General features: G+C 34.0%; 26 protein-coding genes and 2 long non-coding RNA genes across 43 annotated transcripts; 15 read left to right on the forward strand and 13 right to left on the reverse strand.

Annotated features, from left to right (window-relative positions):
* Window positions 1–2,903: 2,903 nt before the first annotated feature.
* Window positions 2,904–11,578, forward strand: LOC133694175 (uncharacterized). Its single transcript, XM_062115640.1, has one exon. The coding sequence runs from the start codon at window positions 3,841–3,843 to the stop codon at window positions 9,313–9,315; it is 5,475 nt and encodes a 1,824-aa protein (XP_061971624.1). The 5' UTR covers window positions 2,904–3,840; the 3' UTR covers window positions 9,316–11,578.
* A 7,456-nt stretch (window positions 11,579–19,034) lies between these two features.
* Window positions 19,035–21,615, forward strand: LOC133686195 (cinnamoyl-CoA reductase 1-like). The gene is made up of 5 exons (XM_062106958.1): window positions 19,035–19,268; window positions 19,370–19,524; window positions 19,786–19,971; window positions 20,179–20,531; window positions 21,282–21,615. Exons 1-5 carry the CDS (start codon window positions 19,130–19,132, stop codon window positions 21,469–21,471), a joined length of 1,023 nt encoding a protein of 340 aa, XP_061962942.1. The 5' UTR covers window positions 19,035–19,129; the 3' UTR covers window positions 21,472–21,615.
* A 1,932-nt stretch (window positions 21,616–23,547) lies between these two features.
* On the reverse strand, window positions 23,548–30,952 carry LOC133695010 (metal transporter Nramp1). Its single transcript, XM_062116742.1, has 14 exons — window positions 30,760–30,952; window positions 30,418–30,550; window positions 28,427–28,505; window positions 28,299–28,339; window positions 27,794–27,872; window positions 27,590–27,694; window positions 27,245–27,354; window positions 26,920–27,101; window positions 26,762–26,831; window positions 25,966–26,139; window positions 25,702–25,806; window positions 25,349–25,480; window positions 24,343–24,438; window positions 23,548–24,069 (listed from the first exon to the last, which is right to left on the reverse strand). Exons 2-14 carry the CDS (start codon window positions 30,529–30,531, stop codon window positions 23,731–23,733), a joined length of 1,626 nt encoding a protein of 541 aa, XP_061972726.1. The 5' UTR covers window positions 30,532–30,550; window positions 30,760–30,952; the 3' UTR covers window positions 23,548–23,730.
* A 20,970-nt stretch (window positions 30,953–51,922) lies between these two features.
* LOC133696537 (uncharacterized) lies at window positions 51,923–56,053 on the forward strand. 2 transcript variants are annotated; one of them, XM_062118763.1, is made up of 8 exons: window positions 51,923–52,112; window positions 52,439–52,506; window positions 53,498–53,565; window positions 53,660–53,775; window positions 55,008–55,114; window positions 55,378–55,427; window positions 55,510–55,592; window positions 55,674–56,053. In XM_062118763.1, exons 2-8 carry the CDS (start codon window positions 52,449–52,451, stop codon window positions 55,786–55,788), a joined length of 597 nt encoding a protein of 198 aa, XP_061974747.1. In that variant the 5' UTR covers window positions 51,923–52,112; window positions 52,439–52,448; the 3' UTR covers window positions 55,789–56,053. The 2 variants fall into 2 exon arrangements, with proteins under 2 accessions (XP_061974747.1, XP_061974739.1); XM_062118755.1 differs by having other exon boundaries at window positions 51,925–52,112; window positions 52,434–52,506.
* Window positions 56,054–69,305: 13,252 nt separating this feature from the next.
* LOC133695554 (probable WRKY transcription factor 40) lies at window positions 69,306–71,709 on the forward strand. The gene is made up of 4 exons (XM_062117514.1): window positions 69,306–69,799; window positions 70,255–70,581; window positions 70,712–70,828; window positions 71,112–71,709. The coding sequence occupies exons 1-4, from the start codon at window positions 69,641–69,643 to the stop codon at window positions 71,466–71,468; spliced, it is 960 nt and encodes a 319-aa protein (XP_061973498.1). The 5' UTR covers window positions 69,306–69,640; the 3' UTR covers window positions 71,469–71,709.
* A 2,114-nt stretch (window positions 71,710–73,823) lies between these two features.
* On the reverse strand, window positions 73,824–77,587 carry LOC133703522 (uncharacterized). 2 transcript variants are annotated; one of them, XR_009843901.1, is made up of 3 exons: window positions 77,232–77,587; window positions 74,997–75,122; window positions 73,824–74,885 (listed from the first exon to the last, which is right to left on the reverse strand). It is a non-coding gene; the product is annotated as an uncharacterized LOC133703522 (long non-coding RNA). The 2 variants fall into 2 exon arrangements; XR_009843900.1 differs by having other exon boundaries at window positions 73,824–75,122.
* A 4,077-nt stretch (window positions 77,588–81,664) lies between these two features.
* Window positions 81,665–84,349, forward strand: LOC133694860 (photosynthetic NDH subunit of subcomplex B 1, chloroplastic). Its single transcript, XM_062116558.1, has 7 exons — window positions 81,665–82,165; window positions 82,286–82,433; window positions 82,725–82,915; window positions 83,164–83,421; window positions 83,558–83,666; window positions 83,905–83,990; window positions 84,062–84,349. The coding sequence occupies exons 1-7, from the start codon at window positions 81,723–81,725 to the stop codon at window positions 84,225–84,227; spliced, it is 1,401 nt and encodes a 466-aa protein (XP_061972542.1). The 5' UTR covers window positions 81,665–81,722; the 3' UTR covers window positions 84,228–84,349.
* Window positions 84,350–84,822: 473 nt separating this feature from the next.
* Window positions 84,823–87,959, reverse strand: LOC133694707 (phosphatidyl-N-methylethanolamine N-methyltransferase-like). The gene is made up of 2 exons (XM_062116375.1): window positions 87,565–87,959; window positions 84,823–85,381 (listed from the first exon to the last, which is right to left on the reverse strand). The coding sequence occupies exons 1-2, from the start codon at window positions 87,807–87,809 to the stop codon at window positions 85,132–85,134; spliced, it is 495 nt and encodes a 164-aa protein (XP_061972359.1). The 5' UTR covers window positions 87,810–87,959; the 3' UTR covers window positions 84,823–85,131.
* Window positions 87,960–94,169: 6,210 nt separating this feature from the next.
* Window positions 94,170–96,700, forward strand: LOC133680884 (probable N-acetyltransferase HLS1). The gene is made up of 3 exons (XM_062103909.1): window positions 94,170–94,506; window positions 94,796–94,920; window positions 95,779–96,700. The coding sequence occupies exons 1-3, from the start codon at window positions 94,285–94,287 to the stop codon at window positions 96,644–96,646; spliced, it is 1,215 nt and encodes a 404-aa protein (XP_061959893.1). The 5' UTR covers window positions 94,170–94,284; the 3' UTR covers window positions 96,647–96,700.
* Window positions 96,701–102,542: 5,842 nt separating this feature from the next.
* LOC133680941 (protein LPA3) lies at window positions 102,543–108,883 on the forward strand. Of its 2 annotated transcripts, XM_062103991.1 has the most exons (12): window positions 102,544–102,950; window positions 103,645–103,675; window positions 104,048–104,140; window positions 104,221–104,283; window positions 104,772–104,883; window positions 105,397–105,482; window positions 106,474–106,532; window positions 106,622–106,724; window positions 106,813–106,873; window positions 107,671–107,753; window positions 107,878–107,958; window positions 108,496–108,883. In XM_062103991.1, exons 1-12 carry the CDS (start codon window positions 102,637–102,639, stop codon window positions 108,553–108,555), a joined length of 1,146 nt encoding a protein of 381 aa, XP_061959975.1. In that variant the 5' UTR covers window positions 102,544–102,636; the 3' UTR covers window positions 108,556–108,883. The 2 variants fall into 2 exon arrangements, with proteins under 2 accessions (XP_061959976.1, XP_061959975.1); XM_062103992.1 differs by lacking the exons at window positions 107,878–107,958; window positions 108,496–108,883 and having other exon boundaries at window positions 102,543–102,950; window positions 107,660–107,753.
* Window positions 108,884–109,335: 452 nt separating this feature from the next.
* On the reverse strand, window positions 109,336–113,260 carry LOC133698332 (putative cyclic nucleotide-gated ion channel 7). Its single transcript, XM_062121256.1, has 7 exons — window positions 113,148–113,260; window positions 112,471–113,056; window positions 112,113–112,328; window positions 111,419–111,726; window positions 110,839–110,950; window positions 110,358–110,594; window positions 109,336–110,254 (listed from the first exon to the last, which is right to left on the reverse strand). Exons 1-7 carry the CDS (start codon window positions 113,204–113,206, stop codon window positions 109,523–109,525), a joined length of 2,250 nt encoding a protein of 749 aa, XP_061977240.1. The 5' UTR covers window positions 113,207–113,260; the 3' UTR covers window positions 109,336–109,522.
* Window positions 113,261–116,110: 2,850 nt separating this feature from the next.
* Window positions 116,111–118,883, forward strand: LOC133682424 (receptor-like protein EIX1). The gene is made up of 2 exons (XM_062105777.1): window positions 116,111–117,041; window positions 117,964–118,883. The coding sequence occupies exons 1-2, from the start codon at window positions 116,111–116,113 to the stop codon at window positions 118,881–118,883; spliced, it is 1,851 nt and encodes a 616-aa protein (XP_061961761.1).
* A 371-nt stretch (window positions 118,884–119,254) lies between these two features.
* On the forward strand, window positions 119,255–121,693 carry LOC133691443 (uncharacterized). The gene is made up of 3 exons (XR_009841688.1): window positions 119,255–119,471; window positions 120,400–120,480; window positions 121,353–121,693. It is a non-coding gene; the product is annotated as an uncharacterized LOC133691443 (long non-coding RNA).
* A 4,542-nt stretch (window positions 121,694–126,235) lies between these two features.
* Window positions 126,236–129,049, forward strand: LOC133701392 (putative receptor-like protein kinase At1g80870). The gene has a single exon (XM_062125300.1). It carries the CDS (start codon window positions 126,417–126,419, stop codon window positions 128,589–128,591), a length of 2,175 nt encoding a protein of 724 aa, XP_061981284.1. The 5' UTR covers window positions 126,236–126,416; the 3' UTR covers window positions 128,592–129,049.
* A 5,034-nt stretch (window positions 129,050–134,083) lies between these two features.
* LOC133680944 (early nodulin-like protein 19) lies at window positions 134,084–135,013 on the reverse strand. The gene is made up of 2 exons (XM_062103995.1): window positions 134,740–135,013; window positions 134,084–134,601 (listed from the first exon to the last, which is right to left on the reverse strand). The coding sequence occupies exons 1-2, from the start codon at window positions 134,906–134,908 to the stop codon at window positions 134,249–134,251; spliced, it is 522 nt and encodes a 173-aa protein (XP_061959979.1). The 5' UTR covers window positions 134,909–135,013; the 3' UTR covers window positions 134,084–134,248.
* Window positions 135,014–135,812: 799 nt separating this feature from the next.
* LOC133680943 (pentatricopeptide repeat-containing protein At1g80880, mitochondrial) lies at window positions 135,813–139,560 on the reverse strand. Of its 2 annotated transcripts, XR_009836407.1 has the most exons (3): window positions 138,854–139,560; window positions 137,297–138,558; window positions 135,813–136,254 (listed from the first exon to the last, which is right to left on the reverse strand). XR_009836407.1 is itself a non-coding variant. In XM_062103994.1 (2 exons), the coding sequence occupies exons 1-2, from the start codon at window positions 139,441–139,443 to the stop codon at window positions 137,520–137,522; spliced, it is 1,629 nt and encodes a 542-aa protein (XP_061959978.1). In that variant the 5' UTR covers window positions 139,444–139,560; the 3' UTR covers window positions 137,033–137,519. The 2 variants fall into 2 exon arrangements, 1 of the variants encoding a protein (XP_061959978.1); XM_062103994.1 differs by lacking the exon at window positions 135,813–136,254 and having other exon boundaries at window positions 137,033–138,558.
* Window positions 139,561–140,285: 725 nt separating this feature from the next.
* LOC133680945 (uncharacterized) lies at window positions 140,286–144,419 on the reverse strand. Of its 4 annotated transcripts, none has more exons than XM_062103999.1 (6): window positions 144,267–144,419; window positions 143,908–144,000; window positions 142,552–142,637; window positions 142,371–142,435; window positions 142,162–142,244; window positions 140,286–140,543 (listed from the first exon to the last, which is right to left on the reverse strand). In XM_062103999.1, exons 2-6 carry the CDS (start codon window positions 143,986–143,988, stop codon window positions 140,529–140,531), a joined length of 330 nt encoding a protein of 109 aa, XP_061959983.1. In that variant the 5' UTR covers window positions 143,989–144,000; window positions 144,267–144,419; the 3' UTR covers window positions 140,286–140,528. The 4 variants fall into 4 exon arrangements, with proteins under 4 accessions (XP_061959983.1, XP_061959980.1, XP_061959982.1 ...); XM_062103996.1 differs by lacking the exon at window positions 140,286–140,543 and adding an exon at window positions 140,556–140,981 and having other exon boundaries at window positions 144,267–144,415; XM_062103998.1 differs by lacking the exon at window positions 140,286–140,543 and adding an exon at window positions 140,556–140,981 and having other exon boundaries at window positions 144,277–144,411.
* A 96-nt stretch (window positions 144,420–144,515) lies between these two features.
* LOC133680947 (uncharacterized) lies at window positions 144,516–148,380 on the forward strand. Of its 2 annotated transcripts, XM_062104001.1 has the most exons (3): window positions 144,516–144,672; window positions 146,816–146,927; window positions 148,138–148,380. In XM_062104001.1, exons 1-2 carry the CDS (start codon window positions 144,516–144,518, stop codon window positions 146,902–146,904), a joined length of 246 nt encoding a protein of 81 aa, XP_061959985.1. In that variant the 3' UTR covers window positions 146,905–146,927; window positions 148,138–148,380. The 2 variants fall into 2 exon arrangements, with proteins under 2 accessions (XP_061959985.1, XP_061959984.1); XM_062104000.1 differs by lacking the exon at window positions 148,138–148,380 and having other exon boundaries at window positions 146,816–147,142.
* A 258-nt stretch (window positions 148,381–148,638) lies between these two features.
* LOC133687270 (magnesium transporter MRS2-1) lies at window positions 148,639–153,247 on the reverse strand. 5 transcript variants are annotated; one of them, XM_062107030.1, is made up of 8 exons: window positions 152,982–153,247; window positions 152,767–152,836; window positions 152,532–152,698; window positions 151,693–152,299; window positions 149,929–150,057; window positions 149,495–149,830; window positions 149,359–149,406; window positions 148,639–148,929 (listed from the first exon to the last, which is right to left on the reverse strand). In XM_062107030.1, the coding sequence occupies exons 4-8, from the start codon at window positions 152,278–152,280 to the stop codon at window positions 148,699–148,701; spliced, it is 1,332 nt and encodes a 443-aa protein (XP_061963014.1). In that variant the 5' UTR covers window positions 152,281–152,299; window positions 152,532–152,698; window positions 152,767–152,836; window positions 152,982–153,247; the 3' UTR covers window positions 148,639–148,698. The 5 variants fall into 5 exon arrangements, with proteins under 5 accessions (XP_061963014.1, XP_061963015.1, XP_061963013.1 ...); XM_062107031.1 differs by lacking the exon at window positions 152,767–152,836; XM_062107029.1 differs by lacking the exon at window positions 152,532–152,698.
* A 2,139-nt stretch (window positions 153,248–155,386) lies between these two features.
* Window positions 155,387–157,151, reverse strand: LOC133697375 (chaperone protein dnaJ 8, chloroplastic-like). Its single transcript, XM_062120273.1, has 3 exons — window positions 156,730–157,151; window positions 156,520–156,588; window positions 155,387–155,809 (listed from the first exon to the last, which is right to left on the reverse strand). The coding sequence occupies exons 1-3, from the start codon at window positions 156,976–156,978 to the stop codon at window positions 155,615–155,617; spliced, it is 513 nt and encodes a 170-aa protein (XP_061976257.1). The 5' UTR covers window positions 156,979–157,151; the 3' UTR covers window positions 155,387–155,614.
* Window positions 157,152–159,389: 2,238 nt separating this feature from the next.
* Window positions 159,390–166,266, reverse strand: LOC133680948 (probable protein phosphatase 2C 60). Of its 3 annotated transcripts, none has more exons than XM_062104004.1 (11): window positions 166,127–166,266; window positions 165,565–165,687; window positions 164,759–164,822; window positions 163,953–164,061; window positions 163,262–163,415; window positions 162,208–162,333; window positions 161,275–161,398; window positions 161,067–161,143; window positions 160,653–160,705; window positions 159,818–159,872; window positions 159,390–159,730 (listed from the first exon to the last, which is right to left on the reverse strand). In XM_062104004.1, exons 2-11 carry the CDS (start codon window positions 165,679–165,681, stop codon window positions 159,530–159,532), a joined length of 1,080 nt encoding a protein of 359 aa, XP_061959988.1. In that variant the 5' UTR covers window positions 165,682–165,687; window positions 166,127–166,266; the 3' UTR covers window positions 159,390–159,529. The 3 variants fall into 3 exon arrangements, with proteins under 3 accessions (XP_061959988.1, XP_061959987.1, XP_061959989.1); XM_062104003.1 differs by having other exon boundaries at window positions 166,029–166,226; XM_062104005.1 differs by lacking the exon at window positions 162,208–162,333 and having other exon boundaries at window positions 166,029–166,230.
* An 11,337-nt stretch (window positions 166,267–177,603) lies between these two features.
* On the forward strand, window positions 177,604–181,714 carry LOC133680952 (shikimate O-hydroxycinnamoyltransferase-like). 2 transcript variants are annotated; one of them, XM_062104013.1, is made up of 3 exons: window positions 177,604–177,769; window positions 178,265–178,852; window positions 180,493–181,714. In XM_062104013.1, exons 2-3 carry the CDS (start codon window positions 178,445–178,447, stop codon window positions 181,378–181,380), a joined length of 1,296 nt encoding a protein of 431 aa, XP_061959997.1. In that variant the 5' UTR covers window positions 177,604–177,769; window positions 178,265–178,444; the 3' UTR covers window positions 181,381–181,714. The 2 variants fall into 2 exon arrangements, with proteins under 2 accessions (XP_061959997.1, XP_061959998.1); XM_062104014.1 differs by having other exon boundaries at window positions 178,397–178,852.
* A 166-nt stretch (window positions 181,715–181,880) lies between these two features.
* LOC133680953 (uncharacterized) lies at window positions 181,881–183,000 on the reverse strand. The gene is made up of 2 exons (XM_062104015.1): window positions 182,707–183,000; window positions 181,881–182,613 (listed from the first exon to the last, which is right to left on the reverse strand). The coding sequence occupies exons 1-2, from the start codon at window positions 182,834–182,836 to the stop codon at window positions 182,363–182,365; spliced, it is 381 nt and encodes a 126-aa protein (XP_061959999.1). The 5' UTR covers window positions 182,837–183,000; the 3' UTR covers window positions 181,881–182,362.
* Window positions 183,001–185,203: 2,203 nt separating this feature from the next.
* LOC133702107 (heat shock 70 kDa protein-like) lies at window positions 185,204–187,636 on the reverse strand. Its single transcript, XM_062126323.1, has one exon. The coding sequence runs from the start codon at window positions 187,354–187,356 to the stop codon at window positions 185,389–185,391; it is 1,968 nt and encodes a 655-aa protein (XP_061982307.1). The 5' UTR covers window positions 187,357–187,636; the 3' UTR covers window positions 185,204–185,388.
* Window positions 187,637–189,071: 1,435 nt separating this feature from the next.
* LOC133700633 (heat shock 70 kDa protein) lies at window positions 189,072–191,399 on the forward strand. The gene has a single exon (XM_062124218.1). It carries the CDS (start codon window positions 189,258–189,260, stop codon window positions 191,223–191,225), a length of 1,968 nt encoding a protein of 655 aa, XP_061980202.1. The 5' UTR covers window positions 189,072–189,257; the 3' UTR covers window positions 191,226–191,399.
* A 1,792-nt stretch (window positions 191,400–193,191) lies between these two features.
* LOC133690011 (putative leucine-rich repeat receptor-like serine/threonine-protein kinase At2g24130) lies at window positions 193,192–196,433 on the reverse strand. Its single transcript, XM_062110153.1, has 2 exons — window positions 193,818–196,433; window positions 193,192–193,584 (listed from the first exon to the last, which is right to left on the reverse strand). Exons 1-2 carry the CDS (start codon window positions 196,393–196,395, stop codon window positions 193,265–193,267), a joined length of 2,898 nt encoding a protein of 965 aa, XP_061966137.1. The 5' UTR covers window positions 196,396–196,433; the 3' UTR covers window positions 193,192–193,264.
* A 3,898-nt stretch (window positions 196,434–200,331) lies between these two features.
* LOC133701553 (mitogen-activated protein kinase kinase kinase 20-like) lies at window positions 200,332–201,834 on the forward strand. The gene has a single exon (XM_062125506.1). The coding sequence runs from the start codon at window positions 200,473–200,475 to the stop codon at window positions 201,658–201,660; it is 1,188 nt and encodes a 395-aa protein (XP_061981490.1). The 5' UTR covers window positions 200,332–200,472; the 3' UTR covers window positions 201,661–201,834.
* Window positions 201,835–216,338: 14,504 nt separating this feature from the next.
* Window positions 216,339–217,434, forward strand: LOC133685957 (formin-like protein 14). The gene is made up of 2 exons (XM_062106940.1): window positions 216,339–216,451; window positions 216,598–217,434. The coding sequence occupies exons 1-2, from the start codon at window positions 216,367–216,369 to the stop codon at window positions 217,032–217,034; spliced, it is 522 nt and encodes a 173-aa protein (XP_061962924.1). The 5' UTR covers window positions 216,339–216,366; the 3' UTR covers window positions 217,035–217,434.
* Window positions 217,435–227,701: the final 10,267 nt, after the last annotated feature.

Genomic DNA, 227,701 nt, shown 5'->3' on the forward strand with positions numbered 1-227,701 from the left:
ATAGAAAACAACTAGGCATTCACGCTAGCAAACGGAGGTAAAGCTTCTTTTTTTGACCGTCACCGTCGCTTTTTGCCACTAATCACAAGTACAGAAAAAACAGAAAAGATTTCTTTATTGGTAGAGTTGAAAAAGATGTTGCATCCCCGTATCTTTCTGGTGAAGAATTGCATGATATTGTATCAGAGTACGGTGACATTGTGTTTGGCTTTCAATCAGGTAAGCAAAAGTTTTCTGGTTTTGGTTTGACCTATAATTGGGTAAAGCGAAGTATCTTTTGGAAGCTTCCTTATTAGAAGACTAATATGCTCTACCATAACCTTGACGTCATGCACATCAAAAAGAACATGTTTAAGATCATTTTCAATATCGTCATGGATGTGAAGGGGAAGACAAAGGACAACATCAAGGCTAGATTGGATATAGCTTTATACTGTAACCGTAAAAATATAGTGTTGGTTTATGGTGAGTCACGGATCGCAAAACCAAGAGCAAGCTTCATGTTAGAGAAAAACGCACAACTACTAGTTTAGAAATGGCTTAAGAGTCTGCGTTTTCCAGATGGACATGCATCGAACATATCAAGACTGGTTAATATAGAGGACTATAGATTATATGGAATGAAGAGTCATGACTGCCACGTGTTTATGCAAACACTCATCCCATTGGCTTTTCGTGATTTGTTGCCAAAGGTAATATGGGATGCACTCACGGAGATCAGTCATTTCTTCAGAGATATATGCTCCAGCAAGTTAAATGTTGAGCACATTGAGAGGCTTCAAACGAATATCGTCGAGACACTATGCAAACTTGAAATGATATTCCCTCCATCATTTTTTGACTCAATGGAGCATCTCCCTATACATTTACCGTTCGAGACAAAAGCTGGAGGACCGGTCCAATATAGATGGATGTACCCATTCGAACGGTTAGATATTACAGTTGCAATGTAATTCATATATAAAAGAATTTTCTATGTTTTTCTTAATTGAAAATACTTGATTAATTCAATGCAGGTAGTTGTTTAATCTCAAGAAAAAGGTTAAGAACAAGGCGCATGTTGAGGCTTCGATATGTGAGGCCTATATTGTTGAGGAGATCTTAACATTTATCTCATACTATTTCGAACCTCATCTGAGAACGAGAATCAATCGCGTTCCATGGCACGATGATGGCGGTGAAGTGCCTTCCAGTGGGAACTTGTCAATATTCTCCAATACTGGACGACCCACGCCTAAAATTGTCGTAAGAGGAAGATATTTGTCAGAAATAGAGTTCAAACAAGCACACAACTATGTTCTATTTAACTGTGATGAGCTGAGATATTTTATTCAGTAAGTTTATATATGTGTAATACTAATTAAATTAACTTTGTTAGTAATATACTGTTAATTATATATTGTAATATCATACATTCGTTATCACTTGCAGGCAACATCGATAATATTTGCTCTCCAATAACTCATAGGTGATCAAATCTCAGATCTTTCAATTACAAGATGAACAATTTGCCACGTGGTTCAGAACACATGTAAGCACTATCACAAACTCATTCTAACTTGCAAAATTACTATACGTATGCATGTCATTACAAGATTCTCGTTCATTTACTGTTTATAGATGTACATTACATACAAGGTTTATCAAATGGGAAGGAGTGCGCTGATTGTGCATCAAAAGTATCATTAAGTCTCTTATTTTACATATGTATTTATTATTTTTATTTGGGTTTTTTATAATAATTGATGTGCTTTTTAGTAATGAAGTTTCTTTTAATGTCTCGATAGGTTTTTGGAGCTTAAATGAATTATTTCAGAAAATTCAACATCGGAATTCGGAACAAAGAATTGAAGAGAAATTTAGTTGAAGATTGAAGCAAATCTTGGTTCAAATAAGTGCTCCAAATTTGCCCCAAAAATCAATTCAAGTCCAATTCTAGAAAAGAATATCATATGATTTATTTCAAGCCCAAACATGCCTTATGTTGTGTGCAAACTTCAACCATCAAACACTCAAGGTTTCAAAGTCAATCTTAGCCCAAATAATAGGTACATTTGTATCCTTATTTGATGCTTAAATTCAGCCCCAAATCAGCCCCAAATCAGCCCCAAATCACCTTCCAAATCAGCCCAAACACAATCCATGATCCTACATGTCCACACAATAAATAACATTTGATTTATTTGGGTAATTCATTGATCCAAGAGGGCAAGCACATGGATGGAAAGCTGGAGGGGACATTGTGACATTATTTTGGGTCAAAAGAAGAAAGAGACAACTCATAAAGGAGGAAGAAAAACGTGCACCAAAGTGTTCTCCAAGCTGGCCTGGTTTGATTTTCCAGAACACCTTTCAGTGTTTTGTCCATAACTTTTGACTCGGATGTCCAAATGAGCTGTTCTTTAATGATCTGGAAAACTAACAGAATGGCCTATAAATATGTCTCTAATAGCCATCTCCAGAGGAGGCTTCTAAAAGGGTCGAATTGCTGTCCAAAGTTAGAGTCAGATTTGTGTCCGAATTTTTACTGAAATTGTGTTGTGTTCTTCTTTATAGATTTCGGTTCTTTAGCTTGTAAAACTCATTATTTCAGTTTGATTCAAGTCATTTTATGTTTATTAAAGTGTTATTATATCTAATCATGGTTGGCTAATCTTCTTCTTGGATCCAAATCAAGGATGATGGTGGTTGAGGTGAGTTCTTTAAGATATGAATGAATCTTAATGTCTATCTTTTCATTTTCTTCATGAATGTTTATTATTGCAAAGAAATTTTAGAAATCATTTAGGTAATGTTATAATCTTGAATTTTTATGCACAAACCTTAGTTTTGGTATAGAGATTGCTTGATTCAATGTCTTACTTAATATGAAAATACTTGTACATTCTTAAGCAATAATCGATCTTCATCCTTTTAAACTTCATTGTAATATCTTCCGATCTAATATCACCATCGTTGATATTAGGTTGAGTTATCTTATATATGTTAAAGGAATCACCAATACATCACCATTAAAATTGATTTGGACCAAGACTTACTTTTTCTTGTCATTTAAAATCTATTTACACTTTTTCATCTTTGAAAACAAATCCATCAATCATTTTCAACCAAGTTATTGTTAATTTAATTTCTCTTGAGTTTTGTTTTGTTACCTAGCTTAATTTCCAGATCTAGCTCTCTGTGGATATGACCTCGATCTTACCGAGTTAATTGCTACATCGCACACTCGTGCACTTGCGAGTTAAAACAAGCCGAACATAAAAAGCGGTCAAGCAATTTTGGCGTCGTTGCCGGGGAGCTAGCAAGCAAAGGTAACACATTTAGTTTTGATTATTGGAAAACAAAAAAAATACATATAAATAAAAAATCAAATGGCTGGTTTTACCGCCTAAAAAAAATTTGACCTCAACTTTTTGGATATTGGACTGTGGACTAGACTATTAATTGTTGGATTTTGGTTGGTTCAACCATTTTTCTTTTATTGTCTATTCTAATTAGTTTCTAATATTTATTGTTATATTATAAGGCTGGTTTTACCGCCTCTTGTTTATTTTATTTTGTTATTTTGCTGTTATTATTTTTCTTATATTTATTGTCTGAAGTGCTTGGCCGGTATTACCGCCTTTTTATTCATGCTTGTTATAATTATCTTTTAATGTTTATTGTTGTTAATATTGCTTATTAGTTGGAGAATTTCTTAATTTGTTGTATTTTTATTTTTGAGCTATTAATTTATCTTTTACGTTTCATTTACTTTTATTTGCAATCTTCTTTTTCTTTTTCTTTGTTTTTCCTTTCCTTTCGTATTCATATAATTGTTATATTATTGTTTTTTTTATCATGGCTAATGTTGAAGATGTAGAGGGTGAAGGGAGTGTTCAAGGTAATGGACCTCCACAATTCAATGATCAACCTAATTTTCGAACTCTTAGAGAGTATCTTCACCCGGCTAGACAAAGTACACCTTCGTGTATTATCTTACCTCTTAACCAACAAGCTTTCAATTTGAAACCGGGCATGATTCAACTTCTTCCCACATTTCACGGTATGGATTCTGAAAATCCATACATACACATTAAGGACTTTGAAGAGGTATGTAATACTTTTATTGATAGAACATGCACCGAGGAAACTATTCGTCTTAAATTGTTCCCATTCTCTCTAAAGGATAAAGCCAAGCTTTGGCTAAACTCCTTGCGTCCTAGGTCTATAGGTACATGGAGAGAAATGCAAGCTGAATTTTTGAAAAAATACTTCCCCACTCATAGGACGGCAGCCTTACAACGTCAAATGATGAATTTTTCTTGTAGTCCAAATGAGTCATTTCACCAAGCTTGGGAAAGGTTCAAAGACTTGTTAAATGCATGCCCCCACCATGGTTTTGAGATGTGGAGGTTAGTGAGTTTCTTCTACGACTCTCTTACCGCAGATTTTAAAAAGCTAGTGTCAACCATGTGTAATGGTGAGTTTTATGACAAAGAACCAAGTGAAGCCTTTGATTTCTTTGATCAATTGGCTGAAAACACAAAGCAATGGGAGACTTCTCTCCCACTTCATGTTGAGTCTAGAAACACCATTTCTCATTCAAGTGGGAAGTTCCAATTGAAAGAGACTGATGACCTCAATGCTAGATTAGCCTCATTGGCTAGGAAAGTAGAGTCTTTTGAGATTAAAAAAGTGCATGTCATAAGTGAACAACAAGAGGAAAGTTGTGTTGTTTGTGAGAGCAAAGGGCATAGGACAACTGAGTGTCCTACCATTCCAGCCTTCAAGGAAGTGTTATATGGTCAAACTTCTGATTCAAGTAATGTTAGAAAGCCATTTTCAAACCAAGTAGGCAATCCTTACTCTGAGACCTACAATCCTGGATGGAGGAACCACCCAAATTTTGGATGGAGAAATGAGGGCCCTTCAGTACCTCAAACATTTCAACCTCCACCCCAACCATTTCATGCTCCCACACATAATACATACCAACCACCTCATAAGAGATCCCTAGAGGATACTCTTCAACAATTCATGCAAACACAAGGAGGAATCAACAACCAAGCTTACAAATTTCAAGACCAGACCAATAGGACCTTAGATGACATTCGAAGTCAACTAACCAAGTTGACTCAATCACTAAGCATTCAAGAGAAGGGAAAGATTCCAGCTCAACCAATGCCAAATCCTAGAGGTCAGGTACACATGAGTGAATCCTCATCTAGTGAACCTTCAAACCATGAACAAGTCCAAGCCATCACTACCCTTAGGAGTGGAAAGATTGTTGACAAAGCTATAGGTTTTGGGATTCCTAGAGGTATTGTGGAGGAGGAATCTAGGGAAAGTGACGAGGAAATCAAAACACAAGTGACAAATGAGAGCTTGAGTGACAAAGAAGGTGAGATAAATGAGAAAGAGATGAGTGAGAAAGGAGATGATTCAAGCAAAATTGGAATCAAAGTGAGTGATTTAGAATTTGTTCCTAAAGCACCATTTCCACAAAGGTTAGGGAAACCTAAACATGATTTTATGAACTCAGAAATCTATGAATTGTTCAAACAAGTGAAAGTCAACATTCCACTCCTTGATGCAATTAAACAAGTCCCATCTTATGCAAAGTTCCTCAAGGACTTATGCACAGTCAAAAGGAGATTGAATGTGAAAGAAAAAGCCTTTCTAACTGAACATGCTAGTGCTATCATCCAGTTTAAGACCCCTCCCAAATACAAAGATCCTGGTTGCCCTACCGTTTCATGCATTATTGGAAGTCATAAGATAGACCAAGCTTTGTTGGATTTAGGAGCAAGTGTGAATTTGATACCCTACACTGTTTATGAACAGTTAGGTTTAGGAGAAATCAAGCCTACTCGAATCACCCTTCAATTAGCTGATAGGTCAATCAAGATTCCCAGGGGTATTGTTGAGGATGTGTTGGTCCAAGTAGATAAATTCTACTTTCCTGTTGATTTTGTAGTGTTGGACACCGCACCTATTCAAGGTTCTAATGCTCCCATCCCAGTCATCTTAGGTAGACCTTTCCTAGCTACATCCAATGCTTTAATCAACTGTAGGAATGGGGTGATGAAATTGTCTTTTGGGAACATGACTGTGGAGATGAACATATTCAATGTCTCCAAACAAATTGGTGAACATGAGGACATTAGAGAGGTGGATTTGATCCAAACAGTTTGTCAAGAACACTTTGAGAGAGAATGGATAAAGGATCCACTAGAGAGAACTTTAATTCATGATGAAAGATTTTATTCTTTGGAATGTGTTGATGAGGAAGTAAGAGAACTCGAGACTTATCTAGATCCAATGCCTCTTATGTCAATAGGTCAATGGACCCCATCGTTTGAGCCTTTGATTTCACCCCAAGTGAAAGCTGAGGCATCTCTTGTCCAACCTTATAAACCAGAAAGGAAGCCTTTACCGAGTGATCTTAAGTATGCATTTCTAGGGGAAGATGAATCATATCCTATTGTGATTTCATCAAAACTTAGCATAGAGCAGGAACAAGAACTTTTGAGAGTGGTGAGAAAACACAAGAAAGCAATTGGGTGGACTATTACTGACTTGAAAGGAATTAGCCCTCTTTTATGCACACATAGAATCTATCTTGAAGAAGAGGCTAAAACTGTGAGGCAAATGCAAAGACGATTGAACCCAAACATGAAGGAAGTAGTACGATGTGAAGTGCTTAAGCTACTTGATGCGGGTATCATTTACCCCATTGCAAACTCAAAATGGGTTAGTCCAACCCAAGTTGTCCCTAAAAAATCTGGAGTCACGGTAGTGAAGAATGAAAATAATGAGCTAGTACCAACTAGAATCCAAGCTGGATGGCGTATGTGCATTGATTATCGTAAGTTGAACATGGTGACTAGGAAGGACCATTTTCCACTTCCATTTTTAGACCAAGTGCTTGAAAGAGTAGCCGGAAGAGCTTTCTATTGTTTTCTTGATGGATACTCAGGTTACAACCAAATTGAGATTTCTTTAGAAGACCAAGAAAAAACCACTTTCACTTGTCCTTTTGGTACCTATGCTTATAGAAGAATGCCTTTTGGCTTGTGTAATGCACCAGCCACTTTTCAAAGGTGTATGATGAGTATCTTTAGTGACATGGTGGAAAATTTTTTGGAAGTTTTCATGGATGATTTTTCAGTTTATGGGGATTCTTATGAGTTGTGTCTAATGCATTTAGAAAAAGTTCTTGAAAGGTGTGAAGAGAGGAATCTTGTACTTAATTGGGAGAAATGTCATTTTATGGTGACACATGGCATTGTCTTAGGTCACATTATCTCTTCAAAAGGGATAGAGGTAGATAAGTCAAAGGTTGAAGTCATTCAAAAATTACCTACCCCTCGGACTGTGAAAGATGTGAGATCCTTTTTAGGACACGCTGGTTTTTACCGAAGATTCATTCATTCTTTTAGTACCATTGCCAAACCATTGTGTAACTTGTTGTCACAAGATGTTCAATTTGATTGGACATCAAAATGTCAAGAAGCTTTTGAAAAGCTTAAAGGGTTGTTGACCACTGCACCAATCATGCAAGCTCCTGATTGGTCTTTACCATTTGAACTGATGTGTGATGCTAGTGATTTTGCGGTAGGGGCTGTTTTAGGACAAAGAAAAGATAAGAAACCTCATGTCATTTATTATGCTAGCAAGACTTTGAATGATGCTCAATTGAATTACACTACAACTGAAAAAGAACTTTTAGCTGTAGTATTTGCATTGGACAAGTTTAGGTCTTATTTGGTTGGATCTCTTGTTATTGTTTTTACTGATCATGCAGCATTGAAATACTTGCTCACAAAACAAGATGCCAAGCCACGTTTGATTCGATGGATCCTCCTACTCCAAGAGTTTAACCTTGAAATTCGAGATAAAAAGGGAGTAGAGAATGTAGTGGCTGATCATTTGTCCCGTCTTTCAAGCTATAAGACCATAATTGATGAATCTCCAATAAATGAATTCTTTGCTGATGAAAATTTATTTTGTGCAGGTACTGTTTCCTACATTGGCTCTCCATGGTATGCTGACATAGCAAATTACCTAGCCACAAGTCAGATTCCTTCTCATTGGTCTAAACTTGACAAACAAAAATTCTTGCGCAACGTGCGTACCTTTTTTTGGGATGACCCCTACCTATTTAAATACTGCCCTGACCAAATTGTTAGGCGGTGCATCCCTGATCATGAAATTCCAAGTGTAATTAATTTTTGTCATGCATTAGCCTGTGGTGGGCATTTCTCTTCCAAGAAAACCACTGCCAAGATCTTGCAGTGTGGTTTTTATTGGCCCACCATGTTCAAAGATGTCCATGCCTTCTGTGTTGCATGTGACCGATGCCAACGACTAGGTAACCTTACTAGGCGTAACATGATGCCCCTAAACCCCATTCTTGTTCTGGAAATATTTGATTGTTGGGGGATTGATTTCATGGGACCTTTTCCAAGTTCATTTGGTTACCAATTCATCCTTGTAGCTGTTGATTATGTGTCTAAATGGGTGGAGGCCATTGCATCTCGAACTAATGACCATCGAGTTGTGGTCAAATTCTTGAAAGAAAATATTTTCTCTCGTTTTGGCATGCCCCGGGCTATGATTAATGATGGGGGTAAGCATTTTTGTAACAAGCCCGTTGGGATTTTGATGAGAAAATATGGGGTAATTCACAAGGTCAGTACCCCCTATCATCCACAAACTAGTGGCCAAGCTGAGTTGGCAAATAGGGAGATCAAGAACATTCTAGAGAAAACAGTCAATCCAAACCGTAAAGATTGGTCCCTACGACTAGTTGATGCTTTGTGGGCATATCGCACTGCTTACAAGACCTCTTTAGGAATGTCTCCTTATAGGCTAGTTTATGGAAAGCCTTGTCATCTCCCTGTTGAGATTGAGCACCGTGCATATTGGGCCATCCGGCAATTCAATGATGATGAAAACGAGGTTGGCAAAAATAAAAAGCTTCAATTGGATGAATTAGATGAACTGAGAAATGATGCATTTGAAAATGCAAAAATTTCAAAACATAAGATGAAAACCTTGCATGATAAACATATTCTTAGAAAATCCTTTCATGTTGGTCAAAAGGTTCTCTTGTATAATTCACGATTACATCTTTTTCCTGGGAAGTTGAGGACAAAATGGATTGGTCCATTTGTGATTAAATCCATATCTGAGCATGGTGCATTTGAGGTAGAAAATCCTAAGAATGGAAATGTTTTCAAAGTAAATGGTCATCGATTGAAACCTTATCTTGAAAACTTTGTGGCTGAAGTTGAGACATTGGATCTTGAAGATCCAATACCATTGTAGTGTCAGAAGTAATGAGTTTTTATTTTTATTTTTTTCATTTTTATTTATTTATTTTCTTTTCTCTTTCGTCCATCTCTTATATTTTCTTGTTCATGCATTAGGGACAATGCATTATTTTAAGTTGGGGGGTGTGAGGTTCTTTATTTTCAAAAAAAAAATCATCAATGTTTTCTTTTAGTTGTGATATGCAGGTAAAAAAAAAATCAAGCAAGAAGTCAGCTCATGTCCAATTCAATCAGACATTCATCCTTGAGAACAAAAGGGGAGTAACAGTTTTCTAATCTTTATACTTTTCTTCTCTTTCTTTTTTACATTGAGGATAATGAAAAACTTAATTTTAGATATTTGATTATGTTGAATGCTTGAGATAACCATGCTTGTTAAAAAAAAAAAAAACTTGCATTTGTATGTGAATGAGACTTGTTTAGGATCAACATTACATTTTTGGATTCATTATTGTGTTGAACATTGCATGCTTTAATTTGGGATAGATAATATCTTATAAAGCAAGATATAGCATACTTTTTTCTTAAGATTATTGAAGTACATCTTTCCTTGTAAAAGTTGTGTGAGTTGTGTGATTATGCATGAAAGATGAGTGTGATGCTTTACTTGTGATCATCCCTTTTGATCTAGTCCTAAACAAGGTTTAAGTAAATAGAGTAATCATTATTACACAAATGTGTACAAAATTCTATCTACTCCAATGTTTTGAGTTGCTCAGTAACTAGGGGTATTCATCACAAATGTTTATCTTTACGTCAAACGGCAGCTTGAAATATGAGTATGCAAAGCACTTTAAGTTTGTGACTTTGTGAGTAACCGGGTGCATTCATCACAAATGTTTGTATTCGCGTCAAAAGGGAAGTGACCACTTAAAGAAAAAGAATAAATAATATCTTCAAAAAAAAAAGAGAAAAAAAAAAGAAAAAAGAAAAAAATATATATAGATATTTCTCTAGTTTGCTACCTTGTTTGTAGTAGTAAGAAGGGAAGATTACAAGTTGAGTTTTTGCGTGAATCAATTATGTTGGTTGCATGATAAATACGATTGAATTTGGAATTTTGTATGGATGTTTGATTTAGAGAATGTGAGTATGCTTATTTTTCTTTATTTGTTATTGTGTACACTAAGTTAAAGATACCAATGTTTGCATGATATGTCCTTTAAGTGTGATGAGTCGAGCCTAATTATGTTATTATTATTCTTTTTATTTCAAAGGTTTTATGTTTTGTTTTGCTTGAGGACTAGCAAAATCTAAGTTGGGGGGTGTGATTGTGCATCAAAAGTATCATTAAGTCTCTTATTTTACATATGTATTTATTATTTTTATTTGGGTTTTTTATAATAATTGATGTGCTTTTTAGTAATGAAGTTTCTTTTAATGTCTCGATAGGTTTTTGGAGCTTAAATGAATTATTTCAGAAAATTCAACATCGGAATTCGGAACAAAGAATTGAAGAGAAATTTAGTTGAAGATTGAAGCAAATCTTGGTTCAAATAAGTGCTCCAAATTTGCCCCAAAAATCAATTCAAGTCCAATTCTAGAAAAGAATATCATATGATTTATTTCAAGCCCAAACATGCCTTATGTTGTGTGCAAACTTCAACCATCAAACACTCAAGGTTTCAAAGTCAATCTTAGCCCAAATAATAGGTACATTTGTATCCTTATTTGATGCTTAAATTCAGCCCCAAATCAGCCCCAAATCAGCCCCAAATCACCTTCCAAATCAGCCCAAACACAATCCATGATCCTACATGTCCACACAATAAATAACATTTGATTTATTTGGGTAATTCATTGATCCAAGAGGGCAAGCACATGGATGGAAAGCTGGAGGGGACATTGTGACATTATTTTGGGTCAAAAGAAGAAAGAGACAACTCATAAAGGAGGAAGAAAAACGTGCACCAAAGTGTTCTCCAAGCTGGCCTGGTTTGATTTTCCAGAACACCTTTCAGTGTTTTGTCCATAACTTTTGACTCGGATGTCTAAATGAGCTGTTCTTTAATGATCTGGAAAACTAACAGAATGGCCTATAAATATGTCTCTAATAGCCATCTCCAGAGGAGGCTTCTAAAAGGGTCGAATTTCTGTCCAAAGTTAGAGTCAGATTTGTGTCCGAATTTTTACTGAAATTGTGTTGTGTTCTTCTTTATAGATTTCGGTTCTTTAGCTTGTAAAACTCATTATTTCAGTTTGATTCAAGTCATTTTATGTTTATTAAAGTGTTATTATATCTAATCATGGTTGGCTAATCTTCTTCTTGGATCCAAATCAAGGATGATGGTGGTTGAGGTGAGTTCTTTAAGATATGAATGAATCTTAATGTCTATCTTTTCATTTTCTTCATGAATGTTTATTATTGCAAAGAAATTTTAGAAATCATTTAGGTAATGTTATAATCTTGAATTTTTATGCACAAACCTTAGTTTTGGTATAGAGATTGCTTGATTCAATGTCTTACTTAATATGAAAATACTTGTACATTCTTAAGCAATAATCAATCTTCATCCTTTTAAACTTCATTGTAATATCTTCCGATCTAATATCACCATCGTTGATATTAGGTTGAGTTATCTTATATATGTTAAAGGAATCACCAATACATCACCATTAAAATTGATTTGGACCAAGACTTACTTTTTCTTGTCATTTAAAATCTATTTACACTTTTTCATCTTTGAAAACAAATCCATCAATCATTTTCAACCAAGTTATTGTTAATTTAATTTCTCTTGAGTTTTGTTTTGTTACCTAGCTTAATTTCCAGATCTAGCTCTCTGTGGATATGACCTCGATCTTACCGAGTTAATTGCTACATCGCACACTCGTGCACTTGCGAGTTAAAACAAGCCGAACATAAAAAGCGGTCAAGCATGCGCCTAAGTCATTGTCTTCACTAAACCTGTAGCCTGAAAGAAAATGTAAGTGCTACAATGAGTATTTTATCAATGGATATGTTTTCCATACTAAAGAATATGGCCAAGGAAGAAAGACATACAACAGCGGTGTTTGTGTTAAGGGAACCACTAGTAGTGAGTTAAAGTTGACTATTATGGTAGATTAGAAGAGGTCATCGAACTACAATATCATAACGAGCAGAATATAATGTTTTTATTCAAATGCTATTGGTATGACATGACCGACAGAGGAATCAGAGTTGATCTGCACTATGATCTGGTCAAAATCAACTCAAAAGCTAGACTTCGTAACATAAACGATGTCTTTGTTTTCGCAAAGCAATGTCAACAAGTTTATTACACATACACCCTTTCATTTAAAAAGAATCAATCAAGAGTGGATTGGTTATCCATTTAAAAAAACAAAACCTTAGGGTCGTGTCAAGGTTGTTCAGGATGAGAACGAAGACACAAGTGTGCAAGATGAAGTCTTTCAAGTTAGTGAGTTGGTTGAACTATATCGAGTTGCTCCTTCGATTGAATTGGAAGAAAATTCAAATTTTCATGTTTCCGATGATAGTGTTGTTGATGTTGACATAAAGGAGTTGAATTTTGTCTTGAGCTCTAGCGGACAAGCAAATGTCGATGAAGAAGATGATATCCATATTGAAGATTGCAATGAAGGTGATGACAATTCAATTGATTATGAAGAAGAGAAAATTCTGACTAACTACCAAAATGAAACCATGTGTAAAACCCTTTTTTTCATGTAATTTAGATTATGGATGATATATTTTGTAACACGAAATATTTATTACTTGAAATGCCACAATCATGAAATAATTACTTGAAATAATTATAGATCATAGATGATATATTTTGTAACACGAAATAATTACTTGAAATGCCACAATCACTGACGTCCATACCAACTGATACATATCCGTCGGCATTCATAGAGAATTCAGAAAATAATTACTTGAAATGCCACAATCATCGACATCCATACCGATGGATTAAGTCTGTCGGCATTTCACAGAGAGTTCGAAAATAATTGCTTGAAATGCCACAATCACCGATGCCTATACCGACGGATTAAGTCCGTCAGCATTTCACAGAGAATTTGAAAATAATTACTTGTAATGCCACAATCATCGACGTCCATACCGACAGCTACATATCCATTGGTAAGTTGTTGGATTAAAAATTTTGATGCGAAATTCAAAAAATACCGACGGATTTTTGACACTTTACCGACGGAATAAATTAAAATAATAATTAATTTTATATCTGTCGATGAATCCGTTGGTAAAACTGCCATATAAAACCGCCCTTTCAATTCATTTTTTCTTCTCCTCAGTTTTTCACTTTAAATTTCGATTCTTTTCCTCTCTGTTCTTCAAAGTTTTCACCTGCAATCTCTAGCAAGTTTTCATGTGAATCTTCATCAGTTTAAAAGGTATGTGTTTCTTCTATTTCATTTCATTTTAAGGGTTTTTTTTTGCTATTTTTTTTTGTTATGTTTTTTGTTTTGGTGTATTTATTGTAATGTAGATAAAGTATTGAATTCGACACATTATTAAAGTAAGCAAATTTCATTCCTAAAGTCTATAGTTGTTTTTTTGAATTTATTGAATATTGTTTATTGTTGTATTGGCATAATTATTATTAGTTAATTTGTTGAATATTTATTGTTAATGTTGAATTTATCTTAGAATTAGTAATTGAATATGTTGGAATAATTATTAATTTTACTCTATTATTGCATGATTTGTGTTAAATGTTTTCCATTTATTTTGATTGTTATTCTAGAGTTTTTTTTTAATTTATTGTTTTGTTGTATTGGCATAATTTTTGAATAATTTTTTGAATTGTAATTCTTAATGTTGAATTTACCTTAGTATTAGTAATTGAATATTTTAGAATAATTGTTAATTTTACTATATTATTGCATGATTTATGTTTAATTTTTTCCATTAATTTTAATTGTTAGTCTACAATTTTTTTTTGAATATATTTTATTGTTGTATTGGCATAATTATTGAATAATTTGTTGAATTGTAATTCTTAATGTTAAATTTACCTTAGGATTAGTAATTGAATATGTTGGAATAATTAGTATAGATTGAGTCAATTGGTTGTGGCTTTTGTTAATATGTGCAGGTTTGTGGATTTGGGTAGTATCCAGTATAGGGGAGGTGCTGTCGATTTTTTAAAAAAAAATTGAATTTAATTATATAATTATTTGTATAAAATTATGGAGATGCGTAGAATGAAAACCAGAGTTGGTCGCTCATGTACGGTCACAACTAGTTCGTCTAGCAGCGATGATGATATTTCCTTAGGTGCCTCTCAAAAAGAGGCACTTACACCACATGTGCCGTCAACCGATGTTGCCTCTTCCAGTGCTACTTCACAGCGCAGAGGCGGGGTGCCTTCGCAGCGGAATCAATTTACTCGCAAGTACGAGGCACAGTGGAAGGACGATCTTTCAATGTAAGTTTGTTAAGGTTTTATTTTAAAAAAAAATTACAACGTAATTTATGAAGTAATCACTATTTAATTTATTTCATTTATTTCCAGGTTCACAAACATTGAGGCCGCCCGAGTAATATCATCGGCGTTTAAATCGTCGATGAAGATTCCATTATTTCAATGGAGTCAGGTATCCAATCATCCTGAATGGATGCCTCAAATCAATGCATGGTTTAACAGATTTCAGGTTAGTGTTAATTTATAATTTTCAGCTTATTTCTAATAAATTATTAATATAATTGTAAATAAATTATTATTTTTATTTAAACTCATTTATTTCTGCACAGCACAAATTCTGTTGGGACAGTGAGCATAACACTATTGTGAGTAGGGTGTGGGAAAATCACGTGGCAACTAGGTAAGATCAAAAACAATACAAGATTTTTTTTAGACAAAAATTTATATTTTGAAATGTAATTTTTGGTTGCGTGAAGTAGGTTGCGTGATTTTTTATATGAAGCACAAAAAAGGGCAAAAAAAACCGTGAGGGATAGGGGTTTCCAAGGCTGGAACGATGTTGCGGTTTGGAGGGATTTCAAACCGATATACATCCCGGAAGATATATGGCCGCACTATCTTGAGCACATGATGTCTGAGCAGTTCATACGACACTCACAGTCCGGTGCTGGCAACCAGAATCGGCCAATTCATGGCTCGGTGACAACGCACACTGGCGGCTCCGTTCTGTTTGTTGCACATGCGAAACTGATGGTAAGGTTAATGTAAATGAAATGTATTATCAAATTAAGTTGTTGTTAATATATATTTTTTCATTATAGGCTGCATCTCTTGGACGTGAGCCGAGCCCGATGGAGCTATTTATGGAAACGCATGTGCGAAGTCAAAACTGTCAAAAGGGCGCGCAACAGTTCGTTGACAATCGTGCTCAACATTTCGTGGTATGTTTGTTCAACCATTTTATTTTGTAAGTTATTATATTTATTGAATTGAATATGATGATTTTTTTTTCAGAAGACCTATAATAATTGGTTGAGGGAGAGATACGAGGATGATATTTTGACCCATCCGGAATTCGATTCGGATTTATGGATGGAGGTTGGATCGTTAGGTGGACCTGATAAAAATTGGGTTTACGGGTTCTCCAACACTACGGCCGACAACTTGCGGTCGGCCCGTAGTGTTTCAACCATTGGGAGCTCCCAATCAATATCAAGCTCCCAATCTAAGGAGTTCGTGGTCTTGCAGCAACACACGGCTCAGCTCACCGAAAAATACGACCACCTATCAGCGAAGTACGTGCAACTCAAAGTGTCTCATGCAGAACAAAGAGCGGAGTTTGCACAACAAAAGGCAACTTATGAACAACTTCGTGAAATGGTCATGAACATGGCAACACATAGTGGAACATGTGCGCCTAATCCTTTTTTACCGTATAACCACCAGCCTCCTCCTCCAGGATCTCCTCCTCCTCCTCCAGCTCCACCTTTATATTAATTTGTAATAAACATTATTTACCTTTAAAATTTCATTTAATATTTTTTTTGAAACACATTAAGTTTGTAATGAATATTATTTAACTTTGATTTTTTGTTTTTGATGTTTAATATAAATTTTATTTGCATAATTGGTTTTTATTACCATTAATTTAAATAATTTTATATTATATATTCTAAATAATTTTTTAAAAACAAATTTAGAAAAAATTATTACAAAGGGTTTTACCGACGGAATGAATTTGTCGGTATTTGACAGTAGCATTCACCGATGCCTTTATAGACGGATATATTCAGTCGGTATTTCACACTCACCGATAACTTTACCGACAGACTTAATCCGTCGGCATTTGACAGTAGCTGCCACACTTACCGATGAATTTACAGACGGATATATTCGGTCAGTATCTCAAACACTCATCGATAAATGTACCGACGGTACCTATCCATCGGTATATTTCAAGCGGGAAACTTTTTTTTGGCGCGCAAATTCCATCTGTAAAACCATTGGCAACTAGTTTTTTTATTTTTCCGACCGATATAACGACGGAATGGGGAATCACCGACGAAAGGAAAGCCGACGAACTTTATCGTCGGTGAAGACGTCGGTAAATAAATCATCGACGAACTTCTAATCACACACCAACAGAATATTTTCGTCGGTAAAACTGTGAAATCTTGTAGTGGAATGATTTGCTATTATTCACTATTAATATTTGGATAAAGAAACCTCAAAAGGTTAATATTCAACACATTATTAGAAATGATTTGCTATTATTCACTATTAATATTTGGATAAAGAAACCCCAAGTGGTTAATATCTAAGATATTTTTCTCGAAATAATAGGTCATTATTCGTTAATAATATAAGGGCAAATTAAGAAACTTATGAAAGGTAAATGTCCAAAATATTATTAAGAGTAATACAACATGTTCACTTTAACATAAGAGTAGATTTATGTCCAAAATATTATTTAGAACAATTTAATTACACTTCCTTAAAGGAAGCCTTAATTATAATTGGGGACATTTTAATTTTTGTTTCATGATTTACGAGTCGTGAGAGTATAAAATACTAAAACAAAAATGAATTTTTAAAGCATTTTGAATTTCCTTAGATTTCTAACTTAGTTTTTTTTTTCTTTGTGATTTACAAGTTGCGAACTCTTAAAATACTAGGGAAAAGTGAGTTTTTAAACACACTGAATCTTCTTGGATTTCTATAACAGTCCGGCTCAACCTGTCATATATTGTTTATTTTAGACTTTACTGTCCTCACGGTTTTGTTCCTGGTGATGCGAGTCAATTTTTGAGCCTGACGCTCCAATACAATTTATCTTTTTGAGATCGAACTTTATTGTCGGATTAATTTTATGAGTAAAGGCGTTGGTAAAAGATCATGCAATTCTTTGGATGATACCATCTTCTTAAATAGTTAGTATCATGTAAAAGCCAAAGAAAAACAAGAGGACAGGAGAGTGGTAAAAAACAGCATGCACTTTTGGTCCCAAAAATACATACATAAAACAATAAGGTTTCCATGTAAGATTTATTAGTTGCTTTATTTCAATTTTTTTCCCACCAGATTCTTTGCTGGTTTTACTTCTATTAATTAATCAGTGGACATTCATTCATTCGTCAATTTTTCTAGATTAATTCCAATTCACACTGGGTTGGAGAAAAGTAGGCTTACATAAATATATTAATTAGTGGTTGAATTTTAAAGTGTGTTTTGTTTTAAAATATATTAAAATAATATTTTTTAATTTAAAAATTTATTTTTAATATCAATACATCAAAATAAAAAAAAAACACACAAAAAATTATAATTTAAAATAAAAAAAAAATAATTTTTTTCAAAAATACAGTACCACCACAAAAATAAACACCATCTATATATATATATATATATATATATATATATATATATATATATATATATATATATATATATATAAATCCATTCAATTTTTTATATTTGTATAGTTATCAAACACAATTTTATTTCCTTCTCTGATTCGATTGTCCCATCTTCTTTATTTAAATTAATAAATAATATCTAGATTTTCAACATACACTTGCCACGCATCCTAGCATTAATGCCCTTATCTTTCTACTTCCAAAAGAAAGTACTGCTCTCTGCCCTTATCTAGATTTATGGTCTGCGTATTTTTTTCCACCAAATTCTTTGCTGGTTTAGGGGTAGGATTAATCAATGGACATCAATTTATTCTTCAATTTCTTCAATTAGGACACACTATGTCTTGAATACAAAAATTCAGTCTATCTTATATATAATTATCATACACGTTCCTATTTTACAGGATAATAACGAAATATTCTTTAGCATGAACACTTGTCATCCATGAGATGCTTTCCCTCTCTCCTTCCAAAACAAAAGTGCTGCTCTCTACTTGTGAACGACAACCAATGGGTATTTGTGTATAATATATTTTAATTTCTTAATTTATCAGTAGCTTATGATTACATTTTGGTCAAAAACAAGAGTCAAAAACAAGAGTACGAAACAATCAGGATTCCATACAAGGTTTATTAGTAGCTTATAATTGCACTTTTCCACCGAACTCGTTGCTGGTTTAGGAATTTTAATTAATCAATGGACATTAATTTATTCATAAATTCTTTTAAAAGAGTGGATTAAATCCAATTCGCACACAAGATTATGCGGTGGAAGATGAAGAAGAAGAGTAGGCTTACGTAAACAACATGATTAACCAGCACACAAAACCTTAAAAGAATAACAAGTATAAATTCAGGACATGGTGTTGACGATTCATATTACAAAAACTCAGTCACGTACCTAAATCAAGAGAAAAGGAAAACACCTCCCTCTCTCTGTCTCTCTTCCTTCGTTCTACCACCAAACACGCACACATAATACACATATCAAAACAACATGCCTGTCGATACTTCATCACTTCCATGCCAAGGCCAAACTGTCTGTGTCACCGGGGCTGGTGGCTTCATTGCTTCATGGATTGTTAAGCTTCTTCTAGAGAAAGGTTACTCTGTTAAAGGAACTGTGAGGAACCCAGGTTAGTTTATAATAATCAAGCACTTGGTTTCTTTCCCTTTCCCTTTTCTGTTATTAAGATTGAGTTAATTTAATGCTTTGTCTTTGTGTTGTTATACACAGCTGATCCCAAGAATTCCCATTTGAGGGAGCTTGAAGGAGCTCAAGAAAGATTAACTTTATGCAAGGCTGATATTCTTGATTATGAGTCTCTTAAAGAGGCTATTCAAGGGTGTGATGGAGTTTTCCATACTGCTTGTCCTGTCACGGACGATCCAGTATGTTTCCTTTTTTTTCTTTTCTTTTCGGTACATTGGTAGTAAAAAATTTGTTTGGATGCTGAGAATTTTAAGAAAAGAATATAAAAACAACACTTGGACTTCCAAGGACAAATATTAGGTTGCCGGTAAATTTAAGTACGGATGTCACCGACAAATGTTAGTAAAAGATTTTATACTCTTTTTTTTCCCGTAATTCATGATGCAAAGTATGTTTTCTTCAAATTTGGTTTTGATGATTTTGTGTTACAATACTTGAAGGACAAGGTGATGGAGCCAGCAGTGAATGGAACCAAGAATGTGATCATGGCAGCAGCTGAGGCCAAAGTCCGACGAGTGGTTTTCACGTCCTCAATTGGTACTGTGTACATGGACCCCAATAGGAGCCCTGATGTTGTCGTTGATGAATCTTGCTGGAGTGATCTTGAGTATTGCAAGAACACCAAGGTATTTAATTAATAACATGTGATGATTAACATAATTAAATAGCTCCTAATTAGAGCACTCAAAGCATACAGAGTAGGTGTAAATAAGAATATCTCTAAGATATCGTGATGTAAGTTCATTATTCCTTGCGTCATAGGGCTTACTGCATCTTGAAATCCTAATTGCCTATCCTTCAAATCTTGATGTAAGTTCATCTTGGAATTGCAGAATTGGTATTGCTATGGAAAGACTGTGGCAGAGCAGGATGCATGGGATGTGGCTAGGAAGAAAGGAGTTGACCTAGTGGTGGTGAACCCAGTGGTGGTGCTTGGACCATTGTTGCAACCCACTGTCAATGCTAGCATCCTTCACATCCTCAAGTACCTAACCGGCTCAGCCAAGACATTTGCTAACGCTGTTCAAGCTTATGTGCATGTTAGGGATGTGGCCGTAGCCCACATTTTAGTCTTCGAGACACCTTCTGCCTCCGGCCGTTACATTTGCTTTGAGAAAATGCTTCACCGTGGAGAGGTGGTGGAAATCCTTGCAAAGTTCTTCCCGGAGTATCCCATCCCCACCAAGTAAGTTCTTATGATTTTGAACAACTTTATAATAATCACGAGCTTAACACCTCTGAAAAACTACTTCAATGGAAAAGTTAGAATAAATTGACTTTTTCTAACGTAATGAAACCTGTATTATTTTTCTAACCTGTTTTTCTTTCATGGTCCTTCAAATCTTCATTGGCAAAATTATATTATGATTTTAAGAAACAAAATATTTGCATAAGAAAGTCATTTTTTTTTTGTTTCTTCCTCTGTCTTGATGTTCACTCTTTTTTATATATATATAATGGAGACAAGGAAAATTAAATAGGCATAAAAAGAAAATAGTGAGGGTTGAATGGGTTAGCAATACTAAATTGTCCTTGTCATAATGATTTGACAATACTGGTGCAGCAAAAGGGTCCTCACCAACCCCATCGTCTGTCATATTTTCCACGATTGGTACTGCACAAAGTTATTGGATCACAAGTTAAATATTTCTTCGTTATATATATTTCAAATTTTGTCATGGAGAGTTAGGAAGAGGATTGGGTCCTATATCCTAATCTCATGCAATTATATGCTGCAGTACTTGTTTGCCTAATTGCAGTGCTTAAGATCAGACAAGTTGATTGAATGTTCCTAGTTGGGTTGCTAAGGTTATAGGAATCAGTAATTTTTTCTGCTGCCTTCAAATAAACCTACCAAGTTTGTAGAAAGAATTAATAATGTTGTGTTTTTTATTCATATGGAATATTAATATTTTGTATTGCAATGCATTTGCAGGTGTTCAGATGAGAAGAACCCAAGAAAACAAAACTACAAGCTCACAAATCAGAAGATCAAGGACCTGGGCATCGAATTCGTCCCAGTGAAACAGTGCCTGTATGAAACTGTTAAGAGCTTACAGGAAAAGGGTATCCTCCCAATCCCAAAACATGTTGAGGACTCTGAAAATTCAATAAGGGCTCATTGATTAGCAGGGTACAGGTCCACACATCAAGTACTGTTGCAGTTGTTTGCAAAATACATACTAAAGAAAAGAAAATACTAAAGAAGAATGTCAATGTCAGAGTGCAAGTGTTACTGTCTTCTATTTGTAAAGACCTCTAATTGTCTTCGTGCTTAGACTAATCCTTTTATAATGAATGTTTTAATCCCTAAATTAATCAATTATTGGATGTGACTTTTAAGTGTTTCATTTTTTGTTGTTGTTTAAGTTTAATTCAATTTCAATATGGAATCCATACCATCTCTGTGGCTTCCCTTGGATCGAGAATTGATTATCTATCTTTCAAAATAAGGTCTAAAAATCGAATAAAGCTTATATATGTATATATAGTTGCATGTACAGGTGATCAGAAGATAATTATCCTAATATAATTAATTAAGGATGTTAATTTCTCTTACTTTTATTCCCTTCCAAAATCTCTAGGATGCTTTCTTGTGGAAGATGAATCTAAAGTCTAAATCAAGGCTGAGCAAAAACTGATTGACTGTCTCGTATCATGAGCCTCATCCAAAGCTCAGACAAAGGTGGTGATTTTCTAGTTTGCGAATTATATTAGTTTCTTACAACTTCAACTGACATGCTCTTTGGTCAAAGGTATCATATTACGCATACATACAGATTAGAATTAAAAAAAAACACACTAGCTCAAAAATAAATGAAATTAAATACAATCATAACTTGTCAGTTGGGAATTGGGATAGCAATAACAATTTAAAGTATTTTTTATTTTGAAATACATCAAAATAAAAAAAATTATTTTTTATATCAACATATCAAAATAATCTATAAATAAAAAATATATTTTTTTTAAATAAAAAAATTAAAATTTTTAGAAATATGATTTGTATTTCCAAATAAACCATTAGAAAACCATCACAAAAGCACAAACAATACAAAAAAAACGAATATAATCAATAAGTGTATTTAAGTGAAATTTTTCTTCTGAAAATCCTGGACATTTATCCATCAATATTCGTTTATAATAAATCATAAAATAAAATATAAAGAACATATTTACTTATGACTAAAAGCAATACATTTCGCTTAATGTTTATTTTTTACCGACACTGAAATCAAATAGAATTGCGTGATATAAATGATTTTTTTTCTATTGAACCTTTTTAATACTAAGATGTTTTGCTTATCTATTCCATGCATTTATTATCTTTTAGAAGTTATTTGGTCATTTTATAATATTTTGATAAAAAAAAAATCAACTTGTTTTTTAACAGTTAATGCACCAAAATTTTAATTGTGAGGATAATTAACAATCTTTTACATTTTAAGTTCATTTATTTTTATTTCAATTTTCTATTTTTATTATTTTATTCATCTATTTATTTTTTTCATATAATTTGTTTTCACATTTGAAATTTTAAAAATATATTTGATTTGAAAAATTATTAAATTAATGTTTTTTCTCAATATTTATTTATAATTTTGATATGCTAATGTAAAAAAAAATATAAAAATAAATATTTTTAAAGCCATTTAATATTTAATATTATGATAAAAATTGTTTTTTATTTTAAAATATATCAAAATAATATTTTATTTATTTTTTACAATTTATTTTTTACATTAAAATAATCTAAAAATACTAAAAAAAACTCTAAAACAAAGGAAAAACTAAAATTTTTTTAAAAAAAATTTAAAATACAAAAATAAAAACTCAAACTCGTAAAAAAACATACATGACGCTGTGTTGTTTTGGTGACATCAATAAATCTACCTTGTTGATTTGCCGATTTACCAAACATGTTGCCAGTCATCAACAGGTCAATTTCGTGATAAAGTAAAGTCGGTAGAAACTTAACCCATGCATGAAAATGATTGAGCCCTACAAGATAATGGATGTTAAATCATGAATGCATCCAAAAATATGTCATGTATTTATTAGCCCAGTCTATAAATAAGTTAATCTACAAAACAAATTATCCATAGCCACACTGAATTTTTTTTGCATTTCGCATAGTTCTACGAAAGAAGTTCTGCAAGAGTGGATGCGGGAAGGAAATGCGTGGTGACATGCTCTCTGAATATCTCAAGCTCATGGTTTATTCAGCATAGCTGTTTGGTCCGCAAAGATGTTCGGTCATCACATAACAGTGGTAAGACAGAAGCAAATTGTGGATTAGAAAAGGAAATAGATTATAACCTCGTCTCTAGTGTTATTTCAGTTACTAGAAGTTAGTGACCTTGAGATATCACTTGCCCTATGATTTACAAATCATTTGCATTACTCCTCCTCTGAGGCAACTGCATGCATGCTATGTCTTCTCTAGGGAGACTGCACAGTCCTGCATTACCAGACTCGTTGGCGATTTGCGGATTTTCAGATGTTAGTGCTACAAGATGTGTAGCCTCCTTGTTTCTACGTAACACCAAGTATGCAACCCCAGCCAAATACACTGCCATGCCCAAAAATCCAAATATTCCAAGAAAGATGGCAGCTACAAGCTTTAGATGGCCATGAAGAAGAATCTTGATGAAGCTAGATGCAAGGTAGTATATATTTATTGCCATGATAAGAAAACCAATGACCCAAGTAATACTTGAAATCTGCAGAGGAGGATTATATTAATTGATGATTAAAAATAAAATAAAATGGTATATATGCAGAATAAACGCAACATATTTCAAGCATGGCATGCGAAGACAACTGTTTTAATGGATATTATAAATATTTCTTTGATGATCTTATTGAGATATTTTCAAGAGTAAACCGTGCTGAAGATAGTCATGGCATTCTGAACCTAAATTGAAATCTTCAAATTTAATGCTGAACAAAACTTAAAACAAACAATGTAAGCACTGATCAAGTAAAGGTAATACCGTAGTTGAGTTGGCATGTATCCCCATCTTGGTTTTGCTACTTGTGAACTTGAGAAGTGGAACGAGAGCAAAAGGGAGCTCAAAAGATAGAATCATCTGCAATACAACATGAAAAGTGAGCTAGAAATGCAAAGAGATAACAGGAGTTTTTACCCTGATTCTATTGGACTGTAAAACAACAGAACGAGATTGCAAAAAGATTGCTTTTTTTTTTTTTAACTAAAAGCTGGACTTAATGTTCACACAAGAAAGCATGATTTCCAGAGAATTGCCTCTGGTGGAAACAATGGGAAGTGATGTAATACAGTTTGTTAACAGCAAAGTCATTGCTTCATGTTTCTACTGAGCATCCCAGAAACCATATAGCTTTAATGACGTTAAGTTTCTTGTTATCACAGCTAAAAGTCTAGCTTCGGATGACAGGAAATACTTATCAGAAAAAAAAACAAGAATAAAGGAAAAAGAAAAAAGAAAAAAGAATCCATTTCTACTATATAAAAAATGGTATGGAACAAGGTGCATTATAACTAATGGCTCTCTCACACAAGATCGCATTAGATGGTAGAAGTGAATCACAAAAAGGGAGCCATTAAAATAAAAGACATCCTAAATGTCAACCATGTTAAGATTTTATTTCTAGATAAGAAAATAATTCACTGACATGATTATGCATGAAATTATTAACTGGGACTTGCAAAGCAGCACCTTCTCCCATTTGGGACAATGAGCAGGGAAATATATTTAAACCACAACAAAAGCAGTATTTTTTATTGCACATCATCATCATAGAATATCATTACTTCCCAAAGAAAAAGGCAACATTCCAAAACATCACTGACTCGACAAGAGAAATTAAACATTGAAACTGCCACAAGTTTAAATTTAATGTTACTTTCTGCAATCGCTCTGGCGGTGTTTATATTCTGTCCACTGCACAGATATAGATCTGAGAAATAAATGAATGTCTTGTTCTGAAAGCATAGTATTTGTGTCAAACAGATCATACCGATGCAATAATAATCAGCTTTCCAGCTCCGGAAGAGCCCCCAATGATTGCAACAATTAAACTAGGGACTATGGCTAAGCTTCGAGTTAAGAAGTTCCTTAACCATGGTGTCAATCGTAAATCAAGAAATCCCTGCAGTAAGAAATGAAAGGAATAATGAGTGACAAAACAGCCCCAGGAAGCAAAAGAAACAACAATGACAATTTGAATTGCAGAACATCTAAAACTCTGCAACAAAATTTAAGAATGCTACCACAAAGTCTATTTCTTAAGTTCAAAGCGACTGCTTTCTAGTCAGAAACTCATGTGCTGACATTGAGAAATAAGAATTTCTTAGAGTGACTCTCAAATACCTGCATGACATACTGCCCTGCATAAGTTCCTGTTATTGTAGAGCTCTGACCTGATGCCAGCAATGCAATTGCAAAAAGTTTCGAACTCCAACTACCTAATACATTCTGCAAGCAAGAAACCACAATGGCACTATCATGAAAAAAAATATCTGGATCAATAGAGCACTGAGGAAATTGAAAAATCACAATATGTTATAATAGTAGAAAACCATCTCAGAATTGACAGGACAATCAGATTATTGAAAATGTTGCTGAGTTGCATACTTCAAGAAGAAAGGAAGCTTTGTTCAAGTCCAAGTCCTTGCATTTTTCTTGATCTTGAGCATTTATATTTTGTGAGTTGCAAACTGCACCACTCACGGAAATGATAGATACATTGATGAGAAAGGCCAAAACGAGAGCAAAGCCACTTTCTATCATGTAAAATCTGCAAGCATCCTGTGAACAAGAATGGCATTCATTGCTGCCTGTTAATAAATTGACAGTGTAGATCCATATTTCAAGAAGTTCATTCTGGATGTCAAAATTTTTAACATTTTACCAGTGATTTTAAAATTTATCATTCTGAAAAGTGCACCCAAAATTTTAAGCTTAAAAGAAACTGGCCAGAACAGAAATTAAATCAGGTCTATACAATTAACTAATTAGTTTGCTTGAAGATTCTTCCCAAAGAGGCTATTTTCTACATATGCCAGAGAGCATGCATGAGAAAACAGGTAGGAAGGTAACAAATAACACTAAAATGGCTAAAAGCTCACTGACCAGAAGGCTAAACAATGAATTTATTTTGTGATTATGTTAGTTAATCCTGCAGTTTACAAAGACCAAAAAAACAGTAGGGAAATCCACTAGTAGACAAGAGCACGAATGTAGCACATGCATATAATCTTTCTAAAGAGGCTTCAGAACTGCCAACTCCCAATGACTCAACCCTTTTAATATCAAAGCACTTTTGAACACTTGAACTACACATTAACATGCACATACATGAAAACAAACTTAAGGTTTTTCTCAAGTACATGCACAAGCAAGCTCAAAGTAGTCTACTCATCATATTTACCTTGATGCCATGCATAGATCGTGGGATTTTCCTTGAAAGCACCAATGCTGAATGGAGAAAGAGATTGTGCCTGCAAGGATGTCATAAAAGCCTGGCAAATTTAAGAGGGGTTTTACAAATGCAAGAAAACATGAATAGATTGAACATAAAACACATACGGCATAACCATAGCACCGAGAAGTGAAATTGCCAGACCAGCAGCACCATTTCCCTTTAATTGGGGAACAAAGAGCCCTTTCAGAACTTCCTTCGCATCAGGCTTTGCGTAGCCAAGCTCTGCAAAAAAGCATCCAGCTATGGTACACACGAGAAAAGCAATAAAGAGTTCAAGCTTCCGAACCTGTACAAGGAAAACAAGATGGACTAACATGGTTTAATTCAACATAATAGAAATGTAGTAGCAAGAGCAAATTCTTCTTCTGGATAAGTGAAACGTCAAGACAGTGTTGAAAACATATAGCAATTGGGAAGAAATCAAAGTACCCCATATTGCTGTAGTGCTAAAAGGACAAGAGTGCTGAGGCCAGTCAGAAGAACACCAATCCATACCGGAATTTTGAAGAGCATGTTCAACGCAAAGGCTGTCCCAATCACTGGAAGGAGATGGAAGCATTTTTTGGTACCAAACATTGATTATTAACATGAAAGAAACAGGCTGCTCTCTTTTAATACACCAGCATTTTGGCCATAATTTTCCTCTAAGAAATAAAATCAGTTGAAAACAAGAGTGGGGTGCTAAGTACATGCATGTGCACCATGTGTTTGATGCTTGGAGCAATGACTTCATTATACCATGTAATGCTCAAAGCAAACCAGAGATACCCTCACCTTCAGGAATGTCACATGCAACTATGGCAATTTCAGCAAGGACCCACAAGATGAAGTTTGGTATTCTAGGATATTCATTCCTACAGTGTTCTGCTAAATGTTTTCCTGCAACGAGAAAGATAATTTTGGGAAAAAAATATCTGTATTAATACTTAAACAGTGGAGAAGATGTAGAACAAATTAGCAAGTTTAGATTTCACATACCAGTGACAACACCCAAATTTGCTGCAAGAGATTGGATAATAAGAGCAGCACATGAAGCTACTAATATGATCCAAAGTAACTGCAAGTTTTTTAAAAGGAAGTCCCTCAGGAAAAGCAACAGTACACAAAACAAATTTAAAAAAAAAAAAAAAACCTAACAAATCCACATGCTAGAAACTTTCTGCAGGCTCTAGATTTTCACTTTCAAAAAGGTGTCCATCAAAAGACCTGAGACCCTTGACGCACTATGCCACATGATATAGCCATCATTCTGGATCCTTTTTTTCAGGGGAGGAATCCAGAGGAAAATGTGTCATAAATATTAGCTACTGTGTTCCGTAAAATTCATTGAAGTGCAAAATTCCAATTTATCCTCTAACACGACTTTCTATGGTATTCCACCACATGATGCTCCAGATCTCTTCTTTGATAACATTACATTTTGACAAATTTCAAAGGCTGAAATCAAGAGGGAAAACAAACTGAATTAAGATAAAAGGCAGACCTCATACTTGTATTGCGCTCCTGACTGCAGGTCAGTTTCAACTGCAAGTTAAAACAAAATATTCAGCACTTGTCATTATTTCTAACCATGTTACAAGCAGCATCACAAAGAAATGCTTTTGATCTTACAATTTCCAGGGTCAATGTATGCAATTGAAACAAGGAACCCTGGACCCATGTATGCAAATAGGTTTTTCCAGCTTTTCCTCTGCATAAACAAAGTACACATGGACCTTCAATCAAGCATTTCACATTTAAAGCAATTTGATAAAGACAAGCAATGAAGCACATAGGCATATTATCAATCACAAGTTTCATGCTAGAAACATCCAGAATGCCTGATAGGAACATGTTAAGGCTGAGAACCACTGGCACCCAAGATTCTGATGAATAATAAAATTATACATGAAACATTTATGCCTCGATAGATGAGTATATTCAATTTATTTCATATCATATACAGAGACATAGTATTGATCTCTTTGTTAAGAAAAGAGCTTATGTTGAAGTCAATTTTGGTAACATTATCATAGTTTGCAAGCTGCAATATGCTTTGCATTCCTCGTTGCACTAAATCATGCTACTTTTCCACAACATGAAAGCATATCAAACAAACTATCTGCTGGCACAACCTATCTATGTGACTGTTAGAAGAAGAGTTTCCCATGCTTTAACCTAAAATTATTCGCCTTTCTAGCCATCACGTGCATGCTCATACAAAATTCTCCAATTCATCAGCCCATAGAGTTCTCAAAAGTTTGTCATGTCATTTGAATATCGTCCACTACTAATCAAACATTCAAACATTTATTTGCCAGACAGATGCCAACACTAATCGCTAAGAATTTCCATAACTACAAGTCATGACTTTGTTTGAGGACGTGAGCTATATAAAGGAGAACAAGACAAAAAAGACCTTCCCAATACACGCTGCTGGAGTCACTGCCTTTCTCAGGATAATCTAAAGGTGAGAAACACATAAAAGTTCCAGTTTTGTTCATACCCACAAGCCTTTTGGAAGACATGGGAAGCTCAAAGTCCTTGTCAAATGTCAAGTACATAGTTTGAATGCTTATGTCACCCTAACTGTCATTAGGATATCGAAGAAACAACAGAAATGCATGACTGAATAAAAATGAAAAAAAAAATCTCTTGCACTTTCAGATACAAAATAAACCTCATCATATTCTTACAGGTAAGTTCAAAATAATAATACAGCCTTGGAATTTATAACTAGACTAACATCATCAATGATATAATTGAGTGTAACAGAACTATTAAACTTTTTATCTTATCCGTCTCATTTCTATAAAGTCAAAGATGGAAATAGAAAAGTAATTGAAAGTCTGCCAATCAAATTGAAAGAGACAGAAAAAAAATAAAACAACTACAATGATGATATCAGGTCAGTTGAATACTATGATATTTAGATACCATGTTTCAGCTGTGCAAGTTGTTCCCTACCTTAATAGAGAAACAAAAGAAGAGAAAACAAATTTGAATTGAATTAAGTAATTACACCATGACACTAAGCAGTAATTATCACTTAAATTTGCTTCCTAAAACACCATTTGACTCTTTGTTTCTATAAAACAAGCTTACATCATCTTTACTAACCTCAAAAGTCATTCAATTATCTCAATTCCTTACCACAAACACCATCTTTTCACGCACTCATGATGAGAGCTTAATTCAAACAAATGGAAGACACCAAATGCAACACACAAGCAAATATTATACATAAATTCAAACGCAAAATTTTTCAACATATGCAAGTTCATATATTGGTGGCTCCCCGAGATGGGTCCCACAGGAATGCCAGACATGAAAGACATGAACCTCGTACTAGTCTGAAACACATAGAAACACACAAACCCACATGCATACATACAAATTTTTTTTTTTTTGTTTCTGAGTCGGGATATTTTCGGGCCAGATTCCTTTGGCACACGTATATACATGTACACACGTGTGTATTCATATTTTCTTTGGCATCACTTTCTGTCTATAAAAATCTCTCATTAAATTATAATAGAGATAGAATAAAAATGGAGTAAGTGCAAACATGGCAACTCTAATGAGAATCAATAGTAGTATTGATAGTTTAAAAGAAAACTTACATCAGGCACGATAATTTGTTCAGGATCTGAATTCTCAATCAATGGTGCATTAGAGAAACTCCTATTTCCAGTGCTGGAAATGAACTGTGGCTGCACAGAAGACGAACCCGCCATGGCTAACTCCCACTGTAAACTGTGTTTTCATTGAAACAGGCAAAATTTGGAAGAAAGAAGGAAACTTTGAGAGAAGCAAGTAGATATTACAGCAATTCAATCACAACAACGCAATCTGGATTCAGATTTAATGATTAGGAAACCAAGATTAACGTAGATCAAACAAACCCATCAGAGGAAAACAGAAAAAGAGAGGATCTTTTGGTGATAAAAAGAACAGAAACTAACCTCAGTAGCACAAGATGCAAATGAAGAGACAGAGTTCACCGGTTTCAGCCTGTGCTTTATAAACTGCTTCGGCACAATTTGTAGGATTTGTAAGACTCTCGGTCGCAGATACACACTCAATATAAGCTCACTCCTGTCTTTATAGTGACATTTCCCTGGCTCTCAGTCTTCTGTTTGGAGCTTGAGAAATGAACAGACGCCCCCTTGTATTTTTTTTTTTTTTGGCATGTGTGTTCCACCTAAGGATTTGCGAGTAGGGAAAGGTTTTTTTTATTATTTTATTATACAACAAAATTTTCGTGCTTGATTTCTTCCAGCTCCATGGATGGTCATGAGCTTGCTCACCACGTGCTGGATTGGATGGACAATTTCTACGGTTAATTTCATAATTATAGTGTATTTAAGTTATAAATTATTATATATTTTTATATATTATCTTATAATATTTTTTTTTTATATTCAGTAAATTAATTAATTATATCATAATTATGCTAGTTATTAATGTTATTGTAGAATTACAACTTGAATATACGTTGTCACTTTCAAAATAAGTTAGGAATAATTAGGATTAATTTTATTAAAAAATATATATTTTTAGCTTTGAGAAGAAAAGGAATATTATTTAAGTTATAAATATTTGTTTAAGGAATTACTAACTATTAAGTATTTATATTTATTGTATTATAAATATTATTTTTATAAATTTGAAGGCATTGTAATCATAACATTGATGAAGTCATAAAAAAACTTTACATAAAAATTGAACTTTCCATTGTCTACTGTGAAACTGGGCCAAGACATGTAAATTAATCCGAGTTTGTGCCTAAGAGTTTTTGAAAAAATAAGTTCATCATGAAATAAAAACTCTTCAATATTTAAGTTAGTACTTGTATGTGGATAGAAGACAATGTATAGGGAAAAAAAAGGTTTTGGTGTACATATCTAGGTGTAGCTGGCTTTATATGACTATGAGAAAGCTTGTATGTGTTGAGAGTTTATGTGAATGGAGAGTTTGTGACCTTTATTGTGGAGAGTCTGTTTTTCATTAGTGTTGATGTGGGTGGTAGCGCGTGGTAGAAATGTAGCTATTGGTGATAGAAACGGTGCTTGTTTATAAAAGTTTTATGCTTTGCGAGAAAAAAATATATGTATGCTGCACATTAAAATTGTCAGTACTTAAAAAAATAAATGTATAAATATGAGAGAGAAAGATAAGCGGGTAAGAAAAATCATAAAAAGAAATAAATTTGGACTACTTGTTAGGCCAAGCCTGATCTGGTCACCTTAGAAGGCAACCACATTTAGTTTTTGGTAAATTCTACCCCATCAATTTTCCCTCAAGTGTTGTAAACATGTATGTATAAAAGACTTTAACAAGCTAAAAGAAAGAAAAACTTGTAACGTAAAAGTTTATGTTTGTGGCCATGCTTTCATAAAAATGTTACTATTATGGCTATGCTTTTGAATGTTTGTCATTTTCTTGTGAACTCATAAGATATTTTTGTTAATATTTTCTAGATAATAATATATAATTCTTTCGAAGACAGGTGGTCGCAGATACCTAGAGACAAATGGTTATGGGGACCTAAAGATATATTTAGAGACATTGAGACTTTTCATGGAGATTAACATAATGGAGATATAAAGAAAAACTATTATTTTTTATTCAAAAAATTTTAAAGATAAAGATACAATACATGGGATAATTAGGATATTATTTGATCTCAGGCAACACGTCAAATACATAAACTTTTTTTCTTAGCTCTAGTTGCTTTTCTTTTCTCATAAACTAGTGAAAGTAACCTTTTGCAATTAATCTTTCTTTTTTTTTCAAGGTGTGACATTCTCTGGTGTCATAATTATGATCATGGTAAAAAAAAAACTTGTTAGGGTTCCTCGTGTTTGCACCACTTTTAATGGAAGAAGCATATTGCACAAACTCTTTCCCTTAGATAACAGCTAGTAACTAAGTTTGTATGGTGGTTAGAAGCGTAGTCATGAGTTCTAGAAATGTCAGGCAATCACGAATATGCCCCTTGCATCTTTTTAGATGCTCTGGTTGAAGATTAATGGCATTAAAAAGACTTCTCTTATATGAGTGGAAATATAGATGTCTTGTCTAATTATATAAGCTTCTTTCACCCTGATATAATTTTTCATCACTTGTTTGACACTATAAAGATTCATGTTGGGGATAGTGTATAACATTTTCCACATTGAATAGTTGTATATTCCACTAATCAAAGCTTTTGTGTTGATGAGTTCAAGAAGTTTTTCCACTTTAAGGATACATTTGTTGAAATGTTAAAGATAGACTTTGATACTTTCATCTTCTTGTTGTGTGATAATAAAGAGCTTTGTGGTGATCTTTTTGGCATGAATGATTTTACTAAAGGGAGAGATTAGTTTGGAGTTAAGATAAAAAACGTGAAGAATAAAGCTAGACTTTAGGTTGTGATACAATGCTCGTGCAGATCCGTGAGGCATTATTGGAATAGCTTTGCACACGGCATTAGTGTCTTATGTAACAAGCTCTAGAAATTTTCTCATATTTTGTATATGCTTTCAAGGATCTATGAGTACTTTATAGTTGTCTATGTTAGCTTTTATAAAAACATAATCTTTAGAGAGTTGAATAGTATTCTATGATAAAATAGAGATTATTCCACTAGATTATGTTCAACTACATGTAAAATCATAGATCTCGTCTCAACATAGCTCCTTTTCTAGTGTGTAAGTGAGACTTAAATAAAGATCGATGGTGACTGGATCGTTTGGAGTGGCTCGTGTGAGGACAACGTGTATAACTCCTTTTGAGTGTAGAAGTGCGAGCATTACTCGCTTACATTTTATTATGTCATGTCTCTTTAGAAAACTGGATTCATCGTAATGTATTTATGTGAGCTTATCATTTTGAAGGAGGAGAAATGCGCAAATATAATTGTATTTTTGTGATAATATTGTTGATCATCGGCATTTGGTTAAAAGGTTGTTAGAGTTCCGGAGGAACTGGAGTTCCTATGATAGAGAGAGAAGGGTTACCCTTCTTTGTACTTAAGTATTGTCAACCATAAAAAATATTTTTGTTAAAAGGTGTAAAACGAGAATGAAATGGATTTTTTATTCAGTTTTCACATATGACACCACTAATGAAGTTGTAAAAAAACTTCACATAAAAATTTAGTTTTTCATCGTGTGCTGCGAAACTGAGTTAAGACATATGAAATGGGCTAAGCTTGTGTCTAAAAGTTCCTAAAAAAAAGTAAGTCCCTTATAGGATGAGGGACACTTAAATAGTTTAATTAGTACTTATAAGTGGGGGGAGATAATATATAAAAAAAGAAAAAGAAAAATGAGAGTATATAACTTGCATATCTAAGAGTAAGTGGCTCTAGAAAACTCTGTATAGGTTGAGAATTTCTGTAGGTAGAGGGTTTGCGGCCTTTTATTATGGAGAGTCCATCTCCAAAGATAGTAGTTGCTTGCTTGTGAGATTAGGTGTATTCATACACCTAACTTTGGCTTTTCTTCATAAATGAGAAATTGTGTTGTTGGCCAACCAAGATGGCTCGTCGCTAGTGTGATATTGTGTCATATGTTTTGTGTCTAACACGTGATTAGATAAGAAGTTGGTGAATCATGTTTTTGTGATGAAGTGTATTTATTTTTATTAGTGTTGATACGGGCTAGTAGGCGTAGCACAAATGTAACTATTAGTGATTAAAAAAACGATGTTTGTCTATAAAGTTTTTATGCATGTGAAATGGAAAAAACTATGTAGGCTACATATTAAAATTTGTTAGTCCCCGAGAAAATAAATGTATAACTAAGAGGGGAAAAAAGGCATAGATATAAAAAAAATCATAAAAAGAGAAAGAAAATTAGACTAGTTTAGAGTGAATGCTCTTGGGTGACCATAATTTTTTTCACCCCATCAAACACCTTTAAATGACTATATATATCAAACCTTGTGTTGGAAAACATTTATAATTTGGTGAATATTTTATTTTTTCAATGAGATTAAATCTAAACTTATGCTTAAAAAATAGTTGTCCATATACATTAATAAGAAATATATGGATTGTTGTCATGGTGGTCCTTGTAGACCGCCCGAACCCTATAGGTGAATAAAAAGTTAGATTTACATTAGATCCCATTTTAATCGTCCCATTTATCCTTGTAAAAAAAAGTATAAACATGAAAAGGACACCATGCTTTATATATATATAAAACTCATTCCAATCTTATAACTTTATTACACTAACTTTATTAGGCATGCGAGCAACAATGCTTTACGTGGACTTAGTGAAATTTATTAGGCATGCGAGCAACAATGCTTTACGTGGACTTAGTGAAAATTTGTTGGTTCAACTTTTTATATATATATATATATATATATATATATATATATATATATATATATATAAAGCTATAAAGATTTAAGCTAGATATAGGTTATTTGACATCGTTTCTATATATTTCTACTTTTATATATGTTTAGCTTGAAAAAATATTAGATTAATATTTTTTTAATGATTTTAATATATTAATATTAAAAATAAAAAAAATATTTTAATATGAAAAACTATTTTAAAAAATAAACGGTTCAATAGATAGAATTAGCATGGCAACACAGGCGTGCCAAGCCATGGCGGGCTAGGATTTCATAAGTATCTTCTTTGAAAAACTGCTGGACAACAATTCATAGAATATTATATAAAAAGATAATTTGAAATTACATTAGCACATGAGCCAAATGTCAGGGGATTATTAAACACGGGGCAGGTATGATTTAAGAAAATAATATTGTGATAAATACGGACCCTGTCAATATAACATGGAAGGGGCGTTTTATATGTCCCTGTCAATATAACAAGGTCTTTGTATTTTGGTGGTTCTTACAATTTTTATCTTTTAAAATAATTTTTTGAGAATTAAATAAAATTATGAATTCTCAAAATTATAATAATCAAGTGAAATTTGAAGATATGCGACAGATTTGGCTATTCGACGGAGAAAGACAAGATGGGGACGCACTTGAGGTTTTTGGTCAGAGATTTTATCATGCAACACAGTGCACGGTACAACCTTTGACTATTGGGTCCCACATCTTTCTAAACCAATGGTTGTGATTTGTAGGGCCCAGTGATTGTACTTCAACATCAAGAAGCAGAGTACATTCTCCCTCTTTTTGTACCGGTAGGGTCCTCTCAAATGGATGGCTGCTAAGCCTGCTGTGCATATTCTAGCACTAAATTCTATCCCTTGACTTTTCTTTTATTTCTTGGATTTTAGCAGTCAGGATATTCGTGAGTGGTAGGGTTCTAATCAAGGTTGTTTATGTAAAATCGTAAATTTTTTTTTTCAAGTACCTGAAAATATATGGTTCAACTAAAAATTTATATATAATTCAAGTATCTTTAAATACATGGTTCAAATAAAAATTCATGTGTAATTTAAATAATTTTTCATTAATTAACAATTAATAAATTTAAAACAAATAATATGGTGTATCATGTAAACTAAAACTTATATTAAATATAAATACAATATATTTATTTTATATTATTTTTTAATTTGCTATTTTGATTGTCTTTCTAACAATACAAATGGTCCTTTTCCATTACCTTAGTTTTAGAATTTTTTTTATTTGAAATCATTGATGTTACGTATTATTTTTTTTTGTAATTGAAAAGCTTTTGATTTTTTTAATAATTTTTTAAAATAATTTTGAATTCTTAAAAAAGAAAGAAAAAAAATCACAATCTCTCTCACTCTCTTTCTCAAATAATCATCATCATCATCATCAGTCTTCTTTTTACTTCTCCTCTCTCACTTTCAAGCTCATCTCTTTATCAGGACAAACAACTCAATGTCATTTCCATGGCTTTTACTCATTACTTGGTTGTCATTCTCACTGAACCCTCAGATCTCACAAAAGCTGCACTCTTTAACACCTCCTTCTCCTCCACTCCTCCTCTCCTCCACCTCCTTCCACCCCGCTTTTTTTTAATAAAAATCATTTTGATTTAACTTTCTCTTCTACCTCACTGAAAACTAAAGCACGCGATTTGTTAATACTAGTTGTTTTCAAGAAAGGCGAAGGCGAAGGCAAAAGAATGGTGTTAGTAGTTTTTGTTAATTTTGTTAAACTCGGTCCGAGTTTACCGAGTTAACCGAGTTTGACCGAGTTTGACTGAGTTTAACCGAGTTTGCTAATTTTTGAGTTTTCTACCCGATTTAACACTAAATATCTGTGTTGACTCGTAAAATCGTACGATTTTACGAGTCAACTCGCGAGTTTAACAACCATGGTTCTAATAGAGCAATCTAGATTATGAAGAAGCTGGATTTCAGCAGTCAGGATATAAATGCAAGTTAACTATGAAATACCAATAAGATAAAGTATTAAATCAGGCTAATTTAATTACAGCATTGATATAAAGGTTAATTATTAGAAAAATCTCTGTTAGTTTATATTTATCTGATTTTATTTTGTTTGCCAAAAGTTTGATAAAAATAAATAAATAAATAAAACTTAAATTTTGTTTTGGAGCTCACTGTAATACGCAAACTTTGTTTAAATTTGATTTATGATACTCAGCTCGTTTATAGCTTGTTAAATAAGTTCTAGTTTTTTTTTTTTTGTAAAGAAACAAGTATTTTTATATTAAAATCTTGGATAAACCACTCATGATAAATTCTTACTAATGATTCTTTCTATGATTTTTTTTCAAGAACAAGAATATCGCCTCTTCAAGGCTGTCTGAGGTTTTATTTGGGACTATAGTTGAATTGGTTTTTCATTAAAAAATAAATAAATAATATTATTTTAATACATTTCAAAATTAAAAACACTTTAAAAATCAACTTTTACTACCATATCAAAAAAAAAAAAAAAAAAAACCCTAATTCTAACCATTTAAGCGGGCACAACCTGCAAGTATCATTTCTTTATACATGTAATGATGACATGTAGGAATAAATTCAAACTCAACACCATCCACTCGTAGACAACTATTAAAAACAGAACTTAAAGATGAAGCTATGTTATGCAAGAGTATAATTCCACTTTCTTTCTCACTGTCTTACAAGTTAATAAGTTATAGCAGAGTATCATGGAAGTCCACCATTCACATAAACTACGTACAGCAGTTCGAGCATATAGCAGAGCATCGTCCACCATTCACATAAACTACAATAGTTCAAGCATATAGCAGAGTATCATGGAAGTCCACCATTCACATAAACTACGTACAGCAGTTCGAGCATATAGCAGAGCATCGTCCACCATTCACATAAACTACAATAGTTCGAGCATATAGCAGAGTATCATGGAAGTCCACCATTCACATAAACTACGTACAGAAGTTCGAGCATATAGCAGAGCATCGTCCACCATTCACATACTACAGTAGTGGAAGTCCACCATTCACATAAACTACAGTAGTTCAAGCATATATATATATATATATATATATATATATATATATATATATATATATATATATATATATATATAGCTATAGAATAGTGTTAGGACGAACTCTTTTATGAATTCTGGAACACTTCCACTTTCTTCAGATTTGGAATAAGAAACCTACTGCATGTCTCGCATTATCTCTATGGAGTGGCATAGCAGGGAACATTCAATATTGGATGGTGCAAATTTCTTTACCATCAGAAAGAAAGACCTATACCCAGGGGCCTACGTTCCCAGAACGTCTATAATAGACAGGCAACTTGTCGAGGGAGAAATTAGAAACCAACCCATTTGAGAATTTTTCACATGCCTTAGCCACTACTAATACTACTGTTATTGAAACCGAATATGAACCAATTTGGTTTTTGAATTTGATTAGTTAAGAGACAGAATTGGTGAGAGTCTAGCTGAATTAAGTAGCGCTTGTTTTCGTGTTTTCGTGGTTGAAATTGTTTTTCAAGTACACTCTTGTTGGGAAAACTCTGGACAACTAACCGGATCAATTAAGCGGAATACATTCACAATTCACAAGTCCCAATCCTTTTTCCCTCTTTGTGCAGTAAAAAACAGATTCAAACAATGATCAAATATAATGCAAATAATCACACAAATTAACACCAAGATTTTTACGTGGAAAACCCGATGCGGGAAAAACCACGGGACCGGAGTCCACCTAAAAACTTCCACTATCACAAATAATGGGTTCACAACTGTTCTTCCTCAGATTCAACTAAGGGATACAACATATATATCATCAAGAACTACTTATTCTCGGATTACAACAAGATTAAAGGAGAGTTATTTGAGAAAAACTCACAAAACTGACAGCCCCGTTTTCTGTCAAAACGGCCAGCTTCCACACCACCAATCTTCGATCCAACCGTCCAGAATGAAGAGGAATGTGTCTAGAAGCTGCTGTCAAAATCTCAGCCCGATCCAACGGTGAACGAGCTGGAAATCGAAGAAAGAACACAGGCTGCTCTGCTGCCTCTTCTTCTCTTTTCTCTTGTTTTTCTCCCGTTTTTGCTACTGCCTCTACAGTGGCAGCTCCTCTATTAATTCAAAGAGACAGCCTTGCCTTGCTGTCTCTTACTAATTAATGTGGTGGTCCCACCATCACATGGTGCGGGACCACACACAACAAATCTCCCCCTCACGCACCATGTGAGGAATTCGCCATACTGGCGATCAACATGTAAGCTTCAATTTAGGAGGCTCTGATAAGCCTGCTTCCCTTCTACAAAACTCAAACTTCTCTCTCGGTAGAGGTTTGGTCATCATATCTGACACGTTGTCATCAGTATGGATCTTCTCAACAACAAATGAGTTCATCTCCATAGCATCTCGAATCCATTGATATCTAACTTCAATGTGCTTTGACCGAGAGTGAAAAGTAGGATGCTTACTGAGATGGATTGCACTTTGACTATCACAATGCAACACAAAGTTCTCTTGAACTAGGCCAAGTTCATGTAAGAACTTCTTCATCCATAACAACTCTTTGCCCCCTTCAGTAAGAGCAATATATTCAGCCTCTGTAGTGGATAATGCAACACATTTTTGCAGCCTTGATTGCCATGAGACTGCTCCCCCTGCAAACTTCATCAAGTATCCTGATGTGGACTTTCTAGAATCAACATCACCAGCCATATCTGCATCTGTGTATCCATCCAACACAGGTTTATCATTACCAAAACATAAGCTGAAACTAGAAGTACCTTTGAGATACCTGAGTATCCATTTCACTGCTGACCAGTGTTCTTTACCAGGATTGGAGAGGAACCGACTAACCACACCAACTGCATGAGCTATATCCGGCCTTGTGCAAACCATGGCATACATCAAGCTACCAACTGCGGATGCATAAGGAACCTTTTCCATCTCATCTCTTTCTTCATCACTTGAAGGACACTGCTTAGAACTTAGTTTAAAGTGGCTTGCAAGTGGAGAACAAACTGGTTTGGAGTTGCTCATGTTGAATCTCTCAAGTACCTTTTGGACATATCTCTCCTGAGATAGCCAAAGTTTCTCCTTCTTCCTGTCACGTGTGATCTTCATGCCAAGAATCTGTTTTGCCGGTCCTAAGTCTTTCATTGCAAAAGACTTGTTTAACTCTTCCTTCAACATCTGAATCTTCTTAGCATCATGGCCAACAATCAACATATCATCCACATACAACAGGAGAATAATAAAGTTTCCATCTGGAAACCTTTTCATAAATACACAATGATCAGAAGTGGTCCTGTCATAACCATGATCCACCATGAAAGAATCAAACTTCTTGTACCATTGTCTTGGAGCTTGCTTTAACCCATATAAGCTCTTTTTCAACTTGCAAACTAGCTGCTCTTTACCTTTTGCTTCAAACCCTTCAGGCTGTTCCATGTAGATCTCCTCATCTAAATCACCATGGAGAAAGGCAGTTTTCACATCAAGTTGCTCAACTTCAAGATTCAAACTAGCAGCTAAGCCAAGCACAACTCGGATTGAAGACATCTTGACCACTGGTGAAAAGATTTCTTCAAAATCAATACCCTTCTTCTGACCGAAACCTTTCACAACCAATCTTGCCTTGTACCTTGGTTGTGAGCAATGTTCATCAATTTTCAACCTGAACACCCATTTGTTCTTGAGCGCTCTCTTACCTTTAGGAAGCTTCACTAACTCAAAGGTATGATTTTCATGCAAGGATTTCATCTCTTCTTGCATTGCTTTCAACCACTCACTTTTCTTCTCATGTGACATAGCTTCATCAAAGCATTCTGGCTCTCCCCCGTCAGTAACCAGCACATACTCATGAGGAGAGTATTTGGTGGAAGGTTGGCGAGGTCTAGTTGACCTCCTCAATTGTGGCTCATCTGGAGCTTCCTGCATAACCTGTTCAGGAATAACATCAATATCATCATTAGCTGATTCAGGATCACCAACTAATGGCTCATTAAGAAAACCATCATTTTCATCATTTTGCAAGTCTCCCCCATGATTAGCAGGCATCAAAGATAACTGTGGAGTAGGTGCTGGATTTGAATTAGATGGAATAAAAGTAGTAGACTCTGTTTTCTCCTTCAGTTCAAAGTCTTCAATGGTTTGATCTTCAAAGAAGATAACATCTCTGCTTCTCACAATTTTCTTCTCCTTTGGATCCCATAACCTATAACCAAACTCATCATCTTCAGAGCCCAAGAAAATACACTGCTTTGTCTTGCTATCAAGCTTAGACCTTTCATCCCTTGGAACATGTACAAATGCTCTGCATCCAAACACTCTCAAGTGTGCATAGGAAACATCCTTTCCTTTCCAAACTCTATCTGGAACATCAAACTCAAGAGGAACTGATGGAGAAAGGTTGATCATGGCAACTGCAGTCTTCATTGCCTCACCCCAAAAGGATAGGCAGCTTTGCATGAGAGAGCATACATCTAATTCTTTCAACAATTGTTCTGTTCATTCTCTCAGCCACTCCATTCTGTTGTGGAGTCTTAGGAACTGTCTTCTCTAACTTGATGCCATGTTCCCTGCAGTACTTCTCAAAAGGACCCCTGTATTCACCACCATTATCTGCTCGAACACATTTCAGCTTTCTACCAGTTTCTCTTTCAACTCTGGCATGGAAATCCTTAAAGACATCAAGCACCTGATCTTTGGATTTCAAACAAATGGCCCAAATCTTCCTAGAGTGATCATCAATAAAACTAACAAAGTACAATGCACCTCCAAGAGACTTATCAATCATTGAGCAAACATCAGTATGAACTAAATCAAGAACATGTGACCTTCTATGTGAAGGTGATCTTTGAAATGCAACTCTATGTTGTTTACCAACTAAACAATGAGTACATGTGTTCAAGTTCATACCTTTTAAAGGAAGGTAATTCTTCTTGGCAAGGATTCCAAGGCCTTTCTCACTCAAATGTCCAAGCCGCTTATGCCATAAATCAGTAGAGCAATCTTCAATTGCATTTACCTCCCCTTTGATCACCTTGGCTTGTGACATGTAGAGACCCATCTTTTTCCCTTTAGCAACAATTAGGGAATTTTTGGAGAGCTTCCATTTACCATCTCCAAAGTAACTGTGATAGCCTTCTTCATCAAGAGTACCAGTAGAGATCAAATGTAGGCGCATATCAGGCACATGCCTAACATCTTTGAGTAGCAACTTGCACCCAGTATTGGTTTCCAACCAAATATCTCCAATGCCCACAACACTAGCCATCCCTTGATTTCCCATCCTAACTTGACCAAAGTCACCAGCAGTGTAGGATGTGTAAAAATCACGTCGGGGTGTAACATGGTAAGAAGCTGCTGAATCTGCAACCCAGGTGGTATCTTGACATGCAAGATTAACACAACCATCATCACACACAATGGCAACATCACCATCAGATACAACTGCAGCTGTACCATTCTCTTCATTCTTGTCTTCATCTCTACCCTTTTTATCTCTTTTATACTTTCTGCAATCTTTTTGCATATGCCCAGGCTTGTCACAATAATAACACTTAAAACCCTTCCTTGACTGAGATCTTCCTCTTGGCTTCCATTTGCCTTTTCTATTGCTGGATTCTCCATCTTGCTTGCTGTGAGAGAACCTGCTTTGACTTCTCCCTCGACTTTCTGTAACAAGTGCATGAGACTCGGAAGTGCTTGTCCCTTTCCTCCTCTTCTCTTCATTGAGGATACAATCCTTCACTGTTTTCAAAGTGAGCTTTCCATTCGGAGTAGAATTGCTAAGTGACACTACCAAAGTCTCCCAACTATCCGGCAATGAACTCAATAGGATTAATGCTTGCATTTCATCGGCTAACTCAAGGTTCATCAATGACAGTTGATTCAAGAACCCTTGGAATACATTTATATGCACTGAAGCATCTTCACCATCTCTATACTTCAAATTCACAAGGTCTCTAATTACAAAAACCTTGTTTTGTGCACTCTCCTTGGCAAATGTTTCTTCCAACATCTTCCACACTGTATAACAGTCATGTTCTTGAGAAATATGATTAATGGACTTAGAAGATACCCATTTTCTAATATTAGCGGTAGCCTTTCTATTTAGTCCATTCCATTTTGCATCATCCATGTCATCAGGCTTTATTCCTTTACATTCAATCGGCAAAGCCAAATCATTGCAATATAAGTGATCCTCCATCATTGTTTTCCACAGAAAATAATTTGAGGAAGTGAGCTTTATCATGCCCGAATCTTCCTTTTCCATTTTAACTGCACAAGAACTCAATCTACACAACCAAATGCTCTGATACCACTTTGTTGGGAAAACTCGGGACAACTAACCGGATCAATTAAGCGGAATACATTCACAATTCACAAGTCCCAATCCTTTTTCCCTCTTTGTGCAGTAAAAAACAGATTCAAACAATGATCAAATATAATGCAAATAATCACACAAATTAACACCAAGATTTTTACGTGGAAAACCCGATGCGGGAAAAACCACGGGACCGGAGTCCACCTAAAAACTTCCACTATCACAAATAATGGGTTCACAACTGTTCTTCCTCAGATTCAACTAAGGGATACAACATATATATCATCAAGAACTACTTATTCTCGGATTACAACAAGATTAAAGGAGAGTTATTTGAGAAAAACTCACAAAACTGACAGCCCCGTTTTCTGTCAAAACGGCCAGCTTCCACACCACCAATCTTCGATCCAACCGTCCAGAATGAAGAGGAATGTGTCTAGAAGCTGCTGTCAAAATCTCAGCCCGATCCAACGGTGAACGAGCTGGAAATCGAAGAAAGAACACAGGCTGCTCTGCTGCCTCTTCTTCTCTTTTCTCTTGTTTTTCTCCCGTTTTTGCTACTGCCTCTACAGTGGCAGCTCCTCTATTAATTCAAAGAGACAGCCTTGCCTTGCTGTCTCTTACTAATTAATGTGGTGGTCCCACCATCACATGGTGCGGGACCACACACAACAACTCTGACTGTTTTTTATATAAAAAGTAATTAAATTAATTCTTTTTAAATGTTTTTTTAATGTTTTTTACTTGTTTATGTCAAAAATAAATAAAAATTAAAAAATATTTAATTTGGTTGTGTAAGATTATCGTATGAATGTTCAATGGTAGAGTGAATGACATGTAGAGGAAGGATGAGGAGAATTACAACTCAATCTCTTTGTTTGTTTACGCAGCTTTTGCTTTTAAAATTAACCAAGTAAACATCATGTTTTGTAACATAAAAACTCAACTGTTTTTCTTGTGAGATCCAGGTATATTTTTGATGGAACACCACGTTGGCAACAATGAACAGTACCCAGGTGAATAACTACTTATATTAAAAAAAATTATTTTTTTGAATTATATTTTACTCGAAAAACTATTGTTTAATTTTTTTTATTAACACTACATAAATTAAAAGGAGATCGATTGATGACGCAGCATTTACAAAATTTGATCGCAAGCCCAATTAAGTTATATATATATATATATATATAACTTTAATTTGAAAAGTATTCTTTTAAATATATATATATATATATATATATATATATATATATATATATATATATAACTTTAATTTGAAAAGTATTCTTTTAACCAAACACATTAAACTACTTTTTGTTCAACCTCAATTTCAATTATGATTTTAATCAAACATATATTTTTTCAAACTAATTTCAACTAAAAATATTTTTTATAAAAATAATTTTTTTCAAATCACAACCACAACAACTACCACCACGATACCAACTACATTCTAATCTCCAAGTCCTAGCAGCCGCTTGACAATTCAAGGCGATAGTAACATGGCAAATCATATGTTAGCGACAGAACGGTACACGTGAAAACGTAAATAAGTTGTAAACAAAATTTCCACATAAAAGTTCAATCTTTGACGTTGATATGCTATTCTTTTTTAACCCTTTTTTTATCTTTTCTTTTCCAAGTGGAATCAAAGTCTTAAAAGCGAGCTATCTAGTCTATTCTTTCATGGAGTGAGCTATCGATGGTGGGGAAATATGTTTTGTAGTGATGCTTACCAAACTCTTTTATTTCACATCACATGCTTCAATCTCCTGAAAGCTCGCTTGGTTGTCTGCTCTAACAAGGTAAGAAGGTTATGATCATGGACAAAGAACCAGAGCATTCCATATATGTGAAGACTCACTGAATCTGCGTTCCATGTAAACTTAAATTGAAGTTTACATGACTAATGTTCAAAATTAGTAGACAGCATGAAGGGAATTTAAGGACTCGAAGATTGATCTAAAAGAGAAAGGGCCTTGCTAGATATCAAATATTGATGAAGTGGATTCAATTGATGGGCAAGAACAGTCAAATAATTAATTGGATATTATTCAAAGAGCTTGTTCAAGATGGATTTTTAGATGAAATAGCGTTGCTCGAATTCTTGAGAGAATATACGTACTCATAGCATAGAGAGAGTGAATCTTGAGTTTATATTCTACATGACAATAACAAAAAACCATTCCTAAAATAAATGGAGGATAATAGAGTTTTGCCCATGTAGGGCCGTCGGAAAATTGAACCGCAGAGTATAAAATAATTGAGACCAAAATGTGTTTCATGCAACAAAACCTTGACAGGCACTGTATTTATATCCTATCATTGCCACAAACAAAACATGATCAAAATTCGAATTCACACGGTATACCACTGAAACCAAAATTTGTGAAGAAGTGGGCAAAAACAAAACAAAAATGAAGCGTGGTAGCACTTGCAGTTGTTCCCTATTTCCATGCAAACACGATCTTCCAAGCATTTTATGTATATGGAATCTTCCAAGTAAGTTTATGTATACAAGGGGAACACTAGGGGCACATTATCAGCATGTTTTATGCATATACAAGGGGGTTGAATTTAAACAAAAAAAAAACTATAAGGAAAGGAGTATGAGATACATTTTAGTTATACTATTAGTTTTGTGCCCCGCGGTATGCCGTAAACCTAAAAACAAATCTCAGCATTAAAAAAAAATATCAAAAAACTACAAGTGTATTTTAAAAAAGTAAAAAAAAAATCATGATTTAAATTATAGAATTGGCTAGGTTTAGTAAGCTTGTCTTACCCAACGATATTAGATGCATTGAATTAAGAAAGAAAGAAAAGTGATCATGAATTTGGTTAAATATGTTTTACTAATTGAATTTTTTATTTAATTTCATCCCTAACATTTGATTTTATTTTATTTTTATATTGAATTTAATCCTTATTTTTTTATTTATGTTTATTTTATTTAGGGTCCTTTTTTATTGCATTATTTTCCAAAATCATCTCTCAACATTTTTTTATAGAGGATTTTTCTTCTCTTTTTTTCCCCCTTTTATAAGGTTAATCCCAACATCATGACCAAGATTAGAGATTTCAAATGTTGATATGGGTTTTAAGTCTTTTTTTAGGTCATTCTATAAAATTTATTTATTTTTAATTTTATCTTTTAACATTTAATATTTTAGGGATTGATCTTTATGCTATTTTTTCATTTTTCTTTCACATTTAATTTTTTATGAGATTAAATATCTTAATATTAGTTATCTTTTAATCAAATATCGATTTATTTAATTAAATATATGTACAAGCATTTTGATTTGTGATTAGAAATTTTTTTATATTCAAAACACAATGGAAAAGCCTCTATATTAATTTTTTTTTATTGAAAAACATATTTGACCCGGGTCACGCAGCTAGTATATATACATTATAAATACAATTAAAACGCTTGGGGTAGAAACACTATTCATATGAACAATGAACCACCTCAAGTGTTTTTTTTTGTCATTTGACTTTTGTTTTTTCAATTTGACCCTTTTTTATATATTAGGTTATTTTAGAGTTGGGCTTGGTGATTTTTTTTATTGGCTAAGTTGTCAAAAAACAAATTTGATGATCTATTAATGCTTGATTTGGCAAAATCCAAGTTAGTTTTGTTGATTTATTCTCAATCGAATCCTTTCATGTTGATTTCTTGTTATTTTTTTTGTCAATTAATTTTTTTTTCAATTTAATCCTTTTAAATTATGTTGATTTATGAATGAATTTGATGATTTATTTTGATACGGTCCTTCCAAAATTAATATGTAAGATTTGTTATGTTGTCTAATCGGAAGCTTAATTTTTTTTCAAGTGAGATAAATCTCTAATAATTTGGCCATCATAAATTTCTTTTATTTTCCTCTCACTTAACAAAAAAAAAAAAAAAGTTTGTGTACATGCATAGTGTTATTCCCACTAACTTATAAAATACTGATTGGCTGTGATGACAACCTTAAATAGGAGCCAAATCAGGCTGCCGGTTTTTTTTTTTTTTTTTTTGTGTGCCTGCACCTGTTAATTAATTTCAATGCTTAAAATTAAAACTGCTTTAGCAGAATTGTACATTGCATTTGCTTATTAAAAAAAAGTTTAGTATAATAGTGGTTGCTTTTAAAATATTTTTTACTTGAAAATTTATTAAAATAATATTTTTTATTTTTAAAAAATTATTTTTAATATTAATATATCTAAATAATTGAAAAAAATATGTGAGTTATATTTTTTAAGAGAAAAAAAAAACAAGAAAGCATTCGTAAAAAATATGAGTCCAATATATTGATCTGGGGATGTAACTCAAGCCGGGCTCAATAAACGACCCATTTAAGAATAGCCTATCAACCAACAAAAGACTGAGGAATGAGAAATCATTTGAAATCATTTTCATTTTATTTCGTTTTTTATTTCATAGTAGACATCTTGTTTGTTTTTTTTTTAAAAAAAAAATACCCAACAATTACCATCCCTTTATGCATGGACATATAGCTTATTACATTATATGCATAGTGATTTCATAAATCAATGCACAATTACTATGTGGTAATATCTCCCATAAATCAATCCACTTGATTAATAAGTTGTGATAATTCTTAAAGAAATTGATTTTCCGATCCGAGATGAGTGAAGGAGCTATAGAAACCCCCTCTTTTGGATAACAAGCTGCTATAACTATTGAAAAGGTTAATAGAGTTTGGAAAAAGAATTGAAATAGCCTTAGCTTATGATTTGGGTTCGGCAGCAGAGAAAATTCTTATACAAGTTCTTGTTACAGAACAATCAACAACTTACAATAAGGATATTAAAATAATTAGCAGTAATCAAATTATCTAACTTTGCATGTATTTATTGTTCCTCCTCTCCATTCGGGCATATGATCGTTGCTGCAATCCATGCAGTTGCCTTTCCCATACACTTCCCTTGGAAACCTGTTCTTCCTATCCTCCAACGGCAGCCCTTGAAACGCAAATCCTCCAGAATTAACCAAGCCCAACTCATAATCATGCATATATTCTACGAGAAACCGGGTCAGATAATGTCTCATAAGCCTTTTGAAGCTCAACAAACCTCTTTGTGGACTCTTCTCTTGCTGATGGAGTACATACATCTGGGTGGTATTGTAGAGCCATGCCTCTATAAGCTTTCTTGATCTCATCAAACCCTGCATTATGTGATCCAAGAGAAAGAACTTCATAAAAGTTTATCTTTTTCCGAAATGCTACTTCATTCTTGCATAAGTTTGTCTTGTGCTTATAGGATTTTTGCCTTGACCTTGTTTTCTGAACCATATTAATAGGAAACTTACTTGCTGTATTGAGATTTACTTGCAAGAACATCTCCGTATATGTATATTGGAGGCTGAGAGAGAAAGAATTAAAGATCGGGGAAAGAGTGTAAACTATGAGTGGAAGAAATAAAGTCATTATGTATATGCTAGTTTGCATCTATGCATACTAATCAAATATATTTATATCTGTTCGAAACTAGGTAATTTTTCCACGTTTTGAAATATAGTAGAAAGCCGTTGAATAAAAAAAGTTTGGCATGGAGTCATTGTTCTTATTATTGGACCTGCCTACCTTCTCTCTCTCTCTCTCTCTCTCTCTCTCTATATATATATATATATATATATATATATATATATATATATATATATATTTGTCTTTACTTTTCTGAAGAAGAAAACTTGAATGGTCTTAATTAACTATGTACGTGCGTTTATTTGTCCTGTAAAGCTAGCAGATTCCTTGGACGAATAGTTCAACACGACCATTAACAACAATAAATAACAAGAACGACACTATTTTGCATGAATATTATAAATGTTAATGACAGTGAAGATCCCAAGTTATACGTGGGTCCATTAATCTTTTAAAAACGAAAAAACATAGACGCAAAGCAAGAGGCAAAGGTAATTTCTATGCTTTTCGGCAAGTGGTCAAAGTAACAACTGGGTTCTTCCAGTCTCCAGTAATCACGAACCATATATAAGAAAAATATATGTGAAGCCAAAAATACTGAAACCTGTGGCTGTGTATGTATCAGTATATGTAATTACTTGTTCAGAATCAGAAACCCGTACAATACGTTGTATTATCAAACACATATCTAGTCGATAACAATATTTTTAACCGGTTCAACCAACGATCAAGACACCAATTGAACCAGTAAACAAAAAACCTGATGCCCTGTCCAATTTGGTTCTGATAACTATGATTAATATAGTGCTGATGGTCACAGCACAGCAGAAGCACCTTGGGTGAAACAGTGTTAAGGAGGTTTTAGGTTCCGGATGGTGCTGAGTCATTATAAACTGGGCTCTGGGTTGTCCTTTCTAGGCAAATCATTCAGCCCATATCTTGGAACGAGGCAGGCCCATTGGGCTGTACTGAGAGGATTTTTTAGGCTCAATTATAAGTTCTACCTTTAGACTTGTTGCGATAGGAGACGCCAGTTAGTTTCAAGCAATTCTCTTTTGGATGGATCATTAGAACTGTGCGTCTTAACATAATGACGTGTCATAAAAGTGTTAAAATCTGGCCCAGCCCGGGGATCAAGGTCAAAGACCCAGGTCGTGTATTGATTAGGTTAACTTATATATGAGCATATCATTATAATGTGATTTAAAAAAAAAACAATTATTGAAATATTGTTATTTTAGTTTTTATTTTTTAAAATAAATAAAAATTAATAATGTTATTTTTTTTATATAAAAAATTAAAATCATATATGATAAAAAAATCAATTCAAGATAAAATTTAATTCAAGTTAAGTTTTGAATTGACAGGTTTAATTTGTTACGTTAGAGCAGATTTTAATAATATTTAATGATGTTGTGTTTCAAATCCTTGCATTTGATAATGCCAAATGGACATTCATGTACAATAATATCATTATCAGCTCCTTATTTTTTCCAATTTATGCGCACCAGTTAAATTCAAATTAGTGGATTCCAAATCCCAACCAAGTATTGATATATATTATTCAGAAGGAAAAATGAAACTTGATTTTCGATATCAACTTGGTTAAGACATTACCTGATACTGGTATTAATGCTCATAAATGCATTTGGCATGCAGTCACTCAAAACATTTGACCCAGGAAATCAGTGAGTTGGCAATCGTCAGCATATTAATGGCGAGGGGCTATAAATTTTGAGCTATTTGCAGAATATACAGGTGCTCGACACAGAACTCGTAGTGATTGTCTCTGCTGTTCTTACTTAACAGAGTGCGTTAGGGAGTGATTGTCACTGCAGTGTCTTCTTAGAAATGGCTAGGCTTTCTGGCAACTATCTCTTCATCGTTCTTCTTGTCTTCCCTGCAGGTACTTTCAACATGTTAATGGCGAGGGGTTATATGAGCTCCCCCGGCCACTCGTGTGTGTGTGTGTGTTCAACGTAAAATGTCTAGAAATTTACACAGACCATTTTCATTTGATGATCTTGTTTCTTTTACCACGCTTTTTCTGCAATAACTAATGAATTATATGCATACTGGTTGTGTTTGGCAGTTGCATGGACAGTGCCTCGAGCAGAAGCAAAAATATGCTATAACATAATTCCTAACATTGTTCCATGCAACCCTGGCGGCTGTGAGAGGCTGTGCAAGTTTTTACACTACGAGAAGGGAGAGTGCTCTCCTATGCTGCCAAGCGGAGAGATCCGTTGCAAGTGCAGCTGGACATGTAAATTAACGAACAATCTGCCTCATCAGTTTTACAAGCATTAATATTGACATTGATGTATAATGTTTGCAAGACAAACACATAAATAATTCATGCTTCTGTTGGATTCAATTTCTTTTTTTGTTTTACGATCTTATAATATCTCTCTTTTTTATATATATAATGATGAAGAGTATGCATCGAATCTTGAAATTTTAATTTTTTTATTAAAAATTATATTTTTATATTTTCAGATTGTTTTGATGTATTATATCAAAAATAATTTTTAAAAAATATAAAATATATTATTTTAATATATTTTTAAATAAAAAATATTTTAAACGATAATGATTATCATAATCCATCCAAAATAATTGAGAGGTGCATTACACAAATTAATTCAAATTGACCACCCCTTTTTTATCTCCAAATAGTCTGTCAATAAGTCATACGCATTTTCCCGTAAAATACAAGTACTAAATTAATTAAATTCATAAATTTGCTTTCATAAATTAAAATAAAATATAAGTCATACGCATTTTCCCGTAAAATACAAGTACTAAATTAATTAAATTCATAAATTTGCTTTCATAAATTAAAATAAAATATAAGTCATACGCATTTTCCCGTAAAATACAAGCACTAGCTTTGACCCCACATTTGTCATTTATCTCTATAATGGCTTATACTAGTGGAAGGGTGGCGAACGCGTGACAAGTAAACGACCTGTCGGTTTCCTTAAGGGTGTGTTTGCTTCTGTATTTTTTTTAAGCTTTCGAAGCTTAATAGACAGAAACCCTCCAGAGAATTCGCGGCTCAAAACTAGGAGAACCAGAAATTGAACAGTGAACACAAAAAGACATAAACTTTGTTGTATCGTCGACTCTGCTCGTTTTCAGTTTCACCGAACTGGTAATAAAGCTTCTTCCTTTGTCATTCTTTTCTTCCCCTTATTCCAACCCTCAGTTCTCCTTTGCCCTTACTTTCATAGGTTTGCATCAAGAATTTATCAGTTTGAACCGGCTTTTGGGTTTCATTCAATTTCTTGGATCGTTTGTCATTCTGTTCATTAGTCTTGGGTTTTTGAAGTTGCATCTTTGAATGGCATTATATTTTTGTTGTTGTTTGTGTTTTTCCATTGCAAAAAATTTGAAATATCTATGATTGGGATACTTTATCGTGTGCTTTGTTACAGTTAGTTAATTCTTTCTTCGTTTTTTTTTTTGAAAATAGTTTAGGAGAAAGATTATGTTAAGGTCTAGACTTTCAAGAATTGGAGCTGGGATAGTCAAAGAACTCTCAAGAGGTATGTAATGTGCTCACATTTATTTCCTTTGGGTTTTCTTTAAAGCGATATATAGTGTTATTTGGAATCTGCGATAAGCTCCAGCTACTTTGAAGGACATATGCATGTATGATACAAATTCGAAGTTTAATTGAGAGAGTAACATACTGAAAAATGCTTAACTTGCGCTTATTTTTTTTGGATAAATGAAGATGTTTCATTGATAAAAAGGAACAAGTAGGAACTTATCCTACTGCAAAAGAAAGAATCAGCAGTTGATGACAAGAACGATAAAACTAGGAAAAACTCCCCTGATTACATATAGAAGACAAGCTTGAATTTACTACAGCTTCTTCTAACAATTTAGTCGTATGCAGTCTTTAAGAAACAACTGGGAAAATCCACTTAGTCAGCACAAGCACAAAGCACACAGCATATATTTCTTCCCAACCTGGTCGGCCTTACCTCGATAGGTAGCCTATTAAACACAGTGGGGCAGACAATAAAACTATGTCTGGGAATATGGAAGGGTCCCAATACAAGTTTATACCTTGTTAACTTTTATTTCTCTGTATTGGATAAGTTCCCAAGCTTGAAAACTCCCTTAGGCATATCCTTACAAATAACATTATCATCACTCAAGGGATCAGGATGAATCACAATTGTACCCATAGCATCGGATCTGGCATGAGGCCTGAACCATTCCCAATCTTTAACAATTATAGCAAGCTTAGCATCCAAATTGATTCCATGCTCATAAACAACCCTGAAGCCATTTTCGTTGATTAGCACACCTGTGGGGGTGCCAATAATCTCAGCAGATTTACCATTACCAGTGGTATGCTGGATTTGGTCCTAAGCAAAACCTCTGAGGTGAAGAATTTTGTTCAATACAATCACCAGTGCTTTTCAAGCTCCAGAAACTTCTCCCTTTCATTTTGCACAAGTTTAATAATGGTTTTATTTAGTATTCCCTTTTTTCAAATGAATGAATGCTTCCTTTTTTGTGCAGGACAATGTACAGCCATTTGTAGATCATCATTTATACCAAGGCTGTATAGTGCATGTTGGCGACCTCAGGTTAGTCTGAGGCCTATAGTTTTATTGGAGCGATCTTCTGGTTGCCATATTATTCTTATTTCTAGATGCCCACTGGTTCTTAATCTTGGAACAGGTTGAATTACACCCAGAAACTAAGGGTTTCCAAGGTACTATATTTCGAAAGCATTACCAGTTCTCTAGCACAGCTACCAGTAGTGATTCTGCAAATGGGAGTGACCCAGAGGAGATGTAAGCTCTTTTGCATTGAATTGCTTATTACTGTTACAAGAATGTGGCATTTTATAAATCCTGAAAAGTTTATCTTTACTCATAGGAAGCAAAGTTAACAATGACACCACCTGAAACCAACACAACCTGTAATATCATCTAGAAACTCTTCAGTAGAGCCTGAGGGAAACTGGAAACCATGAAATTTACTCCTAGAAGATTGTTTGATTGATCTGTTAGATGCATACAGTGTTGTACGTATCAGAAATAAGAAAAAACGAGCTATATTTCTCTCATGTTCTATATGCTAACTCTCAGTTTGCTTAGCAATAGCTTGCCCCTAGCCTTCTCTTAAAGCATTTATTTTTTCATTACGACTCTCTCGTATAATTGTAATCCTAGGAAACTCTTCTATTGGAAATTAAGCGCGCAACATTTCGAGGATACATGGTTTTATGGTTGTTTATGATTCATGGTTAGACCATGTAACCATAACTTAATATCAGAAATTGACCATAAAAAACATTTATGATCTTGTCTCTGTATTAGAAATGCCCGGGTTTTGACATGCCATGCCTATCTCAAAGCATGGCACTCACCTTTGTATTTATAGTTGATAGCTGTAGTCTAATGAAAGGAATCAATTAAGTTCATATTTCGTTTGATTGATAATATAGTTGCAGCAGACCTGGAAGAAATAATTAAATAGATGATGGGGATTCCATACTCAATTAGATAGCGTCAAACTTCCAAAGGAAAAACCATTTGTAGAAGCTAAGTAGTCATCTTTTCTGGAGGGCTATGATATACATTATACTGTAAGTGCAACTTGGAATATCATCACATCAAGTTGCAAGGCAATCTGCAGAAATGTTGTTTCCTTGTGATCTTCGCACATTAAGCAGTTACAGTACCTTCCCAATGCCTTGCTATTGCAATGGTGCATGGAGATCTCAGCTTCTGAGCTACCACCCTAGGATCTAATTAAGAAAAAAAATTTAAATGCTTAGTCTTCTAGCAAGATGACCCGCCCTGGAAGGAGATATGAGTTCCTGCGTGCTTTGGAAGTTGTTGAACATTCCTTAAATGTGTTCAAAGCTAACCATAGGCTCAAGTCCAACTGAGCTGGCCAGTTTATTGTTGATAAGGAAAGAATAAAGAGCTGATCATTCTGACAATAGCAATGGGTGATTGTAAGTAATTGCAAAAGTTATCTGCTGCTCTTTCTTCTTAATCTTGTGATGTATGTGCAGGATATCCATAACATTTGTAGGTAAGGACGGGGAGGAAAAGGATATCAAGGTCCCTGTTGGAATGTCCATGTTAGAAGCTGCTCATGAAAATGATATAGAACTTGAAGGCAAGGTTTATAATTCAATTTTTTAGTTTAGTGTTTTCCATTTATGTTGGATGATAATTGGTTTTTCTGTTTCTATAATGGTTGCATTGTAGGTGTGGAAAATTCCACCTGTCCCATCTTTCTGTAATGAGATGTTTTATTTATTCATTTTTTTTGTTGCTGTCTGTATTATCCTTTAATTTATGCACTAGGAAACTATGAGTAGATCATTCTGATGATTTTTCTTTGTAGTTCTTTAATTCTGTGCTTTTATGTCATGCCAGGAGCATGTGAAGGCTCACTTGCTTGTTCGACGTGTCATGTGATTGTGATGGTATGATATTGGGCATAGTTTATGTGGTGTTACCATGATTATTTCAAATTTATGAGGGGCTAAATGTTGAATCTGGTGGTAGGACATGGAATACTACAACAAATTAGAAGACCCAGCTGATGAGGAGAATGACATGTTGGATTTGGCATTTGGGCTTACAGAAACGTGAGTTCTTTCAGCATCAAAACACTAAAAGGATTTGTGGGCGTCAAATCAATATTGATTTCTATGTTTTGGATTTTGCAGTTCTCGTCTGGGTTGTCAAGTGATTGCAAAGCCTGAGCTCAATGGAATGCGCCTAGCTATTCCTGCTGCCACTCGTAATTTTGCCGTTGATGGGTATGTTCCAAAACCACACTAGACAACATGTTTCGGCACCAGAAGATGTTTATCGAGTGTAAAAATGTGATTGTCCCAGTTTTGTATCTCCTTTGCTGTAGTGGATCAATGAGCATATACAACAGTCAAGCCATCCCTTTCCATTGAATATTGCTTATCTATCTCAATAATCACTTTCTCACTAATTCTAAGAGATACACTAACAATGTTACCATTTTAGTGGTCAGCAAAGTTGTAGCTAGACCACCTAATTTTTATTATTTGATTTATCCCCATATTTTACACAATATGTACATCCAGTACATAAAGTCATTCATAATATAGAACATTCTTTCTCAGGAACCTAGTTAAGTTCAGACATAAGAGATGTTGACTTGTTAGCGATTGTTACATTGGATAATGTTCTGTTCTGGTTTTAGTCTAAATGAAATACAATTTGGATTCTTAGCTTCTATGATACAAAATGAAGAATTGGCCAGTGGTCACCAGTCCCAGCTATATTCCGGCCTGGATTAAATGTCTTTTGATTTGGAACAACATCTCCATTCCTTTGAAATTAGGCCTGCTCGTCGGTGGGAGACATGAATAACATCTATGCTACCAGATTCATTGAAAACTGGCTGCTAATAACCTAGTGAGCCTTGGCCCTAGCACCTACATTATTAATATAAAGATTTAGTTTTGCTGAGTGGTACGGAACGGAAGTTTAGCTGAGTAGTACTTATGTGGAGTCAGAGAACTGCCCTCTAGATTAGCGCTGCAGCTTTAAGCATACCAGTGATGAAGTCCTCTGCATGAAATGGCTTTGTGGTGTCGATGTTGAGCTTTGGGACGTTTCCAACATCATAGTAATCAAGATCCTGATCGTTTCGATTGCTGCATTCAACGAAAACAATACGAGCACCTGTGAAACTTGCAAGCTCAACCAACCTGTCAAAGTGGGCGCGGTGAGAGAGCTGAGCGTTGATGATAACGCTGAGCTTCAAACAGAGCTGGGTTGAAGGGATTTGCGAGAGAATTTCCAAAAGACGAAGTCATCACAATGTTCAGTTTCAAGTGAATCATGTAGGGCTGGTATGATATCTTCTTCATCGATGAGAGGGAAATTGAGGAACTGGGCCAGTTCGTGGGCTATTTTGCTCTTGTTACTGCTAGAATGGCCTTTCATTGCTATGAGCAACGGGGACTCCGGCTGTTCTTCAATATCAATCCCTGGTTCCATTTCCTCTCTTCCCTCCATTTCTTGAATAATTGTTAACTGGCATTATTATGTCCCAGTCCCTGCATCTGTTGCTTATACACTGAAGTGATAGCTAGGGAAGAACAAGACAAGGGTCAAGGAGAAAAGAAAAGGATGGCATCTCTTCAACAAAAGGATTTAGTTACGTTATTAAAGAAATATCCTTTGTTTTTTTAATTAAACATGTTTATGAATTTTCTGTATGGATCTTCTATGTCTTGAAACACGAACAAAACACAATAATACAGACATCAAACTTCGATTTCTTGCAAATGTTTTCTCCTATAAACTATATAGTATAACGTATAATAACATGTATAATGTATAGTTGTCTAGAAGAAAAGTGTGAAAGCAAAAGATGGATATGGTCATATCCAACTATATATCCAGATTAAATTGAAAACGTGTGCCGTGTCTCCCACGATATCAAAATTGCTTTTGAACTTATCAATCTAGCTGAGCTCGTCAACTCCCTCCCTACTAGTAGACTCTTCAAAATTGTCAAACCACAAAATCAATCATCTTTCTCCTTCCAACCCTGTTCCAATTCCGGCTCCATTTTAATTATACAAAAATAATTTATTAAATTAAAGTGGAGTTCTTAACCCAAATAAAAAAAAAAAAAACTATCCTCGTGGAGGCGACAAATTAAATAGTTTGTGCAGGAGTTGAAATACATGCATGCACCGCCTAGTTATTGTAGCTAGGTCTTCTCTCCTTTATTAGAGGCAGAAAAGAATACATGAGGACCTTACTGATCATGTTATAATCAACTAGAATGGAGGATATTAAAAGTGAAGTTGACGAGCGAGGTGGAAGAGACCCAGAAGACGGCAATGAGAGAATTAATGAGTCGCCGTTCTTCCATGCGGTGCTGATCTCATTCGTGGCATCATAAGGGTAGCCATGGTCCCCATGGTCGTAGATGGGATCAACCATGAAGTTACGTAATTAAACAAGTCATCAATTTGATCATAGAAGACTTCTAGGTTGGTTAACTTGGATGGGCAGGTTCTTCAAGTTTAAATTTTTAGTATAGTAGATGTTTTATAAAAGTATTTTCAATAAAAAAATATATTAAAATGCTATTTTTTTAATATTTAATATTAACATATTAAAATTATCTAAACACACTTCAATTCAATATCTTTTGAGCCAAATGTAATTTGATAAGCATGTTATAACAAAAAAAAAAAACACTATAAAACTTGACAAATATTTTGGAGTTTTGTTTTCTTTTTTTCTTAACCATTTATAGCAAATAGAGAGGATGTTTGACATTAATCTGAATAGTACTATCATTGGTTAATTTGATTTTTTTTTCAAATTTTCCTTTTAATTCAAAACTTTAGATTATCATCTTATTTTTTTTTTTTCTGAATGAGATCCTTTCATTATTTGATATTTGATTTTTTGAACTTTGGTCTACTTGATTTTCTTATTGTTTTTAAGCCATACCTAGAAGTCAATTCGAGACAAGTACCGGATCAGAAGTCGAGTGACTTGACCCAAGTTAATCGAAGTCAACCAAATTTTTTTTACTTATACAAAAAAAGTAAAAATGACACCATTTTAAAGAGGAAAAAAAAAAGCAAAATAATAAACGGGTTTTGATCCCAATTTGATTGGATTTGCCCTGGGTTAATCAAGACATTAGTTGACTGTTTTACATTGGATCAATTCTCTCCCAATTTCTTTTGAAATCCAGTCTTGTCTAAGCCATAGGTCACTTGGATCACGAGTCAATATGTCAGGTCGAGCCAGGTTTTAAAATAGAGGCTTTCCAGATGTGGTTCTTCTAGTTTAGTTACCAGCTAAGGTCATAAGTTTGAAAAGTTAACACGAGTTAACATCGTTTTTTTTCCTGATTACATCCTTTAAAGTTGTTTATTTTGAACAATAAACTTCGTTATTTTCTTTGGTTTTCTTTTCAATCAAGTTATCCTTATTTCATGATCTAATTAAGAGGTTTGTCTAGGTGGTCCTAGTTTTTTTTAGGTTTTTTTTTATCCTTTTCAATTTTGTCTTTCAAAATTCTATTCTTTGAAGAATTAAACTTCATCTTTTTTCTTGTTTTGTTTTCTATTGGATTATCTCGTTCGCATGATTCTATTCGCTAGTTTTGGCAACCTTACCTGATTTTGTTGTTACTTTGTTTTGTAAGATTATTATTTTTTTTTTCAATTTCATTCTTTTACATTTTAATTCTTGGAGAATGACAATTGTTAATTTTTTCAATTCTTCTTCTATAATTAATGTCAAGTCATGGATTTTTTTCCCGTTCTTTAAAATACACTTACAACACATACATGAATATTGTTTTTTTATACTGCAAAAAATCAGTTCAGCCGACGGTAAATCACAGGTCAACTATCTAATATATACATATATTGAATTGGTAGACGATGCTTGAATCCTATCCTCTTGTTCAACAATAAAGTATCCTGGTTTCACTAATTTTCATTCAAGAAGTTTTGGTAGCGGATGCATGGGTGTCCATGGATACATTTCATGTGGATGAATTAAATTCTAATTGGACAAGCAAACCATAATGCACGGTTTAGCTGCTAATCACATTAATTACCATAATCATAAGTGTTAAATTAATTAAGATCAAATAGAGAAAGGAGGCTAGAATTCTGAATAATCGGTATATTATGAATGCTTAGTCTTAACCTAAATACAAATAAAGTATATATAGGTCAAACTGAAAGTACTATTCTACTCTTAATAAATAAGATTACATGAATATTATTTAACAATAAGCAGTCAATCATACTTGATAGTGTTCACAATCGCACACGCGCATGCATCGAGCATGTTTGGAATAGTGTTGTTAAGCCTGGGATGAACTTGTTGTTCTATCTGATACTTCGATCTTGATTCAAGTTAGATTTTAAAAAGTAAATAAAAAAATAGATAGAAATTGATACAATTAAAATCATCAAGGTGGACTTTTTTAAATGTTTTATCAAAACAAAGATATTTTAACTTTAAAAAAAATTAAGATAATTTTTGAATTGATTTAAGTTGACTCCTTAAATTTATAACTTGAATTTTAGATCGAGCCTGATTTAATTTGGTATTATGGTTTTAGCTAACTAATCTTAATAAAAAAAATTATCAAATTTTTAGTTAAAATTAATTAAAATATTAATTTGACAATTTTTTAGTCTTCCAGAAATATCCATCTTTTATGAAGCCATAAAAAAGCTAGAAGTAGCATTTCGCAGCCACAAGGTTATAACAAGTATGCTCCTAATATCATGAGCAATCGAGGATTCAACACAACATTTTAGATGACTCTTCTAGGGTTTAAATTTGAAGACTTCTACATGCATGAGAGCGAAATATTGTTGTGACATAAGTTGGAAGTCTTCACGGATTATACTATAATAATATTATTCCTCTAAATTAATCTAGATTAACTGAATACAATCGTTACAGTGTTTTTTTTACAAAATTTGGAGATTATCTTATAATTAAAACAGGTTGCTGTTAATTACAGATTAATTAATTTTCACATGGAAATGGTTTTATTTGTGCTATGCATGTTTTTTATACTATAACTTTCAATACATGAACCTCTAAATAGCATTTCATTGCTGTATTGAGACTAAAAACAAACATGTATTCCGTATATTTTTTATTTTAAAAATATATAAATTAATCATTTTAAAACTGTTTTAGATATAGATTTATTTTATATCTCTGTCTTCTCAACTAAGCATATTTTTATTTTTATTGTCACCGTCTTTTTTATCCCAATAAAATAATCAAAAGTTGTAACTAAGTTAGTAAATAAGCAATATTGTTTTCATGGAAATATTATTACAAAGTAACTATTTAGCACCCATTGAATTATGAAGTGGATATTAGGTACTAACTGTCCACTAATTAAGTAGCAACCTCAATAAAATCACGATCAATGTCCCTATATATCCCATGGAATTCATACTTGTAATCAAATGCATGGCCACACAAGAAAATTCACAAATTGAATTGTATATCAATTCCTTTCTAGAAGTTCATGTAGGACAAATGGACCACAACCAGCCACTTTACCCCCACAAAAAAAGACATGGAGGATGTTTCCCTTCAGTTTCCTAGGTTTATCTTCTACCCAGTTGTTGTTTTAATCGACAACACTGGAATTCCTTAATCATTCAGACATCAAGAATTAAATTCTAAGATATTTATTTGGTGCAGTCAGTTAATTTAAACAACGCTTAATCGTTAATAATTTTTAATTTTGTTATGAAATAAAATTTAAATCATGTAATTTTTTAATTATTTATGCAATCAAGAAAGCAATTCTATGCTCGTTGTACCGTCATTTAATTTTATTGCTATTATAAAACTGAAGATTGATAATGTGCAGGCAATGTACTCCGATCGAGTTCTATAATTGAGGACATGACAATTAAAAATAATTGAGTCTCAAACTGCTTGCTTAATATATATATAATTTTTAAACAGATTATTTATTCTCAACCCATTATAGCTTATGAAAAAAGATTCACGATTCTTGAATTTGAACTCTCAAGATGAATTTTTAGTCAATAGATCAAGGGATAAATTAATTTATCCGATGAGATAATATTATAATTATTGTAATTAATTTTTTTAAAAATATTTTAAACCAAAACCGATAATACAATATTAATCTTTTTTAACGAACATTCATGCACTGGACCTTGGTGAGCTGCTTGAAGAAGAATTTTATGAACAAGTGGGATGATTGATTTATAGAAGGAACGTGTCAAACTTTGTGTTCAACTGGCAGTGTACATATTCTCCTACTTTTCAAGTTATCTAGACCATGGCCTGTCGTCTCTTGACTAGGTGACTGGGACCAATATTGACACAAATTAATTATTAATACACAGTATCAAAACTCAATTTTAATCAACCTTCTAATCTCGTTTCATCCCCCCCTAACATGTTTATCCGTAGAATCTTAGAAGAAAAGGTCAATTTTTTAGTCTATTGAAAATTCTCTTTTCTCTAAAAGAAGAAGAAGAAGAAGAAACAATGTTGTTCTACATGAAAAAAAATACGACTACAATTTCCTAGATTTGAATATAGTGAATAGTGATGGCGGTTTTGGCCCAATGAACTCTAAGAAGTGATTAAGGTACCAATCAATTTGTTAATTTGGTAATTAGTGATGGAGTTTTCTTCGTTAAAGAAAAGTGAGAGAGAATAAGGCAAAATTAACAAAGTGATTGGTACCTTAATCACTTGTTAAAGCTCATTGGGCCCATTTCTTTCTTTGTTTTCTTTTTTTTTTTTCTCCGCATTATTCTTCCATTTATTATTTTTTTTATTAACAAAGGTATTTTGATTAGTTTACGTGCACCTCGACTAATGCAATGAATCTTGAAATTAATGATCATATAAATTTATAGTAACCATGTTATTTATAAGACTCGAATTTATAACCTCTAAAAAATAAATTTAAAATCTAACCAGTTGAGTTAGATATCTTGAGTACCCAACAAAGGATTTTTTATACTATATAAGGAGTAGCCGGGACACAAGGGACCCTCTAATGTCAGCCATAATTGAAGTCATGTAAGGCATTTGAGCAAGTGGCAGTAGCAGGAGGAAGTAGTCTAAAACATGTGGTTTGGAAATACGACCGTGGATTACAAAAATTGAATTTGGGCACCATTTTTTTTCCAATACTATAATAATAAAAACATTGGATTGATACGTTTTTTTGTGCTTTTCAATGTTGTAATTAAGTGGACATGGACATGCTGGAAGAAATGGCAAAACCGAAACGCATGCATGAATGAGAACATGGTGGAAAATTTCATTACAAGTTCGATGGACTGACCCACCAAACCAATTCGTGTGTTGTGGTCGCGGTCTCATTCCATGGTTGAGTCTTTTGGAGGGAGGAAGGATTAGGTGACTGCTGACTTTCGTGAAAAGCTTTTGGCTTTTTGATGGATTGGGGGACGTGAATTTTGTACTGTGACGTGTCCCACTCACACCGTCCTGTCCAAATTCAAGCATGTTCTTCCTCTTCTTCTTCTTTTTTTTAACAAGAATTCTTCCATGTTTATGTTGTTTCTTCTCCTTTAGATCTGGCTTTATTTGTATAATAATTGCACTGTTACTATATAACTATCTGCTTTTTATCGATCGGGTATATGAATCTCTTTTTCTTTCTTTTTTTAATCTTGTGGGGGCATTTGAGAATATAATAGTATAATATTGAACCCAATAAGACGAATTTAAAGTTTATAATTAATACTTATAATTTTATGGTATATTTATTAGGAAATTCAAACCACGCCTAATTTATTAAATTTTCATATATAAGTACTCATTTGTTTTTAATAAATTGGGTTAGGTTTGAATTTATCGATCAGAAATATATATTTTTGTTAATTTATATGAGAATATACGAGTATATATTTAGGGATAAATTAGAAGTAATTATTAGACTTATAAAAACAAATTAGAGGCTAAAACATAAAAAATAAATATCTTTATAGTGTATAGTGTATAGTTTAGTTGATAATATTCCTCGTAAAAACAAGGACTAATCCACGAGATTTGACAAGAGTCAATATATAATGCCAACCCTTAATTTAAGGCAAGATTGATTTAAGGGATACGGTGATATGATTATCATGTTGGAATACTTTACTACTAGCAAAATGTTAATCATATTGCTTTATTTATTAGGACCATATATAGTCTCAGTGCTTTTACAGGGTAAGTGGGCATAAAATAAACTATATTATATATCTTTAACTTAGGAACCATGTGATAGCCGTGCAAGCTCTGGGATATAAACCATGTATTTCCTCCTTTGAGATATATTTAATGGAATTAATTTACAGTGTGCTCTTGGAATCTTGATCACTCCCTGTATTAATAACACAAAATTTCCTAAGAAAATCTAATTTAATATATAATTTGATGAACTTTGATGTATTTTTGTTACTTTTTATATTTTAATATTATTGATTTTTTTTGTGTGTGTTTTTGGAGTTTTTAATTATAGGCAAGTTAAAGTGCTGACAGTATACTATATATGTTAAGAGTAATTTAATAATTCAGGATTGATGTGGTTAATAAATAGAAAAAAAAAAGGGATTAACCTATTTTTAAGATTCAATTACAAAAATTTTAAGAACATGTTGGTTTTATTTCCTTAAGCAGGGGTGAGATGGAGTTTACATATTATTAAAAAAAATAAAAAATTTATAGTATCTGTCTATATATATTATATATTGGGTTGTCTTTTACTTTTTTATTATATATATTATAATAAAAACTAAAATATTTTTTATTTTTAAAATTTATTTTCGAAAATATAAACAAATTCATATTAAAAAAAATAATTTTCAAACCCTTCAATTTCTACGGCACTCCTAAACGAGTGGCAGCCAACCATCTTTGACATTTTATTTTTTAACTTGCTGGCAAAGGCTTAATCATGACTAAAATCAGATGTGGGACAGCAGCTTTTAGCCGAAGAACATTATACAAATGGTGTTGAAAAAAAGAATTAAAATTGTCTTAGTTTCATTTATTTATGTACGGAAAGTCAAGTTAACACCTTAGACTAAGCGCATGACTGTTGACTATGAATATTGATTAGATATGGTGTGTATCACGCCCTATATAAATCATTCCAAAAACTTAAGAAAATTACATTTTAGTCTTCTAACTTCTTGAAAACTTTAATTATACCCTTTAATTTACAGTTTATTTATAGGAAATACATGTATTGAATCCTAAAAAATCATGTCTCATCAAGAGCAACTCCCAATCTTATTTTGATTTTGTAAAGTGCCCATTCTTTGTAAGTTATAATCTGATAAGAGAACAACTATTTTTCCTAAAAAATGACAAAATAAATGAAATATAAAAGGGTAGTTAGACCATGAGCTAATCTATAATAAAAGGTTAGAGTTGTCTTTTACTTTTTATAAGTAGGATCAATTCAATTATTATCACGATGATACGACTTTTCTATTTCACGAAATATTAGGCTCATTTGGAAGTGTGATGAGACGAAGTTAAAATTACATTTTGACTCAATCCTAATTTCAAAATTTTTATTTAATCAATAAGCATTATGTTTTGTATGGATTCCAATGAAAATCCTCTTTTAAAATATTGGTTACTAGAAAATTACAATTTATAGAATTTTTAAACCTATCTTTTAAAAATACAACCACAAAAACTATCACATTATCAAATATACACTTATTATTAATAGTAACTCTACTAGCTATTTAACTTGCCCTTCACTGTAGGTCAAATAGTTTTTTTCCTACATAAATTGTATACGCAAATTCTTACGACATGTTTTTGTACACAAAAAAACCCCAAGCAGAATTCAAAGATTTTATACATGCATCGAATTAAATAACTCGATAACTATTTATGCAACCAAAAAAAAAATTGAAGCTCGGTCCCTACCTAGTCGAAATAACTAGTCAAACTTGTGACTCTAGTCATGTACTCAATTGGGGTTCAACAATTATTTTTCATAATTTTTTAAAATCTAAAATAAACATCTATAAAATTAATAACCAGCCAAATACTAAGGTGATTGCAAAAAAAAATCAAACTAAAACAAATTACATTAACTAATTAATAATTAACCAAATAACAAGTGATGAAATTCGAAAAAAAACACAATTAAATAGGAAAAATTAAAAAAAAATCAAATTGTAATGAATAAAAAAAATAAAAGAAAAAAAGAAAAAAGGCTTGTATCTCGAGCTTAGGTGGCAAAGCTCCAGGGCCTCTAGAAAAAAGCCCAAGTGTACAGGCCTGGAGCAACCCACGCTTTTAAGCCTTATTGTTTTATTTTTTTAAGGGGTGGACGACAGGTCATCCGTCATTTAATTCTTTGAAAAAAAATAGCACGCGATGCGTCATCTATCTTGCCCAGATTCCAGCGACCTCTGGTTGCTAGAAAATCAGGCAGATCTGATTCGAACTAAGAAAAGTCTATTTTTTTGGACAAAAAAACTAGCCTAAAGACCTTGTAAAATATGTTCAGAGCCTCTAACAACCTAAAAATTGGCTTCAAACCCCACAATCAACCTTAAAAACAAGATTTTTTTCCGGGTTTAAATCTACTATTTCAAGCAAGTTTAGGGGGGACACCTTAGAAAAATTCTCTCCATCAACATCAAAATCATCTATTTTCATGACCGAAATCAATTTTAATCGAGATTTTTTTTTCTTTATCACTGGAATCCAGCCATGTTTTCTCTCATCTCTTAAATCAGGAACTAAAAAATAAACAAAATAAAGTTTATGATCAGAATTAAATTTTATGAATTGTTAGGGACTGAAAGTTTATAATTTGTTAAGTTGAAGGACCAAAATATATGTTTAAGCCTAAGTTTAGAAAAACCATATCTTTTTTTTATTTTTTATTTTAGTCCTTTATCTATAAATCTTATTATTTTTTAATAGATATCCTTTAATTGACCATCAATTTCAATCTATAAAGGTGTAATTTGAAAAAAAAAAAAGATGACGAATTAAAAAACAAATTACTATAACAATTCATAATGATTTTTCACTTGTTGAATAGTGGTGCAGAGAGCAATATATTTTTTTGCATGTCTTTTAAAAGTATTACTTAATTACCGTAATTGTGAGTTACAAATTCTTACATATAATTATATTTTTAAATAGTTATTTTGAATTAATAGCTTCCAGTTCTCCTAAGTGGGATTTAACAGTGAAGACCAGCATGCCATCTAAAACACTGTAAAATCATTGAAGTGAGAAATAATGCGACTAGATAGGATCAAATCCCCGAATAAAATTCATAAACTATTTGTTTTCTATATTACTATTTTATTATGTTTATCGCTTATTCTTATATATATATATATATATATATATATATATATATATATCAAGCAAATATTTAAAAATCAAACAAAATTATCCGAACAATCAACAATGGATATATAAGTCTTCCAACTGTAACCCTAAAACAAGTCCTCAATTAAGTCTCCAAAATATCCAATATCTAGAACATATAATATATATAAATATTCTTAGTCATGGTGGCTAGATCCCACTTCACTTGGCAAGTTGATTCAAAAATTTCAAGGATCCAAAACTTAATTCAAAATGGGTTTTAAATTAAATTAAATAAATATTAATATGATCGATATAACTTAATTGACGTGTCTATAATATGATTAATCAAATAAATCAAATAGAATTAATTTTAAGAATTATTTTTAAATAAAACAATATTATTTTAATAAAAACAATTAAACTAATAACCCAATTAACCTTTTTTTTTCCAGTTAAATCCTCGTACCAAAGATCAACTATACGCTCCTGCTAGCTACCAATGAAAACATCAAAATTCTTTTTTTAAAAAAAGCATCAAGTCCTCGAAGTCGCGAGTTTCACGCTTCACCACCGACTTAACGGTGACTCGGGAAAAAAATGGTAAGGAGACATCCACTCGTGGTATTTTAGGGTGGCCATAGCGAAACGTAGTCGTCGCGTGATAGGACTTGTGGTCTTCAACTTTCTTGGACCATAAGTTCGGTGATCCATATGAATTTTGAATTAAATACATGTGGTTTTGATTATTATTTTTTGGGTACGGTTTGTCATATTAACCGGCTTTTATATATGGAATGATAGGGAATTTTTTTCCATTTTTTCATTTTTTTAAAATATAAATTTAATACTTTCACTCTTTTTTTTTTTCATGGATTGAGTTTAATTTTTTTTAAAATTAAATACTAAAATATAGTAATAAATATATATATCTTTTCGTATAATTTTCTTTTGGTTTTATATTGTCAAGACATGTGCCATTTGAATTAAGGGATAGATAACAGTGTTATCAACGAAGTTGAAGGAGGTCTGCATTTTTTTTTTCTATTTGTTTGTTATAGTGGTATAAACTGTTTTTTAAAAATATTTTTTAATTAAAAATATATTAAAATAATATTTGTTATTCTTGACATCAGCACATCGAAATCATCTAAAAATATTTAAAAAATATTAATTTGATGTCTTTTCATACAAAAATAATTTTAAAAAGCATGTTTTATTGTAAAAACAAACACCTAAACACAAAGATGAATCTAATAAAAAAAAATCAAGGGAGATTACCCTAAGAAAAAGTAAAAAAAATTTACATGAAAAAAAAAATACACAACATATTTGAAATCATTTGAATTGAATTTAATTTAGAGGTTTTAATAAAATATAATGTTGGTAACATTTTAAATGTTGAGAATTAAATTCTAAATAAAATTCAATCTCTAAAAATACTATAAAAATAAATAAATCAACCACTCTAATTTACAATTCTAAAAGAACAAATTTAATATCAAAATTAACTTTTCTAAAATATTAATCTCCCCATCGTTTTATCGAGACACTTGAAGAAAAAGGATGAAGATAATAAAGATAATATAGAAAATAAAATAAATTTTATTTTTTTAAAATATAAAAACTCAATTTATTTATTGATTAAATTAAATTCAAATCATATAATTAAATTCAACGGCATTCTAGAATTGATTCCGGACAATTTATTAATCAACAACTCAAATTATTGAAGGACACATGAGCCATAAATTCCAACCAAACCCCCTCCCTCCCTCCGTTGGAGCTTACAACGTGCTCCCAATACTTCAAAAATAAAACACCTCACATTGTTTTGTCGGTAGGTGTGGCAAAGCACATTTTAATGAACATGAACCAGAAAAAATTTCCCTGCGTTTATGCATTGGATGCAACCCTCTTTCCAAAAACCTTAAGAAATTGTGAATGATTTGGAAAATAATTCAATTACTTACACGTAATTGCAAAGGAAAACCCATAATTCAATTACTTTGAGTGTGTTTTATTATATACTGCCGGTTGTTTTTTAAATTGTTTTTTATTTAAAAATATATTAAAATAATATATTTTTATTTTTTAAAAATTATTTTTAGTATTAGTATATCAAAACTATTTAAAACCATCATAAAAAATTTAATTTAAAGTAAAAGAACTAAAATAATTTTGAAATAGTTTATTTTATTTATAATCAAAGCAATACCAGCATTTGGTGAGCATTAAACTTCTAAAAACATAACCTGTTTCACGCGTGCAACACTCAACACCCATTGTTTAATACTCTACTGTAGTATACAACTTCCTAGTTCCTACCTTTTTTTGGTGGGCGCTTGACTTTGACAAAAGCTTTGTCCCATTGTCAATCCCCAACCGACAGTGTCTCTCACACATCAGTCTAATCTGCATTCAGCATTTGTATCTATGAAAAAGAAAACAAAAAAGGAAGAAGCGCATGCCAGCTTCTCATGTGACCAGAACATATGTATCTGCTGCTGCTGCTGCTACTGTTATGTCTTTATCTTTCTTTCTCTTTCCACCAAGTTTCCACAACCGAGTTGGGCCCTTTTGAGTTCTATATATTCACAAGTTTTTTGCCTTCCATTTCGTTCCAACTGAGTCTGAATTTAGCAACTCCCTGTGTTTTCACAAGTTTAGCTAGCTGCAGCCACAAAGATTGTCAATCTCCCTAGCTAATTCACTTGCTCCATTGATTTGAAGAAGATTGTCAAGAGGGACTAGTTCGATTAAGGCGGCTATGGATAACTCATCCTGGGTTGATACTTCTTTGGATCTTAATATTAATCCGCTAAGAGTGAAAAGTGATGCTCCAGTTGATGCAGAAAGTACTTTTCGGGTACCAAGAAAAATGAAACCCACTTTCATGTTCCAGACCAAGCCTTCAGCGAAAGAAGAGGTTAGCTTTATATATATATATATGCAGATACTCGCTTTGCAGTAATTTGATTATGTCTGTAGGTTTTAGTTTCATACCCCTCTTCCTTTCTTTATGGTTTAAGGCCATCAATTGAAGGCTAAACACATAGCTTCTTATAATTGATTTGGTTTTGTTTTTCAAACAAATTTCAATAAAGTATGCAACTTTCAGCAAGAACAAGATATTATGAATTCTTGTCACTGGGTATCATGAACAAATATATAGAAATGTTTTTGCTGTCATGTATCATCAAAATATTGATTCATAGAAAAAGAAAAAGTAACTATTACAAAAGGGACTAGCAGCCTTCTTAAGTTTTAGCTAGGAACTGGCTGGGCTTGATTAGAATAGGAACTTATCCGAGGTGCTTCTAAAACTTGCTGTCTTCTTGGAGTTTTGAAGTTGAATTTGTTTTGTATAATTACTAATTTCAGACTGGAGCCATAGAAGAGGAATTGAACCGAGTGAACGAAGAAAACAGGAAGCTCACTGAAATGCTAACTGTGATGTGTGATAACTACAATGCTTTAAGAAACCAGTTGATGGATTGCATGTGCAAGAATGGAGAAAAGGAGCTTCATGGCCCATCAAAGAAAAGAAAGTCTGCAAGCAGCAACAACAACGATAATAACATTGCAATGAATGGGAACTCTGAGAGTAGCTCAACCGATGAAGAACTGTCCAAGAAACCAAGGGAAGAAGTCATCAAAGCTAAGACTTCCAGGGCTTATGTCAAGACTGAAGCGGGTGATAAAAGCCTTGTAAGTGCATATAATACACCCCTCTGGTGCAAAAATCACGGGTGTTTCTAGCTAAAGTTTATAGGTTATTTCGATATGCTATGCAAATGTCTTCGTGGGTTACTAAGCGATTGCATATAATTTATTGCAGATCGTGAAAGATGGATATCAATGGAGGAAATATGGCCAAAAGGTCACAAGAGATAACCCTTCTCCAAGAGCTTACTTCAAATGCTCTTTTGCTCCAAGCTGCCCTGTCAAGAAGAAGGTGAGACTGAAACCATAAACACAGTTAGTTCTGTGCTGCATATGTAAAGAGCATTGGGTCGATTTCGTCCATGTTCTGATTTGTTCAATTTAGCTGTGATGAGGCAAATAAATAGCATATAATTAAGTAGGCATTTAAACTCACATGGACTGTGAATTTTGTCCAAGTTTTCTTTATATTCTGTGCATGAAATAAAGGTTTTGGTTCCAACTTTCTTCCGTGTGAAGTGAAAAGGATGAGTAGAATGCTAAGATTCTTCTGTTCTCACTTGTGGCTCATTCAGGTTCAAAGGAGCATTGACGACCAATCTGTTCTGGTGGCAACTTATGAAGGAGAGCACAACCATCCACACCCCTCAATGGAGGCAACATCAGGTTCAAGCCATGGTCTAACACTCGGTTCAGTACCCTGCTCCGCTTCTCTAGCCTCATCTGGGAAAACCAATATTACTCTCGATCTCACAAATTCTAAGTCCAGCAATGATGCCAAAAGTTCAAAACCAAAAACTGATGCACCTGAAGTCCGGCAATTCTTGGTGGAACAGATGGCCTCTTCGTTGACGAAAGATCCCAATTTCACAGCAGCACTGGCCGCAGCAATCTCAGGAAGAATGTTGCAGCAAAATCACACTAAGTGGTGAAATTTCTACTTAGATAGGAGAAGAAGAAGCTCATACAACTTGGAGTTCTATAAATTATGTAGGTTCTATTAGATTATGTAGGTTCTGTTAGACCATTTTGAATTTTACAATGTATTTGTAAATACATCATCTGAGACACGGAGAAAAAATCCCAAGAAAGATAGCACCTTTGAGGGATCCAAACTCAATTTGAAAAGCAAGGGTTATTGCCATTTTAATGGATAATTATCAGTTTTTGATATATTTTTATTTGTTAGAATGCATGGTCTTTCAGAGTCAAGTGTAGCCTTATGATAGTGGGTGAGTTTTAGATATATTATAATGGATAATTAACATCTTAACGTATCTAGGGCAGCAATTGCACATCATTCAGATGTCTTCAATTGACCGCAAGTGCGCAAGGTTCTGGTTTTGGCCAAATGAATGTTTTGTTAGAACAGCTGGAGTCCAGGACCACTATATCTATGTCATATTATGTCGTCGAACTTTCATTTAGCAGAAAGTCTTTGGCATCTAACCATCCAGAATTATTGGGATGGTGTCTTTCTCAAGTTAAGTTCTTGAATGATACAAAGCAGATGTTCGTGTGCTACAGCTAGTGTGAAATTAAGCCGAGGTAGTTGGGATCTGACAAGATTTTTGGATTTGGAATACTCTCTCCGGTCAAATATAACCGGCTATTTTGACTACTTATCAAGATTCTATGCGGGTTATTTTGACTTATAAGCATTCCGTGGGTTCTTTAGGTTATAACCTTGATGGCAACACTTCTGGATTTTACCGATGTCCTGTTAGATCACTCTTTCCAGGAAGGATCGTTGCTAAATTGAGATGGGTCCTTGTGATGCTTATCTTACAGCTCCGATGGCTGCTTGCCTTGATGTTTGGACAGCAAACAACACCCCGTGTGTTACGTGAACAATCTACTGCTGGTGACGAGAGTGTTTTCCATATTCAACTGTGGGGGTCAACAACGAGTCTTAATCCACGCAAGAATGCTTGCTAGTAATTGGCAGATATTCGCAAAAATTGAAGGATACAACTCGACCAAGAGAGAGCGTTACCGCTGTGTAACTTCACCATTAGTCAAGAAGGATCTTGCAATGATTATGAACCGAAGGAGTATATTGCTGTAAGGATCTTGATTTTGCTTTTGTATGTCGAAAATGTTTTCAAACTAGGCTGTGGTATCTTTAGATGCCTTGTTAAAAGTACAAGAACATGTATTTCCTGTAACGAGCCAAGAGATCAAAACCAACAGTTTATTCACCAAAAAAGGATGGACAAGATTGTACAATTCTATTCATAACCTGATTAGTCTAAATAAAAGTAAAAATAATTATATATTATCATAATTTTAAAATCTGACTCGAAAATTTATCTGGGATCAGGTCGGGGTCACAGGTCAAGTTGACCATTAACCTGAATCAATATAAAAATAAAAATTATTATTATTATAGTTTTAAAACTCGACTTGAGAGTCGAACGAGGACAGAACTTGAGTTGATCATTGACTCGAATTAATATAAGGATAAAAATAACTCTCTCTCTCGTCATGGATCAGGTTAACTATTGACTCGGTTCAACATAAAAATAAAAATATTTATGATCATAGTTTTAAAACCCTACTAGGAGGTCGATCCGGGATCAGGATTGGGTCACAAGTTAGTTTGACCATTAACATGGGTTAACGTAAGGATTCAAATAGTTATTATCATAAGTTTTAAATTCTGACTAAGGGTTCAACACAATGCAAGACCATGGCCACAGGTTGGGATAGTCGACCCGGGTTGACTCGAGGCAACATAAAAATGAAAATAGTTACTATTATAGTTTTAAAACTCGATTCAAAAATCGACCCAGGATAAGGCTCAAGTCACGGGATTTGAGGATTAACTTGGGTTGATTTAAATCAATATAAAGATAAACATGATTATTATAATAGTTTTAAAACCCAACTTGAAAGTTAACTTAGGACAAGATCGAGGTCACAAGTCGGGAGGGTCAACCTGGGTTGATCCAAGTCAACATATAAATAAAAATGTTTATTATCATAGTTTTAAAACTTGACTCGAGAGTTGATATAAAGCGAGGCTTGAATCACGGGTCAAGAGAGTTAACCTAAGTTTACCTAATTATTTTAAAAAAATCTACGTAAGTTTATTTTGACCAAAATATTTTTATAAAATCAATGTATTTTTTACCATTAATATATTTTTTACCTATATTTTATCACATGATAGATAATTTAAATTTTTAAACGGTCAAATCGAATCAATTACTTCTTTATATTTTTTAAAACCAGATTGGTCTATATCTCAGGTGAACAGAATTCCTTCTAATATCTACTAAACATGAAATAAAAACAAATTATTCATTCCAACCTCAGCACACCAATCACAATACAAAACAATTATTTAAGTTCAGTACAATCTAATCAATATTTTCTAGCATACCATTACTTTAGCATTCCAAGAATTTGAGGTGTGACTGATGACTATTCCAAGCTAGACATCCGAATTTTTCAGCCACGCAGGCAGCAGCCAAGTCTAGAAGAATACTTTTGCCGTAATCCAAAAGGAAAAGTGCTAATTAAATGTATGTCGGAAAGCTTATTTGACTACAATAATTCAAGAATCAATACTCAACCTTGAAAAGGAAAGGAACAGAGAACTTGAAATACCGACATGAAATGTTCATGTAACCGTGAGTGAATTTTTTGTCGCAATACCTGCATTCACTGAATCATTTTACGTGAGCAGAACTTGATTACGACTTCAAAAATCTAAAGGAGCACAGCAGTCTCTTTCAATCACAGAAAATTAGTTGGGCCATGATGGACATTCCAAGAATAAAATTGAATCCTACCATTTGAGACGTGTGGGAGCGAAAACATTATCGCAGAGATTATTCTAACATCTCATCCATTCAGTTTCCCATTCCACCAGGAAAAGTCACTAAATCCAGGTCGATTCAACATGTAAATTTACTTGCACCACCAGATAATTCAGCATCCATTGAATCCTACAATTTCTTTCACTTTGGTCTTCGCCTCAAGATAGCCATCCTTTACCCTCGCTTCTCCCTTGGTGGTCCGCTTGGAATCTGAAGCAACTTATGAGATGGTCATTTGTTAGTCCAGCCGCTTGCATGAATGAGTATATAGCTGTTGGACCAACACTTCAAAACCCTCTTCTTGCCGTGTCCTTGCTTATGAGCTCTGCTTTTGGACTCTTGACTGGAACTTGGTGGGAATATCGGAATTGGCTTATGGTTGACAAAGTTCGAGGTGTGTTTAATAAAAGAGCCAAACTCATCTATGAACTGCAGCATCAACAACAAGCTGCGAGTTTACAGCAGTTTGGAGGTCATGGGTTGGGACAATCTTCGACAATATTATACCGAGCCCAGAGCTTTCTTTACCATGAGTTATTAACAAAAGTCGCAAAAAAAAGGGAGTCGAATATTAGGCTTACAACATGAATTAATCAACACGCAAGAAATGAATAGAAAAGTTCATGTCTCCACCTTGCACATTTGATGAGCATTTTCAACGATTGATCGGAACTTTCTGACAGTAGGAAGAAAGTTTGAGCATTTGGAAGTGCTATCTTTCTCTCATTAGCAATTGGATCAAAATCCAAAATGACTTCCCTGCATGCAGATAACTCCGTGTCAACAAAGTGAAACCCATTAAAAGTTCGAGCATCGACAATTCACATTGCCTTTTGGTTATTGAATGCCAGTACACCAAGCAAGTGAAGTGCATCTATCATAACAAACACATTTAATTGAAATAACCAATGCCTAAATATATGCCTTTTGTTAGGGATGACAGGCCATGTAAGTTCAGCCAAAGCTCCTGATAGGCTTAGCTGTTCAAACAGCTTCCTGCACATCAAAAGAAATGATCACAGACTGAGGAAGCTACCAGATCCCCTTTGCTTTGGAAGAAGATTATCCAAAGGGTTTTGTGCATGACATACTTGTCATCATGGACTGGGACTCCCCAATCTTCATCATGAAAAGTGGCATAGCATGGATCTTTTAGAAAGCGGGGAAAAATTAATTAGCGACGGCAACTTTGTGAAAAAGCTCAAAACTTAATTATATTACAGGCAAAATATCTGGCAATTTGCAGCCTGCCACGGAATGCAGAACGTTTACAAGTTAACAAACTGAATATAAACCATCATGTTTCTGGTCATGATTTGCTTTAAATCTAACTCAGGTATAGCAAAGATAAAGACTATGTTCTAAAGCTCCAAGGTTAAGTGGAGAGAAATCTCTCTAGTATTTTATTATATCTAAATAATAATTTGAATAATAAAAAAAAACACCCCAACAACTGATATGACTCTTAAAACACTGATCTAAATAAAAAATATAAACTAAGTAGAAAATAAATAATTAAAATTAAAAAATATATAAGAAAATAACTAAAATAGCCAAAACAATAACTTCCAGGTCTAATTTTGAGATATACAACTATTCAATAAGTGATAAGTGACGTATCACAAGAAAATAGCCTTGAAATCACCTGAAAAATTTCAAGCCTAATTTAACATCGGATTTGTTAGTTTAATATGCCTTGTAGTCAATCAGTTGGTTACACGTGATATTATTATATTCATACAAATACATATTTATTATTAATAAAAGCTTAATTTATCTTTAATATCTATATAATATTAGATTAATGAATCTAATATTTAATTTATGAATTTAAAATAAAAATATAACCCATATATTTATTATTAATAAAAGCATTAATTCAGAGTTAATGGGACACCAGTCTCTATTGGTTTGGAAAGGAAAATATTTTCCTATCGATGAGTTTTGGTGAGGTCTAGCCCCGCAGGACTGTGAATAGCGGGATCTTGCTTCCGGAGCATGACCACAGATGAGACGGGGATGAATCCTCAGAATGCACAGGACACACATCTCTGGCATTAATTAACGCGGGAATAAACTTTGTCAATTAACCCCCTCAAGATACGAGCATCTTGCCACATCAGTGAAAATAATAGTAATATAAATCACTTCTTTAAGGTTTTATGCCAAAATAATTCAAGATTTAGTGACAGACTCTCTCTCTCTCTCTTTCATGATCATAAATATTTTGCACTACATAGATTGATTATAAACCAACCATGGCTAAATTTCACATAAATATGATAAGAGCAAAGATTTCATCAATCATTCAGCTAAATCAACAGGATGATGCATCAAATAACGCACTGAGGTTCTCTTGTATGAAACATCACTTTTACAGCAGATGCTCACTACTAATGGAAGCAGATTATTAGCCTCGCAAGGGCCTCTTACCAGAAAGCGCACTCCTTGGTTCATTGCTAATGAGTCTTTCATCTGTCAATGCAAGTGCCTTCTTTGACATGAGAAAATAACAAGAGTGCAACAATTTGCAATTTAATATGAACCCCACTTACTTGTACCATGTTCTAAACCCAATTTCAACATAAATTCTTATTCCTTTTTTTGTCATCAATGACTAGTTTCCTACTTGTTTTTCAATCTCTATTTCTTATAAACAAGCAGGAGCATTAAACCACTCAACATCAAATACCAAATGCAAAAATCTTGCCTTTTTAAAACTTTTACCATCAATACCTCTCAATTCTTGAAGTTCCACAAATTACTAAACATCAATATCCAAATAAAAACACACCCAATTCAAACACGCTTACAAAAAATACACAAAAAGAACAAAACAGAGAGGGAGAGGGAGGTTCAAAAACTTACCAGTAGTAGGTGTAACCCAGCACACCTATTTTTTACTTTGAAGTTGAAAGTTATCAGTACTATCACCCCCCACTAGTAAGTACTTCACTCTCACCACCACCACCACATTGCTTCTTCCTTCACCACCGCAATCCTTCTTGCCGCCATTCCCCACTGGACCACGACAAGGACGATGACGGCTCCCGGCCGAGCGGCGACGAGTGTTCCGACGAGGCGTCAGAGGAGCAGGAAGCATTCATGGACTTTTGTCTCTCAACTACGAATTTTTCACTGCCGCATTCTTCTTGTTCTTGTTGTTGGACTCCGTTTCTTGCGGCTGTTGTTTCTCGTTGGTAGGAACATTGCCTTTTTTTCGGTGGCTATTGTTTGCGCTGTAGTTATTAAAATGATTTAAAATTTTTTTAGAAAAAGTTTAATTTTTGTAAAAAATATTTTTAAAATATAAAAACAAAAGACTCTAAAAATGTGTGTAATATTGCAGCCAAATTCTTTAAAAAATAAATAAATATTATTTAAATATATTTTTAAATAAAAATACTTTAAAAATTATCACTATTGAAATATTAAACATGCTTTTAATTATCATTAATGTTTTTGGAAGGAGAGTAAGAGGCCGTTTGTTTGCGTAGTTGTTTCTGCGTTTGAAGTAATCACAGCAAATATGATATTTGGTTACGCTAAAAACACAATTTAATTTTGGTGGGTCCCATACAATTTCACGTTTTGCATGCAAATTTTACAAAGCAGCTCATAGCTGCTTTTTGAAATTTTGTGTTTACGTGCACAGTGCAATTCACTTGCACTGTTTGTGCGAACAGTGCAAGTGAATTGCACTGTTCACGTATTTGAGTGAACTTTTTTTTTTATTAGTTTCTGTATTTTTTTTTAAAAAAACTAGTTTAAAGTTAATTCACTCGCATTGTCATGTAAACAATATTTTTTTCCCGAAAAACTAGTGTAGAGTGAATTAAATTCACTCGCACTGTAATATCAAATCAATTTTATTCCTAATAATATTTTATCTAATTTTATTACATGCTCGAAAAATAATAGAAACTGTAATTTTTGTCGAATGAATTTTGTACGTAATGGAATTGTAGATAGTTTAATGGTATAATAAAAAATATTTTATATAAAGTATTATTTATTTGATGAAGTAATAACAATAGTTAAATCTACAACATTTAAATTAAAAACCATCAATTTTAATATATATATATATATATATATATATATATATATATATATATTTTAAAATTATTTTATAACTTTAATTTCAAAAGCATTCTTAACTAAACACATTAAACTACTTTTTATTCAATTTTAATTTCAACTACAGTTTTAATCAAATATCTATTTTTTCAAACCAACCTCAATTAAAAATATTTTTCATAAAACAACTTTTTCAAACTACAACTACAACAGCTACCGCAATACCAAATATACTCTAACTGAAGTTATGTTTGGGTACTGAGAAAGCGGAGAGGAAATTTGTCGATGGTGTTGAAAGTCAGATAGGGAAAATTTTGCGGGCTTTTAGTTTTCCTTTTGGAGATAGGAAGGGAACTTACCAGTTAAAGTGTGCCACGTAACAGGATGTCTGTCTTTAGACTCTTTACTAAAAAGTTGATGTTTTGTCCGACATTTTTTTTTTCCGAGATCGCAAACTGATTGCCTTCTTTTTTGGATTTGTTTGTTTTATTATCACCGTTATTAAATGGCAAGAATGGTTAATATGGGACATGTCTAGGCTGAATTTTAAATTAATTTAGGTAAAATTGATTGTTTAAACTTTAAACTTAAATCTGATAAGAACTTAATTATTTTTTTTCTAACAAAATAATGTGGTTTTAAGATTTAAAAAAAATAATTAAAATGATATAGTTTTGGATTTACTTAGTTTAACTAATTCAATTCATATTTTGAATCTTAGACCGACTGATGTCGAGTCCAAGTTTAATATTAACAAATCTAATTAGATATAAAAAATCATTGTTAACACAAATTTATTTGCACTGTATATTAAAACAATATAATAATATCTTTTCCCTTCATATCCAAAAATATTACACCGATTATCGAAGGCATTAAAGTTTTTTCATAAGATGCATTAGTTATTGCTAAATTGATTATGGAAAAATAAGTTTTTTTATATTTTAAAAACATGGTAAAATGACCAAATGCCCTTGAAAGCAAAAAAAAAAACATAAATCTAACATCCAATGACTTTTTTGTATTTTTACTATGTTTTTTTTTATTATTATTAAGTTGGTTGAAAGACAATTTAATATTTGACTAAATTTAAAAAAAACCAAAAAATAAATAGCAAGTGCATGCCTCAGCGTGTGGGAGGTGCCCACACCTTTCAAGCGGCATCTCCTGATGATCAAAATCTCCCTTTTAATGCATCGTTGAAAGTACCCTAGCATCCTCTTCCTGTTATGGCAATACGTGTAGTTGGTGGCGGCATATTTTATCACCAATAACACTTTTTTTCCTGTCTTTTCTCTTCTCCCCTTAAATTTTGCTAGTCATGCAAAATTTAAAAGTTGTCCTTTGATTTATGGAGATTTTCACTTTGGTCCTTCTTCTTTTAATTTTTAATTTTTATTCTTAGTCCTTTTGTAAAATTTTATTTTGTTTTCAATTTTATCCTTCAATCCTAATTTGTAATATGTTGAAAATTGATTTTATGGCAATACGTGTAGGTTATCAAACTTGATTTTTTGAGGGTTTTTTTTTTACTTTATTTTATCTTTTTGTGTTTAATAAGTTGAAAATTGAGCTACATCATATGTTTTTTTTTTAATTATTTTTTTAGATTATCATGATTATTTTTTAAAAAAACTTATGTATCCTCAACAACATATATTATTTTTTCTTTTTTAAAATACATTTGCAGCAATTGAAGTGCGGTACCAAACCTAGTCTTTGCTAATTATAAAAGGATACGGATGGATGGCCATGGCTATAATATAGTGTATTTTATGGTTAATATCTAGAGGAAATGATTCTTTATTATTTATTCTGATAGTAAGTGATATTCTTTTATCAGGTCAGGTATTAATTAAAATTAAGTCAATTTTTTTTTTGACGAGTTTAACAACATGCCCTTCCTTTTATGATTAAGTTTATTTAAAAAAAATTAATAAATTTCATTAGATGTTAACTTCTAGGGGTAAGTAAAAAACCGAAAAACCGAGAAAATAACAAAAAAAACCAAACCATGAAAAAAACCCTATTAAACCGATTAGAATTTTTAAAAAACCGACTGGTTTGGTTTCGGTTTTATAAGTCTGAAACAGAAAAAACCAAACCGAACCAAACCCAAACCGAAAAAACCGAGCCAAATCGGAACCTGTCAGTTTGAACCGGTTGTTGTTCTAAAATAACCAAATCAAACCAAAACTGGTTAGTTTGAACCAGCTTTAATTTGGTTCCAATTCCTTTTTAAAAAATTTAATTTAATTATTTTTTTTATAAAAACCAAATCAAACAAAAAATAATCACTACTGTTAACTTCATAAGTCAAGAAAAGACGGAGAGGAGAGGTATTTATTCCTTTAAATGCATCGAATGATTTAGGAAATGATCGCTTAAAATTATTCAAAGAGTTTGTTTAAATATGATAATGATACTATTTATTGTCTAATATAAAAAATAACATAAATCACAGAGGAAAAATAATCTTGCTAGAAGTGATCTAAGAATTGGTGATTATTACGATCCGTTTAGAAATACGATAAAAATCATATTTTAAATATTTTTTATTTAAAAATATATTAAAATAATATATTTAATTTTTTAAAATTTATTTTAATATCTACACATTAAAATAATAATAAATACTAAAAATAATTAATTTTAACATTCAGTTGCCACACATAGTTAATTGGCCCACAAGTCCTTATCATCTCAATCTCATTATCCACTAGCACATAATTTTTTTCTTATTTAATGTGTTTTATTATGATAGTTTTTGTAATTATAATTTTTAAAAAATTAGTTATGATTTTAAAAAAGAATTGTTAGGTTAAAACAAGCAGAAGTCACTTACGTCATCCTAGTTAAAAATTGAGTGAGATATAGTTTTATTTTTATTTTTAAAAAATAATATCATTTAAAAAAAAATTAAAATAATATTATTTTAAATTAATTTAAATCAATCCAAATTAACCTATCTAATCTCCTATCAAAGCTTTAAACCAATTTATAAGCCAAAAACAGATTTAATAACTTTGATTTAAATTGCCCTCTCATATCTTTCATCCTGCTCCTTATCCCCTTCAAGCAATCCTTAATCTCATGAATATTTTTTATTTATTTTTTATTTAAAAAAATGAAAAACACAAAAAAGAGCAAGCAAGGACCCACCAAGGCACTTATCCAACTAGCTTCCACACATTGAAATCCCAACTTCTACAACTCACATAGCGAAGAAGTTTGCATAACAAAACTAACTCCAACTGATAAAAAAAAACTATCCACCTCATGGCTTCAACATCTTTGCTGCCCAAAACCATCTCTCCTTTCCTCACTAACCCACCCTCACTTCCCTCGACTCATTTCACCGGCAAGCAGTCGGTTTTTAGCGCATCAGCAGACCATCATCTTCCATGTACTAGAAAACCAAGCATTCTGACCCCCTATGCAAAGAAAAAGAACCCATGGATTGATATTTTTGATGATGGAGAGGACCCTGATATGGAATATGGCTCATTGTTTGTAGATGGAAAGCAAGATGAAGATACTAGGCCAGTTGATAACCCCAACAACCCATATGGATTCCTTAAGTTCCCGAAAGGTTATAATGTAGAGGTTGCTCAGTTGGGATTGAAAATTAGAGGTGATGTAAGGAGGTGCTGTTGTATGATTTCTGGTGGTGTTTATGAGAACTTGCTCTTCTTTCCTGTCATTCAAATGCTGAAAGACAGGTATGCTGAAAGACAGGAATGATGCTATGATCTAGTATATTTTATACGAATGAAAATAGTCAATTCTTGTTTTATCTATTAATGATGCTTAATTACTAATTTACTATGGTCTTGTTTAAGGTACCCTGGTATTCTAGTGGATGTGTTGGCATCAGATAGAGGGAAACAGTGTTATGAGTTGAATAAGAATGTGAGATGGGCAAATGTTTATGATCCTGATGGTGATCCTGAGCCAGCAATTTATACCGACATGATTGGAGTTCTTAAGGTTGGTGGCTTGCATACTTGCCTTTGCTCTTTTGATGATTATATCTCATTTGGTCACCTGAGCAGGCTGGAATTTCTGTTTCAGTTTCAAGTTGAGTATAGATTGCAATATTTATTATTTAGGATGCCAAGAAGCTCCAGCTGTTGCATTTTAGATATAATCAAACCATCTTCGTTTATTTAAGTCTCAAAACCCTGACTAGAATATGTGTTTCCCACATCAACTTGCCATTTCCAGGGGTTATTGGCTTAGGTTGATTAGATTTGAAGGATGGTTGCCTTGTGCTTGCAGAATAGGTACTATGACTTGATCTTATCAACGAAATTGGCAGGGCTTGGCCATGCATCATTCATGTTCATGTCGTCGGCTCGGGATAAAGTTAGCTACATATACCCCAATGTGAATGCAGCAGGAGCAGGGCTCCTTCTGACAGAAACATTCACACCAGATAGCGCGAATCTTTCAGAAGGGGGTTACCACATGTGAGTTTATTACACAGCATAATCATTTCCAACACTTGTTCCATGGAAATTTAGACAGCATCTTGATTGTTAATGGTTTATCAATCTAAGTTGTTTATTGCAAAAGAGAGACGCACCTTGTTGATGAGGTGGAGGTGATTTTAAACACTATACAACAACGTGGACCTGGCACGAAATTGCCGAGGAAAACCTGAACACGGAATTGAAAGAACCTGCCTAATCCAAAAATTGCACTGTGTTTTATTTAGGTACCATCAGATGCTTGATTGGCTAGGAAGACCAATTTACAATGTGCCCCGGCAACCAGTGCCTCCACTAAGAGTTTCACTTTCAAGGAAGCTGAAAGAGTACGTAGAGGCAAAATATAGGGCTGCTGGTGCAGAGAAAGGGAAATATATTGTGATTCACGGGATAGAATCGGATTCAAAGGCTTCAATGCAGTCTAGAGGTGATACTGATAGCTTGTTACCGCTTGAAGTATGGGATCAAATAGCTGATGCTATAAGGTATGGATGGACTTTAACAATATGCCCTATCATTAAAGAACTATCTAAAGCTTAGTTTCAGTTTTGCCCATAATATGCATGGATAGCTTGATTTCCACTTGCTCTCTATTTTAATTTACTCTCCTCTTTCAAACAGTGGATTTAAGCCAGTTTTTGTCATTCCACATGAGAAAGAAAGGGAAAATGTGGAGGAAATAATTTATAATGAAGATATCGGTATTGTCTTCATCACTACTCCAGGACAGGTAAGTGTCATCTTCCAGTCATTTTCTTATAAATCATAATGTTGTCCACAAAATTCTCAAAAAAAAAAAGCATCATGCATGGCTTCTGTTGAAGGTTCTGTCATCAAATCATGTTTTTTCCGACGAAAACATTTTCAGAAAGCTAATAATAATCAACAGTAAGAGAATGCTTTTGAGTTTTCCAAGCTTTAATGTTGGTTGTTTCGTTTTGCCAAGTATAATTCTGTTTACTTCTCAGCTGGCAGCCCTCATCAATGATTCAGCTGGGGTGATCACAACAAACACAGCGGCAATCCAACTTGCAAATGCACGAGAGAAACCTAGGTAATTTCTTTGCTCAAAGAAATTGTTTTTATCAACTATTTTGATTTGTGTTTATGCTCAATCTTTTGCAGCATTGCACTGTTCGGTTCTGAAGAGAAGGGTAAAGTATTTGTTCCCAATGCAGAGGAGAAGAAATGCATTATTGTCTCATCTAAAACTGGGAAACTAAAAGACATAGATGTAGGAGCTGTGAAACAGGCAATGCAAATTTTTGATATGTCCCTAGCTCTGGTCTAGAAGGAAAAGAAGGGCTTTATTTTTGGAGTTATGATTCTGTGCTTCTTCTCTCCTTTTCCTTCTCTCAACTTTCATTTGTATTATGAATGTCCAGCCAATGGGAAATCAAAATTGATGTTAAATGCCAATTTGTAAAATAGAGTTTGAAGCAGTATACAGAAACAGGGTCAACCTGGTGATCCACCAACCCGGGTCTAGCCTTGGCAGGTGAAAAACCCAGATTTTTGGACCAAAACTCCATGGTTTTGGGCTTTTATTCTCCAAAAAGTCAAAGGCTGGGTTAACCTGGATCCATTCTCAATCCATGAGCTTTTAACCTCTGAGTCTGGTTTGAAAAATGGCTTAAAGAATGAATAGTCTTCAGGATTTACCCAGTGAGAAATTTAATTTTCTACGAGCATTGTCAAGACAGTGACAGTCTGAAGCTCATGGAGTTGGAATATATAGCCAACTAAGAACAGGGTTTGAATCTTCTAATCATACATACATTCAAACGCTATCTACCCAAAAACACTTTTCTGTCATCTATAGATTACAGCTTGATGACACGATTAATCTTAATATAACTCGTAATACCATGGCTTGAGTTGTAAAATTCAGTAAAATGCAGCTTCAAAATTAATGCCTTGACTAGTTAACTGTAAAAATATTCAGCCAAAATGTAATGTAAATCTACTAGGTGAAAATTACACTACAAGGAAACTTTGTAAAACAAGAAGCACCTTCTAAAGTAATTAGAATGAGAAAAATAATTAATCATCAAAATTTGAAAGAAATACAGGGCTAAGATGTTCAAAATGAAGATGTTATTCAACCGGACCTAAAGAGCTGAGAAAGAGAGCATCTTCCAACCATCCACTCTCTTCTTGGAGATCATTAGACGGTAAAATTGCAACATTTGTAATCAAGATATTGGCTTTGCTCGAGTAGCTGGATCCTCTTTTGATTCCACATAGATCATGAATACATAGCCCAGAGTCCACAAGAGAATGTATTGGAAAGGGGTCCAAGATAGGCATGCAAAAAGACTCAAAATGCTTCCAACATATTGTGGATCTTGTATAACCCCGAATGGGAACTGTGTCACCCAAGGGATGTTCTTCCCAAAGCGTACACCATAGTAAGTACCGGATTCACCAAGCAATTGGTATACCCTATAATGTGAAGGTTTTATTATAACCACAAAATGAAGTGGATAGAGGCAGCATAATTCCACACAATTTTACACTTATTTAGACAGCAGCGGCTAAAATACTCAAGTAAAGCCTCAGAATCATAATATAAGAGAACAGTTTCTGGTTTATTTTCCACTACCAGTACCCCACCGCCAAAGAATAACTCCCCAAAACAGATACAGTGATTTGCCAAAATTGTAAAACAAAACTTTTTTTCAGTTCAAGGAAGTCATCCAATTACAAAAACAAAACATGTGAAATATCAGCCACAAAATAAGGACTTGGGAATCTGAACTGTACACTTCTCCTGGGAAGGTCCAAGCAAAGAAACAACCATTCATATATCATGATGCACGTTCACAAAAAGGGACCAGGGAATCAGGACTAGATATCCACAGATAAGCATCTAATCATGGAAGATAAAGTATGCAAAGGGTGTCCATTCTGAGGTTATAGACAATATCTTAACAGGAAAGTTAAAATTGCATTTCTTATTTTATACTGCTTTTAAATGGGGTATGCCAATCAAAGGCCAAAATTTAAGCAGAATGAAATAAGCTAGCGAAAAGCTGTTCTGTATCAGAACTAGGTATATTTGATAACCCCACCTACTGCAGGATCTTTTAGTTTTCCACCAAATCTGATATTTTAGACGATTATTATTCGGTCCGAAAACATAGACCAGATTCTCATTAATTTCAGAATTTTATGACGAGAGCTGAAACTGTAGGTTAAAACTGTGGTTAGAGGAAAAAGGGCAAAGAAAAAAGAGAGAACAAAAAATATCAAAAGAGATAAACACACAAAAAGCAAATTCGCAGACAGTATGGTCAAGAATGAGGCATTGAAGAAATTATGCTTCTCAGGCAAGCATCATGCAACGACAGCCATTGATTTCAAAGACTGCTTGATTGGTTGCTCTTATACTCGAAACAGACCATTTATATACTAATATCAAAACTACACAAACTTACTGACATGCTGAAACTGCAAGAGTAAGCAGGTCTAGACTGGAATATGAAACCAACAATTACACACAGACTATATGAGTAATCCACAGAGCAATAACCTAGACTAAACTTGAGTGACCAGAATAGAACAATGACATGCACATCTTAACATCAATGTGTGACCAGCCTGCTTGAGAGTATTTTCTATAAAGGTGTCATAGATACGAGGATCAATTCTGCCTTTAGTTAGGCTAGAGGTCTTATGGGTAGGAATAGGGCTAATCACCATCAAATATCCAAGTAATTGAACAGATAAGAAAGAAACATGAAAAAGGGTGAAGATCAGCTCTTTTAGACCGGATTCAGATTTTGATTAATTATAAGAACCAAACTCCAGCAATAACCTACAAAATACTCTTTTCTTTGGCTGAACTATAAGCTTATTATATAAATGGAAGCCATTACGGCATCAAGTTTAACATGAAAAAGATCAAAGGGAAGGCTAGTAGATTGCCTATGTGGAAGTAAACCCAAAATATAGTATAAAAGTGAGAGAAATAAGGAAGGAAAGAAACCATTCTTTTTTTGCTTTATCAATGGTGTGTATTGTATGACAGTTCTTATGTTCCAATTCAACCACACTCATCTATTGAGCAACAGGGGTTACCTAATTCTAAATGATAGGAGCTAACAGCAAAGCAAATCAATGACAGCTACCAGCACTTGGTTATAGAATGATAAAGTATGCCATAAAGCATTAAATAAGCAAAAAAATAGATTAAAGCCTTAAAAGTTGCTTCAAGGTAAATCCACCAGTCCACCTCACAACAAAGCACCATAATTACCATTACTCAACTACACCAAGTATTTTTCATTTCTATTACCTAAAAAGAGAAGCAAAACTTGAATTCTGAATTGGGTCCATAACCAACAATTCATCCCCATCAAAAAGTTACCAACATGGGAACATTTAAGCTACCAAAAACCGATCTTTGTAGGCATATATTGATATGCTAGTATCCATAACCAAGCATTTGCAATCTCTTTTGCCAAAAAATGAAGTAAGGTTTACATGAATTCCTAGCTTGGTCTTTCACCAACAATCCATCACAATCAGAAAGTCATCAAACTGTACATTATTCAATTAAAAAAACCAATCTTTACAGACATACATAAATAAGTCAGATATAGATAGTACAGTGATTGACTGACCTGAAGTTGAGGAACTGACCAAAGCCAAAGAGGGGCCAGAAGTAGAGAGGAGGAGGCCAAGAGAGAGTGGAAACTGAAAAAAGAGAAATGAACTGCAACAACTTGAGGAAATGTGAAACATAAGACATAACCTTTGATGGGTTCTTGTCTTTCCCACATAGGTTCACCCATGCTTGTGGGTTTGTCCATAGCCAGTAGTAATACGGGAAGGGAAGCAACACCCCTACTGCTGCAAAGACACCCATTTTCTCTCCTGCTTGTTTTCCTATTGATTTTCTAGGGAAATTTTGTAACAAAGTCACAATTAGTACTAGGATTTTTGTGTGGTTTGGTGTGTTACTGTTTTGGAGTGGAGACCGGAGAGGTTTGATTTTGATGGTGATTGTGACACATGGTCTTCCCAGGCAAAATAAAATGGGACTGGGCCTTATGAGTTGATAGAACTGTTTCTATGAGCCCAATTTATGGATTTTTTTAACAAAATACATTTCTTCTTCTGTTTGGGCCCAATGTCATTTGACATTTGATAGCGAGGAAGAGACTAGAGAGTGGTTTTTCATTAAAAAAATATATTAAAATATACTTTTTTAGTTTTTTTATTCATAGTAGAACATGAAAATATCAAATATTGAAAATCATTTTAAAAAATAGATTTAAATTGTTAAATTCATGCCCGGAAGATAATTTCAAGTAAATTTACTTAATGAGATATATACGAATATGTATTCTAATTAACTTGTAATGATAATATGCATTTACAAATCGGATTTTTATTTTATTTATTATCCATGATATAAAATAAATAAATATTCATATCATATTTATTAAATCTTGGATTTTCATTATCCAATATAAATAAAATCATAGTAACCTCTAAGAAATAGTTTAAAGGAACTTATAGTTGTATTATTGTATATTATATTCATTTGAACTTGAACTTGAACTTGAACTGCTTTTTTCCTGTTAATATAATAATCATCATACACCTCTCTGTTTTTTTGTTTTTTCCCTTGTAATTAAGAACTAAGAGCATGAACCATATATTTTTATAATGAAAAGTAGGTCCAAGGGAGAATTTGCATCAAATCATAGCTATTAATTTATTCCCTTATATCACTCCCGTCAGAATGCATATCAATCTTCATTCTCGAGGATAAACAAAGCGAAAGATATTTCTTAATTTCTCGTGGTTTCTTTCACTTTTTCCCTTTGAAAGGAATTTAGTTTCAAGTGGGTGTCTTCTCCTTTTGCTATCTCTGTTGTAAGTTTCCATGCTAACTCTTACTTAAGCAACGATTACTAGCTCACCTAGCTAGGGCTCACTTGCAAATTAACTAACTGTGTAAGAGATTAAAATTGGAGGTGATTGATTTGATTTCTGGTTTCAGATCCCATCAAGAAGATTTCAAAAGGGTCAACATCCATCCATCTTAGTCTTGGCCTCAGATCGAATGTTCAATGAATTTCATAACCATTTACGTGAGCTGAGCTCGGGGGGGGACACAACTAAACATCATTAGAACTAGCTGTACGAATTGAGAAAAAAGGCTGTCTCCTTCGTCTTGCAAGAGCAGATTGATTAGATATATTTTAGTGGACAGCAGGGATGAGCATGATTTTACCTAGGAGATACATAACAATGGGATTCTTGCATGGTCTTTGAAAATAGAAAAGACGATTGCAGGAAATCTCAAAAGTGAGATGCAAAGAAGAGTATAAGGGAATAGTATATATATATATCTTCAATATCTAGGTGAATTTCTTACTACAACAGTTGTTAGTTATGTTGAACAAGAATATGCTCAGACTTCTTATCATTATCTCTTTCAAACAGTACTGATCATTCTATTCTAATCAACTGGAGTTCGTCATTGAATATTTCCCATGGATTGATTGGTGATATATTAAAAGTACTGGTATAATAAATTAACGAAAAGCATAATAATTTTTTAAGACTCCGAGCTAAAAGTCGAAGTGACACTATCTGCATAATAAATCTCATGATTTCCAAATCAACACAAGAATTTTGAAGGGGTTGACGGAATCGGGTATTTTTTTCAATTTCTTATTGATCTTTTAAATTTTATTATTAAGGTAATATCTAAAACAATTTATTTATTAATTTTTTTAAAATACACCGTACTTATATAATTAAATTTAATCTTGATTATCATAAAAATAAAATAAAATAAAATCAACATTAGAATTATTAATTAAACTTTTCATTAATTAATTAGAATTATAAGTTTAACTTGGTCTCCATATTTTAAAAATCCATTAAGTTAGTCCCTCCTGTTAAAAATAAACCTTCATAATTAATCCTTTTATTTTCATCTCGTTTATAACTTAGTTTCTCCTTTGGTTAATTCTTGCCACTTTAGTTACGGATTGAATTGAATGAGTGGATGCTACACGATAAATTTTTAAAAATATATTTCATTTGAAAATATATTTAAATAATTTTTTTAATTTTTTAATATATGTATATTAAAATCATCAAAAAAACATTAAAAATATCAGTTTTCGCTAAACATACTTTTAAAACACAATTCTAAATAAAATAAATAAATTATGCCGATGTATGCACAGTAAATAATATTCCAACGTGCTCCAAACATATGCAAAGGAATAATTAGGTAGTTTTATGATTGAAAATTACTAGGGAGTGGGGGTGTGTGTATATATATATACACTCCCAATTCTACCCCCCTTCCAAAGTGTCTCCCTCCCAAACCAATCCAGAAAAGAAAAAGAAAAAAAGAGAGAAGGGAATTCCAATATATCTACCATCATTTTAAATGTGCCAGTCGATGGATTTCAAATCCATTGCAGTATGGTTGTCCTTTTAACTTTCAGATTCATGATAGTTACCAGCATTGCTTTTCTTGTTTGACCTTTTAATTTGTCTGTGACAACATTAGTAAGTTCACTCTCCACACAGGACAAACCAATCGGAATGTTTTAGATAAAGCTTCCTAGAATGGATTGGTTCAATTACCACCCACTCTTCTTGCATCATCATGTTTCTAACGTTTAGGGAAAAAACCAGCCTTCAACGAAGGATAAAGACAAGTCTCTTAGATTTATTTCTTCTTCTTCTTCTTCTTTTTAGTGAAAGGAACCTTCCGGGTTCTTAAGCACTCAACACACGTCTCGATGCTTCACAATCGCCATTAAGATAACTGAATTTAATTAAGAATGGATAATTTTCTTGCATTAAGGTGATGGTTATCATTCCTAGCACATGACCATCCCACATGTTCACCAAAAACGTGGTGACGGGCATGATTCTCACCACCTTCACCAATAATTGGTGGAACACGAAGGAATATAATGTTTATTATTTGGAACGGCTACTCTAGGGACAAAGATTTTGCTTCACCATTTAACTATAAAGAAGAGATATTGTAGCCATCATCTTCTCAACCCCGAAAATCGGCTAATACGCATAAGTAATTATGCCTATATATGATAACTGTCGCGGGTGCGCGGCGACTATTCCACTTTAAAATCTAGGAAGTGTGTATGGTATCTATCTGGCACATGTGGGGAGACAAGAAAATATTGTCTTTTGTTGGTAGAAAATGGAATGGGAGTCGCCACCTAGTATTTTGGTCACTAGGAACCCTAACTGGTCTCAGAGATTGGGTACGGGGACTGGTTGCGTAAAGGGAAGGTATTAGCACTCCAAATACGTCCTACCTAAGGTAAGCTGCATTGTTTATTTGTCTGATAAAATTCAAGGTCTCGTTGTGTTTCCTAGTTGTTGGTCCGTCTATAGTTCAAGAAAAGTCCTCCTCAATAAGGTGGTCCTTATCTTATCAGGTAAAACCTAACCATTCTAACGTCTATGTAAAAAAACTGTATTTTTAATATCAGGAATACGTTTTACGTATAAATTCGTAATCCCATATACTAAAAGAAGACAAAAAGATTTTTTTAGAATTTTTGAAATATTGGCCTAGTTCTCATGGCTTGAATAAACTTGTTATTAAAGCCAAAATGCATGCTAATACATATATTGTTTTTGAAACTTCCTTTGTTGTATGAAAATATGATGTTATAATATTTATATATATATATTGGAGAGACTAGGCCGTATGCATGAAAACAAAACATTTTTTTTATGTCTTGATGAAAACCGGGTATTTTAATACCGGATTTGTATCTTTACAGTATAAAAATACAAACCGATATTGATCAAAATACAATAATAAACTTACAGAAAATCACATATTTTTTAAAATAATTTTCGAAGAAATTAATTAATTTTTCTATATATATATATATATATATATATATATAAATAATACAAAACACAATATAATATACATAGTATATAATATATAATTGGGCTGGGCTGGGCCGGCCCAACGAACTGGGCCGGACTCAGCCTCAAAATGTGTTGGGCAGGTCTCGGCCCAAAATGGATTGGGCCGATTTTGGCCCAAAAAAACTAATATTCCCTTTTGGGCCAGGCCCGACCCAGAAGGCAGGGCTGGGCCAGGATCCGCCTGGCCAAGCAACCAAAACGGGCGGGGGGAATTATTTCCCCCCATCCCTGCATGCAGAACGCTATTCGTTCTGCATGCAGAGAAGAAAAAAATAAACACCAGAATAAAGGGGAAGAAGAGTTACCTGGCGCGGAGGAGGCTGTGGCGCTGGTGGTGCTGTTGCTGCTGGAGGCGGTGCTAGCTCACGGACGGCGGCTCCAAGCAGTGGCGCTGCGGTCTCAACCGAACGGCGGTGTTACTGTTCTTTTTTTTTTTTTAAGTTTTTCTCTCCGTTTCTAGCTTTCCCTTCTTATATTTCGGTTCCTCTCCTTTTTGGATTTATTCTCCTTTCTCTTTAGCTTTTCCTTTCTCTCTTAGGTTCTTTTTTTTTTCTCTTCCCTTTCTCTCTCTTCTCTCCATTCTCTCTCTTTCGGGTCCTCTCCCTCCTTCTGTTTTCAGTGTTCTTAGGTTTATTTATAGAGCCAAGGGGCGGGGCTTTTTATGGTTGCACATGGGGAGCAAAGGCTGCGGCGGTTGGTCGGCCATTTGGGTGCAGCTGTCGAGGTACGGCTTCCCTGTTTTTCTGGTAGGCACGCAGTGGGTGGTCGGCCAGTGGGTGTGGCTGGCGAGGTGCGGCTCTCTCGGTCTTAGCAAGGCATGCGGCAGGAGAGAGGGACGCAGCAAAATCAAAGAAAAGCAAACCTTTTCTTTCTTCCCCTGCTGCAATGTCTGGGGGAAGAAGAAAGAGGAATAGTGTCGTTCAAAACGACACCATTCCCTCTTTTTTTTTTTTTAAATTATGAAACGGCGTCGTTTTGGAGAAAACGCGTTGTTTCATTTAAAAGTGGCGCCAGAACGCGCCAAATTTCAAATTAACCCTTAATCATCTTTTTTCCTTCAATTGCCTCCCTGCCAATTTCGGTCTCCGCCCCTCTTGTTGGCCGTGTTTTTCACTTTAGTCCTTGGCCTCTATTTTATGCAATTGAGCCCTTAATTGATCAATAAACTTTCAATTTCTTCAAATTGGCCCCCGGATTTTGTTAATTGCAGCCCCTATACCTACGCGCCTCTTCCAATTTGGTCCCTGGTTTCGGATTTTCTCAATTAAGTCCCCAATTTGCCCTTAAACTTCAATATTTATGCAATTAAGCCCCTGTTTTGACCTAATAAATTCCTAAAATATATATTTTGGCCCCAGAACTTAAATTTCTTCCAATTAAAGCCTAAATTGACTTAAAACTCAATTTTCCTTGCAATTAAAACCTCTATAAATTCATTTCAAAATCCAATTAAGTCCATAAACATCCAAATTTAGGTTTTTCTCCTCAAATTTCAAATTTTCCTTCTCAACAGGGCTCTCCTCCTTCAAGAATATACTGTCAAAAAACCAATCTTTGTATTTTTAACCTCATTGATCAATTTTCCGATCATTTTCTGAGCGCTTCTGCCTCCTGTTATTTTCCTAATTTTCTTTGGCTATATATATATATATATATATATATTATGGGACCCAAAAATGAATTACAATAATAACCACTTGTCCAAATTCTTGATTGACAAGTTGTAATTAGCGCCGGATTATGGTATAAATGATTAATCGTAGAAGTCTTTCATGTGATTGGTTTATGAAATTCTTGGGAAAATGCACGCCAGACTTCTTATCGTAGAAGTCTTTCATGTGATTGGTGCATATAGAACTTGTATATATCGATTCCCACTTTGGTTTTTATAAAAAAGTTTATCTTCCATTAATTTCATCATCATATAATCATCAGCATGATCTGATTGTAATATATTGCACATGATAAAAGACAAAGTCATCTGATGTATCAATAATTGCGACCATAAATATATATGGATCATTATATGTATGCATGTATGGATATAGATAGATCGTCAAGAAAAAAAGCACATAGTACATCTGTACATGCATCTTGCTGCTATTCATGGAGCGAATGTGAGTGAATATATATATATATATATATATATATATATATATATATATATATATATATATATATATTTGCTAGAAAAAGAATTCCCCGCTGAAACTGATCAAGAGGGCCACGTCAGAACCCGCCTCCACTACTATAAATATACGGGGGGAGCTAGAGATTACATAGGCCTAAGTGACATAGTCGAGAAAACACATAGTGTGAGAACTTTTGAGCTCCATAGCTCAGTAGTCTCTATACATTGCTAGCTAGCACAAATTTGTTTTCCCACCATGTCACTAAGAATAGCTGCGGACAATTTCCCAACGTTGCCGGTCGGCGAGATGGAGAATTTTGTGGTGGTGAGAGAGTATGATGAAGGGAGAGACAAGGTGGCTGTGGAGGAAATGGAAAGAAGTTGTGAGGTTGGCCAAAGGGGAAAGCATTCACTGGTTACTGACCTTATGGGTGATCCAATTTGCCGAGTTCGCCGTTTTCCATCTCATGTCATGCTAGTAAGTAGTGATTCATCAATTCTCATTAGTCCCACTTGTTTTTTTCCTTTTTACATGACACTCAAGTTTGTGAAAAGAGAAACGTACACAAATTATTCCCTGTTGCATGATCACATAATCTGTAGGTCAAGGTTTAAGCAACAAAAATCAAGTTTGAGTGTATGTGTGACTTAATGGTGTATTTCTGAAGAGGAAGGAAGAGGCTTGCTTTGTGGTTATATAGGCATTTGCCTTTTTTCTTTTTTCCATTCTGTAGAGACAAAAAGTCATGTTTATATCATTAAAACAGGTTGCTGAATGTGGTGAGATAGTAGGGGTGATAAGAGCCTGTGTAAATACTGTGAGGACAAGAGAAAGTTCAGGCTATGTAAAGCTGGCTTATATTCTGGGATTGAGGGTTTCTCCTTCTCACAGGTCACTCTCTTGCTCTCTCAAGAAATTGTTTTATACCTCTTTGTTTTTCGCAATCATTTGCATTTAATTGGCCCTCTTCCGTTACTTGATTAGAGCAGCATAAGAAGTGCAATCAAACAAACGTTACTTTCACAAGATTTAAGTGTCCTTTTGGTGGTTATGGTGAGCACAAAGTGCTCCATGGAAAGGGCAAAACTATCACCAGAAAACCTTTTTTTTTTTGGTGTGTGGGTTCTCCTTAGCCACTGCACCTGACTAATTCGCAGCCCTACTTTGTGAAATTTAACAGTTTCTTTCTCGAATTACTTTTGTGGGTTTCTCGAACCATTCCCACCCCACAAAACACGATTAGATTCGACTATAAAGAGAGAACACTTGTTCCTCGTATCATGGAATGAGGCAAATGCAAGCTAGCCTGGCATTGACACATGTATCCAATGCAAAGACTTCCTTTATCTTAGAAAAAAAGCTTCAAGACAATTAGATTTCTTGTTTGTTTCCACTTTGTGACCAATTAAAATTACTTTACTCGACATAATGTACATATGGTCCACCACTAATGTCGATATATCCACTTCCTTCATACAATATAATAATAGTTTTGATTTACAAGCATATGCCATTATGCCTAATATATTACTTGGGCAAAAGCTTAGATATATAACCATGATCACAAATTCTCTCTTTTTTTTTAAATCTATAATGGTCCTTGTCATCTTCAAAAATGTTCCCTACTTTTTCTTAAACGAACCCACCTTAAGTACCTTTTGTGCTCACATTGGACAAAAACCAACAAACAATTATACCACGCTTTTATATATTTTCTTAATTAATTCTTAGTATTTGGCAATGTTGCAGGAGGCTTGGCATTGGCACAAAATTGGTTCAAGAAATCGAAGAATGGTGCAAGCAAAAAGGTGCAGAGTATTCATACATGGCCACAGATTGCTCCAATGAACCTTCTATCAATTTGTTTACCAGGAAATGCTTTTACACGAAATTTAGAACTCTTACCATGCTAGTGCAACCGGTTCATGCCCATTACAAGCCATTAGGCTCCGGCATTGCCATAATTCAACTCCCTCCGAAACTTGCCGAAGCAATTTATTGTCGAGTGTTTGCCGATGCAGAATTTTTCCCGAAAGATATTGGCACGATTTTGTCTAGTAAGCTAAATTTGGGCACATTCATGGCCGTGCCCAAAAAGGCTCTCCCTAAGTGGGATCCAAAAACAGGAATTCTGCCCTCAAGTTTTGCCTTGCTGAGTGTGTGGAACACCAAGGAAGTGTTCAAATTACAAGTGAAGGGAGTGTCCAAATTAACGTATGCATGTTGCACAGGTACTAGGTTGTTAGATGCCTGGATGCCATGGCTAAGGTTGCCTTCATTTCCTGATGTATTTAGACAATTTGGTGTTTATTTCTTGTATGGACTACACATGGAAGGTAAAAATGCATCGAGGCTCATGAAGGCTCTATGTGCATTTGCACATAATATGGCTAGAGATGAAGATGGTTGTGGGGCCGTGGTGGCTGAGGTGGCCCAGAGGGACCCAGTTAGGGAGGTGATCCCACATTGGAGGAGATTTTCATGGGCTGAAGATTTGTGGTGCATCAAGAAGCTTGCTGATGAAAAACTAGACATTGATCGAAGATGTGGACAGTCTGATTGGATGAAACATGGATCTTCTTCACCGGTCATTTTTGTTGACCCCCGTGATATTTGACCATGCTATTTGTAACAATCTTATACATCAAAATATGAAAAATGTTTATAGCCACTTTGGACCTTTTTCTTTCTAATCGTAAGAAAAAACATCACAGCCATTAACCAAATCCTATTCATTTCAATTTTAATTCTACGTACATTTTTTAAGAGAGAGAGAGAGAGAGAGAGAGAGAGAGAGAGAGAGAGGAGGAGGAGGAGAAGAAGAAGAAGAAGGACTATTTTTGTTGAGCTTCAATTTTCTTTTGTGATGGGTATAGTTGAATCTTATAAAGTCTGAGCTTCAATAGCATGAACTAGATTCATGGTCGAGCTATTCTCGAACCTAAGCTATTTTTTTTTTAATATAAAAAATAGATACTCAAGCTACCATAATAATGTTTAGAAGCAAGAAAAATATGATATTCTAGTTATTAATTTAACCGAATTTAATAAGATTGATTAATTTATTAATATTAGTAAAAAAAAATAATGATGGTAAATAAACCAAACCAAACAAAAAAAATTTAACAATGATTAACTACATAAAATAAATGTTTTCCAATATAAACTCCATGATCTTATTTGATAACAAAAAAAAATTAAATGAGAACGCGATAACCCCATAAAAAATTAAAATTTAATTTTCAACAAATCAAATCTTGAATTATTTTTTTAAAAAAAATAATTTAAAAAAAAAGGACAAGAAAAACCCGCCTAAGTTTGCCCAAGTTAATTTGCCATATGCGCGTCTTAGTCGTGAAATCGAAATAATCTCGTAGAAAGTAAAATAAATAAAATTATGAATCCAAAAATGATCCAAAAAAATAATAACAATGAAAGGAATGAAAACCAAATTTGACATGAAAATAAAATAAAATATTGAGAGATAAAATAAAAAAAATTTAAGAAAAAGATCCAAACAAAACAAATAAGAAAAAAAATAAGGACCAAATTTTATATAAAAACTAAATAAAACAAAAAATGTGAGGGATAAATTTAAAAACAAATTAATTAAAATAAAATAAATACCAATCAAATAAATAAAAATTAAATTTAATACAAAAACAAAATGATAATACCTTATAATTTTAGGAGGCCTCCACATATTCAGAAAAGAGAAGTAAAAAAAAAAAACGGTAAAAGCAGTTGGAGGCTCATTGCCGCTCCTTCATTGATGTGCACCGGACCAGTAAAGAGAAGTTGACATGTAACTTCCAGCACCACCGCAGAATATGGTATTTGGCCACTAAGTGTGTTTGGTATTGCGGTAGCTGTTGTGGTTGTGGTTTGAAAAAAGTTGTTTTATAAAAAGTACTTTTAGTTGAGGTTGGTTTAAAAAAATAGGTGTTTGGTTAAAACTGTGGTTGAAATTGAGGTTGAACAAAAAGTAGTTTAATATGTTTGGTTAAAAAATTGCTTTTCAAATTTTAGGTTATAAAATATTAATATATATATATATATATTAATGGTTTTTAATTTAAATATTGTAAATTTAACTATTGCTATTACATCATGAAATAAATAATACTTTATATAAAATATTTTTTATTGTTCAATTAAACTATCTACAATTTCATCACGTATGAAATACATCCAACAATGCTATAGTTTTCTTGGTTTTTTAAGCGCGCAACAACATCAGATAAATTATAATCAGGAACAAAATTGGAATTGCGATCAAATTTTACAAATGTTACGTCATCAATAAAACACAATTAAAAATAAAATTTAATTTTCTTTACTGGGTCGGACCCGGTACAATATATTTAGCTTTGAATTGGACCCGGTCCGACCGAAATCATGCACCACTGTTCATGTGAACAGTTGTGCATATCTAGTGGCGGAGCCAGAATTTTTTAAATAAGAGGGCAAATTATTAACAAATACTATATTATATAGCTTTGATTGACTCTTCATCCTTAAAAGATTTACGCTTGAAATACTTGTCTAGTGACATGTTAATTTAACATGAACCTGCTGGATTTTTTTTTATCATCATTAGTGTCTATATAATAATTAACATAACTACACAATAATTCACTGTTAAACAAAAATTAGTTGAGTTACATAATAATTCTAAATTTTTCATATGAAATTAATAGCAAAATACACGTTAATTCATCAAAATCAAAACCTATTTCAATTCATATCTATATGCATATAATAAGTATGTTGGTTAAATTATACTTAATCATTTCTAGACATTTAATTAAGGAACAATGTCTAGTGTATGTGTAAGAGGAACAATACTTGAAATTAAAATATGCTTTCTACTTGATATTTTACTTACAAACAAATCATGTGAAAATATTAAATTTCAATAAACTACTCTGTCAATGCAAGAGATGTCAAGAATAGTGGTTTTGCATGAATATTAATTTATTTTTTTATAATAAGAAAAGAAACACTTAATTGGTTAAATTAGCAGATTTAAACATTTATTTTGAAAATATTCATATCAAAACCTCTAAATTATCATAAATCTTAATATTTTTAATAACTAATTATAAAAAAATAAAACTAAAATTAGATAATGAAATAAATAGAAAAGATGAAGAAAATTTATTTAAAGTATAAAGAAAAACACAAAAAAGATTAATTGATAAGAAATTTGCACAATGAAAGATAAAGATAAAAAAAGGGGGAAAAGGGGAAAAATTGGGGCAGCTGTAATTATATATATATATATTAACATATATCAAGTCAGTTAACAATAAAAACCTTCCTTCGTGTAGCAATAACTCATTAAGCTAATATATTAATATTTTAATATATAAAAAAATAATTAAGGGGGCAATTGCCCCCTTTTAATCTACTGTGGCCTCCGCCACTGTGCATATCTCCACTATGCACTTAAAAGTGCACAGTGGAGCTCTCCGCTCCACACTAAAAGCAGCATAGAGCTGCTTTCAGTAACCTGCGTTTTTAACGCAGGAATTGCTGGGACCCACAAAGCTGAATTAAGTTTTCAGCCGTTACCAAACATGATGTTTACGCGGTTAGCTTTAAAAGCAGAAGCTACCGCGTAAACAAACACCATCTAAAAAAAGTTGCAGCTGTCTTTAGAATGCGGTAGGCTTCTGCTTCTCCCTTATTTTTTGAACTGTGGCTCTCCTTAAGTACAGTCTACAATAAATGACTGAACACTCTTAATTTTGTAGGATAGGTAGATTGCTATCTTGTAAAGTTAAAAATTGAGTTGTGAATTTTATTTAAATTTTTTTTCTGAAAAAGTATTAATTTTATATTTTTTTGAATGATTTTTATGTACCGGTATTAAAAATAAAATAAAAAAATAAAAAACATGTCTTTTTAATATATTTTTAATTAAAAAACTGCCTCATGTAATACAAATGTCAATTTGGCAAGTACAATTTTCTCGAAGACATCTTTGTTCTGTTTCTAAGAATCTTATAAAGTTCAAGTAACATTGTGGGCTGTCCTCTTTCTTTCTAGAAAAAGATTCATCATATCTATCCTCTTGATTTGTAATATAGGATTTAGACTCAGAACTTTCGATTTGGAATCCCAATGGATATATATATATATATAAGAAAAATATGAAGCTATAGAGCTAGGCATGGTAATTACTTCTATGAACAGAATCTAAACCTGAAGTAGCCAATCGGAAATCAAGAATATGATGAAATCTTTTAAATTAACAAATCTGTCGAACTATGAGTGTGTCATCATGTAATTTTCCCATCTCTGGTCCCCTCCCACCATGAGTACAAATCCCGAAGAAAAGCCTGCAATCCTTTCGGCTAAAAACACCATTTGCACTATCCATGGATCATCCTCGACAATATATTTTACACAACCATGCAAAAATCTAAAGAATCCATTAGCCATGTGTCGACTGCCAACTTAAACTCCACTAGCATCTCCTCCCCTAAGCACTCGACTTTTTTGGGGCCCAAGGCTATCATTATTGCCTAATAAAGAACAAAACACGAAGAGTTTTGACCCTTTTTTTGTGGTTTCCTGCGTCGAAGTTTCTTGCCAGTGATCCCACGAGAGTTTCTGAAAAACATGGCTCATTTCGACACACCCAGTGGGAAGTTTCTCGCCAGTGATCCCACAAGAGTTTCTGACAAACATGGCGCATTTCGACACACCCAGCAGTGGATAATATTTAAGACTCATTATCATAATACTTGAATTTGTTTATGCACTAATGCTGTTTCTATGTGATAATTAATTTCTTCTTTTTTAAAATATAAATATAAATTTTATCATCTTAAATGTGCTGTCGTTCTTGCTGTTGGTGGAGAATTACCTCGCCCGTGTCAAACCATCGGATTCATTAGACGCCAATATTTAAGCAAGTTGCCCGAGGAAGAAAACTCCATGCTCATCTGATCTCTAATTAGAGCCAATGATTGAGCAGATAGATGGTTAAGTGGCTGGTACTGTCTTATGATCAGTCCCAGATTTTATTATTCATGATCGGCACTGCCAGACAGCACGCCTGGGTAATTAATGCGGCTAGCTAGTTTAGTGGATTGCATTAAAAAAATAAAAATAAATTAGAAAACCATAAAATATTAAAAGCTTAAACCAAGAACTTCTGACGCCTCAGAATAAACACAACTTGTAAGCTTTTATATTTGATAAAATCCATTAACATCACTGACGTGCTTAGACATGATGTAATGCTTGACACGTCGAGGAAATTAAAAACATAGAATATTTATGTATTTGTTTTTAATTAATGAGCCTCATAATTTATTTTTTGGGCGAAGGAAAGTGGTCACTTCGCAACCAAGCTGATGGAACCCGGAGGCCGAGTAAAAACAAGAGCTTGCAGTCCTCTTAGCATCGAGAGCCCAATCTGTATAGAAATAGTCCCGATTCTAACTGGGCTAGCCCACTCCGGAGAAGCCCAGGCTTGTTTCATCCGATGGGATCATCAAAGGTCCACGTCAAGATAGCCTTCCAGTGTGGTGTTGGACTGGTGGTCGTCCGATTGCGCTATTGCAATAACGTTTTGTGAAATGGCTTTGGCTGGTCCCTCAACTATTTTGATTTTACCGATCCAGCCCCTCGTCCTTTTAATTTGTTAATGTGACCCTTATACTTTTATCCATTTCCATCCAGATCAAACCATTAACTTTCACGGAAACTGGCGCGATTCATCAACAATAGGGTGAGAAACGCACATCAAAGTAACAAAACATTCTTGGAGGGAGAAGCATGTTAGATTTGGTCGGGATTGATCTAGAAAAAAGTTTAGGGTGCTTAATCGTAACTACTAAAAAATTAGTTAGGTCAACTAATTTCTTGATGAGCTAATATTTCGTCTGATTCAACTAAAAACCTATTCGATACAAGGTTTAAGCTTTTTAAACCAAATTGGATTTAACAACTATGAATATTTATTCTATATAGTTTTGCCTTGAATGGTTGATTTGAACTTTATAAATTTTATAAATTTAGATTGTTTTTTTGTCTTTTCAACCCACTCCTGGCTTTTTTGATATCATAAATGAATTTATTTAGATTTTTAATTATTTTTAGATAAAAAATTAGTTGAAAAATGAATTTTTATTAAAAATTAATCTCTCGTAAACTAGGTTATTTTTATTTAAAAAATAAGAATAAGAATTATAATTTATATTGATCATCGGCTTTGCAAATATATTTTTTTAATTAAATAAAAAATAAATCAAAAAGATACATGCTAAACTTCTTAAGTTTAATAATAATATTAAAAAATTTACTATAATCCGAACAATTTTTTTTTTTAATTCGACCGACATCACAGCATGAAGTGACCTAGTTTTACCACTATTTATGCTTAATCAGTTTCTTATTTAAAAACCGGTATATGATTATATGAAAAACAAAATGTTTTTCATAGAAGATTTAATCTATGAAAAATAGCGTATAAAATAACTCAATATTAATATTTGTGTGGGTAAGGTCCGTCAACATATCTAGTCCATCTAGCAAGGAGCCGAACGTCTCTCACTAGTCACGACATCTCTTTACCAACTGAAACCGGCCATGGCCATGGCCATGCCACTAATGACCTTCTCACTCTCTTCCCTCTCTTCTCTCCCTCGTTCCTCTATCTCAGTCGTCTCCTCCACTCCACTCCGCTCTCCCTCTCCAACTCTCTCTAAACTCTCTTACACCACGAAAATCCAATGCGCCAACACCAACAAACAACAAAAGTCACAAACAACTCAAAGTCATGACCCCAAGAGTGGAGTTGCAGTTTACAAGCCTAAGTCTTATGAAGTTCTTGTCACTGATGCTGCCAATTCTCTTGCCTTTTCTCTTCAAGATGGAAAAATCCGCCTTGAAATCGATTTCCCGTAAGCCCATTTCCTCTCGTATCTTGATTTTTCTGTTTTTAGCTTCTATGAATTTTTTGTTTCACGGTTTTTTAGGGGCCCATTTGCTTATTTGGCTAGGAATTTTTGTTTTAGCGATACCCATCTCGTAACTTGCACTCCACATCATGAAAGTAGGTTCCTTTCAATGCAGAAGGAAAAAGTTCACTTTTTTCAGAGATATCATGTGTTCATTTCTAGTCTTACGTCTTGTTTTTGTTTTTTAATTATAAAAGAAACATGTTCTATGTGAAATTTAGTTTAGTTGAGAAAGGAAGTGCTTAAAGTTTCAAATTTATATTCAATGAAGTGCTTTCCTAGTGTGAACAAGTAAAAAAGATTTAGGATCAACAAAGTTAACAATAGAATTGACCCAAGGATGATAATTTGCCTGAAAAGGATATTTGAACTAGTTCGATGCTAAGGATTAGGGATTAGTTGACTTAAGTTGAGTTTAGGAGTTTGAGATTATGGTCTTGATGTTACAAAATCAATCATGAATTGTCTTACCCCTTGCTTATTGTTTTTAATGTAAATGGGTCCTGAAGCAATGTTGTACCATCGTTGCCGGATACTTTCTGCCGTTTGTTTCTCTTTATTGTTTCATTTCTGTGGATTTCCATAGACTCCATGTACTTATTTTCTATGTGCTTTTCACCCTTGGTTTGCATCTCAGGCCCTTGCCTAGCAACATCTCTTCTTACAAGGTATGAACTTTGGCTCTTGAGTTCCTTCGTTGTGTCAATGAATGATTCTGGTGATTTCTAATGCTTGTGTTAATTTTTTTTTTCCAGTTGTTCGTGTATCATTTCACATAGTTGTTTATTTTTCATGCCATATTTATTCATTGATACGTATTTGGCTTTTCAAATCTTTGTATAGTCTTGGAATTCTTGTGGGCATTTGTAGTCCTGATATATATTGTTTCCTCATCAAATATTGGTGTTATCATTTATAAGGTGTACAATTCCAGAATATTTGTTATTTGTCTTTGAGGATGGTTCGATTTGCCTCCTAGGGAAGACAAGAAAATAGTAAGCATGGAAATTTTATAATTTCAAATTTCTGACTATGTGAAGGGATCTTCAGATGAGTTCATTGATGCCAACATTCAACTTGCCTTGGCTGTTATAAGGAAGCTGCAAGAGAAAAGAGAAACCAGAGCTTGCGTTGTAAGATGTGATTGTCATCTATTAAATTATCCACTTCCACATAAATAAAGAAGAGCTGAACATGGTGTTTTCACTTCCAGGTGTTTCCTGATAAGCCAGAAATGCTAAGGGCTTGTCGGATTTTCAAGACAGCTCTTGACTCGGTAACATTCTAATTTGAGGTTAACTTCTTATTCTGAGCAATCATATATGGTTGGCTTGAGGCCTGTTCTTAGCAAGGGCCTTTGGCTTTTACCTTCTAATTAGAAACTCCTTCAGCCTTTTGGTTCAAAAATGAATTTGGTTGTGGGATGTGGTTCAGGAGTTAAGCTAACATACAAAGCAGTAAAATAAATAAATAAAATACAATCAATTTATAACTTACAATACTTAGTTGACATTCATAAAAAAGTATATAATGAATTATGAGTTCAATACACCTCGATTAGCAGAAAGATTGATCTTCCTTGCACTTAAAAGATGATATAGAACACAAATTGAGTTCTGAGTTCTTTCTCTAGTCAAACATAGTTTATTTTCTTAGTTCAATCTGTAACCTGATTCAAGGAAACACTTCTGAAACTAAAGAAGCTTGACTTTCGACATTCATCAATTCTTATATGGACTTTACCTCTTTGTTTATTTCTTTCAGATTGATGGTATAACCATAGGTTCCCTTGATGATATTCCGAGTGGTCCTGTCACCACATTTTTCAAGTCTGTGAGGAACACCTTGGATTTTGATTTTGAAGATGACAGTGAAGGTTAGTTCTAGAAATTTTAAACCAATGTAGAAGTCTGTATTTGAACAACATCGTAACTCAATCTGCATGCAGCATATGCATGAAAAGAGGTCGAGGTGTTTTCTTTAAAATGCTACTGAACATACCTTTTACCATAATAAAGAGAGTATTTATGCTTCTACAACATTAGAGGTGAATATAATTAGTGTGATCATATAACAGTTGTACTGGTTTGTTGTTTTTTTGGAACAACTTGTGTGCTATTGCAATTTTTCCTTTAAATAATGACCTCCATCTCTCTCATTTATTTGCTTATCATATGATGTGGTTTGTTTTTTAAGTTTACTTATGACTGCATATTATGGTCAAGAATAGAGGAACATTGGTTGCCCCTGTAGAGCAATTGCATGCATTTATATTACTATAATTTATTGTGCTATTCTCTTTTCATTTCTCTTCTCTAATATCTTAGAAAAAATGAATAAAAAGTGGAAAATCTGAACTTAACATTCTTCTCGGTCCTTTTGTTTGTAGGTCGTTGGCAGTCCAATGAGCCACCATCACTCTATGTATTTATTAACTGCAGTACACGTGAACTTTCTGTTATAGAGAAGTATGTGGTAAGGTTTATCTTGAAAAACCTTGACCAATCATGGATCCTAGCTTTTATTTCAATTTTAGTCTCACTGTTGCCATCTGAGCTGGCATGCCTGCATACTTTTTACTACTTCTTCCCTTTCCTGTAGCTTCATAAGCATACAGCTGTGATCTCGCAAATTTGAATCCTCTTTATTGATTTGTTCTGTATTTGCAAACATTAGATAGCTGCTCATCCAACCTTTAATTTACTTGAGGTTACACAAGCTTGAGAAAAGTTTTAGATATTGATATGGTGACATGATGTGCATGATACGTTGGAATTTGAAAATCAATTTAGTAATCTAATGAACTCAGAAGATAAGTGTTAAAATATATATGAAACTTGCAAGTGATCATGCACTTTTTCCCCCTCCTTTATCCTTAGCAAGGAAATACTGGTTGCAATTTTTTTATTTTTTAAATGTTGATCGTTTCACTCTTTCTCTTTTTCACAGGGTCTGGCACATCTTTTTATTGGTTTTCTGATTAAATAATCTGTATAAATTCATTGGTTTTAATATAATGTTGATCAATCCATGCAGAAAATAATGACAGCACAGATGCGGACATGTTTGTTTATTCTAGTAATACCATTCATGTTTATCTGGGTACTTCCATTCCATTCCAACATAAGCACTCTAAAATTGTAGGATGTAATTCATCAAAAAAAAAAAAAAAAATTGAATCATGTCAATGCATTTGCATCTCTGGATATCAAGTATGTAGTGAACTATTGGATGTCTTTAACCACTTGTTGCAATGTTACTCTCATAGAGTCACTAATTTTAGTTATAGTTCACATGAAAGTTCTTTGGTTGTATAAAATCCTGAAGTTGTGAGCACCTCAATTGGACACTAACTCTGGCTAGTGTCATACTTGCATATCTCTTTCATCATACCTGCACTTCTCTTTGCATGCATCTGCAAATTGCAGAAGTTATGTCACCTGCTGTGATTGATGGGAATATGCAGGAAAAATTTGCAACGTCAACCCCAACACTTCTATTCAATCTTGAACTTGACACATTGCGGTATAGTTTTTTGTGGATATACTTTGTATAACTATTATCTTATCACTGAAATTACTCTTGGTTGAATAAAAGCTTCCTCCTCTTTTCAGTGCTGACTTGGGTCTTCTGGGATTTCCAACCAAAGACTTGCACTATCGATTTCTTTCTCAATTCATTCCAGTGTTTTATATTCGAATCAGAGAGTACTCAAAGGTTCTTTTCATTCATTGACGTCAACCTGTTTCCTGCCATCTGTTTATGAAATGTGGTTTTTGATACATTTTGTTCTTAATGATGTAAGACAATAGGAGTGGCACCTTATATCGTAAATTACAGTGGAGCATTATTTCGCCAATACCCTGGTATGGAATTAAATTTCTCTAAGTCATGGCAGAAATCTTGGTCCAATTTCATTTTTCTTTTGAGATTGGAATTTTCTTTTAGGTTTTAACCCATAACCTGCAGTTACCTGTTTGGATGGTTTCATAGAGCCTATATTTTTGAGAGGATTAACAGAATGATGAAATTGCAAAATCAAGACTCTTAGAACCAACCTCTGACTTTGGTTAGGTATTTTATTGTAAAATCTTATGGCTAAAACTTGGTATAATTAATTTGGAAAAGACTGTTGTCCTGCCATCTTGGCCTAACATCTCTGCTTTGGTGCTTCTTTTCAGGCTATTTTTTAGATTCTACTGGCACAATAAGTTGACAATACTAATCTTGAACAGATGGTTCACGGATGATTGCTTTTAGGGGCATGCTATGTTCCACATATATATTTGAACATAGTTTACCTCACCCTAATCCCTAAACAGAATAATCCCTAAACAGAATCATATGCTTAGTTTTAAGTTGTTGTACTTAAGTTGATTATAAAATGAACGACATAACTAGAAATGCTATGTATCTAAGCCATGATTTAATGTGATCATTTTTCATGTAACAAATGGTCTAGTCTTCAATTGCTTCCTCCAAACTAACCTGAATTCTCTTATTGTCAAGACACCTTCTACCTTTATGTTTTCTAGGTAGTAACTGATGATGGTTCTTTTCTACAATTAATTTTTTGATTTCCATCAATATCAATACTGTTTCTACCTGATCCTGGGTTGAATAGTTTGTTCCGTGTCTCTTATCCTACTCAGAATATGTACAGGGCCTTGGCAGGTGATGCTTAAACAAGCAGATGGTTCTTATGCTTGTGTAGCAGAGAGTGCAACGCGCTTCACACTTGGTGAGGTATGTATTTGTTTCACCTTACAAGCTGGACTTGCTTCCCTTAGCCAACAATAGCTTGGTATATTATTTTGTTTTAGTTACAAATAATTCTATTCACTTTGGATGGCTATTTTATATGCTTCAGACAAAAGAAGAATTGTTGAGGGTCCTTGGACTGCAGGAAGAACAAGGAACCTCACTAGAATTTCTTCGCAGAGGCTACAAGGTAATTATCCATCCAAGTAGTTCCTCTCTGTTCTGCATTGCTATTCTAATAAGCCTGTAAATGCTTTTGAATTGATCCCTGGGACTGCTATCAACACGATCACAAGAAATGGAATTCCATTAGATGCATGACAAAAAACTTGAGATTGTGTTGATAATAGAAAAACATAAAGATGGAAATGAACTTTTGAAGTTAAATTGCCTATTTTCTCTGACTACTCATTTTATTTGTGTAGTTGAGTAGTTTTTATTCACAATTCCCCTATTCAACTTTTATACTTGGCAAAAACAAACATGCATAAATATATGCGGACATACATACACATACACTGGCAGCACTTTGTACGTGTCCATGCTGAATATTTTTTTCCTTCACATTTAAGGTAATTTCCAAAATTTATTACAGTACTATATCCCTCATTCCATCTGTACCCTAAAATCTGTTTCTGTAGTTGAATTTTCAGCCCCTCCCCCAAAAAAATTATATAAAAAAGGAACATGAAATTTCATGATGTCAATTGCGTGATTGGTATTGCAGTCTGCCACTTGGTGGGAAGAAGATGTTGAACTTGAAACATCTTCTGATTGGCGTAGTTGAGTTAGCAGCAGCAAGAAAAGCACCGCCAGAAACTTCTTGAAAGTCGAGCTGATAAGTTTTACCTGAAATAGTCAAGTTTCAGGAGTTGGGAGATTTATTTGTTCCTTCTTGCTTCCTTTCCTATCCTATAAATTGCATTCCTGCTTTTAATCTTTGTTTTCTTTTTTACTAAATTTTATTCATGTATCCTCTGATAAAGTGAATAGGCCACAAACGCACGGCTATTGTAAAGAATGTACAGGAACCTCGGTTATTTTCCATGCTCTGCTTGGTTGCAGAAAGCATGGAAAGAAAAGAAATTGAATTTTGAGAGTACTGTTTTTGGCGACTTGATTGTAACTTGCAATTCTCAACCGAGCCCATTACTGGTTAACGCTCTGGCTTGAACTGAAGTATTCGTAATTTGATATAGGCACATAAAATATTGCAAGAATCATGAGATTCATCTTGCTTTGGTCCAGAGTTTTACATAACTCCTGATTTCTGAATCATTGCCCCTGTAAGGAAAGCAGTAGAAATCAACTAAGGGACTCGCAACTAAAAAATTATTACTGGATCTGGGCAAGGATATGAGCTGTTGAATTTGTTCACGGATTTTCGTTTTCCTATTTTTCTCATGGTTGAAACTTGGATCCAATTCTTGTAGAGATTTCACAGTCATTGCATCACATGGTGTTCAATCTCATCCTTCATCAAGCTCAAATGATATTGTTTTCTTCTGTATGTGAAGTTATCCTGTAATCCTAAACCAGCCTTCGATAAATTTTGGATGGACAAATTTAATTTACAAAGGAATCCTCATGTTAATAAACCTAACCTTATTTAAGGTCCACCACAACTAGTTTGTAGGACACAGCTAAACAATATAAAACAAAACACAGTTTGGTTGAAATGATGCTCTCTACTTTCCAATTAACCAATATATATAAGAATATTCAGACAGATAGAACCATCCCTACTTCACTAATCACTCTTCATTGAAGTCCGGTTCTGGGGGCTTCTGCAGCTTCTTCAGGCCTCTGGAATTCGAGCCGCGAAGCTTGTGTCCACGAAGAGCATTGGCAGCAAAGCGAGAAGCGAAGATTGTTGCACGTAGTCTGGCAGAGCCAAGTTCTCCAACCAATGCCCTTTCATCATCATCATCATCATCATCGCCATCATCTTCATCTTCTTCATCATAGTCTACATCCTCCTCCTCCTCTTCTTCTAGGCGGCGAAGTTCTGCTGCTTTCCTCCTGGAATACCGTCGCCAAGCAGTTTGGATAAAGCAGGCAGCCCAAGTCCTCCATTGCTGAGAGTAGAAGCGGAAGGTGTGTTGCACCTGCCTACTATGAAGACGCCTAAATTGAGATGCAACAAACTTCAGCTCTTCAGCTTCCAAGGCAAAAGCCTCCACCTCAGTCAATGCCCCCACTGTTCTAGTTGATAATGGCAAATTGCCAAGAGATTTAGGGTCTAGTGCCCAAGTCAGAAGCTCCTCACCACAAAAGTCCCCTTCTTTCAATACACCTCGGTTGAAAAACCCACTCCTTCCGCCATCTGTAGTTACACTCTCTAAGCGTCCGCGAATGATGAAAAGCATCTTGTCAACTGGATCCCCTTCACGGACTATGTAAGTCTCCTCTGTATACAAACTTGGCTTCAGTCTCTCGCAAATGGCATCCAACAATCTTTCATCCATATTGGCAAATAGAGGGACCTGCATAACCACCATGTCCAAAGACATATTTCCACAAAAATATTGGAAAAAAGCAAACCAAAGGAGCATCAATGATAACACTAAAGAATAAAACTATACTTACTCTTCTGACCAAATTCAGACAGAGATGCCTCTTGATATCCCTTCTTAGATCTTTCGGTAGATTCTGGACCAAATTCTCTTCATCCACTCCACGAGTTTCGAACCATTTGTACTGATCATATTTCCTAACTCGCTCTCTAAGATCATGTGGAAGCAAGCGATGATGCATCCACTGCTCAGAATCACGCCTTTTGATCCTCATCTCCTCTAAACGAACACTAAGAGACTGAAGGTAGGTCTGTTGCAACCACAAGACAGCTCGAATATCAGTATAATAATGCAATGCTTCTTCTTCTGATCGATGAGTAAATTGGATCAATATCAATTATACTAGTTAGATCATCAAAAACCACGGTCCACAATAAGGTCGTAACACAAATAATTCGACGACATGAGTAGCCTCGGCATTCATCAAATTAATTAAATAAGCATCTGTAACCAATCATTTATGAACATTCATGGTAGTGAAAATCTTAACATACCTGCATATTTCCAATCAGAAGTGCAAAGAGGATAAGCCCAGAAATAGCTAACAGTATGGAAAAGATAACTTCCAAAGGATAGGTGCTTGTTTGGAGACCCTGGCCAAGAGTACTGTGGAAGGTCAAACAGCAAATGCCTTGAGTAAATAAAACTCCAAGAACAGAAATAATTTCTGGATTCTCTTTTTAACACCAAAGAATCCAAACGTGAATGCGCAGATAACAGTTAGAAGTAAATGATTGTTCAAACTCTGAACATGTGTGACTGATTTATGTGCTCAGAAAAGTTTAGTCTTCATAGCATACTTGATCATAGCCCAGAAGGGTGAGTAGTTGATAAATAAAAAATAAAAATGCTCTCCAACAGTGACTGCCACTATTGGATTGAAAAGTTTCCACAGACCTTGGGTATTGATACTTTGTGCATATAGCTCAGAGGACTAAACTTGATTTTGATAAAGTGAACAGGAAAGCTTTTTGCAGAATCATGATACCTTCAAATTTTGTGGAAAATGCAACAAAGAGATGTGTTGATATCTCCTCTTGTATTATGAAGATAAAGATCAATTACACAAGTTACCTCAAATTTTGCAGGCCCCACCATAAACAGTAAAAGAATTTGGAGACAAACTTCCTGGATGACACAATGTCTGAGGACATGGCCTGGAAATAGATTCCATAATTAAATCGTGAATTATCATCTTTGTCGACATCACATTTGTTTCCAAGAACTTTATCACTTATCCTTCGCCAATCATGGTAACCTCGCAGTAATTTATTGCCACAGTACAAGAAGTCTACGTTACATTTCCCACTTAGCCTGCAAGCTTCTCTCCAGCAAGTGCCTTTACGTTCAATGGCTAGCAAATACCAGAAAGCCCCTGCTATCTGTGAGGTTGGGCCCGAGTCTTGTCAGATAACTTTGATAAATTTCTCCACAGGCATCTTTAATGTATCTTAGTAATATTTGGTTTAAGAGAAAACTAAGAAATGTAGATTCTAAGATCAGTAGATAGTCTGTTAATGTTGAAAGTTCATCAATCCATCGTGCAACATTTAGGATTTGGAGTCATTTTCCTTGCGTTACATTTATATATTCAAGTTAAGAACATCACAGAAACAAACCAAAACTTTGTTGGGGTGATTATCTTGATTTCTCCAGGGATAAGAACTTTGACCAACGTTGGTGTAAAACACAAAGCAGCCACTCCTATCCAAATATACCAGGATCAAACATACTAGTAAGACCTAGCTGCATAAAATTAATTACTTACATGACTTGCAAGCAAGTACCAAAGTAGATAGTACGCAGCACCGGCTAAAGCACTCTCAGCAAAGGAACCAGCACTCTTTTTCAGGTCTGAAGTCAAAGGAAAAAAGCGACCAAACCTTGGGATGTATTGAGAAAAAACAATAATTAGCAACGCCTGCTTCGTAGCTAACACCTCCGAGCCCTTCTTTTTATTAGTAAGATATTTCCATACCACTATCTGCAGAAGAAGATAAATATAGTATGTATACAACTACCATATAGAATAAAAAAGACTTGTTCATAACAAAAAATAAAAAAACAATGCAGGGCTAAAATTTAAGAATGCAATAAGCCAGAAAGAAGAGAAGTATTTCTCAAACCTGTGGCAGAGGTAGCACAGAGAGAAGATCAACAATAAAATAGCGGCTTAAATACCGGGAGGCTATCTGTGCCGGATCAATCACAAGTTCACCTCGTCCGAAAACCCGTGATGATGGTGCAACATAGGCTGTTCGAAACTGAAGAGCAATGCGAATCAGATAGAAAACATCAAGTGTCGTCCTCATAGTTGTAATTGCTGCTGCTAACTTTGTATCCATACCCAGACAAGTCATTTGATAGTTGAAGACAGGAAGGTAAAAAAACAAAGGATCAATGGATACTGATAAAATGCATGACATGACCAAAAGCCTATTCCATAACAGAAGAGATTTGTGTTGAGGGTCAAAAATCATCTTCTCAGACACCTTAAGGTCCTCTAGAAATACTGCACGAGCGACTCCAGTTTTAAGTGATCGTCCAATTGTCACCAATCCTTTTGATCCTTTTTTCATCCCATGTCTAAAAGATTTTGATGCATTTTTCTTCTCATGTCCAGTACTTATGTTGAAACCGTCTACATTAAATCTCAGTTTCTTCATTCCTTTATTGCTAGAAGTCACTGATAACGAATCAAAATCATCCAACCTACAGGTTCCAAAATATGCCAACATGGGGTTAGATAATTCATGTTAAAGCACACATCATTAAGATGAACATAAGAGGATCTGATGTGTACCTCACAAATTTTTCCTTCTGGCCACCAATGTATTGTGACTTGTAACCACAATCAAACATTTTGCAGAATGGGGAACATAGATACCTTTCAAGGCAAGTTACTGGCTACCATGATCTAACAGCAATCGATAGAAACTCCTGCACAGACAAAACATAAATGTTTAAGATACTCTACCATGGAAATCTTTATGAAATTGAAATACTCAAAACATTTAATGAAAAAAAAATGCAACCTCTCTTTGAATAGGAAAATTTTGAAGAAATAAATGTGGCAAAATACCCAAAATGTATATGCACGTACCATCATGGAGAAAGTATCAATTTTCTATGGTGCTGGGAAGGTAACACAAATTGATGAAAGTTACTAACAACATTGTTATTATCTTAGGTCTTCCATCTTCCCCTCTTCACGAGCCATTCCTCTCTAATGGATCTCCTTTTCTTTTCTTGCAAAGAATATGATTTTGTTTAGGTTTAAAGAAGGACTTACAGCCCATTGGTGAGGACTTTAACCCTAAGATATCATCCCTTCCATGATGGCAATATCGAGATGGAAAAACCTAGATATATTCCAAATCTTATAGAACCCTTTTCTTTTCTCTCTCAGACATTAATGGTTCTATTAGCAAAAGAAAAGGAATTCCTGACAGAAACATGTATATCAGATCTAAAGATGCATACATAATGTTTAGAAAAGATAGAGGAGATATTGAAACACAGCTACATTTTCATATAAACGAAAAATTTGGAAAGATCAATGAGCTTACGTGGGCAACCGATCCTTGTAGCTTCAATTACACAAATTAATGAGCCAAGAAGAAACTTTGAAAAAGAAAATCTTCAGAAGAGAGAGAGGTAGAGAGAAATTTAGAGCACAAAGAAAGGTGGTTATAGAAGATTTTTGGCAATGTTCGAGCTAGGCAGGTACGTATAACGGTTGCACAAAAAGATTCTGAATATATTAAGGTGATGATCAAGCTCCATGCCACTCAATTGAACTACATCACATGTGTCGAGATTTGGACAAAAATCTTATTCCTCTGACGTTATACACTAAAACAATGTTATAATTAAGCTTTAGAAACAAATTAATCAAATCTCAATACTAGTGATATCTTTCAGGGAAAAAAAAAACTATAACCAATCTCATCAGTATACTATATATAATATAATACAAAAAGTTCTTCATGATCTATCATAACAAGCTTTAGCGGGAGTTTTTCTTCGACTTTTACTATATGGCATCTAATTAATAATTGTCTATGATACGGTGTAGTATTAATTATGGTAGTGATTGTTTTTTAATATATTTTTTATTTAAAAATATATTAAAATATTATTTTTTTATTTTTTAAAATTTATTTTTAACATTAATATATCAAAACGATATGAAAATACTTAAAAAAATTAATTTAAAACAAATAAAAAAATAAAAAAATTTTAATTTTTTTCAAAAACACTTTTGAAGCATAAAAACAACAAACTCTTAATTGTGTGAAATAAAAATATTAAATACCTATTTAAATAAAATTAAAAATAAAATATTCAATTATAAAAATCAAACAAATTCAATTACTACTATCAAAATTGCTTTCTCTTCTTTAAATCATATAACTTCACATATTTTCGAATTTATGTACCCTCAAAAAGGCTAAACATCATATAAAAAATTATACGGCATTCTCATCTTCATTAATTAGGAAGGAAGTGCAAGGGAAAATCATTCAGGTTGGTCAATCTATCTGTAAATTTCCTTTAATAATATTTGAGTCAAGCTAGCTTAAATATTACAGACTCTCACAGACCATATATGAATATATAGATGATCTGTACAGAGACCAGGTCAAAATGTGCTAGAACCCAAATCTGAATTAGCACCGAATTCGTTGAATTTGTTTTTTTAAGATTTATTTTTCATTAATTTTAATTTAGGTTTAAAATATTTTAGTTTTTTCCTTTTTTCAATATTATTTACTCTTAAAAATTAATTTCAAGAGTTTATATCTTTTTTTTTAAAAAAAAAAACTCTGCTTAACAATATTTATTATTTTAAGTTTTCTTTACTCTTTTATTTTGCTCCATATATGTAGTATTTATTTAGGCTCTTATTCGTTGGTTCTAACATGAATTTGTATTTTAGATCTTTTTCTGAGTCGCTTTTAAGATATTTTTCATTTGATAGTGTGTTTTTTTCATGAAAATGATGAAGAAAATTGTTGGAAAATATGTTGGGAAATCAAGTGGTTTTAGAAACCGCATGGAGAAATTAATCCTTCATTATAGGACAAATTGATTAAGTAATCTTAACGTGAAAGCACATATCCATGCTTGATCAGTATATATTAACAAGAAACTAAGAACGCGCAATATCCAAAAAGTAGCACCATGATCTTGACGAGGAAGTGCACGACTTCGACAAGCAATACCGATATGAAAAAAAAAAACCTCAGTCCATGTTTTTATGATAGCATTATTTTGCTTTTCATGGAAAGAACACAAGTGGCTTTGCCTTCGGCCAAAACAAGATTAATATAAAAACATTTTTAAGTCAATTGTTGGCTTATGGTGGGATTTATGAAGCTTCCTATGTAGAGAATTAAATGGGCAGTCCTTTTTGTTTTTTTTTAAGGTGGTGTTTGGACTAACTTGTGTGTATCTCGACTAATTCTACATGTTCTAAAGTTAACGACCATGTAAACTTCTAATAGTCATTATATTAGCAACCACATGAGTAGAACCTAAAATTATAAAAAAAATAAATTTTTTAATTCCAAACTCATACAAGCTTTTAAATGGTTAGTTTGAGCGGAAGCTAAAGCATTATGATCACCTTGGTTGTTGACTAGTGACCACTATTGACTAGTAACAGTTTTCCACAAGCTAAAGCATTTACTACTTAATTAACACCAATGATGTAGTTTGATCTTTCATCTTGATTCAGAACACTCACTGATCAATCAAACTATGGCTGGGACACACCTTACATTTCTTGTCTTTCTTTCTTGGCTTACTGTGTGCATCATTACGACAAATGCGTACCAAACCAATTCCAGTGTGGTAGACGTTAAAGTCATGTGCATGGAAAGGGAGAAACAAGCACTTCTTAAGTTGAAAGATGACCTCGTGGATGAGAACGATCAGCTTTCTTCATGGGGGACTGGTGATGATTGCTGCAATTGGACAGGAGTTCGGTGCAACAACAGAACCGGTCATGTTTATGCACTTCAGCTTAATCATCAGGAAATATTCCAGTTTTATGATTCTGTCGGGGAAATAAACTATTCCATGCAATTCAAAGGCGATATAAGCTCTCCCTTGCTTGAGCTGAAACACTTGGCATACTTGGATATGAGTGAGGTTAGAGCAACCTCCATCCCCCAATTCATTGGTTCTTTAAAACACTTGATGCATCTCAATATGTCCTTTTGTGATCTTAGCGGAACTATACCTCATCAGCTAGGGAATCTTACCAGGTTGGTTTTTCTAGATCTCAGCTACAATAATTTTCACAAAGTTGAAAGTCTTAGCTGGCTTTCTCGTCTTCCTGCTTTGAAACATCTTGATTTGAGCTCCACAAACCTGAGTGGAACTACAGATTTGTTTCAAGCAATCAATAGCCTCCCTTCTTTGCACAACTTGTATTTGAGTGGTTGTGGGCTCTCTTCGGTGATTTCTCCACCATTATTTCATTCCAATTATTCCCCTGCATCACTTTCAGACATTGATCTTTCTTCCAACAGCCTTACATCTTCAATCTTCCCCTGGTTGCTTAACTTCAACAATAGCCTTGTTCATCTCAAACTTCGTTATAATGAATTTCTAGGAAAAATCCCAAAAGCTTTGGGGGCCATGATTAATCTTGAAAGTCTTGATCTTTCTTTGAATCAATTTGAAGGTGAAATACCATGAGCCTTGGCGAATCTTGGTAGGTTGGAATCATTGGATTTTTCTTGGAACAATTTGGTAGGAGAGGTGCCTGATATGAAGAATCTTTCTTTCATAACTAGATTAGTTCTTTCTGGTAATAAATTACATGGGAGTTGGATCGAAAATATCCAGCTACTTTCTGATCTTGCTTACTTGGACATCTCCTCAAATTTCATGAATGGAACAATCTCAGAGATTAACTTTTTGAACCTGACCAAATTAACTTACTTGGATATTTCTTCAAATGCATTTGTTTTTAACTTGAGCTTAAACTGGACTCCTCCTTTCCAACTTGATACTTTAATTATGAGCTCTTTCAAGCTGGGGCCTAGTTTTCCTCAATGGCTACGAACGCAGAGAAGAATTTCCCACCTGGACATCTCCAATGCTGGAATTGCAGATGATATTAGTAGTTGGTTTTGGAAACTTGCTTTGAAAATGAATTATTTGAACATCTCTTGCAATCGAATCACTGGTGAAGCGCATAAATTATCATCGGTCGTAGGAGATTATGCTACGGTCGATATGAGTTCCAACTGCTTGCACGGTTCCTTACCATTTCCACTTAATGCAACAATATTGAACCTTTCCAAAAACTTGTTTTCAGGAACTATATCCAACCTTTGTTCAATTGCTTGTGAGAGATTAGTTTATCTTGACCTTTCTGACAATTGTCTCTCATGAGAAATACCTGACTGTTGGATGATGTGTAAAGAACTGGACATCCTTAATTTGGCTAGCAATAATTTTTCAGGGAGGATACCTGCCTCACTTGGCTCTCTAGTTTCTATCCAGACATTAAAGTTGAGAAAAAACAGTTTGTCTGGAGAATTGCCTCCGTCACTAGCCAATTGTACGCAATTGGAAATTCTTGACCTCGGGGAGAACAGATTATCTGGCAAAATTCCATCTTGGATTGGAGAAAATCTTTCGAGTTTGCCTTGATGGAACCATACCACAGGTCCTTTGCCATCTAGCTCATGTTCAAATATTGGATCTCTCCCACGATAATATATCTGATGATATACCGCATTGCTTCAGCAATTTCTCTGCCATGTCAAAGAATGAGAGCACTCACGAATCCATTTTTCATTTCAACAACAAGCGTACTCCAGCTTATGTTTTTTCCGAATATGTTGATAGTGTTAGAGTTGTATTGAAAGGAATGGAGCTCGAATATGGAAAAACTCTCGAACAATTGAAGAGCATGGATCTTTCAAGCAATAACTTAAGTGGAGAAATTCCTGATGGGATAGCGAAACTTGAGGGCTTGCTTTCGCTAAATTTATCAAATAATCGATTGACCGGGATCATTCCTCCCAGGATAGGCCTCATGAGATCATTAGAATCTCTTGATTTGTCTACAAATCAACTTTCTGGTGGACTTCCTGACGGCCTTCGCGATATGAATTTTCTCAGTCGCCTGAATGTCTCGTATAACAACTTGTCAGGAAAAATTCCATTAAGCACTCAACTCCAGAGCTTTGACAATACTTCATTCTTGGAAAATCCAGAACTTTGTGGGAAACCTCTTTCAAACGAGTGTGCAGCAGAACAAGCTCATGATCCATCAATCAGTCAAGGCAGCAAAGATGTTGACATCCAAGATGAGGATGGATTTATAAGCAGAGGATTCTATCTGAGCATGGGGATTGGATTTGCCACTGGATTTTGGGCCGTTTGCGGCACTTTATTGCTCTACAGGCCATGGAGGCATGCCTTCTTCCGTCTCATGAACCACATTGAAGATTGGCTTAACGTGACGAAAGTGCTAATCATAGCTAGATTGCAAAGGAGGCTTCGTAACTAGCAAGGTAACAATTTCTGTGTGCCTGTTAGGGCATTTGCAATACTACTAAAACATAGTAAAACATGAATATTTTTGTTTTCACGACAATAGTGGGAAACAAACTATCTATTGTTTCCTTGAAACATCCTTTTGTTTTAGCATTTCCTTTTCAATTCATTTTTGACATTATATTCACCAAACTTTGACATTACACAGAAGCCTTCTTTCAATGTTGATTGGTCAATTTGGAAACTTAATTTGAATAATAAATTCGCCTAATAAACCTTGTTGATGTTATAGTAATGAATAATGTCTTATCTTGATTGAAGATTAATAATCCTAATGGGGGCTCTCTCTGTAATGTTTTGTTTAAAAGATAGGAAATGGCAACAAAGCTCTTGGTGGCTTAAAGAGTGGGTATAAATAAATGAGGAGTAGTGTGGTAATTAGATAAACATAATAAATATAAATAGAAGAAAAAAAAAACAAAAGAGGGATCTGAAAATTTGAGAGAGAATCGGCAGGAGAGAGAAGGGAGAAAGAAGAAGAAGAGAAAAGAAGAAAATTAGAAGGGAAATAGAAAGAAGTTGAAGGAAATAAATAAAAAGGGTAAGATTATACTTAAATGTGTATAATATGTTTTCTTTAGCTTTAATTTCAGTTTTGATGAATGTTAAGGTTTTGAAAATTTATGTTTTGGGTTTAATTGATGAATTAAATTGAATGTTATAAGGTTGATTATTGTGGGTAATGGATTGTTAAGTTGAATTTCAGAGATTGTAGATAAAAATGATGATTTTGAGTTATGATTTTATTTGAATGGTGAATTTGTGTTAGAAATAAGGAAAGAACAATGGGTTTTCTTTTGAAATTCTAGGTTGGAGGTTGAAGATGATGAAAATTCAATTTGGTCCCTCAATTTATGGAAATTACAGTTTAGTCCCCAAACTTTAGAAAATTTACAGATTGGTCCCTGGAGCATATTCCGAGATTCTGAACAGAATAAAATATGAATTATGGGCAGAATTGCTGTATAGTTATGAAATTTTAACACTTTCAATTTGGTCCTCCAATTTGACAAAAATTAAAATATGACCCTAAAAATTTTGGTAAAATTCCAGAATGGTCCCTGGAGCATAATGAGATATTCTGGACAGAAATGAGGATGACTTATGGACATAATTTCAGTATAGTCATGGATTTATGGTATTTTTAGTTTGGTCCTTCAATTTGATAAAAGTTACAATTTGACCCTTAAAAATATGATAAAAATTCAGATTGGTCCCTAGCTGTAATATTAGCTTTTGCATATTGGTTTGATGAATAATTGAGGGTTATTTAGTGAATTATTACCAATTTTATTATTTGTTTTATTATAGATTAGATTTCGGGAAACCCGTTAAATTTTGGATTTTTGAGAAAATTAACTAGTTAGTTCAAAAACATATAGAGTTATGTAATACACCATTAGATAAGTGTATTAAATAGGTTATATATTCTTTTGAGTCATTCTTGAATATGTCTTTTTTATATTCAGATAATCCTGATATTCTATTGGCGGGACGCCATTAGGATTTCCTTCGGTATCTTCTTTTGACTTCTATTTGCTTTGAGTCAGGTGAGTGGATAATTTTCCATATGCATGAGAAATATTATAAATATTTGATTTGTTAATATGATTTGGATCATGCTTCTTAATAATAGATATGTTGATTATTATCCTTATTATGATAAAGTATGATCAATTGTTGAATCTGAATTTTTGATATGAACCAGTATATATTTTGAATTGACTTCTGAATTGATAGCTCCTCATTTGATTGATGTCATGAGTTGAGCCTTGAGATATGATTATGTCTGTTTGATTATGATTATGAATTTATGGTATGTCAGTTAGAATACCCATGCTAATATGGTAGTGTTAGTCTTTGTGCACATCATATCTGAATCCTAGTTGGTCGAGAGAGTCACCAACCTGTGTGAACTGATCATCCCACAGTACGGAGCCTCATGCTTATTGCATTTTGATTTTCTGACGAGTTTTACCATATGATATTCTTGTTATGACCTATTTGAGAAACCTTCCTATAAGAACCTAGAGCCATAATTGTATATATACTCTCATTGTTGTATTACCTCGTGTTTGTGTATTGAACGTTATCTACTCACTGAGTTGTTGAACTCACCATCTTATTATTTATCTTTTCATGCTTATAATTTGATAGCTGGTCATTTTTGTTGGACCTTCAGAACCTGCTCTTTTGGTTGTAAATTTGTACATTTTCCTTTATATCTAGTTAGTGCTCCATAATTATAAAATTTTATTAACTCTTGTATTAAGTCAATCGAATTATATTATAAAGTTAAATTTTGTTATTAATGCTGCGTTGAACTCTGATTGAGTTAGGAGAAGTTTGTATGTAAGTTTGGGTTCACATAGATATAGAACTTTGAAGGGAAACCTTACCTATGTGCCGGTCATGGATCCAGGTTTCGGGTCGTGACACTCTCATATCTCTGTTTCTAGTGTGTGCCGCTGCACCTCACATGACGTGTTGTTCTTCAAGGGATCCATCTGGTGAATTATATATGCATGGCACGTTGTGAAGAAGATATGAACTGAGCTTGATGTCTTATACTAGCTACCAGGCGGGGTCGATTATCTCCATTGGTCTGTGTTCTACATCCTTAATTATGAACCATAATTCCTGTGTCTTTCAGTTAAAAGCAATGATTTTGGTCCTAAAGCATGTATAAAGGCGCTGATACCATTGTAACAAAAATTATCCCAAGATCCATATATGATATTTAGAGCACACATAATTAAATAATTGGCTAGTTTGTTAGTTTAACATTCAATAATTTCTATTTTTGTTATTGAAAATGCATTTCATTAAAAAGTTACGCTTTATTTATGATGTTTAACAAAAAATCAATAACATTTATTAAGAACAGTAATCTTATATGGTAATATCTTTAAGTATTTACAACAAATTTTAAATAAAATATTATTATGATTGATTAAAAACATTAAATAATCCAACAAGTAATGTTTGTGGCCTTTTCTTTTGAGATTGAAATGATGTGTACTATGGAGATATATTAGATTTACGCAAATGCAAAGCAGGACATGTATGAAGCCATCAGAACTAAGAACAGAGAGAAATACAGAGACAGCAATGGATTTAAGGAAAGGAAAGAGGATCCAATGTCTTCAATCAGAAATCCCAACTTCCTGTTGGTGGACAGACCCCACCTTCCACCACCATCGATGTTCCTTTGCTCAGTATCGGCTACAGCACACTACAGCAAACTCTGTGTGTGCGTTAGACACCATTATCACAATAGCAACATTCCTCCCATAACCTCAACTAGCCTCCTCTGTTTTTCTTTTAATGTATTTAACTCAGCTCACCCCGTAAAATTTATGACTATGAACATGGAATTAGGATAATTTAATAGAAAAGAAATGAAAAAAAAGATAAGGAGATAAATTTTTAATAAATTAAATATTGAAAGATGAAATTAAAATAACTCAAGAACAAAAAAATAAAAGTCAACCCACTTTAACTTTTAAAAATAGTAACTCTGGTCATGAACTCAAGGCTAATCTTATAAAAGATCAATTATAAAAAATAATAAAGCAAAACTCTAAAAAAGGTAAAAAAAAATATTGCTTTAAAAAGAAAAAAAAACAAGCAAACCTCCTAAACTCGGGCAAATCTCTAAAACTCGCAACCCGTGAAATCTTAAACCCGAGTTCAATAAAAAATCTTAATTCCCAACCAATTTAATTTTGAATGATGAAGTCTTGAGAAAAAATCAATTTAAAAAACTTGTCAAAGTAAAAGAAATAGCAATAAAAAAATGAGGATCAAATCTGATAGGAAAAAAAACTATAAAGGATGAAATTGTAAAAAAAACAATCTAAAAAATGATTCTGAATAAAATAAATAGCAATAAAAAAATGAGGATCAAATTTTAAAAATTAAAAAAATTAAAAGGAATGAAACTAGAAAATATTTATAATTTTATAGATTATTAAAAAAAATAATCAAAAGGACAAGGAACAAATGTGAAATAAAAAGAAATTGAAGGGGCTAGTTTGAAATCTTGAAGAGGCTAGCGTTGAATTCAAGGAGAAGAGAGAGAAAAAAAAAATCATCGAAGCCAAACAAAAAATACATCTAGTCCACGCACTGCCCAAACAACATAGAGGTCATCCACGTACTGGCACGCAAGTTTTTTTAATAATATTTAATATGTTTCAGTTATAATAATAACATGAGTAACCTTTGATTTTACAATAAAATTAATATAAAATGATAAAAAAAATCATGTAAAAGAATTATATTAATTTTATCTATAATATACAATAAAAAATAAAATAATTAATTTAACCTCACACAATATGTAAGAGACAAATATGTCCGAAAAGATCACCTTAACCCCGTGACAAGTTGAAAGGTTTCATGACAAAACATCATTATACTATTCCAACGAATAGTGTTTAATACATGTGTATTTGCGAAATGCTAATAATATTGTTTTGCTTTATTTTGTTGTAGGTGGGGCTCTTTGGAACCTTCTTTTTTTTGCTGTTAGTAGAAGCAACTAGATCATTCAAACAGCTTAGGGTTGTTCCCTGCCTTCTCACAGCTTCTGTTCGGTGCATCCGTGCAGCATTTTACAGAGAGATCATAATTAAAGTTAATGGAAGCAATTTGCTAGAGGAAAAAGGGTGGAGGAGCATTTCATGACCAAAAGCACGTTGGTTTATGGAGCCAATGTGCATGAATTCTGACTTTGATCTTGGTGGCATCGTCTCAAACAAATTTAGACTTTGATCTCACACAAAAGAAAGAAAGAGTGGAGCCATAATCACACGTTCTCTCTTTGGAGGGGGGAAAACGAAACAAGAAAAAGCAAATCGTGTTAAGTCACATGTGAATACTGAAATTAATCGGTCCAACTTCGAAGGAGACATAGCTAGTAGGTGGCAAAATGATAAGAGTCTGAGATTAAGGGGTTTGTTTTTCTATTGTCTCAGATTTAAGTCATATAGTTGTTAATATGATGACCACTAAAATTAAGTTTACATGGTTGTTAACTTCAGAGTCCGTGAGATTAGTCGAGGTGCGCGCAAGCTAACCTGAACATCTATAGTAATAAAATAAAATAAAAACATAGAAAGGTTTTCTACTTTTGAAAATGTCACAACAAAATGCAGTAAGACATTTTCACAAATGAAGTCACATTGAAGACTGTTTTAACATCTTGAATTGTTGTTCTTCACAATGATATTTTTCTTTAAATGGAAAATAATGATTGATTTATATCAAAATATTATACTCCAATGTATCACTGTGTTCACCTTATTATCAAAGGAAGTAAATAGTTGGTGGGAATGAAATCACTTTTTGTTTTTGTGTTTGGGTGCATTTGATTTTAAAAAAAATATTAAGTTGATGTTTTTTAGTATTTTTTTAATAATTTTAATATGTTTATGTAAAAATAATAAAATGTTTTCATATATTTCTAAGCTAAAAGAATTTTTTTAAAATATTTTGCATACCAAGCAAACTATTCATCTTATTGTTTGAAGTAGATCTGACAACAGCTTAGATGCTGAAAATTCTTCCAAGTAGCGAATGCTATGATTTTGCTGCAAACTAAACTCTCTAAAACTTCCACTATTGAGCTCCTATCTTTGGGGGAAATTTTGTAGGAACTTATTGATTGAGAAATTATTTAAGATAGAAATAAACAAAGAGTTGGTTTAAAGATCTGAAAATATTATTTTTAAGATATTTATTTATCTTATATAGAGATAACACCTTGAAAATACAACTAAATCATCTGAATCTCTAAAAAAATAAAAAGAGAAGATAAAAGAAAAAAAATATTTTTTTTCATATATTTTTTCTTTTAGTAGTAACAAGTTTTATTAAACTTGAAAACATTATAATGAAATATTATGTCTTTTAATATTATAAAGTAATTATATTTTAAATTAAATTGAATAATTGTTATTCAGTTTTATCTTAACAGTCACAAATATCAAAATTAATTATAAAAATTAAAGAAATTAATTCAAAAACTAATTAATCTTTTAATATTATAAATATTTATATAATAGTATTGAAAAACTCACTAAAAAAACTTATTCACCTTGTCTTTTACTTTATTTACTATATAATATAAATTCACATTTATAAACACTTAAGAGGAAGTGTTTGTTTTTAAAAACATGGGATAAACATATAGTATAAACATAATTTTCTTCTTTATTTATTAACAATCTACACAAACACTTGTAGTATCATATACTGATAGATAGGTTTGCCATGAATCAACAAAGAACAGATCGCATTACTAAACTCTGTTGATGAACGATCCTCATCTACTAGTCGATATCAATGTCTTTCAATCAATAAGCTACAAACACCATGACCTTATTTAGAAGAGAGGACAGCTCAACAATAAAGGAAGCAAACTTCAAAAAAACAAAAGAGAGAGGCCAAACTTTTAGTGGGAGGGAAGGAAAACCAAAAATCCATGAACACATAGATTTAGATAGAACTCTAGATCCACCAATAAAACATTTAAAGGATCTAATCTGAATAACACATATGATCTTTATTATTAGAGATCAAGAAAAATAAATTATCACAAGTACATCAAGCCTATAATTCTTCTGAATTACTAGCTAGTTGCCCTGGATTACAATTTAGCAACATGGCCCCTTGCTTCTTCTTTCTGACACTGAACTAGACAAATATACGGAATAAATTCAGTTGGTGATGGAATCAGTGATTCGGCAAAAACTAGATTGGACAGAAGTACACTTTATCTCCCATGTACTATCCAGATTCTTGCATCAATTTCAAGTTTGAAAGTGGCGGTTCAGTTTGGCTGAGCATCGATATCCTCTCTCGGAGAATCAACCCAGAACCCCATTAGTAGCAAGCAAAGCATCTCCACTCCACTATCTCTTCCACTTTTGGCATCTCAACCACCAAGATCCAAAGTCCAAGACCATAAACACCACGCGCCTCCATACAGTGCTTAGGACAAGAATCACTCTCTACTGTCACTGTAATCCATGTTCCCTCCATTTTCTTTATCTTATCCGTGCTGCTTCGGACTTTGTCTTCTCAAACTTCCTCTTTAGTCAAAAGCATCTTGGGACCCTCCCTGCGCCACCATCTTTTCCTAATTGATGGTTCATCTCCTAATCACTTATTTTTTAAAAAAGAAAATGATCAGTGAATAACAGTATCACTAGAATTAAAAATTAAGAATCTATTATCAATGTCATTGACTATTATTGTAAACAACAATATCATTTCACTTTGATTATCCTACTGTAAAGCAACTTATAACATTGGATACAGATTGCAACAAGAAGTGCAAATAAAAACTAAACACCCCCACCCCAAGAAGAAAAAGAAACGAGTATCCCATCGACACGTTTTCTTTCTTCACCAAATCTTGAGACCAAACTAGCTAGCTAATTAACACTAGAAACCCAGAATTCCAAACCACCGAACCATGCCTTCAAGACCCTTATCTCCAAGTTTTGACCATCCTAGACCCAGTTTCTTAACCAAAACCAGAATCTTGTTTATGACACTCACGATCTCAGCCTCTGTGGTCCTAATCTTTGCAATTGTTTACTTTCTTTACCATCTTTGGTGCACACTTTTGAAACGTTCAAGAACCATCCCTTTTGACTCTAGTGCTCCTTTAAGGCTCCAAAGGTTTTCATACAAAGAGCTAAAGATTGCCACTGATGATTTTGATGATGCAAATATTATTGGCAAAGGAGGTACTGCTACTGTCTTTAGAGGCATTGCAAGAGATGGCAAGTTATATGCTATTAAGAGGCTTGATACTCTTTCCTTGCAATCAGAGAGAGAGTTTCAGAATGAGTTGCAGATTCTTGGTGGTTTAAGATCACCTTTCTTGGTTATTCTTTTGGGGTACTGTGTTGAAAAGAATAAACGCTTACTTGTTTACGAGTATGTGCCAAATAAAAGCTTGCAAGAATTGTTATTTGGGGATGGTCATTTGAGTATTTGCTGGGAGAGAAGGATTAGTATCATTCTTGATGTTGCAAAAGCACTTGAGTTTCTGCACCGTGGATGTGACCCCCCAGTGATTCATGGGGATATTAAACCAAGCAATGTTTTGCTTGATTTTGATTTGAAAGCAAAGATTTCAGATTTTGGGTTATCAAGGATTAAAGGGGAGGGGGATTTTGGAGTGGATTTGTTTAGTCAAGATTTGGGAAAGAGTCAAGAGCTTTGGAAGAGTCAAGAGCTATGGAAGAGTCAAGAGCTTTCTGGGAATGTGACTTCAGAGACACCAGCAAATGGTACCCCTGTGGAGAGTTGTCACGAGGTAGATTTTGCTCTTGCTTTACAAGCTTCTTCTTCGTCAAAAAATAACAGAACATGCTATAATGTTAAAGCTTTGAACTTGAATTCTTTGAATGATAATGCCAATATTGTGAGTGAGAGTGTTGTTAAGGTAAGGAATGGGAAGGGGAAGGAGGTTTCTAGTGTTGATATTGGATGGGGTGATTGGAATTGTAAATTTGTGCCTTATGATGGTGATTTTTGTAGTAACGATCATAGTAAGGAGCTGAATTGCAATAGCTCCTCGGTTGTTGATGATATAGCTAGTACAAAACAATGGGGAAAGGATTGGTGGTGGAGACAGGATGGGAGTGGTGAATTGTGTAGTAAAGATTATGTCATGGAGTGGATAGGGAGCCAAGATTGCCCCTCAGCAAATCTAGATTGGGATGACGAGAAGAGAAGTACTCCTGGAAGAAAAGAATTGCGTCGTATGGTCCCATTAGATAAATTAGACGATGCAGACGAACCTCCTCGATTAAAAGAATTCAAGTTTGAAAATCATGTTAGTGGATTTGAGAAGAAGGAACATGAAGGCAGGAAAAATCGTCGGAAGAAAAATAGGAAGATGCAAGAGTGGTGGAAAGATGAGCAGCACTTGGATGGGATAAACCAGAAGGGTAGTAAGCTGGAGAATCTTGAAACAAAGTGGAAAGGAGGGTTTAGAATACCACATTTTGATCTTGGTCGCAGGTTTAGATTTCATAGACGAGAGAAAATGGGAGAACAGAACCAAAATGATACTGATCAAAATGGGGAGTTCAGTTTCAGAAGGGGGTGGAAGAAAAAGAATGCGCGATCTACTGGAAGTGATATGTGGAGTGGGGATCTTTTTAGTCGCGAGTTAAGCAGTACAACAAGCATGAGAGGCACGCTATGTTATGTCGCACCAGAATGTGGTGGCTGCGGGTACTTGATGGAGAAGGCTGATATATACAGCTTAGGGGTTTTAATTCTTGTGATTGTCTCCGGTAGAAGGCCATTACATGTTCTTGCTTCCCCCATGAAGCTTGAGAAAGCAAATTTAATAAGTTGGTGCAGGCAGTTAGCTCAAACTGGGAACATCTTAGAACTTGTAGATGAAAGAGTGAAAGATGAATACAACAAGGAGCAGGCAAGCTTGTGTATAAACTTGGCGCTGTCATGCTTGCAGAGGATGCCTGAATTACGGCCAGCTATCGGAGAGATTGTCAATATTTTGAAGGGGGAGATGGATCTACCGCCTCTACCTTTCGAGTTTTCTTCCTCCCCACCTTCCAAGTTGTGTAGTAGGTCAAGGAGAAAACAAGGATCCAATGCAGAGTAGGTTCAGTTTTTCTTTGTTTGCTTCCATTTATCGTGTTGCGTCATTTGCTGAGTGGCACATAGGATGGAAGCTGCAATCTGTTAACACATGATGGATGTGAAGCTGTGTTCTTCGAGGCTATATGTAAATCGGATGAATGATTTTTCATTTTCCTTGTCTCAGATTGGATGCAGATATTTCTGGTTCATGGTAATGTTATATCTTTCTTCTTTGGTTAAGATTTTGTTTATTTAGGTAACATCCTGGAGGCATGTTTCTGTCTACTTCTTGTCCGGAGAGTATATACTTACTCCTAGAACACTAACCAAACACGTTACAGATGGTCTATCTTACTTGTCTTTGTAAGCCTACGAAAGCAGCAGGATGTCTTGGCTGGTCAAGTTATGTTTCATCACTTCTAACTTGCAAGTTGTAACGACTAAGAAATGGAACCTGAAGAAAACAAACTTGATACTTCATGGTTAAGTTGCGTGCCTGTTTGTCAGATAAGGAGAACTAGAGCAAGAACAAAAGGGAACCTCTTTCGATACTTAGTTTGAATATGAATGTGCATTATTGGATGTCATCTCTGACCTTTGAAACATTGAAAAAACTAAAACGGTAAGGGGTTTCAACATAGCTAGCTTTATGCTGGTTTGTATCGTGCATCGAAATAGTAAAATGATTATTTTATTTTTTTCATTAAAAATATTTGACCTGGAGATAATTGAGTATTATTATATTTTTTATACATTAAAATTACTAACTTATAATTAAAAGCAAAAAAAAAAAATGAACTAGCTTCAGGGTTGTTTAGATTATTTTTAAAAAAGCTTAGTGAAAAGACTTGGTTATCCTTAGAATACAAAATTCTTTAGGTGATGTTCAAGGGCCTTTTTATTTTTTTATCTTGTTTTTTATATATTATCAAGTTAAATGAAAGGTATTCTAAAATTTAATAAATATTAATATTAATAAAAAAAAAGATGAATGACGCATGTATTGCACTCGTCATTGTATAGGTTGAAGTCACGACATTTGAGTGACGCGTGCGGGGTAATATAATGGTCAAATGATGGCTTTCAGGACGGCATTCAAAACCACTCGGTGGCCCCTTCATTTATTGGTGACGCGTCTTGTATATGAACTTTCGGTTTGGCGTCAATGATTTTTTCTTCTTTTTATTTTTTTTCTTCTAGATTTTTATGTCGAAACCTATGCATTTTCAAAATAGCTATTCGATTTTGAAATTGGTGATTGGTTCTCCAATTCTTTGAAATTGGTCCACAACTATTCATCTATAAAAGGTGATTGGTTCACCAATTCTTTGAAATTGGTGGCAGCTAGTAGAGATGATTGCTCCTTTGATTTCGGTGGTCTTTTTGACTAGCCAGGAGCTAGACATGTCATCATCATGGATTATATATATAATTTAGTATCAGTAATAAAAACAAAATAATAAATAAATTGCGTGAACTCTAGTTAAAACCTTAATTATAGTCTAACGCATTTTGAAATTTCTTCCCATGTTAATAATAAATTACAGGGCTTTTAAATATATAATGGAAGAATAATTAAGAAAAAATAAAGTATTGTAAATTGGTTTCCATAGTAAGATTTTCTTTTGAATCAAGGTTGTCAATTCCGTTCCGTTTTATCTGGAATGGCCGAAACATTCCATACCAATTCAAAAAACAGAATAAATTTCATCTCATTTTAAATCTCGATCCGTTCCGGATTTTTTGGCTAAATTCCGCTCGAAACATTCTGGTTTCATTCCACATGTTCTGTTCCGCTCTTGAAAAGTCATTGAATCAAATTGAACCTTGTTCAATTTAATTAATTAAATCACTCAATTATAAAAAGCTCTTTTTCATTACTATTTTCAATAACAATGATATTAAAAATAATATTAAAAATTATTATTACTATTTTCATTAACAATAATATTAATTTTTAAAAATTAGATTTATCACTAATATATATGGTTTATATTTATGTTGTTTTTTTCATGTTTATACTTTGTAGGAATTTGAGCAAAACAAGGGATGCTTTAGATTCCATTAACCTTGATAACATTTTTTTTTTGGATTAGAGGAAACCCCACCCCCCGGAAAACGCACTTTGTGGGCCCAGATGAGTAAGTAAAACCCCGGCTGTCCCAGGCTCTTACAAGAGATGCACGCCCTCACTCGAACTCAAGACCTACTGTGCAGATTTCAAGCCCTTTGCCACCACGCTACGCCCCTTGAGGACCTTGATAACATTGATCTAACTTTATATTTAAAATATTTTTGTTAAAACATTTTACTTTCATAATATTTTAATATTTTGTTTAAGTTGAATTACTTTAAGTTAAAGATCTATTTAATCTTGACTATTTAGAAATATTTTAAATTTTAAAATTATATTTATTTGGTATTATGTTTGTATTGCATAATTTATAATTAATTTATCTTGAATTTGAATTATGTTTATTGAATATATATATATATATAGTACAACCCCGAAATAACACGTTAAAACACTTCAAAACTAAAATATTTTATTCTAGTTAAAAAAATAAAATAACTATCAAAACAGAATTAATAACCTTGTTTTGAATTCCCAAAAATCATAGCCTGTTCTTCATTGCAAAGTTTTCTTCGGTGCAGCCCATTATTTTATGTGCTCGTTTATCCTTCTTCCCTTCCTCAGGCTTTCTTCTCCTTTTAGCCCAAAATCGGCAGTAGCCCAAGTCTTTTAAGGCTTCCCTCACTCTTTTTGCTATTATAAATCAACTCGAGAAACTGTATACAGTACAGATCGAGAGACCCTTTTGCGACAGTTTTAGTGAGGAGTGGGGACTTTTAGCGACGATATTAGGCCGGTGTTTTTGTAGTGCTACTTTCCTTGAACCAGTGAAATTCGATCCCCCAGTCTAAATGCTATCAATTAAGAAAACGTTGATTAATGCATGGTTGATTTAAGCGAGACTTCACATAATTAAAGTGCTAAAAACTTATAAAAGTATATTATTTCAACAAGATTTCTCCTTGTTAATTTAAGCAAATATTATGTTCATGAGAACATCCATGGACCCAAACTCATGGAGGTCAGATTGTGTTCGTTTTTTACTTTTGATTTTGTATTTGATGTGGGGGTACAATTCTATATAGTAAAAAAACAACAACAAACAAAAGCAATAAATTCATAATTTTGTTGTTATGCGTTTTACTTTTAGTGATGAACTCTGTATTTTTTGTTTTTAATGGTGTGTCTGTCATTTAAAATAATAACCCCACCACAAATAATCTGTAAGCAATAATTAATTTTTATTGTCGTAGAGGATTTTATAATCTTATGATTATATATATATAAATCTTATCATCTCATTTTTTATGAACAATTTTTAAAAATAATTTTATTTTAAGAGAAATAATCGATCTTGATTAGTAGATTTCTTTATTTGTTGAGTTAATAGCATGGTATGGACTCATAATCAATGACATGAAACGAAGAAAACTAATTAAATTTTGCTCGTGTGATTTGTTAACGAACGTTTTCCTGCTTTCTCTTAGTTAAATCTGTAGGTTAAGAGATGAGAATTTCGAGGGTTATCTGTGGAGCTGATGCTAGAACATGAGATAAAAGCACAACCAAGGCTGCAGAAAGAATGGCTTTGTGATCCATCATTGCTATCCAGGGGCCCGGACTTGTGATGGCATTGCCTGAAATATGTTTTTCAAGCTCGATACAAATTTGAAAAGCGAAAATACTTTTTTTCTAGTATTTTAAATGGAGAAACATTGCATTTGAACATAAAGTTCTTGTTTTTTTTCCCTCACTCGGTTTTTCTAGATAATTTAAGTATCTAAACAGTTTCTTTAACTTTTTTTTTTATTAACGTGGGTGTTCGGGTCAGCTTGCGCGCACTTCAACTAATCACATGAACCCTGAAGTTAATGATTATGTAAGCCTCCAGTGGCCATCATATTAGTAACTACATGGCTCGAACTTGAAATCACAGAAAAAACAATCATTTTAATTTCAAATTTTTATCGTTGGATCACCTACTAGATGGTTGACTTTTCACTTAGTCTTGTTATAGCACTTAACAATGATGTTGACACATTAAAACTTTTGGAAACCAAGAGTAACATTGGAAAATTAAAACTATAAGAATAGAAATGGTATATTTCTGATCATTAATAGACTAACCATTTGAAAATTGATCAAAATGGATACATTTTGTACATAACACCCTCGGGGTGGAATGTATTTTGTGTTCAAAACACTACCGATTGGGTTGAACCCTTGAGACGATGAGGCTTCTTGAAACTTCTCTAATAAAAAAAATATTAATAAATAGAAATCATAACACATTATACAATTAAAGAAAACTAAAAAGGTATAGACTCAGTGTCGAATTGAAATAGTAAAATGATTTTTTTAAAAAGAAAAAACATAATACAAATAGACTTGGAAGTGAGGGTATAATAGTTTTTTTGTTTTTATTTTCATAGTAAATTTACTATTATGCCCTTGGAGGATTTTTCCCTTAATTGCATAATTTTATTATGATTTTTTTTATTATTCTCTTAATTGAATAATTTTTTCAATTGCATCCCTTAATATTTCAGTTCATTTAATTTTATGTTAGATTTGATCCTTATTCTCTTGATTGTCATTTGTTTTGTTTTTAATCTTGTTCTTATTGGAATTTTCTTTTTCAACTTCATGCCTCAAAATTTAATTAATCGAGATTTAGTTAACCTTTCAGGTCACTAATTTGAAAGATTGAACCGGGTTGTCTTAGATTTTTTTTTCAAATGCTTTTTTACTATTAATTTTTGCTGATACTATTTTTCTATAAAGTTATCATAATCTTATATGTTAGGCCACAAGTTTTATATGTTAACCTAATTTTACCTAAAATAATATTATTTTTTAAATTTATTTGTTGTTGTTATTCCATGTTTTTTATCATATTATCAATTTTTAAAGACACAATCATACCCTAAATATTTTTTTTTTTGGGTTGAAAAAAGTGAGAAAATTTGGCACGGCCTGCAGTGTACGTCGCACGGACCACTAAAGTGTTAGCTAGTGTGTTTTTCTTAGAGTAAAACCAACATGAGTTATGTTCCACAGCCATGGCATTTGCTACTCTTAGGTATATATACATTTCATAAATACCTTTACCATGACTATCAAGTTTTCTTGCTTGGCCTCTTTTCTACAAGGGAGAGGTGATCAGAACAAACACACATCTTGTTCTTTAAATATGATAGCATCTGATCAGCAGTGACAGAAGTGAAGTTTCTTCCAGTGTAAATACCAAATATTGCAGGAGGCTGACAGGCACACTAAACTAATATTGGCACATAAGCAAAGTTAAGGCACTTGGTAGAACATGATCCAGAATCGAATTCTCAAACACATGATTTTTTTTATAAAAAAAAGAGGTTAGAATCTAGCTGTGGTACTTGTTCAGTTGTTCTCATCCAAAACGAAAGAAAAGAGTAAAAAGGTGGCCAAAAAAGAAAGAAAGATTCAGATATTTCAAGAAATCTAGATGATATAACATCCAAAAAGAGAATACAAGAAAAATTGAGTAACGAGAGGGGGAAAACCAGAATTAATACAGTTCCAATGAGCTTTTCAACCACCAAATTAAATCACTAACCATCTAGCTACTAGATCCAACCAGATCCAAACCAAATTGAAGCAACTGCCAAAACCAAAGCCCTCAAGCCCACCAACCCCTTATGGAAAACCAATGGAGCTGCAGAATCTGAGGATTTCACGTTAGCAGCCATGGTAGCAGATGTTGTTGGTGGTGGTGGCAAAGGGTGAACAAGAATAGTAACCTTCATGCCATTGAAACACTGCCCATTCCCACCAATGAAGTAGTATCTCTTGGCCTTGTTAAGAGGTATGAAATCTTTGCCACTAGTCCAGTTGCCTACTGCTCCTTCTGTTGTACAGTTGTCATAACCAGTCTGGTTCACTTCAAAGACATTGTACTGTGTCTTTTGGTACCTAAAAGCTACATTGACAAAGCGAAAGCAAACACTTCAATTATAAACGGGAACTGGGTTTTGATGTTCTGGCTAAACTTAAACTGATGTTTATAAACAGACTTGATGTATAGATAGAGCTAATTAAGGAGAGGGGGGAGGCTTACAGATAAGGTCACCAACATAGAAGGTGTGGTTGTTCGCCCAGTGAGTATAGTTGATTCCAGGGTTCCAGCCTTTATTAGCACCAACAATGTGGTCAGTAGCGGTGGTAGCAATGGCGGAGAAGAGGATGAAGAAGCAAAAGAAGATGAGCCGAGCTGAGCTGGACACCATTTCACAGTGACTTGTTTGGTTCTCGGCTACTTTCTTTTCTTGGACAGTGAAGAGTTAGTGAGTGAGGATGACAAAGAGCACCTTTTTTACTACACTTGACTAGGGCAATCCTCTTTTATAAGATCCAAGAAAAAATTTGAAAGTGATTCAGGCATGCATCACATTACCGTTTGCATTATCACAGTCAATGATTATGCTGCCATGCCTATACTTTTCTTGTTTTTTTTATATGAAATAAGTTTTTTTTTATTGAATAATTGGATTACAGAACAACAACAATCTCTTGGAAAAATTAATTTATTGTATAGTTTATAATTAATTTAATAATAACTAAAGTCATTTGAAACAAGTTATCATTGCATTAAAATTGATGCTGCACTTGATTTTTAAAAAGAAATCACAATTGCTTTCGTAGGCGTGCCTCTAGTTTTCTAGTTACAGGTCCAGTGTCTTCAGCTCAAGACAAAAGGTCCATGTCCAACGGACAAGTAAATTAAAAACAAAAATGGGTAGGCAGCCGTTGGCGACTATATTTGAAATTGCGAATGCATGGTAGTTATAGTCTTAGGGTTTCATCTGGTTTAAGATTCTAGTCAGGAAACTATTTTGGAAAAAAAAAAATTGAAGTTGACCTGATCATGTCAATCAAGTCAGTGGAGTTTATCCAGGTAAAATTAAGTGTAATCAGATCAATTTCTAAACATGTTCAAAATAAAATCTGACCTGAGCTAGGCTATAAATCAGCAGATTATTCGACCTCAAGCCAGGTTTTATAACCATGGAATGCATGGAACTTTCTTTTTCCCTCCTTCCTTAGGTAAGGTTAAGTTCATTGGAATGGTCCCAGTGGATCTGTCTGTCTGCAAGTGAATCTTGGAAAGGGAAAAATAGATGACAGTTTCAAGACAAGCTAAAAGCTAGAGAAGAAACATTCCTGCTCAGCAATCGGTTTTGTATGTTTACAAGCTCGATAGACACGGTTTAGGATGTCATCACATCTCTAATGCTCCTCACAATGACAAGAGGAGGTACTTAATACATGAACTTTGATTGCCTGGAAAACGTTTATGAGTATGTCCGGAACCTGATTGACTCTACCTGTTCTAACAGCTAATAAAGACGGAGACACACTAGCCACATTGCCGTGGACCACAAACACGATATTTACAGGCAACAAAGGAAAAATATAATAAATACATATTGTCTCGGTATTATTCTTAAGAAATGCTGGCTGGATTACCTTTCACATAAGAGAAGGTGCCTGAGATTTTTCTCCGCCAAGGATTGAAACCAGTCATGCAGAGATGCCCCTTCCTACTTGAGAATTTGGGCCTTGTCAAAGCTACCTTTCACATAAGTATGAAAGGATGAATTAAAGGTAGGGAATAAGGGAAAACAGAATTTTTAACTGTTGTTAGTAAACAGAGCACAAGTATTATTACTATTCGTCATTGCATCGAGCCTAATCCAAGGTTTTTCCACATCATAAATTTCCCAAAAAATTTGCAGGTCATTCCCAGATGGTTGAAATTTCAGCATATGCAGTTAAATATGATCAACTAAGAGCAGCAACATTTCAATTCAAAAGGTTAAATAACTATCAAGCATTCTAACCCCGATATTTTTACAAAGAATGACAAATTCAACTGAAGAAACAAATCACATATTCAACTGAAGACATATAAAGAAAGAAATATAGATGGCATCGAAGTAATTAAAGCTTACAACCTCAGAAGTTTTGTAACCAATGCATTTGTCAAAAACAAATTCACCATGAAGAAAAATCTCCCTCCGTCCCCCTTTGCTGAAATCCTCAAGGATCTATAATTCAACAAATAGTGAATTCAAATTCTTTCTCCTCCACCTACCCTCATAGGGAAAAAATTTATCATCACTTGTACCCGCTCGATTCCAGTCACATTCAGCAAGACAGCCCTTTTATCTCAAATTTGTCAAGGCTTTTCCTACATTTATTATATAACTGGAAAATGTGGGGATTAATCTGAGCCTCATCAGACATTTGTTAAGGCTTTTTCTATGCAATCTGAGAGATATGCATTACAAAGAAGCAAGAGAACTCTCCCATGATGTAGAGACTTCCCAAACTAGATCCACACTGAAGAGTTATCAAAGAAATCTTTAAGAATTATCAGGAACGACATCACAAGCCAGAATGGGTACTTGGCAACATTGATAAGCGCCTATCCAGGTGCATATTAGAATGCAACAATACCTAGGACCAGGCAGTAAAGCAATGAAATTTGGAACAGTGATTTTTACAATTAATTTTTAAAGAGACATTACCACAAGCATATTCAAAGAGAAATGCCAACATTTTCTAACTATAAAAATTTGCAACAATCGCAGTTGGACTGACTACTACAGTACCTTAGATCAGGCCTATTCACTAATAGGTCCACATGTGAATAGTAGGTTGAGAATTAGCCAATGCATACTGCAAGGTTCTCTGAAATAAAACCTCTTGCAATAAAATGAGAGATTGATATCTGGTGAAAAGAAATTTTCTCAGCTATGATTTCTGAGATCAATATCCCGGTATTTTTCTATGCAAACTGTTCAACTGGTGTCTTCTTCTTCTTCTTCATTAGTGTCAATGACTTTTCCGTCCGACCATGCTGCCTTTCTTGTGACTCACATGTTGATTTCTCTTAAATTGCCCTCCCAGCTTTTTTCTCTTGTCATTCTTGTCTTGAACTGGCATTTTCAACATTTTCTGAATCTTAGGATCATCTGAATATCCATTTGACCTCATCTCAGCATAGTATTCTCGAGCCTTGGTTAATAAACCACACCTTGCTAGTCCTTCCACCATTACTGTATAATGTGTCAAATTGGAAGCCACTTCATACTGCTTCATTTCCACCCATATCTTCAATGCATTCTCAGGTTGCTCTAGTTTGAAGAACTTTGCAAGAAGTAAGAGAAAGGTATCTTCAGTGGGGCCTAAACCAGCTATCTTCATTCGATCAAGGACTTCAAAAGTTTCTTCAAAAACAATACCCTCAAGAAATGCATGGTAGGTTTCTATTGTTGGGCTGACATTCTCTTCTATCATGGTAGCCATTAAACTTCTAGCATCCTCTAGCTTTTTTGCCTCACACAAAGGACGAATCATCAAATTGTAAGTAGCAGAATCTCGCTGCAACCCTGTTTCTTTCATTTTGTCAAGAATTTTGAGAGCTTCCTTAAAGCAGTTCTCACGAGTTAATACGTAAACCAGAGAATTATAAACCTCAATGCCCGGGACCCAACCTCTTTTTTTCATCCCATCATAAAGTCTCAGTGAATCAAAAAGATTCCCAACTTTTGAAAAGCAAGAAATCATGAGTGTATAAGTAGTTGCATCAGGGTCAATACAATATTTTGACATTTCCCTCCAAATTCGCTTTGCTTCAAATACATCAACACATATATTACACCATCCATTGAGAATAATGTTAAATCCCTCGACCTCCAATGGGAAGAATTTCTTGTTAACAAGCATAAACTCTTCAGCCTCTTCAATGTTTCCATTTTTACAAAGAACATTCAATAGGAAGTAAAATGCTTCTTCATCGGGGGTCATTCTAAACTTATCCATAATGCGAAATGCATAAATAGCTTTGCCAGGAACATTTGCAGCTGCATATCTAGTAAACACCAGAGTTAAAAACAACATAAAACTAAACAAAGAAATGGAAATTAAGAATTCTCTTTACAATGTGAAATAACTAAAAAGACGCCACATGAAAATTAAGTGAATCATCATTTCTTTAAAACTTGTACATGTTTACCATAATTCTCCATATAGTTTCCATGAGATAAACTCGAAAATCAAAGGACTTTAACCAAAATTATATTTCCATACCAGCTAATAAGCAAATTCCATTGAAACTGAAACGAGATCAAACTTTAAAGAACCAAAATTGAAGAACACAATCTCACCTATCAATCATAATAAGCATAGCTTTTCTAGTACTCATCAAGGACCTGTGCAAATCTCTAATCAAAATCCAAGCAGTATTGAACTTCCTATGATTACCCAAAACCCACACCATCAATTCACAAGCTTTCTCATCAACACAGCCCCATTTATCTCCCCATTTAAAAGCCAGAAAAGCAAGTCTCCACTCTTCTCTTAGTTCCCATATCACTGAATACACTAGATTCTGATTCGCTCTAATGCCTGACTCATCCAGAGAAGCCATAGCCTCTGCTTCAGAGGGAAAATGGGCAGCCATTTTGAGTGATTGGAGAAGGCCCATTTGAAGAGGTTCATGGGTTTGGATTCCTTGTTGAATGAGCTCAAAAGAGACGTTGAGATATTGAGTGGAGAAGGATTGGGAAGTGGAAAAATGGTGAGGGGATCGTGTGGATATTGACACTGTTCGATGAAATTCCGCAGAGAAAGAGATAGGATAATTGGAGTTATTCGAGGGAGAGGGAGGATGAGGGTAGGTGACGGAATAGAGAAGTGGGAAAAGGAGTCGGGAATGGGATATCTGTAGTCTTCTTGCAATTGTTAGGAGTGACATGAGTTGAGCTCAGGAGAAATGGGAATGGAGACTTGGGAGTGGAAATCTGAAACCATTTGCCTTATATAGCCTGTACAAAGGACAACTGGACCAAAGAGTAACATGGCAGCTAGGACAAAGTACTCAAGTAGCACCATTGTGATTTAAAATATTTTTTATTTAAAAATATATTAAAATAAAAAAAGTTATTTTTTATATTAGTATATTAAAAAATCTAAAAATATATAAAAAAATAATAATTTTAAATCAAAAATATTTCTAAATTTAAAAAAACATCCACTTTCCAAACATATTCTAAATTAACTCAAAATTGACCAATTCGTAATTAGTTGTAATAATAATAATAACTATCTAGAAGGTGGTCCAGTAGTAAGAATTTAGAACAAAGAGGTTTACTCTCTCTGTAGTCTCAGGTTTGAGCCTTGTGGTTGTTCATATGATAGTCACTGGAAGTTTACATGATCATTAACTTCAGAGCTAATGGGATTAGTCGAAGTACACGCAAACTGGTCCGGATACACACGTTAAACTAAAAAAATAAAAAAAATTAATCCTTATATGTTTTGGAGGCCACAGGCTACAAAGAGAGAGGGATAAAATACAAAAGGTATATCTTAACGAAACATATAAATGATTTGCATGTACTCAGAAGGATTAGCCAAGTTAGACGGTGAGCTTAAAAAGACTACTAGCATTTTGTTCATGCGCATTGCGATGATCACTGGCCATGTTCTGCTTGGGTAGAAATGAGAAAGGGCAAGAAAAGACATGGCAGGAGCGCAAAAGGAATTTCCCCAGAATACTCACTTGATTGGATAAATATGTAAATTAGGCTAGCAGGTGCCATACACTGTCAATGATGCTGGCCCAAATGCACTGCATGGCTAATCCTTCAAAAGGTATCGTTTCATCCTTTTCTCTTACCAAATTCACCTACATTTTCCCTGTCCCGACCATAGAGATCGTGCCTGCTAAATATCTTGCCGTCGAAGGATAAACATTAAGAAAACATCCACCCCACTTAGGACTAGAGTGGAGAAAACGTTTGCGAGAGAGCAAGATAAATCCTTCATATAATAATACCATCAAGAAAGACAACCCTGGAATCGAGATATACAAATGCATGATTAGATTCTATATTAAAAGAAAAAAAGAATACATCATTTAATCACCACGTCTCAACTGCCAACATTAAGAATTTGAGTGAAACACATTGTCACAAAAATAATCAACGCGTTTTAGGTGCTGCGTGTTTTATGCATCCATTGAGGCATCCGATGCAACATTAAGTAAATTGCACACAGCCACTAATCTTTACCATCATGAATAAAACTCAAGGGAAGCCTTTAAAATACTCAATGGCCGAGACAAGAAAAGGGATGGTGGTACTTTCTAAGTTCATTCCATCACCCCAATAGCTCTCAGACTAGTATAAACGACCACCGCTAAAGGTATTTTCTTGCAAGAGCACGGACTTTGGTGTCAAAATGCGAAGATGCAATGCGGGAACCAGGCAAATAGAGGGGGTTGAGAAGAATCTGCAATAACCAATATTTTTTATTTATCAACATAGGGAAGAAAAAACCATTAAACATTTCAGTCACTAATCAATATCATAGCAGAGAAAGAGCAACGGTTACCCAGATGCAAAGCAATAGGGAAAAGAACATATTTGTCCCCTGACTAACACGTGATTCTCAAATGGCTACCCAATAAAAAAATTCCCAATTGGATCCCCCATCCATGAAAGATTTCCACTATAAAAATCAGGGGAGCAATCTCTTTTCCTCACTCTCCCTTTACTTCACTTGTTATCTAATACTGTAGGGTTGTGATTGTAATCGATGACAGCAAAGTATATAGGGTATCATAATTTAAGTTTTGGAGAGTCATCCACTCCATTCTTCATCCACCAGTTCAACTAGCTTTTATTCTACCATAGGAGAAAAAAACATGAGCCATACACCATCCACTATCTTCATGCTCATTTTAGCCAATATCAAACCATTAGCTCCACAAACACTCGATGCATTCATTTGTATCTAGCTGAACTATCGGTTCCGCTACCGCTTGTTGGGAGATCTGCTCTATCATATTGCACGTTGGTCTATGGGCCTATGCATATGAGATATTACATTATGAGTGCACAAAGCCTTCTACGCAGGTGTACAAGCTATTGGGTTATAGGCCTATCAATGTATATCAGCCACTCACTCTCTTTGTCCTCAATTAATGTAGGCTATTTTCCAAAACTCAGATGTGCATATATTTCAATAGATTTTGTAGCATGTGAGGCACAAAAGTAGCAGCAAAAACCGGTACGAGCATGACCAGGAATGAAAAGTGCAGGAAAGAAAATGTGAACTCAAATCTAAATTCTAACAAGATAGGAGCTGCAGATTCTCTCATGAAGTTGGAATGACATGAGTACAATGAGGTGCTTGAAGTTGACAGTGGCATTTTCTGGATCTTATACCCCAATATGATTGGGAAAGGAGTCAACTGCCCAGCTTTGTTTGTTAATGTTATTCTCTCATAATACCATGAACTTTGGCATAAGCAGCTAAATGAGTATAATTTCTCAGCATATAGAGCTATCCATAATCTTAATACAAAATACTGACTTGAACAAATCAGCATCTATGTTTAACAACGTATGCACCAAAGAGAATATGCTGTGTGTAAGAATTCAAAACTGGAGAGCAAGGAGTGGTTTACCTTTATATACAGCTCATGAACCTCCTGGAAAAAGCTCTTGATTCCATCATCATTGCGAGAGTCATGAAGTAGCATGAGTCTTGTATGTAAGATAAGTCAAGGAAAATATACACCAACAGAAAATGCAAAAAAGATAACATAAATACCATTATCCATTTTCTCTGCGTTCTTTTTGTCACTATAGCAATTAAAATCACAGACACAAAGGATATGACCTGCTGTAACATAAACTGATACCACCAAATCATTGAACCTGTCAATTGCTTTCAAATACCTGTGAAAAGGATGTGATAAACAAGATTTTAGGAGGCAATGTGAGCAATAAAACCAGAGTGGTCATTGTAGAAATGCATTGATTGATTCAGATATATTTTGAGAATTAGAAATTACATCGCACTGGTGGTCCATGCAAGATCCTGAACAATATCCAAAGCTGCGTGCAATATGAATTGATGCATCTGTGCAGCATCTTCCCTCTGTCATCAAGTAATTGGCTGGGTGTTAATCACAAGTAGCTTGTGAGGAAATCAAAATACAACCAGGGAACATAACAAAATAATAAAAAGATGACAACAATGGTGTTTCCAGAACCCAATAGAAAAGATAACAACTTCACCATGAAAGCATGTAAGCAAAGATGCACTCCCACACATCAGAAATTTGATATTAATGGTGTGTGCAGCAACTTCACCATGAAAGCATGCAAGCAAAGATAGACTCCTACACATCAGAAATTTGATATTAATGGTGCACGCAGCACTAACAGCTTGTTTGGGACCAATTATATGCTAGAATTGATTTCGACCACTTCAGGAGAATGAATTGATTGGATTTGCTAATGGTTTTTTTTTTTTTTTTTGGAATAGGTTTTAAAATTGTGGAATTCATTTTACTTTAGTTAGTGAAAATACATCATTTACCCAACTTGCCTCATCCTTAAAAAACTTATTCCAATCATATGAGTGAGAGAAAGGGAGGGAGAGAAGGGTGCTAGTGGGATTAATTTTTAATGGATTAATTCTGAAGCAAATCACACCCCTTTTAGTGTAATTTGCAAATCTATAAAAATCTCTAATTTTAATTGGTTGTAGAATTCATTTATGTCGCTTAAAGCTTTCCAAACACTAGAATTGGGTAAATGGTGTTGAAATGATTTCATTTCTACTCAAATCTTAAGTTTTCAAATAGCCTGTAACTTTTTTCTTTTTTTCTTTCCCTTTAATTTCTCTCCTAGATGCTTCTTATATAAAATTTTAAAGGTCACTTTATGACACAAATAGATCCTAGAACCTTTCTGCAAGTCCATAAGCATGAAACTATGCAAAAAGCTGTAAAATTTCTTCAAGTAGATTACCAATATTTAAAACAGCGACATCAGAGGTTTGTGAAAGAATTATTCCAAATCACATGTTCCCATTAACTTTGAAGCAAAGGCAGTACCAAAAGAACTTTCAAATGTTCTATCTTACACAGCACAATAAGCCTAATACCTTCAATTCTATGTTTTGGAAATTTGGTGAATAACTAAACATAAATCGGAATAAATGAAATAAGCAACATGAGAAAGATCAGAGAGCCAAAGAAACACAACAAAAACAGAACACAATTCTATATCAAGGCACTTTGGAAACAAGAAGTCAAGCTAATAAAATCAATCATATGCATTTTTCGCAAAAAATAGAGTTTCCAATCAAACAATCAATGAATAAATAAATAGGAAAGATTAAGAAGAAAAGATGCGCATACTTTAGTAGCAGATCCAACTTCAGCTTCATATATAGGGATATCATCCCTGCTCACAATTATAAAACAAGCTGTGGTTGCCATCCTTCAACTACCCTATCAATCAAAAACTCACAATTCAGTAACAACAAGTAGATAATAATGCACCATTTAGTTACCTAGAAAAACAAAATAATAATAATAATAATAATAATAATAATAATAATAATAATAATAATCATCATCATCATCATCTTGACCCATTAAAGAAATAACTTTCGATAACAGTTAGGTGAGCTCATATTTTCCAAAGACAAGCAAAGATTCAAAATTTTGAAAATTTTCCGTATTTCAAAAAAGAGTGAGATGATGCAAAAGCATACCTTTTTATACCTTGATTTCACTGGTGAACTCCCTGCACCATGAGTAAAAGAAGAGAGCTTCCTGCTTCTCAAGTCTGTTTATGTTCTCGTCTCCTGATATTGGACTTGGGCCAAGCCCAAACATTCAGTTTGTATATGACTAGGCCCAAAATTAAAATCTAAGCAGCACAACCAGGAGAGGAAACCTAGAGAGAGAATTTGCTGAGGAGTTGAAGAAAACAGTGGTGAGTGAAAGGGAAACGGAAGAAAATGGGAAGCGAGGCAACAAGCAATGGTAGTGCCAACAGTGGAGGATTCAAGTCAAGATTACAGCGTTACTTGTATAGTGGAGACACAAAGCATGTCATGGCTGGCATGGCCGTCATAACTCTTGTCTTTGGTGTCCCTTGGTTCCTCATGAACAGAGGTTGTTTTTCTTCTCCCCTTTTAATCTTTTGATTTGGTTTCAAATATCTATTCTTTTAAATCAATTGGGTTACTTTTATATGATTTTTGGGTTTCTGGGTCAATGATGAAATTGAAATGAGAAGTGACAGCAAGTGGAAAGTTAGAATCTTTTTACAGTTTTTTTACCTGGTCGTTGCCATGTCGATGCTGCTTAGTGTTAATTTGTGTTTGGTTAGTGGAAAGTGCAAGGAAAGGAAAGGAAAGGAAAGGGAGTAAATTTTCAAGATTTTAATTTTTTTTCTAATTGATTGGGAAGATGAACTATGTTTGAGTAAGAGAGAAGTACTGCTTTGTGCTCAAAATTTAATTATATTTAAGTGCTGCTGATGTTGGGTTTGATTTGTTTGATTCCAAAGCGAATGTAGTGAAACAAGAAAAGTTGAGACTTTCCTGCATCTTTCTCTGTTTTTTTTTTTTCCTGCTTGTTGATGATGTAAAAGCCTCTCCTGAAACGTTCTTTGTGTTAAAAGATTATATTTATGGGTTCGTTACTCACTTCTCTTTCTTAGTTTCTTCCACAGTCAATAAGTTATAATTTAAGATGAGAAAATAGAGAGGGCTGGAATTATGTTTTGATAGAAGGGATTAGCGTGAATTGTCAGATCAGAAGTGCTGTTGATGAATTAAGCTGGGAGACTTGATTATGGGTTCTTACTAGGGTTTTATGCTGTATGAGGAATTACATACTCAGAGAAGGGGAAAATATGAGGAGGACAAATGGGACTTCTATGGTAAGATAGAATGGTAATCTTGTCACTCCACTGATATCAACCCTTCTGGTACCTTCTAGGAATGATGATGGGTGGTTATTGTATTTTCAATCAAGTTGCAATATTTGATCTAGATTGTGAGATGGAGTAAAGCATTATGAACATGAAAGCAATAATTGCTGTTTTGGTTACTTGAGGAGGTAGTCCCTGTCATCTACATTTTTTTTCTGTTCTTGCTTCTTCGTTTACTGATTAGGCTAATAGAGAGTCCTGAATTCCTTAATTACAGATATCATCCTTGGTTTTAGGAACATGATTCTTTGAAGATGTTCTTTCTGCACTGCTTTAGTTTAACCTTCTTTTTGGGCACATTCTTCTGAGGACGTGAGTGTTGTCCGTGCATGATCTCCTCTCAACCATATCATGGACATTATTGTTGGCTTGGATAGCCTTGTTTTGAACTAGTTTTCCCCAATCAACTAGATCATCTCCAGAAATCATGTTAGCATTTTATTCAGTCCTTCGAATTTCCATCTTTTTTTCTTTGTACTTGCCTTTTCTTATTTATTTCAAGTTCAAGAGAAATCAAACCCGTGTTGTAGGTACAAATAAACAAACCAGTGATAGATTGGAATGAGTTGTACCAAATGAGACCCTTTTCACGTTTCAAACTAGATCAAGGAGGATGGAGACTTGGAATTCAAAGAGAAATATCCCTTAATTTAAGCAGAAAAGGACTAAAAATGCTACAGTATGCTAGATGAACTGCAGTTTGGAGAGATTCCTGGATCATGAAGTATGCCAAAGGGGGACTTTTCAGTCTTTTACAACAAGGTGATTGTTGAGAGTAATCTCAAAGGGTGTGACTCTAACCTCCATGGTGTTGCACTATGCAAACACCATATCATGTAGTTAAAAAATGCTTCATTGGATACAACATCATTCCAGGTTCCTATTATAGCATAGATGCATGCCTGCAGTTAGTACCGCTATTCCAAGGCTCCTCCATAAAAGCAGCAATTGGCTGTCTCTGTATAGAACCTATGCTGATTGGGTATTGATGGAAGATAAATTGAACCTGTAGCCACTGTTACTTGATGATTTTCATGTATTGCAGTGAGATTCATCGTGGTGCTGACTGCTGAGGGTTGTTCTGTGCTCATCTTGTGAATCTATGACTTGACTTCTTCATAAAGACAACCTTGAGACTGTCATGGTTGTGTTTTTCCGCTTGAAAGGAAATTGGCCTTGTTACATTATGTTTGTCCATGAGGGTTTAACTGTTTGAGATGTGGGTGTTATATTTGCATGTCGGTTTACCAATTTCTTTATTGTTTTATTTGCAAAGATATCTACAGCTGCTGTTAACTGAGATCATCTTTTCTCCCATAGGAACAAAGCACGCGTCTCATCAAGATTACATGGAAAAGGCTGATAAAGCAAGGCGTGACAGGCTTTCTTCAGGTTCTGCTGCTACATGATTTTTGTGATCGCTTTCTTCAAGGTATTAGTTTCAAGTGATCATTTTAACAGTGGAAAAGTACAAGGAGTTCTGATTGTTCTTTTCATCCACCCTCTTTGGCCATGGCTAATTTTCAGGTCAAGGAGTGGATCTATATTTGTGTTATAAGATGCCATGTGCAAATGTTTATGAGATGAATTGAAATTTTTCTGAGTTGGCAAATCCAAATAGAATTCTTGCTTTATTATCCCTCAAAATGGTATCGATTGACTAGATGGAAATTAATGGAGGTTGTACCTTATAGATAGTCAGATTAAATATGCAGACTAAGGTGAAGTTTTTTCGCGGACTAGCACAGTGAGATAAAATATTTTTCAAACTAGTACAATTTTTTGGTAGTTAAGACGCCCAAATAGGACATGCGCAACTAGGTGTGTTGTCCATGCGCAGCTCATACTCAAATTTCACTTCTCCAACAAATTAATTCATCCTCTCAAAAATCAACATTCATCTTTTATAAAGAATCAATTGCTATGAAATGAACAAAAATAATTTAATAGCTATAAAAAAAAGATGACATGGCATAAAAAAACAAGGGAGGAGAGAGAAGAAAAAGGAATGACGCATCATTGACAAATCCATAGATATCATAGAAAGCCAACTTTGAAGCTAGTGATAAGTTACACGTGTTGTCTAAAGATAGCAAAATACTCTTTGTTGACATCTCATCACTAGCATTGAAGTTGGTTTTCTCTTGTATTTATAAATTTATCTTATTGGTATCTTTCTTATAGTATTTGAAGTGTCATTATTAAAGCTCCGGTTTATCCTTGACATGTCATATTTTCTTCTTTATTCCCTCACCTCTGTTTTTTTTTTTTGTGTCAAGACATTTTGTTTTATAACCAATGGATTATTTTTGTTCATTTCATAGTTAAAGATTCTTTATAAAATATAAATGTTGACTTTTGAGTGGATGAATTAACTCGCCAAAGAAGAAAGATTTAAGTTGTGCAAATGCTATACCGGCAACATGCATGTATTATTTGTATATTTTTTATTATTATTATTAACATGAGTGTCTGGATCAGCTTGCGCGTACCTCAACTAATTTCATAGGCTCTAAAATTAACGACCATATAAGCCTTCAGTGATTATCATATTATTTACACATATTAACTAATGTACTAGTTGAGAAATTATTTTTCCAAAATAAACTATGCTAAGGCAGGCACGTTTTCACCTGCTTCAGATCAATGAGGGCATGATATGGGACCTTAGCAATGGATTTCAGGAAGAATGTTGCCCAATAGTAAGTGATAGTAAGAAGATTGTTACCGTCAACCACTGAAAATAGGTACGATTGAAATGTTGAGTCTAGTATAATATTTGCAATCTCTGTAGTTTCTTCGCATGTGTTGATTTCCATTTGCCATTAGTAAGCATAAACATATCAACCGTAGCAAATAAAGGAGAACCAACTTTTCAATTTTTATTGTCCATTCTATCAATCAAGTAATAAATAATAGTAATTATGTATTCTAATTGAGTTTAATGTAAACTTAATTAATAAATAAATCAACTTTACATGCTTGAAAAATATAGAATTAAATTTATTTTATTTTTTATATTAACCTTATCACCTCCATTTTATTCTTTCAAAGTTAGTTTTAATATTAATTTATCTGTTTTTAGCATAACAAAACAGATGAGTTAACCTCTAATTTATTTTTGTATATTTATTGAGATTAAATTTCATTTAAAATTTCCTTGGAATGGTTTCAAAAGAGAGTTCCAAACATGTTTTAAAAGTTTATAGTGGCATAAGCCTTCTGTACTTGAAGAACCATACAAACGCACAAAATATGATGACTCCGGTAACTCCAGTAATTATGAGGACCCACTTAAATGCACCAGCATCATCAAACAATGGTACGGCGAAATTCATGCCAAAGATACCTGCCACCACTCCAAAAATGGCGACAACAAATGTTGCTGTTGTGAGTAGAAGCTCAAATTGGATCAGTTGATTTCGGACATTGTCCTGCAATCAAAAATTTCCCTCGTCATAAAACTGGTATCCACCCCATCAACTCAAACAAAATTGACAAAATTAAATGACTAGTTCCCAAAGAAAATAATGTGATATCTTTGTATTATATGGCCATCAAAAAGGATCTTTCATGAGTCAGTATCATGGATTACGTGAACCCGCACTGTTATCCAATAAGAACAAGAAGCAACACAGCCAGCAAGGATCCAGATTTTGTGCAGCAACAAATGACTACTTATTTCTTTCTGTGCATCATCTTAAAGAAGTTGCCAGCTGTGCTTATCACTTGATACGTTGAAGATGATCCTGATTGACATTTTTCTAATTACCAAAGTTTTAAAATAGCAGTCCCTAACAACTGAGCTAAAAACAACACAATTTAATATTAAGGAGGCCGGAGGGAAGGAGAGGAATATGTACCAGCTGAATGTTGATGAAATCCTCTGTATCATCAATGTATTCCTTCAACTGAAAAAAAGTGAGAAAAATAAATGAGGCGTTAACATCCTAAACAAGGAAAGAAGAAATGGAAATAATCATATTGTGCTGCCCGTACCGATGTCAACTTGTTCAGGGTGCTATCAATGACAACAAAGTAAGCTTCTAGCAACATCTCCAGCTCTTCTATATTCTCAGTAGCACTTTCAGAACTCCTCATGCTCTCATGTCGGCTCCTTGCAATGCTCAGGCTTTTCTCAAGTTTTCGTGAATCAGGGGGTGATGAAACAGGAGAAACTGGAGCGGAAATAGATGTCCCACCATCATTTGATCTAAATCCCATCAAAGATTGATCGCCATAGAATGATGATTCCATCCGACTTTTCTTTTCAGTGAGATACATTTCAGCCATATCTCCATCATCATCCATGAGCTGCTCAATCTCATCCCTTACCTAGATACAAGTAAATTCAGAGAGAATAAGAATTGCGGAATAGATATCAATCAAATCTTAATTGCAAGAAAGGGAAAGGCAAGTGAAATTAGATATACCTTCTGAACCCTCCGAGTCAAGGCAACAAGTCTGCTTTTTAATCGCCGTACACGCTCCAAGTTTAACGTACTAATCTTGGATGTCAGTTCATCTAGTAATGGGTATGCTTCAATTTCTAATTCTGCTGCCTTCAGAAAATTGCAATTTAAATAAGATTATTAACTTGCTCTAACTTAATGACTTTTACCACAGAAACTGTTACGGGACAGACCATGTGATACCTTAATTTAGCAAAGGCTAATGCAGGGAAACAGAAGGTAAAAAGACTGAATTTTGTATGAAACAAAAAACAACAAAGGATAGATCTAGATAGACATAAATGGGAAACAAGACTGATGTAGCCATCCCCGAGTACTTCTCTAGGCCATAATGAGACATAATATCATTTTCTAATACATAATCAGCCAATATGCCTCTTTCAAAAAGACAATCTGAATTGCATTTTTAATGACGTAAAAAGAATGGGTCTGGGTCTAACCATCAAAATAATAAAAACCAGCAAGACATACATATTGTGATACATGCAAAATGCAGAAGACCATGCAGTGTGGGTTGCTCCTGTTCTAGAATGATTTGCTTTTGCTTAAGTTGATCTGATGTTACAAACCCCTAGTACTTAACACTGAACCTTTCTGGAGATGAGTTCATACCATCACTATAACAATAGGGTAAAAAGAACTAAAGAAACCTATAAGACAACTCTCGGATCAAATTTGATGACTTGCTGAACACAATTTAAGCTAGACACGGAATAATGAATTCTTGGTTTCATTAAGAGCTCTTAACCTTTGTTGAGTTGAGAAAGAATTCTTGAGAATTCAGAGCTTTTCCCTCTGCCTATAAAAAATTGTTATTTTGAAATATCATCAAGGTGAAAGCTAATAACAGAGAATGGACTGAAATGAACCCAAAAATCTTGCAACAGATTGGAAATAAAAAATCAATCCAAAAGGAAATATCTTTGAGACCACTATGATCTAAAGAATAAAATGAGGAATCATTTACTCAGTCAATGTAGATTGCCAATTATGCAATTAATGGTAATGCCTTCAGTTAAGTGAATGTTAGTAGCAATTACCATGTCATGTCATGTCATAAACTCAACATGGACAAAGGCAATAGGTTTGCATATGTGTCAAATGCAGACGGCAATCTCATATGTAACAAGATAAGAAAACAAACTAAGAGGAAAACAATTAGCTAGAACTTTATAGGAGATTTTCTAAAATGTCAGTCAATAACATGGAACACTGTAAAATGAAAAAAGCTTCACTGAATAACAAGCTAAATTGCAGGCAAAACATACACAAACAAACGTCCACGTGTAAAATGATCCACGAGTTTGTAGCATAGAAAGATGTCGACTAGGAAAATACTGCCTGCCAGTAGGGTTAGAAAATACAGCCATGTCTTTTTGTTTCAAGATGTGCAGATATCACAAGATTTATATAATGACATACAGCAAACCACTTCAATTAATCTAGAAGGTGCATGTACATCATTCAAGTGTCAAGGACATAAAAACACCTATATGGAGAGACAAGACAGTTAGTAGTACTTATCAACTACTATGATAGTTCACACTACAACAGCTAAATCATATAAATTGTGGTTGAAAAGTTCACTAGGATTAGAAAAAAGAGTAATGACATAGGAATACACAGCTTTCATAATACTTCTGCAACAAGCCATTCTTAATTTCGTTGAATAACATCATTCATTCAAATCAAGCATGTGAGAGATTTAAAGTTCTGTTTACACACCTGAGAATCAAGGAATGTACAAGCGGCTTCCAGAGCAACTTCAAGAGCCCTAAACTCAAAGGGCAAATAATCGGGGGATGCATTCCCAAATACATTATCAAAATTCCTACTTCTCCTTCGATTCAATTCAGCACCTTCTGACTGCCATACCTCACCCACCCCTGGTGTTATCAATCGCCTTTGTAGCTCCACCACATACTGCAGCACATAGCTGTCAAGGGAATTTAGGAGTAGAACCTCATCAGCTGTAATAATACACCGAATCTGCTCCAAGTTTACAACTATAGCCTTCTCTCTACCAAGGATTGTTGAGGGGTAAACAAAAAGAGGATCGAGCAGGCGTAAATCACGAGCAGGTAGATCACAGCGACGCATCATAGTGAACTTGTCAACCTCAATAATTTGAGAATTTCCAGATGAATCAACACGAATCCATGATCGAAGGCCTTGGCCACGCTTTTTCAAACCCAGAACATCAACACCTTGGAAAGGTTGGCGTCCAGAGGCAGATGGTCGATAAGATGAATCTCTAAGGTTTATAGCTGATGCTGGTTTTGGAGGGAGCAGGCGTTCTTTAAGGTCCGCCATTAATAACAAGCCCTGAATGCTGGTACACATCAGGCAAATGAAAGTGTGAGTATACTCATCACCATCCTTTTTTTTATCCAGGATGCGGAAATAAAAGAGAACACTAATGGCACTTAATCCAGCTTACAAAGGCCCTTCTATTTGAAGTCATTCCATCAAGTACGGTAAAACTTTACTAATACCACGAGAACTAAATTCATGTAAATTAAAACCAAAGAACGAAAAGAATGTCCGTAATGTTGAATGGATACTTAGTCTCAGCAAAACATTGCTAGTGAACCACGTTGAGGTACAAAAAAATGATTTTTTGCCCAATCAATCTTTCCTTTTCAGGAACCACAAAGGAAGGTCCTAGCTTCGCAAAAATCTTGATTTCTTTAGCTGAATTAGCATTTCTATTATCGACCCACAAGCCCTCCTGCAACAAACCCTAATTATTGCCTAGATTAACAATGTAAACTGACAGACAAATTAAAAACATCATACATAATCACAAAGAAGCAGCTTCAAGAGAACCCCAGAAGCCATAACTAGGATTTCAATGCAAGGTACACAGCTGCAGCAGATAAAACAAAAACTCAAATCACAGCCTTGATTTCTCTATTGATAATTCATTAAAAAAATGAAAAAGACACCCAAAAGAGGATTGAATGCAATGAAAAAGCAAACCCTAGATTCTAAGAATCAGATAAGCACATTACCTAACGGTGCTTTGACGGGTTGGTGGTTAGAAAGGTTGAAATGGAGAGAGAAAGGGGTGGGCTTCGTTTAGGGCTAAGGCTTGATAGAGAAGGGAATCAGGCAGAGAACCTTAATGGAGAATCCAGTAAGATTAGGATACAATAAAGGGAAAATACACGAGTTTTGTTTGTTCTTAGTTCAAAAAGCTTAAAGCATACCACTGCTATAAAGATGGGTCTTCTGTGAGTTGGCGGGGTATTGAGTATTGACTCGATGCCTCTTCAACTACGTAGGGGAATACCCACGTACTCATCACTACTGTATTTTCAAGTTTACTCATGTTTTTAACAAGGCACGTGCGTATAGAGGGGAGGGACGACTACATGCTGTAAATTCGTCATTTTACTCGTGGTTATCAAAACGGCCCGAGGATCTGACCCGGTTAAAAATCTAGATTATTAAGGAGGTTAAAAAGATATTTAAATAATATTTTTTGTTTTTAAAATATTATTTTGATATTAGTATATAAAATGATAAAAAAATTCTAAAAAAAAATTCTAAAAAAAAACCTCATATTAATATGTTAACATGTATATTTATTAAAGTGGTAATAAATAAACTATTTAGGTGGTGGTCCAGTAGTAAGAGTTTGGGACCAAGAGGTTTGCTTCCTCTGTGATCTCAAATTTGAGTCCTGTGGCTGCTCATATGATAGTCACTAAAAGCTTACATGATTGTTAACTTCAGGGCTTGTAGAATTAGTCGAGGTACGCACAAGCTAATCCAAACACACACATTAAACTAAAAAACTAAAAAAAAAAAATTGAAGTCAATATATTAACACGTTGAAAGTTGCGTCAGCAAACGATTTGGACATATTAAAAGAAAAGTTAAAAGACAAGAAGTTTCACAGCAACTACACGTGGATTGGATTATTGTAGATTGTTATAGTAAAATTATTTGTTTATACCTGCGTGGGAAAAGCTTAAGTTTTAAAAGTTGGGGGTTTGTTGGTTTTTTTTACTGCCGGTTAGTCATTTTGGAGTTATATGTGTTTTTTTATACAATAAAAATTATTTATCAATGATTTTCTTGACTGACTTTTCACATGCTTTTTAACTGTAAAAATATTTTTTCGCATCATATTTTGATATTTTTAACCTTAGAAAAGGTATTAAAAAATAATTTTTGTCTTGAGAATATTTTGATATTTTTACACGAGTATCTCATGTGATTAACAGGTTTAAGGGTGTGTTTCGGTATTTTTCAAGTTTTCTTTTAATTTTGTATTCATGAATTTGTTAGCGGTGTTTCAAACATATTAACGGATAAGTGATATCCATACTTTTTAGGTAGCGTGTGTAATGTGACTCGGCTGTCAAATCTGATCATCTACCATATCACTAGATGAATTATTAACGATAATATTTGTTTTGATCCAGAAAATAATATGATCTTGGTCCATGACAAATTGATGCAAGTGAATTTGTGTGAGGAAATTATTAGCAGGTATTAGCAACTATGATAAATAAGACTCCATGGCGAAGTTTTGCAATCTTAAAGCAGGCCCATAGGCCTAAGCACACGCTAGGCCGAGGGCCACAAAAAGGTTTTCATAGAGCACAAGAGCCCAGCTCATAACTCCATATAATGGACCGACAGGTGGGCCTTTTGCCAGCCCAACTGTATACTGTAAACTGCCATCTTTTACTCCTTGCAAAACGTCGTGGTTTTCAATTAGGGATAAAAACCCCTTCTTCAAGAGACACCAGCCACGTCATCTGCAAAGAAAACCTAACCCCTTCTTCCCGCACATCCCGTTTTCCCTTGAAACAAAGAACACCCATTAACCTTTTCTTTTTCAAAACCGTCAAAAAATCGTTTCCTTCAAAAACTCAAACAAGATCTGGTCATTGAGGAAGAGGCGGTGGCCGTCGTGTGGTCTGTTAAAAGTGCCACCTTAAAATAAGAAGTTGGTGGTGAAAGTTTTGTGTTAACCACTAATTCCTCTACCGTCACCACCATTTCCGTAGTAAAGAAAGAGAAAACAAATGAAGAACTGAAAAAAGGAAGTTCAGAGATGACTGGCTTGCACAACGAACCTGGAATTTATCATTTTGTTGCCTTTTTGCTGCTTATTTATTTGAGTTTGGATTGGTTTGGTTTGCAAGTGGAAAAACCTAGGTCATTGTTAAGAGGGTTGCTACCAGTGTTCTCTCCTTTAAAAAAACAATACATTTAGTTACAGTAACCTGCAATCTTAATATATGCAAATAGTTTTTTTTTAATTAATTTGAATCAACCCTGTTAAATCTCTGCCTGAGACATGGGATCCTGCGCGATCGATACTAGCGTCTGGTAAAACCTATCGGCATCAGTTGTGGTAATAACACTATCAGAAAAATACTCGATCAACAAGAAGAGATAGGCAACAATGGTGATAAAATTATTCCAGGGATACTTCTCATTAGCATACATGATAGATGCGCTCAGCAACTTTACATTAAAAAAGAAAAAAGGTGAGATCAAGAGAAGTCCCACGTCTAATTATGTACACCAGAAGCAACCATGTAATCTTGGTTGAGAGATGGGGCGGCGATCTTGGAGCCTTAGACCACCATTAAAATTGCTCATATATTATTTTTCTTTATCTTTAAATGTAAGGATTAACATGGGATGAGTAGTCACGAATTCCAGCCCCTTCCCATCCCATCCATTCCTCCCACATATCCCAATCTGTGTCGTTCATTCCTCTCATAGGCTCATCAATTCCCTGTTCCGACGGCTCATAAGACATGTACATTTGTGATGATTCATCTGGTTCTTCCCTCAAATTACTCATCACAGTCTGCAGGAAAAAAAAAAGCATACTGTTAGACAAAAAGTGTCCCTTGAGCTAAAGCTCAAAAGCATAGAAAAGTGTAACACGTAAATTGCATCCCAACAACAGCAAAATGATAGTGATGGCTCTAGGAGACAAGTTCTAGGCATGAAAAGACACTCCATCGAAACCAACATAGCCAAAAGAGTCCTCCAAGAGCTTGCAGCCTAAATTCGCCCGTGTCTATGATAACATGATAAGGGTGTCATGTCCTATCAGGATGGTTGATTTAGCCACAGCCCTTTTGAACAAAACCATTCAAATTTCATCCTACTGCTGAAACAGAATTGGATAAATCCCAATTTGGAAGCATACACTGTAAAGAAGCCTCTAATTGAAGAGTTTGATCGTTCCTCCAATCTTCACTTGACAAGTTATCAGTATTTATTTTGGTTGAATTCTGTCCTTTTTGTGTAAATTGTAGTGATTGAATTCGTATATTTAAGTCTTCATACCATTTTCAAGGTATCCTACAAGTCTTCGGATTTAATAGATGGGCCCTGTCCTCAATTATTTAGGTTGAATACTTTCGATTCCTATCTTTATTTTCTATGCCTGGAGAATAGTCATCCTTTACCAAATCCGACTTGAACCCCGCCAAAGAAGGGAAAAGGAACGCAGATAAAAATAATTTAAAAGGAAAAAAAACAAAGAGCGATAAGGAGATGACTACATACATCATAGGCTTCATTGATCAGGCTAAACTGCACACCACAATTGCTTCCTCTGCAGACATCTGGATGATACTGAAACAGAACAGGAAGGAATAAATAAGCAAAAATCCCTAAAAAAATACATCTAAAACGATGAATTGAAAAAAAGGAATTAAAACCCACCAAGAAACCCAACAAAATAATTGAAATTTAAACAAGAACAATATATTATACCTGCAAAGCAAGCTGTCTAAAAGCTTTCTTGACCTCAGATTCAGAAGCATCAGGTTGGATCCTAAGAGTCTTGTAAGGGTCCATGACAGAAGGAGAAGAATAGGAAGCAGCAGTAAAAAACCTGACTCCATCTCTCCCCATCTTATCATTACTATTCTTCTTTCTCCTATTCTTGATCTGAAACCAAGAAGCTGAAGACCCCGCACACCCATTTCCTCCCACCATCCCAACAGCTGCTGCACTTGCCATTCTCTCAAACCCACCCAAAACACAGTCCAAGAATCTCCCTTTATAAGCAAACAAGGGGGGGGGGACACTATGGGCAGAGGCTGAACGTTGTTTTGTTAAAGGATAGTTTTACAATGGTGTGAAGGCTGTTATAGCTTTGAAATCAGGACATGGAGGGATTGTTTAAATAAGGAGAGGGTGAATAATAAATATATAGGGAATATAAATTGCATTATGAGGGGTGATTTACAGTGGGGTCCTTATCCAAAAGGGTCAGTGAGGTGACGTGTCTTTGATGAATTGTGTTTTGTGCTTATCCTGGTCCTTGTCAGAATTGGAACGTCCACTCTTTCTTTTATATTTATCTAGGGTTTCTTCTGGGAATATTCCACTTCAGAAATCTAATTATCTTATTTACTCTCCCAGATCTTTTTTTAAGGTTTTTTTAGCATCGCTATAAACAGGTTGTCTGTGTTTTGTTTTATAAAAATAAAAAAATTATTTTGACATATTTTTAGATAAAAAATTCTGTTAAAAAACACAATGCATTGTAATATCTTACATACAGAATCTAGTTTAATCGGCAGGTCAATCTAGTTAATCATTGAATCAAAACCTAACTTGGGTAAAAACCTGACTTGGGTAAAGTTTAATGTTAAGTTAAAGCTAGAACTGTGTTATGTTTGATGTTAAAAACCATTTTTTTTAATCAAAATAATATTTTATTTTAAAAAATGAATTCTGTAAAAAACAGAGAGTCTTGTCTTGGCTCCCCTCGAGGGGGAGGGGTCACCGAGAGAGTGCTCTTGTTAATTTCGAAGGAGGCAGGGTTGGCACGCCATAGCCATCTCTATTATTCTAATGCCATTACAGGGTGGTTAATCTTCAACTTGTGTTCTTCTGTGGCGAAAACAGAGGGCTCTTCGCATCACTTTCCATGCGTTTGAATTGGTTATGGATTGAGACTTGGATCGAGAAAAAATCAAGGCACGAAAAGGATGCATCTATCTCCTGTTTAATCCCATTTATTTTGTTTAATTAGTCCAATACAAGACGAGTTGTGGAGTCAAAAGATAGCATGAATATGGAGATGAATGATATTAAGATTGAAAAGGATGCACTTGTTGGCTATTATTTTATCTGGTGTTCTTGTAAAAAACACATTAATTTAAAGGTTTTTCATTCTCAATTTATTATATTTCCATGAAATAGCATTAGAAAGTTATTTGAAATGTTTGAGAGTATAGTACAAATTATCTTCTAAAATGTTTTTTTTTTTGAAATATATTAATGTAATGTTTTTTATTTTTAAAAATTTATTTTTAAAATCCACACATTAAAATTGCAAAAACCATGTTATCCGAGGGCATGGGGCTGCTGCTGGTGAAATGGGTTGTGGACAAGTGTGCATTTTTCCTGTGGTGAGAGAGAAGGACAGCACAACAGCCCGGCAAGCCCAACAGTTTGTGGATAGCTTCCCCTGACAATCACCTCGTGAATCAAGGAAACAAAATATTGGTTTTTTTTATTGACAGATTTAAATTGGATAATGTCTTGCTTTTTCCTTCTTGATTTTGATAATCAGACAATTCTTCTCTTCTTCTTCTTCTTTGAATGGATGGATAAGAGGATTTATCTGGTTTACACGTGTGCTGCACGCGCATCAATTTACAGAATTTAGCTGTAAGATATCCATCCATTAACGTAGGAGGTGGTGGTGTTCAAAATCAAGAAATTTGAAGGATTAGAGCTAAACATGGAGCATCCGTTGTCCTCTTCACTTGTCTTTTTCTTTTAATTTAATTGTAGAGATTTCAAATTTCATTTATATAAAGAGATATTGAAAATAGACAATTAAATAGAGTAATCAATGTCTCTTTTTTAAAAAAAAAATTGAAATAACCCTAAACTAAGAGTATGAATGCACCAATAAATTTAAAAAAAAAAATAAGTATTTCTCTGATAAAAATAATAAGAATATTTGCGCTTATATCTCCATTTCCTTCCATCAACACCATGTTTCGGTTATTTCCTTTGTCTGTCACATTTCCAGCATCCGCGGCCTTAAGAGGGACAGTCGAAAGAACAACTACGATTGCATTAAGGCAAGTCTGAAGCTTGTGAAGAAGAAAATTATATACACCTACACGGTGGTTGGGCAGGAGATGGAGACCACAAATGCTGAAACAGATTTTTGCCCTGTTCTTTTCAAGGTGAAGCAGCCACAGCGAAGCCTCCTGATGAGGAAAATTTAGAAACTACCTTTACAGGGATCAACTCACAGTAAAAAGTCAAGAGCACAATCCCCATGATTATTGGTTTCATTGTTTCGGCCAATTGAACTTGTGACCTGTGCAGGATATCTTCTCCCTATAAGTTGATAGAATTCTATATAAACCTGCAGAAAAGAAAGAAAAAAAGAACAGAACATGTACAGAACTCGCAAAAAAAAGGTTAAATGATGAAAAAAAATAACTTGATCATTTACAATCACAAGAATTTAGATCCTAATTGTTATAATTGTTAAAATTGTGGCACACTGTTCTGCTACTCTTCTCTCTGGACTCGGTCTTCACTTTTCCATATTATTTCTGTCAACCTCCAACGATTGACGAGAAGATGTTGGCTGCTGCTCTGCAGAGGGACCTGCTTGAACAGGCCTTTTGAATTGCACCAAGATCATGCTCATGTTGTCACATCCCTCACCACCATTGGTATTGGGTGCCAAACACCTGTTGAAAACTCTCTCGCATATCACTGAAAGCTTGGTTTCCTGCATAGATTTGGACAGAAATATCGTTGCCTACATGTTTGCATATATTCAGATTCAGAACTTTAACCAAAAGTCTACAGAACTTACAGTGTTTAGCTGTTCATGCACATAGTCCACTAGCTGTTGACTTGACATGCAATCCCTATGGAATACGTGGGAATTTATCAGAAATAGTAAATTCCAAAATCAAAACAAATGAGAGACCCAGACAACTGCTTTCAGGCTCACCAGGAGTGATCAAAGGGGTGAAGAGGAAAACCAGAAATAGAAATACAACCGAGCACCACTTAAGTTTCCAGTGTATATGTTACAAAATGAATGTGCTTCCTCTAAAGGCTCTAACTCATATGTGAATGGCAAATATCATCCTCCATGAAGAGCTCATATAAAAGTGTTGTTTTCAGGTTACCTTGCATCTTGGAGTGAGTAGCATGCAAATACTAGTTGTGCACTTGGATCAAACTGAGTTATTTTAGCCAAAAGAAAAGGTGCATGACTACTAAATCACACCAGTCTTCACATCATCTTAAGACTATACAAATTATTTATCATCCCATTGTTGTTAGACCCGATTGACTAATTTCCAACACAAGTTGACACTAAGGCCACTTCCATCTCAAAAGATAGTTGAGTTCCTAAGAAACTAGAGTTTTTTTGAAGTTGCTTGAGGTGAAGACGTGGTTCAGTTATGAAGTTGTCAACTAATGCAGACAACTTTAAGAGATACTTTCCAATCATATTTCCTTGTTTTAGAGCCTAGAATTCCCAGTAGCATGTAAGTTCAACTTGTTGAAGGTATCCATAGAAAATCTATATTACATTTCAAGAGGAAAGGAAAAGTGGAGAAAAACAGTTGTGCATAAGAAGTTCTTTCATGGAAATGAGCACATACTTATTTTAAGAGAAAAGGAAACTAACTCACCAAATTCCGTCACAAGCAAGAACAAGAAACTCATCATCGTCACAGAGATCAACCTGTTCAAGTGCAATGAAAAATTATACCAGAATCCCATAAAAGAAAAATAAATGCATAACAGTAACATATAGCAATCATGTGATGCTGGCAAAGGCATTCTTAAATCCTACAGGTAGACGATTCATAAATGGATAATCTACACACTTGAATATGGATGGGTGTTAAAGTAACTGAACTTATACAATACCAGCAGTTACCCTTCTTTTTTTTTGGGTGTCATAAAGTATTCAAATTTAACATCTAGTAGCCCATGTAAAATTATTTAGCCACAAGTGCTCTCAAAAAAATAAAACACTGAGGAAAGAAAGATTGACAGCAACAAGCATTCTGGAATAATGCAAATGCACCAACACTACTTACAGTCTTTATGTCTGGATTGGCAGTAACAATTTGCTGCTCAGCGGGCAGTTTTTTGTTCTGCTTGAACTCTGTGTCTCCTGCAACAAAGAGATCAACAGCATAAGATGTAATTGGCCCAGACAGGTAAAATTATGAAGCCTCGAGCCTCCTTGTCTTGGAATTATGAGGGGAATTATGAGGGGGGAGGGGGGGGGGGGAGATCAAGTACCAATTGCCCTAGACAAGTTTAAAGTTCCATTAACACGTCCAACTACTATAAAACCACCGGCATTACGAATCCTTTCTCTCTCAACCTCAAGACCGGGCTTGTGATCTTTAGACATGTCATATGCCTGCAAGAAAGGACTTGCATAAGACACTTCACATGTAAAATCTTGAAAAAGATATGCTATTCATTCATTAAAGAGGCATAATTCCATGAAAGATCCATTCACTTATTGTCTTACCAAATGTTACATGGACTTGGGTATGACAGTAGGAGGTGGATAAAGATCTAAGCTCATAAGGTTAAAATAAAAGGATGTATCAGCTTATCATTTGGGTCCTGATTTAAATTCATCAATTCACTTAGGCAAAATAAAGCACCATAGGGGAAAGGTAACATTCTTAATTGGGTATGCTAGCAGGGTCCGCCCCTTTTTAGACAGCTAACACCCTTCCTCACGGCTAGTTTAGGGAAGAGGGTTAAAGGATTCTTGGCTTTTCCCATTCTTCATTTAATAGCTCTAAGAGGCAAGACTGTCACCCCTGAGAAAAGGAAGCTTAACAATACAGATCTGCAATATTTACTTCTTTCTTCTCCCATCAAGAGTTTGATATTTAGTCAAGGGTGATGATGATGCCACCCATCAATTTATGGGACTCCACTAACAGTGAGACAAATGATGATGCCACTCCATCAATTTATGGGACTCCAAACAGAACAAAATAAGGTGCATGTTTGCTCCAGTAATATATACGCACAGACCCATAACAGGCAAGGAAGCATTCACACACACACACACACACACACACCGAACACCAAGATCATTTTCTATTCATTGGTTGGGAAACATCAAGGAACAAACAATCAATTCCTTTTACCAAATATAGGGGAAAGAAGAAAGCTGAAAGCTTATTAAACAAGAGGGAACAAGAATACCTGACCCTTCCTGGATAAAACACAACGAGAATCACCAGCATTTGCAACAACAAGTTGGTTGTTTCGAATAATTGCAACGCATGCAGTGCTTCCACAATTCGGTCCATCAAAGCCAGAATGAGGCCCCTGAGTTTTTGCATAATAAGATTTACTTTTCCTAAACTTATTAAAATGTTATTAGCATACCATTTCAAAACTGTAATATTAACAACAGCCAGTATGCAAAAGTTATTGATAAGTCAAGTGATAATCAATATTTAAGGGTGGGAGTTTATATGATCACTGAAACAACACAAACACCTGTCCTAAACATGGTTAATTATACAACTAACTGCACGTGAATAATTGAATTAAATAGTCGTTTCTATAAAGGGAATAGCCATTTCTATAAAAGGGAATTTCCCATTAGTTATATTGAAATTGCAAGAGCAAATTTCTAAATCTGAACAGCCAAAGAAAGAAAACCACCATCAAAAACAAATAAAAAGGTAGTTTAAATAGGAATTAACTGCCATTGAGTTTGTCTTGCAACTAGCACCCATTTCCCTCATCTTCCCGAGAGGTCTTGGATTTTAGCCTTTCCTTTGTAGAAAATAATAAAAGGAATAAGCTAAAGAAAACTAGTAGAATATGCATTAAGCAATCGAGAACTTTCAGGGGTCTTAAAACTCTAAAATTTCAACTCCATAACAACTAAAATATCTAGTAGAATATCCATTAAGCAATCGAGAACTTTCAGGGGTCTTAAAACTCTAAAATTTCAACTCCATAACAACTAAAATATCAAGCCTAAATAAGACCTTTGAAGCTAAATGTAAGCTGAAATTCTCCAAAACAAATATCCCTCCAACAGTAATCAAGAAGATTCCAAACAGCCAAAACCACTGCCCTGTTTACACACACTCCTGTTCAATATGAGCATGCTAGTGCACTTCAGTGTTGGTTGCTTCAGGGTTTGCATCAATTGACGATGGCAATTAGCATAGCAAGGAAATATTATTCTGCCATTAGCTACAACCAATTGAAAAAACATTATATAAACACGATGGAGCACCTCCTCATCAAGCCAATCATCAAAATGGCCGTTGACTTGACCACTTCTAGGTGACCATATCAATCCTTCTATCATACCAGAAACCTTTTCCATGTTATCACCCAATCTAGATAGTTCTCTCCATCCCCTCTGCCCACGCATCATCTCATCCATTCTGCATCAACAATACAGTTAGGATACATAAAACTTACCATTGCATGGTTTTGAAAGGATTAGAAACTTATGTCAACTATGACAAAAACCAATACAGTTATCTTATAAACTGACCAAAACCATTACTGCATACTATTGCATTCACCATCATCATGGTAGCAATGATTTAATATGGGTACATTTTTTTCACTCTGATAAGAACGATACACTAATAACATATAAATGGCATCACCACTGTCAAATTAGACCACTATCAAAGAACAGCTCATGCAAGCCTTGGTCGCGAACTATTGGGCTTGGTTATAAATGGGATCCTTTTCCTCCCTTCTATTTTTAATGAGCTAAACCTTCTATAAGCTACTGTGATAATAAAGTAAGACATCATACCAAAGAGAGCATTAACATATCCGTAACACAGTTCAAATATGAGTCTAGGTCAATAACGTACAACTCAAAGGCACAACCAAAACTGATTGCTAGGGAATAATTATATATATCAGCATGTTAAACAAAGTAAATAGTAAACAAGTGAAATAACCTGAGAAAAGCTTTCTGTAAAGAAGTGCCTAAATCACCAGATAGATAACTTTCATGTTTGAGCACTTGTTCGTGAAGATATTTAGCACAGAACTTAGCCACTGCTTGGCCTGCAAAACAATAGAAATTGATAAGAATGACACAGACTGCATTTTACTAGCCCAGGAAATGATTACAAGCATTGCATTAGACAACTATGATAATCACCATAACCAATAACTAAAATGATGAACCTTGCTCAATATGAAGGGTAAGTTGATGCATGCTTGAGGAGCCACCAGCACAAGAATAATTGATTATGAATCGACCCTGATGCTACCACTAGTTCCACCTTACCAGCATCCATCTCGTCTGATTCTTCTAAAGATTTTGAATATGTTATAAATGGATCTTTACACCTTAAAGTATTTGTAGCTGGCAGAAATCCAGCAATATACCTCTTGAATCCGTCTTTGAAATTTTAAAACAAATTCCAATTTCAATCAATCCACCAATTCTAATCCCTTTCAACATGCTCAAAGTATTAATCCTTGTTTCTAAAGCCCTGACTCGCCACATAAGCATTGACACTTCAGGTCATAAATAGTCTCCCTAACCTAGCCCCTTTAACAAATAAGAAAAAGAAATGCTTATATCTAATTCAAACCTCCTATTTTTAAAGGGTCAGGTATACCATTGTCATAAAGAAAGTGAAAAAATATTATAAAATATTAGCATCTGGAAAGGGAACAAAACTAGAAGGTTTTCACAAAATAATGACAGATATCAGAAAAGTTATTAATATACATAACAGCATTCAATGCTAACCTCCATGGCCATCATAAACACCAAAGAAAGATGTTGAACTGTCCAAATCTGGATAAGCTGCATGCTGTCAAACACCTTTTATAAGTTCATATGCAACTAGGAACACCCCGTAACATCAAGACAACACAAGTCCCACCAAAATGGACAAAACTTTATCCTCTAAAGTTGATACATGCTTGAAAGGCTCTGTATCTAATTCCCAGTGCGATGATACCTAAGATGCAAACTAATTCCTAATCACTCAACTATACTCTTTGAAATTGTGTCATGAATTCATCTCAGGAATCATAATGCTTTCAATATGCATCTGTGACTCTGCCCATGCTATTTGACTGAATAAGATCATATCCTATCTATTCAACAAAGGCTCAACATTTCATTAAATGTCCACTTTGACATGTATTATAGAAAGCGCTCCCTTTTGCAACGATACACTTGCCAGATGTAATATCACAAAAATTCAACGAGTCATGATCATTCTACATCATAACTCTACATTCTATTGAAATCTGCACTAGTTTTCTCCAGTTTTAACACAGTAAACACCTATAGGAAACGACATAGTTCATCACGAACCATATTTAAAGAACCGGGCAAATTCTGGTTCTTTCGTTCGATTTGCCCTTAAAATTGTTGCTATTTTTTGGGCAGGCCACAGGGCATAGAAACATTAAATTCAATACTTTTCCTGCGAGTTAAAGACACATGAAAAAACAGCAATAACAATACCCATGGGAAGTCGATCTCTTTCAAAATCAACATCTAACCTAAAAATTCAATTTTAAAAAACCATAAAGAGTACTCACGGCATCTTCCATGGTTGTACGCCAGCCTTGCATGGAGGACAAGCCATATCGAAGTTTATCATTTTCACCATCTTGTGAAGCCTTGTCAGTTTTAGGGGAGCTCAAATACACCCCCATTTCTTGCTGAAACAAAATCAAAAGCAATCAGTAACAAAACAAACCATTTTTCTTGCATTCAAATCATCCATAACGCCCAAACAAATCCGAAATCATCCCAATATCTCCATCCAAGGGACCTACAGATACCTCAATGCTCATAAATAAATAAATAACATGTATAAATACACACACAAGTGCCCAGATAGAATTTCAACGAATAAGCAAAACCAGGATATGATCACACACATACACTTTCCAATAAGTAATATACTTTACCCCCTTTTTTCCCTTTTTATCGATTTTTCTACATTTTCTTGGGAACCAAACAGATAGAGGAATAAAGAAACAGAGAATCAAATGAATACCTAAATAATTGGAAAAGATGGAGTGCTAGAGAAACAGAGTAGAGAGGGCAGAAACAATCTCTGAGGTTTAGTGTTGTTGTGTTAGGATTGATACTCACTCTTGAGCTGTTACTGCAGACGGATCAAGAGATGTAGAATTGCCTGGTTAAAACTTAAAGGTTGTCTTTTGAGCTTAAACTGGATCGGTGGCACGCGTCATGCACGTGTGTTGGCTAAGAGGAACAAGTAGATAAGATATGAGTCTGACGTGATGTGCAATTAATATTTTTTTTGTCTAATAATGTGGAATAATCAACTTATTTTTGTCCCATGGCGTGGAAGAAATTATTTTATTATTATTTTTATTTGCATGTAAGCAAAAACAATTTTAAAAAAAAAATACTCCACCTCCCCTCCTAAAATATTATTTATTTGAATAATATTTTTTATTTGTTTTTTTATTTATATTTTTTTAATTTTAATTTTATTCTTTAATATTAAATTTATTAAAAATTTAACTTTATAATTTTTTTCAATTTTTTTTTTATTTTTATGAGATTGTCGTAATCTTATGATCGAAACTATAAATTTAACCGGTTAACTCAATTGACTTCAGTTTTTTTTTAATTTTATTTTTTAACATTTGAGTTGATTGAGGATTAGGTTTTATTTTTTATTTTGATTTGTTTTATAAGAGATCATCTTCATCTCATGACTCAGGTCGCGGATTTGACAATTTAACCAGGATTAACTCGAGTTGGTTTTTTGTATCTATTTTTAATCGACTTTTTAATTTCTATTTCATTATTCAGTATTAGATTTATTAGTTACTTGGCTTTGAGATTGTTTTTCAATTTACTTGTTATTTGTTATGAATTTATCTTAATCTCATGACTTTAAACGCTAATTTGACAAGTTAACTCAATTGACTCGATTTTTTTTCTAACTGACTTTTTTTTTATTTTATCATTCAATATTAGGTTGATTGGGAATTAGATTTTGTGATTTTTTTCAGTTTACTTTTTATAAAATTATTCTCGTCTTATGACTCAAATCACGAGTTTGACGAGTTAACCCCAGTTGACTGAAGTTTTTTTTATGTTTTTTTAACTAATTTTTTTAATTTTATCTTCCAACACTAGGTTGATTGAGAATTAAATTTCATAAATTTTTCATGCTATGTTATCCTAATATTATGATCTGAGTCATAAGTTTGGTAAGTTCACCATAATTGATTTTAGTTATTTTTTTATTAATATTTAATTTATTATAAATTGAATTTTATAATTTATTTTAGGGGAGTTTTGCATAGTTGACAATAATAAAAGATTCAGCGGTGCATTCCTCTAGTTAGATTAAACTTAGATTTTAATTGAAATATATATAAGCTGACTCATACATTCATGTTAAACTAAAACAAAAATTACAATGACTAAATAAAAGTTAATCAAATGATTCGGTCACTCGAGAATCTTCAACCTCCGGTGCCCTCCGTCAAACCTGAGGACAAATTTTGATGCTGTAATGTATTGATCTCATTCCTTGAAAATTGGCATTTACTTCTAATTTTTATTTAGTAGGATGGTTAAAAAATATATTAAAATAGAATAGTCTTACTCTTATCTTCTCCAAGGGTATTTTTTCGTACAATAACCGATAATTATTTTATTTCTCTTCTATACAATTGTTAAACCATGATTAATTTTTAATCAACTCGCAAAGGCTAATAGATTATTCTTCTTCTTCATTTTTTAAAATTTAATTTGAACATACTTATTCTTTAACTAGATCGTTATCTCGCTATGACACGGGCTTGATTGACACTTTTTAAATGTAAAATAAAACATTTAATTATTGTTAATGTATTTTATAATAATAATAATAAAATATCTTGAATCAACTTAGATTAATCTGTTAAACTTGTGATCCGAGTTGTGAGATCGGGATAATCTTGTAAAAAAATTAAAAAAATATAAAACTCAGTTTTGAACAAATTCAATGTTGAGTGATAAAATAAAAAAATTAATTAAATAAAACTTAAATAAGCTCGGGTTAACTTGTTATATAAACCAATAAAAAAAACAACCTAGAAGCACAAAACTAAGAACAACATAATATTGAAAAATATGATTGAAATAAATAAATAAAAATTAAATATAAAAAGAAGATTGAGTTGTTAAAGGGTAAGATTGAAAAACAAATATTTAAAAAAAAACACAATTGTAGTAAATGGTATTTTTATGAGCATGGATATAATGATTTAGCCACTCATTTTTTTAATTTAATTTGATCTAATATTAATAATGTTAATTTAAAAGAAAAAAAAATAACAAATCTCCACACATCAACCAATAACTTGTAAAAAAAATATTCAAGTGATCACAACACATATATTAAGTGTACAAAATTTTCTATAATTTAAAAATACCAAGTCATCATTGAAAAAGTATTTTTAGGGGTGTTTGAGATTACATGTAAAATATTTAAAAAAACAGTGTTTTGTTCCAAAATATTTTAAAATAATTGTTTTTTAATTTTTTTTTGACATCAGTATACCAAAACCATCATAAAACACACAAAAATATTAATTTAATTTTTTTCAAAATAAAAAAACTTTAAAAAATAAAAACAAAAATTGTGTCAAACACCTCTAAAATAACTTCAAATTCTTAAATTCCTAGTCCAATCCCTTCTAACAAAGCCCCCCTTCCCTTTGTATTTTCGTACTCCCATGATACTAGCTGGACCTCCGGCCGAATAGCAAATCCATGGGTTAAGCTGGCAACTTTAGGGCCGTCCTCTATTGGATTTAGGCCATGTTTATTTTTACAAGTCCCATAACATTTTTGAATGTATCCAAAATGGTGGTTGCCGCCGTAGATAATCCCGGGGATACTGTTCAGCGCAAGCACATAGAGAGGAAGCTGAATTCCTTTCTGCAGGAGCTACCTCAACACCGACGCCAGTCCTCCATCTATAGGAAATTCTATAAGCATTTCACTGATGAAGACCTCCGTCACTTGTGCGGCCTGCCTTTGCCGTGAAATAAACGACGCTGGTCAAAACTCAATTCCACAAATTTTGCTCTTTTCTTGTGCTCAGAATCGAAATACATTCCCTCTTATATGTTTTTTTCCCTCCTTTAAAATGATAAGAAATTATTTTAAAACTGTTTTAAAAATAATTCATTTACTTTTTCATTTTTATCTCTCAAATAAAATATTTTTTATTTTTTTATCATATTATTTCCACCATAAAACACTACTTAAACCTGATCAAAAAATATATTATTTAACGGAATTTAGGAAAAGTATTTTTTATTTAAAAATATATTAGAATAATTTTTTTAAAAAATTAATTTTAATATTTATACATGAAAATAATAAAAAATATTTAAATTTTGCGGCACGTGGAGACATAGCCACCTCAGTCTCGACCAACCGTGCTTCCCCGAGAGATGCTTACACGTGTCCCAAAAAACCACGATGACTTCATGCCTCACCAACCTTGTGCACGTCCGATGTCAGAAGCTGATGGACTCGGGGGGTATTTTTAGAAACATAAAAAAAAGGAGCTGCACGGCGACCAAGAACTTATCAGTCAAGAGGGCTCGCCACACCATAGATGAATCGAGCGTGTTTGGCAGTATGATTGCGGGTGCTTTTCAAATAATTTTTCGTGCCAAAATATATGCCAACGATGTTTTTTTATTTTTTAAAAATCATTTTTGACATCAGCACATCAAAACGATCCAAAACGTACAAACCATATTAAATTTTAACAAAAAAAAAAAAAAAATTCAAATTTTTTGGGAACACGGCCGCAGCCGCGTTCCCAAACGGTGCCAATAATCTCACCAACCTCCCCCCTGACTCCGCGTCTATTATATAGTTACTTGGCGGATGACAACGGTGATATTGGTCTGTTTGTTTTAAAAATATTTTATTTTATTTATTTTAAATTAATATTTTTTTATATTTTTGTATCATTTTAATATGTAGATGTAAAAGTTAATTTTAAAAAAATAAAAAAAATATTATTTTAATATATTTTCGAGAAAAAAAAAACCATAAACATACTTATGAATATCATAATATAAAGTTAAAGCTTACTCCCCCAGGATAAAATATCTACTAAAAGTCTAAAATGGTGAATAGGGTTAAGGATAAGATGTGAATCTTGAAGTGGATGAGTTTTTTAATCTATCCAACAACCTAACCATGCCAATAAATGGTGAGTAGGGTTAGGCTCGTGTTTTGTGTCTATCCTGACTGGTTCTTGACACCTTCTGGGGGTAGTGAGATTGCTTTCATTAAAAAACTAAATTACTGTTTTCGTATATTAATATAAAAAAAATTAAAAAATAATTTCAATCAACTAATATGACCGGATTAATCTAAAATAATACCGATTTGTTTGAGTTCGATAAGTTATTAAGAAATTAGAAAGATCTTAGCCCGGTGGATTGATTGAATATCTCACCTAACAAGATGATAATCAACAACCTCATCCCATCGTAATACTATTATTGCTGGGTCATGCAAGGATAAAACTTGTGGCAGTTTTTGCTTTTTAATTATTTTTTTTGTTAAAAAACATTAAATTAATGGGTTTTTGAGGTATTTTTTTTAATGATTTTAACGTGTTAGTATTAAAAAAATTAATAAAATGTTTTATTGTATTTTTAATTAAAAAATATCTTACACGCAACACCAGACACACAATATTACTACTGACCTGACTTGCTACCTGTTTCGAAAAACTACCATTATAATTACAGAGACAATTAAAGAAATGAGAAGAACATTATAACCTTGGGAGCTGAAGGCTTCAGGTAAATTTTCGAATTTTATTAGAGGGCAATTTAAATTTGAACCATAGCTTAAAGACACAATAAAATGACAAGGACCAAACTTAAAACTAAAAAAAAAAAAAACACAATGGCTCGTCTAAGATTTGCACTGAAAAGTTCAATTTTTTGTCCACGTATTCTCCACCAACTCCTCTTTTGATTTTTAGAGTTTGCTTGGCAGTGTGGTTGCGGTTACTTTTTAAATAACTTTTCATACCAAAATACATGTCAATAATGTTTTTTTATTTTTAAAAATTATTTTTGACATCAGCACATCAAAATGATTTGAAAACACTAAAAATATATTAATTTGAAGTTAATAAAAAAATTTAAATTTTATCAAAAGCGCTTTTGAAACGCAGAAACAAACAGGCCCTTAGTCTACTTAGTTTTAGCATTTTGTGTTTTGATTTTGAATATTTTTTTTTTATGATTTAGTCATTGATTTTAAGAGAAGAAAATGAAGATTGCAGAAAAAATAAATTTTATCTGATAAAATAAAATTATTGAGATTTTTTTTACCCTTCATCATGGTATAAAATGTAAACTATTTAGGTGGTGGTCCAGTAATGAGAGCTTGGGACCAAGATGTTTGCTTCCTCTATGGTCTAAGGTTTGAGCTATATAGTTGCTTATATGATGACCACTGAAGGTTTACATGGTTGTTAACTTTAGGGTTCATTGGATTAGTCGAGGTGCGTGCAAACTGACCGGACACCCCGTTAAACTAAAAAATATATATATAGATTAAGGTTCACATTTCTTTTAATCTTGGATGATTTTTTGTTTTTTTTATTTACCAAGTAAAGGATTGCATAGGTTATATATCGTTTAATTGAGGTTTTAGGGGGTGTTTTTTTTGGTATTTTTAGATGAAAAAAAAATGAAAATTAGTTTTCTATGTCCAAGAGGTTGGACCTGGCCTTCCACCAACTTTAGGTGTCAGAAAAGCTTATCGGTAGATGATGTATTATTTGTTTTTTTATATATATAAAAAAAACCATCCGACCTTTTAAATAAAAAGGATGGCCATGCACGCTAGCTTGAGCTTCATTGTCATGGGTCAGAGGTGCTTGCGCATTCAAACCCAGTTGTTTGATTTCTTTTTGTTAAGGTTTTTATGCTTTTTTTCTTGTATTTTTAATGAATTTTCATTAAAATAAATTAATGAAAAAATATATTAAGGATATTATTTTATTAAATACAGTACTATTTTTACTTGATTTTCGAATAATATCATGATGTTTTATTTATTTATAATACATGGAGAGTTCTTTTTATGCGTCTTTTCTTGATTTATTTTCTTCAATTCGCTGGCTTTACTATGTATGCCTATTTTTATCCTTGCATAGTTAGATAAAAAAATAAACTAAAAAGTTCCCTGCCACACCCTTCATGTAGTCTATTTTTTTAATATATTTTCGTGATTATTATTTATTTTTTTAATTAAAGCTTATTTTTATGACTACAATAAGCTCTTGTTAAAATAAATATTCAGCTAAAAAACTAAAAAAGATACTAATAAAATAAACAAGCTTCAATTAAATAAATATTTTTTATTTTTTTCAAATCATTTAAAATTTTTTATGTTTATTCTAATTGCTTTCCGTTCTTATCAAGAAAACACGTAGCATAAAAAAATATTTCTTTTTGGTATAAAAAAATAGATTAATAAAAAATGAAAGAATTACACCATCAAATTATTTTGTTTTTATGTAATTTAAATTTTTTTTCTTGTAAGAATTATCGGCATGGAATTGAATAAAAAAAATCGAGTAGTTCTCTTAAGATTAAATATTTCAATCAATATGTATGCTTCTCGATTTGACCATTAACAAACACTAATAAATTTTCTTTAATATTTATTTATACATATAATTAATGATTCATTTAATTAAATATTCGTGTCATCTTTTCATTTAAGAATTAGTAATTTGACTTATTACATAATTAATTCTTCTTATGAGTTTGACTACAGTTATTAATAATCGACCTAGTACGTAGGAGCACTTATGACGAGTAGGCATTATTCCCCTGGCAATCCTCTTGAATTTATTAAACCATGCAGTAATAAAAAAATATTAGATTGAAGAAATCGTCGAAGAAATAAATAGAAAGTTAGACGAACTGAAACGACCAGATTAATCTAAAAAAATACCAATCGGTTTGGATTCGATACTTATCATCAAGTACATATTTTGGAAATGTGATGAATTTTGATTTTAGATGTTTTTAAGTAATTTTTTTGTTTTCTTTAAAATATTAAATTTATATTTTTCAATGATTTTGAAATATTTATTTCAAAAATTAAAAAATTATTTTAATATATATATACACACACAATTAAAAATAAGAGAAAAATCATAATTTGGTGAGGTATCAGCACATCAATCTTGTTAACTTATTGAATATCCCACCTGACACATTGATAATCACCAAATCAATAATAATTATTTTTTAAATTAGTTTTTATTTTAAAATATATTAAAATAATACTTTTTAATTTTTAAAAATTATTTTTGACATCAATAAAAATAATCTAAAAACATAAAAAAATTATTAATTTAAAACAAAAATAAAAAATAAATTTTTTTAAATAAATTTTAAAACGGAATGTCAAACACATATTTCCATCGTAATATTATTATTGCTGGGTAATTTAATTACCTGACATCTTCCATCAAAGGGCGACATCAATTAGTTGATCGTGCAATGCTGTTGGCTTACATCAATTAGGTGGCTTACATCTTCCATCACATTTAATTACCTTTTTGTAAAATTAATAGAAATTAAAAGAGGAGGTAAATCCACCACCTAGTGAATTATAGTTAGTTAGAATAATATTTTTTTTTATATTAAGTTTATCAGATCTGAATTTTATAACTTATTTTGATGTATTTTTTTTAGTTTTTTACATATTATAATCTAAGTCATTTGGGTTGACTCAAATTTATTTTGGGTTTTTTTAATTGAATTATTTTTTTATTTAATTTTGAATTGATTAGAATATAATTTTTATTTTATTTTATTTTTTTATAAAATTATTTTAATTTTATAATTTAAATCATAAATTTAATAAATTAATTTAATTTTGTTTAATCACTAATAGTTTTGGCTTCTAATCACCATTTCTTTTCTGGACATATATGCTTGAAATTAAAAAGCTAAACTAAGGGATAGTTTGGAAACGCAATCTAATTTTTATTTTTTAAAATTTTATTTTGTTTAAAATTAATATATTTTTAGTATTTTTTAATTATTTTAATATATTAATATTAAAAAAATTAAAAATAAAAAAAATTATTTTAATAAATTTTTAAATAAAAAATATTTTAAAAAATAACTACAACCATTCACATTAACTAAACAGCTGCCAAACCGATGGATTTATGGGTGACGGCCGGTGCCATATAATTAAAGCAGGAAACATGGCTGGCTCTCTCTCTCTCTCTCTCTCTCTCTCTCTCATATATATCAATTTGAAGTCAAAAAATAGAATGGTACGTTACGTTAGTGCATTCTATCTTTCTTTTTGCTCAACAGAATGGTCCCATTCATATATAATTAATACCCTGTTTTAAAAGGGTTTTTTTAATTTATATTTTTATTTTCTTTAAATTAATTTTTTTATATTTTTAAATTATTTTGATACGGTAATATTAAAAATAATTTTTTTAAAATAAAAAATATTATTTTAATATATTTTAAAATAAAAAATACTTTAAAAAACAACAATTATTATGATTCTCAAACACCTCTTAAATATATTAGATAAACCGCCTCAACTTTAAGTTATTTTAATATCTAATTTCACATACATAATAAAAACCATAAAATTATGTGTAAAAAAGACACAAACAAATCGTCCAAAATATTGGGTTGTGAATCAACTATTGATAATGTATAATATATTAAACCTAAATCATTTCATATGTGTTGATCTTGGTTGTTTATTGAAATATTTGAAATTGATTAAAAGACAATTAAAATTCAAATCCTAAAAGCAATTTGATTTTTTTTTTATTTTTTATCGGGTCTTAGTTGAATTAATTGATTTTTAACATGATTAGCATACAGGTGATTTAATATAAATTTAACAAGAATTACATCTCAAACCCTTGAATTCTTAGATCAATCAATCAGATGGAATCGAACCTAACAATTCTTGCTTAAGGTATTGATAAATAGAATATTTTAATGAATTAATCCTTGTTGTGTTTGAATATATTCGTTCTCATGTGCAATTCATTTCACATGGTCCATGATCTGTATATGTATGTACATGTTCCGATCATTTGAGAGCATTAATCTTGCCAACAATGCACGCTTCTTGCTTTCAATGTTTGCTCGTATGAAATTTCATCTGCAAACATCCCTTTGAATGTTTTTATAATTCTTTCTATAAAAATTATAATACAGGTTAATTATATTTTTTTTTATTAACATAAATGTCCGAATTATAATTTTACGGACTCTGAAGTTAACGATCATATAAGACTCCAGTAACTATTATATTAGCAATTATATGACTCAAATTTAAAACCATAAAAATAACAAACCCTTTAATTTTAAATTTTTATCATTGAAGTATCTACTAAATATTTGATTAATTACATACTTGATATACAACACTGCTATTTTTTACATTAATATACATTTTCAAGGATCGCAGTTTCGAGTTCGGATGTATCCTTGTATGGAAAGAGCTGACGACACACACACATGCTGTTTTTTTAAAAGAAATTACTGAGTGGATTTGAGTCTAGAACCTCAAATTGAATCTATCTTTTTTCTTAGTCGCCGTTGAGATGAAAATTCAATTTTTATTTATTATATTTTTTTGATGTTATGACTAAAATTTAAAAATTTAAAAATATTATTTTAATATACTTTTAAATAAAAAATATTTCAAAAAATAATTACAATTACACTACCGAATATCTTAAAATTACCAACTTCAACCAATATCTGAAAAGCTAAAAAAATACTTAAAAATCCAAGATGATATTCCTAGAGAATATCAAGGGCTTCTCAAAATATCAAGCCTAGATAAAATGAGTTTGTCTTGCTTTTAAGTTCGGTATTCTTGAGTTCGGTTACACGCCGAGTCTAAGTATAGGTAAGTTTGGTGAGATATCAGACCCAACGCCCTTGAGTTTAGCTATACATTGAACCAAAATATATGTATTTGGCAAAATACCAGACCTAACATTCTTAAATTTAACTACGCGCTGAGTTGTTTGTGTTGAATCCAAATATACTTGAATCCATACGAGATGCTAGACCCAACATCTTTGAATTTAGTTACATGACAAACCCAAGTACATACGGGGCTGTCAAGATACTAGACATAACACTCTTGAGTTTAGTTATACGTTGAATTCAAGTACATGCAAGTTTAACAAGCTGTCATACTTATTCCTCTTAGGTTTAAAATCATTTCAGGTCTAAATATATACTGCGTTGAATTCAAGTAAATGCAAGTTTAGCAAGTTGTCATACCTATTCCTCTTGGGTTTAAAATCATTTCAGGTCCAAATATATACGACGTTGATAATCTTTTTAGGCTTCATATTGGATCATGAGGATTTGCTTATTTATTTTTATGTATTTTAATATTCATTAATGCTGTGTAAAAGATATTTATTTTTCATTAACGCTATCAATAAAAAATAACTTTTCTATCTCTCCATTTAAATAACATGATAAAATTCAAATGTTGTATATATTTTTTAAACCACCACAAATGATTCACACTTTTTATATTCTTTAAATATTTATAATCTATTTTTTTAGCATTTATTATACACAACTAAAAATAAATAATCTTAATCTTAGAATTTAAAACTCATTTTCTAATATATTACAATCCCTTATTAAAAATCTTTAATTTTATTATTAAACAGCTTTTTAATTGCACAAAAAATAATTATCTTGTAGTTGTCGAGTCCTCTATCACCGATTATCAACTCCATGAACCATGGAAAGAAAAATATTACCATAAACATTTGATCATTCTTTCTCCCAACACTCAAAACACTCATTCATGAATATATGGGCTCACTGTCTCGTTATAACTGCATCGTATAATTGATGGAATATAAAGATTTAAAACTAGATTTTATTACTTCTCGGGAAGTAATATCATGCCTATAATGGTTAAAATCAGTCTGGCATGATAAATTGACAAAGAAGATTTTAAATTCAAATAAGATATTAATTTACTAAATAAATAATTAAAAAACACTTTTTAAATAATATTTTTAAAAGATAATCGATCCCATAACTTGCTGGCTACCCTAAGAAGTCACCCCCTCCCATGAAGCCCAGGGGACAAGTACCCTGCAATTCGCACCGAGTTGCTTGCAGAGTGGTGCTCACCAACCTGGCCTACTTTCCAAAAGCACAAGAAAATAATAATTTCTATAGACAGCAAGGTTGGTAACGCAGGGTGAGCTGATTGACCGGTAGCATCGCTGTTGGTTGACGTGGCAACGGTGAAATGATATGCTTTTAAAAGATTGCTTTTAAAAGTAGTTTTTGTTTTAAAATGTATTAGTATATATATATTTTATATTTTTTTTCAATATTAGTGTATTAAAATAATTTAAAAATATAAGAAAAATTAATTTAAAACAATTTTTATTTTTTAAAATAACGAAATATTGGTTCAACCACGCTAAACAAGCCAGAATAATCAACACCATTAGGCGGGGGTTGGTGGAAACTAATAATTTTTGCTTCCCTTGAGAAACAGGCACCTTACACACTTGCAGGATCACTATTATAAGGAGGCCCTTCTACGTCCTTACACCAACTCCATTTCGAAGGTTTCAACTCCACAGACACCTGTTCACATTCTCTTGTCTTAGATTTTATCTCTCCTTTACTGCTTCCTAGCCTCTCAAAGGTATGCTAGCTCTTCTTGTCGTTCTTCTTGATTAATTCTTGTGGATTTAGCTCTGTCTCTTCTTAATCTTTTTTGGTTTTTAAGCAATTAGACAAGGTATTTTAAGCTCGTAATTAGACTGATAAATGCACGAGTTAAATGACTTATGTAACTCCTTGTTCTTTGGGAGGAGTTTCACAGGCCTTGGTGGTTTGTAACTCTTTTACCTGTGTCCTTAAATGATTTATGTTAGGGAAGGGTTAGGGTGCAACGTGCAAGGATGAGAGAAATCTAACTGGGAAAGGTTTAGACACATTGATTCTGTGTTTTAAATGATGGTGATAGATATATTTGCTGTTCTTTTTGTGTTGGCTCAGCAGCGATGTTGATGGAGTCATTTTAAGATTTAAGAAGGGCAAAGGGCCTTTTCTTTTCTTTTCTTCATGTTGTTTTTTGATGTTTCGGATATAATTCTACAACTAAAAAGATTTCATTTTCATTATTTGTTAATGCCAGCCGCTGCGTATAACTGTGCAACCCACCGAGAAACTTTGGGTCCACAAACAGTTTTGGGCTGGAAAGGGTAACAGTCATCATTCAGAGGATACCCACTATAAGTTTTGTAACAATTTGCCTTTCAAACTGCAGAGAACTTGGTCTGGGAGTGGGATAGATAGAGCATTAGGGCGGAGAAAGATGATAATCAACGTGAAGGAGTCAACCATGGTGCAGCCGGCGGAGGAGACGCCGCAGAGGGGGCTGTGGAATTCTAATGTGGACTTGGTGGTACCAAGGTTCCACACCCCAAGTGTCTATTTTTATAGGCCCACAGGTGCTCCAAACTTCTTTGATGCAAAAGTGCTCAAAGGGGCTTTGAGTAAGGCCCTTGTGCCATTCTACCCCATGGCAGGACGGTTACGTAGAGATGAGGATGGTCGCATTGAAATTAATTGCAATGCTGAGGGAGTGTTGTTTGTTGAGGCTGAGACCACCTCAGTTATAGATGATTTTGCTGATTTTGCCCCCACTTTGGAACTCAAGCAGCTCATACCTACTGTGGATTACTATGGCGGGATATCTACTTATCCTCTTTTGGTTCTGCAGGTATGCATCTTCCATTTCTATTTTTCATCTAATTTGGGACTTATTTATGTTTTGAGCTATGGAGCCACTGTGCAAGTGATTTATTTTTGAGCTTGAATATTTTGCATAAATTGCGGCGAAGTTTACCTCTTAAAATTCTCCTTTTCAAGGCCTGATTTCTTATGAAGCCATGAATATACATGTCCTTTAAAGCTGCACAGTTGAGTAAATTCCACTCAACTGAGAAGTTTCCATGGCGGTAGGATGGAAAATCTGCATATAAGAGGGATCTGCTGTGAACTGAAAATCCTCAAGTCACCCAGTGGTTTTTGATTGTCGCTTTATTTAAGCCAGGAATAAAATGCCAGGTCAAGGTATCCTGAAGCAACGGATCAATGGTTTTTACTGTAGTTTTTATGATTTCGATATTACATGGCATCAAATTTTGTTTCCGTACAATAATAACAACAGTAACCACCCTGAAATTCTAATGTCTAGAATTCTCTACAACAAGACTGAAAGATAGCATAAATTAAGGTTGCTTGGCGAGTTTATGATCGAGGGAAGTGGTTAGTACAGTACACCAAACTTCAGTTGTCTGTAGCCGTATTGAGATCATATCACCTGCTGGTTTAATGTACACCAGCTGTCCCAACTCTATAAATAAGTGCTTGATGGATGACTTAAGAGACATTAATTGGTAGCCTAACCTTTGGCTGTCTTAGTATACATTTTGATGTGACCTCATAAGGATTAGATGTGACAAACATAGTGCATCGCACATGGAATTATCAGCTGTGATGGTCGGAACAGAGTACTGAGGTGATGGTAAACAACCACACATTTGCTTGATAGGATCCCCACAGAAATACATCGGTGGGAACTTTAAAAGTTATTATCACATGACCTAAGTCCACTCGTGCATTGATGCTATGTTGATGTAATCACTCACTCCATGATTTGAAGTGAACAATTCTGGTAATTATACTTCATCTTGCCATGCACCTGGATATTGAGAAGATGTGTCATCTGAAAGGTCTAAAATATAAGAAATTAAAGGGAGGTGGTTGAGAAAATTTCCACGCAAGAGAGCTGGTCAAGTCTGACCATTGTTTTGTTTTTGGTGTTGAATATATAGACTCAGTATGTAGAGATTTGGTTTAGCTTGGTAAGGTTATGCTCATCTATCTCTAGTGGTTTATGGGCTTCATTTTTCCAAACAAACATGAATGCATGCTCTGTTTCCACGGTTTTTTGGAAAATCTCTTTACCATTGAACTTTGATGAAATTTACCTTATGCATCCACGGTTATCCACTAATTGAGCATAATAAATGAAGAGGACGTTGCTGTTTTATGTTTTGCAAGTGATAAAGACTGACTCCAGTCAGAATTGACAGGCCAACTTACAACACGTGCAGAAATTAGCAAGAAGATTCAACTTCTAGATGGCATACTTTTTGAAGCTCCTGAATGCACTTAAGATATTAAAATAATTAACTCGCGTTGTTCTTTTTTGGAATAAAGAATTCTGCATGAAATAGAAATCTCCTGCATTTATTCTGATACTTGATTAGCCAAGTCCACCAATCACTTAATTCCAGATTGAGGTAGTGCTATTATGAGCTCACTATAAGCATGATTTTGGTTGATTCTCTGCAGGTGACTTATTTCAAATGCGGAGGAGTTTCACTTGGTGTTGGTATGCAACACCATGCAGCGGATGGGTTTTCTGGTCTTCACTTCGTGAACACGTGGTCAGATATGGCTCGTGGACTTGACCTTACCATTCCACCCTTCATTGACAGGACCCTTCTCCGTGCCAGAGATCCACCTCAACCTGTATTCCACCACGTTGAGTACCAGCCTCCACCGTCCATGAAAACCGTTCTTGAAACCTCAAAACCAGAGAGCACGGCGGTCTCCATTTTTAAGTTGTCTAGGGATCAGCTCAGCACCCTCAAAGCCAAAGCAAAGGAAGATGGAAACAATATTAGTTATAGTTCATATGAGATGTTGGCGGCTCATGTGTGGAGATCAACATGCAAAGCACGTGAACTTCCTGATGATCAAGAGACCAAGTTATATATTGCCACAGATGGTCGGTCAAGATGGCAACCTCAACTCCCTCCTGGTTACTTTGGCAATGTGATCTTTACAGCAACACCAATTGCAGTAGCTGGTGAAATGCAATCAAAGCCAACATGGTATGCTGCAGGAAAAATTCATGATGCATTGGTTCGCATGGATAACGATTATTTAAAGTCAGCCCTTGATTATCTAGAGCTTCAGCCTGACTTGTCAGCCCTTGTTCGTGGTGCCCATAGTTTCCGGTGCCCAAATCTTGGGATTACTAGCTGGGTTAGACTGCCAATCCACGATGCAGATTTTGGCTGGGGCAGACCCATATTCATGGGGCCTGGTGGGATCGCATACGAGGGCTTATCATTCATCCTACCCAGCCCAACAAATGATGGGAGCATGTCAGTAGCCATATCTTTGCAAGCTCAACACATGGAACTATTTGAGAAGTTCATATATGACATTTAACTGAATGAGCCAAGGCTATCATCCTCTCGTGGTTTTCATCCTCCTTTCAGTAAAACCAGGCCGGGAAAATTCAGGTATACCATTTTTTCTCTTGTTGGCCATGTATCTTTCACAGTATTTTTTTCACACATGGTTTGATGTAACAAGACTATTTCAAAGGATAATACCCTCCTGACCGAGGGCTTATGTTGTACACATATCAAGACTCTTTGAGAAGCAGAACTGTATTCAACCTAATTTGATGTAATAACTGAGATGGTTGAATGCCACAGCATCAATCGGAAACTAGTTGGTTGATACATTAATAACAGTGGCAAACCACATTTCGACATTACGTAAGGGGATTGTGAGCGGTCTGTGCTGTTTGCACGTTTGTGGTCTCTTTTGCCGTAGCATTTAAAGATCATATATCTGCCAAAGCTTTTGGTTTTTGAACCCTTTGCCTCTTGTCACCTGCTAGAGTCGGGCATTGGTTTTGGTCTGGTACTGTTTCAAGTATATTTCAATGGCAAAACTGTTGACCTCTTCTGTTTGTTTTGTTTCTCTAATTGAATATATTGATTACAAACAACACATGGAGGAAAGCTGGCCGATGCGCCAGTACAAGCTCAGTACTGAGAGTCTGAGATGGTAAAGTCCAGTGCAAACATGATGGTGAAAGATAATTCTAGGACAGTCATTGACAAAGACAACACTTGATCGTTTGTCATGCTACATGAAAAATAATTATGCTGAAAGAAAAACCACAAACTAGCAACACTACTTCAACTGCTTAATGACAAATCACAAAACCAATACCAGGAACCAAAGAAAGGAGGAACGAGGGCCGTAATCAATCAAGAATTTCCATGTACTTCAAGGATGCCTGTGAAGCTACCAAATGTAATTGGGGGTTGACTGAGAAATGAGGCATGAGGGGCCATAACTAAAGCAGGCTAGCTATCATAATCTTGGATCCGTAAATATGCCCAGTTTGTAAGATCTAGAGTGATAGAAAAGGAAATATGAGAATGAAAGCCAAGCTCACACACAACATGGTGGCTGTCACAAAGCTGCTAGCCTTTGCTGACAATAAGGCATCACTTCTTCCCCCGTGCTTAGGCCGATGGACAATATTTGCACCACCATAAGCCCCCTTTCCTTTCTGTCCCTTTATTGAGTGGAAAATCTCATGCTTTCCCTTGTATTCTCTTCTTTCACCTTCTCTAGACAAACCGATCTTGCCTTCTAGATCTGCAGGTGCAATAAGCCTAGAAAATTAGTGTCCCTGGCCTAAAAGAGGAAAGCAGCAGATTTGAACTACCATAAACGAAAACGAGTTCCAACCGTGAACTTGTCCTTGCATAGGAGGTTCTGGCTTGTCGAAATCTTCATGCTGTGGCGTGGATGTAACTCGATGAAGGGCCATGCTACATAAGAAGATGGAGAAAGTCCAAGCTAGAAACTTAACCTTCATTTTAACTTTTCCTCAATTTCTCTTCTTTTACTTTTGAAATGCTTTAGGAGGGGGAGGAAGGGTGGAGGAGGATGGCTTGGAGGATAGAGGTTACCTGTTTTGATAGGCAAAAGAGGCTATATAGGGTTGAAGGCTTCAGGGAGAGAGTTCTAGGGGCAAGACAAAATAAACTTATGGGAAATGAGATTACTTGGGTGTGTACTTGTAATACGAACATTGCGTAAATGTTTTTTCCGGCCATTAAACTTTTTTTATGTGCAATTTCATCCACTCAAGTTATATTAGCATGTTTTTATATGTCGAAATTTCTTTTATTTTGCATACTAAAGCTGCGTTTGTTTTCCGTTAGCTTTCACGTTAGTAGTGAAATAAACACACCAGCATGTTTGATATAGCATAAAACTTTTATGCTATATGATCCATTAAAAAATTAAATTTAAAACATAGATTGTGTACTGTAGTTTTTATATGTTTTTTTTTAATTAAGTTTTGTAAATATTTCTTGTTGGTCTCATTTTTACTGTTTGTAAAAAAAGCTAAAATATTTTATTAAAATATTTTATACATGTTTTTTTGCTATACATAAACTTCAACTTAAGTTTTTACCAAATACGTATCTAAATCCAATTAACTACAATTAAAAATATTTTTTCTAAATTTATTTTTTTTAAATTATAACTACAAAAACTATCAAAAAAAATAAACATACCCTAAATAGACAGGGAAGTTCTCTCTCTCGGGTTTTGAATCTATCAATAGCTTTTTTTTTTCTTTTTTTTTTTCCCTCAAGAATCCAGTATTATTTTTATTAGATCTGATATATATTCTTCTTTATATATTTATCCAATTTATTTAGCGTTTGTTTAGTTAAATTTTACTTAGATTAAACAATGGCCCATGCAAAGCAGGATGGTGAGGTGAGGATGCTCATCAAGTGGTAGCGTTAAGTCTCTGGAATGGAATAGCACCGTCTGTTTTTTTGTTCCTCTTCATTAATTTTATAAAGAATCTCAGTTTTATTCTTATTTTTATCACCTAATTCTCCTCATTATCATAATTAATCTCACAATAAAATACCATGCAAGATTGAAAATTCATAAATTATTTATATATTTTTTCAAATATTTTTATCGTTCACTGATTATTTTATACCTGTAAAGTATAATAATTAGATTTAATCAGATACTATTTAGCTGCTCTAAATATTGATAAGCACAGCCCAAGAGAACGTTACCGAACACCAACAACATCCCATGCCAGAGCTTGATGAATAAAGACGCAGGAGAATTGGATGCCCACTTTTTCTCTACTTTCGACTGAGAAAGTTGCTTTTATTTATGAGAAATCTTCATTTTACTTTAGAAGATTTGTGGAACTGGGCCCCTATTTATCAACCTTTTTAAAATTCGAGGGCTTATATGACAACTTTATGAAATCTGGAGCGACAATTTATTGATTTAAATACTTTTTTTCTCAGAAGAATTATTCATATATATATTTTCAGAACATTTTGCATCAATTTTGGAACACTCCTGATAGAACACCTTTATGATAGAATCCTTCAGTACACCGAACCTCCATCTGTATTATAAGCCCTCAATTTCATCAAACAATACCTGAAAAACGTCAAACACGCTGTGTATTTTATGTTCACACAACGTTAAAACTAGGAGAACTATGCATGGAATTAATCAGTGAAGACAAAAAACCAACAGAGAATAACAAAAGCATAGCTCGAAGATAGAGTATTAGAAGGTGCAAAATGACAGAGACTGAAGTTCAAGCCTCATCATTCAATCTTATAATTAACCAGCACCACCTCCAAACTAGCCTTTGCCACCAGCAGCTTGCTTTGAAATGATTGGATTCCATATACCCTCCATCTTGTTGATTTTGTCATTTATTTGATCAAAGCAGGTTGCCATAGTTTTCAGGTTGAAATCAAGAATTTGGATGCTTTGCTGTATTTTTTGTATGATTGAAATGATTTTCAGGTTGCCATATATACATGTATGTATGTAGGTATGTAGGGCGTCTTGATCCAATCAAAGAAGGAGCAGCATTAGAAAGTTTATCACGACTGGGTTGAACCATTAGGCAGCTTGGACAATTTTGGTTCAAATATTGGATAGTTTAGAGTTTGGACGACACAGAATTGGATTCCTCTCTCTCAGGCTTTAAGAGTTTCAAGTCAGACCCGAGTCCTGACAGAATTTCCAAGCAGCTGTTGATATATAAAGATTCGATACTTCGAATTTTACAAGCGTTTTGGTATAATCTCTTAGTAGTTGACAGAAGGCCAATCTTTCTGCTGCTGGGAGCCAACTATCAGAGATTAATGAAAAAGAAAATGAAGAGAAGTGGGAATGGATAATTAAACAACTCCTTGTATTTCATCAGACATCTAAATACACATCATCATTGATTCCACTGCATGATTTTTCACAACATTAATACTTAAGCATGCCTAATTCGAATCACTTAAGCACATTCAAGGACAGACTAACAGGAGCCGATAAAAATAGAACATTTAAAATGAGTACTTTCAAGCCTTAATCAACCTCCTCAATCTTAGGCCCGGCTCCAGAACCACCAGAGCTAGCCTTGCTGTACCCACCTCCTGGCATCTGGGCACCGCCACCCATTGGCACATCACCGCCAGCTCCTTGATACATCTTTGAAATGATTGGATTGCATAAGCCCTCCAACTCCTTCAACTTGTCCTCAAATTCATCTACTTCTGCCAATTGGTTCCTGTCTAGCCAGTCAATTGTCTCCTCAATCTCCTTCTCAATCTTCTGCTTGTCGGCCGGGTCCAACTTACCACCAACCTTGTCATCTCTCATTGTATTCCTCATATTGTAAGCGTAGTTCTCCAGGGCATTCTTGGCCTCCACCTTCTTCTTCACTTTCTCATCCTCTGCTTTGTATCTCTCTGCCTCTTGCACCATTCTCTCAATATCATCCTTGCCCAGTCTTCCCTTGTCATTGGTGATGGTAATCTTATTCTTCACTCCTGAAGCCTTATCTTCTGCAGAAACATTCAAGATGCCATTTGCATCGATGTCGAAGCATACATTGATCTGCGGAACACCTCTAGGCGCTGGAGGGATTCCTTTAAGCTCAAATGTGCCAAGAAGGTTGTTGTCCTTGGTTTGAGCCCTTTCACCTTCATACACTTGAATTAGCACACTGGTTTGGTTATCAGAGTAAGTACTGAAGGCTTGCTCTTTCTTGGTGGGAATTGTTGTGTTTCTTGGAATCAAGACTGTCATCACACCACCAGCAGTCTCAATGCCAACGCTAAGAGGAGTGACATCAAGGAGAAGTAAATCTTGAACCTTCTCATTCCCTTCTCCACTCAATATTGCAGCTTGGACGGCAGCTCCATAAGCAACAGCCTCGTCAGGGTTTATGCTCTTGCAGAGTTCCTTACCATTGAAGAAATCTTGCAGAAGTTGCTGCACTTTGGGAATCCTTGTTGATCCCCCAACAAGAACAATTTCATGAACGTGGCTCTTATCAATCTTTGCATCACGGAGACACTTCTCCACAGGTTCCATGCACCTTCTAAATAAATCCATGTTCATTTCTTCAAATCTTGCTCTTGTGATTGTAGAATAGAAATCAATACCTTCATAGAGAGAATCAATCTCAATAGTTGTCTGAGTGGTCGAAGACAAAGTCCTCTTTGCCCTCTCGCAGGCAGTCCTCAACCTTCTCAGAGCTCTGGCGTTGGCACTAATATCCTTCTTGTGCTTCCTCCTGAACTCTGCAACAAAATGATTAACAAGCCTATTATCAAAATCCTCACCTCCAAGATGAGTATCACCAGCAGTAGCTTTCACTTCAAAAATCCCCTCCTCAATTGTCAACAAAGAAACATCAAAAGTTCCACCACCAAGATCGAAAATAAGCACGTTATGCTCGCCACTCTTCGACGCCTTCTTATCCAAACCATAAGCAATGGCAGCAGCAGTTGGCTCATTAATAATCCTCAAAACATTCAGACCTGCAATAGCTCCAGCATCCTTTGTAGCCTGCCTTTGTGAGTCATTGAAATAAGCAGGCACAGTAACCACAGCATTATTCACAGCATGACCAAGATAAGCCTCAGCAATCTCCTTCATCTTGGTTAACACCATAGAAGAGATTTCTTCAGCTGAAAACCTCTTCTCTTCACCTTTATACTGCACCACAATCATAGGCTTGTCAGCAGGGCCTGGAACAACCTTGAAAGGCCAGTGCTTCATGTCACTCTGGACTGAAGGGTCAGAGAAACGCCTGCCAATAAGTCTTTTCGCATCAAAAACAGTGTTTTGAGGGTTCATCGCAACCTGGTTCTTAGCTGCATCACCTATCAAACGTTCAGTGTCAGTGAAGGCAACATAAGAGGGAGTGGTTCTGTTGCCTTGATCATTTGCTATGATCTCTACACGATCATTCTGCCACACGCCTACACAACTGTAGGTTGTGCCAAGATCAATCCCAATGGCCTTTCCTTCAGTTTTTGATGCCATTACGGATGTTTTAGCAAGAAAGTGTTAAAAAGGGAACGAGAGCAAAGAAATTTGGTTGGTTTCGAGAGTGTGGGTGCGTGTTTTGGGCTGAACTTGTTACCTTTCGTGTTATGTTTGTTTCTGTCTGAAGTGAAATTGGAGGCTTCCTGTCGATATATATATAGGGGTGTGCGCAATGTATTGGAAAGTTTGAGAGAGCAAAAGAGATCGGTAGAAGATGCCGGGGGAGCGAAATGGAGGGAGCTCCAGCAAAAAACAGAGGGAACACCAGAGGGTTCTGGAGGGTGCTCGCGAGCTGAAATGGGCTGGCATAGTCATGGTGGCTGGCTTTTGACCATGTTAAACTGTAACTCTTGGCCTTTGCTTACTGTCACCGACCCAATCTGCTCCTCAACCCAGTCCATGAAATTTTCCAGAATTAATATGACACGTGTTATTACTTGGGTTTGAGATGGTTTAAGACTAATCGGGCATGGAGGCGCCTTGCCCTTTGATGTATTTTCGTTGTCCCCGCTTCTATTTTTTTATTTTTTTTTATAAAAAACATAGATGATAGATTTAGTAAATAGTTTGATATTATTATTAAATTAAAAAATATAATTATTTAAAATTTTCTTTTTCATCAAGATAAATTTTTTATCAAAATATCTTTTATTTATTTTAATGAACACAATATTTTAAACTGGAATTATTGATTCTCTTAAAAAATTATTTCATCATTTTTAAAATAATTTTTTAAAAATAAAATAATTTTTTCATATTTTTATATATGATTAAAAGCTAAAAAAATCATAATGATAAATAAAATATGTTCAAAATAGAAACTAAAAATAAATAAATTTTGATGAACAATTTATTAATACAGAATAATTGAAAGAAAAATTATTAATATTCAAATAAAAAATTATAATAATATTTAAAAATTATTATGAAATCGAACAATAAGTGAATCTGTTAATTTTTTTTGGTGGAAAAATAAAAAACCAAAAGAAAAAAAAAATACAACAAACAACAAGGCACGTGGATGCCTAGCCTAGTCATATATATATATTCCTTGTCATCTACTCTTAACTTTTTCTTTTTTCCCCTTATTGAATTATGCTAAAACATAAATATTAAGGTTAGTGTTTAAGATTGCAGTTAATAGTACTTTTAAAAAAAATTAATTGTTTTTAGTTTAAAATTATTTTTTTTATTTTTTTAAATTATTTTAATGTGTTAATATCAAAAATAAAATTTATTATTTTAATAAATTTCTAAATAAAAATAATTTTCAAAAATAATTTTCAAACTAATTTTAAACGCACAATAAATCTGATACAAATCTAATTTAAACAAAGAATTCGCTTAGGCAATAACAATCCATTATAAAAGACTATTTGGCGGCACAGCTGTTTCTTTAATTTTTGATTTTTTTAAAATTAATATTTTTAAGTATATTTAAATCTATATTTATATCAAAAATAAATTTTAAAAAATAAATTATTTTAATATAATTGTAAATATTTTGAAGAACATGCCCGAAACACCCTCTAAGAATTCCACGTGCTTGTCTGGCACGCTTCTTGACACCAAACAGCAAAACAAACCTCACCACTTCTCCAGAACTCTCTAGTTACAACCTTAACACTTTCTTTACCTTCCACCAGTCAAACTCTTCGTCTTCGACATCAATTTCTCTCTCATCTTACCGTCTTCTACTCTCCTCTCGAAATTTCTTCATAACCTCCACACTCCCTTTATATACATTCCTCTCCCAAAGAGCTTCCACCAACTAGAAACTTTGAGCCAAAGAAAAAAATAAGAAAGCTCTCTCAAATCCCACGAAAACAAACACTTCTTGTTATTCATAGCCAAGTCTTTCTTTAGAGACTCTTGTTGTTAAAGTTTCTTGTAGATATATGGCATCAAAGACTGAAGGCAAGGCCATTGGTATTGATCTTGGCACAACCTACAGTTGTGTAGGTGTGTGGCAGAATGATCGTGTCGAGATCATAGCCAATGACCAAGGCAACAGAACTACTCCATCTTATGTCGCCTTCACAGATACTGAACGTTTGATAGGTGATGCAGCAAAGAACCAAGTTGCCATGAATCCTCTAAACACTGTTTTCGATGCGAAAAGACTTATCGGGAGGCGTTTCTCTGAGCCTTCTGTTCAGAGTGACATGAAGCACTGGCCTTTTAAGGTGATTCCAGGTCCTGGTGATAAGCCTATGATTGTTGTTAAGTACAAAGGTGAAGAGAAACAGTTTGCGGCCGAGGAGATATCTTCTATGGTTTTGACGAAAATGAGGGAGATTGCTGAGGCTTATCTGGGCCATTCTATTAAGAATGCGGTCGTTACGGTGCCTGCTTATTTCAATGACTCGCAAAGGCAGGCTACCAAGGATGCTGGTGCTATTTCTGGGCTGAATGTTTTGAGGATTATTAATGAACCTACTGCTGCTGCTATTGCTTACGGTCTGGATAAAAAGGCGTCTCGAAGCGGAGAGCAGAATGTTCTTATTTTCGATCTTGGTGGTGGGACGTTCGATGTTTCTCTGTTGACGATCGAGGAGGGGATTTTTGAAGTGAAGGCTACTGCGGGTGATACTCATCTTGGAGGTGAGGACTTTGATAACAGGCTTGTTAATCATTTTGTTGGAGAGTTCAAGAGGAAGCACAAGAAGGATATTAGTGGCAATCCAAGAGCTTTGAGAAGGTTGAGGACTGCGTGTGAGAGGGCGAAGAGGACTTTGTCTTCGACTACGCAGACGACTATTGAAATTGATTCTCTCTATGAAGGTATTGATTTCTATTCTAGTATTACTAGAGCAAGGTTTGAAGAATTGAACATGGATTTGTTTAGAAAGTGTATGGAACCAGTGGAGAAATGTCTTCGCGACTCCAAGATTGATAAGAGTCAAGTTCATGAGGTTGTTCTTGTTGGTGGTTCAACAAGAATCCCCAAAGTTCAGCAACTCTTGCAAGATTTCTTCAATGGCAAGGAACTTTGCAAGAGCATCAATCCTGATGAAGCTGTTGCATACGGAGCTGCCGTCCAAGCTGCAATTTTGAGCGGTGAAGGGAATGAGAAGGTTCAAGATTTGCTTCTTCTTGATGTCACTCCTCTTAGCCTTGGAATTGAGACCGCTGGTGGTGTAATGACTGCCTTGATTCCAAGAAACACAACGATTCCTACCAAGAAGGAGCAAGTCTTCTCCACATATTCTGATAATCAGCCAGGAGTGCTAATTCAGGTTTATGAAGGTGAAAGGGCTAGAACCAAGGACAATAACCTTCTCGGTAAATTTGAGCTCGCTGGCATCCCACCTGCTCCTAGAGGAGTCCCTCAGATCAATGTATGTTTCGACATTGATGCTAATGGCATTCTGAATGTTTCTGCCGAGGATAAGACTGCAGGAGTGAAGAACAAGATCACCATCACCAATGACAAGGGAAGGTTGAGTAAAGATGAGATTGAGAGATTGGTGCAAGAAGCAGAGAAGTACAAGGCAGAGGACGAGGAGGTGAAGAAGAAGGTGGATGCCAAGAACTCATTGGAGAATTATGCTTACAATATGAGAAATACAGTGAAGGACGAGAAGTTTGCAGGGAAATTGGGTCCAGCTGATAAGCAGAAGATCGAGAAAGCAATTGATGAGACTATTGAGTGGTTGGAAAGGAACCAATTGGCAGAGGTGGACGAATTTGCAGACAAACAGAAGGAGTTAGAGGATTTGTGCAATCCAATTATTGCAAAGATGTATCAAGGTGCTGGTGGAGATATGCCAATGGGTGGTGGTGCTGAGATGCCAAATAGTGGCTATGGCAACACTAGCTCTGGTGGTTCCGGTGCCGGACCTAAGATTGAGGAAGTTGATTGAGGCCTCAATGTTGGCAAGCAGGGTGTTCTGTTTTGTCTCTCTGCCCTTCTACTCTGTTTTGGCTTGTTGTGTTTGAAGGAAATCCCCTGTAATGTAAAGTATTAGTTACTGCTAATGTATAAGATATATTTCAGTTTGATATTAATCAATAAAATAGCTTGAATTTCCTTTTCCTTTTCCTTTTTTCCCATTTCTTCATTGGGTTATCATCCCTAGTTTCCTGCAAGTTCCATTGCTTAGCAACATGGAAAAGGATTGTTGAAGACACTAAACCATTTGAAGGGTGAGCTTCAACTAACAGAAGACAGTGCTGGTTGTAAAACAAAATAAACTGAAAAAGAACATGACAAAAGGACTAAATTAAAAACTTTTTTTAAAATATAGGGATTAAATATATAGTTTTTGAAACTAAGAAGATCAAAGAATCATATTTTTTAAACTATAAGGATTAAATTTACAGTTCACACTCAGCTAACCAATGGCTTCTGCTTGCCCGACGTAACTCTGTGTTTCTGAAGTTTAAAGCTTCTATTTGTTTTGTTGTTTCCTTGTCATTTGAAACATCAAAAAGGGGAATAGGATTTTCTCTTACATGCTTTATATGTTTATCTGAAAAAAAAAACTTAGATTAAGGAAGCCTGTGATAACAATGGCTAAAACATTATATGGTTACATGCTTTCCTTGCACTTAATATCAATACTTTTTTTTATTTTTATTATTAATATGGGTATCCTGATTAGTTTGTGTACATCTCAATTAGTCCCACATATCCTGAAATTAACGACTATGTAAACCTCCAATGACCATTATATTAGCAAATATAAAACTCGAACTTGAGACCACAGATAAAACAAACCTCTTGGTCTCAATCTCTTACCACTAGACCGCCTAGCAGATAGTTACTTAATATCAATACTTGTTTGTTTATGTGGTGGGATCTAATATGGTTTGTGTTTCATATTAATTATAAATTTAAAATTAATTAATTAATTAATTAATATACATTATACTTTTATATGAGTTGTATTAAAAAAATCTATAATTAATAATTTTTATTTTTTTTTAAACAGTAAAACCTACTACAATACCAAATACATGCCAAGTATAATTCCATACTAAAGAAGATAATGACATGATTGAGAATCTTGCAGTGAATGGGTTTAGAAAGAGTTTCTTGGTTGAATTAAATAATGGCATAAGGCAGCATGTGATTCATCTTCTTTTTTCCAATTAAACTAAGACACCAAATCCAAAGTGACTTAGGTATGCTTAGATAGGAGATTTTTCTATAGCAATTTGTGTTCTGTTACAATCCAATTCAATTATTATTGTTGAGTAACTATCTCAATCTAATTTAAGTAAATTTTTTAATGAGAAAGTTTTTAAAATTTATACGATTATTTAATTTTATTAATTTAATTCAGATAATAATATTTAAACTCATGATGATTTAATTATATATCTTAACTCGAAAAATTAAGTTATTGGTGAAACTTGCATTTATCAATCCAAAAATAATCTCGACCGCATCCATTAAATTTGTATATAAGCTCCAGCTATGGTTTGCTCATGGAAATAATTTGTCAAGTGGTTGATGGTGGTCGCTATAGTGGAACATCATCCCACTCGACGTTCATGTGATTTTGCTCCTGCTAATAATAGCATAAATGAAATTAGTTACTAATCAAATAAGATTAGCGGGCAGTGCACTGTACTTTGGTGCTGTTTGGAAGCGGAATTGTTTCTGGTCGGGACTCGAGGTAGAAGATGGTACGTGACTTTGTTCCTCCGGCAAGGAAAAGGAAAGAAACAGTAGTAAGGCAAAAAACTAATTGTTGGCTTCAAGTATTTTGCATCTATCCTTGCTTGATCTCAGAGATTTTATGGTGAGTTTACGAGCAATGGCATTACAGATTTTATTGTCCGGGGAAAAGAAGAGAGATTTAGTGGTGATTTTCAGTCTGATTTTTTTTGAAAGGTTAGCATAATATTAAACCAGAGGCATTACAGTGCATGTACAGAAAATGGGGGGAAGGAGTTAGTCATCTCCGAGAGTGGATGATGAAATCCCTAGAGAGGAAGCAAATGTGGCAGTTGTGTCGCCACTAAGATACCTCTTTAGTCTATCCAAGTCATCAGCAGCATCAAGCATTGTAGGCCTAGTAGAGGGGGACTCCTGAGTGCAAAGAATACCCAGCTCAACTAATTCTCCAATGGCAACTTCCCACATCCTTTTCACTTCATGGAATTGATCTCTTGAAGCTCTCATCAAGGAAGGGTCTACCACTCTCTCTAATCTACCATGGTAGTGAGTCTTGACCCATTTGTGTAGGTTTAGCCCACCGACAAACATGTCATCTGTTGGCCTTTTTCTAGTCACCATCTCGAGTACTAGAACGCCAAAGCTGTAAACATCTCCTTTTGTAGAAGTGCTTGATCCGAATCCATACTCTGCATTATAAAAACTCATGGTGATTTACTCTCTGTGTTTTATATCAGTGTGAAGTAATTGAAGTATTTCGCGATTCAAAAATAAATTTAGAATCCTTTTGTTAGATTTCTATATGCAGAAGTAATGAAGAAATTTGTACCTGGAGCGATGTATCCGATTGATCCGCATAGCAAATTTGCTGTAGAGTTTCCCATATTCTCAACCACCCCACCATTGCCACCCCCAACAGTCATAACTAGCCTTGCTATGCCAAAATCAGAAACCAGAGCTGTCATGTCATCGTTAAGAAGAACGTTACTTGGCTTTAGATCACAATGTATGACTTTAACAGGAGAGTGGTGATGCAGATAGGCCATGCCTTCAGCTATGTCACTGCAAATGCTAACCCTCTGTAGGAGAGTCAAATCGGAACTGCCTGAACCTAAACCTGTCTCTGAATGGGGATATAGACGGCTATCCAAGCTTCCATTTGCCATGTATGGAAGAACAAGAGCCTTGAAATCAGGAAGACTGCATGCTGTTATGATCCTTATCAGATTTCTGTGCCTAATCCTCTTCAACACTTGGCATTCTCTGTTAAAACTCTTGGTTGAATTCCCAGACTGGAACTGCAATACCTTTACGGCTATGGCTGTCCCATCTGGAAGAAGACCCTTATAGACACGTCCATAGCTACCTGTCCCAACTAGTCTCTGCTCATCAAACCCTCCCGTGGCTTCAGAGAGTTCTCTATATGTAATTCTTGGAAAATTGTGGATCAGTTCTGGAGTTTCTGGTTTCCTTGCCTGTTCTGTATCCACAGAGTTTCCAGAGGAAACCATGGCCTTGATACGGCGGATTCCAATCACACAGCAAATTGTTGTTAAGAAAGCTGATGCAAATGTGACCAGTACAAATACAATCAAGAACAAACGTAAGTGAAACCAATGTCTCTTATGAGAGCATTTGGGCATGCCAGAAACTGCACCACAAAGATCCTGATTGCCTAAGAATGACTTATCCGTGACAGAGTTGAAGACACCACCAGAGGGTATCACTCCTGCAAAGTCGTTGAAAGAAAGATTTAGGAAACTGAGGCTTCGACTTTTGTTGAGGCTTGTTGGGATCCCTCCAGATAAGTGGTTTCCTGAAACATCAAAGGATTGAAGGTTCTTTAGATCACCAATGGAATCAGGAAGGTGCCCTTCAATAGAATTGTGTGAGAAATTTAGCCGCGTCACTGCGATGCAGCTTGATATCTGAAAGAAGATGCTTCCGCTGAGGTTGTTTGATGAAACATCTATCTCTTCAACATTTTCCAGCTTACTGAGTTCTATAGGTAAAGGACCGTCAAGAAGATTGTGTGAAAGATTTAGATATCTTCGGATCTCGCGTATACCTGATATTTCTGGAGGAATACTCCCTGTCAATCTGTTATAGGACAGGTCCAGCATGGAAAGATCAGTGCACTTCCCTAATGTTGGAGGAATAGTTCCTGTAAGAAGGTTGTTGTTGAGAAACATAAAACTCAATCGAACCAAATTTCCTAGACTTGCAGGGATTTCACCAGAGAGTTGATTGTTTGACAGGTCGAGCAGACCAAGATGAGGGAGTTGACCTAATGCTGCTGGAATTGCACCCGTTAGCAAGTTATGTGATAAGAAAAGCTGCTCCAAGTAAGACAACCGGCTGATTTCGGCTGGAATGGTCCCATTTAGAGAATTGGACGTCAAGTTCAGCCACGTAAGGCTGGAAAGACGTGCTATGCCTGGAGGAATCGTTCCAAAGATGCTGTTTTCTTGCAATAACAGAGTGCTTAGGTCGCCGCTAAGTCGGCCAATTGAACTGGGCAATCTTCCTCCAAGGCGCATACCAGCCAATTCCAGCTCCTGCAATTCGGTACAATTTGCCAGTGCTGTGAAGAATGGCTCGAGGTTGGTGTTGTAATCGTGGCTGACCATCTTATTATACGAGAAGTGGAGCGAGACAACTGAATTTAGTTTCCCTATGATATTTGCGGGCAATTCTCCAGTAAGACTGTTAGACTCCACATCTATATTATACAGTTCTGAAATGTTGGCTAAAGATGCAGGAAGTTCTCCTGTAAATTGATTGTTGTACAAATTGAGGTTCCAGAGACTTGGACAATTTCCAATCTCCTGGGGAATTTTTCCCGTGAGCAAGTTCTGTGACAGTTCTATATTTGCTAACGAAGTGCAGTTAGAGAATAAAGAAGGTGGAAGTGTGCCCATCAAATGGTTTTCAGTGAGAGTTAGCACGGTGAGGTTGGGAAGAGCAGCAAGAAATCCCGGAAATGAGCCACGTAGATTATTGCTGTCTAGCCGGAGAGAATGCAGATGCCGGAGAGAAGAAAATTCGGGAGGAATAATGCCATAAAAGTGATTCTCATCAAGAATGAGATATCGAAGCCCACTGAGATTTGAAATGATGGGTGACAATGCCCCGGTGAGTCCACTGCGGGACAGATTGAGTTGGACCACACTGTGACGATGTTTGTCACATCGGACACCTGTGAAGCTGCAAACATCTCCGCCCTCAGTCCAGCCAGCTAGCTTGGACCCTGGATCAAAAACTATGGTCTTTCTGAATGCTAGAAGAGCAGCCTCGTCAGCAAGCAAGGAATGGTTACGATGGTGGCGAGAACCTGAAACCGCGAAAGCAGAACTTAGAAATAAATGCTGGAACAGCAGCAGCAGAAATGTTCTGATGAAGATCATTTTTTCTTCTGCTGCAAGTGCCCAATAATGTGTCTTTTATGAAAACCTTTGCTCCTTACACTCTTATCCTGCTTCATAATGATGAATTACCGCCAGAAAAAAAAAAAGGAACTTTTGAGAGAGAAGTGTAGATACGGATCTTTCAGGAACTGAAAAGAAATTCAATGCAGGCTATGATTTTGTGGAGGGACTAAAAAACTAATCTTACCTCTTTCCTCATGATGAGTAGACTTTCAACTAAGCCTAAATGAATAGGCATTGAAAGGACAACAGGACAGACTGGCTGAGGGTTTTCTTCATTTAGTAGGGCATTCCCACTCTCAACCTTTGCTTTGCCCTCACAGTTGGATATGCATGTGATAAACACACAAAGAGGTCGCAGTTGACATTACCTTTCCCTGTTCATCGTGGATGCAGGATGTGTTTCATTCAGGTACCGCAGTTGACTTTTTTGTGTTCTATGAGTGAAGCTTGTTTCCAGAAGAATAAGGTTGACATAATTTTTTAGTGTCCTTTGAGTGCAAATGACTAAGGCCACTGTCTGTGGCTCATACTTCTGGAACAAGATGCTAATCCTGGGTCATATCAACCAAAGATAGCTGGGATGCGTCTTTCATTTTCATTGTACAGGAACAACCAGTATTTCTTGGGCAACCCTTGCTAGTTTTAGCTTGGATTTTATTCAATCTTTGCATTGGCAGTGGCTGCACAGAATGGATTGTGGAAGATCAAACTAGCTATGTTCTGCTGATGGCCGAAGTTGTTTAGATCAAGGAAAGGAAGGAACAGAAAAAAACAACTAGAACAACTCTTGAAAGAATGCGGTCTTGTCTTTGTGTTTACTATTTAGGCAGTGAATAGACTGGCGGATTACAAGTTATATGCAATATCATTTTCTTACCCCAATTTTATGAAAAAAAGGTCATTGCAATTCTTAGCTAGTGCTGCTTCGTCTGCTGTTTTTGGCTGTCGCTATCAGAGTCGTCATCATCATAAATGGAGGGATTACAAGACTCAACTAGCTTGGAATGTCAATAATCAGAATATCTTTTAGGACCCATCCTTTCAAGAGAAGTTTGTGGCAGCCCGAATTTTGATCCACTTGCAAGCTTTGTTGAACTGTTATCCTTGAATAACGCACCCCCAGCACTTCCAGCTTGCAAATTGCTTTTTAATAATCAGTTTATCCTTCAAATGGATGGTGCTACTGTAGTGGTGTAAGGATTTTGGGATTTTCTTAGGCCTTTGGCCTAGTCTATACAGTGACCAAGCGGATGCATCAAGAGAGGCGGTGCAAGTTTTGATCCTTTTAGACACTCAACATTCAGACTGCAGAGACTTCTTCTCGTACACTTCAGTGTTGATGAATTCAGCTCTGAATTCAATTCTAGGCCCTTCAATTCTAGGCTGAAGGGCTCCATGGTGGGGGCTCCACGCAGCATATCCAATAAGAACATTTTGCTGGGTTTCCATACCTGGACTAAAGGTGGATCCATGTCTAGACTTGATACTGTTGAATTTTGAGCAGGGCCCATTAATTGTTGAAGCAGCTCTTTCCATTCTACTGGTAAAAAGAGATGCAGATACGATACTGAGAGGAGGAATTTCTGCGTGCTAGTCATAAGTGTCTGCTATGCATTCAAATCTGACTCGGCAAAGGAAGACTAGACGCAGGGAAAAAAAAAATAAATCTAATTCAATGTTTGATCATTTCCAAGTCCTCCAGAGGGACAGTAGCCAACCTTGACCACTTGGCTAAAGTCTAATTGCCAGCGGACAAGTTCAATCAACATGCTAGAACATCAACAAAGATTAAAAAAGAAGAAGGTATGACTATGATCCCTAAGAGGAAGAGTGATGGCTCAAGTTGAATTAACATTTAAATCACGAGCATGATTAGATTTCAAGTTTCTTTGGAATCACATCATTTAACTTGGTATATGCTGGCTTACATCTTGTGTGCAAAGCAGCGGTTCTATTTTTCCTTTTTAAATATAATAAAAAGTATTATTGATATAAAAGATTATTTGATATTTTTATTAAACTTGTTTTAATAAAGTTAACTTTAGAATCTCTTGATTCGATTCTTTATTTAGCTCAGTTTAAAATCAAATTATATTAGAGTTGACATGGTCGTCTTGATCAGTTTAAATACATTTGATTAATTGAAAAAAAAATTTGAGGATAAAATTAAAAAATAATAATAAAATTAATATAAAAAACCTCTCAATCCAACATTTTACATAGTTCGTATTTAAAATTAAACTGTGTGGAAATTATTTTAACTCGATCTAGTTAATTTGAACAGTTCAAAAATAACATGACCGATTAACTCCTTAATTAACTTGATTTTTAAACTAAACCATGTAATAATTATTTGAATATGATCTAGTCAATTTATTTAATTAAAACTAATTTGTATGATCGTTGAAAAAAATATAAGTGGCAATTAAAAGAAAGTGGAGCCTTTGGATTCTCTAAATCTTTAGAATATAAAGTAATTTAATAGTTTAATAGTGTGCAAATACTTGTTAAAAGCTATTTAATATTTATAATTAATCATAGTATTTTTTTTAAAAAAATTATGGTAAATACTTAAACATATTAGTATACAAAATAACACTTATATCTTTAACAAATATAATTATTTTTATTTTTTAACACAAATCAACAATAAATATAATTTAATAAATGTGCTGAGAAGGGTATGAATTTTTTTCATTTAATCTGGCCATCAACATAATATAATAGTAGTGGATTTCTTAATAATAACAAACTATTTTTGATCATTAATTGTTCTAAGATTTTTTGAACAGTCTTGACATTAATAACATGAAACATAACTTATGAACATTTTATTTCTTCCCTGACATAGAAACCAGTTACATGAATTTACTATTTATTGTCAAGCATAAGACAAAAAAAAAAAGAAAAAAGAGAGAGTGAAAAGTAGTACTAGTTATCAAGGACTTTTATCATCGGACTTTGTCCCAGTGATAGATGGTAGGTTTATGAGAAACTTCAATTTAGTCCTAAACCTATATATTCATTCTCAATTTTACCCCAAACTTATAAGTTTAATCAATTATGCACCAAAATGGTTTTTTCTCGATAAAATTTGATAAAGAATTAGTAAACATTAACACTTTCGGTCTAATGTGCGTATTTATGTACTAAAATGATATTAATACACATAAACATTAAAAAGAAAACATTAATAAGATTTATAAATTTGGGACTCAACTGAAAATGAATAAATATATACATTTGAAATTAAAATGAAATTTTTCTAAAAAAATAAGCTTAAAAATAATGAAAAATTCTTTTCTCGATAGTATGATACTTTTAATAACGGTGAGCTATTAAAGTTAATTTAAAAATTAATGTTCCTCGCGATGTACTTCACACACACACACACACACACACACACACACACACCCACCCACCCACCATGTTTGAAAATAAAATCCAATTTAATAGCTAGGTTTACATAACATAAATATTTTAAATATTTTTGGTCCTAAACATTTAATATTTGTAGGCTAAAATACTTCTTGATCTAAAATTTTTAAAATTATTTCTTGAAATATATTGGATTTTTATTAGTATTTATGAGAATTTCAATTAAAAATAAATAAAAAAGAATTCTTAAAGAGGGTTCTGGCAATCAAAACTTGAGCCATTTGTAATGGTGAAATAGACAGCGGGACAAAATTTTCCCGAAAGATAAAATTGATGGTTCAAGGGCATGATTGAACAATTTGTTAGTATAAGGCTAAATGTGTCTCGATCTTAATAGTTTAGGGAGAAAAGATGCCAAGGAAAAAACCGTTCAAAACCTTTCCGACAATGTATTGCGACATAATAATCCGAAAAAATTGATGATTGACCGAAGTTGTAGTTAGCAAAGTGCACATAACACAATTTACAATCGGTGAAAATCCATTTCCAAACGCGTTTAAGTTTTCAAACTCGCTTTCTCTATATATATCCAAAACCCTAAGGAGGCATTTTGTAGACAATTCACTTGTGTTTAACTTTCAAAAGAGGGAAGGAAAAGGAGAGAAGCTGCTAGCAATGAAGGGAAAGGCAAAACACGTAGTAGGAGGAGGAGGAGAAGAGAGCATGAAGGACAGCAATAACAATGGCGGAGTGGCATGGTCAAGAGGGCCACTACTTGGCAAAGGAGGGTTTGGATCAGTTTATTTAGCAAGTTTAAAGAACCCCAAATCAAGAAATGGCTATTATCCTCCAGTTATGGCTGTCAAGTCTGCAGAGGTCTCTGCTTCTTGTTCACTTCAAAAGGAGAAAGAGGTATTTAACTGTCTCAATGGCTGTCCTTTTATTATCAAGTGTTTTGGTGAAGAAACTACTAGGGATGGAGGTGGTGAGATGTTTTATAATGTGTTGTTAGAGTATGCATCAGGAGGGACCTTAGCTGGTCTTATCAAGAAATCTGATGGTGTTGGTTTGCCTGAATTGGATGTGAAAAGATACACTAGGTCTATTCTTGAAGGGATCGATTATATTCATAGCCATGGTTATGTGCATTGTGATCTCAAGCCTGAGAATATTTTGCTTGTTTCCAGTAGTACGAAGGCAGGTGAATTTGTGGCAAAGATTGGGGATTTTGGGTTGGCAAAGAAATCAGAGAAGAGGAACAAGAAAAGGAAAATCGACCCTTATTTAAGAGGGACTACTTTGTACATGGCACCAGAGACCGTGGCTAATCATGTTCAAGAGCCTCCTTGTGACATATGGGCTCTTGGATGTGTTGTGCTTGAAATGCTTACTGGGAAGCAAGCTTGGGATGTGAAACCTGATGTTACTATTGAAGAACTAATGAGAAAGATTGGTGATGGATATGAATTGCCTAAAATGCCTTCAGAGGTTTCGAAGGATGCCAAGGATTTCTTGAAAAGGTGTTTTGTTGCCAACCCTATGTTCAGGTTTACTGCTGAGATGTTGCTGGATGAGCCTTTTGTGTCAGGAGTGGATTTAGATGGTGGTGAATTTGTGGAGACTTTGGATGCAGAAAGTGTGGAATGGACAGACACATTATGCGGGACAGATGATGAATTTAGTGGTTCCTCATTTTATGAAGAGTGGAGCTTCACATCAGATGAGGGTTCATGTTTCTCTCCTTGGTCTGATGATGAAGAGGGTGTTACCAGTAATGTTGATGCAATGACGCATGCATCACGTGTTGAAGAAAACGCAGTGCAGCAGTATCTGCCAACCTGCACTATCCCTGCTGGTGCATAGGAGTGAAGTAATGCAGACTTTTCAGTCAAATAGGTCTAGGTTGAAATTCAATGTTGTGGATTCTTTCATTTTTTCTGCGTATTGCAGTAGATTACAAGATAATTTTGTCCTTGTAATCAATGATTCGTTTATTGTAGGTAGCAATATTAATGGAAGAACTATGTTATTGATTAACACTTGCTTCCTTTTATTGAGTACTATAATTTTTAATTTATATTCGTAGCTCCTTACCATCGGATTGTTTAAATGTTACGGGTGAAAGGCTGTATTTGTGTCTTGGATGTGCAGGTAACTGTGAAATTCATATCCTAGAGAATAATTCATCTTTTCATGCCCTTAATCTAAATACTTATTCTCTTACCAGCTGCAGTTTGAATTAACAAATGCAACAAGACACAGATCTTCCACATTACAACAAAGTTCACCCCAAAGCTATATATGTTCTTGGGAATATGAGTTTCAAATCCTCCACTCCAACTCCAAAATGAAGGAAAATCATGATCCATTACCAATTTAATCCATACAGAACTATGGAATATCTGTCAGGAAAGCCTACTAAAGCTCAAACTTGGCTTTTCAGATTTTCAGATTCTGCAGTGGTCAATCTCAGATATTATGATTCCTTCCTTTATTTTCATCAACTTACTTACAATCAACTTGGTCATTGAGATATTCCCTTGAAGATTGTCACTCCTTAACTACATGTAAATGTGTGTGTTGAAGTTACTTAATCTATCCCCACTTCCTACTTAGTTTCAACTTCCTTTTGAAGAGCAGAATAACAGCGTTGTTTGTTCTTCTAACAGGCTTCACTGCTAGAGTGAGTGCATCCTGTCCTGAAATGCTAGTTTCCTTTGGAAATTAGGGTTTTTCGTACCATGTGATCCTATTTTTTATATATTGCTATGATGGGGTTTCTTTTTGTTCTGGAACCTGATTGTATTACAACAAGAAGTGACATGGCAGTAATTACAGACATTTAAGATACAGCTGATGAATAATACCAGATAATGTTCCGAGGGGAAAACTATGCACATTCATGTGTGGTGTCCTGCAAGGTATGCACAGTTTGGACCGACTACAGAGTAGGTGAAATCTCATAAAATTGGCATGACATCGGATATAGAATCCAATTATTATAAGCTCTCACAGAGTCATAATAAGATAATCATAACCTTTTTCTTTTCATCATTGTTACCAAGTTCCTGATAAAGACTCCGAAGACTCGATTTCATCTTCATCTTCAGTTACCTTACCTGTTATCAACTCTTTATTTCCTAGTAATCATCACTTTTCAGAACTTTAGAGATTTAACTATGATTTTCTACATTTGTTGAACAGTTGTAATGACATTTTGGTAGGATCATTGTCAGCTGCAGCTAATTCCTGACACTTCTATTCCTCAACTTCAGCTAAGGCACCAAGAATATACAGATTTCTACCATTACCATTATAAATAAATAAACCAACTTGTATGATAACAATATACTCATAACTAGAAAACAGATCAACGAGAAGCAATGGAACTGAAGCACTACAGTAAAAATCAAAAGGAAGTGCAAGAACTGGGAAGATAGCACCAAAGAATCAAATGTATGGACTTGGAATTATTAATGATTGCAGGTAGTACCAATGCTGAAGCTGAAAGTAGATGTACCATCTGGCTCTGCCTTTGTAAATTGTAATCTTCAGCTCTCTTAACCTAACAATCAATTTCAAGTAACCAATAATACATTCTAATCATGTCATTACTATATCTGTCCAGTTGTTTTATGCTTCAACTTTTTCTTAGCACTGTCATCATGATTTGTTGCAGACAATAAAATGGCACAAAAGAATGTGTAAATGCAGCAGAAAGAATTCATTAGTATAACGGAAGAAAAAGATTAAGAACAAATAATCAATTTTGAATGATTGATTGAAATGCATCCGAACTAAAATATGCAATACTGAAAATCTCGTGAACAATCAGAACACAGAGCCATTAAACTTAAGTTGAAAGAAAAAAATTGAGCACGCTACATTGCAACTTGTTTAACCGATGTATTTGTAAATATTGGAAAGGCATCAGGAACAATGCTGGAGCTGGAAACCTGCTCACTATCTTCTAAAAGGGAAGCGGATGAAGAATCCTCCAGAGATACATAGCTGTCCTCGTCGTAGGTTGAAGACAGTGATCAACTGACCCCTTCAAGATCCAAGACCTCTCCTTCACTAGCATGCTTCTCTCCTTCTTCTTCTTCAAATTCCACCACAAACTTGTGATTCAGGAGCTCACTTCACTTGCCGTCGATCTCCATGCAGGACTCTTTGCGTAGCAATATCTGAGAAAATTCTTACCTTCCTCTGATATGTTGTTAGGAATAGCTGGTGATTCATGTGTGGAACCAATCCTCGTAACTGAATCAGGATCCTTCTTTCGATCAGTCTTTAGAATCCTTTAAGGCTTTGCTGTCAACATCTTAAGCACTGCACAGCCAAGTGCCCCCCGAATATCAGATGATGTTTCTTGGATACCGAATTTGTCACTATTTCAGGTGAAACGTACATTGGATTTCCTCTTAAAGAAGTCTTTTTATATGCTTTCTTTGCACCAATTTTTGCCACATCGTTAGTAGCAGCAACAAAGCTAGAGGCGTCATATATTAAAGAATAATATAAATCATATTCTGAGACCTCATTTAAAAGCTTAAATTATTGAGTTGAGATGATTTTTTAATATGATATCAGAGCTTTGATGACCAAGTGGTCTCGAGTTCGAATCTCACCATCCCTATTTGTTTGATAACAATTAAGCAAAGGTAATGTGAGCCTATTCAAATTTCAAGCTAAAAAAACTTTCACTTAAGGAAGTGTGTTAGAGAATAATATAAATCATATTCTAAAACCTCACCTAAAAACTTAAGCTATTGAGTTGAGATGGTTCTTTGACACCATCAATATATTGTCAAGTTTTATATTACATTGAACAGAACCAAACTCATGAACTTTTGAAGCCCTTCGAGAACGCATCTTGTGTAGAACCTTACTTTAGAGGTTCAGGTAACCCACAGCCTCCGCTTTTGTCAGTAAGATCAGCTCAAGTAGCATCATAAGCAAATTCAACAGCAGATTATAAACCGTCTCCTCTTCTTCACCTAGGGTAACGTCTTCTCCATAACATTGTTTCACACCAGGGCAGCCGTCAAGTTTGCTAAGAATCTCTCCCTCCTTTTCAAGAGAACATGCACCAGACAGCTTTGTGGACTTCACTGCCATGGTAGCTGGTAAAAACGTTGTAATCCTTTGACATTCCCATGTAAACTGACCCATAACTTCTCTTGATTTAGAGCTGTTTAGGATCGGTAATAGTTTAAAATATTTTTTATTTAAAAATATATTAAAATAATTTTTTTAAAAAATTATTTTTGATTTTAGTATATAAAACGATATAAAAATATATAATAAAATTTCATTTTAAATAAAAAAATTTAAAATTTTTAAGAACACACCCTTAGTAATATAGAGCACCGCATTGCCAAATGCATATCGAAACATCCACTGTTTTTTTTCTTTTTTTTTTTAAGTAAAATATTAGGTTTAATATTTTTTGATATTAAACTATTTATAATATTAAATATTATTTGTTTATCTTTAATTTACGACAAGTATTTATAAGACAACAACACATGTATGATTATTAACTAGTTTCAATATCTATCAATAAGTTGTAACTCAATTAATATTCGTATCCCTTTCCCCTTCAAAAAATACCATGTTTGAACCTATTTTATTATTATTATTATTATTATTATTATTATTCTAAAAATGTTGGATAGATTAATTTTCTTATAATTACGTCTTTAATGTCAATTACAAACATTAAGTTGATGTGTTAACGAGTTTGCTTCTCTCTTATGATAACAATGAAAAATCGAGTTTTATAATATTTCTGTAAGTAGATGTTTCTTAAAACTAAAAATAAATAAATCAACTGTTAATCTGGAGCTCAAGCATGGTAATTCATGGCTGCCCGAACATGAACCCACTTGTTAGGCCCATTCCTTGCTGGATCCTTTTCTGGACTTAATAACAGGGCCCATTCACATGTAAATGTATCCAAGGAGTTGCTCCAGGATCCACCAATATGATCCATCCCTGACATTGCTGTCAAATAGGTATAGGATGTCAATCATCCAGCAAGTCTTTCACTATTTCTGCAGATTCAGTAAATTATCGATTTCTGGTGACTCTCCGGTCACCGGAGAAGACAAAGATTAATGACACTATTGCCTCAACAAGCACACCATTTTTATTTTACGAAGTTAGTCCAGGTCCGAGGTCTCCAATCTAGGCGAGCAGGCCTTGCTTCGCAGCATGCTCGAGACGGGCTCTTTTTTTTTTTTGTTTTTTTTATTTCCAATAAGATGATAAAATGACTGATTACGCTTTCTTTTATTTAATCTTCATAAACTACACGTGAAAATTTTTCAATTTATGGATATAATATGCATGATTCTAAAATTATAATAACTAATGAAGTACTAAAAAGATATTAAATATTAAATAAAAAATATTAATGAAAGAAAGACAAAAAAAAAAAAAGAGAGAAGAAAGTAGGTCTCATTTTTTTTAAGAAGGGAAAAAGTTGGCCCATGTTCATGCAACACCGTCTATGCTAGGTTTAAATATTATTCTGTTCTACAAAATTAATGTAATAATGTTTTTTTGTCATCCAATAGTCCTAGATTCAACTTTTTTACTATTGTGGTGTAAAGGGGAGATGCATCAAGTTAAGAGTGAGTCTTCTTCTTTATGGAGATTGATTGAATCCTGTATATATATATATGCAATAAAAACATGTTTTTGTTTATAAATTCATGTTGAACCAGCGTGGTAAATCACAAGTAGAATATTTTACGGTGATCGGTAATGTTTTTGTTTTTGCTTTTAAGTATTTTTTTATTTAAAAAATTTTTAATTGAATTTTTTTTAATATTCTATGATAATATTAAATTGTGGATATTTTTATTTTCTAGTGAAGAACTATTTTTAAAAATACTCTATATAACAATTACAAACATCTTCTCCATCAACAATTTATTAGTGATCAGTTTAGAGTTAGGGTTTGAATTCTACTAGCTATATTTTTTTAGGTTCATATACCTGGTGAAAAATTTATGTGAATATAAATATAAAAGCATAAAAATTTAATCAAAATAAACATAAACTAATCCAATTATCAGTAAAAAATAAAATAAAAAGTTAGGCTAGAGTATTATGGTCTTCACAAAAAAAATAAAAAAAAAGTCATGTGGGCAATGACGGCAATGACCCACGTATGCTATGTCAAAGTATGCTTTGTCAGGCGTTGGGCAATGCTCATCTATGCACAAGTTCATTAGCATCGGTCATTTTGGGTCCAATGTAATGATGGTGTTATGCTTTTACTTTATCAGATCACATCACCCTGGTCTTCTAAGACGGCCACGACTAATTTATAGAAATGTGCTTGTTTTGATGTTTTAAAATATTTTTTTTAAAATTTAATTTTATAATTTTTAATTATATTTTTATATTTATAAATTATTTTAATATGTTGATATTAAAATAAATTTTAAAAAATAAAAAAATATTATTTTAATATATTTTTTAAATAAAAAAATATTTTATAAAATAACAGTTGATGTAAAACCAAACAAGATTCCTTTTGTCTGTATTGATCATTGCGTTTTAACCTACCAAAATCATGGATTTGGAGTAAACTTTGATGTAATTCAACCACGTTTAAAGCATTCAAATCGCACCAGGTGAAAATTAGGCAAAGGTAGGTAAAAAATGTTGCAATAACGCAAGCTACTTTCCACCATCAATGGTGTTCTTAGTTTATACAAGATGAGATGATGTCTCCATTTTCATGGAATGAGATAATCACTCTCAAGGAGTGTGAATTCTGTAGTTAGCTTTACCATTAATTATGGTTAAGTATATATTTAAGAATAATTTCATAGATTAGGTATGCGTTCTTATCGATGCCAACTAAGATGCAGAAATGAGATTAAACCGGCACAGTTTTGAGGAGTTGATTTGATGACCACCCAAATTAAAATCTAGCTCAGGGCACGGTTTGTTTTTGAACTGAGTTGGAATTGAATCAATTTTAAATGATTTCAAGTGAGACTCGGTTGGACTACCTTCAATGATTCTTTCTTTTTTTACTTTTTTCTTTGTCCTAGAACAACTTTATTTCATTTTAAAAAACTAAATTTATATTGTTTTAGGGTTGATGCATGTTGACCCTACTAGCTCATGATGATCCTGGGTTAGGCTTGGATTGGATCATATAGCTATACATGTTGGTTCCAATTTGGTATCTTACCTTTTCAATGTTTGTTTATTTATTTTTATTTTTTAATTTTTAACAATCATGAAATTTCATTCATCATGAGTTTCATATTATAGAAACATCAAATATAGTATACAACTAGATAAGTGATCCGTATTACACTACGAAGAAGATTAAAATTAAATGTTATGTTTTTAAAAGAAATTTTTTAAAAAAGTTAGACTCAGGTTATTAAATTGATTGGATTAAATGAGCTTGTTAATTTAATAATATAATTAAATAAATATTAAATAAAGAAAAGAAATGATAACAATTAACTATAAAAAAACAAACTGTCAATATTATATTTGGGAGAAGAAAAAAAAAAGTCCGTTTGAGACTCAGCATCGCTCTTCTGTGAACATTGCCCCACCATTAGAAAGAGTTCAATGAGAAGGTTTTAAAGTCACCGTAAAAGGCTGCACGACCCAAAAAACAAACCAAATAAAATATCTTAAAGCGAGCATCTCATTCTTTTATTTAATCACTTAATTTAATTTAATTCAAAGACAATTTTTTTTTAAAAAAGCTAAATTTAACAAATAACAACAAATAAAAAGACTCGAGATAACTCGATTATTCTCAAAATTAGTGAAAAATCATATAGAAAGCAAATAAAAAAATAACAGAGCTCAATCTCCAATTAAATAAATGCTAAAGGATGAAATTGAAAAAAATATGAGTTTAAAAAAAGAAAAAAAATAAAGCAAATCCGAGCGAATATTCTAAACTTGGGTTAATCTCCTAAATTTGTAACCCATAAAATCTTAAACTCGGGTTTATTTAAGAAGCTCAATTCCCAACCAATTTAATGTTAAAAGATGAAACCAGAGAAAAATATTAAAGGAGAATGAAATTGAAAAAAATTCTAATTTTATAAATTATTTCAAATAAAAAAATAGTAATTAAAAGAATAAGAACCAAATTTTAAGAAAAAATAAATTGAAGAGTTGTTTTGAAAATTTAAAGAGTTAGACACTGTAATTGATGATGAGAGCAAAAAAAAAAAAAAAAAAAAAAACAGAAAAGGCCGACGTTGATGCCAAATCAGAGGTTTTTGACCATTTATATTGCCACAGAGATAATTCCAATACTACTCTGAAAGCTAGTGTTTGGCCGCCAGGCGATGCTGCATGGGCTGTTTGAAGAGTGTGATAACAATTTACACTTGTGATAATAATTTATGTGCTGATACATGCAATACTTGTGTCATTTTTTTTTAAATAATATTTATATTTATGAAAGATTTTATGATGTTAAAACTGTAACTATCAATATAAAAAATAAATACAAGAACAGGAGAAAAAATCACGTCCAAAAATAATAAGAAAAAAGGTGGTCATGCATAGGTCACTTTCCAAACTCCAAAATGCAAAGTAATCTAAATTACATTGGCTTTATATAGTGTAAAATACTAAGCAAAATCTACGTAAAGTTTTAGCTAATAATAATAATAATTAAAGGCTAATGTTGGAGGAGCCACCACTAATTAAAAATTTGAAGCATTCTAATTCTCACTTTCAACTGATTTTAATACAAATTACAAGGAAATTAAACCAAATGGCCTTTTCCCATTGGTACACCTTTTCTTTATGCATTTGTTGACGCAAAAGCTAATTGGTAACATATGAAAGATATTAATTGTTAATGAATCCCACGTTCTAATAGTTAAATCCACTAATTAATCAGGATGTCCAAAGTCGAAACCCACTCAAGATGTTTATGATCACCAGCATGCTTTGAACAAGTGGAGATTTTAATCATTGCAAAGGCCAGATAATCAACTGTTACTCAACTTTTTAACCCATTTAAAGGCATAATTTAGTAGTAATTATAGGACTTAACAAAGAGATTAATTAATTAATATGCCTACTCCACTCCTCTACTTTGTCATGTATTTTAATGGAAAATCCTACTTCCACTCTTTAAATGGCTGATCAAACCTGTGACACAGGACGTGGGTGAGGACATAAATTAATGCTCTCTTCATAAATTGTTATAATAATTACCTTTTATTTATTTAGATCAATTTGTTAGTGCATTTATAAATTATTAGTTACCATTTGTTATTTTACTTGAAATATTTCTTTGTATGTAAATCATTTTAATTCCTTCCTGTTGCGTATTGGATGTTCTTCAAATTTTAGTAGCTAGCGAGAACCACAATATTTTATATTTTAATATAAATGCTTTGTAATATATGCCATTATTACTTAAAAAAGGGCTAAATTTCTCATTACATTTTGATATTCTTATTTCCTGGTTTAAGTTAAATAAACGCTTGATGATTTTCTAAGTCAGGTTAAAAATAATAGTACGCTTAACAGATAATATATTATAATACGCCCTCTCAAGCTAAGGATGGAGGTTCAACTCGAAACTTGAACTTAATAAGAGCAGTAAAAGAAGCAGAGGAGAGAGGTTCTGTAAAAATATTTGCAAGCTAATCCTTGAAAGAAATAAAACAAATTTGAATGGCCTTTATAGCAACTCCTTCACGTACAAAATAATAATCAACTTAAAAACATGTTTAGTATGAGCATGAAAGATGGGTTTGACAACACTCAGATTATCATACCAAATCATAATCATAAAAAAAGAAGTAATATGCTGATTTGACAAAAAATATTAAAGCTATATGACCTCAGAAGTTCCATCGGCTAAGGCTTTATACTTAGTCTCGGTAGAAGAACGAATATGTTTAACAACCATGCAAGGAAAAAGAAGAGCTACGGGTGATATAAAGACCAAAAGAAACCGTACTCTTAAGAAAACACAGAATATGTTTAACGACAACCCAATTTGTATCTGCATGAGCATACATATACTGACAGACTTTGTTAACAAAAAAAAAATATCTGGTCTTGTAAAAATGAGATATTGAAGAGCACCAATAATTTTTCAAAAACATGTAGGATAAATAAAAGTAATCAGACACTTTAACAACCTTTGATGTAGAAATAAGAGTATCAACAGGCCTACAAGAAGACATAATTGCCCAATGAAAAATGTCAAGAATATACTTATCTTGTCATAACATGATACTCATAGTAGTAGGATGAACTTCAATGCTTAAAAAATAATGAACAACTTTTAAATCCTGGAGCTTAAAATCTAAGCTCAACAATTGAATTAATTGGTGAAGCAAGACTAAATTGCTTCCAGTTAACAAAATATTATCAACGTAAACCAGAAGATAAAAAATATCATCACTCATAGATAAAATGAATAATGAGGTGTTAAGCTTAGAAGCATAAAAGCCAATAGATAAAAGATAATCACTAAGTTGAGTGTACCATGCTTGGAAAGCATGTTTTAAGTCATATAAGGATTTTTACAATCGACACACATGAGAAGAGAGATTAGAATTAACAAAACCTAGAGGTTACTACATGTAGACCTCTTCGCCAAGTGTCTCATTGAGAAAAATATTATGAATATCAAGTTGATTAATTTTCCAAACACGTAACACCGTAACTGTGAAAATTAATCAAATAGTGACTTGCTTAACATCATGACTAAATGTCTCAAAATAATCAATACCTTTCTGTTGACTAAAACCTCTAGCAACCAACCGAGTCTTATAGTGTTCAATCTTGTCATCAACACGACACTTGATCTTGTATACCCAATGACAACCAACAACATTCATTGAATGATAAAAAGGAATTAATGACCAAATAATATTAGAATATAATGCTTCGATTTCAACCTTCATAGTATCTGGTCAAGCCTCATACCTATCAGTGTAAGAAAAGTAAGTGGTTCATAGGCAGGACTAGAGACTACCCAAGATTTATGAATATCAGATGAAGCTGAAAAAGTTGTCAGATTGGCTGTCTTTGGCAACCGTGAATGAAAAACCATATGATATCGATAAACCATAGATAGTGAGGCAGGAAAAACTGAACTTTGATGATGTTGCAATGGATAAGAGCAGAGGTCAACAACTAAATTTTATTTAGCAGCAGAGGTAGAGCTTGCAATAGAGGCATCACCGTTAGATATTGGAGAACCAGCAGAAGGCGACCTAGACAACCAACAACATCAAACCTATATGTTGCAATTCAGAAGGGGTCGAACCCATACCTGCAATATGATATTAAAGAAACATGGATGTGGTGATGTAAGAGCAGAATTAGTAGGCTGTTGTTAGTGGGTAGAAACGAGAGTTGCAAGCATAGAAGAGTGAAAAATTAGTGAGGTGAGGAAATTGGGCACATTTTTAGAATTTTTAAGAGATGGAGTAAGGGCTAGTTGTGCAATTTGTTTAGATTGTCAAAAGAAAACACTTGTTCATGAAAACAAACATGGAGAGGAATAAAAATCTAATTTATGATTATGATATGGACATAAAAACAAAAAACAAAGACACTTAAACGTAGCAAAAAATTATAATAAGGAGAACGTTAAAAAAGACAATAAAAAAGGGACCTATTGTCAAGGATAAAAGTAGGCATGTGATTGATAAGATAAACAATGTTCTACATTGTCTGAGAAGGGTAAGACCAATTTCCACAATATGCCTATGACAATGTTCAATTGTGCCATTTTGTTAATGAGTATGATGAAAAATTAAACAATGATACTGAATACCAATAGTCTGAAAAAAAGTATGTAACTTGTGATATTCACCACCTTATTTTGTCTAAATAAATTTAATTTTTAGCAAAAATTGGCGCTCTACCAAAGTTTGAAATTGATGAAAAGCAAAGAAGACATCAGACTTCACAATAAGAGGATAATACCATATTTTGTATGCACATCATAAAAAATAATAAAATAATGAAAATCATCAGAAAAAAAAGCAGGGCCCCAAACATCACTAAATATTAATTCAAGTTGAGCAGAAGTTATGTGGCCTGTAGACCCCAACGATAGATGCAACAACTTTCCTAATGGGTAAGCTTGACACTAAAATTGAAAAACAAAGTCTAGAGGTGTAATAAATTTTATTTCTTACACAAAAAAATTGAAAAAAATATGAAGTAGGATGACTCAATTAACGGTGGCATAGATCAATAGAAGTAGATACATAAGGAGACCAATAAGCTTAATAAATTGATATGGCAAAAGACTCGAACAAAATATAAAGACCATCTTTACTCTCACCAAAAAAGAGTATTGCCTTGGTGTTAAGATCTTTAATATAAAAAAATAGGTGAAATTTAAAATAAACATTATTATCAAGATAAGATTTTTTTAACATAAACCAATGGTTTGTACATGAAGAACATTAAATAAAGTGAAAGTATGTTTTGGTGTATGTAACTTAGTATGCCCAATATTAGATATAGAAATGCCCTTACCATCACAACTATGCAAATAATCATTATCGAGATATGGTTCGGACCTCGTTAGATTTACAGGATCAGGTGTGACGTGTTGATTCGCACTAGTGTCGGGAAACAAATCCATAAAATTTATTGAGGAAACATTGTTGAGCACAAGATTAGCATTAGGCTGTTTTCCATAGCTTTGAAGTTGAGAAAAATAAGGGCCTGAATGACTGAAGGTTTGGCACATCTGAAACCTGACATTAGACCACTGGGAAGAGCCATTATTTCATTGGTTTTGTTGTCAATTACCTTGCCTTCAGTTGCTATTTAAAGACCCATTGAAACCTTGAAAATCAGACCCGGTATTAGTGCTGTTATGGTTGCTATTATAATTGTTACACCAACCTCCAAGAGATCATCCTCTACCATGACTAAAATTATAATTGTTGTTATACGAACCAAAGGTCTGATGTTGGGCAAAATAAGTTGATGGTGGCTGAGCTGGTATGAGTAGTAAAAGAGTAATAAGAGAGGTCTTATGAAAAAAATCATGAGTAAAAAAATGACTATAGAGATCAACATACGAAACAGTTTTTGTCTTGGTCACAAGGCTTGTTACCAAGTGATGCGAACTTCGTGATCACGTGGTCACGCAACCCACAATCAAGATTGAGATCTGATCCTGAAAAACCGAAATAGATCTGATAGGAGTGTGGCACAATGAAAACTTGCCCCAAGGCACCAACACTATTAGAATGAAGTAGAATGATGCCATAAAGCCAATTAATCTTTGATAAGTCAGATTCAGTTCGTTCAAGAACTGAAGAATACAAGAATCACTCTCACATATTAAAACTGAAAAATTCAGAAGTAATATTCATTAATGGCTCCTGAAATTTTGGTTATATGGTTTAAATAGTTCTTGAAAAATTAACCCTAATGGATCTATCTTTGTGGGTTAAATTGACCCACATACAAAACTGACCCAAAAACTCTCAACTGAAAAGCCTATAACCTGATCCAAACAAGCCTTGAATCCTAGCTGAAAATAAAATTTTAAATAAGCCCAAACATGAAAGAAAATAATAAAAATAACTAATTTATCCTTAAATAGCACCAACTCTTTTTTCCTTGTGTAGTTAGGATGAATAAGAAATCCTTATAAGAAAAGGATTCTGGAACATTAATGAATTGTTGTCATTCTTGGAAATTATGTTTCAGCTCATTAAAAATTCTTATGGAACTAGGAAATTTCCAAAACAAGTTGCCACATCCTCTAAAAAAAAAAGATCATTGCCAAATAGGAAGTCCACAGGTTGAAAGGAAGTAAATAACAAAATTCATCAAGCCTATTCTGACCTATATTGTAAGTCCTTTCCGAACTCCGATTCATCTAAAAATTTATCCCAACATAGAAAAATACCTCTAGAATCCTCTGGTAACGTTTCACCTTGATCCAACGGTTAGATTTGGAGTTATGCTCAATAGTATAAAACTAGATGGTAGAAAGTTTTATGTCAAAATCCGAATCTGACCTTACTTGGATCGTATCACAAGATTGAACCATGTCATCAAGTCCTTAAACTCACCCTGAAGACCAAGAAACACATAAAATTGAAATCCTTTAGCAAAACTGGCCGGCTAACAACTGTTAATTCATTAAACAATACCTTTACTTTTTGCATAAATATAGTGACTGAATCATCACTTTGATGAAGATATTGAAAAGTACTATGAAGTTTCATAATGCAAGAATTTGACGAAGAAGGGAGGGTTTGCTCAAGAGTACGCCAAACACATTTTGAGGTTTGGCAATGGATAACAAGATGCAATACATCCATTGAAAGAGAAAAAAATGGTGAACTTAGAATAAATTGGTCATGTTGTTTCCAACGAAGAAAAAAATTGTTAACTTAAAGAAAAAAACCATCATCAATAACTGCACGAGGAGGAGGACACGAAAAAGAGTCATCAACAAAAGGGAAAACACCTTGTCTAATATGATACGACTTTATGCATTTGTCAATAAATATAATTTGTGTTTGTAAGTTTTAAAGGAATAAATTGATGAGAATTGGAGAGGGAAACAATGCTTGCAATTAAAGCCTCCATGGTGGCAAGAGTCACAACAGCAATAATAGAGGAAGGTTGCACAACAATAACATGGAAAGATTCCAAAGTAGAGGGGGAAGAAAAAATTTGAGGATTCACAATAGTCAAGGAAGCTTTCAAAACAAAAGTAGAAGAAGAAGTCTACACCATAGGTTGAGAAGAAGAGTCCATTAGAAAGAAGGAAAAATAGTTTTTAAAATATAATAACTTTGATATCAAGTTAAGAATAATAAAAGGTTTAATCTATTAGTTAACAAACATTTCATATTTATATATACAGGGTAAATAGTTAATGTAGAAAGTATAATACAAGAATAATAAACTTTTTCTAAATACGTACAAGCCTATAATACATAATATGCTATAATAAGCTAATAGCTGATTATTTGTCAATTTTATTATAATATCAAAATTAACAAAACTTCTCCTTCAAATTAATATATGAATTAACGGTAACACTTGTATCTTCTTTAATCTATAAATTATGTTTGTTAATTATATTTTTTATTAGTCGTAAATTGTCTCCCCTTGTGGAGAAATGGCTTTGAATACAGAAGTCCTCCTTAGGAAGTCAACGCGTAGTGTATAAATCTACAATGACAAACTAGCTTTGGAGAGTTTTAAAACGAGCAAATATGAATTCGAAAAATACCGAGTAGGGTTCTTGACCGACGGCTGAGTCTTTCCCATGTAATATTAGCAGGACCCAATCTCCCAAACCGATTCTACAATGCATCTCCGTCCACTGTAGTGTTCATCTATGGAGCTTCTACAGGTGAATCAAATTCATTGTATTTGTATCATAAAAACTACAGCGTTTACTACCAAATAACAAGTTGAGATTGATGACATCGACCTAGTAACTCAACACACAGTAACCCACCAGGTCTATAAATAACACATCTGCAACATGCTTTGGTGTCATACAAGCCAAACAACATAAAGACTCCAATGACAAGTGCTATCTTACTTGCAGCCATTTTAGCCTTTGTTGGACTTATAGCCATTAATGGCGCTCAAGCAAGAATTTTACCTGGTAATAATTGACTAACTTATGCCTGGTTATGTTGTCATGTTTCACTAAAATTCATAGACGTTTGTCTAACCAGTTGTTTCTTTATTAAAAACATGTTGATTTGCTTGCATATTCTAATTAAAATCTCTTTTGTTCATGTGCTGCAGATAGCTTTGGACTCAAAGTAGCAATAATAGCTGCTTATGGAAGGAGTTATAGCCCACCACCTCCATCTCCGATCCCTTCACCAAGTTCCAAGGAACTTACCAGCAATTACGAGAAGCATTCGTCTCCGCCACCACAATCTCCAAAAATCAATCCACCAATCGGTCAAGTAACCACTAGTAATGGACGGACCACGCCATCACCTCCACCCCCGAAGCCTGCATCACCTAAAGGCGAGCTTGAGATTGGTTCTCCATGCACTGATGGGACTCCATGCAACGATGGGTACATTTCGATGATAACAAATTTTGAAAGGCCTTTACCAAGTTCACCTCCACCTCCAGACCCAGCGACTCCTATAAGTCATATAACTTTTGATCTTGAGCCGAAAGTGCATGCAAGATCACCACCAGGGGAATATGCATATTCAAGTGCTTGAGCTAGCTAGCTAGTTTTCCCTATTGGGTCATCTAATGATCAATTAAGGTGCTAGCTAACTAGGTAGGAGTGATTAGTATGTGTGCCCACGAGCTATGCATGGTACTGATCTCCAGGTTAAATCTCCCATCTCTCTGGAGCAACTCACCTGGTAGTAAGGTCTACATAGTGTGTTGTTTTAGCTATCTAGCTTGGCAAATCTCATTTCTCCTTCATCGATAAGGTTTCTAATGAGATCTAGTAGTAAGCGAGGTTAATTAACGCGTGTAATATATATTGTGATGAATAATTGGATGTAATATATAGTAAGAGCTAATAGAAAGCCGAGTGATTTTTGCTGGAGAATTTCTTGTACAATTTTAATTATACAGTCCGTAATTATGGGGCTGAATTATGAATTGTCTGCACTTGTTTTTTTTTTTTCCCAGATGTTAGATGGCTTATTTTACAACAGCTATGAGTAGAATTCATACTATTGATTGACCTTTAATTAGCAGAAAATGATAACTACTGTTCAAGTACAAAGAGAATTAAACAATACCTGCATATATTCCAAGGAAAATGAATCAGTGCCTGATCATATTATACATCTTGCTGCCCAGCCGCCCCAACTAGAAGATTGAAGCTTGCCGTGCAGCTGGCTCTACATATAAATCCCTGGCTTAATTCAGCATCGATCTGCCTGCAGGTGCATCGATCTGCTTTAAGAGTTTGCCTACATTAATCTAGCTTTCCTAGAATATTTCCCACTTGTTAATTATTTGACGAGCCAGGTTGATGATATAGATTGCTAGGTTTTGTTTAGATTCAGCTCCTCGATCTCTTGTTCATGACTGTAACTATGTGACTTTACATGTTAAGTAAGTAAATTTATGCTATTGAAATCAAATGAACTTTTGAGATTTTAGGTCGAAATTAAATAAGCATTTGTTAATTGATTTCAATACTCGCCCTCTAATTAATGGATGATGAACATACATGGTTCATAATTAATTAATTCACAACCTAAAGTGGAGAATTCTAGGAAAACTTGATTGATGTGGACCAAACTTTTAAAGATACGGAAAATCTAGATTGCAACGACATACAATATTACTGTGACATTAATTAAACAGAAAATTAATGCACCATGCAATGGAGACATAATTATAACTAATAAAGGAGATTGGAAGGAGATTGTTATAAAGATAAATAGACTACTTTTGAAAATGATCTTTCATATTATTTCAAAACTATATCATCTATCTGTGTGTTACATAATTAATACAGTGATACCCAATACATATGGTGTTAGGAAGGAATTAGTTTTAGATTGGGTAATGAGAGAAATGTTAGATTCTAGATAGACAGGTGTAAAGGTTAATAGTGACACAACCAAATTTAACTGTGTAATCACTTATTATGTCAAGATTCCAACATTGTCTATCCATTTAATCATACAATAAAACAACTCATACACATATAGATGATAGAAGATGTAGAGATTGTAGTTATGTACCTCTTAACTTTCTTTGCTACTGTAAGTTCAATATTGGGGCCAACACATCATAAATTGTTGTTGTTGGTTCAGAAGCTATAGTGTAGAGGCAAGAAAATTTCTTCTTTATAATTCCATACCTTATATTTCATATTATTTCAAAACTACATCATCGATCAAGGTGTTATGTAATTAATACCGTGATACCCAGTACAAATGGTGTTTAAAAGACCTTAAAGGGAGGAATTAGTTTTAGATTGGGTAATGGGAGAAATGTTAGATTTTAGATAGACAAGTATGTCGCACGTGTGCGGCGTCGCGACGAATCATCCACCCTTAAGTATATGTAAGTCTATTTGGCAAATATTGAGAGACAAAGAATTCTTATCTTTTACTAGTGAAAATTTTGAATGGGAGTTGCCACCTAGTATTATGGTCACTAGGAACCCTAACTGGTCTTAGAGATCAGGTACGGAGACTGATTGCGTAAAGAGAAGGTATTAGCACCCTAACTACGCTCTATCTAAGGTAAGCTGCATTGTTTTGTTGTCTGATAAAATTTAAGGTCTTGTTGTGGTTTCTGATTGTCGGTCTGTCTACGGTTTAAGAAAAGTCCTCATCTATAAGAAGATCCTTATCTTATCAAGTAAAACCTAATTGTTCTATGTCGTCAAAAGAAATACCTTTTTAATATCAGGAATACATTTTACGTATAAATTCACAATCCTTGATACTAAAACAAAACAAAATATATTTTTTTGAAATTTTTGAAATATTGGCCAAATTCTTGTGACTTTAATAAAATGGTTATTAAAGCCAAAATGCATGTTAAAATATATTTTTTAAAGTTTTCTTTGTTGTATGAAAATATCATATGATTTTTAGCTTTGAGAGACTTAGCCGTATGCATGAAACAAAAATATTTTTTTATGAAAACCGGGTACTTTAATACTAGATTTGTATTTTTACGGTATAAAAATATAAATCGATATTAACCAAAATGGATAGAAAAATACGTGAAAACATCACTAATGTTTTTTGAAAAACATATTTTTAATTGGAATGGGCTGGACTTGGTCCAACATAAAACTGGGCCAGCACCGGCCCAATAGTTTATAATTAGCTGGTTACTGTGCACAACACGGTAACCAGCTAATTATTTTCATTTGCTACAGAACATGAATTGCTCACGTTTTGCCAGTGTTTTAAAACCCGGACCGGCCCGGCGGGTCGACCCGGGACCCGGCCGACCCGGGCCTGGGACCGGTCCGGGTGGAGGCAAAAACCCGCTCGGAAATTGGCCCGGGAAAACCCGGTCGACCCGGCGGGTCGACCCGGGACCCGGTCCACCCGGTCAAACCCGGGTGAGACCCGGTCAATTTTTTTTTATTTTGACTGTCATTAAACGACGTCGTTTTTAGCTTTCTAAAATGCCAAAACACTGAAGACTAATGACTGAAGAAGAACGAAGCAAAATCATTAAATCAGTAACCTAATTCCTCTTTGAAACCTAGCTGAGGAGCTGAGGAGTAGGGGACGTCGACATCTGACCATTGATCGTGAAAAAGGGTATTGTAAATGAATGGAGAGGGACACAGTGTTGAGAAACAAGAGCAAAGTGAAGATTAAAAGGGTCATCGAGAATGGCTCTAGCTAGAAGTCTTTTTTCTGCAGAGATTAAAGAAGGAGAGCCCCTTTTTGTTTTCTTGCCGGGAATGAACTGATCCTTGAAAATCCCATCTGGGTTTGAGACTTTACTAAATGGATCTGCATGCACATAGATGTTGTAAAGATTGTTGTAGCCCCGGAAAAAACGCTCCCACAAAGGAGCAAAAGAGAGATCAGAGTTTGTAAGGAAAAGAAAGGCTATTTTAGGAGTGGGGTTCCTAGTGGATAAGTGGGAGGTAGTTGTGCAAGGCTTAAGGGCTTTCTTGAAAAGAGTAAGATCATCAAGTTCATCTAAAGGGAGGTTTTGAGGGTTTTGGAGAGGAAGGATTTGAGGGGACTCCCGTCAGGGGAGAAGAGGTAGATGAGGGAAAAGGAAAGCAAGAGTGAAAAGGAGTAGATAATTGGAGAGGACAACATGGTATGTGTTTTTGTGTGTGGTTTAGTTTCCAAATAGGTCGCTAAGGATTCTGTCTGTGTGAATGCTATTTTTGAGTTTTGGTTGAAGACATCGGAGCAGGAAGATGGGGTTGAATCTCTTGAAGGGAAGAAGATAAAGCTAAAATATGTTTTTTTTTAGGTTTTTTTTGGGTTAACCCGGGTCAACCCGGGTCAACCCATCTGACCCGTGACCCGATCACTTGACCGGGTCGATAACCGGGTCGGGTTTCAAAACTATGCGTTTTGCATACAAATGAAAGAAATGGGAAGACAGAGCAGAGAAGGAGAGAGGATTACCTGGAGTGAAGGGGCGTGTTTGTTGTCGTCTGTGATGGTTTGCGGTGGCTAGACCCGGTGGCGCTGCTATTTTTCTTCTTCTTCCCCATGCAGAGGTGCCAATCCCTGCGTCTTCTCCTTCTCTTTTTCTTTATGTTTTCCTTCTCTCGATTCTCGCCTCTTTATCTTTTTTTTTCTCCTCTCTTCTTTCTCTCTATTCCTCTGTTCTCTCTCTCTCTCTCTCTCTCTCTCTCTCTGTTTTCTTTTTTTATATCTTTCCATTCCTCCTCTGCTACTCCCTTTTCTTCTGCTCTCTCTTCCCCTGTATTTATAGGCAAATACATGAGGAGAGAGGCCTACTACCCCTGTCCAGTCATGGCACATGGGTAGGGTGGACGGGGCGGCCACTGTGCAACCGCCCCAAGACTGCCCGAGGGGGATTTCCCCTCTGCTTTTCACCCCGTGGTAGGCCATGGGTCAGAGCTTAGGCAAGTGGGGGTCTTTGGTCAGCGTCTTTTTAGGGCTTTCGAAGAAAAAAGAAGAGGAGAAAAATAGGGGAGCGAAAGCTTCTTCTTCCCCTGCCTCACGCGTCCAAGGGAAGAAGAAGACCCACATTGTCATTCAAAACAGCACCGTTTGGTTCTTTTTATTTATTTATTTTTTAAACAGTGGATGAAACGACGTCGTTTTACCCAAAACACGCCGTTTCATTTAAAAGGAAATGGCGGCAAAATCATGCCAAAGTCCACATCAGTCCTCAATTTGTGATTTGTTCAATCAAGTCTTAAATTGCAATTTTAATTTTAAAAATCAATTCAATTGCATCACTGTCAAATTCAAATGTCGGCCCTGAAGTTGGCCGTCTTTTTCAAATTAGTCTTTGGTCTCAAATTTATGCGATTGGACCCTCAATTGATCAATAAACTTTCAATTTCTTCAATTTAGTCCCTGACTCCATCAATTACAACCCTTCTATTTACACGTCTTTTCCAGTTTGGTCCCTAATTGGCTACCAACTTCAGTATTTATGCAATTAAGCCCCTAATTTGACCAAATCAACTCTCATAAATTATAATTTGACATCAGAACTTTAATTTCTCTCAATTAAAGCCCAAATTGACTAAAAATTAATTTTTCTTACAATCAAACCCTCCATAAATTCAATTAAACCTTCAATAAAATGTAATTGAGTCCATAACCATCTGATTTTGGACTTTTATTTCTCAAATTGAATTTTCTTTGTCAATAGGGCTCTCATGAGTCAATAAAATACTGTCAAATTTTAATTTTTGTATTTTTGAACCTCCTTAACCAAATTCTGACTATTTTATGGGCCCTCCGACATCCTATTCTCACTACTACTACTACTATTATTATTTGGATTTCTTCGGACTATATTTTTTATTTTTTATTTGTATTTTTTTTTCGAGGATCTAAAAAGGGGTTACAACAAAGTGGAAAGGTTATGAAATTATGAAGAAGAATTTTTCCATCTTATGAAATTCTATGAAGGATTGGGGTGACCAAAAATAACATGGTGTTTCAGGAAAAAGATTCGAAATAAAATAGTGTTTTCCATCTTATATTTCAGAGATTGGCTATTTGGTTAAGTTCTTCAAATATAAATTTTCTTTACACAAGTCTGGATCTATATAGAAAGCCCAAAGACATCTTACAATAGACAAACTAGATTTTTAAGAGTTTCTTTTTCAGTTTTTCAATTTGGTGTAGAGCTTTCTTTATTTTTTTTCTTTCATTCTTCTCTTTGTTTATGTACACAAACATAACTTTTTTGTTTTCTTATAGTTAGCCAAGTCTTTTTGGCACTAGCTTTTACATAAAATCTTGATTATTACCAAACAAAAATTATATATGTAATGAAGACGAGATAGTAGTTCAAGGTTCATTAAACTTCTCAGTCAATCTAGGCTAATTAAAAAATAAACAATTTAATATGTTTTATGCCTTTTCATATATATTGGACATGCTTGCTTGATTTTCTTTGAACAAAGTCTCGTGAGTACTATGTTAGGACCACATTTCCACAATCTTAAAGAAAAAGCAAACAAGTTGCAGCAACATTGGTGGAGGAATAAAGGATGCCGCCACTAACATGGTGACTGACAATTAAATAATGATTAAGTTAATAAATCATCACAAATATGCTTTTGCAATGAAATGTTTTCCAAAAGAAGAGAAGTACAGTTGTTTTCCTTTTTTGGATGGTAGTTATAATGCATGTTGATATAAGAATATTTTAACATGTAAATGTTGCAAATTAATTAGAAGATGTAGGAATATTTAAATATCATCATTTAAAAAATATATATATTAAATTTCTTTAACACATTAGATCAATGTAAAATTGCATTCTTAAGATTCTTCGAGAGAGAGAGAGAGAAACTTAATCTTAGTTGATATATAATCTAATCTAAGAGTATCCATATCATCAAATAAAAACAAATAAATTATACCCTTATCATTAGATGCTTGTGTAATGTGATGCATGCTAGATTGTTAAAATCCACCATTATATTTTATAATTTGTTCCATTAATGATCATAAGATCCTCTTTTCTTTTTTATTGGAGTTGATGAGAACATCAAATGATTCTTAGCAGGAAAATCTCTCAACCCTTTATATATATGTGTTGCCTGACCCCTAAATATTCTACTCCCCCTCTCTTCATATAATTGATAATCCTATATATTAGCGAAGTGCAAACCTCCAATCAAGTTAATTATGAAAAGAAGATGTTAGAATCTAGAATATTGATAGGAAAGGAAAATTTACAGTAAAATCTTGTAGTGCCTTGATGACAGGTTGACATGTCAAGGTGACCAGCCTTTCAGTACTTCAAACATCTGGAGTGGAGTAGCACCGCTGAAAATACAGGGTTTTTTTTTTTATGGTTAGCAGTACAAAATCATCTGTGTGCAAGAGACTTTTTTCTGAGCTGACACCTTGTTTCATTGGATCAAGCTTCATGCTCGTTTTGTGCATCAGAGATAGAGTCAGCAGATATATCATCTTCTCCTTCCATGCTACTTTGCTTGGAAACTATGGACAAATTAAGTTCCTTACATGGTAGAGGGCCTCTTGGTGCGTTCCAAAGACTATATATGGATTGGCTTCTGGTTCAATGGCCAACATTGACACATGGCAGATTCTGAAGGAAAGCATGGAACCTCTCTTCATATGGCATTGCTTGGAGTATTTGGTTAAGCAGGAATCACCTAATCTTTAACTAAATACAGCCGAACTGGGAATCATGTTTTTCATTAATTCTACACTGGCTATCAGCTTGGTTAAAGAGCTGTGAAGAAAATTTTGGTTACACGGATAATAATTTGTTAATAAATATAGATAATATTCATAAATAATCATTAAATTATTAAAATATTAACCTGTTGAGTTGACTCTTGTAGCATTGTTTGGTACTCAAGTATAGGCCCATCATTATTGAGCCATGATAAGTAGTGGGTTAAAATGCTAATTAAAATTTAATAAAAGATAATACACTATTACAAATTACAATTATTAAAAAACTAAATTACATGGACGTGAGTTATTATACCTTCTCTTGCAATTCATAGTAGATCTTAACAATTACCTTCTTTTTTCTTTTTCTTTTTTAGTTTGGTCATCAAATTTGATAAATAGAATTAATTGAAGATTAGCTAGATTTTTATTCGAGATTTGTATTGAAATATATAATTAAAGATATAAGAGAGTCATTACCCTAAATTACAGTGGGCTTATTCATTAATTTTCTCTTTTCTTCTTTTACATGTGAGGAATAATTAATAATCCTAAATGGTTGATCTAATGTACCATAAAATTAAGAACTACAACATATACTACCAACGAACATGTTGAGGTTGACATGGACAAGGCCTGTAAATATTTAAACATCGATCTCCAACATGCTTTGAAATTGGTGTCATACATATATGCCCAACAATATGAAGACTCCAATGACAAGTGCTCTCTTCCTTGCAGCCATTTTAGCCTTTGTTGGACTTATACCCATTAATGGCGCTCAAGCAAGAAATTTACCTGGTACTTAACTAACTTATGCTTACATATTATCACGTTTCACTAAAATTCGTAGACGTTAGTCTCATCAGTTGACATGTTGAATTGCTTGCATATTCTAATTAAACTCTCTTTTTTTCATGTGCTGCAGATAACTTTGGACTCAATGTAGCAACGATAGCTGCTTATGGAAGGACTTATAGCCCACAACCTCCATCTCCGATCCCTTCACCAAGTTCCAACTGGAATTAACTAGAGATTACGAGAAGCATTCGTTTCCGCCACCGCAATCTACAAAAACTGATCCATCAATCGGTCAAGCAACCACTAGTAATGGACGGACCATGCCATCACCTCCTCCACCCCCGAAGCCTGCAACACCCAAAGGCGAGCTCGAGACTGGGTCTCCATGCACTGATGGGACTCCATGCAACGATGGGTACATTTCGATGATAACAAATTTTGAAAGGCCTTTACCAAGTTCAAATCCACCTCCAGACCCAGCGACTACTATAATTCAAATAACCTTAATTTGATCCTGAGCTGAAAGTGCATGCAAGATCACCACCAGGACCTGAGGGGATTTTGAAGGAGCTCTTTTTCTCTGGCAGAATGTTTATTTTTTCATATCTTCTATAACTTTCTCCCATGTTATTTCAGACAGAACTCCATCAACTTGATGGGGTTCTGCATTCATCAATAAAATTCGATCGACTATTATATATATATATATATATAAATCACCACCAGGGGAATAATATATATATTAAACTTGAGCTAGCTGGCTAGTTTGCCCTATTTGGTCATCTAATCAATTAATTAAAAGTGGTAGTTAACTAGGTAGGAGTGATTACTATGTGTGCCTACGAGCTATGCATGGTACTGATCGCCAGGTTAATTTCCCATCTCTCTGGAGCAACTCACATGGTAGTGAGGTTAACGTAGGGTGTTGTTTTAGCTAGCTAGCTTGGCAAATCTCATTTCTCCCTGACTAATAAGGTTCTTAATGAGATCTAGTAGTAAGCGAGGCTAAATAATGCGTGTAATTTATAATGTGATGGATGTGATATATGGAAAATTTCATACGTTAGCAGTCCATAATTATATATGGGATCGAATTATGAATTGTCTGTACCTGGTTTTTCTTTACGTTAGATGTTAGATGGCTTTTACCACAGCTATGCGTATCGGAATTCATACAATTTGTTGATCTGGAATTAGCAGAAAATAATAGCAGTTCATGTACAAAGAGAAACAAAATGCACATCTATTGCAAGTAAAATGAATTTTATACAAAGCAAGGAGAACGCAAGAAGAAATCCGTAGCCCAGCATGCACACACAAGAGCCAAAAGCTAGAGTCCACAACCTGAAATATATTAAGTCCTAACTTAATTAATTATGCCTTAAACTTAATACACCTCCGCATGAATAGTCAAGCTTGTGTTAAACTTCATTTATTTTAACAATTAATCACCCACACCAAACTCGAACTTGCATGGAATCCGTTGTTAACAACAACTCACTTTGACTAATTAATTTTTGGTGCTGGAATGATATGATTTTTAACTAAATTTAGGCTCTAAGTTATGCTGGGTCAGAACGGAACAGCGTTGAATGGTGGGGGGCGGCCATGATACCCTCCCAAACTTTGAGAAGATGACATATTAGCCCTAATATTTTGAGATTTCTTAATTATACCCTTGAGTTGAAAGATTATATATAAGAAATATACCTGCTTTGCCCCCTAAACAAATCATGTATTATCCAATCGGCACTCCCAATTCATTAATCACTCACACCAAACTTGAACATGCATGAAATCCGCAGTTAACACACTACTTTTTATAAACTAGAATATCGAAAACTTACGGGTTTAGTTTCTGTTGATGGATGGTTTAAAAAAAACATGCTAGTGCCAATTAACCCATAGAATATAGAGAGAAAGGTTTGCTATCATGCATTTTTTTCACATGGGACGACGAACTTTGACGAGAATTTAGCCATTAATTTAACTCGAGCAAGAACTTCACCAGGCGAGCATGTACAGATCACTAGATTCTTGTTTATTTCTGTCCCAGTAATATATATATATATATATATATATATATATATATATATATATATATATATAATTGGATCTAAGTTGATAAATTGGTTTAGATTTAAATTTATATTAGTAGATAAATTTCAGTGTTAAATTTTTTATTGTATTAAATTTAATGATCCTTGAAATTTTATAAAAATAATATTTTTATTTTTTTATTTTTAATGGAAACAAAACACCAGCATAAAATCCCTTGATTTGTATATATAGTGAGTGATCAACAAGGGAAAAGATTTGAAATACGATAGCAGCTAGCACACTCAAAAGCCAAGTTCAAGTTAATTATTGGGATTAAGGTTGTTAAAATTGTAATTTAACTTGTAAAATTGTATAATTTTACAAGTTAATATAGACTTTACATGCTAAATCATTTATAAAATTCAAAAATAAATAAAATCAGATTAAATCGAGTAAATTCGTTAAAATCACATAAAATCATGTTTTTACCACCGATTTAACGATTTTACAAGCAGAAAATAAATTGCAATTGCTACTGGCGGTGTCGACTAACTATTGGCAGTGTCGACTGACTATTAGCATTTGGTGCAGTGCAGTGTACGTGTAGCACGAGAAACAATGAAACAGCATGTCCTTGTTTATTGTTACTGTTTCCTTGTTATTTTAAATTAATTTTTGCGTAAGCTAGACGACTCCTGTCATTTTTC

The sequence above is a fragment of the Populus nigra genome, chromosome 1 (assembly GCF_951802175.1).
Source record: "Populus nigra chromosome 1, ddPopNigr1.1, whole genome shotgun sequence".
In the NCBI taxonomy this organism is placed as follows: domain Eukaryota; kingdom Viridiplantae; phylum Streptophyta; class Magnoliopsida; order Malpighiales; family Salicaceae; genus Populus; species Populus nigra.

Bases quoted from the DNA above. Each gene is read 5' to 3' on its own strand.
- LOC133694175 (XM_062115640.1), top strand. From the start codon at position 3,841: ATGGCTAATGTTGAAGATGTAGAGGGTGAAGGGAGTGTTCAAGGTAAT.
- LOC133686195 (XM_062106958.1), top strand. From the start codon at position 19,130: ATGCCTGTCGATACTTCATCACTTCCATGCCAAGGCCAAACTGTCTGT. The intron at 19,269-19,369 runs GTTAGTTTATAA...TGTTATACACAG, and splicing joins AGGAACTGTGAGGAACCCAG to CTGATCCCAAGAATTCCCAT. The intron at 19,525-19,785 runs GTATGTTTCCTT...CAATACTTGAAG, and splicing joins GTCCTGTCACGGACGATCCA to GACAAGGTGATGGAGCCAGC.
- LOC133695010 (XM_062116742.1), bottom strand. From the start codon at position 30,531: ATGGCGGGTTCGTCTTCTGTGCAGCCACAGTTCATTTCCAGCACTGGA. The intron at 27,695-27,793 runs GTATGTGAAATC...TTCTCGTTGCAG, and splicing joins AAATTTGGGTGTTGTCACTG to GAAAACATTTAGCAGAACAC. The intron at 27,355-27,589 runs GTGAGGGTATCT...ATCTCCTTCCAG, and splicing joins TGCATGTGACATTCCTGAAG to TGATTGGGACAGCCTTTGCG.
- LOC133696537 (XM_062118763.1), top strand. From the start codon at position 52,449: ATGTTAAGGTCTAGACTTTCAAGAATTGGAGCTGGGATAGTCAAAGAA. The intron at 55,428-55,509 runs GTATGATATTGG...ATCTGGTGGTAG, and splicing joins CGTGTCATGTGATTGTGATG to GACATGGAATACTACAACAA. The intron at 55,593-55,673 runs GTGAGTTCTTTC...TGGATTTTGCAG, and splicing joins GCATTTGGGCTTACAGAAAC to TTCTCGTCTGGGTTGTCAAG.
- LOC133695554 (XM_062117514.1), top strand. From the start codon at position 69,641: ATGGATAACTCATCCTGGGTTGATACTTCTTTGGATCTTAATATTAAT. The intron at 69,800-70,254 runs GTTAGCTTTATA...TACTAATTTCAG, and splicing joins AGCCTTCAGCGAAAGAAGAG to ACTGGAGCCATAGAAGAGGA. The intron at 70,582-70,711 runs GTAAGTGCATAT...AATTTATTGCAG, and splicing joins AAGCGGGTGATAAAAGCCTT to ATCGTGAAAGATGGATATCA.
- LOC133694860 (XM_062116558.1), top strand. From the start codon at position 81,723: ATGGCTTCAACATCTTTGCTGCCCAAAACCATCTCTCCTTTCCTCACT. The intron at 82,166-82,285 runs GTATGCTGAAAG...GTCTTGTTTAAG, and splicing joins ATTCAAATGCTGAAAGACAG to GTACCCTGGTATTCTAGTGG. The intron at 82,434-82,724 runs GTTGGTGGCTTG...TTGTGCTTGCAG, and splicing joins ACATGATTGGAGTTCTTAAG to AATAGGTACTATGACTTGAT.
- LOC133694707 (XM_062116375.1), bottom strand. From the start codon at position 87,809: ATGGGTGTCTTTGCAGCAGTAGGGGTGTTGCTTCCCTTCCCGTATTAC. The intron at 85,382-87,564 runs GTCAGTCAATCA...TTCACATTATAG, and splicing joins GGTCAGTTCCTCAACTTCAG to GGTATACCAATTGCTTGGTG.
- LOC133680884 (XM_062103909.1), top strand. From the start codon at position 94,285: ATGTCACTAAGAATAGCTGCGGACAATTTCCCAACGTTGCCGGTCGGC. The intron at 94,507-94,795 runs GTAAGTAGTGAT...TCATTAAAACAG, and splicing joins TTCCATCTCATGTCATGCTA to GTTGCTGAATGTGGTGAGAT. The intron at 94,921-95,778 runs GTCACTCTCTTG...GCAATGTTGCAG, and splicing joins AGGGTTTCTCCTTCTCACAG to GAGGCTTGGCATTGGCACAA.
- LOC133680941 (XM_062103991.1), top strand. From the start codon at position 102,637: ATGGCCATGGCCATGCCACTAATGACCTTCTCACTCTCTTCCCTCTCT. The intron at 104,884-105,396 runs GTTAGTTCTAGA...TTTTGTTTGTAG, and splicing joins TTTTGAAGATGACAGTGAAG to GTCGTTGGCAGTCCAATGAG. The intron at 105,483-106,473 runs GTAAGGTTTATC...GGGAATATGCAG, and splicing joins CTGTTATAGAGAAGTATGTG to GAAAAATTTGCAACGTCAAC.
- LOC133698332 (XM_062121256.1), bottom strand. From the start codon at position 113,206: ATGTTTGATTGTGGTTACAAGTCACAATACATTGGTGGCCAGAAGGAA. The intron at 113,057-113,147 runs GTACACATCAGA...TGGAACCTGTAG, and splicing joins CAGAAGGAAAAATTTGTGAG to GTTGGATGATTTTGATTCGT. The intron at 110,255-110,357 runs GTAAGTATAGTT...GTGGTTATGCAG, and splicing joins GTCTGAATTTGGTCAGAAGA to GTCCCTCTATTTGCCAATAT.
- LOC133682424 (XM_062105777.1), top strand. From the start codon at position 116,111: ATGGCTGGGACACACCTTACATTTCTTGTCTTTCTTTCTTGGCTTACT. The intron at 117,042-117,963 runs GTGAAATACCAT...CGGGGAGAACAG, and splicing joins TTCTTTGAATCAATTTGAAG to ATTATCTGGCAAAATTCCAT.
- LOC133701392 (XM_062125300.1), top strand. From the start codon at position 126,417: ATGCCTTCAAGACCCTTATCTCCAAGTTTTGACCATCCTAGACCCAGT.
- LOC133680944 (XM_062103995.1), bottom strand. From the start codon at position 134,908: ATGGTGTCCAGCTCAGCTCGGCTCATCTTCTTTTGCTTCTTCATCCTC. The intron at 134,602-134,739 runs GTAAGCCTCCCC...TTGTCAATGTAG, and splicing joins CTATGTTGGTGACCTTATCT to CTTTTAGGTACCAAAAGACA.
- LOC133680943 (XM_062103994.1), bottom strand. From the start codon at position 139,443: ATGTCACTCCTAACAATTGCAAGAAGACTACAGATATCCCATTCCCGA. The intron at 138,559-138,853 runs GTGAGATTGTGT...GGTGTTTACTAG, and splicing joins ATGCTTATTATGATTGATAG to ATATGCAGCTGCAAATGTTC.
- LOC133680945 (XM_062103996.1), bottom strand. From the start codon at position 143,988: ATGGCAACCACAGCTTGTTTTATAATTGTGAGCAGGGATGATATCCCT. The intron at 142,638-143,907 runs GTATGCGCATCT...ACTTGATGACAG, and splicing joins AAGTTGGATCTGCTACTAAA to AGGGAAGATGCTGCACAGAT. The intron at 142,436-142,551 runs GTAATTTCTAAT...TCCTTTTCACAG, and splicing joins GCATGGACCACCAGTGCGAT to GTATTTGAAAGCAATTGACA.
- LOC133680947 (XM_062104001.1), top strand. From the start codon at position 144,516: ATGGGAAGCGAGGCAACAAGCAATGGTAGTGCCAACAGTGGAGGATTC. The intron at 144,673-146,815 runs GTTGTTTTTCTT...TTTCTCCCATAG, and splicing joins TTGGTTCCTCATGAACAGAG to GAACAAAGCACGCGTCTCAT.
- LOC133687270 (XM_062107031.1), bottom strand. From the start codon at position 152,280: ATGGCGGACCTTAAAGAACGCCTGCTCCCTCCAAAACCAGCATCAGCT. The intron at 150,058-151,692 runs GTGTGTAAACAG...AATTTTCTGAAG, and splicing joins GTACATTCCTTGATTCTCAG to GCAGCAGAATTAGAAATTGA. The intron at 149,831-149,928 runs GTATATCTAATT...ACTTGTATCTAG, and splicing joins TGACTCGGAGGGTTCAGAAG to GTAAGGGATGAGATTGAGCA.
- LOC133697375 (XM_062120273.1), bottom strand. From the start codon at position 156,978: ATGGCAAGTGCAGCAGCTGTTGGGATGGTGGGAGGAAATGGGTGTGCG. The intron at 156,589-156,729 runs GTATAATATATT...GTTCTGTTTCAG, and splicing joins TTAGACAGCTTGCTTTGCAG to TATCATCCAGATGTCTGCAG. The intron at 155,810-156,519 runs GTATGTAGTCAT...TTTTTCCTGCAG, and splicing joins TGATCAATGAAGCCTATGAT to ACTGTGATGAGTAATTTGAG.
- LOC133680948 (XM_062104004.1), bottom strand. From the start codon at position 165,681: ATGGGGGTGTATTTGAGCTCCCCTAAAACTGACAAGGCTTCACAAGAT. The intron at 164,823-165,564 runs GTGAGTACTCTT...GGTGTTTGACAG, and splicing joins GTACAACCATGGAAGATGCC to CATGCAGCTTATCCAGATTT. The intron at 159,873-160,652 runs GTGAGTTAGTTT...CGTATTCCATAG, and splicing joins CTTGCTTGTGACGGAATTTG to GGATTGCATGTCAAGTCAAC.
- LOC133680952 (XM_062104013.1), top strand. From the start codon at position 178,445: ATGATAATCAACGTGAAGGAGTCAACCATGGTGCAGCCGGCGGAGGAG. The intron at 178,853-180,492 runs GTATGCATCTTC...GATTCTCTGCAG, and splicing joins ATCCTCTTTTGGTTCTGCAG to GTGACTTATTTCAAATGCGG.
- LOC133680953 (XM_062104015.1), bottom strand. From the start codon at position 182,836: ATGAAGGTTAAGTTTCTAGCTTGGACTTTCTCCATCTTCTTATGTAGC. The intron at 182,614-182,706 runs GTTGGAACTCGT...TTGCACCTGCAG, and splicing joins TATGCAAGGACAAGTTCACG to ATCTAGAAGGCAAGATCGGT.
- LOC133702107 (XM_062126323.1), bottom strand. From the start codon at position 187,356: ATGGCATCAAAAACTGAAGGAAAGGCCATTGGGATTGATCTTGGCACA.
- LOC133700633 (XM_062124218.1), top strand. From the start codon at position 189,258: ATGGCATCAAAGACTGAAGGCAAGGCCATTGGTATTGATCTTGGCACA.
- LOC133690011 (XM_062110153.1), bottom strand. From the start codon at position 196,395: ATGATCTTCATCAGAACATTTCTGCTGCTGCTGTTCCAGCATTTATTT. The intron at 193,585-193,817 runs GTACAAATTTCT...AAAGGCCAACAG, and splicing joins AATCGGATACATCGCTCCAG to ATGACATGTTTGTCGGTGGG.
- LOC133701553 (XM_062125506.1), top strand. From the start codon at position 200,473: ATGAAGGGAAAGGCAAAACACGTAGTAGGAGGAGGAGGAGAAGAGAGC.
- LOC133685957 (XM_062106940.1), top strand. From the start codon at position 216,367: ATGACAAGTGCTATCTTACTTGCAGCCATTTTAGCCTTTGTTGGACTT. The intron at 216,452-216,597 runs GTAATAATTGAC...CATGTGCTGCAG, and splicing joins TCAAGCAAGAATTTTACCTG to ATAGCTTTGGACTCAAAGTA.